This window comes from Cynocephalus volans, chromosome 1, assembly GCF_027409185.1.
Source record: "Cynocephalus volans isolate mCynVol1 chromosome 1, mCynVol1.pri, whole genome shotgun sequence".
NCBI lineage: Eukaryota > Metazoa > Chordata > Mammalia > Dermoptera > Cynocephalidae > Cynocephalus > Cynocephalus volans.
The window spans coordinates 110,265,474-110,553,831 of NC_084460.1; the positions used below are offsets into that span (position 1 = coordinate 110,265,474).

General features: G+C 41.3%; 1 protein-coding gene, 1 long non-coding RNA gene and 1 pseudogene across 7 annotated transcripts; 1 reads left to right on the forward strand and 2 right to left on the reverse strand.

The window, feature by feature from the left end:
* Window positions 1–78,449: 78,449 nt before the first annotated feature.
* On the reverse strand, window positions 78,450–82,187 carry LOC134388652 (uncharacterized). Of its 2 annotated transcripts, XR_010024648.1 has the most exons (3): window positions 81,932–82,187; window positions 80,322–80,477; window positions 78,450–79,329 (listed from the first exon to the last, which is right to left on the reverse strand). It is a non-coding gene; the product is annotated as an uncharacterized LOC134388652 (long non-coding RNA). The 2 variants fall into 2 exon arrangements; XR_010024641.1 differs by lacking the exon at window positions 81,932–82,187 and having other exon boundaries at window positions 80,322–80,967.
* Window positions 80,733–205,055, forward strand: ST6GAL1 (ST6 beta-galactoside alpha-2,6-sialyltransferase 1). 5 transcript variants are annotated; one of them, XM_063111569.1, is made up of 12 exons: window positions 80,733–81,224; window positions 102,434–102,575; window positions 103,929–104,066; window positions 104,725–104,827; window positions 129,787–129,916; window positions 171,093–171,180; window positions 172,395–172,528; window positions 176,430–177,087; window positions 184,410–184,507; window positions 198,106–198,204; window positions 199,382–199,556; window positions 202,029–205,055. In XM_063111569.1, the coding sequence occupies exons 8-12, from the start codon at window positions 176,481–176,483 to the stop codon at window positions 202,268–202,270; spliced, it is 1,221 nt and encodes a 406-aa protein (XP_062967639.1). In that variant the 5' UTR covers window positions 80,733–81,224; window positions 102,434–102,575; window positions 103,929–104,066; window positions 104,725–104,827; window positions 129,787–129,916; window positions 171,093–171,180; window positions 172,395–172,528; window positions 176,430–176,480; the 3' UTR covers window positions 202,271–205,055. The 5 variants fall into 5 exon arrangements, 4 of the variants coding, with proteins under 4 accessions (XP_062967639.1, XP_062967560.1, XP_062967722.1 ...); XM_063111490.1 differs by lacking the exon at window positions 103,929–104,066; XM_063111652.1 differs by lacking the exons at window positions 103,929–104,066; window positions 104,725–104,827.
* A 24,262-nt stretch (window positions 205,056–229,317) lies between these two features.
* Window positions 229,318–229,747, reverse strand: LOC134389023 (ribosomal protein uL24-like; annotated as a pseudogene).
* Window positions 229,748–288,358: the final 58,611 nt, after the last annotated feature.

The following is a 288,358-nucleotide window of genomic DNA, read 5'->3' on the forward strand; positions in this document are numbered from 1 at the left end:
TACTCTTGAACTTGATGGAAGGCAAAGTAAATAGATTCAGTGTTGAGACAGATGGTTGTTGAAGAGAGAACGTGAAGAGTACAAAAAATTCCCTGACCAAGTAAAATCTTGATTGTGATCCCAGCCCTCTGATTTTTCCTGTGCCTGGAGTGACTGAAGAGAATATGGCCCTTAGAACCATACCCATGGCCACCATTATTAATCCATTCACTAGGCATGGTCCTCACAATCTAATCCCCTCTTCAAGGCCCCTCCTTTCACTGACCATAATAGTATTGCCCACCCTCTTTACATGTCACAATGAGGGTCGGGCTTCAATGAATTTGGGGGGACATTTTAGCAGAAATGTTTGGAAATATCCACATTTTATGAATGTTTAGAAATAACTAGATTTTTTCCTTTGATCTTTTTGGATTTTGCTCATATTTTTCAGCAAGTAAACATGATTTCAAACAAAATTTACTATGTAAAAAACACTTTTTCCAAAACATAGTGAAGCAATGAACATACAGAGATCTCTTCACTTTATTAGCTATATATGTTTCATAAGATCAGCAAAAGTGGATTTTCTGGGCCAGGATTAAGGTTTAATGTGCAGTTCAGTTTGTGGTCAGTATTAGGGCTGACCAGGTCAAGAGTCAGTCTGTGGCTGTGATGTGGTGGACACCTGCTGGGTGTTCTGCCATTTCTCCCTTCATGGTGGGCCACCCACTGGCCCTACCATTCAGGCAACCCTGTAGTCCAATCTGATTCCCTTTTCTTAGAGGCCATTGAACTCACCAGGGTATGTACTTGATCTAAACTGGGTGCTATGGTTTGAATGTTTGTCCCCTCCAAAAATCATGTTGAAATTTAGTTGCCATTGTAACAATATTAGGAGGTGGGACATTTAAGAGAAGTTTAGGCCATGAGGGCTCCACCCTCACAAATGGATTAATGCTGTTATACTGGGAGTGGATTGGCCCCCTCTTGCTCTCTCTTGCCTTCTCTTTGCCCTTCTGCCTTGAGATGCCTTAAACTATGGGATGATGCAGCAAGAAGGCCCTTGCAAGATCTCAGCATCTTAATCTTGAATTTCCCAGCCTCCAGAATTGTGAGCCAATAAATTTCTGTTTTTTATATATTTCTCAGTCTGTGGTATTGTGTTAACTGAGTACAAAACATACTAAGACACTGGGTCGATCTGATTCCTCCAGGAATATGAATTAGGGTGGTTGCAAAACATGCAGATTCAAGACCCATGGGTGGCTACCTTCTGCCCTGCAGTCTAGAGAGAGAAGACACCTAACTGCATAGAAAGAAACAGGCTTTGAGATAAACAGAACTGAAAGTCAAAGACAGGGAGAGAGGAGAGATTTGCTGGGTTCCTGGAGGGTTTCCACTTTTTTGTTCCAGTCCTTCTTGAGATTTATCTGTATCCCTATCCATGAGTCCCATGAGACACCACTTCCTGGAATTTTATACAATTTCCTCTTTTAACATGAGTGAACTTGAGTTGATTTATTTGCATCCAAAAAGTACACAGGGTCAGGAATTATGCTGTGACTGTGCCCAGGTACCAGGCTTAGGCCTTGTTAGGGAGAATACTTGGTCATGGGGTAGTAGAGTCAAGTCATTAGGCCCCCATGAAATCAAAACTAGAACCCTGGCTTCATTTATATTTATTTTATTAGCAATAAATCTCCTAGCTTAGAAATCCCTTGTGGGCAGAGACTTTCAATTTCATTTTTGAATTCTTTACAGAGATCATTGGTTCATTCAATAAATATTTTTTGAGTGTCTATTATGTATCAGACACAGTAATTTTTTTTTTAAAAAAAGCAATAACATAAATTATCATTTTGAAGTACCTGCCTGAAATATGTTATCATCATCATCATTATTATTATTTTGGCAGCTGGTCTGTGTGGGGATCCAAACTTTTGTCTTTGATGTTATAAGACCACACTCTAACCAACTGAACTAATTGGCCAGCCCTTGGAATTTTATTTTATTTAGTCTTTACAGCACCTTGTAAATTGAATATCACTGACCCAATTGTTAGATAAGAAAACTGGCACTTAGAGAAGCTAATTAACTGGCTCAAAGCCACAGATAGTAAATTGTAGAGCAAGGATTCATACCCAGAGCTGCCTGATTCCAAAACCCTTCTTTATAAAAAGAATGAACCCCAATCTCACTAGCCTTTTTGTCTTTACAGTTTCAAGACATTTGGAGGATAGAGTGTTTATACAACCTGTAGCTCTAAAGTTAGCAATTCTGTAAATACTAGTAGTGAGATCTACCATATGACCCAGCTATCCCACTGGTAGGAATATACACAGAGGAATGGAAATCATCAAGTCGAAGGTATACCTGTTCTCCAATGTTCATTGCAGCACTATTTACAACAGCTAAGAGTTGGAACCAGCCCAAATGTCCATCATCAGATGAGTGGATAAGGAAAATGTGGTATATCTACACAATGGAATACTACTCTGCTATGAAAAAGAATGAAATACTGCCATTTGCAGCAACATGCATGGACCTAGAGAGAATTATATTAAGTGAAACGAGTCAGGCACAGAAAGAGAAATATCACATGTTCTCAGTTATTTGTGGGAACTAAAAATAAATAAATAAATACACAAATAAACGGGGGGGGGGAGAAGACACAACAACTACAATTCCTTGATACAACAAGTGAACAGAAAGGACGTTGTTGTGTGGGAGGGGGGAGAGGGAAGAGGGAGGGAGTTTCGGTAATGGGCCACAATAATCAACCACATTGTATACTGACAAAATAAAATTTAAATAAATAAAATAAAGTTCAGAGTAAAAAAAAAGAAAAACCTCCCTTTGTAAACAGAATCATTGAAGAAAGTCTGGTTGTTAAAAGGAAATATGATGAAATGTCTCACTCATCATTCATGTGGACAAGTTGTGAGGACTTGCACTGAGGTTCTTTGTAGTGTGATGCAGGGGGGAAAGAAAGGGTCTTGCAAAATAGCTTGTTTATGCCAGCTGAAATAGGTTGAGTCAATGTTCAACCGTTGTTTATTTAAAACATTTTATAAATTACAAACAATGTTATTTTCTTAACATGATAAAAAATAACGAATTCTAAACAATGCCCAACATTATTAAAAATAGTGGAACACTAAATGCATCCGCATCAAAAATTGGTACAAAACAAGAAGTATATGCCTGCTTCCACCATTCTTACTTAACCATGTTCTGGAAGTTCTGTTGCTTTCCTTCCTCTTATCTTTTTCTTTCTTTCTTTCTTTCTTTTGGTGGCTGGCCAGTACAGAGAGCCTAGCCCTTGACTTTGGTATTATTAATACCATGCAGTAACCAACTGAGATAACCAGCCAGCCTCATTCTCTTTCTTTGAGCTTCCTCTTGTCTTATTTTATTTATGTTCTTATCACAGTGTTCCATAAAATAGGCACTCATGGGAAGGTCTTTTTTTTTTTTTTTCTATTTATTTTATTTTATTTTCTCCTAGACCGAGGTCTCGATTCTTTTTTGGCATTCTGTTTGTTTCTTTTCTTTTCTTTTCTTTTTTTCTGTAGTATACCTGACTGGTTCTAGCTCACTTGTGTTGAATGTGGGCAGGTCTTTACAGACCTTTGGTTTGCTCTGATGGAGTGAGAATGAATTCTCTGTGGTTCTTATCCCTGGTACTTTAGCTCTCACCTCCACGCTACCTACTTTTCTGAGACTAAGGGTAGACAGCATAGAAGCAGACCTCTACTGGGGCTGTGTGCAGCCTTTGTTGAGTAACCTAAGTTTTACTCCTTCTACTGAAATGGTGTCGAATATCTGGCACCATGAACTAATCCATTCTGAGGGCCATGTATCCTGTCTCCATGGTGGAATCCGTCTAGATTTCTGGTAGTTCAGCGGGAATCATCAGATCTTCCAATGAGATCTTGAGGTACACTGACAAGTTTTTCCTTAACTTTTCCTTGGGTTACTTACTTACCTCTTGAGTGTTTTTCCCAGGTTGGGGAGTATTAGTGAGAACTCTCAGGAATTTGTTCAATCCCCTTCTTTCCTCTGTACAGTGTCTGTGGGTGGGAGGCTACAGTGGGAATAGAAGCCTTGCCCATGCTCTGTCAGAATCTTTTGTTTTCTTCCTCAATAGCCACATTTGGAACTTCATGACTTGTAGTTCTACCCTTTTCTTATTCTGTTGCTCCTGGTAAATTTTCAGGGATGTTATTGTTTTTCTCTTGTGATGGTCATCTGAAAGGGCAAATAAGTGAGGCTATATCAGAATTTTTTTAAAATAGTAATTTATGGGTGGGATAAGCAGCTAGCCTTACTAGATATTAAAACATACTAGTACCAGCTATTCACAAACTAAGCAAAACAAAAACATATTACAGCAATTAAAACAGAGAGATTAATGGAAGATAAGATTGCCAGGAATTAGATCCTAAGATATGTGAAAGTATAGCATATGATAAAAGAAGCTTTATACACATCAGTTATTTAGGAAAAGAGAACATTCCTGACCACTTCCTCATATATGCTTGAAAAAGATTGCAAATAAATTAACTAAAGGTGAGAAATAAACCATAAAAAATCACTCTAAGAGTACATAAAACTGTCTACCAAGTCTCTAAGTTTAAAATGAGAGAAGAAACAATGGAAGAAAAGATAAATAGTTGTGACTGCGTAAAACTTTACATTTTAGTGCTTTTATAAAAATGACCCAAATCACAAGCCATTCAGCAAACCTGAAGTTATTTGCAATAGATGTGATAAGTTAATACCCTTATTATATGAAAAGGTCAAATGAATCGACAAGAAAAACACAATGTCTCCAATAAACACATGCACAGGGAAATGAAGCCTCAAGAAGGAAAAAAATAAATTATAAATTTATGCAAATACATTTTCTTTCAAATAAATAAAAATTAAAATAACAAAGAGACATATGACTTTCAACTACACGGTTTATAAAAGATTTTTAAAGTGATAATTTTTAATGTGGATGTGGAGACATGAATTTGAATTCCTTACACACTTGCTGAGGTTATCAATTATACAACTTTTTGAGAATAAATTTGTCAAATTTTATCATGGACATTAAAAATATCTATACATTTTGCCCAATAATTAAATTCTTGAGACTATGTATGAAGGAAATAATTCTAAATGTAAAAACAAAAAAAATCTGGGCACAAAGATATTTATCACAATATCTTTTATAATGGAGAAAAAGTGGAAGCAAATAATTGGAAAAATTGGAAGCTAAATATTCAATAATGGAGGAATGGTTAAAATTATAGTACTGTTGTACTGTTGCATGATGAGATATTTTATATTCATGAAAACTGATATTTTCAAAGACATTTAATTACATGAGAAATACTTATATAATTATGTTAAGTAAAAGAAGAACTGACAAATGGCGGTGGATGTGCTAAATACCTTGATATGATCATTGCACACTGTATAAATGTACCCAAATATCACATTGTATTCCATAAATATATACAATTATCATGGGTCAATTAAGAAAAACTAAATTAAAAAGAAAAAACAATTTCAGAGACAGAAGTAGAGATTAGAGGTTACCAGAAACTGGGGGGAAGGAATAACAAGAAGTTATTGCTTAATGAGTACAGAGTTTAAGGTTAGGATGATGAAAAAGTTTTAGAAATAGATAGAGGTGGTGGTCACACGGCATTGTGAATGTTATTAATTCCATGCAATTGTATGTTTAAAAATGCTTAAAATGGCAATCCTTATGTTATATATATTATCACACACAAAAAAAGATTGGAAGAAAAACCCACAAAAATACTAAACAAACAAAAAACACAGTTGTCTTTTGCTGCTGGAATTAACAGTACTTGTTTTCCTTTTTATACTTTTATGTTTTACTGACAATATTCTCAGTTACAAGTGACAGCAACCCAACTCCACCCAGCTTGAGCAAAAATAGAAATTGATTGGCCAAGTAACCAAAAATTACAGGGATAGAACATACATACTTCAGTCAAGATTCAGGGGCTCCAATGACACGGTCATGAGTCTAACTGTCCTCCCATCACATGTTAGCTCTGCTTCTTTTAGCGTACTGATAAGATTTTCCCTTGTTGCAGATGGCTTCTTTCATGAGACCAGAGAAGACGGCTATAAAAAGATTTTAGCTTCTATCGTTTTTATAGCTCTCTATCCAGAGCTGAAGAAATTTTTGCTTTTCTGTTTCTATATCAAATCCCACTCTAGATTTTTGTTTTTTGTTTTTTTGGCAGCTGGCCTATACAGGGATCTAAACCATTCATCTTAGTGTTGTCAACACTACCCTCTAACCAACTGAGCTTACTGGCCAAAACTTGCAGTTTGTGATTGGCCATGTTTAGGTCATATGCCCATCGTTGATCTAATGGGTACATACCCACCTCTGTTGCTAATAGTGGAGGAGTAGGGGGAAGTGTGTGTCTGGAGTTAGCCCTGTGTGAATCACTTGTAATGAGTGCTCCACAGCAAAAAGTGCTTCCAAAATGTGGGGAAAGAGAGATAGTCAGAAAAGTACAACATTCTATAACAAACAAGTGTCAGTTATATAAACTGAAAGAACAAACTTGATTTTTAAGAGCAAACTACCACCACTCACCCACTTCCCACCCACCCCCATTGCCTTCTCATCAAAAGAAAAAGAAACAGAATTATTCAAATTTGGCTGGCAAGAGTGTGTTATTTCTTGCAGCAAAGCTCAAGAAACTAAATCAGTGTATAAATGACTAACAAGCATTCTTATAATTAAAAAGAACAATCTAAAAAGGAAATTAAGAAAATTTCATGTAAAAGAATAAAAAGCTTATGAATAAATTTAACCAAGGAGGTGAAAGACTTAGACACTGAAAACTACAAAACACTGATGAAAGAAATTAAAGAAGATATAAGTAAATGGAAACACACCCATTTATGTAAATAAATGTCCACAGACTGGAAGACATAATGTTGTTTAGATAGTACCCAAAGCAATGTACAGATTCAATGCAATTCTTATCAAGATTCTAATGACTTCTTTGCAGAAATAGAAAAATTTATCCTAAAATTCATATTGAATCTCAAAGGACCACAAATAGCTAAAACAACTTTGAAAGAGAAGAACAAAGTTGGAGGTCTCACACTTTCCGATCTCAAAACTGACTACAAAGCTATAGTAATGAAAATAGTGTGGTACTGGCATAAAGACAGACATATAGACCAATGGAATAGAATAGAGAGCCCAGAAATAAATCCTCCCATATATGGTCAGATAATTTTCAACAAGGGTGGCAAGACCATACAGTGGGTAAAGGACAGTTTTTTCAACAAATAGTGTTGGCAAACTGGATATTCACTTGCAAAAAAAATGAAGTTGGACCCTACCCTACATCATATACAAAAATTAACTCAACATGGATCAAAGATGTAAAAATGTAAGAGCTAAAAACTATAAAACTCTTAGAAGAAAACATAGGAGAAAAATCCTCATAACATTGGATTTGGCAATGATTTCTTAGATATTACACCAAAAGCAAAAATAGATGTTAGATTTCATTAAAATTGAAAACTTTTGTGCATCAAAGGACATTATCAGTAGAGTGAAAAGGCACCCTACAGAATGGGAGAAAACATTTGCAAATTATATGTCTGATAAGGGATGATATCCAGAATATATAAAGAACGTCTACAACAATGACAAAGAAAAACAAACAACTTGATTAAAAAATGGTTAACAGACTTGAATTGACATTTCTCCAAAGATACAAATGGCCATAAGCCCACGAAAAGATGTTCAACATCACTAATTATTAGGGAAATGCAAATCAAAACCACTGTGACATACTACTTTACACCTATTAGGATGGCTGTTATATATAAAACAGCAGTAACCAGAAAACAACAAATATTGGCAAGGATGTAGGGAAACTGGAACCCATCTACATTGTTGATAGGGGTATAAAATGATGTAGCTACTATGGAAAATAGTATGGCAGTTCTTCAGAAAAGTAAAAATTGAATTACCATATGAGCCAGCAGTCCCACTTCTGGGTATATGTTCAAAAGCATTGAAAGCAGAGACTCAAAGACATTTTTGTACACTCATGTTCATAGCAGCACTATTCACAATAGCCAAGATGTGAAAGCAACCCAGACATCCATCAACAGATGAATGTGTAAATAAAATGAGGTATATACATACAATGGAATATTATTTAGCCTTAAAAGGGAAGGAAATCCTGTGACATGCTACATTGTGGATGAATCTTGAGGACATAATGCTAATTGAAATAAAATAGTCATGGAAAGACAAAAAAAAAAAAAAAGGACACCCAGTTATAAATTATTGGAAGTTATTTTGTATGATTTCAATACTTTTAAATTTATCAAGACATTGTCACTTATGGTCTATCGTAGTGAACATTCCTGTGCATTTGAGCAGTATTTTCTGCTGTGTATGCATGGAATGCTCTAAAAATGTCAATAGGTCAAGTTGGTTAACAGTGTTGTTTAAGTGTTCTGTAGTGTTACAGGTTTTCTGTCTACTTGTTCCATCAATTATTAAGAGAGCAGTGAACATTCTAATTATGATTGTGAATTGATCTGTTTCTCTGACAGGTATTGCATCAGTTCTGTCAGGTTTTGCTTCATGTGTTTTGAAACTCTGTTATTTGATACACGTAGTGGTGTGCTGGAGCCAGTACCTTCCCACTCACTGATTATGCACATCTTTTCTCAATTCCACATTCAGAGATGCCATGTTATAGTTTTAAAACTGGCCATGGTGGAACTGTTTATACCATGGAAATCAGAAAATGCTTCAAATCAGAGCCTTTTATTCCTGGTGAGACAGTTGTTAAAGGTTTACCAACACACCACTGTATATACACGTTTAGAATTGTTATGTCTTCTGGATGAATTTATCTCTTCATCATTATCAAATATCTCTCTTTATCCCTGTTAAAATTCCTTGATCTGAGGTCTAATTTGTTATATTAATATAGTCATTTAATTTTCTTATTAATTGATGTTTTCATGCTTTATTGCTTTCCATACTCTTATTTTTTACATTTTTGTGTTCTTATATTTAAAGTGAGCTTCTGATACACAACATATTGTTCATCGTTGCTTATTTATTCAATCTCATAATCTGTTTTTTATTTTGAGTATTTGAATCATTTACAGCTAATGAAATTATCCGTATGGCTAGGATTAAATCTACCATCTGCTATTTGTTTTCTTTGTTTTCTGTTTCTTTTCCTTCTTGTGAATAAAATAAGTATATTTTTTCATTATATATCTACTACTGGGTTATTAGTTATACCTTTTTGTTGTTTTTCCTCATTGCTCTAAGTTTTACAAAATGCATTTCAAAGTTTAATACAGACCATTTTTAACTAATATATACTTCTGTGCATGATGTATGGACTTTACAACAGTGTTTCATATGCCACCTCTCATTGTGCAATTGCTGTCACAATTTATTTCTACATACATTGTAAATCACACAATATGTTGTTGGGTTTTTTTTGCTTCTAAACAGTGACTTGTCATCTTTAAAAATTAAAGTATGTGAACAGATTAAAATATGTAGTGTCTAATTTGTTATTAATCCCATCTAGTAAAATCTTCATTTCTGATTTTTTTTTCATATCTAGATGTTCATTTGGTTCTTTTTATATTTTCCACTTCTCTTTGAGTTATATTTACCAACATGTTTACCATTTTTGGTGCTCTTTATTTTGTTAAGTCTCCATCAAGTTTTTGTCATCTCCTCTGGGGTAATTTTCTTTTTATCTGAAGAGCTTCCTTAACATTTCTGATGGTGCAGTTCTGCTGGCAATGAATTCTCTCTTTGTTTATCTAAAAACTCTTTATTTTTCTTTCATAATCAAAAGATATTTTCTCTGGGTATATAATTCTAAGTTTACAGTGTTTTTCTTTCAACACTCTAAATGTGTCATTCTTTTTATGTAGTTTTTGATGAGAAGTCTGCTGTTGTTATTTCTTCTGTACACAAAGTACTGTTTGTTTCTGGATGCTTTTAAGATTTGTTTTTATCAAGAATTTACAGAAATTTGATTATGATGTGCCTTTTTGTGGTTTTCTATGAATCTATCCTGCTTGAGGTTCATTAAATTCTTAGATCTGGAAGTGTATAGTTTTCAGCAAATTTGAAAAATTTGGGCCATTATTTTTTAAATTCAAATTTTTTCTGCTCTTCTTCTCTTCCCCTCTTCCTAGGATTCCAGAGGTTACTAATTCTCTGCAAATTTTTTTTCAGTGTTTTTTTCCTCCACAGATCAATTTGAATAGTTGCTATTACTATGTCTTCATGTTCACTGATCTTTTCTTCTGTAGTGTCTAATTTGTTGTCAATCCCATCTAGTAAAATCTTCATTTCTGATATTGTATTTTTTCATATCTAGCTGTTCATTTGTTTCTTTTTATATTTATTTCCCACTTCTCTTTGAATTATATTCTGTTTTTCTTTATATCATTGAGAGTGTAAAGGATATTTATAAAATCCATTGTAATGTCCTTGTTTGCTAGTTTTATTGTCTCTGGCATTTCTGCATCTGTTTATTTTGACTCATTTTTCTTCTGTTTATGTGTCACATTTTCTGTTTAGTCAAAAATGATTGACAATGATGAACATCATAAATTTTAGATTGTTGAGAATTAGATTTTGTTGTATTTCTTTGAAGAATATTGGCCTTTTTTCCTGGTATACACTTAAATTATTGTGGATTAGTCTTCTTGGGAGAGTCTAGAGTAAACTCAATTTACTCAAATGTAATAATTGTAGGGCTAATTTAACCCCAACATAAAGCCTGGATCCTCTGGATTCTCTATGAAAAGCCTTGTGTGTTCAGTAAGGTGCCCTCCACTCTGACTGGCAGGGATTTGAACAATTCCTGGTGTTCTACTCTATGAGCTCTGTGAAATTTTTGGCTTTACAAAGTTTAATAATTATTCTTTCCTTAAATGTCATTCTTTCATTAATCTCATATAGTTTCACCCTACCACATACAGATTAGTATTTAGTCCAATATTAAAAGAGACCTCTATTCAGATTTCTTTCTTTTTTTTTTTTATTTGAGCTAGAAATGACTTTATTTCCAAGACATAAAGGTTATTTTGTTTTGCTTTTTTTTTTTTCTTTTTCCTTTCTTTTCTTTTTTTTTTTAAATTTTATTTTGTCAATATACATTGTGGCTGATTATTGCTCCCCATCACCAAAACCTCCCTCCCTTCTCCCTCCCCCCGTCCCCCCCAACAATGTCCTTTCTGTTTGCTTGTCGTATCAACTTCAAATAATTGTGGTTGTTATATCTTCCTCCGCCCCCCCCCCGGTTTGTGTGTGTGTGTGTTAATTTATATATTAATTTTTAGCTCCCACCAATAAGTGAGAACATGTGGTATTTCTCTTTCTGTGCCTGACTTGTTTCACTTAATATAATTCTCTCAAGGTCCATCCATGTTGTTGCAAATGGCAGTATTTCATTCGATTTTATAGCTGAGTAGTATTCCATTGTGTAGATGTACCACATTTTCCGTATCCACTCATCTGATGATGGGCATTTGGGCTGGTTCCAACTCTTGGCTATTGTAAAGAGTGCTGCGATAAACATTGGGAAACAGGTATACCTTCGACTTGATAATTTCCATTCCTCTGGGTATATTCCCAACAGTGGGATAGCTGGGTCGTATGGTAGATCTATCTGCAATTGTTTGAGGAACCTCCATACCATTTTCCATAGAGGCTGCACCATTTTGCAGTCCCACCAACAATGTATGAGAGTTCCTTTTTCTCCGCAGCCTCGCCAGCATTTATCGTTCATAGTCTTTTGGATTTTAGCCATCCTAACTGGGGTTAGATGGTATCTCAATGTGGTTTTGATTTGCATTTCCCGGATGCTGAGTGATGTAGAGCATTTTTTCATATGTCTGTTGGCCATTTGTATATCTTCCTTAGAGAAATGCCTACTTAGCTCTTTTGCCCATTTTTTAATTGGGTTGCTTGTTTTCTTCTTGTACAGCTGTTTGAGTTCCTTATATATTCTGGATATTAATCCTTCGTCAGATATATATTTTGCAAATATTTTCTCCCACTCTGTTGGTTGTCTTTTAACTCTTTTAATTGTTTCTTTTGCTGTGCAGAAGCTTTTTAGTTTGATATAATCCCATTTGTTTATTTTTCCTTTGGTTGCCCGTGCTTTTGGGGTCGTATTCATGAAGTCTGTGCCCAGTCCTATTTCCTGAAGTGTTTCTCCTATGTTTTCTTTAAGAAGTTTTATTGTTTCAGGGTGTATATTTAAATCCTTAATCCATTTTGAGTTGATTTTAGTATACGGTGAGAGGTATGGATCTAGTTTCATTCTCCTGCATATGGATATCCAGTTATCCCAGCACCATTTGCTGAAGAGGCAGTCCATTTGCCAGTGAATAGGCTTGGTGCCTTTGTCAAAGATCAGCTGGCAGTAAGTGTGTGGGTTGATTTCTGGATTCTCTATTCTATTCCATTGGTCAGTGTGTCTGTTTTTATGCCAGTACCATACTGTTTTGGTTATTATAGCTTTGTAGTATAGCTTAAAGTCAGGTAGTGTTATGCCTCCAGCTTTATTTTTTTTGCTCAGCAATGCTTTGGCTATGCGTGGTCTTTTATTATTCCATATAAATGTCTGGATAGTTCTTTCCATTTCTGAGAAAAATGTCTTTGGAATTTTGATGGGGATTGCATTGAATTTGTATATCACTTTGGGTAGTATGGACATTTTCACTATGTTGATTCTTCCAATCCAAGAGCATGGGATATCTTTCCATCTTCTTGTATCCTCTCTAATTTCTCTCAGCAGTGGTTTGTAGTTCTCATTATAGAGATTTTTCACCTCCTTGGTTAACTCAATTCCTAAGTATTTTATTTTTTTGGTGGCTATTGTACATGGGCAGGCTGTCTTGATTTCTCTTTCTGCATGTTCACTATTGGAGAAAAGAAATGCTACTGATTTTTGTGTGTTGATTTTGTATCCTGCTACTGTGCTGAAATCATTTATCAATTCCAACAGTTTTTTTGTAGAGGTTTTAGGCTGTTTGATATATAGGATCATGTCATCTGCAAACAGGGACAGTTTGACTTCATCTTTTCCAATCTGGATGCCCTTTATTTCCTTCTCTTCTCTGATTGCTCTGGCTAGTACTTCCAACACTATGTTGAATAGGAGTGGTGAGAGTGGGCATCCTTGTCTAGTTCCTGTTCTTAAAGGAAAAGCTTTCAGCTTTTCCCCATTCAGGATGATATTGGCTGTGGGTTTGGCATATATGGCTTTAATTATGTTGAGATACTTTCCCTCTATACCTAACTTATAGAGGGTCTTTGTCATGAATGAGTGCTGAACTTTATCAAATGCTTTTTCAGCATCTATGGAGATGATCATATGGTCCTTGTGTTTGATTTTATTAATATGGTGTAACACATTTATTGATTTGCGTATGTTGAACCAACCTTGCATCCCTGGGATGAATCCCACTTGATCGTGATGAATAATTTTACGTATGTGTTGCTGTATTCTGTTTGCTAGTAATTTAGTGAGGATTTTTGCATCTATATTCATCAAGGATATTGGCCTGTAGTTTTCTTTTTTGGTTATATCTTTACCTGGTTTTGGTATCAGGATGATGTTTGCCTCATAGAATGAGTTTGGGAGGTTTGTGTCCGTTTCAATCTTTTGGAATAGTTTGTAAAGAATCGGTGTCAATTCCTGTTTGAATGTTTGGTAAAATTCTGCTGTGAATCCATCTGGTCCTGGGCTTTTCTTTGTTGGGAGCCTTCTGATAACAGCTTCAATCTCCTTTATTGTTATTGGTCTGTTCTAATTTTCTACGTCTTCACGGTTCAGTTTTGGGAGCTTGTGTGTGTCCAGAAATTTATCCATTTCCTCCAGATTTTCAAATTTGTTGGCGTATAGTTGTTTATAGTAGTCTCGAATGATTCCTTGTATTTCAGATGAATCAGTTGTAATATCGCCTTTTTCATTTCTAATTTTGGTTATTTGAGTCTTCTCTCTTCTTTTTTTTGTTAGCCATGCTAATGGTTTGTCAATTTTATTTATCTTTTCAAAAAACCAACGTTTTGAATCGTTGATCTTTTGAATTGTTTTCTGGTTTTCAATTTCACTCATTTCTGCTCTGATCTTAATGATTTCTATCCGTCTGCTAAGTTTAGGTTTGGATTGTTCTTGTTTTTCTAGTTCTTTAAGGTGAAGTGTTAGGTTGTTCACTTGCCATCTTTCTATTCTTCTGAAGTGAGTGTTTAATGCAATAAATTTTCCCCTCAATACTGCTTTTGCAGTATCCCACAGGTTTTGGTATGATGTATCATTGTTTTCATTAGTTTCAATAAATTTTTTGATTTCCTGCTTGATTTCTTCTTGGACCCATATGTCATTAAGTAGAATGCTGTTTAATTTCCATGTGTTTGTATAGTTTCCAGAGGTTCGTTTGTTATTAATTTCTAGTTTTAATCCATTGTGGTCTGAGAAGATACATGGGATAATTCCAATTTTTTTGAATTTATTGAGACTTGATTTGTGACCTAATATGTGATCTATCCTGGAGAATGATCCATGTGCTGCTGAGAAGAATGAATATTCTGAGGTTGTTGGGTGGAATGTTCTGTAGATATCTGCCAATTCCAATTGGTCTAGAGTCTTGTTGAGATCTTGTGTTTCTCTACTGATTCTTTGCCTAGATGATCTGTCTAATATTGACAGTGGGGTGTTCAGGTCCCCTGCTATTATGGTATTAGTATCTATTTCCTACTTTAGGTCTAATAGAGTTTGTTTTATAAATCTGGCTGCTCCAACATTGGGTGTGTACATATTTATGATTGTTATGTCTTCTTGATGGATCAGTCCTTTTATCATTAAGTAGTGTCCCTCATTGTCTCTTTTTATGGTTTTTAGTTTAAAGTCTATTTTGTCAGATATAAGAATAGCTACTCCAGCTTGTTTTTCTTTTCTGTTTGCATGGTAAATCTTTTTCCATCCTTTCACTCTTAGTCTGTGTGAATCTTTATGGGTGAGGTGGGTCTCTTGTAGGCAGCATATAGTTGGGTCCTGCTTTTTGATCCAGTCAGCCAGTCTGTGTCTTTTAATTGGGGAATTTAAGCCTTTTACATTAAGAGTTGTTATTGAAAGGTGTTGATTTATTCCTAGTATTTTATTGGTTGTTTGGTTGTCTTAGGTGTCTTTTGTTCCTTGCTTTCTGATTTACTGTTTGGTTTCTTTGTTTGTTGGTTCCTTAGGTTGTAGATAGTGTTTTTGTTAGCTTGTTTTCTCTTCATGAATGCCATTTTTATTGTACTAGCGGGTTTAGATTTTTCTTGGGTCTTTATGGCAGTGGTAGTTATTTTTCAGGAACCAAACCCAGTACTCCCTTGAGGATTTCTTGTAAGGGTGGTCTTGTGGTAGTGAACTCCCGCAGTTTTTGTTTGTCTGAGAAATATACTATTTGCCCTTCATTTCGGAAGGATAGCCTTGCAGGGTAGAGTATTCTTGGCTGGCAATCTTTGTCTTTTAGTATTTTGAAAATATCATCCCATTCCTTTCTAGCTTTTAGGGTTTGTGATGAAAAGTCTGATGTTAACCTGATTGGGGCTCCCTTATAGGTGATTTGACGCTTCTCTCTTGCAGCTTTTAAGATTCTCTCTTTATCTCTGAGTTTTGCCAATTTGACTATGACATGTCTTGGAGAAGGTCTTTTTGGGTTGAATATATTTGGAGATCGTTGAGCTTCCTGGATCTGAAGATCTGTGATTTTTCCTATACCTGGGGAGTTTTCTGCCACTATTTTGTTGAATATGTTTTCAATGGAATCTCCATTTTCCTCCCCTTCTGGAATACCCATGACTCGGATATTTGATCGCTTATGGTTGTCTGATATCACTCTCAGATTTTCTTCAATGTCCTTGATTCTTTTTTCTTTCTTTTTGTCTGCCTGTGTTATTTCAAATAGCCCATCTTCAAGTTCAGAGGTTCTCTCTTCAACTTCGACAAGCCTACTGGTTAAACCCTCCGTTGTGTTTTTTATTTCGTTGAATAACTTCTTCAGTTCAGCAAGTTCTGCTACATTTTTTTTCAAGACATTGATTTCCTTGTACATTTCCTCTTTCAGATCCTGTATACTTTTCCTCATTTCATCATGATGTCTAGCTGAGTTTTCTTGTATCTCATTCAGTTTCCTTAGAATTATCACTCGAAATTCCTTGTCAGTTATTTCAAGGGCTTCTTGTTCTATAGGATCTAGAGTATGAGATTTATTAACTTTTGGTGTTGTACTTTCTTGATTTTTTGTATTTCTGGTATCTTTTTTTTGGTGTTTATTCATTGTGGCCGGGGGTTTCACAGTTCACCGGTTTGAGACTAATGACTAACTAGGATGTTGCTGTGGTTGCCAATTTGGTATGGCTTCCTCCGTGACTGCTCAGTTGGCCTCTAGTGCCTTGTGTGTGTGGTTGCCTCGGGTCTTGGGCTTCTCCGGGGAGCCACCTTTCTGGTCAGCTTGGACTGTGCTGGGCTGGTGGATCACGTACCACAGGGTGTGTGATCTCTGTTGAGCTTTCACTTCCTGTGCAGGACTTCTCCCTGTTCCGTGTGCTCTGGCCCAGGCTGTTAGATCGTGCAGTGGCGACCCCACCGGGTGTGTGGTTTCTGTCGAGTCTCCGCCTCCCTGGCCGCATGTCTCCCCACTCTGTGCGCACTGTGCTGGGCTGGGGCGTGTCTTCTGCACCCCTCGTCTATCAGCTGGGCCTTCAAGACCCTGCTCGGCACCGCCTCGCCCAGGAAGTCTACCAGGTTTCTGCTGGGCACAGACAACCGGTCTCTCTGGGTGCCTTTGTAGCACTATGTAGATCTTTCTCGGGTCTTGTTCACCTTTGTATCCCCCCAGTATAGACCGAGTCTAGCGCCCACCTGCAGCCTGGTCTCCGGCAGGTTCAAGCGGACCTGGGAACTCTCCTACCACACTATTCCCAACCAGAAATTCGTTAGGCTTTTTTCCAAACTGGTGGCCGCAGAGATGGTATCTGCCTCCCAGTAACAGGGAGTTTACCTGGGGCCGGAGTCCAGGGTATGGTGGAGTGACAGTTGGCCCGCCCATACTTCCTTGCCCTCCAGACACTGGCTCGGGACACCCCCCGCCACCAGCCCCGCCAGAGAACCGCGGAGGGAGTGGGAGCGTAGGCCAGTCCGCAGGCTCCGGAAAGCCTGGCGCGCCAGGCCAAGCAAGTGGGAGGGCTCAGTGATGGCCGAGCTGGGCGGAGGTGCCCGCACCTGGGAAAATGGAGGCAGCACCAGGCGGTGAGTGGCCTGGTGGTGCAGGCGGGAGCCGTGTGGGCATCCACCCCCCGAACAGAGCTGTGCCAGGGATCACTCACAGTGCTGTGCCAGGTCGGGTGCTCGCTCTCTGTCTCTGGTTTGTCGCCTTCCGTGTTCTCGGCGCTGCCGCCTCGGGCTGTTCAGTCGCGGCGCGGCTCGGGCGCTCCCAGGAATCTTCTTTAATGCCGGCCTGAAACCTCAAATCCTGAATAGAGCAGCTGGCCGCCTTCAGCACGGCCCCGGCCTCCGGGATCCTGGCTGCATCCACAGCAGCCCTGGCGCCGTGTTCCCTGTTTCGAGACTCGCTTTTGCAGCTAAGAAACAGTTCTTTTCCTGCTCCACACTTCAAAGCTGTTGCCTGTAAATGAGGCAGCCTCTCCTGCCGGGGGGCAAAGTAGCGGTCACCCCCCACGACCGGTCAGCAGCAGCAGTCCTCCCTTAAGAGATGGCGAGAGGAAGGTCCACACGTTTCCCGGCTGCCTGAGGCCCAGTGGCCACCTTTTCCACCTCAGGTACTCCGCGCCAGCCGCCACAGCCGCCGCCATCTTGAAAAGCCCTCTATTCAGATTTCTGGAAATCTTTATCTGCATTGCTTTCCCTTTTCAGGAATTATACCTTGCAAATTCAATCCTCTTATTCTTACTGAACTCCAATCTCCATCTCTTCAACTCAGTTAGGGTTCCTGTTATCTTTGCTGCAATCTGGATATCACCTCCAGGCAGAAAGCCTGGACAAATTGTAGAGCTCACTTCATTTGTTTCCCTTCTTCTACCACCTGTTTGATATCTGAAAATGATTTTTCTTATATTTTCTACAGTTTTCTAGCTGCTTAGTGTGGGAGGATAATTCCAGACTTTGTTACTCTGTTGTGGTTGGGAATGCAACTCTAATCTAGGATGTGGATGTAGATAACTTGTTCTGGTTTCACAGATGAGACTTTGGACTGTGGACTTTTGACTTTGTGCTGGACCCAGTTAAGACTGGGGCTGTGGGGATGGAATGAATGTATTTGTATGTGAACCTTCTCACTTGAGTTTTGGGAGGCAAGGGGCAGAATGCTGTGGATTGAATGTTACCCCAAAACTCCAGGCCTGTTCCTTGAAACTGTTCTACCTTCCTAGGCTTCTGAGCCTGTGATGGGAGGGACACCTTCAAAGATCTCTAAAATGTCTTTGGTCTTTTTTCCTCTGTCCTGATGCATAGCAAAGCTAATTTCTATCCCAGTGGTTGCTCTGAAGCAACCTGGCACTCTTCCCAAACATGACTTTTTGCTCTTTACATGGGCAGGCTGTGAATTTTCCAAATTTTTACACTCTGCTTCTTTTTTAATTATAGATTCTATCTTTAAGTCATCCCTTTGTTCTCTCATTTCACTGTATGCAGTTAAAAGAGCCACACAGCAGCCTGAATGCTTTGCTGCTTAGAAATTTCTTCTGCTAGACACCCTATTTTATTACTCTTAAGTTCTACATTTCATAAAGCCCTCAGGCATGGACAGAATGCAGCCAAGTTGTTTTCCAGTTTATAACAAGGGTGACCTTCACTTCAGTTTCCAATAAGCTCCTCCTCACATCCATCTAAGACCTCCTCAGAAGGGCTTTCACTGCCCATATTTATATCTGCACTTTGATCACTACCACTTAACCAATCTCTAAGAAGTTCCAAACTTTCCTTAGTCTTGTCTTCTATGCCCTCTCCAGAATCTAGGCTTTTTCTAGCTTGCTCTTCCAATTTTTCCAGCCTCTGCCCATTACACAGTTCCAAACTGCTTCCACATTTTCTTATTTGTTATTAGCAATACCCCACTTCTCAGTACCAATTTTCTATATTATTCCCCTTTCTATTACTTATAACAGAATATCTGAAACTGGGTAATCTATGAAAAAATAAAATTTATTTCTTATAGTTTTGGAGGCTGGGAAATTCAAAGTCGAGGGATGCATCTGGTGAAGGGCTTCTTCTTGGTGAGGACTCTTTACAGAGTGCCGTGGTGACAAGGGCTGAGCCAGAGCATATTTCCACATACTTTCTTTTTCTCCCTATAAAACCCCCAGTCTACTCCTTGATGGTCCATTAAATCATTAATCCATGAATAGATTAATCCATTCATGAGGGCCATACTCATGATCCAATCACCTCTCAAAGGCCCCATCTTTTAAATACCATAGGTTGATTTTCCACCCACTTATTACTGTTAAGCTTCAATGAGTTTTGAGGAGCATTCAAACCACAGCAACAATAATTTTGGATTTTTTCTGATTACAAAGATAATGCATTTTTATTGCAAAAAATTGCAAAGTGTAGAACAGTTAAAAAACCAAAATTCAATTATAATTCCAGTTCCCAGAGACTACTTTTTTTGGATGGATGGCTGGTAATGGGATCTGAGCCCCTTGACCTTGATGTTTTCAGAACCACACTCTCCCAAGTGAGCTAATTGACCAGCCTCTCACAGAGACTATTACAGTAAACATTTTGGTTTATTTCTACCTGTTCTTTGGTTATACATGTAAACTTATAGAGATCTCTTAAGCACAGTATTGGAGGGCAGGATATGGTGTCAAAAATAACCACCACACTACAGTTTAAACAAAAATGGTCAGAATGTTTAAGAACATAGTTTGAATGCTGTGGACTGAATGTTCCCCCAAAACTCCAGGCCTGTTCCTTGAAACTGTTCTACCTTCCTAGGCTTCTGAGCCTGTGATGGGAGGGATGCCTTCAAAGATCTCTAAAATGTCTTTGCTCTTTTGAAAGTAAACTAATTTAGTTTAGTGTATATTCAACACTTAACAAACTAGGTTTAGTTTCTAAACATTTTTGGATTTGTGGCATACTTTTAATTCTAGAAATATGGCAGCACTCAAGAAACACTTGCTAAAAAAGGCAGCAGTCACTACAGCAATAGTGCCTCATGGTATGTATAAAAGCATCCTTAGCTAGCATACTATTTGGTTATTTTCTGCACTGTTTTACCGTTTGAGAATTCTGAGTTTCATGACTTTGCTCTCACATATAGTTGTCAGTAGGGTGAGATGAATTATAGGGTGAGATGAATCCATATTTGGAAGGTGACATTTTCCAAAATGTACAATTTTTATAGCAGAAAAAGAGATTTTTAAATGAAGAAATAACCTTAGGACAAGAGAGTTAGGTTAAGAATGGGATTATTCCTACCAGGGGACTTCTGTGCAGGGATTAATATTTTGGGAGCTTTCCTTTGGACTTTGGTAAAAGACATATTTATAGCATTTCTTTAGGTTACCTCCTCCTACAGTGCTGTAACTTAAATTTCCCTGAGCCCTTCAGAACTGTCTTTTGTGGTGGTGCTGGGGATAAGAAAGGGACAGAATAGTCAAGTAAGGTGAGGCTTGCCCTATGTCAACCTCTAGTGTTAATGAAGACAAAACAGTAAATTGTGGGGCTTAGGCTCAGGAGTGGCTGGAAGGGAATAGGTGGTCTATGGCAGAGTTGGGAGAAGCTACAGAGCCACTCCACTTACAAGAAAACCACCTGGAGTGACCTTAGCCAGAACTTTTGCTTTCCCATTATTTTTCCTAGAGAAAACAGACCCTTTAAAAGTGATAGGAGGAATAGAAACCTGGGTTACACAATATATTTGTTAGAAATTGGGGTCATACTGAATATCCAGTGTTTACCTTGCCTTTTGAAATAACTTGAATGTTTTTATATGTTATAAAATATAATTTTCAAATGTGATTTTTTTTCCCAAATGTGATTTTATGTGAATGCATAATATTCTGTCATACGGATATCACAGTGATTCATTTGGATAATGTTTATACTTAGAAATGAAACTTTTTGGCAGATGTGCAAATAGATGGGGCAAAATGCCTGAGTAGTTTGGAGAATGGTGTCAGAGCTCAAATAACTTGGAAATCTCCACCCTGGACTGGTTGGCTCAATATTAATCACAGCTGGAAAATGGAGATGAGGAAAATGCCTCACAGATTCATGCACATTGTTGAATGATGTTATTAACAGGTAAATTTTATGAAATCCAGGCCTATAAGAGCTTAACTGTTTTCTATAATTTGAGTTTATAGAAAACTTAGTTAACATTCCACTGCCGCACATACACAGCTGTTGACTGGCTGAGGTTTGGCAAAGGCAAGTCAATGTTAGAAGAGTTGAAGTAGCAGCTCTTTCTCAGATTCATGCATTCCTTTTGACTTATGATCTGGTTTGTAGTCTTGCTTACTTGGCAGACACATTTATTTTAATAAATATGAATACATTAAATCTGAGCCTTGAAGACAAAGGCCTTACTGTCTCCTTACTCATGACTAAATCTCAGCCACAAAAAGAAAGCATGTATTCTGGTATTCAAATGAAGACAAAGTTCAATTGAGTTGCTTTCCCACCCTGGAAAACATTCTCTCAGAGAATGCTTTTGTGATGGATGATTCTGTGAGGAATGACACAATGCTGTACATTGCTGTAAATGGTGTAATGTCTGCTCGCCAAACAGCTTTCAGTGAGTGTTTTCTCTGGAAACTGGAAATCGTGACACAGTCCAGGCATTAACATACCCCCTGTCTTCAGTAATAATAATAATAAAAGGAGTCAGACTGAATGGAACTCAGGTGTAATAGAGATTTAAGATATTTCCAAGTGGTAACCTGATAAAATATTGGATAAAAATATGGTGTGATTTCCCAGATATAACAAAAAAAAGCTACCATTACATCCCATCTTTTCCTGCTATAGCACAGTCCTATAAAACAATGCACATGTATTGAAAGAGATCTGTGAATACAAGAACTGAGATGTGAATCTGTTGTTTCCTTTGCTAGTCTCCAGCTGTCTTTCTTAGACACAAGCTTCTCACCAAGCTGAGTATTATCCATTGTGTAAAGATGTTATGTTTCTTTCAACATAGAAGCTGATGCAGGCCAACTTCTTTGTGTATACCCAAATTCTTAAAAAGAATTGCCAAGGGTAATTTTAATTGACTTGACTATTGCCTTAAGTACTGTGACGGAGACTAATGAAACTCACCGATACCTGCATGCTCCTATATATATCCTCGCCTCTCTTGCAGTCAGGGTGGCTTCATGAGTAGGTCTGGCCAATGGAATGTGAGCAGAATGATGGATATCACTTCCAGGCTGAAATAATTAAGTGTCCAGGGTGGCTTCCTACACACTGTCTTCTCCTTCCACAGTGAGCATGGGGCCAAATGTTCATGATGGTAGAGTCACAGGGTGCAAGGAGCCTGTTTGTCTGAGCCACACTTTGGAACCTCCCTAGAGATCTTTTCAGCCTACATTAGATTATGACACAATCATGAAATACGACTATATTTTGTTAGGATTTATTGTGTTATGAAATTTTGGAGTCATTTATTACTTCTGCTAGCATTTCTTATTCTTTAAAATCCAAATTCCCACCTCCACTGTCACTTTTGGTAAACTCAACACTCTATCCATGTTTCCTCAGGACAAAGCATAGCAAGTTCCTGGAAGCAGTCCTGAAAATAAACATTTAATTGCCAAAGAATACAGCTGATATCATGCTTTTTTGTTTAAACTTGCAGTTTCAACTTTCTTCTAAATTTGGTAAGAGGATTTATCCTACTAAAGTGATCTTTACAATACTTTATGTGTTATTTTGGGGATATAATGTGATAACATTTTCAGATTCTTGATTCATATAATGAATATATCTATTTCATCTTGTTCTGAAATGAGTAGTCTGACTTTCAGATGCCTTCTAGATATGTTTTAGAAACACTGCATTCTTCTTGGGGCTAGGGATCATACATAATAACCAGATGCCCTTAAAATGTAAAACAGTTATATTGTTTTTATCTATCCATTTATCCATTCTCCAAAAAGGTATTGAGCATTTATTAGCCAGGAACTATCCTGGACACAGAATAAAATTGCACTGTCCAGTTTAGTAATCACTAGTCACATGGGGCTATTTAAATTTAAATGAATTTAAATAAGAAAATAAAAATTCAGTTCCTTAGTCACACTAATCACTTTTCAAATGTTCAGTAGGTACATATGAGTTAGTAGCTACCTTATTGGACAACACAGAACATTTCCATCATGTAGAAAGTTCTACTGGACAACACTTATCTAGAAGAAAGGCAGACATATAAACTCATAATTTCCCTTTAACTTAATAATTGTTTCCATAAAAAATTTATAAAATGTAAGAGTCAAGACGGGAGGATGTTTTAGGTTGCCAGAGAGGTCAGGAAGTCTTTGCACTGGGGATGACATTTGAACTAGGTCTTAAAAGATGAGAAGGAATTTCCTAAACTGAGAAGGAGCAAGAAAGGACAGTTGCAAAGTTGAAAAAGCATAAATAGGTTGATAAGGCAAGGTGGGAAATTCCATGTGGCTGGAGAGAAAAATACATAAGAGAAAAGGCCAGTGATAAGGTTGAGTGTGGCAAGAGCCAAGCAAGAAGAGACTGGTAGGGTAGAAAGTGTCTGGACTTCATCCTTCAGTTATGAGAGGCCAACGAACATCTTTTAAGCAGGAGCATAATGTAATCTGACTGACATTGTGTTAAGGTCACCTACTCTCATCATTGATGTTGGAGGATCAAATTGGAGGTTATTTGTTATTGGTCCCAGCAGGTGAAGACAAAAGCAGTGGTCAGCGAGTTGAAAAGACTCAATTCTATAGATCTTTTATATTAGAATTATAAGGTTAAGACATAAAATGATAGACCAAACTTTGCTGTTTAATTTAACTGGAATGTTGGTATGAGCCAGGTGAAAGGAGAAATATGCATGTGTGTTAGGTGGAGCAGGGTCCCCAGCCTGTACTCATAGAGAGTACGCAGACAGAGGGTTTGGCACACGTCTCATTCCCATCAGATGGAGGCTGTGCTCTTGAGAAAGTGGTATGTATATGAGTCCATTCAGGAAAATCTTCTGTGACCTCTCTAACATTTGGACAATTGAAGTTATAGGAAGACTACTTCCTCCTAGGAAGGACATTTCATTAAAAGTGATTTTTGGATGTTACCTCTGTATTGAGAATTAGGACCTTTTAATGTATTTATTTTGCCATGCTCGACTGAGTTATCTTAGCATAGTGCTATGTATATGTTGAGGGGTGATGAATAGTTGAGGATGAGGTATTTAGAATTTATGTAACTATGAGCCTTATAAAAGTGTCTTCTAAGGCTGGTGGATGCCTGTTGGTAAAGAGCTTTTAGGAGTGATCACAACTGCTAAGAGCCTGGTTCCCCAATTCTGATGATATTTTTGATTAACTTTTCAGTGTATCCAAGTAAATGCTCAGGTCAATTAGAGTTTCTCAGAAAGGGGCAGGAAGTGCATATGGTAGTGAGTTGGACAGATTAACCTGACACCTCACTTCCGTTTGTCAGCTTATCACTGAGTCTGGCTTCCTCCTTGACTGGATAAACATCCTTTTCTTATCCGTCTTTTCCCTCCCAGTCAGCACTTTCCTAATGATTTCCTGTTTCTGAACAAAACCTTCCAGAAATCAAACATGAAATCAAGCAGGAGAAAGTAGTTAGGTCAGCCATGGTGAGAGAATTTGAAGTCCTGGAATTCTTCTGGGATATGAGGAGTTCAAGAATTAGGAGAAGAAGGTGGTATATCCTGGGCCCTCAGCGGCTATCCATTCCTTCCCCACAGGCCTGTCTATGGTGACAAAAGACACTGAAGGACTGAAATCTCTCCGTAAAAGTTATGACCGATAACCCTGAAGAAAAAAACATTTAAGCCCCTCTTCTCAAATGGAAAAAAGATTAAGATAAGAAATGAATGTTTATCATTTAAGAATGTCAGGCAGCTTCTAATTAGTATAGTGCTTATCTCCAAGAAGGAAGGCTAAAAATATTTCAAAATGAATACATTTCTGCCATCATCTTTATATTGTTGGTAATTTTTCCCTGAGCCACTGACAATTTTATCAGGGGAAGAGCCTTCTTCTAGTGATCATAAATTTGATAGCTGTCTTAGTTTTGTGCTGCTATATCAGAATACCTGAGACTGGGTAATTTACAAGGAACAGAAATTTATTTCTTACAGTTCTGGTTGGTGAGAAGTCCAAGAGCAATGCATCAGTGTCTGGTGAGAGTCTGGTCTGTGCTTCCAAGATGGCACCTTGAATGCTGCATCCCCAGGAGGGGAGCAATGCTATGTCCTCACCTAGTAGGTGAGCACGAGAGAGGAAACCACTCCCACAAACCCTTTTAACAATAGTATTAATCAACTCATAGGCCTTCTTGACCTAAACACCTCCAAAAAGGCCCTACTTCCCAACACTGTTACATTAGGGATTAAGTTTCCAACACATGAATTGTAGGAGATACATTCAAACCATAGCAATAGCTTATTTTTTTGATATGGAAAGTGTCTCTTTTTAAAAAAATTTCAAAGGCTTTAGTTACATTGTTCATATTATTATATGTCATAAATCAGTATCTAGTAGGAAAACTAATGATGAATTTGAACTGTATTAATTGATGTAAAATGTTAAGCTGTAAGTTTACTTCTTAAAGCTGCATTGAATTAAAACTTGTAAAAACTCAATTTGTCAGAGGGTTAAGATAAACATTTTACTTGGACACCTAGCAACAGGAATAAAAAGGATTCTGGCAATTTTCCTGAATATTAAACACAGTGGAAAGCCTTTGCTTTGTTTAAATTTGTTTTGATGGTCCCCCAAATCATTCATTTCTCTATTTATGTAAATGCACAGTGATTAAACTGGTTACACTTGCTGAAACACGTCATGCTACACAGGTAATATAAAATGCTTGGCTGGAGGTAGACAACAAAAATGCTGTATTGCAAGAAACTTCTCTGGGCATCATGAGGAAACGCTTACCTCTACCTGCCCTCTTCCTGCCTTCTATCTGTTTTCTCAACTTCTACACCTTTGTTAGGAAATCTTGGAGATATTTCACTGCAAACAAGACTCCCTGGTAGCCTGGTAGCAATGCAGTGACAAAAAGCTCCCAGAAATTTCTGGTGGATTTACCCCCCACTCATTAATTAATCAATCCATTCAACAAAACATACTGAGTTTCTCCTCTGGGCCAGATGGAGTTCAAAAGATGAGACTGAAAATGAGAAATGATTCCTGGACAGAAAGACTCAGTAGTATAAAAAGGTCAATTCTTTCCAAATTAATATATAGAGTCAATGTTATTCTAGTCAAATCTCAACAAAGTTTTCTTGAAACTTGACAGGCTCATTCTAACATTTATGTAAAAGATCAAAAGGCAGAGAAAAGCCAAGTTTTTCTAAATGAAGAAAATGGTTGAAAAATTTGTCCTTCCAGATAATGAGACTTATTATAAAGTTATGGAAATTAAGACAAAGATGTTTAGTTCAGGGACAGACAGTGTAATAAATAGAACCAGATACGAACCTGTAAATATACGAAAATTTGTTTCATAATGAAGGTTGCCTCACAGATCTCTGGATAATTCCAGTGATAAAACATAATGGATAATTTAATGAATGATATGTGGATAATTGGCTATAGATTTTAAAAACTATAAAATAGAATTATTCCTTTGCACCATACACACAAGTTAATTCCAAGAAAGTTAAAAACCTCAATGTCAAAGAGAAAACTTTAAAATTTTAGAAGAAAATATGAAGGTAAGAAAGAATTTTATAAACAAGACTCAAAAGGCATAAACAATAAAGGAAAAGATCTATACATCTTATTATGGTAACATTAAAATCTTCTGTTAATTAGAAAATACTCTTGGGCTGGACCGTTAGCCCATTTGGTTAGAGCATAGGGTTGATAACATCAATATCCTTGTACTGGCCAGCCACCAAAAAGAAAAAAAGAAAAGAAAAGAGAGAAAGAAAAAAAATACTCCCAAAGAAAATGAAAGGGGCAAGCCACAAACTGAAAGAAATTATTTGCACCACATATCAATAATAAAGAATTAGTATTCAGAAAATATAAAGAACTAAAAAAAAGTCCTATAAAAATTGAACAAAAGTATCAAAGGATTCATGATTGGTCATTAATAAGTGAAAAGATGATTATTCTTATTAGTAATTTAGGAAATTAACACTAAAACCACAATGGTATGCAATTTAAAATTTTAATTTATAATAATGTCAAACTATTTAAAGCATCTATGTTGAAAACTATAAAACATATTGAAAATTTAAAAAAAATCTAATGGATACATACCATATTCAAGGACTGGAAGATTCATTATTATTAATATGGCAATTCTCCCCAAATTGATCTATAGACAATTTAATCCCAGAGAAAATGCCACCAGGACTTGACAAGCTTATTCTGAAATTAACTGGAAATGCAAAGGACTTAGAATAGCCAAAACAATTTTGGAAAAAAAAGAATCAAGTTGGGAGACTTATACTACCTGATTTCAAGAATACAAAAATCAAGACTGTGTGATATTGGCAGGAGTACAGCCATATAGATCAAGAGATAAGAATAGAGAATCCAGAATTAAACCTATCCATTAGAACTCTAACAACTCAATAATACAAATAACCCTATTTTTAAAATAGAGCTGAAAAATGAACAAAGATATATTAATGTCCAATAAGTTATAAAAATATGCTCAAAATAAATAATCACAAGAAAAATGTAAATTTAAATCACAAAGAATAACACTTCATAAACACTAGAATGACTAAGTTAAAAAGTCTGACAATGCCAAGTGTTGATGAGAATGTGGAGCCACTGGAACTCCCCTACTTCGTTGCTAGAAATGTAAAATGGCAAAACAAGTACAGGAAAGAATTTGGTCATTTCTAATAAACTTAAGCATACATTTACCATACAACCAAGAGAAAAAAAAAAAGTCTGTCTACAAAAAGTGTTGTACATGGATATTCATAGTAGTTTCATTCGTAATTCATAATAGCTCCAAACTGAAAACAAACCAAATCTTCATCCACAGGTAAATGAATAAACAAATTGTGCGAGTGTATTCACTCATAGAGTAGACTACCACTGAGTAATTAAAAATAACAAATTTCTAATACTCGCAACAATATAGATTAATCTAAAAAATGTTGAGTGAAAAAAAAAGCTAGATTCAGAATTGTAAATGCTGTATTATTCCATTCATATGAAGGTATAGATCCAGCAGGATGAATTTATAGTGATATAAATAAGATCAGTGGTTGCTGCATAAGGTGGTGCTGAGGGGTCATTGACTGCAATGGTACATGAAGTAAGTCTATATATTTTGATGTAATGGTGGTTACATGGGAATATGCACTTTTTATAATTCATTGCATTACACATTTAAAATGTGTCCATTTTGCCCCAGGCTCTCCTGAGCCGGGACTGTAGAGGGCCGAGGGCCTCATCCATGCCCCCACCACACAAGCAACTAGCCTAGTGGCAACCACTGGGCCACCACAGGAGGCACCCAAGGCTCTCCAGAGCCGGGGTAGTGGGGGTCCAAGGTACTCGTCCATGCCCCTCTACATGAGCAGCCAGCCAAGCAATGACCACCACCAAGCCACCACAGGAGGCTCCCTGCGCTCTCCCGACCCTGGTGGCAGGGGCCTGAGGGTTTTGACCATGCCCCCTCCCAATGCTCAACCAGCCCAGTGATGACCAGCAAGCTTCAGCAAGAAGGGTCCCAGGTTCCTGAGTTGGGGTGATGGGGGGCAAGGGTTATTGCCACACCCCCTTGACACTTGCACCCAGCCTGGCAATGACCAAGCCACTGCTGGAAGTTCACCAGTCTCCCCCATGGGAATGTAGAGGGTGCTACAGGCCTCATTCCCACCCCTCCTCCTTCTTCCTCCTTCCATCCCATTTCCTTTCTCTTTCCCCCTCCCTCTCCCTCCCAACTGCTCTACATCGTAGAATGTAAAAAAAATTAATAAAATGTTTAAAAAATAAAAAAATAAAATGTGTCCATTTTATTGTAATTGTACTTCAATAAACTTGATTAAAAACACAATGAAGTACACCATATGAATGTACTTAATGCCACTGAACACTTAAAGATGGTTAAAATGGTAAATTCCGTACCATGTATATTTTACTACCATTAAAAAAAACACAGCGATGAACATTTTTTAAAACATTATATTTCGTTAAAAATTTTAAACACACACACAAAAATGGAAAGAATAGTACAATTATTTCCTCTATATCCATCATGCATTATCTAGATTTAACCATTATTTAAGCAAATACGGCAAAATTTTAACAATGTGTATATTCATATATTAACATATACTGGAATAAACTATTAAATTTACAATTATATCTATTATTATAATTATTAAATTTATTCATATCTATTATTCCATTATCATACCTGAGTAAATTAACAGTAATTCATTAATATTATCTTTTATCCATCCAATGCTCAAATTTTCCCAATCCTCAAATTTCTCTTTTATCTCACTTAAGATTCAATAAAAATATGTCTCGTTATGTACTTTTAGTCTCATTTAATCTAAACAGTTATCTTCCTCCCCATGATACTGACTTTCTAAGTCAAGCCAGATGTGGAGAGTCCCGTATTCTGGATCTATTTCCTCATGGTATTATTTACCTTGTTACTCAATCCCCTTCACTTCTTGTAAAGTGGAAGTTTACCAAGGATTTGATTAGATTCAGATTAAGATTTCTGACAAGAATTATTCATAGGTAAATATATGCAGTTAATATTATATCACATCAGGGGACCCACGATGCCAAATAGTTCCACTGCATTGTTAGAGATGCCAAATTTGGTCACTGAACTAAGGTGGTGACAGCCAAATCTGTCAATTTACAAGCAATGGTTTTAGCATCCACTGATGAGCTCTGATGGATTCAGTTGTTTCTTTGGGAGTAAGATACCACTTTGAACTGATGAATTGGCAAAAATGTCAAAATCTGATTATACCAAGGGTTAAAAGGAATGCAAAGCCATAAGAACTCTTATTCACGGCTTGTGGGAGTGTAAGTTGATCCAAACACTTTGAAAATCCATTAGGCATTATGTGGTAAAGCTGAAGAGGTTTATGCTTTATAATCCATTCTTTCTTCCTTTCTCTATTTCTTAAGAAAAACTTTCACACTGGTGTACAAAGAGACATACACAAGAATTTTCATAGCAATATTTTTTTGTAAGAGCAAAACTTGGAAACATCCCAAATGTGCACACACAAAAAGGATTGATATATAAAGTGTTGTGTAATCAAACAATAGAATACTGTAAGACAGTCATATTGAATGAACTAAGACAATTATCAACCTGATGAATCTCACAATCATTACGCACACAAACACACACACACGTATTAGGAGAAAACATGCAGGACTATTGATTAAAGATGGTGGAATGAACACACACAATTACCTCTGCTCTTTCTCCAAATTCCATTAAAACAACAGCAAATTTTTTTAAAAAGGCATAAATATTTACACAAAGACAAGTAAAAGAGGAGAGTAGACAGGAGCAACAAAATCTTTAAGGCATAAAGAATAATACTGATTTAGCAGACTGAAACAGTTACTCCTAAACTGGCAGGGTGAATGCAAAGAAACATTGTATATGTTTCCTAAAATACACAAAGGGTTCAGGAATTGGTAGCACCATGTACTTTTTGAAACAGAGTAAATAGGGGCTAAAAAAGGAAAGTTGGCTTCAGTTCAACTCTAAAACATGCAGCAGGGTGACTGGCCCACTGTATTCTGGCATGAAATTGAGAGGGTAAAACAAAGGTCTCAGGTGTAGGAGTGGAAAAAAGGTGGTTGTAGCACTAACTCAGCACTGGACAGTTAAGGAACTGGACTCTAGCACGCCTGTGAAAGTAACTCAGGAAATTACAATGGGACACAGCCACAGAGGGTCAATAGAGAAATCTGCAGAGGAAAAAGAGGTGTAGTGAGAGTGAGAGAATGATTTGCAGTTGTGAGGTGAAATTTCAGAGGTGAAGTTCTAGGTAATTTGATGACCAAGCCCTTGGTTTTTCTTCAAGGAAGTCCTGCTGGGAAACATTCCCCAAGGACCAGGCTCTGACACCTTGTGATCAGGAGTGATGGCTTTCCCTATTTTCCCCAACTCTCAATAAGGGCCAGCAGAGAAAAGGTACTCAGAAAAGAATCTTCCTGGTTGCAATATGAGGCAGAACAAGCAAAACTGCAAAGGCTATTGTTGCAAGAGGAAGTAACGATGGTGTAAAGTGCAGTTTCAACAAGCAGAAGAGGCCTTGCTGCATCTGGTTTTCCCTCTATGAGTGCTGGAGTCTTGGCAGCCATTGTCAGCAAGCCTACCTGCTGCAGGATCTTGACTTTACCAATGCCAAGAGGACTTTAACCAACAAGAGGAAGATGAACTGAGAATAATAGCCCCTACATCCTGAAAGACCTAAATCAGTGGTTTTCAAAGTGGTTCTCAAACTGGCAGCATCAGCATGGGAACTTTTTAGAAATGCACATAACTTGGGCCCCATCTCAAACCTATTGAATCAGAAGTCCCTGGAGGTGGGACTCAGCAATATGTGTTTTAACAAGCTGTTTTTGTCAGTTTTCTGTTGCTTATAATAGAGTACCTGAAACTGGGTAATTTATAAAGAAACTCTATACAATTCATTTCTTTTTTTCTTTTTAAAAAAATTTTATTGTACATATTTATGGGGTATAAAGTTATATTTCAATACATGTATACAATGTGTGATAATCAGTCAGGGTAATTAGTTTATTTGTCATTGCAAAAATTTATAATTTCTTTATGATGAGAACATTTAAGCTCCTCTCTCCTAGCCATTTGAGAACATACAATAAATTATTGTTAATTATAGATGCCTAACACTACTGTACACCACTAGAATTTATTTTTCCTATCTAGCTGTAATTTTGTATCCATTAACCAACCTCTCACTATCCCCCCTTCTTCCTCCTCTTCCCAGACTCTAGTAACCACAATTTTACTATCTACTTCTAAAAGTCTAACATATCATTATTATTTTCTTAGGTCTCACATATGAGTGAGAACACGTGGTGTTTGTCTTTCCGTGTCTGACTTATTTTACTTAACATGATCTCTTCCAGGCTCATCCATGTTGCCCAAATGACAGGATTTCATTTTTTTTTCATAGCTGAGTAGTATTCCATTGTGTATATATACCACAGTTTCTTTATTCATTCATCTCTTGATGGACACCTAGGTTGATTTCAGGTCTTGGCTATTGTGAATAGTGCTGCAATAAACATGAGGGTGCACATATCTTTTTGGTATGCTTATTTCCTTTCCTTTAGATAAATACCTAGCAGTGGGATTGCTGGATCATACGGTAATTAAATTTTTGCTTTTCTGCTTTTTTTGTCTGTATGATCTGTCCAATGCTGAGAAAGAGGTGGTGAACTTCCCAACTATTATTGTATTGGGTCTATCTTTCCCTTTAGATCCAACATTTGCTTTATATATCTGGGTGCTCCAATGTTGAGTGCATATATATTTACAATTATTATATCCTCTTGCTGAACTGAACCCTATATCCTTATATAATGTCTGTCTTTGTCTCTTTTTATAGTTTCTGGTTTAAAGTCTGTTTTATCTGATGTAAGTATAGCTACTCCTATTCATTTTTTGTTTCCACTTAGGTGGAATATCTTTTCCCATCATTTTACTATTAGTCTATGTGTGTACTTACAGGCAAGTTTCTTATAGGCAGCATATAGTTGGATCTTGTTTTTAATCCATTCAGCCAGTCTATATTTTTAAAATAGGGAATTTAATCCATTTAGATTCAAGATTATTTTTGAGAGGTATTGTCTTACACTTGATATTTTATTAATTATTTATGGTTGTTTTTAATGTATCTTTTGTTTCTTTCTTTCTCTTTTATTGTTTGTCTTTGCTGTTTGGCAGTTTTTTGTAGTGATAAGATATAATTTCTTTCTTTTTCTTGCTTGTGTTTCTGCTTTACCAGAGAGTTTTATTCTTTCATGTGTTATCATGATGGTAGTTATCATTCTTTTGGTTCCAGATGTAGGACTTCCTTAAGGATTTCTTGGAGAGCTGATCTTGTGGTGGTGAATTCCCACAGTTTGTGTTTGTCTGGGAAAGACACTATTTCTCTTCATTTCTGAAGGATGCTTTGCTGGGTATAGTAATCTTGGCTGGCAGTTTTTTTTCTTTCTGCGCTTTATATATATCTTCCCCTTTTCTCCTGTCCATAAGGTTTCTGCTGAGAAATCTGCTGTTAGATTCCCTTATATGATTTGATGTTTTTCTCTCACTCTTTATAGAATTCTCTCTTTGTCTTTTATTTTTGACAATTTGACTACAATGTGTCTTGGAGAGAACATTTTTGGGTTAAAATTGTTTGGGCATCTTTGAGCCTCTTGGATCTGAAAATTTATAACTCTCCCAATAATTGGTACATTTTCAGCTATTATTTCATTAAATAGGTTTTTGAAGAATTTTCTTTTCTCTTCCAATTCTGGAACACCCGTAATATAGGTATTTGTATGCTTATAGTTGTCCCATAGATCTCATAAGCTTATTTCTTCATTTTCTCATTTCTTTTTTTTTTTGTCCAACTAGGTTGTTTCAAAAATTTGTCTTCAAGTTTAGAAATTCTTTCTTCTGCTTTATCTATCCTGTTGCTTAAGCTTTTAGTTGTATTTTTTATTTCATTTAATGAATTTTCACTTCCAAGATTCTTGCTTGGTTCTTTTTTATGACATTTATCTCTTTGTTGAATTTCTCCTTCAGATCCTAAAGTGTTTTTCTCATTTTGTTGTGTTGTCTATATGTATTTTCTTGCATCTAATTGAGTTTCCTTAAGGTTATTTGGAATTATTCTTTAGGTATTTCATAGATTTCCTTTTCTTTAGGGTCTGGTACTGAAGAATTATTGTATTCCTTTCAGGGTGTCATGTTTCCTTGTTTTTTCATGTTTCTTGTATTCCTATGTTGATATCTGGGGATCTGGTAGAACAGTTGCTTCTTATAACACTCTGGAAAAGCTTTTGAAGGGATATAGGGTACAGCGTGGGCTAAGGTGCTGGCATCACAGTTTGATGCATGGGCCTTAAGATTGTGCAGATGCCAGGGCTTTGGGGCCTCAGGGCAAAATGCACTCAGGTGTTGGCTCTAATCCCAAAATGGTGATGTGCTATGGCAGCCTGGGGCCCAGAAGGTGGGAGGGTTAAGAATGCACTCCCTGGATTAGTGCAGTTGTGTGGGCTCCCAACAGCTCCCCAAACTGGGCTCATGGACAGCAAAGGCCACATGGCTCCCTTGCAGCTTGGATTGGAGGCATCCAGGGAGCTTAACTGTTCACTCACAGGCAGAATCACTTCCTCGTTCCCTATTGCCCCTGGCTGGGGGATGGGATGATGGAGGCTGAGTATTTCTTTTCATTCTCTATGTGGCTATCTCGAGTTTCTGTGCTCACTAGCATCACTGCTACTCCCCTGATGTGCTCCAGTGCTCCCCCTTAGCTATTTTCAGCCAAATGCAGTTTTATATTTGTTGTTTTGTCTGTTTTTTCGCCAAAATTTATTTCTTACAGTTCTGGAGGATAGAAAGTCAAAAGTCCAGGAGGCACATCTGGTGAGGTCCTTCATCTTGATGGGAACTCTTCACAGAGTCCCATGGCAACTCAGGGTACCACCCAGCAAGGGCTGAGCAAGAGCACATTTCCACCTCCTTTCTTCCTCTCCTTATAAAGTGCCCAGTCTATTCCCTGATAATCCTTTAAACCATTAACCCACCAACCCATGAATGTATCAATCTATTCATTAGGGCATATTCTTACAATCCAATCACCTTTTAAAGGCCCCGCCTTTCAAATATTATATTGGGCATTGAGTTTCAACATGAACTTTGAAGGGGACAAACATTCAAACCATAGCACAGGTCCTCCAAGTAAGCACACTAAAGTTAGAGAAGCACTGACTTAGATGTAAGTTTTTTAAATAGTAAACTTAACCATGTGTAACCATATGCAATTATATGCAAACACTATAAATAGAGCTGGTGTTAATCTGTAGCCCCTGTTGCATAGAGGGGTGGTGAAACCCTTTTGTCTTGTAAATTCTCTTCCTGTTTTAATGGGGTATGTGTCTATTGATTGTCTTCTGTGTCCCATGGTGTTTCCTCTCTTAGTGATCTTATTGGAATAGACACTAAAGCAATTAAGAAATTTTTGTAGGGCCGGCCCGTGGCTCACTCGGCGGAGTGTGGTGCTGATAGCACCAAGGCCACAGGTTCAGATCCCAGGGCCGATTAGCTTACTGGGTGAGCATGGTGTTGACAACACCAAAGGTTAAGATCCCCTTACCGGTCATCTTTTAAAAAAACAAGAACAACAAAAAAATCGATATTCCAAAGCAAGAACCATAGCATAGTCATTTTTTCATATCTTGCAACCGTTTTATTGAAATATAGTTCACATATCATACACATCATCTATGTGAAGTTGTTCCCTCACCACCAGCCCCATGGGGCCTGCCCAGGGTCCTGAGGTATGGATCTGGGGACCGGATCCTCTCCCACAACTAGGCACACAGCCAGCACCACAGGGCCCACCTGGGGTCCTGAGGTATGGAGCCATGGACTGGACCACCTCCCATAACCTGGTACACTGCCAATGCCACAGGGTCCTACAGCATAGAGCCAGGAGCCACCAGCAACTAGGTAAGGAGCATGCCAAAAACATCATCTCCATGTGGGTGGCCCACCACAGCCACCACAAAAACTATGGCATCCACGAAAGTGGCTAGATACCACAACCACCATGCAGATGGTCCACCAGCCACTGGAGTGCATTGACACAAGAAGAGTCACCAGCAGAGACTAAAGAAAAGAAGAGGATGTCTCTCTCCACAAAGCTCATTCCAGAGTGACAGAATAAGCATCTGCTCTATGATAATATTGGGGGAACTGAACACAGCTCTCAGCATTGGACAGATCATCTAGGCAACAAATCAAGAGAGTAATCATTACTCTTTCAGAGGGAGAGAAGAAATCTAGGGTAATTAGAGAGGGAAGGGAGGAAGGGAGGGGGGAGGGTGAGGGGTATGGGGAGAGATTGGACAAAGGGCATAAAGAATAAGTACGATTTGTAACAATATATATGCTAGTAATATTGATTTGATCAACATATGTCAACGTTGAACCCCCAAAATATGTACAAGCAATTATGATTCAATAATAAATAAATTAATAAATAAATAAAGTTGTCCTCTCATCTCGTAATTCAGTGGTTTTTGGTATATTTGCAGATTTGTGAAACCATCAGTACAATTGATTTTAGAACATTTTCATCACTCCCAAAGAAAACCTCATTCCCATTAGCAGTCACTCTTCATTTATTTCCAAATCCTTCAGCCCTAGGCTACTACTTATCTATTTTCTGTTCATAAAGATCTGCCTAGTCTGGACATGCATAATATGGTGTTTTGTGACTGGCTTTTCACTTAGTATAATATTTTCAAGGTTCGTCCATGCTGTAGCATGCACAGTACTTAATTTCTGTTAACTGTTTAATATTCCATTATATGGATATACCACATTTTGTTTATCCATTCATTAGTTGATGGACATTTGGGTTGTTTTCACTTTTTGGCACCATAAATAATGCTGCTATAAACATTTGTGTACAAGTTTTTATGTACACATATATTTTCATTTCTCTTGGGTATACATACCTAGGAGTGGTAACTCTATGATTAACCTTTTGCAGAATTACCAGACCATTTTCCAAAGTGTTTGTACCATTCTACTTTTCCAGCAGCAGTGTATGAGAGTTTTCATTTCATCACATTCTTGTCAACATTTTCTGTTGTTGCTCTTTTAAATTATAGCTATCCTAGTGGGAGTGAAGTGGTATCTCATTGTGGTTGTAATTTGCAGTTCCTTGAGAGCTAATGATGTCAAACATTTTTCTGTAATTATTGACCATTTGTACATCCTCTTTGCTGATGTGCCTATGTAGATTTTTTCTTATTTTTTAATTGGGTTATTTGCCTTAATATTATTGACTTGTAAGAGCTCTTTTTATATTCTAGATACAAGTCTCTTATAAAATAATTGATTTGCAAATATTTTCTCCCATTCCATTGGTTGTCTTTTTACTTTCCTGATGGCGTCCTGTATTAGTTTGCTAGGGCTGCCATAACCAGGTATGACAGACTGGTGGCTTAACAAGAGATTTATTTTCTCCCAGTTCTGGAGGTTAGAAGTAAGCTGTCAGTAGGGTTGGTTCCTTATGAGAGCCATGAGGGAAGAATCTGTTCTAGACCTCTCTCCTTGGCTTGTAGGCAGCTGTTTTCTTCCTGTATCTACATGTCCTGCTTTCTCTGTACATGTCTGAGTCCAAATTTTCTCTTTTTATAAGGATACAAGTCATGTTGGATTAAGGCCCACCCTAATGACCTTGTTTTAATTCAATTACCATTGTAAAGACCTTGTCTCCAAATACACTCACATTCCGAGGTACTGGGGGGTTAGGACTTCCATATATAAATGTTGGGGGCACACAATCCAGCCCACAGCATGTCCTTTGAAGCACGGAAGTTTTTAATTTTGATGAAGTTCAGTTATCTAGTTTTGCTATTGTCATTTATGCTTTTGGTGTCATATTTAATAAATCCAAGGCTGATCCAAGGACGTGAAGATTTAAGCTGAAATTTTCTTCTAATAATTTTATAGTTTTGGCTCTTATGTTTAGGTCTTTGATTCATTTTGAGTTAATTTTTGTGTATGGTGTGAGGTAAGAGTCCAAATTCATTCTTTTGTATGTAGATATCTAGTTGTCTCAGTGGCATTTATTAAACTGTCTTAGCACCTTTGCTGAAAATCAGTTGACTATAAATATGAAAATTTGTTTCTGAGCACCTAATTCTACTCCATTTATCTATATATCTGTCCTTTTGCCAGTACCACACTGTCTTGATTACTGTAATTCTGCAGCAAGTTTTCACATTAGGAAGTGAGTCCTCCAACTTTGTTCTTCATCAAGACTGTATGGACTCTTTGGAGTCCCTTGCAATTCCATGTGAATTGTAAGATCAGTCTGTCAATTCTACAAAGAAATTAAACCCTTGGCTCATTTTCTCTATTGAGGTTTATGTATTTTCTTATATTTATTTTTGAGTTTTTTTATATATTTGGATACTTATCCATAGTTGATTAAGTATTTTACAAGTATCTTCTTCTATCTATAGCTTGTTATTTTACTTTTTTAATGATTCTTTAGTTTTAAACAAGTTTTTGCATTTGAATGTGACCAAATTTATTAATCTTTTCCTTTTGTTACTTATAACTCTTTTGTCTCTATCCTCACATTGCCCTCAAAATCTATTTTTATATTATTAATATAGCTATTCCTGTATTATTTGGGTTAGTGCTTGCCTGATTTTTTTTTTTTTTATCCTTTTATTTTCAACCTTTCTGGGTTCTTAATGGTTTAGGTGCATCTCTTAAAAACAGCATATACCTGAATTTTTAAAAACTCCAATATTGTTACCTTTGTGTTTTAACTGGCAAGTTTAGTCCATGTACATATTTTATGATTACTGGTATGTTTGGTTTTATTTCTATCATATTCTTGTGTACTTTCTTTTACACTGTTTTCTTTTTCTTTCTGTTCTTGTTTTCCTTCTTTCCTACCTTTGGTTGGATTAATCAAGTTTTTTTTCCCTTTAATTTTCTATTATTTCCTCTAATGGTTAGAGGGTATATATAATATTTCTATTTTCTTAATTTATGATAAAATCTTAAAATTTTAACATGTGCAATTGATTTAGTTAAGTCTAAAGTTTGTTAGTATCTCTTCTCTCAAGGCCACCACTAGTCCATATAGCACCTTTGTGAAAAGTTTTAAAAGGTGACCCTTGTGATGATTTCATGGGTGTAATACTTATGTTAAACATGTAAGATTGTATACTTTAATCATGTGAAATTCATAGTATGTTTTATACATCAATAGATGTATAAATCATAGATGTTTATACATCAATAAAACTGTTAAAGAAAATGAAAAAAAAAAAAAAAGATGCCTTTTCCTCTAGGTGGGCAAAGCCCCATGCCAGAGCACACAAGTAGATGAGTTAGACGTGGGCTGGGTTTCACCCTCACTTGCTCCTTGGCCAGGTGACAATGTGCATGGCACAATGAACACACCTGCATATAGTGACCTTGTGAATTCTCTTTCTGAACTATAGAAAGACATTAACTATCTCCAATAACCTATTTCCTGCCTCACATAGTATTATACTCCTCGTTTTTATACCTTCAGAATGTATTATTATTATTGTAGATTATACCTTTTTGATGCCCGCTCTTTCCTGCATCTGCTTTTCTTTTTTTTCTTTCAAAAACTCAAATTTTTATGAGACTTATTTTAGTAGTAATCTCCCCAGGTGTTTGTTTAAAATATCTTTTTTTTTTTTTTTTTTGATCAGTAAGAGGATCATAACCCTTGGCTTGGTGTTGTCTGCACCACGTTCAGCCAGTGAGAGCACCAGCCATCCCTGTGTAGGATCCGAACCCGTGGCCTTGGAGCCATCAGCACTGCACTCTCCGCAGTGAGCCACGGGGCTGGCCCCTGTTTAAAAATATCTTTATTTCACCCTTGTTCTGAATGACAGTTTAGTTTGAATTGCACCTCTTAAAACTTCTGACTTCTGTTTTTTTGTTGTTGAAAAATTGCCAGTTGTCTAATTGTTCGTTTGTAAGTAAGCTGCTTTTCTCTCTGATTATCTTTAAAGTCTCACTTTGTTGTTCTACAGTTTGATCACAGTGTTATCTGGATATGGATTTATTTTTATTTATCCAGTCTTATTATACTTCTTGAACTTAAGAATTTATGCCTTTTACCAATGCTGGAAAATTCTTAGCTATTCATTATGTCTTTGAACGTTGCCTCTTCTCCTTGCCACCATCTGGAACTCCTATCTGTTAATGTTGGGAAAGACGGCCTCATGTGAACAGACTTTTGATTCCTCCATGACCGTGTAAGAATGGGCTTGAGCCTGAAATACTTCCTTGCCAAGAGATAAAGAGCCGGCACAGCCTGTGCCAGGCTTATCACCTTGTGTGGAGGTATCCTTTCCTGTTTCAAGCTCAGTGAGTGCTCCTTTGCTCTGCTTAAGTGTGCACATAAATGTCCCTTCACCATCAGTATTTCAGACTCCATGGGGGAGGGGGAGGGTCCTTCTACTGTGGCCTGAGAGGGGTGTAAGTGGGGGTGCACTAGGCTAATTGTCCTCAGTTGGCTGCCAGGAGAGACTGGCCATGGGGGACCGGCGCACACTATTGAAGTTGATCTTGCTTTCTCTTCTCTATGGGAGTGAAGTGTTGCTTCACCGGTGCTTGACTGCACTGTGTTTTCCTTGGCGAGTGATACAAGATGCAATCGGTAGGAGTGTTTAGAGTCCTCCCCTGGGAGTGCACATTCTTACATCTCTGCACCTGAGGTAGCTGTAATAAATTTTATGTTTAGCATTCCTTTGCATATATATATATACATATATATATATATGTATATATATATATACACACACACACACACACACGCATGTATATATATTCCTAAAAAATTTACAGGGTATTATGCTGTATTCAATTTACAATCTTTTTGAATTTGTTCTTTTCATTTAATATTATATTGCTAAGATTCATCTACATTGCTGCATGTCACTGAAGTTCATTAATTGTAACTGCTATGTAATATTTCATTACATGAATATAACAGTTTATTTTGTCTCTTCTCCCACAGGGAGGTATTGGATTTTTCAGATGTTTGCTATTGTGAGGAGTGCTTCTGTGAACATTCTTATGCATCTCATATCTCTTGTTATTTATGTGCAACTGTCTACCTTGGGCATTTACCTACAAGGAGAATTTCTGGGTCATATAGACTCTGTGACTTTTCAGCTTTGGGAGGTAATGCCAAATCATTTTCCAAAGATGCTACACAAATTTATATTCCCACCAGCAGTGTATAAAAGATACTTAGGATCCACATCTCTTCTCACAAATTCATTATCACACTTCTATATTTTTGCCAAGCAAATCATTAGGGACTGCGTTTTACTTTCAAGTTATTGGTTCAAGGATGACAGGGGTAGCAAGAACTTATGCCCTTGACTCACAGGAGTAATAGGCTTGTGCTAGATATTCTCAAGAGAGACTTTTTTTTCCCCCTTACCAGGACACAGGTGTAAGACAGATGAATTGCCTTTTCTTCTAGGGTGGGGTGGAGGAGCATTGCTTTCCAGTCCACTCCTATTATGCTCTTAATACCCCCCTCATCAAGGCATAACACCTTTTCTGTGTGGCATGTTCAAAGCCACACCCCTGGGTTGCTGAGGCAAAGCCCTCAAGACAGCCTTACACTCAGCACATGGAGATTGCTCTGGTTCCCTTTCTCTTTATTTTTGATCCCTGGTGATTTCCTTTACTTTTCTGTTAGTTTAGATATGCATTTAAAAGAATGTTGACTATAGTTTACCCAACTCCTTTAGAAGTTTTGTAGCAGGAACTATTTCATATTATTTAGTTTGCCATGTCTGGATATGGAAGTCTCAATGGCATTTCCTTGTTTCTAAGCTGCCAGTGCACAAAACCATTGTAATGCAGGAATTCCTGGAGGTTTGTTCTCCGTCAGTGCACTGAGGGATAGGTCCCTCTGCCAAGGGAAGATGTCTCTTTCAATGTTGGGTTGCTCTGTCTGGGCCTCTGTCTTTTGTTTTGCTGTAGAGTGGGAATTTACTCCATAGATAGCCTTGTGAGTCACTCCCAAGTTCTTTCCTACCATGCTCAAAATAGTGACCCTGGGACCAATGCTGTGCCCACTCCTCACCAGTGATAAGAGTCCCTCACACATCCCAGACCTTTCTGGTTTGAGGACTGGGTCAAACATTGCGCACAATGATTGAAATTGGACGTTACTAACTATGCTAGTGGGTCAATAAGGATTGGGCATAGGCGTGTGTTTGACAGGGTGGGAGAGCAGGAAGTTATCTATCTGGGAAACTATAAAAAAGATGGAGATAATAGAAGTAACATGTGGAACACGTTATTTATCCTATAGGGTGGGCATTGCTATTTATCCTAAATAAATATGATAAAAAAAGGAGGATCACAAAGGTGAAGCGGCTTTACCCAAAACCAGCCAGTTAGAGAGTGACTGGATCGTATTCTGGAACTGAATACATCTCAGTTCCCATCTCCAGATGCTCTCTTTTCTCAGTTGCTCACTAACTCCAGTGAAGTGGAATATCTTATAAATGCCACTGTGGAACTTTTGAGACATGGCCATATATTCTGTGACACTCCGTTCATCAAAAGGTGGGGCTGTGAATATGGGTAGGCTTATGACTACTTCAACCAATAGAGTGAGATGGACGTGATGCCACGTGGCTTCCAGAGTTAGGTCATGACAGGCCAGATTGCTTCTGCCTCATGCTCTGGAACACTCTCTTTTGCACTCCTGAATCTCCATGTAAGAAGTCTGACTGCCCTGAGGCCACCATACTAGAGAGGCAAGGTATAGGCTCCCTGGCAGACAGTCTCACCTGAGCCCCACTTTCCAGCTTCCCAGCCACAGGAGCCAGACATATGCATTGAGAAAGCACCCTGCACATGGACTGACCTGCCTGGCCTGTTGCAGCCCTCAACCATTCATGTCACTCGCAATCATCTGAGTAATCTCAACTGAGGCCTTAAACATTGTGGAACAGAGCAGAACCACACTGGCTGTGCCCCATTTGAATGCATGATAACAGAATCTGTGAGCATAATAAAATATCTTGTGTCAGTAAGTTTTGGAGTGGTATGTTATGCAGCATTGGCTAACTGAAACAACCATCAGGCTTGTCAGGGACATGTTGCAACCTGCTAACAATGGCAGCCGAGGTTCCAGGGCAGGGCTACATGTACATCCAATGGAGACCAGGTCCAGTGGGGAAGCATTAAATGGCAGAGAATGGAAGATTCTGAGGGAGCAGAGAAATTGAGCCCTGGCAAAAACTGCTTTTTGCTCCTTGCAAGTCAGTACTTTCTCTTAGATTTGTTGAAGTGGTTGACAGTTTAAGAAGGGGGTGTATATATGAAACTTCAAGAATCAGAATTCTACACCCTTTGGTAATTTAGCATTGTGATCCAGGTGTTCCTTTTTGAGGTCTTCATTTCTAAGAGTACTTTTTGTGTTTTAATATGAGTATGGTAGCATCAATATGAACATCCACTGTCACGCTGTCTCCCCACAGGAACGTGCCAGGGCCTACAACCTCCCCACCAGAACTTTGTCGCTCCCAGTCAGACACTGACATTGCCAGGTTCCTCTTTAGAATGGTTAATACTTCTGTCTATACCACTGCAGCTGTGTATGAATGTGAATTCTAGCCAATCGGGGGGGTGGGGGCAGTGGTTCCCCGAATAGGGGAAAGGGTGGAAAGAGACTGATAATTCAGACATGTACAGGGTGATTTGGGGACACAGTACTGAAGAACAGAGTCCAGGGAACCTGAAACCTTGCAGATGTAACTAGAGACAGGATTTGGGGTAAGATTTTTTCCCTTCCCTGGCCACCTCCACCCTCTTCAGTATCTGCCTCCTTAGAGCTCCCTTTTACAGTGCATATTATTATACTTACTCATAATGTCCTTAGGACACTTCTCTCACTGTAGTCCTGAGTTGTTATTGAAGTGATAAATTATTGAACTTTTTACCTATTTATATCTCTGACTTCCCATCAAAATATAAGAAAATTGTCCTCAAGTAATATGCTTATTCACTCATTTGGCTTAGTCTATTCGTTACTACAGCCTTGAGTGCTGTAGGGACTTCAGAAATTTTACCCAAACATGTCATCTTACAAATGAGGAAGTTGAGGCTCAGATCGGAGGAGTGACTCATAGGATATACAGGGATAGTTCTTGGTACCTAATAAAATGCCAACTACCAGTGACATTGAATAGAGTTGACATTCTTAATAACAAGATGAAAGATTCAAAGTTGCCTTCTCCAATAAAAAGAATTTATAGCACAACACAGTAACCTCAATGTACATACTGTAGTCACACGAGTAGCTGATGAAAGGGGCTATTTTCTAATATACAACAAACCTAGAGGGCACCCTCAAATCTGTGGGGACTCAGGATGAAATATTGCTAAGAAAAAGCCCAGGGAGAACTTTTTAGAACCTAAAATCATCACAGAAACTCAGAGAGAGAAGGAAAATGTACCAATGATCTTAGCAACCTCCTCATTTTTTTTTTTTTTAAAGATGACTGGTAAGGGGATCTTAACCCTTGGCTTGGCGTTGTCAGCACTACGCTCTCCCAAGTAAGCTAACCGGCCATCCCTATATAGAGATTCGAACCCATGGCCTTGGTGCCATCAGCACCACCACACTCTCCCAAGTGAGCCACAGGCTGGACCTCAACCTCATCATTTTTACCCACAAAATGGAGGTGCTGCCCAGTCTGCACAGGGAAAATCTGAGAGACTTGGGGATGAGGGGGGTGTGATGGATAAATTTAAGTTAAACTTGTACCAAGGGTTGATTTTGTATCTTGCCACTAAACTGAATTCATTTTGTAGTTCTAGTAATTTTTTGGTGGACTCTTTAGGGTTTTCTATATGTAGGATCATGTCATCTGCAAACGGGGATAGTTTGACTTCTTCCTTTTGAATTTGGATGTCCTTTATTGTTTTTGCTTGCTTTATTGCTCTGGCTAGAACTTCCAGTACTATGCTGAATAAGAATAGGGAAAGTGGGCATCCTTGTCTAGTTCCAGATCTTAGAGGAAAAGCCTTCAATATTTGTCCATTCAGTATGATATTAGCTGTGGTTTTGTCATATATGGGCTTTATTGTGTTGAGGTACATTCCTTCTATACCTAATTTTTTGAGTTTTTTATCTTGAAGTGGTATTGGATTTTATCAAATGCTTTTTCTGCATCTATTGGGATAATCATATGATTTTTGTCCTTGATTTTGTTGATGTGATGTATCACATTTACTGACTTGCACATGTTGAAACATCCTTGCATTCCTGAGATGAATCTCACTTGATCATGGTGTGTAATTTCTTTGATGTGTGGCTGCATTCTATTTGCTAATATTTTGTTGAGGATTTTTACATCTATGTTCATCAAAGATATTGGCTGATAGTTTTCCTTTTTTCTCATATTTTTTTCCAGCTTTGGTATGAGGGTAATGTTGGCTTCATAGAATGAGTTTGGAAGTATTCCTCTTCTTCAATTTTTTCTGAAGAGTTTGAGAATAATTGGTATTAGTTCTTTTCTAAATAGTTGGTAGAATTAAGCAGTAAAGCCATCTAGTCTTGGGGTTTTCACTGTTGGGAAACTTCTTATTACTGCTTCAATCTCATTACTCATTATTGGTCTGTTTAAGTTTTCTACTTCTTCAAGACATAACCTTGGTAAGTTGGATGTGTCTAGGAATTTATCCATTTCTTCTAGGCTTTCCAGTTTGTTTGCATATAGTTGTTTGTAGTAAGCTCTTATGATCCTTTACATTTCTGTGGTATCAGTTGTAATGTCTCCTTTTTCATTTCTGATTTTATTTATTTGAGTCTTCTCTCTATTTTTCTTCATTAGTCTAGCTAAAGGTTTATCTATTTTGTTTATCTTTCAAAAAACCAACAGTTTGTTTCATCTATCTTTTGTATTTTTTAAAAAATCTCCAGTTCATTTATTTCTGCTCTGATCTTTATTTCTTTCCTTCTGCTGATTTGGGGTTTGGTTTGTTCTTGTTTTTCCAGCTCCTTGAAGTGTAACATTAGGTTGTTTTTTCTTCTTCTTCCTCTTCTTCTTCTTTTTTAACCACATATAAATATCTTTATTTACAAATGGAATTTACTGACTGTGGAACCAAGGATGTGACAGTCTCTTCCTTATCCAAGTCATCTGATTATTTTATTGTCACCATTGTAAACCTTATCATAGTAACTGTAATGTCTAGTCTATGGCTTTCAGTGGTTTCCATCGAGACCTTGTGAATTCAGTTTTAAGAGTCCTACAATCTTTTTAAAGATAAAAATGCCATATTTTTTCCTGACTAAAGTTATTGGAATATATAGCTTTAGATCTTCATGAAGTAGGCTTGATATTATTTCACTCCTGAATTGGCCGTACTTATCCTAGGGCAGCACCAGAAACCAGCAGGTCTCCATGAGGTCCGTGTGAAGTTTACCATGTAGCAGTGCAGATAAGGTCTTCTTCAGACTAGCAGATCTCAAGGAGAAAGAGAAAAAGGGACTGAGGCAAGCATGCCTAATTTCTTTTTCCAAATTATCAACAGTCATTGTGCTCCTTACAAGATGAGTGAGTCACAGGCAGAGTGAGCCAGGAATGTTACTCTTCGGAAGTCCCTTCATATGAAAACATGAGAAGTGGGAAATGAGCGCTACCTTTGGTTTACTCGTTGGAGAACACATGAGAGCTTTTCGTTCTCCAAACCATTGAGCTTTTTGTGACATTTTCTGTTATAGAAATTCTGAAACACAGCCAAGTGAGAAGAGGATAATAAATTTCTTCACCCAGCTTCAACATTTACCAGTATTCTGCTGTTTTTGTTTATTCTGTGCATTTACACTTTCTGTTGGTGGTGTTTTCTTTGCTGGAGTATTTTAAAACAAATTTAATATATTTTACCTGAAGAATGTAAGTACATATCTTTAAAAATAAGGAAAGAATCCTATAATCTTAAAAGAAAAGTTATTGGGGTAGTTCGTGAGGGTAGTGCAACTCATTGTCCTCCAGCCCCCTTGGTGTTTATGAAATTATTTGACCTCTTTTTTTTTTTTTTTTGTCTTTTTCGTGACTGGCACTCAGCCAGTGAGTGCACGCTCCACGCTCCCAGCGCTGCACTCTCCCGAGTGCGCCACGGGCTCGGCCCTATTTGACCTCTTTAATGCTACCTCTTTTATGTTTATTTCTTTCCACAACTGGCATCGTTACATATTGGTGCTTAATTTTTTTACTACATTTTCCTGATGATGAGACTGAATAGAGTACATCTTAAAATCATGGTTTTTTAAATAAACAAAATGGTATTTGTCCCTGATTTGATTAGTTGTAGTCTTTCAGGAGATCTTCCTTCTTAATACAATTTATGGTGTTCATTGTATCGTTCCTGTGCTCTTGTGGTTTTCTTTAAAACCACTAAGGGGCAGGAACCACAGTTTTTGTTGTTGTAGTGGTTTGTTTGTTTGGGTAGGACAGGAGAAAGAGAAGTAAGGCAAAAAGTCTGCTCTTCACCTGGGAGCCTGGGAGCAGAATTGTATGAGAAAGAAGGGAGTAGTCAGTGGAGAAACAGTTCTTTTGCAGGATATGATAGTTGAAGGCTCAAATGTGAAATGGAAGGGGAGTGGTAGTCAAAGAACAGTGTTCTAAAGCAGGTTACAGTGCAGACTGGACTCCAATTGAGGACTTATTGAGCTTAATTTTTTTTTAAATTTATTTTTTATTAGCATATTCTTTGCTACAAATCATACTTATTCTTTATGTCCCTTATCCAATTCCCCCTCCTTTTTACCTCTCCTCCCTCTAATAACCATAGATTTGTTTTCTCCATCTGATAGATTAACTGTTCCTCTGTTGGTTTGTTGCCTAGATGGTATGTCCAGTACTGAGACAGATGTGATCAAGTCCTCCCCTATTGCTATAAATCAGATGCTTCTTCTATTACTCTGGAGTGTGTTTTATGGAGAGAGAGGACCTCTTCTATTTTTTTTTTCTTGGTCTCTACTGGTGCCTCTCCTTGTGTCAATGCAGTTAAGAGTCTGGTATGCCATCTGCACAGTGGCTGTGACTGCTGCTGTAGAGACCAGCCATTTTTGCAGCAGCCATGGCAATTGTGGTGACTATAGTGGGCTACTCACATGGAAATGGTGTTTTTGGTGTGCTCTTTACCTGGTTGTGGCTGGGCTCAGCTTCCTCTAGCTCCATGCCTCAGGACCCCAGCAGGGCCTGAGGGCAGTGGCAGCAGCTTGTTTAGTTGTGGCTGGATTTGGTGTACTCCAGCTTCATGCCTCATTCTAAGATGTTGTTACAGAGAAGTTAGGGGTGAGGGGGAGAAGGGGAAGGGGAGGGAAACAGGGTGGGAAGAGGAGGATGAAGAGGGGTCATGAACGAGGGGACTTTTACCCCCTTTATTCCAGTAGGGGAGACCAGGGGGCTTCCAGTGGCAGCTTGGTCTTTGCTGGGCTGGTTGTGGATGTTGGGAGGGCATGACTTAGGCTGTCGGTCCCCTTTTGCCCCAGCTTGGGACCTGGGAAGCTATCTGCAGTGGCTCACTGGTCATCACTGGGCTGGCTGCAGATGTCAGGGGGCATAGCTGAGGGCCTTGGCCCCCCACCACCTGGGCTCAGAAGCCCAGAGCATTTCCTGTGGTGGCTCAGTGGTCATCACTGGGCTGGTTGTGGATGTTGCGGGGCATGCTTTGTCTGGTTGTGGAAGAAGGAGTCAGTCCCTGGCTCTATAACTCAGGACCCTGGGTAGGCCCTGTGGCAGCAGTGGCATGCCTAGATGTGGGAGGAGGGGTCGTTCCCTGGCTCCATCTGTTTTTATATCCTAATTTGTTGTTGTGGAGCAGTTGGGTGGGAGGTGGGGAGGGGAAGGGGGAAGGAAATAGGGTCGGAGAGGGAGGAAGCGGGGGGGCATGGTTGAGGCCTGTGGCATCCCCCTCATTCCTGCAGGGGAGACCAGGGGGCTTCGAGTGGTAGTTCAGTGGTCATAGCTGGGCTGGCTGCAGATGTCAGGGGGGGTGTGGCCAAAACCCTCAGCCCCCACTGCCCCTGCTCGGGAGCCTGGGGCAGTTCCTTCAGCAGCTCAGTGGTGGTTGTTGGGCTGTGTGAGGGTGTCAAGGAGGCATGGCCAAGGCTCTTGCCCCTCCACTGTCCCAGTTCAGGAGCCTGGGGTGCTTCCTGCAGTGGCTTGGTGGTTGTTGCTGGGCTGGTGGTGGTTGTTGGGGGGCATGGCTGAGGCCCCCAGCCCTCCCCCTCCCTGGCTTGGGGGCCCAGGGGGCTTCTGATCCTTCTAGTTGCTATAGGTGTTCTTTGGTGAAGTGAGACCTTTACTAGTTAATATCAAACTTTTTCTCTGGTCTGTGGGTATTTTGTTTTTCCTTCCAGTTCTGTGCTGGATTATTTGCTGTTCCCACCACTGAAACTCTGCACTGGAACTAATTTGTTGTTCTTTGGTTACTTATAAAATGGGGGAACTTCCTAAGGGAACAAACACTTGAGCCCTGTGTTTGAGCTAAATTACTGCTTTGCTGCTAATTCCCTGCGGAAGGCTTTTTGTGCAGTTCAGGTTTTAATTGTTGACCTCATATGTACTTCTGGGTCTTGTGAGGTCTGATACACCTGGGTTATGTGGAAACTACTCTGAGTCTTTTCAGCAAACCGCACCCCCTGCAGGTCTATACTCCTGACCAGTCTCCACTGAGTGGTCCTGTGCTGATTGGAAGGCAGATCAGCTGTCCATGCTGTGCCCCGGTGTTCCCCCTGGTGGGCCTTCGTTCCCACCACCTACACTCCAAACACTTCTCATGGGACAGACTGTATGCCCGTCCCTTGTGATGACTCATCAGCCTCTAAGTGGATCCTTTTTTCTGTTGTCTGTGGCCCCTCACTCCTATGTGGGTCCATGGGAACACAGTGATCTTGCTGGCCTGCAAGCCACCAAGGAAGGCCTTCTTCACCCCTGCCACCTTCAAGCAACTTCATTTGTTGTACACAGCTGTGGCTTTTGCCAGCTCTTGCTCCATCTTGCTTCATGTGCTCACCAGCTCTGGACTTAAAGTGGCTGGGGCTTGAAATGGTGAGAGTGATCCTTACTTTCTCTCATCATGGCTTCTCCTGCCTTCACGAACTCTGCAGGTCTCTCTTCCTCTTCCTTTGAGATCTAGCGGCCCCAGCTTGGCTGCTGTTGCTTTTCAATAGTTGTAAATTGGTTGATTTGCAGGACAGAGTGATGCTGGGGGCCATTTATCCCACCATCTTGACTGGAAGCCGGAATCTTCTTTTTTGATGTAGGCATTTACTGCTATAAACTTCCTTCTTAGAGCTGCTTTCTTTTTTGGCAGCTGGAGAGTACAAGGATCTGAACCCTTGACCTTAGAACTGCTTTTGCTGTAGCCCATAGGTTCTGGTATGTTGTGTTTTCATTTTCACTTGTCTCCAGGAATTTTTTAATTTCCTTTTTGATTTCTTCTTTGACCCATTCATTGTTTAGGAACATGCTGTTTAATTTCCATGTATTTGTACAGTTTCTAGGGTCCCTTTGGTTCTTGATTTCTATTTTCATTCCATTGTGTTCAGAAAAGGTAGTTGATATGATTTAGATTTTTAAAAATTTGTTGAGAATTGTTTTGTGACCTAACATAATCTAATAGCCTTCCTATAGGTCAATAATGAAATAGCTGAAAAAGAAATCAAGAAAGTAATTCTATTCACAATAGCTACCAATAAAACAAAATACCTGGGAATAAATTTAACCAATGAAGTGAAAGACCTCTACGATGAAAACTATAAAACATTGGTAAAAAAAATTGCAGAGGACACAAATAAATAGAAAGATATCTCACATTCATGGGCTGGAAGAATTAACATCATAAAAATGTCCATATTACCCAAAGCAAATTACACATTCAATGCAATCCCTATCAAAATACCAATGATATTCTTTACAGAAATAAAAAAAAAATCTTAAAATTTGTATGGAACCACAGAAAACCCCGTATAGCTAAAGCTATCCTGCACAAAAAGAACAAAGTTGGAAGCATCACACTTTCTGACTACAACATATACTATATATTAAATATATAAAGCTATTGTAATCAAAATAGCATGGTACTGGGCATAAAAAATAGACAAATAGACCAATGGAACAAAATAGAGAGCCCAGAAACAAACCCATGCACTTATAGCCAACTAGTTTTTGACAAAAGTACCAAGAATATCCAGTGGGTAAAGGACAGCCTCTTCAATAAACGGTGCTGGGAAAACTGGATATCCACATGTAGAGGATTGAAACTAGACCCCTATCTCTCACCATACAGAAATATCAACTCAAAGTGGATTAAAGATCTAAATTTAAGACCCAAAACTATGAAACTGTTGACAAAAACATAGGGGAAATGCTACAAGAAATGGGAGTGGCAGTTCTTTTCTGAGTGAGACCACAAAGGCACAGGTGACTAAAACAAAAATACGCAAACAGAGCTACATTAAATAAAAAGCTTCTGCACAGCTAGAGACACTATCAACAAAGTAAAGAGACAATCTACAGAATGAGAGAAAGTGTTTGTAAACTACACATCAGACAAGTGGATAATGTCCAGAATATATAAGGAACCCAAACAACTCAACATCACAAAAACGAAAAACCCAATTATAAAATGAGCAAAGGACCTGAACTACATTTTTCAAAAGAAGACAAACAGATGGCCAACAAGCACATGAAAAAAAATGCTCAAAATCAGTGATTATAAGGAAAATACAAATTAAAACTACAGTGCGATATCATCTCACTCTAGTTAGAATGTCTATTATCAACAAGACAGAAAACAACAAATGCTGCTGAGGATGTGGAGAAAAGGGAACTTTCCTACATTGATGGTAATGTAAATTAGTATAGCCATTGTGGAAAATAGTATGGAGGTTCCTCAGAGAACTAAAAATAGATCCACCTTATGACCAAGCTATCCCACTGCTGGGTATACACCCAAAGGAAATGAAATTAATATATCAAAAAGACACCTGTACTCCCATGTTCATTGCAGCACTATTGACAATAGCCAAGAGATGGAATCAGACTAAGTGCCTGTCAATGGAGAAATGGATAAAAATCCCATGCTATATATATGCAATGGAATAATATTCAGCTATAAAAATAAATGATATCTTATCATTTGCAGCAACCTGAATGGCACTGGAAACCATCATGTTAAGTGAAATAAGTCAGGCACAGAAAGACAAATACTGTAGGATCTCACTTTTATGTGGAATCTAAAAAAAAAAAAAAAACATGATTCACGTAGAAGTAGAGAGTAGAATAATGGTTATCAGAGGCTGGGGGGTGGGGAGGATGGAGGGGAGGAGAAGTGGTGGACTAATGGGTACAAAACTATGCTATTTACCCTAAGTGAATCATTATGCAGTATATGCATGTATTGAAACAACACACTATATCCTGCAAAAATATACAAGTGATGTTAAAATAAAAAATAAGTTGTGCCAGGATGGAGGGAGGCAAATGGGTCTGCTGTGGATTGAATGTCCCCCCAAAACTCACTGAAGCTTGATCCCCATTGTAACGGTGTTAAGAAGGTAGGAAATCCAACTATGCTATTTGAAAGAGGGGGGGCCTTTAAGAGGTGATTGGATCATGAGGACAGTGCCCTTGTGAATGGATTAATTCCAGTCATGGATTAATGGGTTAATGGTTTAGTGGGTTATCATGGGAGTAGCACTCATGGCTTTGTAAGAAGAGCAATGAGCATGTTAAGATGCTTTTGCTCAGACCCCACCATGTGATATCTTGGGTCACCACAAGAGCCTGGAGAGAGTTTCCACCAAGAAGAACATCCTCACCAGATATGCTCCCTCAACCTTGGACTTCTCAACCTCCTAAACTGTAAGAAATAAATTTCATTTTCTTTATCAATCGCCAAGTTTCAGGTATTCTGTTATGAGCAACAGAAAATGGACTAATACAGCGTGTAAGATGCAATGACTAGAAGTTGCCCTTTCTCAGGAAGATGTGGTCAGCCTGCAGTCAGTTCAACAGTCAACCGATCAATCAAAACAAATCATTACACTAAAAATACAATAACTTTGATATACATAAATACAAGATTGTTCATCATAGTAATGTTTGTGTAATCGCCTAAACACCCATGAAGGAGAATTAGTCAATGAATGAATTCTAGTACCTCTAACAATGGAATACTATATAGACAGTAGTCAGGATAATGCAGTTCTATATTCATTGGCATAAAAAACTTCTATAATATTTTTTAGTGGAAAATTATCATTTACATGAAATATTTAGTTATTACATATATTACATATAGTATAGGCATACATATTATTAATATTATATGTGTGTGTGTAATGTTTAGTGTGTGTGTTTAGGGAGATCTCTGTAAAGATTTCCAACACAATATTAGCGGTGGTCACTTCTGGGATTTAGTATTTTGTTCTTTTAAATTTTTTCATAGTGCTCTGTATTGCTTGAATTTTGTACAGATTTCTACCACAATCAGAAAAAACAATAAAGTTATAAGTCATTTTGTTTTGTCTTATCTCTGTTCATGAGAGCAGGTTGCTTGGAGACAGGAAACTCTGGGGAGGAGTTGAGGTGGGTCATGCCTGTGGGTGCTGAAGCGAAGCCTCCGCTTATGAGCTCAGAAGGAGGGGTGACTATCCCCATCTACAGACTGGTACACGGAAGCTGAAGCTGTCCCACCACATTCTTTCCCACTACCCATTAGATGTCCTATCAAACTACTTGGTGTTCTAAATATGCAATGTTCTAAATTTTATGCCTTTTTACCTACCTAGAATGGCTTCTTACCTGGCCAGCTGCAATCAGTACTTCAATTATCACCTCCCCTTTGAAACCTTCCTGGACTCCTCCAGGTAGACATGGAATTGCAAATGTTTGTTTTAACCTCTGTTAAGTGAGCAAGGCTGTGAATGTCTCAGTGACAACCATGGTGATGGTGATTTTAACTGTGGAGGAGCCAGAAAAGGCACCTGTGGTATTAAAGACTGGTAAATGCTATGGGCAGCAGGAAGACAAGATATCAAATAGTGCAGAGTAACAAAGAGCCAGGCCCAGGTTAGTGGTTATGCTAACCAGACTTCCATGCAGGGTAGGAGAAGAAAACTGCTCAAAATTTCAATCCTCAAGCTAAATAAAAATTTAAACATGTGTAAAGTCACTCAGCCTTGTCTATAATAAGTGCAAGATATTATTTTTCACCTATTATACTGGTAATAATAAAAAAGTTTTATGATACAACATACTGGTAATGTTCTGGAGAAACAAACATTTGCTGGTGAGAGGGTAAATTGGTATTAATTTTTTGGAAGGCAAGTTGGCAGTATCTGTCACAATTTTAAATACATTTATTTTTGGCCAAGTAGTCCCACCAATAATTTATCCTACTCATATACATACACATGCATGAAGTGACATGTATGCAAGATTACTCATTGTAGCATTTTTTTATAAGAGCAAAAGTTTGGAAACAATCTGAAATCCATTAATAAGAACAGGTTAATCAAATTACAAAACATCCAATGCGATGAAATACTCTGAAGTCTTTAAAAAATAAAGTAGCTCCATGTGTCCTGACCTGAAGTGATCTCTGAGATGCAGTTTTAAATGAAAAAAGGCAAAGTTCATAATAATATTCATAATCTATTAAAAGGTGTGAATAAAAAGGGAGATATGTATAAAACCCTAAAATGTATACTTAAGGGTAATAGTGCTAGGGCTGCCATAACAAAGTACTACAGATTAGGTGGCTTAACAACAGAGAGTTATTTCTCACAGTTCCGGAGGCTAGGAGTTCGAGGTCAGATATTGGCAGGGTCGGTTTCTTCTGAGTCTTCTCTCTCCTTGACTTATAGATGACTTTCTTTTCCCTGCATCTTCACACAGGCTGCTCTCTGTGCGTGTCTGCCTCCTAATCTCTTCTTATAAGGAGTCATATTGAATTAGAGCCAACCCTAATGACCTTGTTTAACCTTAATTAACTCTTTAAAGACCCTATTTCCAAATGTACAGCAGTCACCTTGTAAGGTATTGGGGGTTGGGATTTCAACTTATGAATTGGGGGTGGCAGAGAAGGGGGACACAATTCAGCCCATAAAAACAAGGTCTACATATACTCTTGTTCATGCCTCTGGGAGGCTACACAACCAATGGTGACCATTTTTGCTTCTGTGGGTGGGGAACTGCTGGGCCAATGGACAGGTAAGAAAGACACACTTTCCACTTATTCTTTTTGCGTTTTTTTTTTTTTAATCCCGTTGATTTTTAATTAAAATCGCATTTCTTAGTTCACTAATTTGGAAAGAACTTGCATTTATAATTCTTTCTATCTGGTAATATGTAGGTATCAGGCTGCTGGTTAGCTCAGTCGATTAGATTGTGGTGTTGATAAGATCAAGGTCTGGGTTTGATCGCTGTACTGGCCAGGCAGTAAAAAACAGCAACACACACACACACATATATATATATATCTTTTTCTTTCTTTTTTTTAACATTAATTTTTATTTCTTAATTGACACATAATAGTTGTATATATCTATGGGTTTTATATCTTATGCATCTATTACCTATTTAAAAACATAATTAGGTAAAAATAAGGGGAAAAAATTGAAGTTTCTCAGTACTTTTCTTTCTGTTCTGTATTTTAAATATTTCTTTTTCGCTTTTCTTTGCTCAAGATAAATGTTTTAGGCATTAAAATAAGCTTGAACTGTCGGGATCTGTGTCCTTTCCAGTTTCTCTAACCTAGGAAAGCATTTGTTTTATGCAGTTCCCAGCAACAACCTGCTGAGACTCGTCTCACATTAAACTCTGTAATCTATTCCGGAACAGATTCCTTTATACTAGCCATGTAGAACGGGGGGTGGAAATTCCTCTTATGGGTCTCCTCCTCGATGTTTAAAGGGACTGGCTGAGCTCCTGGGCCCTTTGCTCACTCACCTGGCCACCTGGCCTCCTGGCCTCCTGGGGCTCCTGGGGCTCCTGGAGAGCTGACCAAGCAGGGTCCTGTCTGAGGACTCTGCTCTCGCTATTGGACTTGTCAAAAGACAAAATTACAACAATTTAGTTCAAAGATGTTAATTGGCTTTATTTGTGATTCTAGAATTGAACAACACTTCATTCCATAGAACAGATAAGTGTTCCAATGAGCAGAGCAGAGGAGCTTGGTTTTTAGACAGAAGAGGCTGAAGAAAGCAGAAACAAAGAACAAAAAGCAGTTTGGTCACTTCAAAGTTACTTTCTTTGGAAGGCAGGGACAGGGAAACAGAATAGAAAAATAACTGATTGGTTCACATCAGGTAACTTCAGGTTCCTTTTTTTGGTAAGAATTAAAGGAGAAGAAACTTCATTATCACGCCAAATGAAACTGGCCTCTTTGAGAAATTAGGCTGTCATTTCTCTCCGGATTTCTTGGAAGGACAAAAAACTCCTCCAGTTTTGGTTTGGTGACGTGGAACTTCAGCATGAGTAACCCATTTTGGTTTGTAGCCTGGTCTGTTGGGGTCTAATGCAGGAGTTTAGTCCAAAACAATGGCCTCCTGTAACTTTTATTGAACAGACTGCTCTCCCCAGATGTCCAGAGGCCTTCACCTCCTTGAAGATGTCGCTCAATCGCACTTCCTCAAGGACATGTTGGCTGTTGTACATACGTTGTCCTCCTGCCCTTGTTTCCTTGCCCTGCTTTACTCCCTGGTCCTGACCCCATCCGTGGCTCTAGTCGTGTGATTACTTTTCTGTAGTTCTCCTCACCTTCTAACACACTGTGTATTTTCTTGTCTGTCTCCTCCACTGGAAGGTCAGGAACCTTTGCCTGTACTGTTCACAGATGAATTCTAAGCACCTAGAATGGTGGCTGGCACTTAGTGGACACTCCATAAATACCTGTTGAATGACTGACTGATCAAAGGATGCCTGTTAACCCTGTGCTTTTCTTCCCCGAGGAAAGAACTTCTCCATTTCAGGCTTCGTTGCCCCTTCTCTCCTGCCATCATCCCTCTGTAGTGAAACGCAACCCTCCATTTAGCGTGATGAACAGCCTCACCCCCACTGTCAGGCCTCCTGCTGATGCTTTACCTGTTATCTCATTCACCTTCACAGCACCTTGTGACTTAGGTATTGCAAATATGTTCATTTTACAAATGAAGGCTTACAAATCATAAGTAACTAGCTCAGGGTTATCAACAACTGAGCAAGAGCCCCAGAGCTTTTACACAATTTATACCTGTCATAAACTGAGTCAGAAACTACCCTCTGGAAAGGCCTCTGTCCCTCCTTCATTCTCTCTCAGTCTCCAAGTTCCTGCCCACCCACCTTCCTAAAAACAAAACCTGCTTTCTCCTTTCTAGAGGAATCTCATGAGTGAGGGTGGCATGGTTAACTGAGAGCAGTTCTCATCTCAGATGAACTTCCTGATAGAATTAGATTTGTGCAGAAATTTCCTTCTGCAAACATTAACGGAGCTCCTGCCAGGTGCCTGGCAATTCACTGGACTCTGGATTTTAAAGATGACCCTCAAGGAGACTTGCAGATCATAGAAATTACTCCCCAAGCCCCATCTCTAGTTTAACTCAAGCTTTCCTGGGCAAGGGCAGACCTGGTTAGTGTTAGCACCAAATCTGGGAGAGCAATGGGATGTTCAATGCTCAAGAAGCCTTCTATTTTTGATAATTAGCACTCTTGGTTTTAGATTATTTGATGAAGGGTGGGAATCAGATTCAATGTAGCACAGCAGAAAATCCCCAAACTGTCATTTACCAGGGAAGGAGTTATGCAATTTTTTTAGAAGTAAATTCATCTTCCTAATTATGGATGCCTGGGGCTACAATTACAGAAAAATCGTATTTCTGAAGTCTAAAGTTCTTCCTGTTTCTTTCTCCAAAGCCCTGCTGGCAAACCTCTTTGGGCTGTAAGGTTCTGTGGAGGTGGGCGAGGATGGCTGGGAGGAGCTGGCCTGACCAGAGGCCTGGAGGAGAGTGGGGATGGGTGGGGATGGTAGCCGTGGAGGTGGGTTTTCTAGATGCCCCTCCAAGAAAGGGCTTGCTGCCCAGCTGCAGGGACTCCAGTGGTCAGCTCTTTTGGACTGTGCCTCAGCTGTAGAGTGTCCTCACAGGTGGCCATGCCTTTCCTGGGGTGGCCTGCATCTTGTGACTGAGAACTCTGCTGCAGGTTCTGAGCTTTTGTCAGGTCTGCATCACAGTTCAACTTGTTCCTGGGCCTGATACTGCTTCCTCCCCCTTCTTTTCAAAGGGGTTGATCCCTAATAAATGTATTGCATCCCCAACTAGCTTTCAGTGTCTACTTCTGGAAAACCCAACCTGTGACAATGGGTCAGGGGATGGGGAGTAGGCCTAGCTGCAGATACAGACAGAAAGGGTCTCTCTGGCCAAGTTTGGCTTACAGTGAGCTCTGGGGCCCTGGTTTGGGAAGAGGTGTTCTAACTGGTGGGCAAAGCACAGCAATGGCACACAGAAGTGCCAGCTATGCTCTGAGCTCCAGAGACCTGCCAAAAAGCAAATGCACATCTTTACTGGGCAAAGATTCTGTTCTCTTCCCCATCGTGTCCCAGTGCAGACCCTTACTATCTCTCTCCACAATTATTTTCTAGTCTCCTAATTCCTCTCGCTTCCCACCAGACTGATGTTTCTGAATCCCATATCTGATCATGTTGTTCCTTTGCATAAAACCCTCCAAAGAGGGTTACCTCAGGATCAGGCCCATAAACCTCAGGATCAGGCCAAATAACTTGAGTTATCACTGCTTTGAGATCTGGCTTTAGTTTGCCTCCCTCTTGCAGCTCTAGGCTCCACCAGCACCTCTCCCATTTCTCACCATTGCTACCTAACAGGCTGACGGGGCTTTTCCTGTTGCTCCAGGCACCAGGGCCAACAGCTAAAAACAATAGACACTAGTACCCTCCCCCCATCTCAAAGAGAGCTGCCATCTTAAGTAAGCCACCTTCCTGGGGCTTATTAAGAGGTTGTAGAACTGGCCTTGCTGCCCCCAGCAACCACCACAAACACCCTCCACCCCACCCTACCAAACCTGGGAGAAGGGAGGGTGGTAATGAGATGGAGGATTGTCAAGGCAAACAGCAGAGTATCCTGCCCATGGCAGTGAGGGTCCAGTGGACCTGCCTTGCTGCACCTCACATTGGAGGGCTGTGCATTGGGCCAAGTCACCCAGCAGAGGGGCGGACTGTGGGGGTGGAAGCAGAGGGGTCGAGGATGTTGAGCGGAGCTGGATCTCCCACGTGGGAGCCCTGAGAAGAGTCATCACATGAGCCCATGGAAGACTCAGCCTGTGGATGCCTGCTGTTCACCAATCGCCACCCTGAACTTGGACTTCTCAGCCCCCAGATCCGTGACCTAAATAAACTTCTGTTCTCTATAAATTACCCAAATCTCAGCTATTTTGTTATAGCAACACAAAATGGACTAAGACAACCTGAAAACTCAAATTTCATCACTGGCAAGAAGTATAAGCAGTAACAAATACTACAACATTTGATCTTAGCCAAAAGGCCGAGAAACGATACAAATACTACAACAAAAATGAGAAAAAGTTATCCTTGAAGTGGGAGGCTCACTTTACTCATTTTTGGGGAAATGTCTCCTCACTCAAGTCTGAACAACTTTAGTTTTTAGTCATTTTTTTTTTTTTTTGGTGAAAATGGTGTTCCATGAAAAAAATGGCTAGTTCACCTCATAACTTAACTGCAAGAGTACTTTTCCTTGAGACAACCATTGTATTTTACTCTGCAACTGAAGTGCTTTATATGTCTTTCCTATATTGCTCCACACAGAGCATTAAAACGTGTACTCAAAGGTCAAAATTTAACAAAATTAGTAATTTTTATTGTTTCATTAAGGACATTTAAAAAGAAACTTTTTTTTTCATTGTGGCCGGGGGTTTCACAGTTCACCGGTTTGAGACTAATGACTAATAGGATGTTGCTGTGGTTGCCAATTTCGTATGGCTCCCTCCGTGACTGCTCAGTTGGCCTCTAGTGCCTTGTGTGTGTGGTTGCCTCGGGTCTTGGGCTTCTCCGGGGAGCCACCTTTCTGGTCAGCTTGGACTCTGCTGGGCTGGTGGATCACGTACCACAGGGAGTGTGATCACTGTTGAGCTTTCACTTCCTGTGCAGGACTTCTCCCTGTTCCGTGTGCTCTGGCCCAGGCTGTTAGATCGTGCAGAGGCGACCCCACTGGGTGTGTGGTTTCTGTCGAGTCTCCGCCTCCCTGGCCGCATGTCTCCCCACTCTGTGTGCACTGTGCTGGGCTGGGGCGTGTCTTCTGCACCCCTCCTCTATCAGCTGGGCCTTCAAGACCCTGCTCGGCACCGCTTCGCCCAGGAAGTCTACCAGGTTTCTGCTGGGCACAGACGACCGGTCTCTCTGGGTGCCTTTGTAGCACTATGTAGATCTTTCTCGGGTCTTGTCCACCTTTGTATCCCCCCAGTATAAACCGAGTCTAGCGCCCACCTGCAGCCTGGTCTCCGGCAGGTTCAAGCGGACCTGGGAACTCTCCTACCACACTATTCCCAACCAGAAATTCGTTAGGCTTTTTTCCAAACTGGTGGCCGCAGAGATGGTATCTGCCTCCCAGTAACAGGGAGTTTACCTGGGGCCGGAGTCCAGGGTATGGTGGAGTGACAGTCGGCCCGCCCGTACTTCCTTGCCCTCCCGACACTGGCCCGGGACACCCCCCGCCACCAGCCCCGCCAGAGAACCCCGGAGGGACTGGGAGCGGAGGCCGGTCCGCAGGCTCCAGAAAGCCCGGCGCCAGGCCAAGCAAGTGGGAGGGCTCAGAGATGGCCGAGCAGGGCGGAGCTGCCCGCACCTGGGAAAATGGAGGCAGCACCGGGCGGTGAGTGGCCTGGTGGTGCAGGCGGGAGCCGCGTGGGCATCCACCCCCCGAACAGAGCTGTGCCAGGGATCACTCACAGTGCTGTGCCAGGTCGGGTGCTCGCTCTCTGTCTCTGGTTTGCCGCCTTTCCCAGTTCTCGGCCGCTGCCGCCTCGGGCTGTTCAGTCGTGGCGCAGCTCGGGCGCTCCCAGGAATCTTCTTTAATGCCGGCCTGAAACCTCGAATCCTGAATAGGGCAGCTGGCCGCCTTCAGCGCGGCCCCGGCCTCCGGGATCCTGGCTGCATCCACAGCAGCCCTGGCGCCGTGTTCCCTGTTTCGAGACTCGCTTTTGCAGCTAAGAAACAGTTCTTTTCCTGCTCCACACTTCAAAGCTGTTGCCTGTAAATGAGGCAGCCTCTCCTGCCGGGGGAAAAGTGGCGGTCACCCGCCACGACCGGTCAGCAGCAGCAGTCCTCCCTTAAGCAAGAAACTTTTTTTTTTCCTTTGAGTGCATGATGGTGAAGAATGCAAGACTACTAGTGGACGTCAGTGCCTCAGTTGTGCTAAGGCATCAGCACTTTTATCTTTTGCATTAGTGCAAATGTCAACACAGCAAAAAAGCCAAATATTGCCCTAATATAGTTGTGAAAATAGTTTTGACCCCATGGATCTGCTGAAAGGGGTTCAGGGACCCCCTAGTGGTCTGTGGATCACATTTTGAGACCCACAGTCCTAAACAGCTCTCCACCAACTCTGCCTCTGCCTGAGGGCTCACTGGTTCTTAGCAAGACTATTTCAATAGATGTAACTCTCTGTCTCTGTCTCTAGAGTTGTCCCTTCCAATCAATCCTCCACATGACAGCCAGACTGTGCTTTCAGAATATCGTGGGACATTTCTTTGCTTAAAACTCTTCAGTGGGTTTCATTGACTTATAAGTCCAAACTCCTTAGCATATGGCATATGAGGTAACCTTTGATCTAATGAAGACTTACCTTCTCCACCTATGCCCCAGCCACATACCTACATGTCCTCCCATTCAGTCACAGCAGTTCTTGTAATCCATTGTGTTGCCTGGAATGCCCTGCTCTCCTCACCTCTGATCCGGCTAACTCTTACTTACTCTTTAAAGTCAGCCTCTGTCACCTCCTCCGGGAAGATCTCCCAGACCACCTTTTTGGGTTAGCAGATTTTTCTCCTCCATGTTTCCATGCCATCATATACTTAGTTCTACCACAGCATTTCTAATAATGTACTGTAACAGTAGTGAATAATAATAATTACCATTATTATAGCAGGAAACATTTATTTAGTACTTGCTGGACACTTTGTCAAGCACTTTATTTTTATTTTATTTTTCTGAGTATAAATTTATTTTTTAATTATAAAAATTGTAATTATACAAAGCAAAATACAATATTACAATAAGTTGATAAATTTACACAAGGCAAAAATATCATCCATGATCCCACCACACTGATATAACAATGATTGTTTTGGGTGTAGGTGGTTTCTTTCATGTGCATATTTTGACAGAGCTGTAATAGCCCAGTATGTTTAATTTTGTGTCCTGCTTTTTTCTTTTTGTATTTAATCATTTAGAAATGTATTATGATGAACTCCTGAAAACAAAAATGTTCTTAACTATCTGATTTAGAAAATTCAAAACTGTCAGAAGAGATATCAAAAAGAAATAAATTAAGGAAAAAAAATGAGGTAATAATGAGAAATGAGTTTTGACCTTGATTTCAATCTCGCATAACAAAGCCTGTCAAAGAAAATGAATGATAGTCATATATTTAACAAGTTACACTATATATATATATATATATATATAAAGATTACTATTCCCTAAAAGAATTATGTAAAGTTAATGTTTGACTAAAATATTTACATCAAAGTTGCTTTGTAGACTGCTTATTGGTCATTTTTTTTTTCTTTAAAAAAAATCAACAAAATTTGCAAACCTTTATCTAGACTGAGCAAGAAAACAGGAGAGAAGACAGAAATTACTAACATCAGAAATACAACAGGGGCATGGTTGAGCAGTTGGTTCTGTTAGTCTGGAGTGGGCTTTTATGAGAGAGGCAACCTCTTCTTTTTCCTGTCTCCACTGGTGACTCTCCTTGTGTCACTGCGGTCAGGTGTCTGGTGGGCCATCTGCACGGTAGCTGTGACATCAAGCTGCTTTTGCCGCAGCCGTGGCCTTGACGGCAGGTCACCTGCGAGCAAGTGGTGTTTTCAAGCACTCCCCGCCTGCTTCCCAGTGGCAGGGGCTGCTCTCGCTCCTGCCTGGGACCCCGACCCTGGGTGTGCCCTGACTCTTGCCTGCATGATCGGGGAAGGCGGGGGGGGGGGGGGGGGGGGGCTAGCCATTGACTCCTAACTTAGGACCCCTGTCAAGCACTTTAAATGTATCATAATCTTCTACTATACTTATTAGTCACAGTAAAACTTCGAGCTCCTTAACTCCAGTGTGTGGGAGGTAAGATAGCAAAATGGTTACTTGGGAGGTAAGATAGCAAAATGGTGCATGGTTTTCAAAGTCTAGGTTCCCATCCCCGCTTCAAGCTATGTCAATTTAAACAAGTTTCTCATTTCTTTTTCCCAAAAAACTTATTTTTTTTCCCCAGAGTGATAAATGTTAAAAAGAAAAATACAAAAAAAGGAAGCAATAAATGACTTGCAAACCACCAGTCAGAAATAAAATTATCTGTGAGCATGATTATAGAGATTTCCAAGTGGATCTGTATATTAGAATGATACATGAATAAACAAAAATTATAACCTAGGATTATATTCTATATCCTATTGTTTAAAAGTAAAAAATACACAAAAACAAGTGAAATTCAAGGGATTCCTGAAATTCGGGTAAATGTTTTTTCACTATGAGGAATAATGAGATATTGGCTGTCCCTTTAAACCCCTCTAAAGCAGGACCCCAGCCTGGCCCCGGCAGGCTGCATACTGACCCACAGAGGTACTTTGCTTGGCTGGACACAGTTTATTTAAAGAAATAGAAACTGAATGCCTTGGCTGGGACAGAGGTATACATGCTCCAAGTTGTCAGTTTTCTGCCCACCCCTTGTCAGTGGCCCTGGACACTGCATGTGCTCCTGAGATAGGAAAGTGTCGGGGAGACTTTCAGGGCCATGCAGCCAGACTGTGGGTGTGAATTCTGACTCATGACTTGCTAGTGTTGTGGCTTTGGGTGGCTTAGTTAACGTCTCTGTGTTTCATTTCCTGTGTTGTAAAATGGAGCTAGTAGCAGACTCTACTTTATGGGGTTATTGACAGGATTAGGTAAATTAATATGTGTAAGTATCTTAGAGCAGTAAACATATACTAAATACTCAATAAATGTTTGCTGTTGTTATTTGCTGATTCCTATGCTAAGGTTAACAGAAAAAAGATTATTAAAAACCATTGAGTTGGAGTTATGCTTTAAAAATATTCTATTTTAATTTTAGACACAACTAACTGTAATTGGTAACAACTAACTGTAACTAGTAACAACTAACTGTAACTAGTAAGTAACTGTTACTAGAAAATATGAGACTAGCATTATTTCACTTCTTACCTCCTTCTCCTCTCCTACCTTTTTTGTTGGTCAGTATTATTTCTTTGTAAAGGTTATGACACTTCTAATCCATTCTGCTTCTGAGCTTCCCCTATTATTTAACTTTGGTTATATTATTTAAATGGGTTTGATACTTACCATCAGGATTTTTGCCCCAGCATTTTTATTTCTGATTTTTTAAATTCTGATTCAACTCTTGATAAACTCTTGAGTTTATGTTTTCAAGAAGGGCTCATGCATGCATGCTACATTCTTGAATTCTAGTATATTTGAGAATGTCCTTTGCATTTGTACTTGAATGACATTTTAAAATTAATCTGTTTTTGTGTTGCTATAACAGAATACTTAAGACTGGGTAATTTATAAATTTAAAAAAGAGGTTTATTTGGTTCATGATTCTGGGATAGCTGCATCTGGTGTGGCTGCTTCTACTCATGGCAGGCAGCCTGTGTGTGCAAGGAGATCACATGGCAAGAGAGGAAGCAAGAGGCAGAGGGGAGGTGCCAGGTTCTTTTTAACAGCCAGCTCTCCAGGAACTAATCCATTCCTTTGGATTAGTTCCCACTATCCACCCCCACCTCCAAGGGAGAACATTAATCTGTTCATGAGGTATTCACCCCAATATCCCAAACACCTCCCCACACTGCCACATTGGGAATCAGATTTTAACATGAAATTTTGGGGGGACAAACATATCCATACTATATCAGATGGGATGCAATATTTTGGGGTTACTTTTTCTTTCCTTCAGAACTTTGTAGATATTACTCTATTGTCCTCTACCAATGAACACTGCAGAGGAAAATCTTTTTTTTTTTTTTTTACCCTTAAAGGTGATTGAATTTCTCTTCCTGGATATCTAAAAAATTATTACTTTAAAAAAATCCTTCAACTTTAATTAACAAGCATATGCCTAAATGTCTTTTTTTCTCTACCAATATTATTAGAAAACAGTACATCTTTTTGACTGACAGACTGAATTCTTTCACTTTGGAGAAATTTTCTGTATTACATTTCCAAATAGTTTCTCTTCTTACTTGTGACTCTTTACTTGCAGGACACATTTTTATGCTAGGTTGTTTTGTCATCTGTTCTCTAATCATTCGAAATTCTTTGCCCTTTGTCTCAATTTTCATTAGAATTATAACTAGTCTTCCCTCCATAAAAATAATCTGATGTTCAGCTGTATCTCTTTTGTTGCTTATTTTATTAAGATATTTGTTAAATGTAAAGTAAGATTTTGCTACACAATTTGTATCATTAGTACTTTAGCCTCCCTTTTAATCTCATGCTGTTATTTTACCCTTTTATCTTTGTGTTCTTGTTTTATTAAAGTCATATTCTTTATTAGGATATGTACAAGGGTACTTCAAAAAGTTCATGGAAAGATTTATGTTATTTTTTATTTCTATTTTTTTCACAAAATTTTTGAAGTACCTTTGTGTGTCTGAAGAGTGATGAATTCATGAGCATTCTTCTGTTCCTTGGTTTGGGGCTATGTTTTCTTCCAGATTGGATTTTTATTTTTATTTTTATTTTTTAATTTCCCTCTACATTGACTGCCTTCATAGCTTCTGCCCTGTTTCTTTTTTTTTAATCCAGCCTATGATTAACACAGATTATTTGGTTATATTAATATTATTTGGTTATATATGGGTGGCTTCTCCTATCTTATGTGAAACCCAGTAGTGTTCCTATCAGACCTGCAGCCTGTGGGCTGGGAGCTGCTTCTTGTCTCCTTTTGTGTAGTTTGAGTGTGTGGTAAAGGGGTGGGGCTGTGTGCAGCCCTTGCAGGAGACCTGGGCATGGTGCTTTTCTGAGATCCATTAAGATGTCCAATTCAAATACCTGTGCCATCCAGCTGGGCATGTATACACTCCTGTGTGCCTGCCCCATCCCAGCACAGTATTCTGGAAACTGTCAAGCCCTGGCTGTCCTTCTTTGCTCTGCCATGGTCTTACAGTGGTATGCAGTGGTTTCTGCTCTCAAGCATTTTTTCTTAATTATTCTCCAAGCTGCCTTTTCACCCTCTCAGTCAGGTTCTCTCTAAATCGGAACAGTGGGTGGGACAACTCTTGAAAAATTTCAGGATATTGCCATTTCAGCTATTCCCCTCCACACTACTTCTAGGGAAGGTAAGTATGAGGTTATGATCCCTGTGTACCACACCAGAACTTTCTGACAATTTCTTTTCAATAGTTAAGGCATATGTTTGAATCTCTTTCTTTGCTACTCTTGGTGGATATTTTAAAATGTCATTTTGGAAGGATATTTTCAGTGAATATAGAATTACGGGTTGCCAGGTGTTCTCTCCTACTTCCCACCCTTCATGCACTTTAAAGATGGTCCACTATCTTCTGATCTCTATAGTTTCTAATGAGAATTCAGCAGTGACTCAAATGGCTTTGCCACTATGTGTTGTATCATTTTTTACCCTGGTTGCTTTAAAAATTTTCTCCTTAGTTTAGTTTCTAGCAGTTTGACTATAATACGCCTAAGTGTGTCTTATTCACATTTATGCTGTTTGGTGTTCACTGAAGTTCTTGTATCTATAAATTTATGTCTTTCAACATATTGGGGAACATTTGAGCCGTCATTTCTTCAGATATTTTTGGGGGGCCTCATTCTCTCTTCTACTTCTGGAATTCAAATTACATGTATGCAGATATTTTAAAATTGTTCTACAGATCCCTGAGACTCTGTTCATCTTTTTCAATGTATTTTTTTTCTTTCTGTCTTCAGAATGGACAATTTCTATTGATCTACAAGTTCTTTGACTCTTTTAATCTGTCTATCCAGTGAATTTTTAATTTCAATTATTGTGTTTTTTAGTTCTAGAATTTCCATTGGTTCTTTTCTATGTAGTTTCTATTTCTTGTTTAAGGTTTCCTGCCCTTCATTCATTGAAACTATATTTTCCTTTTCTTCATTGAGATGAGTTGTAATAGCTATTTGACAATCCTTATCTGCTAATTCCAACATCTAGATCATATTGGAGTTGGTATCAGCTGATTGTTTTTCTCTTAACCTTGGATCATATCTTCTGGTTCTTTGTATGCTGAGTAATTTTAGATTATACCTTAGGCTTTATGAACTTGATGTTATGGAGATTCTACATACTATTATATTCCTCTGAGAGTGTTGATGTTTTGTTTCAGTAAGCTTAGCTGGACTCAAACTGTAAAACTCTGTCCTTTGAGCCATAGCTCAACTCTCAGTTCATTTTCCCTCTGTTTAGGTAGGCTTCTCTGAGACTGCCTTATGGATGCATAGTTCAGGGATCTGACCAAACCTTGGTCAGACCTTATACACAGAAACTGGGTCTCTGTCCCTCTGGCTCATTCCTTTTCAGTGTATCTTCACTCCTTGCTTTCAACATACTGTCAGAGTTTTGCCCATCTACATTGTATCAATCTCAGTCTGTAACCAGGATGAAAACTACAAAAATAGCTTACTCATCCCTTGCTATTCTATTTTTCCAAGATTTGATTCCTCTCCAGAGTCTGTCTGCTTCTGTTTACTTGCTAGTGTCTTCAGGTTGTATTTTTTACTTTTTAATTTATTTTTTAGTTTTGTCCAGATTTTATAGTTGTTATCTGTCAGAGAGCAAGGTCTGGTAGATGTACTTTTCCATACCAAAAGTGGAAATTGCTGGTAATTTTTTTTTTTTCTGTTGCTTTTAGTGTTAGGGGAGAGAGATCCTGTAATCTAGAGTCATTTTGCTATCTTTCTCCAGAAGTTTTGTTGAGAAAATGGCTTATCCTTCCTGAGTCTCAGCTTAATATGAGGAGAGGCTTCAAGGCTGGCATTACCCCATTGGTCCCGGGCATGTAGCAGACACACAGGCCTGTGGCCAGCTAGCTCTTCCCTCTGCCAGGCTTCTGTTACACAAGGTGTTCTCTCTAATTTGTGTGGTGATTCATTATGCAAGCTGCAGCATGAGGCCAGTTCTGCAGAAGTAGGTGAAGAGTCTCCCCCACATCCCCACTTTGAACACTTTCCACAAAGCACAAAGAAATTTTGGGGGAGATTCTGGAACTTGAGGGAGAACTCCTCTGATTCACGAGCATCAGAGGAGATGCCTGAAAACTGCATTTGTGTGGAGCAGTAGCAGAAACAGAACGGAAAGGTTTAGGGATGGAGGTGGCCCTCATTCTCCAAATATGACAAGCTTGTAACACCCTGACTATTCCCCACATGGGAGGGCCAAGGCACCAACCTTCTGCAGGCGGTTACATGCTCCAAAACCATAATGGTAATTACCAGGGTGAAGAGGTGGGGCATTTGGGCACCAGCAGTGGCTGTGCTTCTGCTCACAGCACCAGCCAGGGCCACTCTGAGATGACATTTGTGTGAGCAAGGTCCTTGGGCCTGGGAGTCTTCTTCACTCAAAAAAATACAAAAATACTGTAAAAAATATTATTAACGCTTACACCTAAAATGGTTAAAATGGTAAATTTTATGTTATGTATATTTTACCACAATAAAAAAATTATTAAAATAACATATGCCTACTGTAAACAATTTGAAAAGCTAATAAAGATTTAAAGAAGAAACAACAGTATCTATATTCTTTCCTTCTAACATTTTGGTATATTTCCTTTCTTCCTTTTTGTATAGGAGTGGGCTTTCTTACTTAATTGAGATTATATGGTCTGTAATGTGGGGTTGTTTTTGTAACTTAGCATTATAATTTGAGCATATTTGTCATTAAGTATTGTTTGAAAATATTTTAATAGATTCAAGATAATTCACTTTCTGAATTCATCAAATTGTATTTAATGTGGCTAATTGTCTCAGTGGCTATTTAGACAGTTTCCAGTATTTCACTGATAAAACAGCACTTCAGTAAACATCTTTAAACATACATCTATGTCTAAGAGATCTTCTGAAAGTGGAAAAAAATTTTTTTCTTCTTTCATCCTGCTCAGATCCTACACTTCCTTAAATGCCTGGGTCAGGTATTTATGCCTCTGCTAGGAGACCTCCCTGAGCACTTCAGCCTGCAAGTATCCCTTCCTTTTCTGACTCCAACTGCATTTGTTTGTTCATCAAATATCATTTTATGGCATCAAACATGTATATGTTTATCAAATATTAATTTCTTTTCTAATGTGATTGCTTAGTATAACTACTGCTAAATCGACTGAGTACCTACTCTGCATCAGCACTTTTTAAAGCCCCTATATAAATCATCTCACTTCATCATTACAATGCTATTCATGCTTTACCTATGGGAAAATGGAAGCATAGAGAGGTTAAGTAATTTACCCAGGGTTGCTCAGCTATTTCTTGTGTGAGGTGGGATCCAATACCAGCCACCGTGGCTCCAGAGTCCATTAAATGCATTAACAATCAATCATACACACTGCTTCAGCTGGACTATTCTAAGGAATAGAGTAGACAAAGGGAATATACTTTCTGTCCTGTGGAGCTTAGGTAGGGCCTGGGCCATCCTGCTCAGCTCTGGATTATAAAGGGTCTTGAGCCATTCCCTTACAGTGCTGTCTGTGGGTAACTCCTGCTTTTCCATCCTGTGAACTCCTGCAGGGATTGGGGTCCTGTCTCCTCCTGCCTTCTACCCCCAAGAAGCACACAGCTGTTGCACAAGGGTTGCTCAATTACGCTTTTGTTTTTGGGTTCTTTTCCAGCGGCTGTTTGAAACAGGAATCCGAACCCTTGACCTTAATAATGCCTTTAAACTGGTGGCCGGGAAGTGGCAGAAAGATATCTGAGCATCTGGAGACCAGGTTTTGCTTCTGGCTCTGTCACTGTGAAACAGAGGGGAGGTGTCTGCTTCCTTATGAAAGAAAGAGATCATCTTTGACATTGTAAGAGTGTGCTAAGGTTTCCCAGTGGTACCTTAGGTTTTTCCCACATGGTGATGAGCAGCCACTAGTGTAAGAGCCCCATGGCCTAGCGCTCTGCTCTGGCCCAAGGCCTACAGCTTCAGGGTGAAACATGAGAACGCTCTCTCATGCTGCCGCTGCTTCATCATGCCCAGATGGGAGCATGAGCTTTTAGTGACTAAAAAAGCAGGGCTAATTTTCTCACTGACACATGTCTGTTTCAGAAAGTAAGCAATCATAGTTATAATATTTGATTTGAATGGAATTAAAAGAAGAAAGAGAAGAAAAAGGAAGAGGAGGAGTTGGCTTCTTTTGGAAGGCCGTGAGCATTTGTTTCTTCTGAATTGGTCCTAAGGTTTGAAAAGGTTAGTTGTTCACTTCCTTTTGATTGGGTTCACATCTCATAATTATAATGTCTTTCATCTTTTGAGTACCTATTTGACGCCTGGCTCTGCACATCATAGCATTATTGCTGATTCTTATTGTGATTTTTCAAGGAATCAAGTACTCCCATTTTACAGGTTCAGAGGGGTTAAGGGCCTTTCTCAAAGCTACCTCGCTAGTAAAAACCAAGGCAGAAATCAAATTCCATTCTGTTTGGCCCCGAAGACTACTGATGTGGCACTGCAGCATGGAGTTAGCTTCTGTCTCATTAATTATTTAGGAAATGGGATGTGTCATCAACCTGGTAGAGAGGTACACAGTAGAGGCATGGCCTTTTTGGAGTCTAATTAAAGACCTTGGAGGGGGTCAGAGAGGGAAATATCAACCAAGAGGAGCAAGTCTGTTTCCCAACATGGATGGAGCCAGGAGAGACACCAATTTCTCTACCTCTGTGATCCTGGGTCAAAATTTTGGGAATGGCTAAGTGAGGAGAAAAGATTCTGATCTGATTTAATTCACATATGTAAGTACGATAAAGGAAATTTTGTCCTGATTTATGGATTTATTTATATAAAACAAAATGTGTTTCTATGAAACACCTAATGCATATTTATTTGAAAGGGTATAAAAACCAAATTCCACATAGTTATACATTGAATGAATGAAAGAAAGAAAGATATAGTCCCAGGAAATTCTGCATGTGTCTGTAAGATTTAAGGAAGAGATCATGTGGACTCAAGGCTCCCTGGAGAAGTTTAGGATTGAACTAGACCTTAGAGGAAGGTTGTACTCATGAGGGCAGAGAGAGATGAAGGAGGCATTTCAGGGGAATGAAAAAGTATAAACAAGTCCAGAGACAGAGGGCAGACAGTCAAGGCACCCTCACGTCACTTTTCCTCCATGGAAAAACTGATGAGCCATAGTAGTTAAAGAGTGGCTTTGAAGTCATAAGCATTCTAGTTCAATCCCCAGCTCTGGAAATTACAAGCCTCTGGCCAATTATTCAAACTCCTTAAGCCCCAGTTATCTCATTTCCAAATGCGGTTAATGACGCACACCTCATAGGGTCTTTATGAGGATTAAATATCACATGGGCCCTGGTTCAGTCATTTGAGGAGATCATTATTATCTCTCAGATCATTCTGGAATATCCAGATCCTAATCTTAACCATGATCTATTTTGCTTCAGTAACCACTAACTGAAAGGTATGATTTCTTTTAGCTCGTGAGATCTATGAAGCAGTAAAACTACTTCACCCTCTTTGCCAAAACAATGGGATGAAGGAAATGTGCTATTTTAAGTCCAGCTTCACACAAAGCTGTCTCAGATGAGTGACTTCCTCATTTTCCCAGCAACAGCAGTAACATTCCATCAGGCTTCTGGTCATTCTCTACATTCTCCACTTATCACTTTATATGTTTTTCTTTGCACTTTGAAGAGACAGGCTGAAAACATAGTCTAATGAATCCTGAGTACCACGAAAAGTTAGAAAATAACAAGCAGGTTCTGATTTCTCTCAGGGGCCTCATTATGAAAGACAGGCCACCAAAGTTTCTGCATTTTCTTGTCTTTGGCTCTCTGCACATTTTCTGGGCTGCCCTCTGGCCCCTTATTAGCACTCATAAAAGAATCAGAAGACTTGGGCTCCTTCCCAAACTCTGCCAATTACTAGCGAGGTCATCTTTGGCAGGCCACTGGAGTTTCTAGACCTCAGTGATTTATCTGTAAAATAGGGATCAATTGAAAGATGTAAAGGAAATTGCATTGGAAGTCCTCTTAATGCATATGCATATTAAAATGTGTTGATTAATCAAGCAGGTGCACTGTACCTCTTTCTCCTTAACCCAACCATCATGTAAGTCTCAGATTCTGCAATAAAATCCTCTTCAATAGTTTACTCTGAATGTGGACTTATGATTTTTGCATCTATTCTGGGCAAAGAAATGAGTTTCCTCATATCCATCCTCTCTGTAAGTTTGAGAAAGACTTCACAGAGAAACTGGCTAAAGGGATGTGATAGATGTATCCCTTGTGCCCTGGAATTACAGCCCACTGGATGGGATTCAAAAAGATTTGATACAACCCTTTTCATAAAATTGCCTTATTTAATACAAATGCCTGTATTTCCATCCTTCAACTACTCACAAACACACACAAATCTTCCTCCTCAGTGGGCCTGACCTGGTGTCTCTGCCTTCTGGATGGAGTCATTCTAAGGTCTTCATGGTCCTGTGGTGCTCTAAGCCTGTTAGGCTGGAGAAGTACAGTCTATTATTATCCTTATAGAGAGCCTGTTTGCTAATTGAACTAGACAGTTGAGTGCTTTATGATATCACCAAGTCAGGTTGTAATGGATAATGCTGCATTGTTCAAGTGCTATTTCCTGCACTGAAGCTTTTCAGTGCTCCCCAAATCTGTATCTGATTGTCCACACACTTAGACCATAGTAGAGCTGCTTATACAGTAATTCAAAATGCCAACTGCCTCCCTCCCAGCTCTGGCCAGGGGGAGCGGTGGCTATACACTCTGGTTCCTAACAGGCAGCTTTCAAAGGTTTTGCACTGTGCCCTCCACAAAGAGGGGCTGGAAAAATGATGTAGTTTCCCAAGAGACAATTGAACTTGAGGAAATAGCCCAGTGAGGGAAATGTGGCCTTTTCCAAAGGTTATTGCTCTGCTATTTGTGATCAATTAACTATTGGTGATGATAATCAATGAGAGTGTGTCTGAGGCTGCATCTGTGCCTCCCCTGTCTGAAGCTCATAGTCCCTTGGCAAAGGATCCCTCTCTCAAGGCAGTACCAGGAGAGAGGGTTCCCTTTGTCATGGGGCACTGCCATGCTCAGGCATGGTTGGTGGCTTTTTTACTCTGCAGAGAAACTTCTTTGGGAGAAGCTAGAAAGAGCCTTAAAGGTAACTTTGTCAACTTGTCTGCAAACCCTGCAGATAATCAACACTGCTTGGTGAACCAGTTAACCTTTACAGATACCCAAGATCTGACCCCAGAACCATTGAGTTTTTTGGGGGGGAGCCTGAGAATTTATATAATAAACAAATTCTGCAGGTGACTCCAAAGGTCAGCCAGGCTTGGAAACAACCTATTCTTCCAACTGCTCTCATTTCATAAAGTAGTAACTGAGAGGCGGAAAGGGGAAGTGTGGCTGCAGAGGTCTGCAGGCGGGGCTGTGAGAGTCGGATGTGAAATGCAAGCCTGCTGACTCCTGCACTGCTGCACTGTGCACTGTGTGGCCTGCCTCATACAATATCAACCCCCTTTGGGGAGAGATGTGTAAAATATGAGGGTGCTTCAAAAAGTTCATGGAAAGATTCGTATTATCTTTTAGTTCTATGTTTCCACAAACTTTTTGCAGTCCTCTCGTACATGTGGATTAAAAACACAACCTGTGATGGTGCAATCCTTTGAACTGAATGTCCAAGCCACCAGAATTCAGCACTGACCATCAGCTTATAATAATTAGTCTAAAACCTTGGTTAAGAATCCAGCTTCACCACTTACTACTTGTGTGACTCTGGTTAAGTTACTCATCTCTTAGTTTCCTTGTCTGTAAAATATGAATAATAAATAATAGCATCTAACTAATTTAGCTGCTGTGAGGGTTAAATGATATAATGTTTGAAAGTGCTTAGTGTAGTGCCTGGAACATGGCAAATATTCAATTAATGTTAGCTATTAGTTTTTGAGCATTTATTATGTGCCAGACACCATACTAAGAGCTTACAAATACCATCCCTAACACTCACAACAGCTCTAAAGTAGGCATTAGTAATCAAAGTTTCTCAATGAGGGGATGAGGAAGGATTGACTCAGTTCATACCTTCTGTTGTATTGAGTGTTTGAAATCAGGCATTTTGTGATCTCTGTCCACATGAGTGATATGTCATGGTGAAAATACCCACCTGGAGGTAATGATCGTGCCATTTTTGTAAATCTGACTAAAGATCCTTGAGGGTGAGGCCTTTTCCTTGTTTATCTTGGTGTTTCCTGACTTAGCATAGACCCTTTTTGGCCCATTGAGCTCAACAGATGTCTGTCAAATGGAATTAAATATCATCTTGTGAAGAAAAGGAGTTTTTCTCCTGAATGCCTTATCTTGGCATTCCAATCCCTTCACAATGAATCAATCCACCGTTCCTCCTCTCCTGCGTATAGTAAGTGGTTCATTGCAGGATTATTTATACTAGTGGATAAATTGAAACCAACCTTAATGTCCAGCTGTGGGAGAATGGTTAGGTAATTTATGATGCACTCATATATTGCTAATAGCTACCATTTACTCCATGCTTACTGTGCCAGGTATTGTTCTAAGCACATTTCTTGCAATTAACTCATTTAATCTTTAGAACAACTTTATGAGGTAGATAGTATTATCCTCATTTTACAGGTAAGAAAACAGAGCCATACAGGTTAAGTAATTTGTCCAAGGTCACACAGCTAGAAGGTAGCAGAGTCAGGATTCAAACTTAGGCAGCCTGACTCAAGAGTCAGTACTCTCAGCCACTAAACTCTCTCTTGAATAGCCAACAATCAGTGCAATAAACCACTAATGATTTGTCAAAGAATGTTTGCCTTGCATCCAGTAAGGGCTAAGGGAAAGGCAAGATATTACTGTATATATGCTGTAATCTTAACTAAGGGAAGTTGAGAAAAAAAAAAAAAAAATGAACAGGAAATAGGCCAAAAGTTAATTCTGCTTGTGGCTGATGGGCAGACAATTTTTTTCCCTTGCTTCTTTATATTTGTCTGACTCCTCTAAATTTTCTAAAGCAAATGTTGCCTGTAAAATCAGGGGGGAAAAGACTATTAAAACTGTTTTTTAAAAACATGAGATTTTACAGAGGCAGATTTGGGACAAATCACCAACAGGCATTAAATACTGATGCGTCATCCCATCCCACCCCAAACACTTGTTAATTGCAAAGAAGTTTCACTGATTCACATACCCTCTTGCACAAAGCCTTGACCATTAGTTACTGCAGGTTATTCTGGTGGTCATCCTTGGATGTAAATACACAGGAAGCAGCTTCCACTTTGGTGCTGATAGAAGTCCTCTGAGAGAAGCCAATTTCCTTGATCTTTTTGAGAGAATTTGTTACAAGCACCTCTGCTTCCTTAGAGTCCCCAACCTCTTGTATTTCCTGCTATTGCAGGTGCATTTGGCCTCCTGGGCAAAGCTTATGAGTCCTGCCAGAGGGCAGCAGGGCAGCAGTCTTGGTAGCTGCAGCCAGTAGGTGTCACTGACAGTTTGATGGACTTGTCCAGCCTTTTGTAGCCCAGGGGCCAAATATAGTATGAAGGAAAGAGGTCTTGGTTTCAAGGCCAAGCTCAACACTTACTAGTGGACTTGAAGCAACTCACTTTACCTCTGAACCGCAGTTTTCTCATCTGTAAGTGGGGATAATAAAGAGCCATGCCTACCTCACAGGTGATTGTGAATTGGAAGAGGGCTCAAGTGGGATAATAAATACAAAGGGCTTCTTTGTAAATGTGAAAATCCATATTCACGTGAATTGTCTTTATTTTTTTTAGCTTCCTACTTTCTTTCTGATACCTTTTTGAGACACTGGGACTAATTTTCTTCCTACAAAAGTAAAATTAGGGGAAACATCCAGAGGGAAGGATCTAGGTGATTGGTAGGATGAAGGATGTTGAGGGAGGCATAGAAATCTGGGGGGCTGCCTGTGTAGGTTGCCTTAAAGAGTAGAATTTTGGGGCTGACCCCGTGGCTCCCTCAGGAGAGTGCGGCGCTGGGAGCGCCCAGGCCGTGGGTTCGGATCCTATATAGGGATGGCCAGTGCGCTCACTGGCCCAGCGCAGTGCGGGCGACACCAAGCCAAAAAAAAAAAGTAGAATTTTGGAGAAAGGGATGTTGTAAGCAGATACCTAGAAGTCTTGCCTTCTGATGTTTGATGCAACACCATTTTGCCTCCTTCAGAAACCTTTAGTGAGGAGAAAGACAAGGAGCCAGAGATTGAATTTCCTGGATCACTGCAGGGGTTACTGCTTTTTGACACACGTCCTCCTGGATTTGCCTGAAGAGGGGAAAAGGTACACTTCTCTTAAACTTATCTGGTAGTTTACTTTTTCAAAATGTGTTTAGAATTCTCCTTGATGGGAAGTTGACACAGTATATTATATTGGTCATTGGCTCGAGGGGAGAAGGTAGACAATGGCCTCTGTTTCTATCCCCTAGTTCAGGGCTGCATTACCTGTGGCCTGGGTTATTTCAACACCCTCCCACCTGATCCTGGCAGACATGCTGGCTTCCCCTCCCCCACCAGTTCATCCACCCAGCTGATTAATTACTGTACAAGGGTATTTTCTATCTCCTAGTCAGCAACTCCTATCCCCCTGTGATCAGCATTTACTCTTTTCAGTTGCTGTTGACTATTCAAAAAAAAAAAAAAGTCTTTAGCATAGACCTCTCTTAACTTTTAATGTTTTTGAAGTCAGATTTGCAGTCATCCTCCTGCTCCCCTTCCCCCATGCATTAATCTGCTAAGATTGGCCTGAAGGCAAGAACAGGGAGGTAGCTCAAGATGACTTCCCTACACTAGCGTTCTAGGAATAATAATATCCTCTCTCCCAAGCGATGACTAAATGAGAACATTCACATAAACTGTTTTGCACAAGTAAATATTCAGTACATGGCAGTTATTATTAGTATGAACCAAGAGATATTTTGCTAAAACCTAAGTGAATGGAGAATGGAGACTCAGTTTCTCCTTGTATTTCCCCAAGGACCTAGGTTGGGCTGGACACTGAAGTTGATGGGGTGAAGTGCAGTCCAACTACTCATGTGCCCACATGCTATGTCTATTTCTCTGATCCTTCCTGATCACACTGTGCCTACTCTGAGGTTCTGCAACCTCTACTCTGAGGTTCTGCAGCCAGCAGGCCACTGTGCTGTCCTAGCGGCTGTGGGGCCAGCCATTTTCCCTGTCTTGTGGCTGTGGTCCTCCCAAGAGACCTGTTTCTAGTTTCCAGCCTCTGCTGGTGTTCTCCCCTGCTTCCTCTCCATGCTCCATTGGCTCATCTGTGCGGGTTGGCTTTACAGCAATCAGCAGGAGCCGTCCCTGGCTGCTTAAATTAGAGGTGCTGTTATTCTATTTCTGTTTTCTAATTTGGGTTCTACAGACTTAGTTATTTGTATGTATCTTCACCCTTAAGGCTGGAAGCACTGAGGGCCAAAGCAGGGGGCTTAGGCAGACCACAGTTCCTTTAGGCCCCTGAGCCTATCCTCATATTGGACAATACGTGCTGAAGGCATGCAGGGAAGGAGAGCTGTGAGGTCTATTTAAGGGTCTTGAAGAGCACCTATAGTAGGGTAGGGAAGAAGGATTTAGAAGGAAGTTTTCAACTGCTTGCCATTTCTTTTCTCCCCCATAAGACTGTAATAACACCACCTCTAATTCAAGACCACTATGAAAATATTATTTGCAAGTGGATTGTTATAAATGAACCTTATAAAGTAGGGCATTATTTGTATTAGCCATTAAATTGCCTAAAATGATGATCAAGAAAGTCATTAACCAAAATATTACTCATGGGCCAAGACTGAGATTGGGGTTGGGGGTCGGGATGGGGGGTGTCTTAGTCCATTTGGGCTGCTATAATAGAAATACCATAAACTGAGTTGCTTATAAACAACAGAAATTTATTGCTCACAGTTCTGGAGGTTGGTAAGTCCAAGATAAGTTGATGGCAGATTTGGTGTCTAGTGAGGGCTCACTTTCTGGCTCATAGGTGGTACCTTCTAGCTGTGTCCTCATATGGTGGAAGGAGCTCTCTGGGGTCTCTTTTATAAGGGCTATAGTCCTATTGATGAGGGTTCTTCCCTCATAACCTAATCACCTCCTCAAAGGTCCCATTTCCTAATACCACTGCCTTGGGAGTTAGAATTTGACATATAAATTTACACATAACAGTAACATATTAAGCAATGCAGTTTTACCATATTATGGGATGATTTTCTAAGTAATTACCAGAAGGGTCAGGTTAGCCTTCAGCAATGTGGTGATTTAAATTTTATTTATTATTCTGATTATAAAAATAAAGCATACACATTGAGGACACTTTGGGAAGTATAAGAAAAGTATAGAGAAACAGAAAAAAATCCCATTATCCAAAGACAACCACTCCTAACATTTGGCAATTTTCCTTCTGGTCTTTTTCTTTTTTAAAATAGATTTGTTCTTAGTTCTTAAGTAGTGTTTACATAAAAGTGATGTTGAAAGAAATAATTAAGGCTTTCAATGAATGTGGAAGAGAGCTCAAATTCTGGCTTCTCCACTTCCTAGGTGACTTCAGTTTCCTCATCCATAAAAAAGGGATTAAACCACCACCTATCTTATGATAAAGAGAGACAATATAACAAAGTGCTTTTGCTCTCCAAATGGAGGCTATTATTCAGATGTTCTTTTTCATTCCTTATTTCATTGCCACAATTCATGCTCTTATTATAGCTCCACTGATGTCAGCTTCCAAGCTAGTCTTCTGGCTTGTATTCTCTGCTCCTGCCATCCATTTTCCAGTATGGTGCCAGAGGAATCAGTGTAAAACAGAAAGATGCAAGTCATGCCACTGCACAAAATCTTTTCATAGCTTTCATTTTTTTTTTTTTCAAAGTAAGGTCTAAAATCTCCTATGTTGCATCCTCCCTGAAATAGTCTTCTGAATTTGTCAGTTTCCATTCATTTGCTCATACACACATTTTACTGTTATAAGCACCTTCTATATTCTAGACACAAAGCTAAATGCTTCACACAGATCTTTTCACATAATCCTGAAAACAATACTATCCTCAATATCTCCATTTTGTAGAACAGGAAAAGGAGGCTCAGAGAGGTGGTGGAACTTGCCCAAGAACGCACGGCTAGTTGGTCATAGAGATTTGAATTCACTCTGGTACCCTCTCTATTGAAGTTCTTTGTACTAAGCAATAATGCCTCTAGAGCAGCAGGGGAAGGGTTAGCAGCCACAGGAGACATCCAGGAATAGGGGAGGGGGATGTAGTGTTTGGAAGAAGGGTGCTAAGGAAAGGACAAAGATTCAGCCTCCCTTTCCCAGGTTGGTGGTGGGGAGGGACCACCTCGACTTGGAGAGAACTTTGGGCCTGGGCTTTAAGCACTTGAAGTGTGCACCAGACTTCTCGGTCCCAGAGGACCCAGACTACCTTTCCCTTTTTTCATCCTCCTTTTCCCCTTTCCCTCCCAACAGAGAGCTGGTTGTCTAGTGGGTGTTCAGAGACATCTGGGATATGGTTATTGCCTCTGGTAGTCACATCCCCTCTTTGGGCCATGGGGGACTGAAGTCGTGGCCTAAAGGCCGCTTCCAGCCCTCCTGTAGGTGATTCTGTGTGTTAAGGAAGTAGCCTTGGGGCCACCAGGGATGGTCGGTACGTGTCTATGACGCTCGCTCAACAAAGGGTTTCTTCTTGCCTTCCCCAGCAGCCCCACCCTAGTCTGGTGAAAGGAAGGAACTTCGCTCACGCGCTTCACCACCCTACCTGAGGCCTCCGTGTGCACACCTGCAAGCCTGCAGACAGCTTGGGGTGGAAGTCTTGGTGTTGCGGGGCTTTGACGACAACCCTTCCCTTCCTTATTTGCCTTTTGAGAGCGCCTTGTACTTGCCACGCACGATGTTAGGAGGTTCTTGCCAAACTCTGTGAAATAGATTTTGATCTTTCATATTACACATAATAAGAATGCAAGTCTTCGACGAAGTTATGTGACTTGCTCAGGGTCACCCAGTCAGTCGGTAGCAGAGCCAGGATGTACAGTGTCCGCTTGTTAAGACAAAAAGCCGGACAGTGCTGCATTTAATTTTCCAGGGCATGCAGGGTGGGGGTTGGGGGTGGAGGCAGAATTTGAGGTCCTCAAATTGAGGCGCCGCTGCATTGCCCCTCCCCGTCAGTCCTCTGTCAGCCCTCCTTGGGGGCGGAGGCAGGGTCCCAGCATCACGCATTTCTCCAACCAGGCACCTTTAACCCCAAACCCGCTCGCTAGCGACCTCCGGAGGGCCGGGACTGTTTGGGGCGCCGTGTGGCAGGGAACACGCCCGGTCTTCGCGACTCTATTTGCATAACGGAGACGGCTCGCTCCTTCCCCGCCCCTCCGCTGCGCTCTTCTTCCCTCTTTCTTCAGTCCTCTCCACCCCTCATCCCCTGTCCCCCGCTCTTCCCCAGCGAGCCCCTCCTCCCGGTACTCCCTCGTGGAGCTCCCAGCTCCCGGGCTCCCTGCTCCCTCCAAGCGCGGAGTTCGGAGTCTCCTAGGGGAGGGGAGTCCCGGACTGGGCCGGGCAGGGGAAGACGCCTGGGTTCCCGGCGCTAACAAAGGGAGCCGGCTACGAGCGGGCTGCCGCCACCGAGCAGGCAGAACAGCTGCAGCCTCCGCAGCCGAGAGCGCAGCGAGTGAGTAGGGCGTGCGGTGGGCGGCGGCGCGGCCCCGGCTCCCCCTGAGCAGTGATCCAAAGGGGCGCAGGGAGAGCGGAGCGGCGGGGCCCACGGCACGCCGGGGCGCAGGGAATCTGTCTCCAGGGCCGCCTCAGCCGCCTTCGCCGCGGGGCCGGCCGCCTTTAGGCTGGAGGTGTCTGTATTTGTCCGGCCGAGGACCGCCTTGGCTTCTCTTCGGGCTCCGCGAGCCCGTAGACTCACAACAAACCCACGTGCGCGCGGCCCTGGGGGACCCCGCTTTCTCCATGGCACCATCAGTATGGGGGTGGGGGCGCCTTGCGAAGTCTGGATTTCTTCAGACCCCGCCTGCTGGGGTTTTACAGGTAGGGAAACTGAGGCCCGCGGCGGGGGAGAGGGCACAGGCACCATAACAAACGCACGTGCACCCTGCCCAGGGATCTGGGCGCACTGCAAAGTCCTTAGCCGCCCTGCAGTGTCGGGCCATTGTCTCAGCCGCGGGGGAGGGAGTGGCGCTGGAGGCGGGCAAGAGAGACATTTAAAGGTACCACTTGGGCAGGTACCACTTGGGCATCAGACTGAACCGCCAGACTTAAAAAGGGAAAAGCAAAATAAGAAAGCAGCTACCAAAGGTTACCCCAGGCCGAGAGTCTGTCTCTGGCCGTAGCGCATTCCTTGGGGGGAAATGGACAACGCTTCACTCCTACCTCACGGATGCTTCTTAGAGATGTGGGTTGAGTTAGAGGTCTGTGGGTCCCCCTCTAAAAAAAAAAAAAAAAAAAAAAGACAGTGCCCGGAGCACTATTATCCCCTCATTCCGGCGATTGCCTTTGTTGGGAGATCGCGAGCGCCTTCCCCAGCCTGCAGAAAAAGCAACCCGATTTAAACATCGCCCAGCGAGGTCTTGGGTTTCGCTCGCGCCTTGCCGCGCAGGTCCCTGCGCCTAGACGCCCCGGCTGTCACGGCCCCTTTTGGCTTGTTACGTGTTTTTACAGCCAAGGCCAGCCGAGGCTTCTTTTTCTAGGTGGAGAAGTACTATTTTTAGTTCTATCTGTCTTTATTTGAAAGAAATTTCGAGGTCGGGAGAGAGAGGCCTCTTGTTTTGCTTTTTCTTTGCTTACGTATGCTCAGCTCAGCCTTGAAGATTTTAGTTAATCAGACTCGGTCTGGCAGCAGTGAGATGGTTTGGGGAATGAATTGGCCTCTTAGGCTGTGTGTGATGTTGGTGTGGGAGTAAGGCCGTGAGATTGTGGGACTGCATAGTGTGCTCAGGAACGGAGGCACCACCTGCGTGTGTGTTTGCTGAGGAGTCGGGCTGCTGCTCAGCTTGGCTAGTACGGCTGGAGATTAACCTGTCCCTGGGGAGAACTGGAGAGCCTCCAACCCTATGACAGGGTATATAGAGCATCTAGTGGACTTGCTTATTTTACAGGAGGGAAGCTGAGGCCTGAGAGTTCAGCCACTTGTCTAAGTTTAAGCTGTGTGAAGTCAGCAAAAGAGAGAAGACTTGAGTGTGGGTCTTCCAGCTCCACAGTGCACTGCCCTGCCCACGACCAAAGGCAAAAGCAGAATTCTGTGGTTGGCTTAAAAGGCAGTGGCCTTAGGCAGAATGAAATTAAACAAAGAAAGTAATTCAAATTGAAAGCTACACCCTTCCATTATCCCTTTCAAGAGTTCTTTATTCTGTTGAGAAAAGATAGATTTAGTAATTCCTTACTCTCAATTCTAACCTTTTGTAAGCTTAGTTATTTCTGTCCTGGCTGCCCCTTCCCCTCAAATTGGGATAGGGCCAACTATGGAGACTTAGATGTTTTGCCTCTCATCTCTGTGCCAGGAGGCCTTTGTTTGGGCAAAAGCATAGGCTGTTGACATCAGCCCCACTGGGATGAAAGTGTCTCTTAGCGGCCTACTCATGAGCCACTCATGGGAGAACAAGCATTGTTTTCATTGATTTTATTTAAATTATTATTTTTTTTTATGAGAGTCCCACGGAAGTAGCTGCATATTTTTGTTTTTGGCAGAAGAGAAGTTGGAAAACCAAGAAACACTGCAAGTCTGGGTTTCCCCAAAGTTAGTGTGTTGTTTTGCCCTGTTCCCTGTTCTTCTAGCTGCAGTTTTTTCTTTTCTTGGAATTTCCAGGGTATTTCACTTTCATGGAAATTCCACTTGGCACTGGAGTATAGTTTTCTCATCAGGCTGCTAACCCTCTAAGGAGCTTCAGAAATCATCCGGCCAGACCCTTTCATTTCCAGATGGGAAAACTGAGGCCTAGAGAAGAGAAATTACTTGCCGCAGGATACACAGCAACATACAGTCTACTTTCAGTGCCTCTTTTTGTGTAAAAGGGAAACTGTTGCATCAAATGAGTTATTGTTGGTGCCTCAGAGTAAAGTCAAAGTTAAGATGGTTGTTATAACAACACTCTTTAAGTCAGAAAATGAATTCCTGAAGGATTTAAATAGGTTTGGTTATTAAACAAAGCTGTGGATCCCAGTGGTAGATATGGTGAGGAGTATCGCAGTTATCACTGGGGATCAGTTTTCTTTAGTGTTTACTATGTGGTTCACTTTACTCTTGCACTGGGCCCCTCCATACCTCTCTGTCTTGTGCTTCCCCAGCTAGAAAACTGCTTTGTGTATGATCGTAAGGCAAAAGGAAGTGAGAAGTCAGAAGCGATGGATTACACTTAGCTGTTGCTGCTGCTTAACCTCTTGGGCTCCGATTTCTTTCTTTGTACAGTGAGAGTCTCTGCACAGGCTATTCTAGTGAAGTAGTGGAAGATGCTCAGGCCTTGGAGTCGGAAGAGGGGTCTGGCTCCCCTTCCACTCTCTTCTGTTACTTTAGAACCAGCAGGCTTCCTCCACATTATATAATGTGAACCAATAATGTCTTATGAGTCTCCTGGAATTTCGGGGGTTGTCACATGACACATGCTTATGACTGTTCAGACCTCTTGCCAGGCTGGAGTGCTCAGCAGCTTTTAAAGTGGTGGAAAATGATGGTGGAAGAATAACCCCATAAGATAAACCCAAGTGCTTGAATTAGAAGACCCCAGTAGTCAAAAAGAGGTGTGAATGCCTGCCAGACTCTAAAGGGAGGCTTTGAGTGGTTGAGAAGTTTGTGTGACTCTAAGGTAAATAGATCTAGTGAAAAACAAATAAAAAACAAAAAAGGAGAAGCTGCTTAGCATCTTCCAGGTCATGTGGGATCTGATCATTTCAGTGAGGGCCTGAAAAGAGTCAAAAAAGGAGCCTCCAACTTCCTCTGCCTTTTCCACCCTGTCTCAAGCGTTCAAGCATCAGCCATCAGTTTTTTCTTTCTTTTTTTTTTCGGTGGTGGTGGTTGGGGGGGCGCAGTGTGGCAGGCCAGTACAGCTATCTGTTTCTTAAGAAATCTAAATGTACTGGAAGTGTGGTGGAGGTAGAAGAACCCTGCGTGTGACCTTGAGGCCTTGAGTTCTTGTCTTGTCCTTGTGACCTCCAAAAACTTACTTTAATGCTCCAGTTTCCAGTTTCCATACATGTAAAATGAGCAACTGCAGGGTCATTTATTAATTCATTCATTACATATTAAAGTGCCCACTCTAAACCAAGGACAAATAAGAAGAGCTCAGCTTTTAAGAAGCTCACATCCAAGGGAGGAGGCAGGTGTAACAAGAGACTAGTGCAGGATGCTGTGTGACTGCAGAGGAGGGGCATCCACCCAGGACTGGAGCCATGGGGAAGTCTTCCTGGATGAGGGTACCTATTGGATAGTCAAGCCATTCCTAATTTTCCCCTATTGTAATTGACACTATGATTAACATGTTTGTGAATAAATTTCTGTTCATTTTCCAGATAATTTCCGTAGGCTAAAGTCCTAAAGTTGGAATTACTGGGCCACACTTTAAGGGTGTGACTATTTTAAACACTTTATAGATTTAATTCAATTACATAAAAAGTCTTAAAGTAGCTAAGTAGTATGTATTGTGGGGATGGTAGAAATTAAGAGCAGAAGCAAGGCAGGATTTGAATTCTTGCTGTGTAGACCTGGACAGGCTACTTAAGCTAAATTAAGCTTCAGTTTGCTTCTGTGTAAAATGGAGATAACAGACCTTATCTCACAGGGCAATTGTAAGGATTAGATGAAATCATAGGTAAAAGGCCCAGTATAGTGCCAGGTATACAGGAAACACTCAGTAAGTGATAGCTATTATTGTGACAACTGGGGTTTTCACGAGCTGTAGAAACTTTTGATCCTAATATTTTTAATTACCACGTCATCAGGCCATTGTGCGGCTTTCTGTGTTGATGGAAGCAGAAAGTTGATTGAAATGGAACCTCCTGCCAGGTGACAAATTGAGAGAAAAACATTTTTTTTAATATAGAAAATTTCAAACATACACAAGTAGAAAGATGGGTGTAATGAACCCTGTATCACATCACTGCTTCAATTATAGTCAAAACTCATGGCTGACCTATAACCTTATTTTCAACCCCAGATTACTTTGAAGCACATCCAGACATCTTATCAGCCTAGCCACATGATGCATATTTGAAGCATGGGGTTGTGCTGGCTCAGAGCCTGTTTCTGCTGTTGCTGCTATGGGGGAGGGAGGGAGAGAGAGAGAGAGAGAGAGAGAGAGAGAGAGAGAGAGAGTGTGTGTGTGTGTGTGTGTGTGTGTGTGTGTGCTTTGCTGCTCAAGTAAGGAGGCCCTGCTGTGTCGCAAAGAGACAAGGTGGAAGGAGCACTGAGTTTAGAGTAAGGAGGCCTAATTTCAAATAAGGGATCCACCCCTTACCAATTGTATACTTTTGGCAAGTGGCTTTTGAATGTCTTGGAGCACATTTATAAAAATTTGATGAGTATTGAATGAGGTAATTCATGGGACAGCCCAAATGGCTCAGTATTAGTTGGATCCACGTCAGACTTGAGCCCAGCCTTCCCTCCCTGAGTTTCCACATGAATTAAGGTCCCAGACTGTTGGCCTGGCCTCACCAGCATGTACTCAGGGAGTGTTGCCATCAGTCTTTTGTGCCGAAGATGTGGTGCTTGCTCAGATGAGCACCTGACACGTGGAGCACGCCGTGCTTGCAAATCTTCCTCCCATTTCCTCTCACTTAGTCCCTTGCTCTGCTTTATGGATGAGGGCAAGGGGCCAGAGAAGGTGCCAGTCCTGCCAGCCGTGCCCGGGGTAATGGGCCCTCTTCAAGACCCTTTCCCCTTTCTACTTCTGACTTTGATGAGTATGGGTCTCTTCTAACTCCCTGTTTCACCCACATAGGAATTTTCGACTCAAATAAAAGAGGAAAGTCGATCTGATTTAGTAGTCAAATTGAAGCCCTCGTCTTAATCCACCAGGACTCCCATTATTTCAGGGCCTGGATTGTGACTGTGGTCTCTGGTTGTCGCTGGCTAGCTGTATGGCCTTGGGCAAGATGCATGCCACCCAGGGCATGCCACCTCAGGGACTCAACTCAGCCCTCCCCAGCCACTTCCAGCTTTGATATCATCAATGAAAACTGTATGGAAGACTGGGAGACTTCTCTACACAAATAATAAATGAAATAGTTTCCTTTCAGAATATTCAAACAAGGGAAAATATTAACTCCTCACCTTGTGCCATTCCTTCCCCATCCCACTTCTCTCTGAAGTGACTGCTGTTTACAGTTTGATGTGGGTCCTTCCAGCCCCTTTTGTATGCATTCATGGTTATATGCGAATACATTGTAAGAACTCAGTAAATGAATTACATTGTAACTGTCGCTTACAAACTTGCCTTTTTCCCTTCACTATATGTATTGGAGGTCTTTCCATATCAGTGTATACTAATTTTTTCATAGCTACATTGCATTCTATATTTTGAATGTTTACTTTACAATCTTCTGTTGATGGACATTTATCTATTTCCATGAAAGTATATTTCTAAGTGTATTTGACCTCAAACATATGGAAAAGATGATTGTAAATATCAGTGGGCTAAACAAAGCCAGTCCATCAAGCTCTGGAAAGGTGGCAGGAGAGTGGGCACAGGGACACTGAGGACCACACCCTGGAAAGCAGGATTGAAGGGCTCCTGGGAAGCTACCAAGAGGCTGACTGTTTACATGGAAGGTTATTTTTGGAGATAGCCTGACTGGTTGGGTGCCCTCAGCTGCAAGTGCAAAAACTGAGCTGTGTCATCCATCACCTTCTCCCCCCTCCCACCACCATCCCTGGGCCTTCCAAGTTTGTTTCTGTTCCCAGAGTCAGGATTGGGAGGCAGACCTTGTGGGAGGACTGGCACTTAAGTGACAGGGAGAGAGGAGAGAGAAGTGAAGAGTGTATTAAAGATCTCCAGAGAGACAGAATCAGTAGGATATGTTATAAATATATGGGAGGGAATTTGTTAGGGCAATTAGCTCATGCAATTGTGAAGAGAAGTCCCACGATAGGCCGTCTGCAAACTGGATGCCTGTAGCATGGCTCAGTCTAAGTCCAAAGACCTCAAAACCAGGGAAGCCAGTGGTGTCCTTGGTGTAAGTCCTGGAACCCCCAAACTGAAGAGTCTTGAGCTCTGATGTCCATGGACAGGAGAGAAGAGTGTATCCCAGCTCCAGCAGACAGAGAGAGCTTCACCTTTTTCTGTCTTTTGTTCTCTCCGGACCCCAAGCAGACTGGATGGTTCCACATTGTGGGTTGGTCTTTCCCACCCAGTCCACTCAGGCTCTCATACTAATCTCTGCTGGAAACACCCTCATGGACACAACTAAAAAGATAGCTTTACCAGGTTTCTCAGCATTCCTTAACACTTAGAATTAACCTTCACAAGGAGTGTATGGTCTGTCTCTGGAGGGGGGAGTGTGACAGTTCTACTCTATACTGTCTGGTTGTTCAGACCCATCTGGAGTGTCGTGCTTCCCTGAGTCCCATCCAGACACTGACAAAATGAAGCACACCCAGAAATGGGCTACTGGGGAGACAGGGGTTTAGGACACCATACTGGAAGTCGAATATATGTGGAAATTGGGGCTTTCTAGGTTGCAGGAGTTAAAAATAAGAGGTGTTTCTTCATGTGCAAGAAGGATTAGAATCATACTGAGTGGCTGCTGTGGGAGGGAGAGCAATATTGGGGGGAAGGGGGAAGAGTTTCAGGAAGGCAGGTAAGGAAGCACTTACTCAATAGAACTGCCCAGCAGTGGGACAAGCTGTGGAACAAGGCAGCAGACTCCCTGTCATGGCGGGTGTCCGAGCAAAAGTTGGAAGCAAGCTTGTTTGTCATCAGAGGACTCCTGAATTGCAGAGGGGTGGACCTTAATGCCCACTAAGGCCCCTTCCAAATTTGAGAGCCTGTGACTCTGGGGCCATGAGCAGAAAGATGCAAAATAGGACTGAGGGGGTGGGACAAGCCCTGGACAATGTAAGTGGGGTGGTTTTCACCTGCTCTGAAAAGGTGGAATAAGATGAAAGCTTTCAAAGCATGCTTAAACATTGTTTTCCCTGGCTCTTGGCAACTGTCATCCTGTTCTGTCCTTGGCTTCAGGTCTGCTTGACTTTATATTCATAAATTTTTTTCCACAGGAATAAATATATCACATACACTTTAGGTGACTAGGAAGTTTGGCAACTGGAAAAGAACTACATGTCCCAGGAAGATGATTGTAAATTTTTTTTTGTTAGTCTTTCTAAATCTGCATCCGTCTCCTGATTCGTGGAGTCTCCCTAGCACAGTGATGAGACTTCATTAAGCTTTAACTTTAGGAACATGATACCTTTTGCAACCTCTTGAAGGTCCTCTGAGTAGGAATTATGAGAACCCACCATGTTTAATGCCTGTCCCTTTCTTTCCTGTAAATGAGGAAGAGCCTCTTGACTTGAGTCTTAGCTGAGCGTTGCCAAAGTAAACATGGGAATGTTTACCATCTTCTGGGCTTTTGCTGTGTGTCTGGCCCTGATTAGGTATTATGTGTGTTTTCTCATCTAATCCTCATATAATGATACCAAGACAACCGGTATCTTGGTATCATTAGCCCTATTTTACAAATGAGAAAACCGAGTTTCAGAGAGGGTTAGAGACTCAAAGTTTCATTGCTACTGTGTGGTGAAGTTGGGGTTGGGTGCAGCTATGTTAGTCTCTTTCCCTATCTCATTTTACAGGTTTTTTCACTGCTAGTAATTCTCTGTCCTTTGGGTCTGAGAAATGCTTAGTCCTTGTGGTTCACGGAGGGTTGGCTGAATAAGTTCTCCTTCCAGAGGCTGATGGAAGCTTTCTACCATTCCTCTAAGAACATAGCAAAGAACTCATGAGACAGTGTGTGAATAGCATGACTTTTAGATCCTGCATACGTTTGCTCATTTCTCTTTTTGGTAAGAGTGTTTGTGTCCACCCTGGTTTACATTTTTTTTTCTTGCCCTTTAAAGCTGTGATATCCATTTGTACTCATTATCTAGTTATGATTGGGAATAAACACACCTGTCGTGAACATGGCCACAGATTGGTGGGTATCACTGCTTGGCTGCCTTAAATGCCTTTAAGTTTGTAAATGGAATTCAGTATCAGCATTGTTAAGGGCTTATCTTGCAGCTGTGGGTCTGGGCTGTGAATTTCTTCTCTTACAGAGTTCATTCGACATTCGCTTGTTCATCAAATATTTATTGAGTGCCTATTATATGCTAGGCATTGTGTAGGCATTGGGAATACCTACACAAATAACACACATCATAGGTGTGTATACACACATAACAGTATAACTAGCAGGGCCTTGGATGTTAGTGGTAGACACACTTTTCATGTCACCCTCTTCCTCTTTTCTCAGAGTCCTTGCTTTGTTCATTCTTTCAGCAAGCACTGAGTGCCTGCTGCAGGCCACGCACAATGCTCGTTTTTAGAAGATAGATCCAAATAAGCCCCACAGTTTTGTTCCCTCTGGAACTTAGAGATAGACATGCACATATTAATTACAACATAGTGTGATAAATATTATGATTTGGGTGTGCGCTGAGGATGGGAAGAATATACAGTGAGTTTGGGAGAGCTTTCTGGAAGAAGCAGTACCTAAGCTGGGTGTAGCAGCTGTTAGCTTCTGGGAAAAGGGCATTTGGGGAGAACGGGCTTCAGGAGCAGAGATTCGAGGGTAGGGAATAGCCGGCTCATTGTGTGTGTCAGGGAAACAGCAGCTTGATGTTCCTGGAGAGGAACATGTGAGGCAGGAAGTGGAGGGATATGAGGCTGGAGCCATTACACGCAGTATCTACTGTACTTTTCATAACCTCCTCGTGTGGCGTATACTATTACTGTCTCAATTTAATAGTGAGGAAACAAAGGCTGGAGAAGGCTTGGTGACTTGTTCAGAGTCAGACCGTGAGTGAGGTGAGGTGCTTGGACTTGGACTTGCCTCAGAGCCCATGCTCTCGGCCTCTACTTCAGAGGCTGCAGGGGCAGAATGTGAGGTCTGGCCCGCCAGCTAAGATGCTTGTTTCCTCTCCCTTAGTCTTTATTTTCTTTCTCTTTTTTGTTTTTTTGTTTTCTTTCTTCTGCCTTAATCTTTCCAGGGCAACTCTCCTTGCTGAATCTTCTTCCTTCCACTTGCCTCATGGTGTTATCCAACTTCTTGTTAGATTGGGACTAGTGGGTCTGACGTTGACGACCTCTTTTGAGTCTTGGATCTAGTTTGTTTTCATCAGCCATTCAGTAGTCCAGAAATCTTCAAAGAAAACCTTTATGTGCCCAACCATGTGTGAACAGGGAGAAGTAGGAGATTCATCCCCTTTCTCAAAAGTGCCAGGTTCATCTGGGAGCCCAGGCTTCACCTGTGAATCCTTTAGTTCAGAGGAACACTTTTGGGACTGGAACAGGGACAGTCAGCATTGACTGGAAGAATCTGGGGCAAGTGGGCCTTGAGCTTTAAGCATGAATAGGATCTGGGGAGGTGGAAGGCGTGACAGATGAGTAAAATCATCCTATCTCACCAATGATGAATGGGACACCTTTTGCCTGCTCTTCTCATCCCCCAAGATAATTTCTGGGTTGGAATTGGCTTTTGGATAAGAGGGGCAGTATGGGGTATTCATTCATTCAGAATAAAGTTTACTGAAAACTAATAAATCACGAGCTCAAAAACAAGGTGTTGAAACTATAGCATGAAATAAAAAGGGTAATTACAAAGCTAAGAAAAAATCGAGGATACAGACAATATCATTACAGAAAAAGTTGATAAAGATCAGAACAGAATCCATTGAAAACTGAATTATTAACAGAGAATGAAGGCTTGAGGAAAACCACAGCACATGTTGAGAAAAAAATAAAGGACCTAAATCAGAGATCTAAAGCTTGTACAGAGGTGATCCTTCAGACGGGTAACTGGGGACTCCTGGTAGGCACATATCGCTGCTCTCATGTTCCACTGACTAGAACTTAAAGTCGCATGGACATTCCTCACTGCAAAGAAGGCTGGGAAGAGGCCTTCAGCGGGGTGGTTGTGGGCCCTCTTACAGCTCAGGTTTGGAGAAGGCTTTCTGTTACTGATAGGAAAATCTGGATATTGGGAGCAATTAGTGTCTGCCACAGGGAAAAGTCATGTTGGCCTCAGGCGTGACCTGCAGCAGAAGAAAGACACCAGGTAGAAAAGTTTACAGAGTTCTAGGGGACGGCAGTGGGACTGAAGACTTTCACACTCAAATTACTCTGCAAGCATAAAGCAGGCAGACAATCTCATACATGCAAGAACTTGGGGAATTTAGCACTTCTTGGGAAAACTTAACTTGATGATGAAAAAGAAATTAATCAACAAACATACTTAGGCAGGTGTGGTTAAAAGCCATTTGGTGAGTCCTTAATCGATTCAAATAGAGAAGCAAAGCTAAGCAGGGCTGGCCAGTTAAGGCTAAGGAATGTAACGTGGCAAAGTAAAAAGATGTGCCAGAAATAGAAAGTTGGGAAGAAAAGTGGAGGAGGTGTACATGCCATAACTTTTATTAGAAGTTCAGCTTTTCTTTTAGTTTTAGTTTTCTGTAGACTTAAAATAACATTTAAAAAAACAAAATAGTTATTTTATAAAGCAATCTGCATCCTTCTTTAAGGCTCCTTCTTTCCCTCTTCCACTCTTTTTCCATATGTACATATAGAGACAAGTGAGGAATGATATTAATCTATTCTCTTTTTTTCCCCCTGGATGGAGGAAACGGGTGATTTTTAGCTTTATATAATTTTTTGTATTGATTAGCATTCTAAAAAATAATGGGCTGGTCTTATTTGAATAAGACCACTAAGGTTATTCTAAAAGGCATCATTAAATACTAGTTCTCAGGGAGTGGAGAGAGGGGTGGGAGATACAAATAGATGAACAAGACATTGTCTTTTCACGGGGGAGTTGGCGAGTCAGATAGGTAAACACCTAAGCATAGGCAGAACAAAACACATTGTACATCAGATGAAGAGTTGGGTGTGGGGGCCCAGAGGATGATGGGGAAGGCTTCACTGAGAAGATAGAGTGTGACCTGGATGTTAAAGGAGAGAAGAGTTCTGCTAGGTTGAGAGTGGGAGAAAGGATATTTTGGCATGGGTGGCATCAGAAACACAAGAACGAAGTAGAATGTCTGTGGCATGTCTGGGTAACCATGAGTAATTTGTTGTGGCTGGAAAGCACAAGATGAATGAAAGAATAGCTACTGTTCCTTCAGTGCCCACAACATACTAGGTACTACACACAGATATCTCTTAGACTGCCTGACCATCCTAAAGAATGGGTATGATGATCTGTACTGCACAGGTGAGGAAACTGAAGAGTGATAGGTTTATCTGCCGGAAGTCACACAGTGGTGAAACTGTGATTTGAATCCCCCGAGCTGACTGTATTACAAAGCCCATGGTTTTTCTATTGTTCTATGACTGGTAGTGCACAGAGACCTGAATTAGCCACCTTTGTGAAACAAAAAATATAAAAATACAAATGAGTGTAAAAATACATCTTATAGGTAAATATTTTATAAAATATATTTATAAATAGATTTTTTATATTTTATATACTTATATAAAATATTTACCTATAGAATGTATTTTTATACTTATTTGCATTTTTCTATTTTATAAATTTACCTGTAAAATAAAAGATATTTTAGATGTGAATTTTATAGGTAAATTTTTACGCAAATGTTAAGAACCTAAATTATGGTCTAGACTCTACCATCCGGCAGCTGTGTAGCCTCAGGCTACTTAATTATGACCCTCATTTTCTTGTCCATTAAAGGAGATAATAATTGTGCAACTGCCTAGCCTCAGATGAGTTTTTGTGTTCAAATTAGATCATAGATGTGAAAAGATGAGAAAGTATGAAAGAGCCACACAGAAGGGTTTGTTATTGCTGACTGACACACCCCTTGCCATTCTGAGAGTACACATCTGTTAAAGCACCCACAGGTGTCTGTAAAAATGCTCACAGTCATGGATGTGGTCCCTGCACAGTTGAAACTACTAACCAGCTGGGGCCTGCGGAGGGAGGTGGGGAAGAGGGGAGGGAGTCAGGGAGAGGCAGGGAGGCGGGCGGCCTGGCTGTGCCACCGCCTGGGTGAGCAAGCGCTCCTGCCTGCCTTCCTGGTTGCTGGAGAATGTCTGGGCGGGAGAGTTGGGTCGGGATAGCTGTCAACAGCTTGGTGAGGGTGGAGGAGGGTGTTCTAGACATGCCAGCCTACAGGAAGCTGTAAATTTTATAGGTAAAATTTAAGTAACATGTTGGAGCTGCCAGGAGGGCAAGCAGGCTCCTTGCCAGGTCCAGGAGAGGCTGGTGGTCTAGAAAAGGAACAGGAGGGGCGGGTTGTCAGGGGACTGTGGTGGCAGTTGTTATCCTCCAGAAATACTGATGAGGGCAAGGTGGGGCCCTGGCCTCAGAGATACAGGGCTTCTAACAAAACACATCAGGGTGGCCTGGCAGTCAGACCTCAGCACTGAGCTAGTGTGGCTGGAGGCACCTTACATTTGCCCCGGGAGGGATTAGTATTGCTCTAGGGTCTGGGATGGGGCCCGGTGTGCTCCTAGGGGTCCGGGAGCCTTAGTGTGTTTGTGTGTGTGTGCGCGCATGTGTAGACAGAGACCGACGCTACTCTTACAGCTGAAGAGATCCGTCCCTTCCTTATCTTGCTGGTCTCTGTCATACCCAGGCCTTTTGGCTAGGCTTCAGCTACAGCCAGCCTCAGTTCAGGATGAGCCCCCTCAAATTCATGGCCCACAAAGGAAAGAGAAGACCTTTCATTTCATACTTACTAGGTCATTTGAAGTTAGCTGTGTTAGACCATGACATCTTGACAGTGGGGATGATGGCTGGGCACTCTGCACAGCCCTGGACTCAGCACACTGCCCAGCTGTAGGAGGCCTTGTGGAGTGAGCTCAGCCTTCCTGATGCTTGTTTGCCCATTGTGATCAGGATGTATCCAGCCACCAGTGAGCATGAGTGGGTGCTCTCTAGGTTAGACCAAGATGTCAGAGCAGGTGGTGGGAGCGGCAGCAGCCCATGGCAGGGAGTACCTTGGGGCTGTAGTAGGCCCTCCTGCCCCACTGGACAGTCTTATTTTTACTTGCCAATTCCAACCTTGAGAGTGAGTCAAGCAGCAAGATGAAAGAGGGAAAATTCCCTGGGATGATGCGTGGATCTGAGCCCTGGTGGGCAACCAGGCTTGGGACCTTACTCTTCTTGTCTTATCCTTTTAGGAACCATGGTCATGAGAGTCTGTCCCAGGTGAGAGAGGGAGAAAGGCAGCCAGGGAGCTCTGACAAAGGCAGTTAGGCCAAATCATTATTTATCTCAGAGCAGGCTGCAGGGATTGCCTTTGTCAGTCTGTAAGGTGCTGGTGCTGGGAGGATGGTGTTAGGAGTAAATCCCCAGAAGATGCTTCCTGCCAGAGGGCTTGTAGCAGGTCCTTTTTTTTTTTTTTTTTTTGCTCTACACAACAAACATTTTATTATGGGCTGTAAATTTGGAAGAGGAAAGAACAGGCAGTGAGGAAGTGGCCAAAGGCCTTTCCCAGGCAAATGCTTCTGCACTTGAGGAGTCTTGCCCTTGTCCCCAGCCAGCTGTGGTGACTCACAGTTGAGGGCAGGGAGGTAACTCACTGCCTTCCCCTTTACTTCTTGCAGGGCCACCTTCCTCAGAAAGCCCGATAAGGGTTTGGGAAAAGACAAGCTTTGCAGCCAGACAGACTTGAATTTAAATTCCAGATGTGCCACTTCTTAGCTGTATGAACTTGGGAACTTCTCCAATCCTCAATTTCTCATCTTAATCTGTATGAATCATTCCTAACTCACAGCACTGGTGTGAGTACCGTATATAGTGTTTAACCTGGTGCTGATTTGATTTGCGGTCAATAAATGGTGGTTATTTTTAGTATCACAACACTTACTAATGGTTATTCTCAGTTATTGGTCACCTAATGGGCCACTCTGCTAGGCACTGTGAATACAAAGATAAATGAGCCACAGCCTCTCCTGGAGGAGCTCTCTGTCTAGGAGGAGAGACAGGCATGTGTAGTGGGGCACAGAAGACAGGGAGTTGCACCAGTTGCTGAGAGAGCAAGAGGCAGGGCCAAAGTGGAGTCAGAGAAGAAGAGATGAGACCCTCCAAGGGTACTCAACAGTGAGACCTCCCCTACCCCCAACCCTCTTTCTCTGCTTCAGTCATACAGTACTGGCAAACTAGGTTTTACTCTGCTTTCCCTAGTCACTAGATTAGAGGAGTCTCTCTGCACAAACTGAACAACCCAAGAGAAAAGGCCTAGAGATATCAATATTTAGGGTTCTCCAAATAAGGTGTACAGATTGCTCCCAATCACCCTCTGGTAAGATCCACCAGTTCAGCAGTCTTGTCTATGCATGCCGAGCATCTAGGCAGCTTTTTCAGTGTCTCACTTTTAAATTTAAAAAGACAGCTAAGGATCACCAGATACTTGAGAAAAGTTTGAAACAAAAAAGACAGAAACCAAAAGAGACAAACCACAACAACGACATGAAAAGAAACTCCCAAGAAAATAGAGACCTATGGAGAGAGCGTAAGAAAACGCCACTAAAACTGTAATTACTAGTCACAGAGAGACAAGAGAAGATATTGTGTTAATGAAATAAGAGCAGTGGGCAACAATGAGTATCCAGAGAATAAGAAAGAACTCTTGGGTATTAAAAGTATGACAGCAAAAATAAATCCATCAGTAGAGGGTTCAGAATACAAAGACGAAGAAAATTTAAATTGCAGGAAGTCGAACAATAAAAGGCAACGAAATGAAAAATTATAAGGATTGTTTTCAGAAGTCCAACATCTGAATAATAAGACATCCAGAAAAAGAGAGTAGAGACAATGCAGGGGAAGGATTATCAATGAAATAATACAAGAAGCATTTTGAGAACTGGAGAACATCAGCTTCTAGATTGGAAAGCCCACCTGAGCACCCAGGGCTGTGGATGAAAAAAAGACACATACCAGAAGAAATGCTTCTAGACAGAACCCATCCCCCCACCCCCCAGACCCCAAACAAATTAAATACAAGAAGAGAAATCTGATTGACATTAGATATCTCTATGGCAACACTGGAAGCAAGAAGACAGTGAAGCCATACCCTTATAATTCTGAGAGTATATTATTTCCAATGAGGAATTATATCCAGACAAATTATTAATCAAATGTGAGGGTGGAATGATGACATTTTGGATATGAGAAGACTCAATTAGTTTAACTCCCTTCAGTGTACAGCCTTTCTGGGTTATCTACTATGCATATGTTCCTCTAAAACTAGGGAGTAAGCTAAGAAAGAACATTTGTCTCTTTAAGCCTAGAGAGCAACCAGTTCAGGTTGGGGTAGGAGGGCAGAAGATTCCAGAAGCGAGATCTTCAGGACAAAACAAACAAACAAAAAAACTGATGGTATTTGGCTGTACTGTGATGAGTTTTATAGTTTTGTTGGAAAGTTGAGGGCTGAATTAGTCACAGATACATAGAAAATTAAGCAAATAAACAAAAGTGGACTCCAGAAATGACTACTAAGGAATGTACCTGAAAAAAATTAATCATAGCACCCCACATGGCTGAGCTATGAACAATAATTTATCTATGCATAATAATGTAACTTCTGGTGTTGACTTAAAAAATGATATAATATATTGGGAGAATGTGGGAAGGGGAAGGGGTATATGGGATGGTGGTAAAAGAGCTAAATCCTCATTTTCTATAGTAGTAAGTAAATGAATAATATCTAACATTGAAGAAAAAGAGCCATATGAGCTTGCTATTTAGATACACTAAAACAACTCCAAAAGTAGATAGATAAAAGAGTTGAAAGTCATTGCATTTGGGCAGCAGAAAGTAAGGTTATGGAGGGGTATGCTATTTCCCCTTATGAGCCTTGTAATACCACTGGACTTTAAAAGTCATGTACATGTATTGCTTTGATTAAAAAAAGGGCTTAGTGTCTCTGCAGGTATCCAGATTGATACCTAGTATAGACCTAGTATAGACGCGATCAACACTGAGTGATTGTTTGCTATAGAGAATGTATTAACGACACAGTCAAATCAATGAGCAAGGGCACTCCTTTGGGTATTTTGCATTTGGCAGTGACAGAAGCGCTTCCCTTTCCTGGTTTCTCTTTTTGTCAGAATCCACCCATGTATTCAGTGTTCAAGTCATACTTAATTTCAGCTCCTTACTGAGATCTCTTGGCCTAGCTTTATCCTGACACTGGAGAGAAGCAAGGCCTCTGGGAGGAAGTTTGTGTGTGAAATTCTGGCTTAGTCACTTACCAGCTTTGTGCATGGGCTAATTACTAAAGCTTTTATTACCTCATCTGAAAATGGAAAAAAGATTCCTTGCCTAATAGGAATAAATGAATAATTTAGTACATAAAGTGCACAGCACATAGTAATTGACAAAAGTGAATTAAAATTTTTTTAAAAAGGAAGACTTGTGGTTAACACTTGGTCTAGGACAGGAGCCCCACAATGTTGGGTCCAGGCCCCTTAGATGAACCATCAAAAAGGGGCGTGAGCCCTGGGAGGGGAAGGGAGGGTGGAAATAATTCCAGAAGTTTGATGATCTTAGCAGAAGTTCTTACTGTGTTTTGGGTGTAGTGTCCTTTGATTTGACTGCAGTACTCCGTGAATTTGTAGATACCCAGATCCTGCAATGTTTTATGCACAGGATCTATAAAAGCTCTTAGCTAATTTAGCTTCTGTATCTAAACACAATCAGAACAACTGCTCACATCACAGATAACGTGGAATAATGGATCCACGGTTATCAGGGTTATCTTTACTCTGTGGTTCCTGCATGCCTGTCGGTGATGGGCCCATTGAAACAAGGAACCTAGGGCCGGAGCCTTTCTCCTGTGACCAGCTAACTCATTCCCTGACTCAAAAAAATGCCCTTTACCAATGTCCTGCTTTGAGGGGCTGGGCCATGAAATTCTTAGGGTATATGCTCTTGGCTCAATTTATGAACTCTTTGGGTTCTTGGTTCTTTGTGGGCTCTCTAAATCCTGGCTCTGGGCCTGTGGCCTGTGCCTCACACATGTACACTTGAAGGAAACACCTGCTGAAGGCACGAGGGAGTTAATGAAGCCACGGCAGGCTCTCATTTAGCTGCTTCCTTCCTTAGAATCATCTTCTGGGCCTTCTTGATGTTTCTGGGTCTGAGGGTAAAGGAGAAAGGGGATTGGCTGAGCTGCTGCCCAGGGCTGTAGGGTGGGAGGATAGTGCAGTGAAGGCAGGAGAGAGAAAGCAGAGAACAGGCTAGAGCAGGAGGAAGGAGCTGAGTAAAATCTTGGCTGGTCCTCGGGAGAAGAGTAAGGAAGCCAATTTGAGAGGTCAAGTCCAGTGACCCTGGTGGGGTGGGAAGGGAGGTTGGGGAGCAGATCTGGTGGTAACAGAGTGCAGAGGGGTTGTGAATTAAGTGGGGCTGTATTAAAACTGCAGGGAAGCACATGAGTGTATGGGTGGTTTGGGGAACAGGGGGCGTGCCAGGGAACCCTGTGATCAGCTGAATGTGTAATGCTGAGTAGGGTGATAGGATTGTAAAATCTACGTAATAGAAAAACCTTTAGAATTCAGAATAAAAAAAAAAAAAAAGCTTTGGAGCAGCCACATGGATGGCCCAAGCCTGCCCCAGAGCTATGCACTGGAGCATGGGAGAGACTTCTATTCTCCTGCAGAGCCCTGTAATACCCCGGTAGTCAGAGCAAGTGGGGACCCAGGACCAGTCTAAACCAAGCTCTTGTACGAGGTGAAGAACCTGAGGCCTGTGCTTCCTCTTCCTCTGCCTGTCCCTTGCAGGCTGGTGACTGCAGCTCCCACCTCCAGGGCCCAGCCTCCTGGCTCAGGCCTCCAGTTTGCATCCACTTGCTGTGCTCAACAGAACTGGAAAGAAGACCTGCTCTGACTGTCCCAATTTCCCAGCCCAGGATTGCTGCAGCCTTGGGGCCTGGGAGAGGTCATTTTATGTGGGGCAATTCGGTTGCAAGGAACAGAGAGACCCACCCAAATTCCAACAAAAAGGGGGTTTATTGAAGGGATTCAGGAAATGTGTACAGGAATAAAAAGTGAGAAGTACAGGCGAGCCTCGCAGCTTCTGGAGCCTGCAAGCGTCCGCTGTCCCTGGGGCTGTGTGTTTTCCTGTTGGCCTCCTCCTGGGCCTCTCCCCTGTTTTCTTCGTAGGCCAGCTTCCTGTCCTTCCGCAGGCCCCTGCAGCCCTACCACCTGACCTTGTGCCTGGCATTGTTTGTCGCATTGCTAACACTACCTTTCCTTTAACTCTGGGGTGCACCACCAGCTGCCTGTAGTCTTTTTCTTAGTTTTAGTTTCGAAAGAGTATTTGACTGGTCCAGCTCCCTTATCTTATGGATGAATTGATCTTAAATCAAAGTCCCTTTGTCCGTCAGGGTGTGAGTGTGTGAGGCCTAGGCGTGTGAGTGGGTGGGTAAGGGCAGGGTAGGTGGGTAGAACAACTTGCCTGTTTCATGATATTGGAGGTCTGCAAGCTGTTTTCCAAAGGATTTGAAAAGCACAAATGGAAATCCACATTCCCTCTTGAGTCTGCAAGAGTGAAGGGTGCATGGGGTGACTGGACAAGGTCAGCTAGGAAGGGGCTTGGGTATCCAAGGTCTTTGCCTGGGTCAGAGGGCCACAGAAATCCATTCATCTGTCTAGACAGATTACCTGCTGAAGTATCCATCTCTCACTGAAGGGTTGGCCTGGAGTAAAAGGAGGGATAGGAGAGGCTAGCTAGAGAGAGATTGAGAGAAGGGTCTTGCTTTCCATTAAGGAGGCAGGTGGGTCGGCAGCCCAGTAGCACCCCACATTCCCCTGGAACATTTTGCTCCTGTTCCCCTGAAAAGATTCCTTATTGGTGGGTTCCCTGCTGGCCACCAGCTCCATCTGCTGTATGTGCGTGTGGGATCTCTTCCCTGACTGCTGTCCATCCCCACAGTGACTCTGGCTGCTGGTGCATTGCTGGCATTAATTATAGACAGCAGCAGAGTGCCCAAGGCCTCAAGCAACTTTTTCTTTTTCCACCTCACCTGATCCCTTGGTTGTTTGTTCTGTTCTGTCCTGAATCTTTGTGAGACCTTGACATTTCCACCCCCTTAAATGGCTCACTTCAGCTTAAGTTTTATCTGATGTTAGTTCCTATCAGCATCTGCTCTTTCATGGGATGACTCTTGTTTCTCTTTGTATGTAAAGGTTTCTTTCCCCTGCTCACTGTCCTTGTGTATCTACCACACCTTCTCTGTCCCTCAGTGGGTTTCTTAACTTTCCCACCCCTTACCAGTTCTTACTCATGCAACCCTATCCCCCAGCCTGGATTAGGAGAGCTCATTTTAGCATCATGGATCTTAGACTTGGGCTGAGCTGAGTGTGAGCATGAAAAAGGAAAAGTCGGACTCCACAACTCCACGTTCATTTGCATTAGAACTGTTACACTTGGTGAGGAGGAGGTGGGTTAGGGAGAGACTGGGGGAGGAGAGAATCATTACGGGAATGGGCACATTCCTCCACTGCTGGGAGGAGTTTCTATGGCACAGTAGTCTGGGAGGTAGCATGCCAAGACTGTTCAAAAGCCTGAGAAGTTAGGAAACTCTTTGACCCTGCAATTTGATTTCTAAGATTGTCTCTTAAGGAAGTAATCATTGATCTCCCCCAAAGATTTAGTTTCAAACATTATTTGCAATGAACAAAAAAAAGTTGGAGATGACTTAAATATCTAGCCTTGGGGGGTTGGGTACAATTTATGGTACAGCTATGTAGGGTACTGTGCATGCACGGATCATAGGAGATCCATGGGTACATACATATTATGTAGCCACTAAAATGACACTGCAGAAGCCGTTAACATGGTGCTCTGGAAGACTGCTTAATGACACAGCACTCAGTAAACCACACCTAGCTTTATCACGTCTTTATAAAAAATCTGGAAAACAGAAAGCAAAACAAAGTCTAAAAACAGGAAGGGTATGCTATCTGTAGTTATCCTGGGTGGAGAAAGAATGGGTATTTTTTTTCCTTCTTGTCAATTATATTTTCTAAAATTTATAGACTGAACATAACTTTCTTTGGCACAAGGAAAACCAGTTACTTTAAAAACAAATGCTATCTACCCAGACAGCTGTAATAACGTACAAGGGTACTTTAAAAAGCTAGTGGAAAAATAGAATTAAATGATAAAACACATCTTTTCATGAACTTTTAGAAGTACCCTCATATGAGTTGAAAATTTAGGCTCAGTTAGAAATGCTTCCAAAATGATTGAGATTCAGCTGGCATTTGTAACTGCATAAACAACATACTGTAGGTCAATGGGAGACTGAGCAAGTTTGATGTTTTGGCGATTGGAATCTGTTGTCTGCAAGCCTTATCTAAACACAGGACTTGGGCTGGATCTGTTGTTTTCCTACCCTTGCTTTTGTTACCACTAATAGTGAGTAGCACAAGGATTTGATGACTGTAGTAGAGTTTGATTTGCTTAATCTGCAACTTGCTCTAAAAATGCTCAGTCCCAGGAGGGGTGGGTCTGGGTGAACAGATGGCTGGTTTGGGCCTTGGGAGAGAGGTTGGCTCCTTCCGGTGAGGGCTGTCATTCTGGAAGGGGCTGTGAAGTGGCAGGAGTGACCAGGGTTGGCTGTGGGAGGAGCAAGGGCGCTTACCTTCTTGCGTGCGTTCTTGCATGCGTTAACATATGTGCCTCTGGAGCTCAGCCTGCAACTTTGCTCTGCTTTTCTCCCTGCAGGCTGAGATAGAGCCAATTGTGTGGAGCTCTGCAGTGAGCAGCCCAGAGAGAAGCAGTGGATGTCATGGAGCCCAGCTGAAATGAACTGGCACCCTTGATCTTGTCTCAAGCCCTGGTGACAGGTTTTCATCCCAGCACTGAGGTAAGACCCCTTGAATCCCAACTTGGAGAAAGAGAGAACAGAATGCCTCTTTGGGGGTCTGGAGAGGGGTTTGCAGTGGTGTAGGTGGAAACTTCCTCCTCTAGGGTTCAGGAAAGAAGGAGCAGTTGTTTCTGGTTCAGTCAAACCATCTGTTTTGACCTCAGCCCATTAGGAGGCAAGGTCGTTTTGTGGAATCTTGACAGGGAGTTGTATTTTCTCAATTGCTGATGAAATTTGAACTCCAAAGGAAATGAATTTATCCTCCAGGTAAGACTGCACTAGATTCAGGCGAATGCTTAACTTAAGGGCACCTGCTATCTTCTGCAAGGGAAGTCAAGCTCTTAGGAAACATGCACACACACACACACACACACACACACACACACACACACACGCGTGCACACTCTCTCTCTCTCTCTCTCTCTCTCTCTCCTCCACCTGAGAGAAATAGAGTGACAGAAATTATGCAGGGAGGTAATTCCAAAACATTCCAGTAAACTCACTAATAAATGATTTTAATTTCCTAGATATGTTCTGATTATAAAGGTCATATATGCTTATAGGACATTTGGAAAAATACTGATGTGGAAGAAAATAAAATATGTGAAATCCTACCTCTGTTAACAATCCTTCAGGTAGTGTTCTATTAAGGTTATTGTTTAAGCTTCCATAGGATGTGGATTCTTCATGCCTGTAGGTAGAGAGGCAAGGCTGAAAGAACATTCAATTAGGAGCCAGGAGAACTTGCCTCTGGTCTGGAAACTCTCTAGAGGCAATTTTTAAATATTCAGGAATTTTGCAAACTGGTTAAGAATTGTTAAACACTGTTGATGGCTTGAAATTGGCCATGGTGGGAAAATTTATGCCATGGAAATTTTAAAAAATCCTACAAACCAGGGTGTTTTAGTTTTGTAGATTCCAATTACACTAGCACAACACTGGCTCCAGTGCTGATTCTACCACCAACAGGAGGTGAGATATCAGGCAAGTCACTTCACCTATGCATCCCTCTGTTTCCTCACCTGCAAACAGTTGGTGCTCAATAAACAGTTGCATGAATAAATGAGAGGGAGATTTCTGTTATCTCATAAGACAGTTGCAGGGGTCCCATAAAATGATGAAAATGAAAATGTTTTGCATATGGTGAGGCCCCCACCCGTGTGTGTGTGTGTGTGTGTGTGTGTGTGTGTGTGTGTGTGTGTGTGTGTGTGTGTGTGTGTGTGTCTGTGTGTGTGTGTGTGTGTGTGTGTGTTTGTGTTGTGGTGGGGGTGGTTAGTTGATTGGGAAAGCTTTGGTTTATTCATGCAGAGAAGTTGGCAGCACTTCTCACTTTTGCTCTTGCTTCTTGGGCAGTCTGTGAATTACTGACACCCTTTCATAAAGGCAGATGAAAACCCTCCTCTTACTGACCAACATCTGTGGCACATTTCCTTCCCGTAAAAGTCAAGAAGTTGGTCAGAGTGTGAAAAGGAAGCCTCAGCAATGTTAGAGGTGAGAGCCAGGGCCAAAATCAGAGCTTTTGACTCATAATCTCTAATGGGGGTGAGGAGACTTACTGCCAAATGCGAAATTTCAACAAAAGCCTCTTTCTTCGAGGCCCTGTTGTTGCAGCAGATTAGAGCTAATTAAATTAACATGGTGGAGTCCCCGCCTTTGCCTTCCTCCCTCTACTTCTGAATCTCCTAGTTCAATTTCTGTACCTCTTTCATGTGTCCTGAAAAAGGGTGTGGGGAGAAGTGGAGTAATTGTTAAGCACCGCTTTATCTCTATGGAATTGTAAGTTCACAAAATGATAAAGGTGGTGAGGACTATAGGGGCTGTCTGGGCACACACCCTCATTTTAAGAAGCCAGGCTGACATAGCTGGAGGTTCTCAGGGCCTGAGTGAAGTTATGTGCTCCCGGGGAGGAAGGAAACCCAGATTGGGGGGTGGGAGGTAGGGGCGCTGCTTGGGTGGCCACCCGATCTCTGAGCCTTTGAATGTAACTGGCAAGAGGACCTGGTGGATGGTCTCCAGGTGACAGCCCTGACTCTCCCCGCTCCAGGCCCTGCCCTGTATCTGATGCCTCAGCCCCAAAGTACTTCCTGAGGTGCCCCTCTAGTGTGCTTGGAATTAAGTCCTCTTCCTCATCAGGAGTTTGGTTTTCCAGGTCAGAAGAACCAGCTAAGGAGATCTTATTCTGAGGACCTGTAATTATGTTCATGAGGAAGAGAGGGAAAGAAGGGCACTGACAGAGCTCATGATAGTTCCAGGTACTGTGTTTTGTGCTCTACATTATCCTGTTTAATTCTGCAATGGCCTAACAGGGTACCTATCCCCATATTGCAGATGTGGAAATTGAATCTCAGAGAGATAAAGAGACTTGCCCAAGATTTCACAGCTCATAAGCAACAGAGATGAAAACTAGGCTGTCTGTGACCGCCACAGCTTCTCAAAGCTAGAGAGTGTTCTTTACAGCAAGTACTCGCCCACGCACGGGAGTTCCAAAATCCAGTTCCAATAGGCAGAGTCCCTTCCCTTGGGGAATATGTTTCCACCTTTGAATCTATGTAAACAGCTGCAGCTCAAAGTGCTTGGAGCTTTTCAAAATGTTGCATGGTTCCTTGCAAACCCCAAGGGCTCTTCCAGAGCTGGGAGCATTCATAGAGTCTTGTAGTGTAGTCCCCTCCCGCATGCGAAGCCCCAGGGGGTGAGCTGCACTGCCGGTGGGCCCCCAGGCCTTCCAGCCAGATAGCTGGAGGGGGTGGGGTGGGGGGTGGTGGTGCTCCTCAGCCTCTGGACCCTCAGAGCTTTTTCGGGGGAACACATTGAGATGGATATTGTTGGTTTTCCTCTGTGGTCGAGGAAGACATTATTCCTCTGGCAAGAGGGATTTAATTCACTTCTACAGATATTTCCTGAAAGCCTACTGTGTGTCCAGCCAAATATCTCAGCCTGTTCCTGCCGGCCTTGGACATGCAGATCTGACAAGGGACTAGGGGAGGAGCTTCCCTACATCAAGACTGAGTAGGACCTTCTCTTTCTCATCCATCCTGCAACCGCTCATCTCTGGCCTTTCCTTCAAGAGCTCTAGCCAGAGAAATGATGTCTCACGTTCCTGTGGGTCCCAGGGTTCCCCATCCCTGAACACAAGAGTTTTAAATGCTCAACCTTCTAACTGGGGAACAAAGCAGTAAACGGAGGGTCAGGGGCTTTTGCAGAGGGGTAGGGCTGGGGGAAGAGACAGCTGTGGTGGGAGCAAGCTGGGTAGGTACTGCTAAGATGGGTGTGGCCTCTGCCTTCAGCTGCAGAAGGAGAAAAACTCTGTTCAGCAGGGCACCCAGATAGCATGATTTAGGGCAGAAAGAGTTCCGTGGAAGGCTTGTTGATTAGCGTGCACATCTTTCATCTGAGGAAGTGGAGGCCTGGAAAGGGGAAGGAACTCTTTTGCAGCAGAAGCGGAACCAGAGTCTGTTCTCCTGACTGTCTGGGTGGGGTCCTGACTTGACCATAGCGGCATGACCATCTGGACTTTCTCACGCAGTTTTCTCATCTGCAAAATAGGCTGAATAATGTAGTACCTATCTTGAGAGAAGATTTATATATCTATATAGGTGGCTTGCCAGTATGGGGATCCCAACATTTGACCTTGGTGTTATCAACACTGTGCTCTAACCCAAATAATTTTTTATATAAAGTTTTTCCCCACAATGCAGATGCCTATTAAATGATACCCATTATTATTTTTTCTTGCACCTTCGTTGAGGTGTAATTGACAATCAAAGCCCTGCGCCTAGTTAAATTGTACAACTTGATGAATTTTATCATATGTATACACTCATGAAACTATTCCCACAATCAAGTTAATGAACATAACCGTTACCCCTAAAGTTTGCTCCTGAGCCTTATCCTTCCCTCCTGCCCCTTTCCATCTTCTGTCCTTCATCCCTAGGCAAGCACTAATCTGCTTTCTATCACTATAAATTAGTTAACATTTTCTAGACTTCATGTATGTGGAATCATACAGCATGTACTCTTCTTTCACTCAGCATAATTATTTTGATGTTCATCCATGTTGTTGTGTGTATCAACAGTTCATTCCTTTACTGCTGAATTGTAAAGGATATATGGATATACCACAATTTACTTATCTATTCACTTGTTGACAGACATTTAGGTTGTTTCCAATTTGGGGCTATAAAAGAAAGCCACTATAAGCATTTGTGAAAAAAATGTTGTGGGAAAATATGCAGTCATTTCTTTTGGGTAAATTCCTGAGAGTAGAATGGCTAGGTCATATGGTATGTGTGTATTTAACTTTTTAGGAATTTGCCAGACTGTTTTTCAGAATGTGTGCACCATTTCACATTGCTGCCAGCTGTGTATTAGAGTTTCAGGTACTCTACCTCCTTGTCAGCACTTGGTATGGTTGATCTTTTTAGCTTTAGCCATTTTAAATTGGTATGCAGGGCCGGCCCTGTGGCTCACTCAGGAGAGTGCACGCTGGTAGCGCTGAGGCCCCAGGTTCGGATCCTACATAGGGATGGCCGGTGCGCTCACTGGCTGAGCGTGGTGCCGAGAGTTGCGATCCCCTTACCAATCAAAAAATAAAATTAAAAAAAAAAAAATTGGTATGCAGTGATATCTTGTTGTGGTTTTATTTGCATTTTCCTATTGATTAATGATATTGAGAATCTTTTCATGTGCTTTTTTGTCATCTGCATATCTCCTTTGGTGAAATGTCTGTTCAGATCTTACACACCCCCCGTATTTTAAAAAATTGAGTTGTTTGTCTTCTTATGATTGAGTTGTAAGAGTTTCTTATATATTCTACAGACAAGTCCTTTATTGGATATGCATTGCAAATATTTTCTCCAATTCTGTGTCTTATGCATGGAAGGAGACAGAAACAAGTTAAACTAATAATTACAATTCAGTTGAAGAAGTGCTGTGCACAGGAATTACAGAGAAGGAGCAGTGATATTAGGATGGGAAGTTGGAGAAGCTTCCTGGAGGAGAAGGTATGTGAATTTGGTCTTAAAAGAAATTAAAAGTTAGCTAGGTGGGGGAAGGGCAGTTTAGGTATAAATTTGTAGTTGCTGATGCACAAAGATATGAAATATTTTCATAAATGCAAAACCATCAGTAATTTGACCTGATTGGAAAACTGGAACTTTGGAGCAGAAAGATGTGGACCAGAATCCCAGCTCTCCCACTTACTGGCTGTGCACCTTTTATTTTGATTTTTAAAATTTTTATTTTGAAACAATTATAGATTCACAGAAATGTGCAAAGATAGTATAGAGAGGTCTGGTGCATCCTTCATTTAGTTTCTTCCAACAGTTTCATCTTACGTGAGTGTAGAACAATATCAGAACCAGGGATCTGAGATTGGTACAGTGTGTGTGTATAGTTCTATGTCATTTTCTCATGTGTATAGGTAAGTGTAGCCACCACTGCAATCAGGATACAGAACTATTCCATCACCCAAAGATCTCCCTTGTGTTACCCCTTTATTGTCTCACTAGCCCCCTCCACTCTGTTTTTCATCTCTATAATTTTGTCATTTTGAAATGTTCTGCAAATAGAATCATACACTATGCAGCCTTTTGAAATTGGCTTTTTTGCAGTCAGTATAATGCCCTTCAAGGCCACCAAGATTGTTGAGTGTATCAATAGTTTGCTTTTTTATTGCTGAGTAGTAGTCTACAGTATGGATGTACCAAAGTTTATTTAACTGTTGAAGGACATTTTGTTTGTTTCCAGTTTTTGGCTATTACAAATAAGGCTGCTATGAACAATCATGTACAGGCTTTTATGTGGACATAAATTTTTGTTTTTCTGCGATAAATGCCCAGGAGTGCAATTGCTAAGTTGTATGGTAAAGGATATTGTTTAGTTTTTAAAGAAACTGTCAGATTATTTTGTAGAAAGGCTGTACCATTTTACATTCACACCAGCAATGTGTGACCCACTAAGTCCACATCCTTGCCAGCATTTGGTGTTGTCACTTTTTATACTGTAGCTGTTCTATAGGTGTGTAGTGATATCTCACTGTGGTCTTCATTTGTGTTTCCCTAATGGCTAGTTGTGTGTCTCTCTTTCTGCTGCCCAGGTCTGGCAGTCTGTGCTACTTAAGTGTGAGAAGCAAGAGGCTCTAGTGCTGTCAATCCCATTCCCACCATTTCCAGAGCTGCCCCAGAAGTATGACATCCTTGTCCTTTGACCCAATTCACCAGTAGCAGGAGGTCCTTCTTCATTGTCGTGGGTGGATGTAGGAAAGTGGTGTTTTACACAGCTGTGTATTTTTCCAGGGAAGATTGTTTTTTTCCACAGAGGAGCGAACAACCTGTAAGTGCTGATTTTTTACTGTGCTCTCCACCCTGTCCCTCCCTGTGCCACTGTGCCAACATCTGTACTCACTGGCAGCTGAGATGAAGAAAACTCTGGAGTTGGCCCAGGATAACTGTTCTCCCAGTGTCCGGAGGTCTGACGGTGCCGAGCGTAGCAGCCATGGCCTCAGACCCTCCCTACAGTCAGCATCTTCTACTCTTTCTGCTTATAGATGGAGAGGCGGCTTCAGTGCCTGGGGAAAGAATAATTGCAGCTACATTATACAGCACTTCTTATGCACCAGGCATGATGTGTTTTATTATATAATGAATCCCCACAACAACTCTAAGAGGTGCTATTTACATTTCTGTGTTATAAGTGAGGAAACAAGTTGGAATTTGAACCTAGGCAATGTGGCCCCAAGTCTGTCCTCTTAGTCGTTAGGCTACCTGTATCCTACCTGGTGTAGGGTGGAAGGAATCCCATGTGACACATTCCTTCTTGTGTGAACCTGAAGGGCTGCAGGGTCTCCCTTTAGGAGCATGTGGGAGGAAGAGGAGGATTTGCCGTGAATATTCTCTGGGGCAGGAGCAGTTTGGGATGTTGAGATGGGAAATAGAGTAGGTGGGAAGTGAATGCTTTTTCAGGTGGAGTGGGGAGTTCTTCAGAGACCTGCACTGGTTGTGGGATGCCCAGTTGTGAGTGGGGCTTGGGCTCTGAACCACAGCTGTGAAGACACAGATTTGTTCCCCGAGCCTGCTGGGCACTTATGGGTGACTCACACACACTGTGGGAAGAGGCTGGAGGAAGACGATATAGGGGGTGGAGGAAGACGACCTTGAGGACAGACATGACCACACTGGCCCCAGACTCTCGGTCATCTGCCTGTGCACTAGTAACCTTGATCGTGCACTGTAAGGACTCCCATTGCACTCTATCCCACTCAGCCCATGATGGGCTGGCTGGAAAAGAACGTGGGCTTTCTAGCCACACTGATCTGGGTTCCAGGTACAGAGCTTCAGTTTCCTCACCTGCAAACCACGTTTATAGACTGTTGTGGGGCAGAGTGCGGGTGGCGTAGTGAAGTGCCTAAGAGAGCATCTTTGCCTGTCTTCCTCTCCATGGCACCCTTTATAATCGTAAATACCCAGCTGCAGGGCATTGCTGCACTGAAACAAAATAGGGCGTGAGTGCCGTGTCCCAATTCCATCAATGAAGAGTGTCTACTCACTCATTCAGCATTCAATCAAGTTTTTAAATGAACACCTACTATGTCCTTGCTTCTGTATTAGGCACTGTGCACACAAGAGCCACAGTCCTTGACCTCATGTAGCATATGATCTAAAGAGACAGACAAATATTAATTAAATAACATAATCAAATGTAAAACCATGAACTGTGGGGGTTGCTGTGCAGGAGGCTCTGTAGTGCCATGTGAGTGAACCACAGTTGAGAAGCCAGGGACACTTTTTCAGGGAAGTGATTCTGACCTGGGGTTGATTCCTTAGCTGTCAGCCACTGAAGAGGCCAATGTGGAAAGTTCAGTAGGATCAGTTCACTTTATGCTGTGTTCTGACTATAGACTGATCTGATGCCTGGCTATCTCTCCACCCCAACAGCCCAGCCTGTTCCGTGAGGTTACCCATATCCAGCCATTCACAACTGCTGCTGATCCTGCAGGGACCAAGACTAAACTCAGAGCCACACCTTGCAGGCCTGGGCCATCTCTTTTGTTGCTGTTTGTTTGTGCTGTTTACAGTGCAAAGACTTGACAAGTGGAATTGGGGTGAGGGAGGAGAAGAGCAGGGGCAAAGGGTGGCTGGTTGGGTGAATTCACGGAATAGTGGCCGATAGCTTAGGGGTGCCTTTGTGTGTGCTGTGCTGGGGCTTGGATGTTGGGAGTGAGGTGGGAGTGCAGTCTTGCTGCTAGACTGAGGAATTTGGACTTAATGGAGTCAATACGGAAGATGCTATTTTAAGCCTCTGTGGGGGAGCTTAATTATTCAGAGCTGGGCTTCAGGAGATTAATCTTTCCTGAGGAGAGAGATGGGCCGCAGGGGATGGGTTAGGAGGCTGTTGTGAGGACCCTACTACTTGGTGATGTGGACCTGACTTGGGCAGGGGCAGTGGGCAAGGAAGGAAGTGAATAGGGGAGAAAACTCTGCCAGGTGAGGGGAGTAAATCTCTCTATCCCCAGCCACCACCCTGGGGTCTGTACCTGCCCTATCTGCCTGTTGCACTTCAGCCAACCCCTCAAGCTCCACCTGTCCCGGCCAAACTCAGCAGCAACCTGAGGGCTTTACTCTTTCCCCACTGCTTCTCTTCTTGTCCCCTCCTCCTGCCCAGGGGCTAGGAGAGGATCCAGGGAAAGAGACAGAAGCAGAACGCTCTACCCTGAGTGGCAGGGCTGGAGGAGGCAGTAGAGAGATTTCCAGGGAAGGTGACAGGCTGCAGGTGAGTGAGGCTGAGACAGGGTGGGCAAGCTGGTGCCACCCTCGGTGCCAGCCCTGTACTTGCACATCCTTGAGAGTGAGCACCTCCTTACATTTTGCACACTAGGCACCTCCCTGGCCTCACCCCCGTCCTGGCCGTGGGGGGAACTTGTAATTGGGGGCGCACTAGTGACCTTGGAGAAAGCATTAGACTGCAAAGGGTTTAGGACCGAATGTGGAACTATTTCCTCAGGAGAAAGCCTCCCACGGGAAGCTGCCTGAAGCTGTGGGGCGCCCACTCTTCTCCTTCCTCCCAACCCCAAGATAGCCCCTTGAGGTCTCCATGGACTCGCCAGGGTTCCAGGAGCACAGTTTGAAGACCACAGATCAAATCTCCCTTGTTCACCCCTCATCCTATCATAGAGAATTCTGAGATCCAGAGAATTGAGTACCTGACTTGTCCAAGGCCACACAGGGTGTTGCAACCTCATACGAGAAATCTTCAGAAAGTTCATGGAAGGGTTCACATTATCTTTTTTTTTTTTTTTTTTTTTGTCTTTTTCGTGACCGGTACTCAGCCAGTGAGTGCACCGGCCATTCCTATATAGGATCCGAACCCGCGGCGGGAGCGTCGCTGCGTGACCAGCGCCGCACTCTCCCGAGTGCACCACGGGCTCGGCCCCACATTATCTTTTAATTGCATTTTTCTATGAACTTTTTGAAATACCCTCGTAGGTCTTCCTTTGCTTTCCTTTGGCTTATCATCTTCAGTTTTTTTATACTCTTTTTATTTATCTCCCCCTAATCTCTTCTGCCCCTCCCCCTGAAGCCCCCCCCCCCTTGCCCAAAAATTAGAAATAGAGAGTTGACAGTCAAGGTCTGATCTATATTTGAAGTTCGAGGTCTAATTCTGAAAAGTCCGTTTATTGAGTGCCTGCTACTATCAAGCATTGTTTTGGGGGCCTTTACATGCATTATTTTATTTAATTCTTATAGGAACCTTTTAAAGTATGTCTCATTATTCCATTTTCCTGATGAGGAAACTGGGGCTCAGAGAGACCAAACAGCTTGCTTAAATTTGCATAGTTACTAACTGCTGCTGGGAACTGAAGCCTGTCCTCCGCTATACCACACGGCTCTTCGGTCGTTTGTATTTACAGTGTGCCTTACTGTCAGGCACTGTTGTAGGAGATGACACGGTATGAACAAAGGAGACAGAAATCCTGCCAAGACCTACCCCACTTGGCCCCTGCTTGTGAGGGGGATCAGCTTGTTCTTCATAAGGTCTCCTGTCCTGGGTGTGTCTGGGCTGCCTGCTGTGGCTGCTGTGGTTTTCGGCTGTGGTTGGGATGAAATCCATGGCCCAATTCACTCCTCAGCAAGCCATGTGGACTTCTTTCTGTCTGCTCCGGGACCCCTGAAGCATTCCACTGAAACTGCCCATGGCGAAGAGTGTGACTGGTCCTCTCTCCCCCACACTGTCCGCATATTTCTTTGCTTTGTCACCAGCTGTTTACTTGGGCCACCACCCCTGGCAGAACTCTGATTTGGTTCCACGATTTAGCCCTGATAAAGGCAAGTTATTTTGGTGTCCTCTGCCCTAAGCCCCAGAGAGAATTTGGACTCAATGTCTTCGCTTGTCATTTTAGACTGTTTGCCAGAGTTTACGGAAAAAAGGCCTGTATTATTAATGCCCTTGCCGGGAACAGCTGCACCGTGCCAGGTTGTCATGTGAGACCTCTGAAAAGCCCTGAGCTACAAGACCACAACTCTCCCGGGCCCACTGGGTCAGGTGGGAAATGTGATCCTACAGAAACTGCAAACAGCCAAGGAGGGCAGAAAGCAACCTGGAAGGGACCGACCTGAGTCTCACGTAGGAGACACAACTGCCCAGTGAGCACGCCAGGGGAGCTGATTTCCATGCTGGTGCCCAGGGGCCTGCTACTTTTTAAGGTCTTTTAGTCTGAAGTTCTTCCCCCATAAGATAAAAATGTGGATGTTAATAATCAGTTGAGTAAGACTTAGAGAGCCATCATTCCTTACAGTGGACACTATCCTTGCCACTTGAAATAACTGAGTTTTAATTCTCAGAACAAGCCCTTGTGGTGGATGGGGCTTGTTATCTCCATTGAAAGAATAAAGAAAACAGCCTTGAAGAGGTGGAGTGAATGACCCACGTGCAGGTAGTAAAGGGTTGAACCCAGGTCTATGTGGCTGAAAGCTCATACTCCTTTCAGGACACTGAGCCACTATATACAACATGCTATTTCTCTGACACACCACTGCTTTATCCCTGCAGTTGGTCCCAGCTCCTCTGTCTCCAGTGTTTGTCTCTCCTCATCCCTCTAAACAATCTTCTGGAGTCTGGTATTCGGGTGGGGACTTGACCGGAGTTAATAGCAGCTGAGCCAGGGGCTAGTGGCGTGGATAGTGGGGCTGCAGGACAGACCGGGAGTGAGGAAAGATGGTCCCTGGCACCATGTCCTCTATCAACTGGAATGCCTCCCTTCACTTCTTCATGCCCCGTCAAAGCTCCTTTTTAGAGACTGTGAAATATTAGCTATGCAGAATATGTGACCAGACCAGAGCTTGTGTAGGAAGACTCTTTGGTAATCATTAAATCTATCCTGAAATGATGAACTATGAGTTATAATGTGTGTTATCTACACTTCAATCGGTAATATCAGCAATTCTCCAAATGTTAGTCACATTGCTTTGTTTCCCTTGTAAGTTTTAATTCATATTACAATGCTATAACTGGGTGGTCCTTTTTTAAACAAAACATTATTTGCAAAACAGAGGGTATTATTTGTTTTTAAATCTTTTGTAAATAAAGGCTTCAGAAATCTTTTCTTATTAAAAAAAAAAGTTCCTTTTTAGTGCCAGGACCTTACCATGGAGTTTAGAGGAAGTGATCTAATAATGTCACTGCTTGCTTAGAGAACCTCCACCAATCCCAGCTTCATGCAGGATAAATTGGGACTAGAAACAGTCATGTCTGGAGCAGATATCCAGTTGAAGCTCATTTCCCGTCACTGCAGCCCCACACCCTCACCCACCTCACAGCTTCTCACCGTCCCTGATCATGACAGGCCCCCTTACATGACTGAGCCTTTGCACCGCTGTTCTCTCTGTTTGGCATGCCTTGCTCTGCCTGGTAAACTCCTCTTCATCCTTCACAACGCAGGATTAACTTTACCTTTTCTGACTTCCTCTGGCAGAGTTGGCACCACCCCAGCCCTTAGTTTTTAATGCCTTAACGTGGTTTTCCACCTATTAGTTTATGGTCTTACTCTTCCCCTAAGGCCTCAGCAGCTGGGGCTGGACCCTATTTATTTCTGTATCACCTGTACTTGGGGCATATTTGTGCGAACAAATGAATGAAGGCTCATTAATAAAACTATGTATTAAAGATGAGCCGCAGGTGGCCCCACTTTAATTGAAATTCTAGGCTGGGGGAATTCAGAGAAAGGAGAGGTGATAGGCTAAAGCTATGGAGCTACTGATTGATTGACCAGTGAGCCAGGTACTGTACTGAGCATTATCGGAAGTGAGCCTCACAGCAGACTGAGAGAGGGTCCAAGAGGGGTGAAGTAATAATGGGAGGCCTTATTATTGGGGAGTGGAGCACAGGCCTTCCCTGTTCCCCAGGCTAGACTCTCAACCTCTGTGCCTGGCCTGACTCCCATGAGAGGAGCTCCTTGGGACAGGGCTGGAGAAAGAGCTGGTATTCTGGATAGTCCCAAAAGCAAGGGCAGGGTGTATTTTGCAGAAGAGGAGTAGAAGCAGAGATGGGAGGAAATCCAAGGCAAAGTTTCTTTCCTTACTGTGCTGCTTGGGGGTATTTTCCTGGCTGCAGCTTCTGCCTAACTGCAACTCCTGAGTGTGCAACATGAGCAGGATGCAAGCATGAATTTGAAGCCAGGACCTGGACATATGGGTCATTCTGTGCCACTGGGCCTCCTGCCCATTAAATTCCTCCTTCCCCTGCTGCTAGGGCTTATTAGAAGTCTGAGTGTAGGCACTTAGTGCTTTGGAGATGGTCAGTTCTTGATTTAAAATCCTGGTCTCAGGTACTTTAATTGCTAATTGCATAGCACTAAGCAAAAATAATAAGGATTCTATTTTTATAGAGTGATTAAGATCAGTGATGATGATACTGTTGAGAGCTTACTCTGTGCCAGCATTGTGCTAAGTGGTTTATAACCATTATTATCTCATTTGTTCCTCTGAATACCCTATAGGTACATGCCATTATTCTGAAATCACAGATATATAACTGAGGTTCAGAGAGGTTAAGTTGCTTGAGGTCATACAGTAAATACATGATGGAATCAAGTCATGGACCCAGGTATGTCATGCCTTAACCACTATACCATAGGTTCCCAATTTGCCTGATCCTAAGAATCATTTGGGACTCTTGTTAAAAGAGCTATTCCCAGAGAATTCAACTAAGTTGCCCTGGGTGACAGACCTTGTAAACAATGAAGATGGCCTTCAAACCTAGGTCTGAGTGGCTCACAAATTAGTACTTACTATGCCTGCATCATTTTGTCTAATTGGAATAATAGGAAATCCTGCTTCTTTTGCTGAGGAGGAAACTTAGGAATTGGTTACCCTTACTGGTGATAGAGAGCCAAGCTATGTATACATCTTATCAAAGAGGTGGCAGGTCCCTACATTTACATTTGAAGTCATTCCTAACCTTTTCATTTTATTTTATTTGACATTTATTTGTACATATCTGTGGGGTACAGGGTGTTGTTTCAATACATGCATATAGTACACATTGATTCTCTTAGAATAGATAGCATAGCTTTGTACCTGTTAATATGCCACTTCCTCTCCTCCCACCCTCTCTCCCCTCCTGGCCTCTGGTAACCATTATTCTACTCTGTACTTCTATGAGAACCACTGTTTTTTTGTTTAGACTGCACATGAGTGAGAATACACAGTATTCATCTCTCTGTGCCTGGCTTATTTCACTTAACAGAATGGTCTCCCGTTCCATACTGTTGCTGCAAATGACAGGATTTCTTCTTTTTAAAAAATAGCTAGCTGAATAGTGGTCCATTGGGTATATATAACACAGTTTTAAAAATCCATTTATTCATTGATGGGCATTTAGGTTGATTCAATCTCTTGGCTATTGTGAATAGTATTGTAGTGAACATGGAATTGCAGATGTCTCTTCAATATATTGATTTCATTTTGGTAGTTAAATTTTTAGTTCTTTGAAGAACCTTCATACTGTTTTCCATGATGGCTGTACCAATTTACATTCCCACCAACAATGTAGGAGGGTTCCCTTTTCTCCACATCCTTGCCAGCATTTATTTTCTGTCTTGCTGATAATAGCCAATCTAACTGGAGTGAGATGATATCTCATTGTGGTTTTAATTTGCATTTTCCTGATGATTAGTGATACTGAACATTTTTTTTCATGTTCCTGCAGGCCATTTGTGAGTCTTCTTTTTATAAATGTCCATTCAGGTCCTTTGCCCATTTTTTAATTGTTATTTGTTTCTTTGCTGTTGAGTTGTGTGAGTTCCTTCATACATTCTGCATATTAACCCCTTGTCTGATGTGTGGTTTGCAAACCCTTTCTCCCATTCTGTATGTTATCTCTTCACTTTTTGATAGTGTCTCTAGTTATGCAGAAACTTTTTAGTTTGATGTAGTCCCATTTGTGAATATTTGCTTCAGACAAACAAAAAATCCTATGCCTTTGTAGTCACGCTCAGAGAAGCACTGCCCACTCCCATTTCATGTAGAATCTCTAGTAGTTTCAGAGTTTTGGGTCTTAAATTTAGGTCTTCAATCCCTTTTTAGTTGATTTTTGTGTATGGTGAGAGATAGGAGTCTAGTTTCGGTGTTCTGTGTGTAGAAATTCAGTTTTTCCCAGCACCACTTATCTAAGAGGCTGTCCTTTCCCCATTGTATGTTCTTGGAAACTTTGTTGAATATCAGTTGGCTGTAAGTATAGTATATGGGTTTATTTCTAGGCTCTCTATTCTGTTCCATTGGTCTATCTGTCAATTTTTTATGCCAGTACTATGCTGTTGGTTGCTATAGCTTTATAGTATATTTTTAAGTCAGGTAGTGTGATGTCTCCAACTTCATTTTTTTAAGATTGCTTTGGCTTATATGGGGTCTTTTGTGGTTTCATACAAATTTTAAGATTGTTTTTTCTGTTTCTGTGAAGAATGACATTGGTATTTTGATAGAGATTGTGTTGAATGTATAGGTTGTTTTAGGTAATATGGACATTTTGATGACAGTGATTCTTCTAACCCATGAACAGGGTATATCTTTCCATTTATTTGTGTCTTCTTCAATTTATTTTGCCAATGTTTTATAGTTTTTGTTGTAGAGGCCTTTCATCTCCTTGGTTAAATTTACTTCTAGGTATTTCATTTTTGGGGTAGCTATTGTGAATGGGATTACTTTCTTGATTTCACCTATAGATATTTTGTTATTGGCATATAGAAGCACTATTGATTTTTGTGTTTATTTTATATCCTGCTGCTTTACTGAGTTCATTTATTAGTTCTAGCAATTTTTTGTTGGAATCTTTAGGGTTTTCTATGCATATGATCATGTCATCTGCAAATAGGGATAGTTTGACTTTCTTCTTTCTGATTTGGAGGCCCTTTATTGCTTTCTCTTGCCTTATTGTATTGGCTAGCACTTCCAGTATCCTGTTGAATAAGAGGGAGGAAAGTGGGTGTCCTTGTTTTTTTCCAGATCTTAGAGAAAAAGCCTTCAATTTTTGTTTGTTCAGTATGGTATTAGCTGTGGGTTTATCATGTATGGCCTTTATTGTGTTGAGGTATGTTCTTTCTATACCTAATTAGTTAAGTGTTTTTTTCATGAAAGGGTGTTGGATTTTCTCGAATGCTTTTTCTGTATTTATTGATATGATCTTATGGATTTTTCTCTTCATTCTGTTGATGTGATGTATCACATTTATAGATTTGCATATGTTGAACCATCCTTGCATCCCTGGGATAAATCCCACTTGATCATGGTGAATTATCTTTTTAATGTGTTGTTGGATTCAGTTTGCTAGTATTTTGTTGAGGATTTTCACATCTATGTTCATTAGGGATATTGGTCTGTAGTTTTCTTTTTGTTGTGTCTTTTTCCGGTTTTAGTCTTAAGGGTAACATTTCCTTTGTAGAATGAGTTTGGAAGTATTCCCTCCTCTTCAGTTTTTCAGAAGGCTTTGAGAATAATTGGTATTAGTTCTTCTTTAAATGTTTGTCAGAATTCAGCAGTAAAGCCATCTGATCCTGGAGTTTTCATTATTGGGAGACTTTTTATTACTGCTTCAATCTCATTACTTGTTATTGGTCTGTTTAGGTTTCCTAGTTCTTCATGGTACAACCTTGGTAAGTTGTATGTGTCTAGGAATTTATCCATTTTTCTTGGTTTTCCAGTTGGGTAACATATAGTTGTTCCTAATAGTCTCTTATGATCCTTTATATTTCTGTGGTATTAGTTGTACTGTCTCCTTTTTCACTTCTGATTTTGAGTCTTCTTTTTTCTAGCTAAATGTTTATTGATTTTGTTTATCTTTTCAAAAAATCAGCTCTTTGTTTCATTGATCTTTTGTATTGTTTTTTAATTCTCTAATTCATTTATCTCTGCAGTGATTTTTGTTATTTCTCTTCTACTAATTTTGGATTTGGTTTGTTCTTGTTTTTCTAATTCCTTGAGGTGTATTGTTGGTTGTTTTTTTGAAGTCTTTCTTTTTTTGTGTTGGTATTTACTGGAATAAACTTTTCTCTTAGAACTGCTTTTGTTGTATCTTATAGGCTCTGGTATGTTGAGTTTTCATTTTCATTTGTCTCCAGGAATTTTTAAATTTCCTTCTTAATTTCTTCTTTCATCTGTTCATTGTTTAGGAGCATGTTGTTTAATTTCCATGTATTTGTACATTTTTCAATGGCCCTTTTGTTATTTATTTCTAGTTTTATTCCATTTGGTTGGACAAAAGAGTTGGTATGATTTCAGTTTTTACAAATTTGTTGAGACTTGTTTTGTGACCTAACTTATGGTCTATTCTAGAGAATGGTCTGTATGTTGCTGAGAAAAATATATATTCTTCAGCTGTTAGATGAAATGTTCTGTAAATGTTTGTTAAGTCTAATCAGTCTACAGTGGAGTTAAACTCTGATGTTTCTTGGTTAATTTTCTGTCTGGGTGATCTGTCCATTGCTGAAAGTGGGGTGTTAGAATCCTCAGTTATTATTGTGTTGTAGTCTATTTCTCCCATTAGGTCTTGTAGTATTTACTTTATATATCTTGGTGCTCCAGAGTTGGATACATATATATTTAGAATTGCTGTATCATCTCGTTGAATTGATTCCTTTATCATTATATAATGACCTTCCTTATCTTCTTTTTACTTTCCTTGGCTTGAAGTCTATCTTATCTGATATAAGTATAGCTATTCCTACTCTTTTTTGATTTCCATTTGCATGAAGTATCTTTTTTCATTTCTTCACTTTCAGTCAATGTGTATTCTTATAGGTGAAGTGAGTTTCTTTTACGAAGCATATTGTTGTTTCTTGTTTTATAATCAATTCAGCCACTCTGTCTTTTAAGTGGGGAATTTAATCCATTTAAATTTATTATTGATATATAGGGACTTGTTACTACTATTTTGTTACTTTTTTTTCTGGTTGTTTTGCAGAGTTTTTTTTTCCTTTTTTGCTGGTCTTACTGTCTTCCTTTGTGATTAAGTGGTTTTCTCTAGTAGTATATTTTGATTTCTCACTGTTTATTCTTAGTACATCTATTATAGTTTTTTTGTGTTATGGTTATCATGACTCATACAACAAACATGTTATAGTTATTAAATAGAATATTTAAAGCTAATAATGACTTAGCTTTGATTGCTAAGAAAAAGAGAAAAAAACCAAAGCCAACTCTACACTTTGACATCATTCACCCCACTTTTTGACATTTTGTTGTTTCAGGTTATATCTTTTCATATTGCTTATCTCCTATATGGTTGTTTAATTTGCTATTATTTTGTTGGATTTGTCCTTTAATCTTAATAGTAAGGATATAAATAGTTTATTCACCACCTTTACCACATTAGAGTATTCTAAGAATGTTTGTGTATTTACTTTACTAGTGAGTTTTGTACTTTCAGTTGCTTTCTTGTTACATTTTAGTGTCATCTTCTTTCAGCTTGAAGAGCTCTCTTTAGCATTTCTTATAAGGCAGGTGTAGTGTTGATAAATTCTCTTAGCTTTTGTTTTTCTGGGAAAGACTTTATTTCTCCTTTGTATTTGAAGGTTAGGTTTATTGGATACAGAATTCTTGGTTGGCAATCTTTTTCCATCTGCATTTGAATATATCATTCTACTCTCTCCTGGCCTGTAGGATTTCTACTGAGAAATCTACTGAGAACCTCATTGGGGCTCCATTGAATGTAATGTGTTTCTTTCCTCTCATTGCTTTCAGTATTCTTTCCTTGTCTTTGGTTTCTGATAATTTGATTATGCTGTGCCTTGGGGTGTTTCTCTTTGGACTGAATTTGTTCAATGTCCTCCAAGCTTCCTGTAACTGGATGCTATCATCTTTCTCCATACATGGGAATTTTCAGCTATTATTTTTTTATGTGTACTGTCTAGCTCTCTTCCTTTTTCATCTCCTTCAGGTACACCAATTATGTGGGGGTTATTTCTCTGGTCTATGGGTTTTTTGTTGTTGTTGCTGTTCTGTGAAGGATTAATAGCAACCACCACCACTTACGTACTGCCTTGGACCTAATTTGCTGTCCTGTGGTTAATTCCTGGATTGAGGGAATCTTGGAACTTGAACTCTGTGCCTGAGCTAAATTGCTGCCTTACTTTTTCTCAGACTTGGAAAAACTTTTTGTGTGGACTGGATTTTTAACTGTTAGTCACTTCTTGGTCATGTGGCATCACCACAGATGCAGAGGGGCTGTGTGGAAATTTTGGCCCAGCACTGAGTCTTTCCTGCAAATTGTATTCCCTGCAGTTCTATTTCACTGACTGGTCTCTACTGTGTGGTGCCTGTGCTGACTGGAAGGCAGATTAGCTAGCTGCCTATACTGCTCCCTGATGCACCCCTGTTGGGTCATTACTCCACATCCCCTGCTGGCACTGCAAACATTGCCACATGAGTTCCCCAAGAAGACTCATCAACCTCTAGGTGATTCCTTCCTTGCATCACCTGTGGCCCCTCCCACTATATGAGTATGAGGAGAGCTTGCAAGCAGCTTTGCTGGCCTGGGAAATGGGATGGTACACTCCAGAGTGATTTCTTTTGTTTTTTTTTTTTGCCAGCAGCCATGGCACCCTTCTTCCCTCCAAGTAATTCACACAAAGGGTGCTGCTGCAGCCCTTCAGACTTTGCTGTGGCACCTGACAACAGTTTTGATATTCAGCCATAAATGTCTTTTAAAACTCTAAGCATAGTACATGACAGTGATCTAAAAAATCAACAACAAATATTTGAGGCCTACTCCTTGGGGAATGCAAAGGAAAATTAGATGGGGCCCTGGCCCTGATGATGCTCACAGTCTGCTCTGTGTGGGTCACGGTTCCCACTGCTGGTCAGCGCTTGCGAAGCAAACCCTTTACTAACCCACCCAACACTGCCAGTCCCCTTCAGTTCTTCCTGAGGTGATAGGAGATAGGTCCTGTGACAGAGGATGGCTGCCTTCCTCCCCCACCCTAACTCTCCTCCCCTGACACCTGGAGCTACCTGTGGGCTGGGACTGACATTAGTGTACATGTCGCTCATAGCATTTAGCCTGAGATGGGGCTTCCCCTTGCAGGTACTTGATAAGCACCTGCAAGTTCATAAAGGAATCTTCCAAGGTCAAACTCCTTGTAGCTCTCTGTGGTCACTGCTTGGTGGCCCCTGGGCAGAGCACATCCTTTGTCAATTCACTATCATGAACAGCCAGTCTGACTCAATTATTACATGCTCATAATAACCTAATGGACTTGAGAGTTAAAGAAAAAAGTCTCCTTTTTTTTCTTGTCATGGGGTCACCTTTACTTATTTCATTCTAAACAAAAAAGTCATTTCCTGTCCTGTTCTCTCAAGCGTGTCAGTAGGATTGAAGGGGAGATGTAATAGTGACAAGTGAAGCTGGAAGTGGAATTAAACAGTGCTGTAAACTTGCAGAAATCATCAAGGAGTGGGGTTTTTCTCAAACAACTCACGGGTTTTGTTTTTTTTTTCTCCTTCTCCTGGAAATAACCCTTCTGTTTTTGGTGGGCAAGCACACCTCCACTCCTGCTCTCAGCCATTGTGTTGGGTTTGATATCACAACAGTCTTTAGGATTGAGTTCCTCATCCAGTTCTCATCAGTCACAGGATCCCGTTTGTATAACTGCACTGACTGGTCAGCGATGAACACATGACCAAGGTTGGACCACTGAATGACAGGTCTTGGATACTGGTTCAACTGCACTTCTTGAGTTGCAAAGTTGTGATAACTCTGAAGCCATTCACAGTCATTCTGCAAATTTAAGGTGGATATGGTGCTTGAGATTAAAGTCAACTCAGTAGGCCCAAAAGATGGGAGAAGCAAAAGGATGATTTCTGGTCATCTAGTTTGAATTGCTGCAATTAAGTGTGCCTGAAGTTATTTCCCTGGACTATTTATTTATTTTTAACTTTATTATTTTTAAAAATTTTATTTATTTTTTTTATTTGTCATTGTACAATGTTTTAGAAAATAAAAGGGTCTAATTAAATAACTGTACCTTAAAGGATTGCTTTCCACCCAGGGGTAGCAGCATTCTAGAAAAGAAAAGGATGGGCTTGGGGCGTTAGATTTGAGACTTGGTTCTGTCACTTTCTAGCTGTGTGGCCCTTGGAAAATCACTCAATTATCCTGAGCTTTAGCTTCCTCACCTGTAAAACAATCAACCCCCGTACTTATGCAGAAGATTTATTATAAGAAAGAAAGCACCTAGCACAATATTCTGTGTAAGTGATACTTATAATAATAAGGACCAAACACTAGGCTCTCCGCTCTCCATGCTGCTGCATATAGGCAGACACAGCTGTACTTATTCATCAGAGTGCCTTTGTGACCTGAGCCAGCCTGCATGCTCCTTATACTTCCATGCATTTCTATGTGTTAACATGAAATTATCTTCACCCTCTAAATATCACCTCCAATATTAGAGGCCTAGTATAGCTTCGCCTTAAAGAAGCAAAATACGAGCATGTAGAGTACCATGTTGATTCAACTCTACTCAGCAAATTTTTAAAAAGAGAGAAATTGAGTAACTGAAATAGTGCCCACACTCTGACAGCCAGTCAGTCACTTTAAATTAAACCCTGAGTACATGTGCAGGTGGAGAGACGTGAGTTAGGTGTTCCCTCTGTCTCTGTAGGGTGAGCATCTTGTGTTGGATATTATCCCAGTGTTTAAATATTTGTATTTTTAGTGTAGCATGGTACTAAACTGAAGATAATTCTTTCTTCTGGTGCACAGAAGAAGATGGTGATCTCGTCTAGGGCCGGAGTCTGACCCAGCTGTGTTGGATTCACTGAGTTAACTTTTGTATGACTGTTCAGGGTTGTATAACCAAACCATGGTTCTGTATTTTACAGGTGATTTAAAGTAGAAGGCCTTTTGTTTGTTTAACTTTCATTTGCGGCACGTGAATATCCATACAAAATAAGATCTGATTTCAACTGACTTCCAACTCAGCTTATTTTTTCATTTTACCTGTAAATATTTCAGTATTTATGTTTAGAAGATAGGAACCCTTCAAAAATAAAAACAATGACAGTATACTATTATCACATTTAAATAATGAACTATTCCTTAATATCATCAGATATGGAGTCAGTATTCAAATTTCCCCAATTGTTATATATATGCATGTATGTGTATATGTGAGTGTGTATGTATATATATGTGTGTGTATATATTTTTAAAAAATTTGTTTATTCAAATCAGAATCCAGATAAAGTTCCTACATTGAATAGGCCGATATGACCTTTAAGATTCTTAAAATGTTTTTAATCGATAGTTTTCCAAGGGAGGAGGATTTTCTACCCCTGACACTGATTTTAGAGCTAGCCCTTGGGTGAGGTGTGTGGCTCCACTGTCCATATGTGCAGGGGTGGACACAGGCCCACAGATGCCACTCTTCATAGGGGCTCATTTACTCCCAGTGCTCATACCATCTGACTTCTGGATTGTTTGATTTTTTATTCTTAAATGAAACTATCTTTTGAGATTCATTACCTCTTTAAATATTTGAATGCCAATCTGAAGGACAAGCCAGCTGTAGAAATCCCCACTTCAGCTCTTCGTTCCCAAAGCTTCACGTATTTGCTTTTCCTGGGCTGTGCAGATAGAACATTGTGTTTTTGAAATAGTAAGAGTTTGCACTTTGGCTTAATCAGAAACAATCCAGATCTTATTTTGGAATTAGGAAGGAACGTGTTAAGATGTAGAAAAGCCCACCCTGCCACCCACGTGATGGTGTAGCTTTGTGCTTTTCATGTTTCTTGGCCTTGGGAGGAGGTAGAGAGAGAGTAGGTGGGAAGGAGATATTTCCTACTAAAAATAGGAACAGGATGTTTTGAAACAGAGACTTCAGCTCTCACAAGCCTCCCCAAATAGCTGAGATTTTTGCAGTTGCGCAGGTGGTACTTAAGTTCCTAAGAGCTTGCTGCACACATCTCTGAGTGGGCAGTGGGGTGAGCTGGGAGGACCTGCAGTAGCAAAGGCAGGAAGGCAATGGAGCTCCATCTGCAAAAAGGACCTGCCAACCAGGGACCTCTCACGATATCATTCAGCAATCGCAGGTGGCCCACTGTACATCGTACACTGTTGTTACTCTGCATTAAATGTGATGGAATTCCATATTCGCTCGTACCTTTATACCCATCTGTTTTGTGAATGTCTGCACTCAAGAGTCCTTCCTGTTGGCCATTTCATACATGCCCCCCACCCCTCACCCCTCTCCGCTCGGTCCCTGGTATGCTTGATTTCTCCATCAAAAGCATTTTCTACATTGTATTGTCTGTTGGTCTGGGAGGCCATCTCCACCGTCAGCCCCTGAATGCCTTCCTCACACAGCACATTTGGTCTGTGTCCTGTTTCAAGGAGGTCTGCCTGCAGGACTGGGCGTTGGCTGTGTTGGGGGAGGAGAGGTGGGAAGGAGGAGGTTTTCTTGGGGAAGCTTGTTTTTAGAGACATGAGACATAAAAAATAGTTAAATAACAATACAAAATGGAAGGCATAGAATATCAGAGGAGGCAGGCAAGACCGCCCAACCTCCCCACTGTGCAAATGACACCACCTGGTCCTGACCTTGACAGTACTCTGCAGTTTATCAAGCACTACCACGTTTTCTCTCATGCTATCGTTACCCCCTGTTTTGCAAATGACAAAACTGTGGCTTAGAGGAGTGGAATGACATGCCAAAGGTCACCAAGCAAGTAGTGGTAGAACCAGGACTGGAGCTCCATCTTCTGATTCTAAATCTCATGTCCTTTCTACCCTTCGTCATCTGTCCCGCGATGGTACTGGGGCCTGGAAAGGAGAAAGGACTCATTCAGAACTGCAGGTGTGATTCTGAATGATATGATGTGACTTGAGACAATGCCAACAATGCTGAGCAGTGCATGTGGCCAGTGAACGAGGACGGAGAAGCAGAGGAAGAACTAAATTAAGCTGTTTTTATCTTCTAAGCCAGCGCTGTCTGATGGAAAGCAAGCCACAAATGCAGGCCACATATGTAACTTTCAAATTTGAAATAGCTCTGTTAAAAAAGTAAAAAGAAACAGATGAAATGAATTTTAATAATATAGTTTATTTAATCCAATATATCCCCAATATCATTACTTTATCACATACTCAATGTAAAAAAATATCAATCAGACTTATTACATTCTTTTATTCCATATGAAATCTTCAGATTCTGGTGTGTATTTTTACACTTACGGCATATCTTGATTTGGATTAGCCATGCATGTGGCAAAGTTCTAAGAATTTTCCATGTATTATTTCACATATTTCAACAATCATGTGAAGAGTTTATTATAATACTACCTCATTGCTGAGAGGTTAGATAACTTGCCTGAGGTTACAAAGCTGGAAAGTGACAGAGCTGCATCCTGCCCAGGGTCTGACCCTGCTCTTCCCACGGGCAGACTGCCAGCCTCTTGAGTAAGGAAGAATGGGAGAATTGAATAGGTGGAAATGAGCAGTGGCCTTGATGCTGTGATACACCCCTGAGGGTTGAGCTGCTGCTGGTGTTGATGCTATTGTGTGCCATGGAGAAGGGGGCCAGGCAAAGCAGAGGTAGACAATTTCCAGATCATTGTTAAACTTGCTCCTGAGGTGCTAGCTGACAGATCATAGGGAATAAAGGGAGCCATTTTCTTCAAGGGCCTATGCTAAAGTTAAGGGAGTCCTTTCACTAGGCACTGAGCCTCTCTCAAGGGACGTGGGGCCATTAGCACCACTTTCCTTTTAGAAGCTATGTGACCTTTAGGTTATTATGCATAGAAAGAGCTCAGCTATGGGCCAGCCAGCCTTTGGCTCACTTGCGAGAGTGTGGTGCTGATAACACCAAGTCAAGGGTTAAGATCCTCTTACCCGTCATCTTTTTTAAAAAAAGAAAAGAAAGAGCTCAGCTATGCCAGAGCCAGGCAGTTGCTGGAGGTGAGTAAATGTGTTTGCTTTCCCAAGGTGGGAGACCCAACAGGGTAAGCCCTGATCTACCCTTTTCAAGGAAGTCTGCCATATTCTAGTGGGGGAGAAGTGGATTGGGAGAGCCAGGTGCCTGCTCTGCAGACAACCAACTTGCTCGCCAAGTTTGTTTTTCCTGTTTTATTCACAAATATCGCAACAGCAGTTAGATATACTCTCACCATTCTGGCATCCTTACACATCAGTTTTACCCGGCTGCCTGCCCCCTTAAGAAGGAAAAAACAAACCTCAAAAGTCGGATGGTTGGTGTTAGGAAAGCAGATGTATTCAGCTGAAGGAGATGGTAGGCTATCCCATCTCAAAGGTTTGCATTTACAGAGGAGCTTTTAAAGGAAAGGTTGAGGGAATGGAATGTGGGAGGTGAAAAGCAGGAGAGCAGGAGATGGGATTTACGAGGGGTCCATGTCTATGGGTCAGATGCAAGGTCTTGCCAAGGCCTCATCTTGTTTCTGTTCTCATTTTCGCTGTTATCTCAGGACCTTGCAAGATTTTGATTTGTGCCCAAGGTCAGCTTCAGTCGTTTGGCCTTGATCATTTCTCAAAACTCTACAAGTCTCAAAGAAAGAACTATTAGCTTTGCAAAGAAGTAATGAGCTTCTCAGCCATGTTTTCCTACTTAGCGAGTGAGATAAGAAAGTCAGGGGATGGGAAAAAAGAGTGGAGAGAAAAAAAACTGTCCTTTTAAAAATCCTACCCCTCTCCACAGCTCAGGCAGTATTAGGTCCCAACATGGCTTCAGTCCTGCTCACTCCAACATCAGTGTTCATTCACTTTACAATGTTGCCTTGCAGTCATTGTTCATGTATGAAACAAGTTTTTAATGTAATTTTAGTGCTGTTGAAAAGTTTATTTTGTTTTTGCCCTATCATAAAGTTTTGTTTCCCATCTTTATAGTACTTGTAGTATGTGGATGGCTTCATAGGATATCATGGAATTCAGTATCATAATTTGAGTGTTTCTGTGGGTAGGTATTTAGGTTGTTTCAGAATGTCGTCACATTAAATTTAATGCAATAGCATGAAACCACATGCTCATGTTTCTCTTCAATTTTTGAACTATATCTTTATAATAAATATCCTAGTCTTTTAATTTCTCGGCTAGAAAGCTGCACACATTATGTGTTGGCTGTTCTGAGGGGCTGTTTCTGGTTTCTTGAGGGATTGCTTCCATCGTCCCCACCACGACTGATATGTGAGCACACCAGTTTTGCCACAAATCACCATGGTTGGCTGGTCTGATGGTAATGGGTCATCAGAACTTATTAACGTTAGTGTCACTGAAGTTGGTATACAACTCTCACTGTTAAATTTGGCTGAAAGCAAAAGCTTTGCTACAGTTATCTAAGGTAAACTGTGTCAAGCATTTGTGTGCGCTTTCCCACTTGCCTCCTGGAACCCCACTTACGTAACCAGCAGGAATGACACCAGTGGCTACAGTCAGCAAAGGGCTTCCTTCCCTGGACGAAGGCTGGTTAAACAGTTTTTCTTTGCAGACTTATGGTGAGGGACAAATCCAAAGACCCGTAACCTTCCAGCTGGCCACAGTGCTTCTCTGAGTCCAGCCTTGACCTCCATAGGAGCACAGAAGCAGGGCACAACCCCATTCTGAATTGTCTACAGCCCAAGGAGAGGGTGCCCTGCACATTTCCTTCCTTACCCACAATTGCACATGGATCTGTCACAAGCTTTGGAATCAGATGTGTGACAGTGGACAAATTAATCTCTCTTTGCCTCATTTCTTAATCTAAGATGGGGATGACAGTGGTGTCGCCTTTATGCTATTGCTGTGAGGATTAACTCTGTTGATACTTGAAAAGTGCTGAGAACAGTGCTGGTGCGTAATTAGTACTCTTTAAATGATATAAATGTGGGTTTGAATGTTACTTCCAACAGTTTCTAGAGGGCTGCTTTGGGCAAATTACTGACCTTTCTCATGGTAAAGTGGGATCATAGCACCTGGCTCACAGAGGTGTCAGGGGTTGGGGTGTGTCTGTGAGATAATGTGCAAACAGCATGGGGTGCGGTACTCTGCACATAAAGGGCCCTTTATAAATGTAATGAAAAGAAAGTGATTTTTTAGTTTTATTTTCTACTCTACAAAAGGGAGAGCTTTTTCCCACTTAGATTGGTCTAAACAGCAGTTTTGATGCAATTAGCTCTTAGATTTTGACCATATTTGTTGTTATGGTATATTTTAAGTCTACATTGTAGATTTGGGGACATCATGACACAAATGGGAAGCAAATCAACGTTTTTATGCGTCGGAGCTTTTAACAAATATTTTTTGAGGTTTATGAGTGCACTTTTTCACAGAGAGAGGGTGATACTTTATATAGTTATTAATTTAGTGACTCCCCCTCACACTTGGTGTCAAAAGGAACTGTCTGTGGAAGGTGTCAAGTGTTTATGGAAGATGTCAAGTGTTTCTTTATGCCCAGCATCACCGATCAAAATTGTCTAAATGGTAAGGGTAAAACATTCTTTAGGAAATGCAAAGAAGTGACCAAAGAGGCCCACACAGCTCACCCATTCCTTTTCCTCTTCTCTATCCACCTTCTCCTCATCTTCATGACTGAGTTGAGATGTGCCTCCCCAGGCAGACTTCCCAAACCATCCAGACTGGGTGCTGGACCCTCTGCATGGTTACCCACTCTGCAGCTGTGATTTCTTCCTCTTCCCCTGGAGGCAGACACCTCCAGTGACCACCCCATATCCTCTTTACCCAGGACCTGGCCTGAACATCAGAGCACTCCAGAAGTATTTTTGGCTGGGCGGATGAACTAGTAGAAATCTACCTGTGATGCTACAAGAGTGTGTGTCATGGCATGAAGATCTACAGTGTGGGGCACGTGGAAGGTAAGTGCCGTTATCTGCGGGGGCCAAGGAGAAGTGAATGCAGTAACTATGTCTGGAAATTGCCAAGGATTTGCTCTTGCTTATGTGGCCTCATGCTCTGTGGGATTTGGCTGTTCCCTCATTCCAGCTCTTTTTTCCCCTAAACAGCTTCTCTCTTTCAACATCTCGCCAGCCCCTATCTGTGCCAATTACCTAGGATTCTTGCCTAGGATTCAGGCTGAGGAAAGTTCTGTGGTGTGTCTGTTCCTGATTTTGGGATAGAGTCTAGACTCTGGGCATATCAGCAGAAAGGATGAATGCTTCCTTCTTCAAGCCTCATGCCCTGTGGGTTAGAGAGGGGCCAGAGCCCCACTGGCTTTCTTTGGAGGGTGGTACCTGGTGGAGTGGGGTTCTAGGCAGATGTGGGAATAATGCTGGTGTAAAATGAGCTTTGCTATTCAAATGTGGGCTGTGAGGCCTTCTGCCTTGTCACTGATCATCTGGGAAGTACAATCTAACTTAATAATAGCATTCTTTACTGAGCACCTGTTGTAAGCTAGACAACGTACAGGAGTTTCACATATAATTTTTAAAGTACTCATACTTTCAGGGCCAGTGTGAGTCCCCAACATCTTCTGAGAAGCTTGGCCAGATACTGAAGGTAGAAGCATGACACAAAGATAGAAGGAGAATTTGAGAGGAAGCAGGAACTCTGGATTCTACTTTGGCTCTGTCACAAACCAATAATATGGCTTTGTCTGCTGGTGGTCCTCAGTTTTCTTGTCTGTAAAAGTGGGATGAGGAGAGTTAGACCAGATGCTTTGTGAATTCTCTTCCATTTCATACCCTCAGTGTGTCTACTCCAAACAGCTTGCCCCTCTCCCTTGACTGAGTTACTTTTGAATTCATGTCAGAATCATACAGTTTAGTAGCACTGTGTTCTGAGTAAGTCTTCTTTCCTAGTGATACTCTGATCTCCTAGTGACAAAGACTTTATCTTGTTCTCTTAAATGTGTTCTAACCTCGTTCTACCATGTTGGTGTAATATGAGGCTGCTGCCGTTGTGTGTGAGGGCCTGAAAAATCTTGCAGTACATATGTTTATTTTGGGACAGTTGTTTCCAGGCCTGGATCTTCAGTCTATCTCATACTAAAAACTAAAATTAGTTTTCAGAGCCACTTTCAAATTACTTGCACTTTAGATGTGATAAAGTTCTACTTATCCGTCTTGCTTCGTTTATTGTTAGTACATTTTGTGTCCTGACTGAGAAACCTTTGTGTATGACAAGGCTACGAAAATATTCTTCTACATTTTCTTCTAGAGGCTTTATTGTTTGAACTTTCACATATAGGTGTGGTATTCACTTCAAATTAACTTTATGGATAGAGTGAGATAAAAGTCAGTGTTTGTTTATTTATTTTTCTGTATAGGTATCCAGATACTTCAGAAATATTTATTAAGAAGACTTTCTTTTCCCCACTGAAATGCATTGGTACCACTGTAAAAAGTTGTCTGTATATGTGTGGGCCTGTTTCTGTATTCTGTTCTCTTTCATTGATCTATTTTTTCTGTCCTCACACCAATAACACATTGCCTGGATTACAATAAGTCTGGTAAAGTAAGTTGTTTAACTTTGTTCTTCCCTTTTAATATTGCCTTTGTTATGCTAGGCCCTCTGTATTTCCTTATACATTTAGAGTCAGCTTGTTAATTTCTACAAAAAAGCTACTGGGGTTTGTATTGAAAGTGCATTGTAGCTATAGGTCAAAGTATTAATCAGTGTTCTCCAGAGAAACAGAAACAACAGAAACACACACACATATACACACACACTTAAAAATTGACTCATGGAATTAGGGAAGCTCACAAATTCCAAGATCTGCAGTTGGCAATTTGGAGACCCAGGAAAGCCAATGGTGCAGTTCCAGTCTGACTTTGAAGGCTTGAGAACCAGGAGAGCTGATGGTGTAGTTCTAGTCCAAATGCTCTGAAGACCCAAGAAGAGCTGATGTTTCAGTGCAAGTCTGGAGGTAGGATAAAAACCAATGCTCCAGCTCAAGGTAGTCAGGCAGGAAGAACTAACTTCTTCATGGGAGGGTCAGGCTGTTTTGTCCTGTTCAGGCCTTCAACTGATTGGGTAATACTCTCTCACGTTAGGGAGGGCAATCTGTTGTACTTGGTCTACTAATTCAAATGTTAATCTTATCCAAAACATCCTCATAGACACATCCAGAATAATGCTTGACCAAATATGTAGGTACCCTGTGACACAGACAAGTTGACACATAAAATTAGCCATTATAATCAGTTTGGGAGAGAATTGACATTTTAACAAAGTTGAATCTTTTAATTCATGAGCATGGAATATATCACTGCTTATTTAGGTAGTTTTCAGTTAAAAGTCTTGCCTCTCTTAAATATGCTTCTTGGCATTTGATGTTTTGCTATTATAAATAGTATATAAAATATATTTTCCAATTATTTGTGAACTTGTACTTTTAAAGAATTATAAAGAAAAATTTTTAGAAGAAGGATAATTCCAAATCCATCAGACAGCAATGAAATGTAAGAACTTCCATTGTAGACATAACCATAAATCATGACTAAAATATCCTTTACGTCTGTATGCTACTTTATCATTGCCAAAGCATTTCCTTCCTTTGGTCCTCACAAGGGTTCTCAGAAAGAGATGGAGGAGCTATTATTATTCCTACTTACAAATAAGGAAATTTGGCTTCAGGAATATTATCTAAAAGTCCTATGACTAGCAAATGTCAGAGCTAGCCCCAGAACTCAGACTTTTCCTAAGAGAGAGATCCTGCTCCTGATACCAAAGTCATTCTATATAAAGATGGCCTTTCATGATTATTACTGAGAACACACCTAAAAGGGGCTCAGCCTTATGGAGGACCTCCTGCCTGTGGCCTCCATAGACTGTGGAGGAGGAAGAAGACAGCAGAGGGAGAAAAGTGGACCAAGGTAATTATATATAAGATGCTAGAGTGGAGAGGGAAAACAGGGTCACTGTTAGCCCACAGAGCACTTTTGTGTCTTTTAGGAAAAGGTGCCCTCGCAGCCACAGCCACATGCCTTTATGCAGTGAACAACTTGCACAATCATAGGTGGCATCCCAACGCAGAGGGAAAACAACAAATACAGAAACCTTAATTATTTGGTAATTAATTAAGGATGAGGAACCTTAACTAGTGGGTACTTTGTTTCTTTCCTTCTGGGAAATTCACCAAAAGTACTTTCAAGATGATTCAAAGCAAAGGGATGAATCTGTTTTTCTTTCCTCTCCCCTTTACAACCTTTCTACCTTCTATCCTTTTCTTTCCTGCTCTTCTTCCCTCCATTTCTCAGCACTTATTGAGGGCCAGACCCTGAGAATGCTGAGACAAATAAGGTGGCCTCTCTACCTAGGAACTTGTAATTCTTATAAACTTTTTTGACTGCCACCAACAATAAGTAATACATTTTATTGTATTGTGGTTACTTTTTTAAAAAGTTCTTATTTTTTAAGAATTAAATTGAGGCAGAAAAACAAAACTTCCCATTTTTGTGTGACTAGGAAACCAGCTGATGTAATCCAAAGACAGGCTTGCAACATGTAAAGTCCCCACCCCTGCTTACTGAACACCTCATGCTTGCCCTAATAAGGAGACATTCATTATCTCCCCAAACCAGGAAACTGAACTATATAAAAGAAACATCCCTGCAGTGCTGGGAGCTCAGCCTTTGTGATATGAGTCTGCTGAGCTGGTGCCAGCATCAATAAAGTCTGCTTCCTGCTTCAAGCCTTGGTGTCCTGCCACTCCTTGCAAGTTCACCATAACATGCTGTAGCATTTCTGGGGGCTCGTCTGGGATGGCGGAGATGGTGGCTTGACCACCTCCCCTGTCTCTGGGTCTTGGCCCCTGGGACACCCGTCAATGTGGACCGCACGCGGGTGCCAATGGAGAGTGGGAATGACCTCACCTGGTAGACACAGGGGTCAAACCCTGAGTTCAGTGGGACCCAACGAGGCACAGGAACCAGACGGAGAGCCCCACCTGACTGATAAGATAAAGACCTGGGTCCCCGTAGATTCCTACTCCTGGGAGAGTAGAAGGGGAGCTTGATCAACTCCTGAAGGGGAGAATGTCTTAGTACTCTGTTGAACACAGGAAACCACATTCTCTGGTCAGGATTTTGGTAATTCTTGGGTGGTGAATGAACATGTGTGACTGTATTTGAGTGAGTGAATTGAGTGTGGAGTCCTGATCCATGGGGCTGTGGCGAACAACATATGGCTCAGGGTGACTCTCTCCAGAGAGAGGTCCTGACGGGATTATACCATCTTACCAAAGCCAAGAGGCACCTGAAATATCACCAAGAGATGAACAGCTGGAGATGGACAAAGTGATTGAAAAGAGTGTTGCGACACCAATCATGGGTGGGAAAATATGGGAGGAAGAGCCAGCAAGAACACTCCCCTTGCCTGTATGCTGAAGAATTCCAAAAAGGGCTTCTCTGGTGACTATGGTGTCAAATTATCTCCTGATAAACTCAGGACATTCTGTGAAATAGATTGGCCATCTTTCAATGTAGGATGGCCCTCTGAGGGTTCTTTTGACCTCCCCCTCATCTGTCAAGTCAGATGGTTTATTACTGGCCAGCATGGTCACCGTGATCAATATCCCTATATTGATTCATGGGAGGATTTAGTTCATTCTCCGCCTTCCTGGTTAAAGGCCTGCATGGAAAAACACTGCCAAATCCTCCTGGCCTAAGCAACATCAATCCCAGGTCATAATCACCCCCAGAGGTGACCACTACATGCTGCCCCCAAGCCAGCCATCCTTCCGTCAGATCCAGAAGAACTGCCACCTCCTACATGACCAGGCTAACTGCTCCACCACCCCCATGGTCCCTGATGCCACCTTCCACTCTGGTGGTATCCCCAACATGTCCTCCTGACCTGTCAGATGGGACAACTTTGTTCCCCACGTCTCTGGAAACCCCACTGCCACCTACCCTAACTCCATATGGTCCAAGCCAGACCCCGCCTTCAACTGGGTCATCATGGGGCATGGCTCTCCAGATGCCACTCTGAGAGACTCAAGGTGCCCTATACTATGATCAGGATGGGCACATGCAAGGGGGAAACCTCACCTTCATCTATCAGCCATTCACAACAACTGACCTTCTGAATCATAAGCCCACATATACTGAAAAGCCCCAGGCTGTGTTTGATCTGGTCCAATCCATAATCCAAACTCACTGGCCTACCTGGATAGACTGCAGGCAGCTCCTAATGATTCTATTCAATTTAGAAGAGTGGTGCTGAATCAGCCAGGTGGCTGTAAAATGGCTCCAAGATCATGCCCCAGCTGGGACACTAAATGCCCAAGCATACACCCAGACCCATTTCCCTGATGAGGATCCACAATGGGACCCTAACATAGATCAGGGCCTACGAATCCTGGAACAATACCAAGAGGCTCTCCTGGCAAGCTTAAAAGGAGGGGAAAAGCCGACCAACATTAGCAAGATATCTGAGGTCCTCCAAAAGGTAGATGAAAGCCCCAGTCAGTCCTATGAAAGGCTCTGTGAGGCATTCCACTTTTACAGGCCCTTTGATCCTGAACAGCCCGAGAACCAGAGGATGGTCAATGCTGCTTTTGTGTGACAGGCACAGGGAGATATCCACCAGAAACTATAAAAACTGGAAGGATTTGCTGGCATGAATGTTACTCAACTCCTAGAAATTGCAGCCAATGTTTTCATCAACCAGGACCAAGAGGCCTGCTGTAAGGCAGACAAGAAAATGAAAAGGTTGACCTCCTAGCTGCCACACTGGTCAAAAAATCAGGATCCCCAAAAGGTCCCCAGGGCTGGGGCTGAAGGCCAACCAGAGGACAACCATAGGGCATACCCAGTCCCAGACCACCCTTGAGGCCCAACAAATGTGCCTACTTCCATGAAGATGGACATTGGAAAAATGAGTGTCCCCAATGCCTAACCACCACTAAATGCCAATTCCAGCCCCTGAAAAGGGGACAGGCCTTCCAAGGATACCAAAACCCAGACAAACCAGCCACCAAGGCACCCCAGCAAGATTTCATTGGCTTGGCTGGACTTGAACAATATGAAAGTGAATAGGACTGACTGGGCTCCCTTCCCCTGGGCCCCTAGGAGCCCTTGGTCCAAATGATGGTAGGGGGCCAACCCATAAACTTCATGGTGGATACTGGAGCCAAACATTCGGTAGTCATATGGCCTATTGGACCTTTCTCTCAGAAACAGACTAGCATAGTCACGGCCACAGGGAGCTGACAGAAACATACCTTCTTACAGCCCAGGAGATGCAACATAGGAAAAAGAGAGATCATCCACGAGTTTCTCTACCTACCTGACTGTCCAATACCCCTACTTGGATGAGATCTACTAAGTAAGTTACAGGCCCAAATAACCATCTCAAAGACTGGAGAAGTATCTCTAACTCTGGGAGATTCAGAAGCTCAGATTCTGTCCCTCACTGCCCCACAGGGGGAAGAATGAGGGTTGCTTAGCCTAGAGGCCACAACACCAACATTGCTGGAGCTTCCCTTCTGAGTGCCTGGAGTCTAGGCTGAAGACAACCCACCAGGTCTGGCCGAGGACAATTTTCCGAATCCTGGTGGAACTGAAACCAGGAGCAGCACCAGTCTGATAAAAACAATACTAAATCCCCTGACAGACTCAGCAAAGAGTACAAAAACATCTAGACAGACTCCTCAAGTATGGTCTCCTAAGGCCATGCCAGTCCTCCTGGAACACACCCCTACAGCAAGTTCAAAAGCTGGGACCAATGAATTTTGACCAGTACAAGACCTCAGGGCAGTCAGTCAAGCAACCATCCCCTTGCACCCTGCCGTTTCTAATCCATACATGCTTTTGAGCTTAATCCCTGCTGATGCCACTTACTTCACCTGTCTAGACCTTAAAGATGCCTTTTTCTGCATTAGACTGGCCCACCCAAAGTCAATTCATCTTTGCTTTCCAATGGGACAGTCCTGAAGGAACCCAAGGACAATGAACTTGGACACGGTTGCCTTAGGGATTTAAGAACTCCCCAACCATTTTTGGCACGAGCCTGGCTTCCAGCCTACAGGCTTTCCAAGTCAAACAAAGTGGATGTATTCTGCCCCAATATGTTGATGACCTGTTACTGGCAGGGAAAACCCACTAAGAATGTGTGAAAGTGACTGAACTCCTCCTCAACTTACTTTGGGAAAAAGGATATAAAGTATCTGAGAAAAAGGCCCAAATGTGCCACAAAAAAGTCAAATATTTGGGGTTCCATATCGCCCAATGACAACACCAACTGGGACCAGAGCATAAACAGGCTGTATGTTCCATCCCAACACCCGACACATGAAGACAGGTTTGTGAGTTCCTAGGGGCAGTGGGATTCTGCAGGATCTGTACCCCCAACTTTGCAGTACTGGCCAAACTTCTATATGAAGCAACCAAAGGTGGGGTAAAAGAACCCCTAATCTGGGAAACAGCTCAACAAAAGGCCTTCATGGACATAAAAAGGGCACTTCTAAGTGCTCCAGGACTGGAACTGCCTGACTTAGAAAAACCCTTCTTTCTATACATCCATGAAATACAGGGTACTGTAGTGAGAGTTCTAACCCAGCTTCTGGGATCCTGGCACTGCCTAGTGGCATACCTTTCAGAACAGCTGGACACAATGGCCTGAGGTTGGCTGCCCTGCCTCTGAGAAGTAGCAGCCATGGCCCTTCTAGTTGCTGAAGCTGACAAGTTAACCCTGGGACAAGAAACTACCATGCGGGTGCCCCATGCTGTCCTCACCCTGTTGGATTCTAAAGGACATTACGGGCTCACCAATGCCCAAATAACTAAATATCAAGGAATGTTATGTGGAAATCCTTACATCCATCTGGAAACAGTTCAAACTCTCAATCCTACTACGCTGTTGCCACTCGGACCTGGAGCCCCAGATCATGATTTCATAGAAGTGCTAAATGAAGTGTTCTCCAGCCGACTGGACCTCAAAGATCAGCCTCTCCCAGACCCTGATGTTGAATACTAAACAGATGGGAGCAGCTCTGTCATCAACGGCCAACACCAGACAGGGTATGCCATGGTCACTCTTGACTCCACCATCTAAGCCAAAGTCTTGCCTATTGGGACCTCAGCTCAGAAAGCTGAATTAATCACCTTCACCTGTGCCTTGCAGCTGGCAGCTGGAACTAAAGTTAACATTTACAGACTCCAAGTCTGCCTTTACTCCACGCACACAGAGCCTTATGTAAGGAACAGGGCTTAATCACCTCGACAGGCGAAAATACAAAATACCAAGAAAAGGTCCTAGAGCTCCTAGAAGCAGTTTGGGCTCCCAAAAAGGTGGGGTCATACACTATAATGGCCACCAAAAGGGCTATAGTCCCCAGGCCAAAGGAAACCACAAGGCAGACCTAGCAGCCAAGTTAGCCCCCATGGGCCTGCCTCCCACATCAGGAAGCCAACAAGAATTAATGACCTCCCTGCTCCCAGCCTCTCTGCCCAGCTGGACCCCTACTTACATGTCCCAGGAGGTAACCTGGCTCAAAACAGAAAACAGAACACTTCCCCTGGAAGGATGGTGGAAACTCCCTGACGGACGGGTTGTCATCCCTAGTACCCTGGCCCCAATCGTAGTTAAACAGTTCCATGAAGATTCCCATTTTGGACAAACAGCCATCCAAAACCACTTTGGGCCACTACTTCCATATTCTGCATCTTGACAGTTTGACCTGGACCATCTGCTCGTGATGTGCTATGTGTGCACACAACCACCCCAAGTCACACTTGAGTGTCCCTCTGGGAATCCAGGCCATGGGTGCAACTCCTTTCAAAAATCTTGAAGTGGACTTCACCAAAGTGTCCCAGTCTCAAGGCTATAAGTATCTCCTCATTTTGCTGTGCACCTATTCCAGTTGGGTTTTCCTACCCGAACTGAAAAGGCCCATGAAGTGGCCCTAGTACTCCTGCAAGAAATCATCCCATCGTTTTGACTGCCTCTGGTCATTGGATCCAACAATGGACCAGTGCTTGTAGGTAAAATTCTTCAACTGATAGCCTGGATTTTAAAAATTACCTGGAAGCTACACACTGCTTATTGATCCCAAAGTTCAGAAATGGTCAAACACATGGACAGAACCATAAAAACTCACCTCAGGAAGTTATGCAAAGAAACTCAGTTCCACTGGAACAAGATCCTTCTCATGGTTTTGTTCCAGATCTAATCTAGGCCCACCAAGTGCATGGGCTTCTCCCCTTTTGAAATCCTGTACAGAAGGCCTCCCCGTCTTGTCAAGAGTATTCAAGGTAATCAGATGGAGGTCGGACGTGTAACTTTACAACAACTCCTAGCTCTAGGAAAAACCATGCAGGCCATTCACCAGTGGGTAGGAGAATGACTCCCAATTAGCCTTAACCCCTCTGTACACCTCTACAGGCCTGGAACCTCCATTTGGGTAAAGGAATGGAATGTTCAGCCACTCAAACTGTATTAGTCCATTTTTGTTGCTTATCACAAAGTACACTGAACTGGGTGATTTGTAAAGAAAATGAAATTTATTGCTTACAATTTCTGAGGCTGAGAAGTCCAAAGTCCATGTGCTGGTGGTGACAGTGACCCAAGGGTCTCACATTGCAAGATGGTGGAGGCAGAGAGGGAGAAAAAGACAGACTCTCCTCTTCTTTTAAAGCCCTCAGAACCATGCCCTTGACCATCATTTTTAATCAATTCACTACTGCACAGTCCTACACCCCAATCACCTCTTCAAGGCCCCCCCGCCTACAATTACCATAATAGGATTTCCCACCCTCTTTACAGTCACAGTGGGAGCTAAGTTCTTAATACATTAAACTTGGGAGACACAACTCAAGCTTTAATAAGTTTTGGGGGGGCATAATTCAATCCACTACACAAACTCCTACAGAGGAGACATTTTACTGTTCTGTTTTCTATCCCTACTACAGTCAAGGTAGCTGAGGTCACTCCATGGATACATCACAGCAGACTCAAACCAGCCATGACTGCTTGAGACTGCATTCCTCACCCCACTTCACGCTACAAGCTGACTCTCTGGAAACAAGGACCTGGACCTGCCTTGGAAACCCCAGACATCAGCCCTGCTCTAGTCACTCCAGGGGCTGACTAGTCTATGTATGGCAGAAGCCGGAGGATCTCCAGACAAGAAATAAAAATTATCACTCCTGCTGAAGTTGCTGGACCTTTTCTGGGACTGATGATACTCTTCGTTTTACTTTTCAGTTGTATGTATCACATCATCTCTTATCCTTGTTAACTAACTTGGAGACCCCTAGGCAGACTGTAACTTTCACAGGTCAGATCCCCTGTGATAGCATTGGACTGCTACACCTCCACCGCCTGATGTTGACCGTTGAGGTCTCTCTCACAGACTCCACTAGGCTGGGGAAATGGCCCTCACCTGGTCCACCACTTAACTTTTTGGAACTTTTAGGTAGTGATGAATGGGTACCTATATGTAAAAGGCAGGAAGGCTGAGAGCACTGCCTGCTGTCTGATGGAATTGGAGTCCAGGCTACCCAAGGGTCAAATAGAGTTTTTTCTGCTCTGAAAACCCACAACCTGACCAAACATGAGAACAACTCCTGGTACCCACTACTCAGTCTTCCCCCAGGGCTCCTCCTCTCATAGGTCTATCCCTCTGTCTCTACAACAGACTCAGAGCTTCCCTCCAGGACACACCCACAGTCAGCCAGAACCTGTTCATACACCTGGGAGAAAGCATAGTCTAGACCCTAAATGTGTCAAACTGTTGGATATGTGGGGGGCCCCTGATGAGTGAAAACTGGCCATGGAGGGGATCTAGCCTGGTAGTTCCTGAAATCCTCCTATGGAATGGGACCATAGTCCCATGGGACTCTGGCCCCCCTTGCAGCTGGGTCCTGTCCTCAGAGGTCATTGGACAAAATTGCCTAAGTAGACAGGGCCAAAGTTTCACCCAATGGGTTGGAAAAACCTTTTGCCAACAGGTGTACTCCATAAATAAAACTTCCTATACCTGGTGGCCTAACACCACTACTCATTACTGGGCCTGACCCCAGACTAGTGAGATGGCCCATAACCACTCCTGCACACCAAACCCTGATTACTCCCAGCTAGTAAATTGTACAGGATCTTGGCCCTTCCAGGGGATTCCAAAAATCAGCCAATACTGGAAAAATTTAAACTCTACAGACCTGAAAATTTGGGGAGCACCTGAAGGGCTCTTCTGGATCTGTGGAAGGAGGGCTTATACCCATCTCCCCCGCAACTGGAGTGGATGTTGTTCTCTAGGAATTATCCAACCAGGTTTCTTCCTGTTGCCCCAGAACTGAGGCCCACAATCGGGAATCCCCCTATACAATGACCTGAGGTCCAAATGGTCCCTTAAATTGGCAGAAAAACAAACCTGGGGAAAAGATGAATGGCCACCTCAATGTACCTGGGCTCAGGATGGTAGCTGGGGACACTGAACACCCATCTATATGTTAAACCCCATCATTAGACTCCAAGCAGTTTTAGAAATAATTACCAATGAAACTGCCATGGCTCCAGAACTCCTGGCTGACCAACAATCCTGAATGAGAAGAGCCATCTATCAAAATTGGTTGGCATTAGACTACCTCCTAGCAGAAGGAAGAGGGGTCTGTGGAAAATTTAACTCTTCAGACTGCTGTTCACAGATAGGTGACAACCAAAAAGCAATCACTGACATAACCACAAAAATAAGAAAATTGGCTCATGTCCTTGTACAAAATAGTCAGTTTAGGAAACCCAGGAAACCTCTTCAGAGGCTGGTTCAACATGTTTGGAGAGCTCAGAACCCTTGTTATTATGGTTCTTTTCCTTATGGGTACTTGTCTTATCCTCCCTTGCCTGTTACCTGTAATAATACTCCCAGCCACATCCTCCCTGGAGGCCATAGTAGAACAAAAAAACCATAGTCAAAATTTCTCATTATGGCAGTACCAACCCCTAAGCCAAGAGCCAATGGAAGGTGATGCTGTTTGACCAGACCATCTAAGGCCTTGGTCAAGCATCAAAGGGGGGAATGAGGCAGAAAAAAAAAACCCTCCTGTTTTTGTGTGACTAGGAAACCGGTTGATGTAACCCAAAGACAGGCTTGCAACATGGAAAGTACCCACTGCTGCTTACCGAACACCTCACACTTGCCCTAATAAGGAGACACTCGTTATCTTCCCAAACCAGGAAATTGAACTATATAAAAGAAACAGCCCCGCTGTGCTGGGGGCTTAGCCTTTGTGACAAGAGTCTGCTGAGCTGGTGCCAGCATCAATAAAGTCTGCTTCCTGCCTCAAGCCTTGGTGTCCTGCCATTACTTTCGAGTTTGCCGTAACATGCTGTAACAAAATATTAAAATCTTTATGAATGAAGTGACATGATGTTCAGGATTTGTTTCAAAGTAATCCAGGGGTACAGAGGTAGGTAGGAGTATAAACAAAATAAGATTGGCCATGAGTTGATAATTATTAAGTCTGGGTCATGGGTCCATGGGGATTTATTATCTGACAACCATCTATATCCATCTTTCTGGTTATCTGTTTGAGACAAAAGTTTTGTGAAACACTACTTGCCCTTATATGCAATGAAATCTGATATTTTAAAATCTATTTTATTCTAATTTTAAAAAGCTGGTCATGATCTGAACTGATTTTGAGACTCACTAATGTAACACTACATCTTTTGAAAAGCTGGTGTAGTGAGGGAGAGAAGGACCCGTAAAATAAGTGATTCAGATCCACCAGAAAGTGATACTAGTGTGTGTACAGAGGGTTGTGGGAGCACAAAGGAGGGAGGGACTGACCAATGGGAAAGACTCACAGAAATCCTTGCATAGTTTGCATGGAAGAGGAGGCATATGCATCTTTGGCAGGGTGGTGGGGAGAGATTTGAGCTCAAGGATGAGGGAAGTGGTGTAGGTGGGAAATGGTGAGATGGGATGGGCCAACCTTAGTTCAGTATGTCTGGAATGTGAGGGCTGTTGGGGAGTGGCAGAAGATGAGGTTACAGTTAGCAGCAGCAGCAAAAATCACAAAAGGTCCAAATGAAACAGCTTAAGGAATTTGAATTTTATTCTGTGTTTCAGGGAGCCACTGAAGAGAAAACAGAAGCTAGGTTCCATTTGCCTTTTACAAAGGTCACTGTGTCAGCTCTGTGTAATAGATCAGTCTACCTATGCAGTCATGATTTAGAACAGAAAACCCAGTCCCAAAGGAGAACCTGTATGGAAGCTAGATCTTCTAACAAACCTCATGCAGTTATCCTTCCGCTCTCCCATATGGCCTCTCAGAAAATCCACACAGATACACAAATTGGGGTTTTTCAAGTATTTGCCAAAACAAAAACTACAGTCATTTTTTCAGGGTATAGGCAGAGGTGAAAGTAGAGCCAACTCGCTGTCTATTCTTTACCTCTTTTCCTCCACAGCCCTCCCTCATCTGCAGAGTAAAGCTATGATAACTTGTGAGAGCCTGACAGTAGTCACTTAACATTTACAACATGGCATTTTTCTAGGTGCTTTACAATAGTTAACTAATTTAATCTTCATAACAGTTCTATGTGGTAAGTATTATTTCCATTTCATAGATGTGGAAATTGAGGTACATAGAAGTAAGTGACTTGCCTAAGGTGAAACTTCCAGCAATTAGCAGAGCTTGGATTTAGGTAGTCTAGCTTCAAAGTCTACTCTCTTATCCACCATTATGCTTTTTGATCAAGTGTGATTTCATTGCACTCATGTTCTTGAATTCAGATGTTTGAACCAATGATAGTTAATGAAGAATTTGGCTTTAAGCTTGATTCTCAATATTGCCAAATCTGAATATTTCCTAATCAGAAGAAAATTTTTCTAGCTGGGAGAAAAATAATGGCTTCTTGGAAGGAAGTGGTATTTTGATGGAGCTTTGTGAAATTTGGGTAAGTAAAAATTACTGAGAAGGAAGAATTGGTAGTACCAGCCACAATAAAGTAATCCAGCTCTACAAGTGTTTACAACTAAAAACTAGATAGAATGTAAAAAGCAACTATATGAGAACTCTGAAAAATAATAGCAGGCAGATAGGGTACTGGAGTCAAAACTTGAACAAAGACCTGTAATGGCCCTTGTCATGTGGAAGTGCGTGATAGTGTGTGAGGCAAAAACTCTGAGATGACACCATCTTTCCAGCCAAAGGATCCCGGAAAAGGAGCCACTGGAAGCCAGAGACTTTGAGGAAATCTCTGAAAGGAGAGAGCTGGGAAGAGAGATCCAGTAATTCTGTTTATGGACTGACATAAGTCATAGACCATGAGCCACAGTATGAGGTGTACAACCATGGAACAGATATGAAGAGGTGCAGCAGAGGTTTTGAGAACTCACCTGTGGTGTCAACCACTACCCAAGTCCCAGACAAACCCTTGAGTAGCAAATGTGACAGGCAGATCCAAAAGACATAGCAGAGGCTTTGAAAATTGAACTAATATCAGAGCTAACACTTACAAAAGGTGAAACAGAACTTTCAGTCTGAGCCTAAGTGTGTTAATTGCCTACTAAAACAAATTTTAAAAAATCATTTTCCAGAGGACTTTAACAAGATCCAGCATCTCATAACATAATATGCAAAAGTCCAGGATACAATTCAGATTTACTCAATATAAAAAGAACTAGGAAAACCCAAACAGTTCTCAAGGGAAAAGACAATCAACCAGGGCTGACCATGAGATGACTCAGATGGTGGAATTATCAAAGACTTAAAGTAGTTATTGTAATCATTCTTCACTCTTGAAATTAATGGAAAGAGAAGTTCTCAACAGAGAAACAGAAACTATACAAAATAAGTACATAGAAATTTTAGAACTGAAAGGATGATTTCTGAAGTAATAAATTCACTGGATAGTTTCAGTGGCAGAATAGAGATGACAGAGAAAAAGTCAGTGAACTTGAGGGTAGATTAATAGAAATTATACACTATAAAAAAAACAAGAAAAAAATTGGGAAAAAATGAATACTGTCTTGGGGTACTGTGAGACAATATAAAAAAGTTGAAAATTCATGTTACTGGAGTCCCATCCCAGAAGATGAAGAGAAATATATTGATACAGAAAAAATACTTGAAAAAATGTTCCAAATTTAGAGAAAGACATAAACTTGCAAATGGAAGAATCTTGGTAATCTCAAACAGGATAAACTCAATGAAAACTACTCAGCCACTTTATAATAAAACTTCTGAAAACTAATGATAAAAAATTATCAAGCTCATCCAGGGAAATATACTTTACACAGAAGGGAAACCTATTCACACGACTGCAGATTTCTCATCCAAAACCATGGAGGCCAAAAACAGTGGAACAACATCTTTAAAGTGCTAGAAGAAAAAGATTGTCAACCCAGAAGTTTATATTTAGAAAAAATATCCTTTGGGAGTGAAGGCAAAATAAAGATATTTTCAGATGAAGGAAAACCAGGAAACTTCACTTTCAGCCAATTTGCTCTTAAAGAAATACTAATGGAAATTTTTCAGTCTGAAAGGAAGCAATATGAGAGGAAAAGTTTGAACCTGAGGAACAAAAGGAGAACAGGAGAAATAATATTTGATATAGTTCCCTTAGTAAAAATATACACACAAGAATACAAAGATAAACCAAAATCACCTCTCATCCTGTGACACAAGAGTAACTACAGACTACTGCCAAAATCTTGGATATATTTCTTTCAAGTTGTTTTTCTCTGAATAAGCATTTCTCTCTTGATTTGTTTCTTGATTTCTTTTTTTCCTGATCTCTTTTTTTCTTTCCTCCCATCCATCTCTTTCTCTCTTCCTTTTTTTTTCCAACTAAGATTATACAGTGTACAGTTTCATAATATTCTTTATCAATTTGGTGAGTTGGCTGGAAAATGAATCAGACTGGTCCCTTGTGCCACCACTATGGGTAGGGCTGGCCACTGGAACAGTGATGCCACAGAGGAAGGAGGAGGTGCCACCTGGCCAGTTTGCTGGGACCTCAGAGGATGGGACCTTACTGATCCTGGGGAGCACCTGTCTGACTGGACTGTAAGGAGGGAAGGACAAGTCAGACCCCCTTGGCATTCAGGACAGGTAGGCACCCTAATCCTCAAGTTCTGTTCAGGCCCACCTCTGGGTGAAAGGGGAGCTTGATTACCTCCCAAGAAGGGTTCCTCTAAGGGCCCCTCTGGGGACATCCATCTGGGTAATGGTCTTCATACTGAGGTCCATCGATGCAGGACCCTGCCACAGGGTCCATCTGGTTTGGGATCTTGTTGCAAGAGCTCTCTCTTTTCTTGGACGTCATCCATCTGGGTAACTTAGATCAGGACTCGGGGAGAGAAAGGTACCTTAACATCTGTGTGAGTATGAGTGAATTTGAAATATTTGTGGCACCAAGTGACAAACATGGTGTCTGAGTGGGTCCTAGCCTTCAGTTTCATGGCCATGTCATATGCATACCAGTGATTTCAGTCTGAAAATAGACTGATCCAGGCCTGGGGTTTATATGGGTACACCTTAAGCCAAGATGGGCCCAACAGTCCCCATGAGGGGCATGGCCAGGCAGACATCTGTGTGGTCTTCCTACTCCAGAAGAAGGGGGCCTCCCTTCCTTTGTTTGTCTTGTGCCACCAGCACAAGGTGGGACTGGGAGGAAGAGCCACATACCTTGGTAAAATTATTCCCAAATCTTAGATGGACAGGGGTCGTTCCCCCGACACAAAAAAGACTGCTAGGTGCCTGATTAATGTGTAAGAGAAAATTTTGTCCCCATGCCCTTGGTTGCAAATTTTTCAAAGAGATAGTATGGCATTTCTGCTGCCTCAAACTAAGTTCCTTCTTTTGGTCTTCTTTTACTCACCTGCCAACTGTCTCTTTTGCCAGGACCCAGGGTCAGAGGATCCAGGACCAAGGGTCAGAGGACTTAGGTCAAGGGGGAATTTCCAAAAAGTGGTTCTGAGGCTGGCTCACAGACCCTTACTGGGTCCACCTGCTCTGCCACAAACCTGCTATACTTTCCTCTTACTACATTAGTGGTGGGTCAGAGGGGTGGTGGATCTTGGCAACACTGTAAGCCACTTAAATAAAACCCAGGGACAGACAGGACTCCCTCTCTTGCAGGATCTTGCAGTCTAAGCCCTCCTACAAGGTCCCAAATCCCACAATTACGTGGGAGTTGCACTGTTTCCTAGAGTGGAGACATCAATGATACCTAGGTCATAAGCAGCTGAAACTGCCTGAAAACCATGGGGAAAAGTCAGTTAAAGCCCACCATCATTGAATGTATGCTATAACACTTTTCAAAGGGGTACTCTGGGGAATATGGAGTCAAAATGACCCCAGGAAAGCTGTGGACCCTATGTAAGGTAGTATAGCCCAGTTTCAGTGTGGGATGGCCCTCAGAGGGGATGATAAACCTCCCAAAGGTCTGGGCAGTTTATTAAATCATTACTGGGAAGCTGGGCCATCTCTGACCAATTCCCATACATTGATTCCTGGTTAACTGTAGCCATGACTTTGCCACCATGGGTTTGGTTCTGTGTTCATAAGGGAAAGAGTAAGGTCCTCATCTCATGACCAATGTGAAAGTCAGAGGGCAGACAAGAAGAAATAAAAAGGCCTATATATCAGAGACCCCCAGAAGAAGAGCTTCTGCCACCACCATATGCTGACCCTGTGGGGGCTCAAGTCTTGGGGCTTCACTTGCCAGATAGCCCCCTGGCTTCAGTCCCATCAGCCCCACCAGCATCACCACTGGAGAGTCCAGAAAGTCCTGAACCAGTGGGGTGCCAACTCTGCTCAGCCTAGCAGGTCATGGCACTTCAGATGCCTCTGTGGGAAGCTTGTGACCCCCAGAAGACTAACCAAGATGGCACTGTGCAGCTGGGTCACCCCCTCTTTTCCTACCAATCCTTCACAACTACAGATCTTTAAAACTGGAAGCACCACACTCCTGCATATTCAGAGAAGCCTCAGGTACTCATCAACCTCCTGGAATCAATCTTTCTCACTCTCCAGCCCACCTGAGAAGACTGTCACCAGTTACTCTTCACTTTAGTACAGAAGAAAGGTGACACATTCTGACTAGAGCCAGGCAATGGTTGCAGCAACAAGTACCTGGAGCCATGATGGATCCTGAAGCTTGGGCAAGAGATGCAGCACCAGATGCTGCCCCAGATTGGGACTTCAGTGAAGAAGAGGGGAGAGACCAGCTCTGCTGATACCAGGATGCACTCCTTCAAGGGTAAGAGTGGGGGCCAGGAAGCCTACCAATATGTCCAAAACAACCACTATAACCCAAAAGCCCAACAAGCTGCCTGCAGAGTTCTATGAGAGGTTATGTGAGGCCTTCCAAATCTACATGCCATTTGATCTTGAAGTGACTGAAAATTAATGAGTGGTCAATGCAGACTTTGTGGCCTAGTCCTACACTGACATCTACTGCATGCTTCAAAAGCTGGAAGGCTTTGCTGGAATGAATGCTTTGCAGCTCCTAGAGGTGGCCAACAAAATGTTTGTCAACCAAGACTGAGAGGCCCAGAAGGAGGCAGATGAATGCCCAAGGCAAAAGGCAGCACTCCTGCAAATGGAGCTCAACCCAGACCAGAGTTCTACACTGAAGAAAAAAGAGGAACCCCCACCAAGGAGAATGGGTGCCCCTAAAGCCTAATCAGTGTGCATTTTGCAAACAGCTGGACCATTGGAAAAATGAATGTCCTAAAAGGGGGGGAAAAATCCAAAACCGCAAGACAAGACACACGCTGGAAGAAGGAAATACAAATCTGAACTGGTGAGACAAGAGGTCCAGGACCTCATTAGCTTTGTGGGGCTGGACTCAGACTAGGAAAGACTGGGCTCTCTGTTCTGATCCCCCAGGAGCCTGTGGTCAAGATGGTGGTAGGGGACTGACCTGTGACTTTTATGGTGGACACTGGGACAGAACATTCTATAGTCGCTAGCCCAGTGGCCCCATTCTCAGGGAGAAAGGTTACCATTGTTGGTCCTACAGGGATACAAGCAGTCTGGCCTTTCTGCAAGGCCTGAACCTGCCACCTCAGGGGTCACAGGGTGACCCACAAATTCCTGTAATTCCCTGACTGTCTGTTACCCATGCTAGGAAAGAATTTGCTAAGAAATCTAGGGGCAAAAGTAACCTTTACACCCAGAGAGACAGCTTGTTTGTTCTGCATAATCAGGAAACTCTAATGATGGCTGTAATGGTGCCTAGGGAAGGAGAATGGTGCTTATACACCAAGGTTGTAGAAGATTCAAATGCAGAACCACCAGAGCTCTTAAGAGACCACTTCTTTAAAGACTTTCTGTCAGTCTGAGCAGTATTGTGACCCCTGGGTATGGCAAAGAACCATGCCCTGATAATAGCAGAGCTACAGCTAGGAGACACACCAGTCAGAGTAAAACAATACCCAGTCCCAAGGGAAGCTTAACTGGGAATTCAGGAACATGTCCACCAGTTGCAAAAAGCAGGAATCTTGGTGGAATGCCAATTGCCCTGGAACACACTGCTCCTGCCAGTGGAAAGGGGTACTGTCCAGTCTGGAACCTTCGAGCCATAAACAAGGCAGCTATCACCCCCCCCCCACCCCACAGTGCCCAATCCTTACACACTCCTAAGTTTGCTCTCTGTAGAAGCTAAATGGTTCTCTTGCCTCGATCTCAAGGATGCCTTCTACCTCTGACTGGCACCTAAAAGTCAGCCACTATTTGCCTTTGAATGGGAAAACCCCCACACAGGAAGATTCAATTGACCTGGACTAGGCTACTGTGAGGATTCAAAAACTCACCTATGCTCTTTGGAGAGATGCTAACTTCAGACTTAGCTGTCTTTCCAGGGGACAAGTTAAATTGCACCCTGCTTCAGTATGTGGATGACATCCTCCTAGCTAGCCCGTCATGAGAAAACTGCTAGGAAGGAACAAGAACCCTATTAAGTTTGCTTTCCAATTTAGGATACTAGGTGTCATGGGAAAAGGCACAGATATGTCAACAGAAAGTCAGGTACCTAGGGTACCACAGCTCTGAAGGATGCCGCTCACTGGGAATAGAAAGGAAATGAGCTGTTTGTGCCATACCCTGACCAGACACCAAGAGAAAGGTCCGAGAGTTCCTTGGAGGTGCTGGGTTCTGTCAAATTTGGATACCCGGATACTCGGAAAAAGCTAAGCCCTTATACGAAGCAATCAAGGGAGCTGAAAAAAATCCTCTAACATGAGGCCTAGAACAAGAGCATGCATTTTCAGAAATTAAAACCCTGCTAACCCAGGCTCCTGCCATTGGAATTCCAGATATAACTTGGGACTTCAACCTCTTTGTACATGAAAGAGATCATGTGGCTGTGGGACTCCTCATTCAGACTATAGGGCCTTGGCAGAGACCGGTAACATAGTTATCCAAACAATTAGATACCATGGTAGCTGGTTGGCCACTCTGCCTGCAAGCCCTGGCTGCCACTGTCACCCTATTCCAAGAGGCAGACAAATTTACTTTAGGACAAAACACCAATGGAAAGGTCCCACATGCAGTGACTGCCCTGATGAATAGTCAGGGGTACAAATGGCTGATCAACTCCAGGATGACTCATTATCAGGGGCTCCTTTGTGAAAACCCCCAGATGTGACTTGAGGCAGTGCAGACTCTGAATCTGGCTACACTCCAGCCTGCTGAGTCTGGCTCCTCAGACCATGACTGTGAGGAACTGATAGATGAAATATACTCCAGCAGGCCTGATTTGATGGACCTGCCTTTGATCTGGACATTCAAGTGTTCACAGGTGGGAGCAGTTACATCCAGGGGGGAAGAGCCAGATATGTGGTAACAACTCAAAAAGAGATAATAAAGACAGAGCCCCTACCTCAGGGTTGGCCAGCCCAATGGGCAGAGCTAAGGGCACTCATTCAGGCACTTAGACTCTCAAAAGGAAAGCTAGTCAGCATTTATGCTGACTCTAAATATGCCTTTGCCACCTTGCATGTCCATGGGGCCCTATACAAAGAAAGAAGCCTACTAATTACAGGAGGAAAGACAAAAACAGAGAAGAAATTCTTCAGCTTCTTGAAGAAGTTTAGGACCCCACCCAAGTGGCCGTTATCCACTGCAAAGGCCATCAGAAGGGCTCTGATACGATTAGCAAAGGAAATCAACTGGTCGACCAGACAACTAAGAAAGCAGCCACCCAGCCAGAGCCACCCAAGAGTCTGGAGAAAGTCACCAAAGTCATGCTGGTGCCAGAGACAGCACAACAGATAAAGTATACAAAAGAGGAGGCTCAATGGGCAGAAGAGGAATGTGGGATCAAGACTCCTGAAGGATGGTGGAAGCTCCCATACCACTTACTGATGGTTCCTCAGTGATTAGCCCACCGCCTGGTTCTGGAGTATTGTGAACTGACACATCGGGGAAAAACAGCTCTGGAAACCATACTGAGTTGCTATTATTTCATCCCAAAGTTAGTCTCTCTTTGTGCCCATGTCAGCTTGCGATGCCCGATCTGCATCCAAAACAATGCTAAGCAAGGACCCTAACTGAGCCCTGGAGTCTAGCCAGTTGGGACATTACCCTTCGAGGACCTGGTATTGGGCTTTAATGAAGTAAAGCCTAGCAAAGTCTATAAATACTTGCTGGTGATGATATGTACCTTCACTGGATGGACTGAGGCATTGCCCACATGGTCTGGTCAAGCCCGAGAGGTCACAAAGGCCCTTTTAAGAGAAGTGGTCCCTAGATATGGGATCTCTTTAACCACAGAATCTGATAATGGACCAGCTATTATTGCAGAAATTGTCCAAGGACTGGCCAAAATGCTGGGGATAAAATAGAAACTTCATATAGCACACAGGCTGCAAAGTTCAGGGAAAGTGGAGCACATGAATCAGACCCTAAAAACCACATTGGCTAAGTTCTGTCAGAAGACAGGACTCCCCTGGGTAGATGTGCTTTCCTTAGCCTTGTTGCAGGTTCACTGCATGATGGGACTGACAGGATATTCCCCTTTTGAGATTATATATGGAAGGCCACCCCCAGTTATAGCTAAATTGCAGGGGGACTCCCACCAGCTGGGAGAGATAGAAATGTCACAATATTTGCAGTCATTGGTCAAACCTTTAAACAAATAACTAGGACAGTTTTAGAATGAGCTCCTATCCCTTTAGGAAGCTGGGCCCATCAGTTTTAGCCTGCTGGCTTAGTGTGGATAAAGAACTGGAAAAAGATTTCATTAAAGCCAACCTGGGCGGGGCCATGTGTAATTGTACTAACTACCCCCACTGCAGTTAACGTTGCAGGACTGACTCCCTGGACCCACCATACACGGATGAAGCAGGTAGCCCCCTCAGATGACACCACCTCATGGTCTCTGAAGGCTGATCCCTCCAGTCCACTCAAGGTTTGGTTCCAGAAATGTTCCCTCAGTAATTGTCACCGTCCTGCTCTGGCCACACCAGAAGCTGACTGGTCTATGCACGGCTGAAGCCTGAGGATCTAGAAGCCCTGCTTCAGTCACTCTGGAGGCTGACTGATCCATGCATGGCTGAAACCTGAGGATTTTGCCATCGTGGGACATGATAAGTATTTGTCATTCCTTGCCATCAGTTTGTATTATACTGCTTCTTTTGATATTTTCTGTATTCTTGACAGCAGTCACCCAGAGGGATTGGAATAACATAGAAAAATTTAGCTTGGCATTCCTTTACGTTCTGCTAACAGGATGCTTCTTAGCCATTTTTTGGTGGCAATGTGTGTTTTCAAAACTCGGGAAGCTGCATCCATTCACCCCAATTGTCCATATGTCTCCTGAGTTATTGTTGGCCCAAACCCCTGCTGGAGATGAAAAACGACATCTGTTAAGGACCTGATAAAAAACTTTATTGGACTTGTACTAACAAAGGCCACTGATACTGTTGGGACAGGACAATTCCTGGGGGTGGGTATTAGGGCCCAGTTAGCCTGATCAGAATGAAAGGGCCTAATGAAATTTTAATCTGGAGGCTTCAATCACTGAACAACAGCTCAGACATTAGTCACAACAAATCAGACGTTAGCCAAGTGCTAAATGTTGTCCACCACTTCCTGAATATCTCTAACCCCACTTTAGCAAGAGATTGTTGGCTCTGCTTGCCTGAGAAGGCCTGGCATATTGCCATCCCAGTAATTGACTTTAATAACTCTAAGGGAGACCCAAGTCAGTTTGACCCAGCATGAGAGCCTAGGTTGACAGGTATAGACATGCCACTCAAGGCCCCATGATGCATGCATAGCCAAGGAAAAACCCTTGAGGTGGGCAACCTAACAGGAACAATATGACAATATCATCAGCATCGCTATTTCTGGATACTCTGGACTTTGGTGCAGACCCCAAGTAGGATCCTTCCTTGTGTGTGGAAATTATGCCTACTAATGTCTCCCTGAAGACTGGGCAGGAGTCTGTACATTAGCCTCCATCATCCCTCAGGCAGATTTTGTTCCTGGAAACCAGTCCGAAATAGTACCCCTAGGGGCACACATCAGAACAAAACGAGCAATCCAGGTCATTCCTTTGTTAATTGGCCTAGGGATAACTGCCAGAGTAGGGGAAGGAATTGGAGGGATAGTCCCCTCTGCGACTTCCTATCATAAACTGATGAAAGATTTCAACTATGACATGGAACAAGTAGCCACCTCCCTGGCAGCATTGCAAAATCAGGCAGACTCCCTTGCAGAAGTGGTCCTCCAAAACAGGTGAGGGATAGATTTACTTAGTGCAGAAAAAGGGGGAGTCTGTTTATTCCTCAGAGAGGAATGCTGCTTCTATGCCAACAGATCAGGGAAAGTAAAGAACATGGTTCAGCAACTGAAAGAGCGCTTAGCTAAAAGAAGGGAGGAATTAGAAAGATCTTGGTTTTCTTGGACAGACACCTGGAAATGGTTATCTTGGCTTTTGCCATTTGCTGGACCGATGATAATGATATTCTTAGTCCTCCTGTTTGCCCCATGTATTTTAAATTGCATTGTCAAGTTTGTTGCAGACCACTTGCAATCAATCAAATTACAGATGGTCCTGTCACCTCTGGAATACCCTTACATGCATGCCATTAAGGGATGGAAAATCTGAAGGTGATGCTCACTCCAAAGTTTAGAAGGAGCATCAAAGGTGGGAATGTTGGGTGGTCTGAAGGAAAATTTTAGCTAAGGCCCCAGAAGGGTACCCACACTTCCTGCTTCGGGACAGACACTTGCTTAAGTCCCTAGTTGGTGCAACTTGTTTAACCCTAACTGCACTTCCTGCTTCTGTTCAGCTGCTTGCCCAAGTCCCCAGTCTATGTGACTCTGCCTGGACACAGGCAGGGCCAATAAAAGGCTTGTATGCCTGCCTAAGAATAGGATAAAACTGCAACCCTCCCTGCACTCAGGTTCCCAGGATTTAGAACAAGAGTTTGCCTGGGTCCCGCTAGTGTATTAAACTTCCTGACTCTACAACTCTCTGAGTGTCTGAAGTTTCCTTGCCGAGTTTGTTCCATAAAAAATTCACATTATATTGAAAACATTTTCTTATTGCATTAAAAAATCTTAATAAATTTTTTAAAATTTAGGTTTAGTAACAGTATTGTAGCTAGATTTTTAAAAAAACACACACTGACATATTTATGGATGCAATGATATGATGTCTGGAATTTGCTCAAAGTTCCCAGGAGTGGGTAGATATTGGTGAAATGAAGTTGGCCATGAATAGGTGATTGTTGATGTGGAGTAATAGGGACATGGTGGTTCATTATACTACTCTATAGTTTTCTATATGTGTGCAGTTTTTCATTAAAAAACTTTGAGAAATCTTCATAAATTTGATTTTAATTGTTTAATCATATCCCATCCTGTGGACATCCCATAACATATTTAACTCTCCTTTTGTTGGGAATTGAGCTTGCTTCAGGTTATGCATGGGCTGAGATAAAAGTATGGTCTTTGACAGCTTCTCTGATTATTTCTTTTTTGGAAATGTAATTACTGGGTTAAAAGAGAATGGACATTTTTAATGCTTTGATACATTTTATCAAACCATAACTCAGAAGAGATGTTCCATGTTCCACACAAGAGGTATATGACAGTGCCCTTGTCAGCTTGATTATAATTTTTAGTCTATTAATTTGGTGGAAGAAAGTGTATCTTATTATTTTAATGTGCATTTCTTTAATTTCCAGTGACATTGAACCCCCGGCCTGTCACTAAGTTGGCTCCTATACTTTTAGGAAGGGAGCAGGGGAGACGAGTGGAAGAAAAGGGATTTACTCTCTCCTCCCCATTTTTCACTTCAAAGATGAGAGGCAAACATAGACACACGACACAGGCAGCACTGGGTTCAAACCCTGCCTCTGCCACTGACCAGCTACTGATGTTGTGGAGCCTTGATCTCTGACCCTCAGAGTTTTCATTAAAGAAATAGGGCAGTCACACTGGCCTCCATGAGCTGTGATGTAATAGCGATTTACAGGGAAAAAGCCTGGTGCACAATGGTCAATCTGAAAATTGTAGCTTTTGTTGTCCTCGGAAAGCTGAGAGTCTCAGGATATAAAATGTCTCCTGCTGTCCTGCACAGAAGCAGCAAGGAGCTCAGAGCTGGGTTCCCCACACAGGGAAGGCCCCCCAGGGATTGCTACTGGTATTTGAGTCACTGTCTCTTCACCTTTCATTCTTTGTGACCTCCCTGCTCTGCAGTCTTTCGTTCACTGCTGGATACGGAGGCAGCTGTCACAGCCAGGAAATCCATCTTGGGCAGTTGGGTTCTCTTGGGGTTTTTATTGCTGGTGGTATTTATTTAATTCAGTAGAAATGCACCTTTTAGTACTTAGCTCAGAGGCTTGGGTTAAATTTCAGGTGTGTTTGTTTGACAGTGTCTTATCTTTGCCCTCTGGAGGAATATGATCTTTCCAGGGCAGCCCAGCCAGGATGGGGTCTCTGCCTCCATTCACTGCCCTCCCCTAAACCCCTCATCTTTTTTCTTCCCTCAGGCTATGTCCAGGTGCAGAACCCTAGATTGGACATTGTCTTGCTACACACATGCACCCCTTCAAGAAGGCTGAGAACAGTTGAAACAGAAAAAGAGCCTGTGGCCCTGAATAACTTGACTGTTCTCAAACCAAGAGAGAATCGGAAATGTTTTTTCTGTATTTACTGCATTTTGATTGGTGGGGGGAGAGTGGGCACCACGCAAGCAAGCCACCTGGGCCCAGCTCACAGGGGAGGTCAGGAGGCCCTGCAGCAGTCTCTCAGCTCTGAGTGTGGTGCTGCTCGCTGGGCACAGAAGTGTTTCTCCTGAAATCAAGATTGGGTGCCAGGCCTTGGTGCTGTCAGCCAGCCCTCAGTTTCTCTCTGGAACCACCTCACTGATATCCTGTTTTCTTCTCTGGGTATGTTCCAGTGCAAGAGGTCTAAGGATGGGGTTGGGAGGTGGAGTGAGTTTGGCCTATTTTCTAAACTGAGAGAAAATCCAGAGAAGAGTCAGCAGGCTTTTATTTATTGTGAGAAGCTGGGTCTACTGGCTTTTCCTGTCTAGGGCAGAGCCCCCTGCTCTGCGGAAATGAAAGCAGTCCTCCTCCAGTGGGCGTCTGCAGAGGCCTGCAGGACTGCACGCACTGAAGGAATTCAACAGTGTTAATGATCACTAAGAAATGATTCTTTTACCAGTTACAATTCACCTCAATTAATAATTGAGGAAGCTTTTAGTGTCTCCAGTGTTTCTTAACAGTGTTTCTTTTTCCTCTTTATTATGGGAGAGTACTTTATCTACAAGCATTATTTCCTATGGCTTTATAGAGTGGTGAAGTAACAACACTGTCTCGGAGAGATTTAAAATAACGAGCCCAATTTTAAAACTCCTTCCCATCTATTATTTCCCTTGTGCTTCACCACAACCCTGTGAAATAGGGATTATTAAAGCCCTTGGCTCATCAGGAAACAAAGACTGAGAGAGGAAAAGTGACTTTTCTAAGAACAGACAGTGATTTGGCTGGAGATTGTGCCCTGGTTTCAGGCTGCTTCTGTTAGTTCAGTCTTCACAGTAAGATCTTTTGTCTCTGGTTCTCTTGAGGGTCCCATATTCCTATTCTCTTTGCTGTGAAGCAGTGTTTGGAATAGTTAACACTAAAAATGGCAAATATTGGTTTGGTTGAGATGAACATCAAGGTCCTGTGTTTAGCCAAAGACTAATATTGATCCATGACATTCTTGGAAAGTTCATCTCATCCTGTAGAAATGAAGACCTCCACCCACCAGCAGCTAAGCCAGCCTCCTGTCCCTCCCCGCCACTTCCTGCCATGCCCAGGTTTACCAATTACCATTTATTAAGCACCTGCCATGAGCCACACACTACATGATCCTTACTTTTTTTTTTTAATCATAATAAAGTTTTAAGAAATGATCCTTCTAACCCTCACAGCGACCCTGTGAAGCAGGTGATTTTGCACACATTTTACAGATGAGGAAACTGAGACCCAGAGTGTTCATGTCATTTGCCTAAGTTTGGACAGTGGTTGAATAATAAGCTGGGATCCAAATCTAGATTTGTCTGACTCCAAAGCTTGGTTCAAGTGAGATTTAGTACCAGTCTTCCAAATTGGGCCTTGTCTGAGGGTCTCTCCCCATCTCAGTCTTGGTCCTGTTTCTTCAGCACAGGGGGCTGAACCTATGTTTGCCTGTGGGCTTTGAGTCAAATCTGAGTTGATTGAGATCCTGGCTCTGCTTCTTAATAGTGGGGTAATTGTGGGCAAACTCTGTAATCTCTCTGAACCTCCGTTTCTTCACTTATAAGATAAGGTCAACAATCACTTGCCATATGGGGTTGTTTTGAAGGTTAAAAAGGTGCTTGCCACAGTGCCGGGCATGCCATAGGTGTCTAAAGAGCAGTGACTATTATTTGTTTGTTGGTCACTTACTTTGGGGAGTAGAGAAGGGCACTGTGAGGCCAGTGGCAGCAGCATGCCACCCCTACTGCTGCTGAGCTCACATGGTATCCCTTCCCCACTGGCTCTTGCTTGTCTCCCTGCTCTGAAGCTTTTCATCTGCTCTCTACCACACACCTGAGGGATGTCAGCCCCTTCCACCTGTTCCTCACGATGCCACACAGTGAGGCTGTATGTTTACTTGTTCAGCTTCATCTCCTCCTGCTCAGTTTTGCACACCTCCTCTGGCTGGCTTGAAACTTTTGTTGTTCCCTGCTACCCACCTCCATGCCATTTCCCTCCCACTCCTATGTCTTTCCCTGGAGGGTTGAAATCTCCCCCTCCATGAAGCTTCTTTGATCTCAGGTTTGACCTCCTCCTGGGCTAAGGTTCTTAAGCACCTTCTTTGCAAGGAGAAAACATTCACTTATTTGGCACATGAAGCTGAGCCATAGGCACTGATCTAGGCCCTGGGAGCACAGAGATAACTAGAGATAACTGGATGGTTCCAGTGCTCACTGACTGCAGGAGAAATTGACAAAGTAAATAATGCATGAGGCATTTGGACCCCTGTCAGTTTCTCATTGTATCTGAGACTGTTAGCCTCTTGAGGGCAGGAGTAGTAACCATTTCTTCTGTGCCCACCAAGCTCGCAGTTACCAGCATCTTGGTTGAATTAATTGATCTGAATGGATGTGGTCAAAACAGGTAAGCTCACATCTCTGCCATTCCCAGGCCAGCACTGGTGGGCAGCTGAGGGGCAGCTCTCTCCCTTCGGCGGGCCTCTGTCTTCCTCTTCCCTGCATAAGTCAGCATGTAGGATTTAGAATGACTTTGGCTGTTGGGCTGTGGGGAGGGAAGCACAGACATCCCTGGGCAAGTTGTACAATCTCTCCCAGCTTCAGTTTCTTCATTTATAAAATGTTACATCAGCATGTCAGAATATTGATGTTCTTGAGAGATTTCTCAAGATCTTGAGAAGTCTCAAGTCAGCGTCCTCATCATCATGGCTACAATCTTATTTATTTTGTATGATAGCCCTAAGGTGAGGCATTTTGTTCTCGTTTGACAGATGAGGAAATTATGCATATGCTTCCGGAATACCTCATTTCCTCCATATATGTAATAAAATATAATTGAAAATTTAAATGATTTCTGTCCCTTATTTTTAATTCCATAAATATAGGGCTACAGGGATTTCTAAATCTGTTAAAAGTGTAAACTTAGCTTAACATGGACTAGCAGTTTGATTTCTCTGGGAACCACGATTCACAAATGGACAGTCATTTCTATCACTTCCTGATACATGGAGGGCAAAGAGTCCCCCGCATGCTGGGCCCTAGCTGTGGGGGGAGCTCTCACCTCTTGTCAACTCTCTATTGCACATATTTCATAATCACTCCTGAGCAAATTCAGACTGCTTCATGTCTAGGACCTTTGGAGTTGTTCTCAGGTAGTCAAAATCCCAAATGTTGATTCTGTAAACGCAAGGGTTGACTAATATCAACAGTGTTCTTGGGCTGCTGGAGGATTCAATGAGACTTATCAAGTGTCTAGCCACCTAAGTGTGCTTTGGGCTTGGGACCTTCCTCATCAACTGAAACCCTTTCTTCTGGGGTTAGGTGGGCTTGGCTGTGGCTGACAGAGACACAGGTGAGACCAGATGGTGATTTTAGTATAGGTGTTAAGAATGCAGTCTTTGGATTCATGGTTCTGTGTTCAAATATTGGCTCTGCCATTTAGTAGCACAAGTTGTTTAACCTCTTTGAGATTCAGCATCCTTGTCTGCAAAATGGAAAGGATAACATTGCCAACCTCAGAGGAGTGTCTGAGCATGAATGAACTGTTATATGTACAGGCTTAGCACAGTGCCTGGCATGTGGGAAACCCTCACAAAATGTCACGATGTCTTCCTTTTCTTCCTCTATCTCTGTACAGGGCCACACACCCAGAAGGTAATTCTTGTTTGCCTATGATTTCAGTTCATGTCTAAAGCCATTTTCTTATTTACATATTAACCACCTCCCACCCCCAACACATACCACAAGCCTGGGCAGTGGGTGCTGTCAGACACTCTATTCATTAGGTGCCACTTGTATACCCTGTGCTTGGCAGTGTTGAAAAGGAGACAGAGAAGGAGTGTTGACAATCTCTACCCCTTTAGGACCCAGTCTGATTGGAAGAATAAGATTCCCATATATGGCCCCTTGAGGAGCATGCAAGAAAGTGCTTGCTCATGCTGGAAGTCTACATGGGTTGAGGACTCCATGCTACAGAGTCTGGGAAACTTCCTCCAGGGATATGGTCTGGTGCTGGGTCTACTCTTGGTTCCCTGAAGTGAAGGGAGTGATGAGTGGTGGACGTTTGTGGTTGAGATTAACCGTTGAGTGCTGACATCTGTGGATCTGGCCCCTAAAAGCAAATGTCCAGATATGTTGGTCAACATGCTCCATTAAGCACCAAAAAAGTACAGATAGGACAGATATAAGATGTTCCCATCCTGTGTGATGGGAAGGGAAGCAAATGTGAAAACCCCCGGGGAACCAGCTCCTGCTTTCCAGGAGGGAATGGCATGGGCCAAGAGCAGAAGTCAAGCTCCAGCCCTTGTCTAGGACAGCTCAGAATGTAGCAGTCCCTTTTGCCCAAGAGATTAGCGTTTGGCCATGTTGCTGCCTCTGTCATCCATGAGCAGAGACAAGATCACAGTCTGGGGAGGAGAGAGAGGTGAAAGGTCCACCCTGATGCAGTGACCATTAGCCCTTTCTCTGGTAGTACTGACTTCGCTCTGGCCTACTAACAGATGTGAATTATTCATGGGAGACAGTGCCCCTTGGGTCCAGGAGCCCAGAGTTGATGACAGTTTGGCCTGAAATTCCTGGAGACCTGGATTGAAGCTGTGGCCCTGCCACTTAAAATGCTTGAACCATGCACTGACTCGTCAACTTTGTCTACCCCAGGCTGACGTGGCATTGCCCCTCCCCTCCCGGGAATGGCGTGGCCTCCCTTGCAATCTGCCCAAGGCCACCTTCATGAACTTTCACACCATACAAGACCTCTGTTGTTTATTGGTCTAGACCAATTAAATTAGAGTCTACTGTGGATAATATTGGGCATCTATATTTTAGAAATGCCTCCCGGGTGGTATCAATGCCAAAGCAAGATAAAAAAAAAAACAATGTTTAAATGGTTCCTTTCATCCACATCACTCATCTTCATGGCTGAGGGACTAGGGATTGTGGGGCAGAAGGAGGGTACACAGAAAGCTTTGCACCTCTGAGGACAGACCTGAAGAAACTTTTTCTCCTCTACTTTCTCTTCCCCTTTCTCTTTGCATGGTGGCTGCTTTGACCTTGGACTGGCCCTGGGAAAGATACAGTTTGCTAAGATGAGAGAAGTGAACAGTTGTCACCTTGGTGACTTCAGACACTGACCCTGACTCTTCCTGCCCTGACTGCTAGAACTACATGGAAGAGAACAGCCCCTGGGGTAATGCCCAGCTCTCACGTTCCTGGAGGAAATTACATTTAAGACAACATTAGCAGACATTATTGTTCTCACCAAAGGCATAGTTAAATTGGGGTTCAAAGAGAGATGCTTAGATCATCAGACCCTTGTTAGCAGGACTTAAGAGAAAATTCTTAATTTTTGGTATTTCAGTAGAAATCTTTCCCTTCTGTTTTATTGCCATTTGGCCCTCCCTCGCAATTCAGCATGTGAGCCTCATTACCCCACCCAGCTGTATGAGTTCCTTTCTTTGCTTATCACAGAAATACCCGAAACTGGGTAATCTGTAAAGAAGCAATATTTATTGCTTACAGTTTAGGAGGCTGGGAAGTCCAAAGTCCAAAGTCTTAACCCCCACTGTGACAGTGTAAGAGGGTAGGAAATCCTATTATGGTGATTGAACGGTGAGGCCTTGAAGAGGTGATTGCATTGTGAGGACCATGCCTAGCAAATGGATTAATAAGTTGATGGTTTAATTATGGTCATGGCTGTGGTTCTGAGGGCTTTAAAAGAAGGACTGAGGAGTTACCTCTCTCTCTGCTGTGCCATTCTCACCATATGACACCCTGCATTGCTGTATAGTCACTTCACCAGATGTGCTCCCTGGACCATGGACTTCCAGTCTCCTAAACTGTAAGCAATAAATACTGTTTCTTTACAGATTACTCAGTTTTGGGTATTTCTGTTACAAGCAACAGAAACGAACTAATACACTCTGGTTCAGCACTTTTAAGTTTCACATTCCATAAAACTTTGGGCATGAACAGAATGCAGCCAAGTTCCTTCTAAGTTCATAGCAAGGGTGATCTTTGGGCCAGTTTCCTATAAACTCCTTCTTAGTTCTATCTGAGACCTCCTTAGAATGGTCTTTACAGTCTATACTTCTATCAACATTTTGGTCACCGCCACTTAGCCAGTCTCTAAGACGTTCCAAACCTTCCGTGGTTTTCTTGTCTTCTAAACTCCCACTAGCAGTTAGGCTTTTCCTAGCCTGCTCCTTCAGATTCTTCTAGCCTCTTCCCAATGACCAGCTCCAAAGCGGCTCCCACATATTAAAGTATTTGTTATAAGCAAAACCCCAGTTCTCCTGTACCAATTTTCTATATTAGTCTGTTTCTGTTGCTTGTAACAAATACCTGAAACTGGGTAATTTTTAAAGAAACAATTTTTATTGTTTACCCTTTCAGAGACTGGAAAGTCTAAAGTCCAGGGAACACATCTGGTTAGGTGACTCTGTAGCAACAGAGGGTGTCACATAGTGAGAATGGCAAAGCAGAGAATTTCTCATTTGCTCTCCTTTAATAGCCATCCGAACCACACCCATGACCACCATTAAATCATCAACTTATTCATTATTTACTGGGGCATGGTCCTTACAATCTAATTACATCTTCAAGACCCGACCTTTCAATTACCCTAATAGGATTTCCTACCCTCTTAACACTGTCACAGTGGGGGTTAAGTTTCTAATACATGGACTTTGGGGGACACAATTCAATCCATAGCACTGGCTGTCACAGCTCTGCTGCTCTGTCCCATGGGGAGGCATCTTTCTGATGTAACTGCTGCTCTACATTTATCTACTCAGCACTGAGATGGGGAGGGAGGCTTATATGTGTTTGATCTGGCAGTCTGGTAAAATTCTGGTTTTACATTGATGTTCTCCTGATTTCTAAACAGTTGAAGCCAGATTCTTCTGGATAAGCTTAGAATACCTTAATTCTGCATATTTGGGGGCAGTTGGGCATAGATTTTCTAAGCACTCTTCTGCGTCCAACCAACCAGGAGAACTTGTTTTTTAGGAGGTATGCTGAGCAAAAATTGTGCTTTGAGATTAGAAAGTTATCATTGTAATGGGGTAAGCTATACAAATGAGAATTCCTTGTGCAGGGTTTCCAGAGACCCACCAGACACTTTGCTATTTCAAGAAGCCAGATGGGAAAAGCACATTTGCCACAACAAACCAGCACAGCCAAGGAAATCAAGTTTCCTTGAGTTATGCTGAACTTTTACCAACTGACTGTGGTAACGATGATAATCTCATGCTGGTCAGAACCTGTTATTGGCAGCAGTATCGTTGTTCATTTGATAACAAATAAGAATCAAATTTTTAATTAAAGTTAGTTGACAACATCTTTCAAAACCTGGGGATTATGTTAGGGGGCAACAAAATACAAGAGATACTTGGTGTGGAAGAATTTAGGAACTGTTGGCTTTGACTAAATTAAGGGTAGCTTCTGTTATTTCACTGGGTTAGTGAAGTGTTGGGATAGAGATGAAAACCTCTACAGCTGAGAATTCTGATCATGTTTTTAGACCAGTAGAAATAAATATTCAGGAAGTCTCTACTAAGTAGCTCTATTAGCATAATGCTAGCTGCTATAATGAATAAATTCACTTCATAATCAAATTGCCCCAGAAATGACCCATGTTATTTTTGTTCACATTTCATTGATGATAACAAGTAAAATGACCCCACCTAGATTCAGAGCAACAACTCTGTATGGTGGAAGGAGCAAATTTTTGATGGGGCAGCCAGCTATCTTCTGACATGAGGAAACAGAAAGAGGAGTCATTACAGGGTTAAGTGGCAGCTCAGGTAGTACAAGTGAAGAATTCAGGATCTTAGAGAAGAGGGAGCCCATCATGACAGAGGGTTTCTGGAGGCCAGGACACATGGACTGCTTGTTGGAGGCATTATAGCTAGTTGCAACATTCTCTGGCAACAGGGTGTCAAGGTCTCTAGTCTAGGTACAGAAAGGTTGGGTTCTAAGGTCCAGATGAGGGTGAGGTTTGCACACTGAGAGGTTAAGGAGATGAATTTCAGGGCAGAGTAAATAGGTGTCACCAAAGGGTTAAGATGGTGTCCAGCAACTGTAATTGACCAGGTAAAGCAGAGAGGCTCTCAGTAGCCCTCTGGAGAGCCCGAGTAGAGGGTCACATGTCAGTGAGCACCACCAGCTTGCAAGTTAGAGTAATCTGGCTCACACTCCACTTTGACCATTTGTATTAGTCCGGTTGTGTTGCTTATAACAGAATACAGGGAACTGGGTGATTTATAAAGAAAATGAAATTTGTTGCTTACAGTTTCTGAGGCTAAGTCCAAAGTCCATCAGGTGGTGGAGACAGTGACCCAGGGGTCTTACATTGCAAAATGGTGGGAGTAGAGAAAGCAGAGAGCAAGAGGCAGACTCTCCTCTTCTTTTAAAACCCTCAGAACCACACCCCGACCACCATTTTTAATCCATTCACTACAGCACGGTCCTACAATCCAATCACCTCTTCAAGACTCCACCTTTCTTAACAGTCACAGTGGGGGCTAAGTTTCTAATACATAAAACTTGGGGGACACAATTTCAAGCTTCAATGAGTTTTGGGGGGACATAATTCAATCCACTACACCATTTGAATGACTTCTTGAGCACATGACCTAGAGACTCTCTGAGCTCCAGTTTCTTCATTTATGAAAGGAGAATTGTTAATACCTCACTCCATAGGGTGGCAGTAAGGATAAGATTTGGTAACATATATAAAATGCTAGCACCCAGTAGGAGCTCAGTGAATGGGATTGTGGGCCTTTGTCACCTGGACTGTTGTAATAGCATCTAGAATGGTCTTCCTTTCTTACCCTCCTCAACCTGCTGCCTACTGCAGCTGATTCTCAATATAGCAGCCAAAATAATCTCTTTCAAACATAAGTCAGCCAAGTCTTGTTTAGAATGAAAGTCAAAATTCTCACACCAGTCTAAGGCCCTATATGATCTGGTTCCTACCACCTCTCAGGACTCATGTCACGCTACCCTCTTCCCCAACCCCTGTGCTCCAGGCTTTGGTGCTGTTCCTGAAACGTCTGCAACGCCCCTGCCCAGGAATCTTGCTGTTGCCTCTACCTGCACCCCTCTTCCCTCAGAAATCTGAATGACCCCCACCCTCATCTCCCTCCAATCTCTGTTCAAGTGTCTTCTTCTCAGTGAGGTTTCTCTGAGCATCCAATTTAAATCTCCACCTCTCCCCACCCCCCCAAGCTGTCCCTATCCCTCTTTCTTACTTTAATTTTCTGCTTAGCAGTTATCTGCTTCCAAAGCGAATTTATTTTGTTTATCTCTTTATTTACCCCCTCACTGGAAAGCAAGTGCTGAGTAGTGGGATTTCTGGCTGGTTTCTGTACTGCTGTGTCTCCAGTCTGGCTCACAGCAGACAATGAACATTTGCTGAATGAATGAACCTATTATGAGTCTTGATGTATGTTTTTGCACAGGCTCTGGGACCACTGCAACGTAGAAGAGCTTAGGCCTCCTTGTTCCTTTCTCCCACCCCCAACTCTCTTACACTACCAGGACTTAAATCCTTCTAGATGTTAAAAAACTGGGAGAACCATTGAACTTGAAACCACTGAACCTCAACAAGCCTTGAAATCTAACACTCAGTTTATGAGAAACAAAGCAAAGAGGAGTGTGTTAAACAATACCATGCGGAAGTCATCAACCAGATTCAGAATTCAAGACATTCCACAGGACTGATGACTTGTTTCCTCAACAAATATATACCATGAAAAAAAAAAAAAAAACAAAAACAACACTAAGAGAGTGATTAAAAGAGAGTTGAAAATGGCACATCATCCAAACAAAATGTGGAACAATGTAGTGTAAAAGATTTTTGAGAGAATTGGTAAAAATTTGAAAGTGGATTGGATATTAGGTGATAAAGGCATTGGAGTTATATTTAATTATGATCATTTATATTAATATATTCTATGGCAGAACCTGATGTGTGTGTGTTTGTTATATTCTAGGGAATTAAGCTCTATGGAAAATTATTTGAGGGCCTATGTTCTTAGTTCTCCCAAGGATGATGGTACATAGCTAAAACCATTCTAGAGCCCAGGGAGGTAAGTTAATTCATTACATACACGGGATGTCTTAGGACATTAGGGCTTAATTTTCTTAAGGAATCTCAGTTGAGAAGAGGGTGAGGGCAACTGATACAAAGCCTGGCATTTGCTTTAAATAACTCCAGTAGAAAACATGTGGTGGGGGATAGTTAACGTTAGGAGGAGATGAAACAGTTCCTCTGCCTGAGGAAGAGGCAGGCCTACTTTCTTTTCTCTCTACTTCTCTTCGGGGGCGCAAGGGTGTGGTACAGTGTTGGGGTGTGGAGGAAAGAGGGGGTAGGTAGGTTGCTTGGGAGGGTGGGTGTTTGTTAGACACTCTTTATAGGCCCTTTTTGCTGCTTCCTCCACTGCTTTACGGAGCAGAGCTGGAGCAGAGCAAGGACTGGTCTTTGTGTGGTAAGGTTGCGGGAGATGTCTGCTGTGGATGGGCCTTATACTGCTTGGCCTGGGGAGTGGGCACTATGTAGAAGCGAAGCATTAATGGGGTGTGAAAGGCCTACTTTCCCCCAGGTGCTGGTCAAATAGAAAGGCAAATATTTCTATGAATAAATGTCTGTCTATAGAGTGCAAGGTTGAAGACAAGCAATTGGCCGTAATTTCCCTTGGCGGTGACTCTATTAACCCTGGGTTCAGACCTCTACTTTTCCGTCTGTTCAGAGTAGCTAGCTCTGGGCAGGAACCGCTGCCCTATACATAGTGGAGACTCAACACTCCCCACAAAGTTCTGTTCTCCAGGCTCTTAGGAAACCTTTGAAGAAATGTGCAAGTGCCTCCCTGGCTGGGAAAAGATCTAATCTCTGGTAAGAAACCCTTTTTGCAGCCTAAGTCAGGAGCAATTAGGTCAGGCAGGAATGAAAGCCCCTTTATCTTTAAGGCTTTGATCTGGGCAGGATTTCCCCCTCCCACCAGTAGCCCTGCAGTTGGGCTCCTCCCCAGGCAAACACTTGCAAACACAGCTTCTCAGACGTTGTAAATCTCTCCTGGCTTCCCCTCGCTGTCTTCTCAGATTTATCAGCTACAAGTTGGTTTCCTGTTGTTTAACCATGTTTTGTACCTATGTGGCCCTTTTGAGCAAAACAGGGACTTGTCAGATATGTTTTGACAAAACTATTAATGTTTGACCCATGCTGGGATGTTGGAGCCAGGCAACCTGGACGAGTTCCTCTGGTGACTCTGTGCAGTGGTATGACAACAGTACTTGCCTCAGGCACTGTTGCTGCTGTAGGAATTAAATGAGGTTTACCAAATTATAGGAGCTTTACCTTAGCACATAGTAAGAGCTCAATAATTGTTAACCAAAACAAAGTGATGACATCGATCATTAAATTGTCACCACAACCCTGCAGAAGCCAACTTTTAAGTATTATCTATACTTTACAGTTGAAGACACAAGGCTCACAGAAGATGACTAATTAACCTAAGATCATGTAACTGACAGGTAGAAAAGTCAGGATTTGAATCTGGGTTTTTGAGTTGATAGCCTGAATGAGCTTTCTCCAAAGCCAGAGCTTCTCAAGCTATTGGTGGTGAAGAACTAGGTTTTTCCCCCAATTTCTCACACATCCATAGTTTTGAAAAATGCAATAAAAATGGATTATAGAATAATGAAATAAAAAAGGACATTCAAAATACAAGCCCCATTTCAAAAATTATTATTAGATTCAACAGGCATAAAATTATTGTTTTAAATTACTATAAAAGTTACTCACACTCTATTTCTGTACTTTTCTCATCCTGGCTTTGAAAAACATTCTCAAACTAGCACTTCTCTGTGGATCTCACTTTGAGTAGCACTGTCCTAAGCTACCTGTTTCTCAGAGCGTGGTGGTATGTAGGTGTGACCACTTGCATCAGGATCACGTGGGGTGCTTGAGAAATACAGATTTCTGAGCCCTACCCCAGACTACTTGGATTAGAATGATTGAGATAGAATTTAGCAACCTACATTTTAACAAATAAATTTAATAATTCTGATGTGCTCTAAGTCTGAGAATCATTGTTCTCTGCAATGCTGCCTTCTCTCTACAGGTAATAGGTGAGAGGGTAAATGGTGAAGTGAGTACAGGGTTTAATTCCAGCCCTCCCTTTCGCACCCGCTTGCTTCTTTCTTTCTTTCTTCCTTTTTTTTTTTTTTTTTTTTTTTTTTAAATTTCAAAGGCTTCCTTTCTATAGAAACTCACTGACAGAACCCGTTTTCTAAACTCATTTTAGTGCACTTCAACAACATGTATTGGGTGTAAACTGCAGGCTGGGTAGAAGGGGAACAGACCACAAGATGCTCACAACCAGTAGAGAGTGAGTGTAGTTGGAACAAGGGGCAGTACCGAGGGCGCTGAGGTCGGGGAGATGAGGAGAAGCAGCAATGGAGACTTGAGAATGAGTGACCGCTAAGGGGGAGAAAAACCAGAAGCGTACATTTTGGAAGCCAGGTGAAGAATATGTTTCAAGGAGGAGGCAATAACCAACTGACTAACATTGCTGATGTGCTGAATAGTTGGAGACTGAGCATTGACCATTTAATTAGCAGCAAGGAGGTCTTGCAGGGCTTTGGGACCCAGACAAGCAGGTTCATGGAGATGGGGAGGGCCTGATTGAAGTGGGCTCAAGTGAGAATGGGAAGACGAAAAGTGCTAACAGTGACTATGGACAGTCTTCTAAGGTGTTTTACTGTTAAAAAAAAAAGAAGAGAGAGAGAGAGATAGGGCAGGATCTGGAAGGCAAAATGAGGTCAAGACGTTTAGGGGGAGGGGCAGGGAAATGGAGTTTATTTGTAACTCATGTAGTGGTGAAGTATGTAACTTTTGTTAAGTCATACCTTTTTCAGTTAATTCCCTTGGTAAAACAGAAACAATAGTCTGTCACAACTTTTTTCTTCAAGCTCCTTTAAACTCGCTCCACTCTCAAATGATGTTGTTGTCCAAGAAGAAAATGTTTGTAAATCACGTTGTTCTGTCTGTGGCTTAATTTGAATACATTTGAAAAATAACATTGCATTTTTTCATATTTACTTTATTTTTTGGCTAAAGTATTTTAAAGTATATTTCATCTCTTACTACTTCACATATATAGAACTTTTTGTGTGTATAACCATGATACTATTATTATACCTAACAAACTTAATAATGATTTCTTAATATCATGTAATACCCAATCTGTGTTCATGTATTTCATTTGTTTCGTTCAAACGACTATTCAAAAGGTGTTTTTTTTTCAAACCGAGATTTAGACAAGGTCTACATTGCATATTATTATTATGTCTTTGAAGCCATTGCTTTTTCATGCCCATTGACTTGATGAAACCAGTTCAGTTGTCCAGCAGGTAGTTCTACTTTCTGGATCTGTCTGATAACTTCCCTATGGTGTCACTTACCTTGTTCTTTCTTTTATGTTTCCTAAAAACTGGAATTGTATATAAAGGCTTGACAATGTACAGATTAAGCATTTTAGGCAAGGATTTTTCACAGCTGATGCTGTGTGGTTCCCATTGCCCCACACCAGAAGGCACATCCTGTCTGGGTGTCTCACTGTTAGTGATGCCAAGACTGCCAGGGTCAGGGGATAGCTGCCTGAATCACGAGAGGTGTTCTGTTTTTGTTTTTCAAGATAGGAGAATAACAGCATGCTTTTGTGCTGATGGGAATGATCTTTGAGAGAGGAAAGCTTATTGATGCAGAAGAAAAAGGGGACATATTCTATAACAATTTCCTTAAGTAGACAAGAGTGTGTAGGATCTAGCAGACAAGTGTTGGTTTTTGCTAGTGTTGAACACAGCCAGTTCATCTATGGTAACAAGAGACATGCAGGCATAAATATAGGAAAAGTGGGCTGAAAAAGTTCTGGTAGCTTCTGTGTTCTCCATGCAAATTTACCAGGTGAGAGTGAGACTGAGGGGAGGAAGTCAAATAGTCCTCTAGGAATGCCACCAATGAATGGACTGGGAAAGCAGCATATGATTGCTGGAAAGCATTAAGGACTTACGGCAGTTAGTGATCATGAACTTGAAGTGAAGTAAGCAAGCACTGTTGTGTAATTTTCTCTAGCCATGTCCAGTTACATGGTTGCAGGTGTAGAGTAGAATAGAGAATTGGATTGAACTGGGATTGGGTTTTAGCCAACCATATGTGATGAGAGAGGGCAGGGGAGTCATTTTAATGATTGGCCATGGAATGTAAGCTGGGTAGGAAGGGAAGTGAGAACATAAGGGAAGTGAGGGACGGTGAGAAGGTGGTAGGATTAACCACAGAAGATTGTTGGAGTTGGGGTACTAGTTGGAATAAGCTGCAAAGACAGGAGTGGTGGTTGGAGAGAAGATGCCTGAACTTGAGATTATAAAGGGGATAGATATATTTTTGTAAGTAACAAGATCAGAGATATGAACCTGGGACTGAGTGGCTGAGGTTGAGGTTGCAGTCACTGGCGTAGAGGAGATCAAAGAACTGTGAGGCCAGGGGACTAGAATATCTTGTAGGTGCATATTAATACTAGTAAGGGTTATGACAGAAATAGTGATGAGGAGAATTACAGTGAGTCAGAAGCTAAAATATTCAGGGAATGAAGAGGAGTATCCTGGGTGAAGGAGATGATGACCGCAGCAAGGGGCGTGGGGTAGTAGGTGGTACAGTCTGTGCAGGGTCACTACGAGGATGAAATGAGTTGATGCACGCGATGTTCTTAACACTGAGTCTGACATGGAGCACGTGTTCAACAAACAAGAGAGATTCTCAGTCTGAGAGTGTGTGGCTCCAGAGAGCAGAGCTTAAACTGCTATGTTTATTTCTACAAGGAGACTGATTTCCTTTTCTTTTAGGATTTAAGAGGCAGAGCTGCTCGAACAGCCATGTGTGACCTGAGAAGGTGGTAAATTCCTCTTTCAATCCTCACCACAACTGTGGAAGGTAGGGAATCATTTCACATGTGAGCAAACTGAAGTATGTAATCTTTATTTTTTTTTAAATTATTCATTATGATTTCCTAGAAGTACAGTAACATGGTCAGTAGTTATGAGCTCTTAATTCCATGGCCTGAATACTTTTTAGAAAGGTTAAATTAATTTATGCTGCTCTTTCAAATGTATACCAATTTCATTGTAATCTCTCCAGCAGTAAGTATTATCATTTTGAAAACTGCAGACCAATGTAAATTCTATAAACTGGTATCTTAATATTCTAGGCACCTCTTTTGGATTTCCCTCAAAATTAACCATAATGTTACATGCTTATTAATTGTGTTTTTTATTTTGTTTTGTCTATTCATATTGATTGCCTCTTTATTTTAGGAGGCTTTTACTGTATTAACTCTTTTTCTACATTGACTTCTGTTTTCCTTTTTATTGTAGTTGTAGTATTTTTTCACTATATAGAAGTTGGAATTTTCTTGCAATTGAATCTATTAAACTTTCTGTTTGCTATTTTTCTACATTGCATCAAAAGAAAGAAAAAAGAAAGAACTGACAAATATAGAATTATATATTTAGATTTTTTAAATTATATTTTTAAATAATATTTTTATGATATTTTTTCAAATTTGAAGAATAATGAATATACATTTTAGAAATTTTGGAATGTACATAAAGTTATAAAAAAACACATTTTCCATCTTGTATGTATTTTTTTCTAGTACTTTCTCTTCTCATATGTCAATTTTTTCAAAGGTCTTTTTTTTTTCTGAATTTGCATAGTATTTACAGTTTTGCAACCTATCTTTTTTTAGTCAAAATCCTACTGTTGAACTTTCACATATAATTAAATATTCTTTGAAAATAGATTTTTTTTTGAAAGTCTGTCTAAAGTTTATTTTGGGATGAGCTGTATTACTCTCTATTTATCCCCAAGCCAGAGATTTAACAACCCTTTCTTCCCAGGTTGATGTCTGCTTTATCTTTCTAGCACATTCTTATCTAGCATTGTTCTATTTCTAGGTTCTGTGTGCTGTTATGGATCCAGAGCATTGCACCTGCAATAGGCTCTTCTCTCTTTTTTAAGTCATCAGGGCTTCCTGGGTTGAGCCATAGTCCAGGCCTACAGAAGTACCTACTCATCTTGTTAATGTTTAGCCCTGCCTCTGCTGGAAAACAGCTCTCATATCCTCTCTCTCTTTTTTTCCTTTGCAGATGTTTTTTGATCATCCTGAGAAAAATGAGCCTTGGCCTCCAGACGCAATTAAACGAACCGCACTCCTGGATAATATCACTAGTTCCTGAGGATCCAGAGGACCTGCAGCCCCAGGGGGATTAGCCAGAAGCAGGTAAGGAACACCTAGAGGCATGGACTAGCAAAGGCGTACATTTCTGAATAAAAAATGGTGTGGTAAAGTGTGTTGGCCAGGAGTCTCAGTGTCTCAATGCCTGGCTACAGCTTTGCTGTTTTATTTATGCATTTTTAACTGCTGATTCAGTGAGGGGTTGAGAGGATGGGGATAGGTAGCTTGCCCATTTCTATAAGCTATAAATATAAGACGAGATATTTTGTAATTCAGTCAACCTTTTCTGAGCACCTGCTATGTACCAAGTCCTGCCTTTGATACGGAGTATGTCGTGATGAGTAAGTAGATCAGGACAGGATTTCTTATTTTGAGATTTTTTTTTCTGCTGGTTCAGTGTTGGTTTGGTCTCTGTAGGTGATCATGCAGATTATTACTAGTTTCTCCTTCTAGAAACCTCATGGTGGTTGTAAGGAGTCATTGATATAGTTGCATCAGTTCAATAATCCTTTATTGAGTACCCACTCTGTTCCAGGCACTGTGCTGGGTCCTGGGGTTTCAGAAATGATCCCAGGAGGAGTACTGCTCTAGCAGCTGAGTCGGGCATAAAAAGCAAGCATTACAAAGCACTAGTCGTGAGCAGCAGGAAGCAGGGATAGTGCTGAAGGGGAGGTGAGCTCCATAGACTGCAGAGAGGTGTTGCTGTCAGAGTTGACATGCAGATGGACAAGGAGGGAGAATGCAGTTGTGCAAACTCCTGGAGTCCTGAGAAATCAGTCTGGTGTGACTGGAAAATTCAAAATTTGGTGTGATTTTTTCCAAAGAATTTGTGGAGAAAAGTTTGCTATTCTTGTCTCTTAGTTGGGCTGTTTAGATGAAACTTCTTCAGTCTTTGTCCTGATAGAACAGCTTGAGAGATGAGAAAGGGTCTTGCAGCTCTAAATGCCTGTGACCAGAAACTCCAGCCAGCTAGTGGACTTGACACCTCAACTGCTGAGGTGTCAAGGGACCACATGAGCCCTGATGGGAGGTTACAGATGAGTGCTGAGGCCATGATGGAGCACAGGCTGTGAAGTCTGAGGCCATTTGAGGGTTGCAGACTGTCCTTGGGCTGCATGTTTGGGGAGCTCTTCTTTCCTGAGAAACTCTGCTTTGGAGAGTAGGTGCTGTCAGGAAGCCAATACCAGCCCCCTCTGAGCCTCAGCTCCTGGGAAAGTGGATCATGCTCCTCCTAGCTGTCTCCTTTCACTCAGACATGTGAAAGTCGAGTTCCAAGTCCACCATTTCCAAATCACTCATGGAACTTTGAAAATTTCTTATTCTTCCAAAACCTCATTTCTTCAGCTATAAATGGTGCTTATAAAATCTTCTCTGCTCATCTCATAAGATTGTACTGGGTCTCATAAAACCTAATTAATGTGGATCCCCACAGGGGCAAAACAGTACACTTGAGTCATGGCTGGCACAACACTGATGGAGAAGATGGCTTTTATGCGATTGTCTGACAGATCAAGTTGCCTCTCAAGAGACCCTTATTTCTGAGTCTTATTTGGTCAACAATGACTTTTCTTTGCCCTTTATCACAGATGCCTGTTCTTTAGGGAAAGACCATGATCTTTTAGAGTCAGACAGGCCTGGGTTGGAATCCTTGTTCTAGCACTGATTAGCTGTTGACATTGGAGAAATCTTATAACCTTGCTAAGCCTCAGTTTCTTCATTTCTAAAAAAGAGTTGTCAATATCTATTCCACATTGTGTGGTAAAGATTCAATTAAATATTGCAGGTAAAGTGCCTACCATGTAGTAGACCCTCCTTAAATGCCACTTTTCTCCTCCAGTTCTTCAGCTGTCATATGGTCATGTGATTAGCTATGTTTCGTGCTGAGGAAATTGATTCCTTAGTTTTCTGATGTTTTGCAAATTTAGTTTACAAGCCCCCCACCTCCTCCTTTATGATCTTATATCTGACTTCTCTTTCTTCTGTGTAAATTTCTATTTTTCTAAAATTTCAGCAGCCTAAGGTAAGAATCCATCCTCTGGGCCACTGGTTCCTATGGTCTGGGATAGTGGGAAGTACTGCTTTGGTTGGCACTGCCAGAGGATTCCAAGAACAGTGTGGATTTCAGTTAATGGAAGAGTCTCAGATGAAGAGCCTGAAGTCAGGCTGATAAGTTGTGGCCAGTGCTGCACTCTGCCACCTTCCATCGTCCCACATTACCTCCATGTGGCCCTCATGCTGAGGGGCTGCTCTCCCGTCTCTGTTCCGAATGCCTCCTGTGCCTTTGTGCTTACTTAGTTGAAAGTCCTTTAGCACATCCTCTTGTCTGTCTTTCCAGCACTCCCTGAATGAGATAGGGCAGAGTTATTAAGTGACTTGCCCAAGTCACCAAGAATGGGGGCAAAAACTCAGGGTTCATGAGTACCCCGTCCAGTACTCCTACTACCTTCTCCTTGATGTCATTAGGAGCAGGCTCCATGGGAAGGGACTTCAGACTCCTCATGGGTTAGCAAATCCCAGGGGCAATAGTTCTGACTCATTACAGTAAATAAACCCAGCTAATGAGGAGATAATTTAATGTTTTTCAAAAGATACAGACAGGGCCGAGCCCGTGGCGCACTTGGTAGAGTGCTGCGCTGGGAGCGCGGCGACGCTCCCGCCGCGGGTTCGGATCCTATATAGGACTGACCGGTGCACTCACTGGCTGAGTGCCGGTCACAAAAAAAACGAGATACAGACATTATTTGAGTTCAAAGTGCTTTCATGTTCCCTTTAGTTACACAATAAATCTGAGAAAACAAAGTAGGTCTTTACCCAAATATAAAGGAGACCTATTCAGACTCTATTTGCTTAGTGAAATCAATTTCCCAGAACTTTCAGCAACTCTGTGCACAGTGTAGTGGAAAGGACATGGGTTAGGGAATCGAGGGCACGTGGATTTGAAGTGCAGTACAAGCCACTTTCTCAGCTCTGTGATCTGGGCACTTCCTTAACCTTTCAGAGCCTCATGTTGGTAATTTATAAAAATGGAGATTATAACACCTTTATAGCTAGGGATGGTCAGGGCCCCTCTGCACAGCTCAGGAGATGCCCTTCATATTAGACTGTAATATGCATGGCGCCCCCTGGAGTTGTGCATCACAGTAGCCCTGTTTTGGTGAAATTAAACACAGTAACATCTCGTGTGCTTAATGAATTTTTATTTTCATTTCCTTAATTGACACGTATCTGTAAACTCATCAAGACTTCCTATCCTCTGTCCTGCGGTGAGCCAGCTTCCTGTCTTAGTAGAGCTCTTCTTGTGGGGCACTGCACAAAACTGGATGTCATGTTGTGAAGCTAACCCTTGAGCTTCTTCTCAGGCAGGAGTCCAACATCACAGCCCTTTAAGAGAGGAAGCACAAATCTATGGCATCAGCTATGGCGAGAGGTTTATTTCTGGCTATTTGAAAATGATACCAGGACATTAGGATTTGAGAGCATTTGGGTTCTGTGATATAGACCTGTCAGCCTGCTTTTCCTTTTTTTCTATTTTTTTTCAAGCATGCATGCCTTCATCTAACAGTTGGAACAAGGCCGTAAGAATAGACGATGTGTAAGATGTGGTTCCTGACCTCAAGAAGGTCAGAGTGCAGTCAGAGTGCAGACCATGGCTATCACAAACTAAGATTCAGGGTGTTGTAAAGAGTAATGGTGGAAGGACACATAAAGTGTTCGTGGCTCAGAGAGGAAGAAGGGAGTGTTCGAGGGAATGCTCTCTACATTCAAAGCACAAACTGAGCCTGAATTTTTTTGAGTTGCTTAAGGTTGCATAATAGGTGGGAGGAAGACCAGGGGTGGAATTCACGTCTCTTCATTCTAAATCTGTTGTGCAGCCCATTACCCTTCCTCACGCCACTGTTGGATTTTCTTTACATCATTTTTTCCCCCTTGTTCCACTTTTTTTAAGGCTTGTTTTCCTGCTCAGAACTGAGTGGCTTCCCTGAACACATCTTTCATTATGATTCTTACCAACCTGAAGAAAAAATTCAGCTACTGTGTCCTGGCCTTTCTGCTGTTTGCGGTCATCTGTGTGTGGAAGGAAAAGAAGAAAGGGAGTTACTATGATTCCCTTAAATTGCAAAGCAAGGGATTCCAGGTGCTGAAGAGTCTGGATAAACTGACCACGGGATCTGATACCCAGTCTATGTCCTCAAGGAGCACCCAGGAAGCCCACAAGGACATCCAGGCCCCCCGCAGTCCCAGGGGCCCAGCCAGTGCCAAACCAAAGGCCTCCTTCCAGGTATGGGACAAGGACAGCTCTTCCAAAAACCTTATCCCCAGGCTGCAAAAGATCCGGAAGAATTATCTGAGTATGAATAAATACAATGTGTCCTACAAAGGGCCAGGGCCAGGCATCAAGTTCAGTGCAGAGGCCCTGCGCTGCCACCTCCGGGACCACGTGAATGTGTCCATGGTAGAGTCCACAGATTTTCCCTTCAATACCTCCGAATGGGAAGGTTACCTGCCCAAGGAGAACATTAGGACCAAGGCTGGGCCATGGGGCAGGTGTGCTGTTGTCTCTTCAGCGGGATCTCTGAAGTCCTCCCAACTGGGCCGAGAAATAGGTACGTTCTGGGGTATTAAGGTTGTTCTTTGAACAGCCAGTGCTCCTTAGGAGTGGCTGGATAAGGGCCCAAGTGTGGCTTGGTGGACCAGTGGAGCTGGCCCAGGGCATTGTTTTCCAGTGTCTTTCTCAGAATCAGAGGTGCTGCGGGGACGGCTGGAAGGATGGGGATCCAGACCCCTGGCATCTTTATAGTTAGAATAGCTTTATTTTTTTCTGTTTTAAGTCTTGGTGCTTTGCAGAAGATTTCATATGAAAAGGGAGTTCCACCACTACCAATAAGCAAAAAACTACAATTTACCTTTGAAAATATTTGAAGCATAGATCTCTACTTCATTTTCAGGTTCTGAAATTCTGTTGGTTTGCCTGATTAATGGAGGACTCTTTGGGCCTCCGCTACCTGGGTAACTTTCAGCTTTCCTCTTTGAAAGGAATAAGTTAGGGTAGAAATTCTGAACTTGGAGGCTGTGGACCAATCAGGGGGTTGCATGCAAAAATGTATCTGGATTAGGTGTGTATAATGTGTGTGTATGTGTGTAAGTCTGTCTGTGCATTTTTCCAGGGAGAAAGTTCATAGCTTGCAGTTAATTCTCAGAGGGCTCCATGACCCAAAAAAGGTTTAAGAGTCACTGATCAAAATATATAAATTTGCTTTTCTTGAAACCCTTTGCAGTTAATAAAGATAGAAAGTCTATCCATATTTGTAAACCTGTGCAACAGAGACCTGCAGATTTGCTTAAGGCCCCTAGTTCCCTTTTCCTGAGAGAATGTGTTTTCCATTATTATGAAATGAATCAGACTAAAGAAAGCAAAGCACAGGAAGCCTTGCGCTTCTGTCAGGCTGGAGGTACTGGAGCAGGTGAGGTCATATGTCTCCTTTTTTATTTCCTTCATGTGACTGCCAGGAAAAATGGTCTGAAACCAAGCACAGCCTCTCAAAGAAGAAAAGTAGACCCAAATTGGATGCTCTAGAGCAGAAAGAACTGGTGAGATCACATTTTCTACCTCCGCAAATAGGCGGTACTTACTAATAAGAGTTGCCAACATGACCAGCCCTACCCCAACTTTTACTTTTGCCTTTTTGGTTTCTTTTAGACTTCGTTTTCTAGAAACTAAATGGGATTAGTTTTCATTCATCCATAATGAACTAAATTCTACCCCTGCCCCACATTTTTGCTGCATAATGGCAATGTTTAGGATATCCTGGGTGTTGGCTGATCCTGGTTTTTCATGTTGACTTATCATTGTGTGCCTGGCTGAAATTGTGTTGAAGCTTGAGGCAGAGCCTGACACCTTTGTGAGTTGGAGCTACAACTTTATTTTTATGCACTCTTTACAAGTTTGAAGTGATTTAAATAAACACTAATTAAAATAATCTTTTTCTGTAGATTTCAGCTGCAACTTCAAATAAGTATTTATGGAAGGACTTTGATCCTGAGATAAAATAAAAGTTTCATGTTAGACTTTAAATGTTCTTTCTTTTATAGGGTGTATCTTCTGGGCATTTAGTCAAACAAATACTTTAAGATGTTCATTCATTCTTTTTTTAATTCATTCATGGATTCATCAACAATACAAAATAGGAGCTTAGAATGCAAGAGGGAAAGGGAAGCGGAAGGCTCTTTGTTGAAGTCTCTGGGTTCCAGGCAGCATGCCAGGTCCATAGACTGCCCACGACATCTGGAATTAGTTGAGCCTATTCCTGATTACTAAATGTATCAGATGATTTCAAATTGTTTGCTTTTACAAATGGTATTGCTAATAAGGTTTTCGTGCAGATAATTTGAGTGACTGCTACTGACCTCCAACGGGGAAATATCCTCAGGAATGGGGCTAGAAGATCGGAGTAAGATAAGGTTTATGGCTATTTTTTTGTCCATTGCAAGGTTGTTTACCAGAGAGATGGTAATGATGTACTGTGCCTCCAGCAGTCCCACAAACTAGACAATGGTGGGCTCAGTAACTTTCAGTTATTTTTGATAGTTTACTTATGCATGTAAAGTATCTTAGATTTGTTAGAATTTTCATTTCAAACAATGGCATATTTTTAAGACACTATCAGTAGGAGTAGTGCTTATTGTGCACTTGCTGTGTGCCTAATGGGCCTTGCTGTTTGAATCCTCCCAGCAGGCCTATGAGGTAGGTGAGATTATCTTTCTCATTTTGTGGATGAGCTCACTATGGAGGCTGAAGAGGTTACACAAGTGGGTAATAGCAGACTGGGGTTTGAAAGCGGGTCGTGTGACTCAAAGACCCCCACACTTAGCTCCCCTAATCTTGTGCCTCATAATGATACTACGTTTTTAATAAAATTTGGTATGATTAATCCAAATCAGGTTAAAAAAAATCCCTTGATGTTCCTTTTTTTAATTTTTTTTTCAAGTTTTCCCTTGATGTTCTTGTTGACTTGTTCTTGAAGAGGAAAGGAGAAGAACATTCTGAATTGAGGCAAAGGCAAGAAGCAAAGCTGCATGTGGAAAAGTGCAGAGTATGCATGGACATCACAAATAGTCCCATCTGGCTGGGATGTAGGCCAGAAGTGTAGACAGGGGTCAGCTCTTAGAGAATGACTAAAGTCTCAATAAGGACTTTGAGTTTTATTCTTTAAACCATGGAGAGTCCTAGAAGGTTTTTGAGTAAGGGAGCAATGGGCTTGTGTGTTTTGGGGAGATTTCACATTTCTTGATGAGTCCTCTTCTTTATGGGGACAATTACCTAATCTCTCCATTATTAGAGACTATTGCTACATCCAATGAGAAGCGCCAAGCCTATGCAGGCAGTGGTAGTGGTAGTGGAGAGAAAGGGCCTAATCTGAGAGGCATCCTGAGGAAGAAGAGACAGAACTTAGTGTCTAATTAGAAATGGCCTTAAGTGAGAGGGAGGAGCTAGAGGTTCTAGCCTGAGAGTGGGCTATATCATATTGTAGGGGAGAATGCTTCTGAAGGAAGGCACACCACATTCCACATGTGCTGAGTCTGAAGTGTTTGTGGATTTCCCTGGGTAGGTATCTATGCAGCTGGGTATTTGTTTCAGGAGAAGGGTCAGATCTGGAGATCAGATTTGGGAGTCATTTACGTTGAGATGGTTGTAATCCAGGGAAGAGGACTAATTAGAAAACCTAGAAAAAGTTCTACTTTTAAAGGGCAAGGAAAGCACAGAGACAAGCAGAAAAATTCAGAAGGGCCAGAGAGAGAGGCTGGAGGAAAGCCAGGTGTGTTCCATATGATGGAGGCAAAAGGGGATGGAGTCTGGGGAATGGGGGCTGCTGGCATCAGAGTCTGCAGAGATGGGACACATTCTTGTGCAGAATGAGGACTGAGAAAACACCCTTGGATTGAGTAGCTTGGAGAGCATGCTTGGTTACATCAGGGATCAGCAAAATTTTCTTGTAAAGGGCCAGATAGTGAACAATTTTGGCTTTGAGGGCCATACATTGTTTGTCCGAACTACTCAACTCTACTGTTGTAGTGCAGAAGCAACCACAGAGAGTAGTAAATGAATGGGCCTGGCTGTACTCCAGTAAACTTTATTTACAGAAACAGGGAGTGGGCCAGATTTGACCTGCAAGAGCCTTTCCCTCCTCCCCTTTCCCCCTTGCATTCTAAACTCCTATTTTGTACTGTTGATGAACCCATGAATTAATAAAAAAAAGAATGAATGAATACCTTCAATGTAGTTGTTCAGCCCTGATCTATATACAGTATATCTAGTTTCCCCCATCAGAATCAAAATGAAGTCTTCTATAAATGGTTAGATGATTCATTAAGCTAACTTGAAAATATAACAAATGTTTAGTGATAAATTGTCATAAAATTTTTTTCACTGTAATGTCTAGTTATTTAGGGATAATTTACCTGGAGGCAGTGGATTTTGATGTATTTATGAATTTACTAACTCGAGGCTGATGTTGTGAATTTTCTAGGCATGTAGTTATATTATTCTCCATGTAGTGATGCATTTATTTCTTCCTTTTCTAACTTGCATCTTTTTCTTTTTTCTTTTTTTTTTTTTTTAAGTTTTATTTTGTTGATATACATTGTGGCTGATTATTGCTCCCCGTCACCAAAACCTCCCTCCCTTCTCCCTCCCCCCTCCCCCCCAACAATGTCCTTTCTGTTTGCTTGTCGTATCACTTCAAGTAGTTGTGGTTGTTATATCTTCTTCCCCCCGCCCCGGTTTTTTTTTTGTGTGTGTGTGTGTGTGTGTGTGTGAATTTATATATTAATTTTTAGCTCCCACCAATCAGTGAGAACATGTGGTATTTCTCTTTCTGTGCCTGACTTGTTTCACTTAATATAATTCTCTCAAGGTCCATCCATGTTGTTGCAAATGGCAGTATTTCATTCGTTTTTATAGCTGAGTAGTATTCCATTGTGTAGATGTACCACATTTTCCGTATCCACTCATCTGATGATGGACATTTGGGTTGGTTCCAACTCTTGGCTATTGTAAAGAGTAACTTGCATCTTTTTCTTAGCTCTAAATCTACAATAAAAAGAGGTGGTGGCTCCTGTTTTCTGCAGCCTTTCTCCTTGCCAGGCATGTTTGCTGGTAGTTGTGGATTTCTCTTGGTAGTTTCCTCGAGCCTTGTTTGAGTGTGAAAGTTCTTCAACCTTCAATAGCAAGGGATGGTTTGGCGAAGAAGTCTCTTCCCTTTCTTTGTGAGCCCATGTCAGTGGCCAGTTTTAAAGTTTTCTTCTTTGATTGATTATTTTCTTAGAATCAAATCCAGGCTTCACACCCAGGCTTCTGTGGTCCTGCACACTCTGGTTCCTGCTAACCTCTTTAACTTCATCTATGATTTTTCTTCCCTTCAGTCTTCTCCAGCCAAGTCCCTTCCCTTGTTGGGGTCTTGACACTTGCTGTGGCCTCTGGCTGGAGTGGACTTCCCTGGACCCTTCTCATTTCTGACCATCCTTTGGGTATCATCTCCAGGGCATTCCCTGAATCATCACTCTATCGAAAGGAGATTCCTTTGGTGTCTCTGTACACAACTCAGCTTATCTCTGTCATGGTACTAATCACAATCTGTAATTATCTTATATATAGATTGTGCTTCTATGTCGTCTTTCTCGGTGCAGTAGAATGTAAGCTCTCTGAGAGCAACAACCTTGTTTTTCTTCCTCACAACCATCGTCTCCAGTGCCTAGAACTGTGCCTGGTATAGAGTAGATGCTCGGTCAGAATTTGTTGGTTGAACAAAATGATTCTCCTTTTTCATGGTCAACATCAAGGACTTATCCTAAGCCTTCTGTGCTGGGTGTTCTCCATCTGCCGCTCCAAATTTATCCTCTACCTTTTTCCATCTGGCTCTGTTCCCTGAGAAGTTGAAAGTTTGGACTTGCTTGGTCAAGTAATGTGTCCACTGGTATTCCTTGCCCTCTGGCTTTTATGTGGGACTCATCAGGAGGAGCACTGGCATGGAGCTGAGAAGAAGGAGAGTGAGGTCAGGCACCTATTCCCCCAGAGTGTCCCCTTACAAGCAGCCTCAGGCTGGGTCTTTCCCTTGACTGAAGTTCTCAGCACCTCAGTCTCTGGGTCCTGCTCTGTCCCTTTTCCCTTCAGGTCTACAAGATTCGAGGGAAGGAGGAGAGAGAGATTGGTGTATTGATTCCCTCAGCCCCATGCTTGCAGGCTGGACATGAGCAGTAGCCGTGTTCCTCTCAGGGTCTCTGCTTGTGCCACAGTCAGCCTGTGGCACAAGGTAGTGATGGCTTCCCACAGAAGCCAACCCTAGGGTATTAGCCTGTTCTGCATTGATTTCCTTAAACTCTACCCTCAACTTTAGTCCTTTATGAAACTCTTAATTACTCCATTTGAGCTTGCCATCTCTTTTCTCCTGGGATTGTCACCAATAATTTCTTCATCTGTGAAATGGGAAAGTTGACTAAGTGAAGTTTCTGATGGATCTGCATCTCCATTACTGGTTACTACCGATCACTTTTGAAACCAGTGATAATTCTGACAAAACTTGTTGCAGTTCTGAATTGTGTGCCTCCTGCCCTTTTGCAGTTCACAGTACCTGCCCTGTAAGCTAATAAAAGTTTGGACTATTCTCATCTCATGTAACTTTCAAACCATTTCCATGAAATTTTGTCCTAGGATCAAGGATAGGGTTATGCAGTTTTTATGAATAAGGTGTCTGGACTCCTGAGGTTTTACTATATATATTGGACTTGCAATAAAGAGGGAAGCTTTCATCTTTTAATTCTGTGGGCATCCTCTTTCCACATTGTCTTGTAGTGAGCCAAATGCCCTCCCTTTCCCTCAAATCCTATTTGTGTGGATAAAGAATGACCCACAACAAACCCACATGGAAGGAGATGAAACGACCGAGACCTCCAAAACTGACCCCCAAATCTGGTGCATATTTCAGTGGTGAACCCCAAACTTGCTTGATCAAGTAAGGTAGGGATGAGCTTTCATGGACTCACGTAGGCTCAGGGTTGGATGGTTCTTAAAAGTCATCAGCTCCCTCCCCCACCAGATTGGTCAATGCTATATAGGGAAACTTCTCCAAGTCTTCCAGACTCTGCTTAAATAGCTGTCAGAACAGAGAGCTAGAGCCCAGGAAGTAATTAGGTTTCTTTGAGATAGTCTGTTTGATCTTGACTGGATGTAGTATATGTTTTGACAAGTGCTTACTTTAAAAAAAAAAAAAAAATAGAAAACATGACGTTTAATTTAGCCCCGTAACCTCCTATCCCATTACCCCTGTGACCTCCTGTCAGGTTTCTGCTACACCAGGCTTGTGACCTATCCCTGGGCCTCAGGTTCCTAAATGGGACATTTAGGAGTTGCCTTGGATGCCATGGTCAATCCCTTCTGCTTGCCGAGTACTGCATGCTTTTCAAAGTGCAATGGAGTTCTCTGCACTTGTGAGATAGACTGAGCACATGTGGTATCTTCATTTTTATGACAGAGACAGAAATATGATCTACTGGTGATACAAAGAGGGTATTTGGTTTGCTCCTTTGATAACTGGAGTACTGAATTCACTCTAAGTAGCATACCAGCCCTGTTCACTTTTCTGCTGTGCCCAGGCATACTGGTGTCATTGGATGGGTTTCAGGAATGCCATGTTATGGACCCCTTTGGCCTTTGCCGTGGCCAGCAGACAGGTGGTCATCTCTGTCTATGAGCTTTACCTGAGCACCATACAGGTATTATAATTTCCCCTGGGTATCACAATAGGACAAAGATTGGGAAACATTATTTTCTTGCCCCCTCCCCTACCTCCTGCCTTCTCTTCCTCCTTCCATCCTTTCTTTTTGCACATTTCCAGTGCTTATCACCTCTTTTCTGTTTTCTTGTGTTTTATAGATGATCACGATGCTGTCCTGAGGTTTAATGGGGCTCCCACGGCCAACTTCCAACAAGATGTGGGCACAAAAACTACCATTCGCCTGATGAACTCTCAGGTAAAATTTCTTCTGTGCATATATGGAGTGAGAAAAGTACCACAATATGGGCTCTAACATGGAATGTATCTATGAGGAGCACATCATAGCTGCTAGTTTAATCAAGTCCCTCCTTGACCTTCTTGAGTCCAAATTTCCTTCTTGGATAAGGAAATGACAGTGATTCCATGACTTAACCTGGTGATGTGTTCATAAAAACCCGTGTGGTATTAGTCTGCACTAATGTAGGTGTCTAATGCCTAGGAGAGCAGAATTCTGAGATCTCTGTAGCTGCAAGATCACATCTGGAGTATTGCTTGAGGGACAACAGGGCAGAGAACATCCAGGGAAGTGTCAGGAATGTGATAAGTAAGTAAAATAATACATGTGAGAACACTTTATGAGCTATAAAATGTTATACAACTATCATAAGAGTTCATCACCATATAATTATGTCACCATGACTTACCCTAGACAGTTTCCTGAAGTGTTTCCAGATAACACATGGTGATTTCTCAAACCTGAGAAATATTCTTGCCACAAAGTTCTGTTAATAGATCTAATTAGTGGGAAGAACTGGACTACACATATATCAAAAATTGTATGATAGGGCTGCAAACTTACTCACCTCACTTAGAAACCACCAATATTTGCCTTTTCCTGAGTAAACAAATAAGCCTTGGGTATTTTTATGACAGTCTCTATATACATTCCTGGGCCTCCTGGGCACGGAGTGAATCCTTGAAGTGATCAGAAATGCCCTTTCAGGGCCGAGCCTGTGGCGCACTCGGGAGAGTGCGGCGCTGGGAGCGTGGCAACGCTCCCGCCGCGGGTTGGGATCCTATATAGGAATGGCCGGTGCACTCACTGGCTGAGTGCCGGTCACGAAATAGACAAAAAAAAAAAAAAAAAAAAAAAAAAGAAATGCCCTTTCAGCATGTCCTCGTAGAATGTGCATTCTTCCTCTCCTCTGGCAGGGCTCCACTTCTGTTTTTCTCTCTTCACTTCCTGGCTTCCAGCTGGGCAAAAGCTGCTTCTTTCATAGCTTACTTTCCATTTTAGGCCCACAACCATAAGTATTTTTTTCTGATGGGATAGCGATTGAGAAACTTTCGTTACAGGTGACCACCATCTTGTTCCTTGCTCTTCCTCTAATAATTTTTTTTTTTTTTAGAGAGTCACTTTCTATCATTGCAGCATCCTCCAGTAGCTTCTAGGTGCTGCCAATGCCTGTCTGTTGTTCCACCTTATATTTTGGGTTTTTTACATTACTTTTATTTTTACTGGAAGAGGGAAAGTTGATAGAAATGAATTAATTAGCAGGAGACTTTTTGGAGCAAGTGGCACTTGAGCTAGACTGTGAAAGATGGGCAGGATTTGGAGAAAAAGCAATAAGGAAGCATTCCAGAAAGTAGAGTTGGCATGGTGGAGCTGCATAGGAAATGAGGGAAACATTCAAACAGCCCTGGGTACGTTGGAAGTGGTGGTGTGGAAGGATTCACATCGCCCTATAGAGGAAGATCAGGCTGGTCCTTCATGGCTACTCAGCTTCTGGCAAGTCTGGAAATTCAGACAGAGGAGTTAGGACCAGTGTTGCCCATTTCCCTTCTCATGTCCTGGTTACAGAAATCTTGGAGCTGGAGAGCATTTTAGGGAGCACTAACACCTAACCTCTACCTCTGTGTGAGGTGGTACCTAAATATCCAAAAGAGATATTATTTATCCTTAATTAATTCATTCTTTCAACAAATATGCACAGTATTGAGTGGGGTGCAGCAGTCAGTCCACAGACTCTGCATTTAGCCTGCCTGGGGTTAGAACCCAATTCTGTCTCTTACTAACTAAATGATCATGCCCAAGTTACTTATGCCTCTAAGGACAAAAGAATAATACTATTTTCCTTACAGGGTTGCTGTGAGGTATAAATGAGGAAAATCTATGGACAGCACTTAGAACAGTACCCGTCACATATATCAATAAAATGTTATGTAGTCTTACTGTTTATTTGTGCAGATACTGAGCTGGCACTGAAAGAATGTCTAGCCAAGCAGACTCACTTCTGTTCTCATGTTACTTATGGATACAATCAAATAGTAATAGAAAGAAATATAAAGCTGCAGCAGACCACTACAGAAAAAGGGTCAAGGTGCTAGAAGGGGCCATAAAAGGGAGATGTGAGTTATTCAGGAAGGTTAGAAAGGCTTCCATGAGGAAGTGATAATTAGCTGTGTAGGAGAAGTAGGAGTAGACAATGACAAGGGTGGGATAAGAGCTTTTCAAGAAGAGGCAACAGCGTAGGTAAGGTCTTGTGTGGAAGAGAGCAGGGGAGTATAAGGACTTAGGAAGAGGTGGGTGAATGTGGGGGTGTATGGTGAGAGATGAGGCTGAAGGTAAGAAGGAGTCAAGCTATGGTGCTGTGCTAAGTTTTCTTCTTCATGGCATGATCAGATTTGCATTTTGTTGATATCCTTGGCTTCCATCTGATCAGGGAGGCTGCAGTAGATGGAGAGACACAGTTAAGAGGGTCTTGAAATAGGAGTGAAGGTGAATGTGAGAAAAGAATGGATGAAGAGTTACTTAGGATGTGCAGTCACAGGCTTTAGTGTTAGATGGGATGTGAGAAATGAAAGAAGAGGGGTCAAAGGCACAGCTTGGTTTTTGGCCTGTGTAACTGACCAGTCAGAAGTCATTGAGATTGGAAGTACCTGAAGATGTTTTGGGTGGTTAGGGGTAGGCTCAGAGAGGAGGGTAGAGATAAAAAATATGGTTCTAGATATGGCTGGTCTGAGCTGCCTTTTAGATATCAATGAAGAGATGTCAAGTAGGTATTTGTACGAATATGGCTAGAGTTAGTGGCAAGGTCTGAGCTAGAGATGAAAATTTGTGAATTGTGTGTATCCGTGTGGGAATGAAACAATGGGACTGAATGAGAGCGCTAGAGGGAGAGGGTAGAGACAGGGCATGTTGATTGGACTTCAACCAGGACATTCCCAGATTACTTCATGGAGCTTATTCTGAAATAGCTGGTACTGTCTACTGAACTAAGGGCCTCACATGTCATCTCATTTGATCCTTATGACAACCCTGTGAGGTGTGATCACCAAACACCATTTCACCTGAGGACACTTAGGCTCAGAGAGTTGCTCAGAGTAGCCAGAAAGTAAGTGACATAGGTGGGATTTGGATCTAGCTGTTTGCCACCATCTCTTTAAATCTCCAAAGCTGTCTTTAAACTCCAATTTTTCTTCTCAAGGTACTAAACGGCAAGTGTCTGGATAGGTGTTGGCACAGGCAGGCTGGTGGGGAGGGAAGGGGGTTTCCATTAACAGATCTAAAAACAGCTCGGGTAAGCTGGGTGATTTTGATGGGGCCCCTTCAATACAGTATTTCAGTATCATGGTTTGGGAGCTAAAGTCTAAATGTGATGCATATCTGGGACTTCTTGATTTTGACCAGCACACACATTCTAAGTCACTGATATTTTTCAGAATCAGAGAAGGGCTGTGACTTGATATTGGATTGGCTTGCTTTCTTATTCCAAAGCTCTGGGTTGTAATGGTTTTTAACACATCAGAGCTGCTATCGGTCCCCTTTTCCTTGTGCAGTCCACCCATGTGTGTGCAACCAGCTGCCCAGATTCCATCCAGTCAAGCAAATAAGCTCCCACAAAATTCCTGCCTGGAATGGGAGAAGAGCAGGGGAATGCAGTGTCCCTCTCCCCACAAGGGCTTTAGTTTAGTTGAGGAGAAAAAACTTTTCCCCCAAACTCCTCCCAAAAATGTGGTAAAAGTGCATTGTAAAGCAGGGTACACTCCAGTGTAGAGCAGGTATCCCCTGACCTGTAAATCTGGACAAGGGAAAAGCAGTTTTTGGCATGAGCTTCTATGGGGGCACTGATGAATCCTAGAAGAGTAAAATCAAAGCCTGTAGTTTAGAAATGAGCTATCTTTGAAATAACCTCTCACCTGACCACATATTGCATTTCAGTTCAGCCATCACTCATAACCAGTGTTTACATCAGGATCTCACCCAACCTTGAAATGTCTGTACTTTGAGGTGGTTTACTAGAAGTTTTTGTATCTGTGCTCACAAAATAGATATTTGCAGTTTTCCTTTCTTGTAATGTCTTTGGTGTTCAGTATCAGGGTAATGGACTTGTGAGGTGAACTGGGAATAGTTCCCTTCTCCAGTTTTCTGGAAGAGTTTGTGTGGAATTGGTATTTCTTTCTTTCTTAAATGTTTGGTAGAATTCAGCAGTAAAGGGATCTGGACCTAGAATTTTTTTTGTGTGAAGATTTTTAGCTATAAATTCAATTTCTTTGATAGAAATAGGGCTATTCATGTTATTTATTTCTTCTTGACTGAGTTTTGGTAGTTTGTGTCTTTCAAGGAATTTGCCCATTTCTTCTAAGTTATTGAGTTTATTGGCATAAGTTGCTTATAACATTCCCTCATTATCCTTTTAATATCTGTAGAATCCATAGTGATATCATTTCCTTCGAGGTGATTCAAATGGTATTGGCAATCACAGAGCTGAAAAGGACTAGCCATTCATTCATTCCAGAAATTCTTACTGATCACTTGCTCTGCTCCAGATTTTGGGAGGAGCTGGGATTCAGCAGCCAATAACAACAGTAAGACAAAAACAGACATGTTCCCTGCCCTTGCAGAGCCCAGGGTCTTATCTGATCATTTCACTTTACAAATGAGAGAACTGAGGCATGAGGAGAGAAGGTGACCTGCACCAATTGCATAGAGGGTAGAGGCAGAGCCTGCATAGGATAAAGAACTCCTAACAGCTGGTCCAGGGCCCTTCCTTGGTTCTTATTTATCCATCTCACTTTTTGCCTAGCTCTCCCATTATAAAATAAGGTCTGTGTGGGCATGTATTTTTGTCTGTTTTGTTCACTGATATATCCAAGTCCCTAGAATAATGCTCATTACATAGTAGGTATGCAATAAATATGAGCGTATTTCAAGTAGTTCATGGAAAAATAGGATTAAAATATAATACAAATTTTTCCGTGAGCTTTTTGAAGTACCCTCATGTTTGTTGAATGAAGTATAATCTAGACAACCTTCACTCAGTAGATTGTCTCTACACTTCCTCTAATTTCTTTTTTTTGTTTTTTAAACTTTTAATTGGAGATACTTCAAAGCTTCCAGAAAAGTTGCAAGAATATGAATAATACAGAGTGCTTATATGCCCTTAAATCCACACTCACTTCTTATTAACATTTTACTCCATTTGTTATATCATCTTCTCTTTCCTAATATTTTTTCATTTGAGAGTAAGTATATACATCCTAGACATTAATCCCTAAGTAGTGTGTATTTCCTAAGACAAGAATATTGTCTTATGAAACCAAAGTATAATTATTAGCTTCATACATTTACATTACATTGATAACTTACTTTAATCTGTCTGCATTCCAGTTTTGTTAATTGACCTAATAATATCTTTTATGGCATCTTTTTCCCTTCCAGTACAAAGTCCAGTTCAGGATCAGGTATTGCAAGTAGTTCTTGTGTCTCTTTTGTTTCCTTTAATCTGCAATATTTCTATAGCCTTTTTTTTGTCTTATTGGACACTGACATTTTTGTAGAATGCAGTTCTCTTTTTTTAAAAGAAAATAGAATTTTCCTTATTTGGGGCTTGTCTGATACTTTCTCAATATTAGATTCAGTTTATGCATTACTAGCCAGAAAACTACATAAATGACACTGTGTCCTAGAGCATCACATCAACAGGCAGACGATGTCAGCTATCCTTTATTGCTGATTTTAATTTTGATCACCTGAAAAACATGTCTGATTTCTCCACTGTATATTGACAATTTTTCTCTTGCAGTCTGTGGTTGAACACTTTAATACCATGTCAATATTCTGCTCTTCATCAGAATTTCCTCCTTTGTTTAGCACTCATTGATTGCTTTTGCCTGAATCAATTTTTATTATGATGGTTGCAAAATGATGCTCTCCCTCATCCACATTATCCAGTTGGCACTCAGAATTCTGCTATCAGCAAGAGACTCCCCTAGCATTCATTTCTCCCTCCCTTCCTTCCTCTGTCCCTCCCACCTCTGAAATGTAGCATGCTATAAAGAGTACTTCAAAAGTTTGTGGAGAAATAGAATTAAAAGATAAGGAGATTTTTTCCCATGAACTTTTAGAAGTACCCTCGTATGTGCTCTTTTACACTCTGCTTTTTAACAGTATCTTCTGGAAATGACTCCATATCAGTTCACAGAGATTCTTTTCTCATTCTTTGTTATAGCTGCAAAGTTCTCCTTTGTGGGTACGTTTCATAGCATATTCTATTAATCCCCTTTGCTTGGGCTTTTTTTTTTTTTTTCCAGGTACTTTCCAACAATTGCTTTCTCTAAATCTTTATGACTGTTTTGGTGACTTCCTGTGATACCAGGTAGAATTATAGGCCCCTCTGATTTGGGGTTTGTGGTGTGTTCCAATCTTGGGTGCCCTTCTCCTTGTTAAGGCACCTCCTGTTCAGTTTGGCTTACAATGATCAGGCCTTTCCTTATGGCCTAGGGCCTCTATATCAATTTTTATATCTACTCAAGACCCCAACTACCCCTTTGTTTATCTTCCAATAGCATTGGCTAGCTTTATAACTAATCTTGCAGTCAGAATTCATAGTGTTCTATTATCACTCAACATTGTTGGATGAAGCTTGCCTATACTGGAAAAAGATCAGACAGACCAAGATCAGACAGTATAGTGGAAAAATACCAGAAAGACCAAGGTTTGCACTCCAGCTCTCTGCCTTCCCAGTTGTATGGCCTTGGGCAAGTTTCCCAACCTTTTAGAGCTTCTTTTTCATCCATTGTTTGGAGCTTAGAGATATCATGAGGAGTAAATGAGAAGACATGTTCAATGAGCTTTATATACAGTATGTATCTATGAAGGTATTATTATCACTTGATAAATACTAGAAGATCAAAGGTTCATTAAAACGCATACACACAATTTTTATTTGTATGTGCAAAGGAAAGACTGCTAGGTCAGGATGCAGGAAACCTATTCCTGCCTTACCACTTCTTAGTTTTGTGGCCCTGAGCAATCCCTTCTCGTCTTCCCAGTTTGCTCATCTATAGAAAGAGAATAATAACATGTGGTCTATTTCATGGGGGCATTTGCAGGGATAAAGTGAGTTAATACATGTAGAAGTACTTCCTAAATTCCAGAGAACTATAGTTGTGTGAAGCACTCTTTGCAGCCACAGTTTAACTACATGTCTTTGTTTAACTTTGAAAACCGCAAGCATTTAGACCCCATCTTTGAATATTTGCCATGGATGTGGATGGTTATGTAAGTTTAACAACATCACTAAGTCTAGACTCTATAGTTAAGATATTTTTATATCTACATCTACGCACACACACACGTGTGTGCGCGCACACACATACACACACATGGAGGGTATATTAGTCAGTTTGGGGAGCCATAAAAGATGGCACAGACTGGATGGCTTAAACAGCAAAATTTATTTTCTCACTGTCTGGAGGCCGGAAGTCTAAAATCAGGGTGTTGTCAAAGTTGGTTTCTAGTGAGGGCTTGCTTCCTGGCTTGTAGATGGCTGCCTTCTTGCTATGTCCTCACGTGGCGTTTCCTCTGTGCATATGGGGAAAGAGAAAGCTCTGGTGTCTCTTCCTGTTCTTTTAAGGACAGCAGCCCTATCAGATTAGGGCCCCACCCCTATACATCTGCAAAGATAGTCACTTTGGGGATTAGGGTTTCAATATACAAATTTGAGAGCATTCAGTCCATAACAGAGGGGAAAAATGATTTGGAAAGAAAAAAGTTCAAAATACTCACCATGGTAATATCTGTAGAATGCAGCTATGGATTGTTATTATTTTTAATTTTATGTGACGGTACTTGAAAAAGTTTGTGGAAAAATAGAATTGAAAGGTAATACAAATCTTTCCATGAAATTTTTGAAGTACCCTTGTGTGTATGTGTGTGTATGTGTGTATTCTATTCTTGTATATTCTAACTTTCTGCATTAAGTAATTTTTTTTATAGCTGGAAATGTTACTTTAAACAGAGTTTCTAAAATATCAGTGCTCATGTCCCTGGTGTAGACTTTTCCTGGAAGATGCTCCCCCAGGGCTCTGTTGCTGTAGCAATGACTTATTCTCCTCATCATGAGCCTCCCCTCTTACCCTGCCAGGATCCCCAAACTTGGGTCACATTCCCTATGCAGGTAAGTACAGGAGCATTTGAGAAGAGCTTTGTTCTTGCAGGCATGACTGGTCTGTAGGCCTTACAGGGTGGCAATGTCCTACATTACAGAGTAGTAAGGCACCTGAGGCCAGGAGATGGAAAGTGGGGTAAGATCACAGAGCGAATTAGACCCAGAGCAGGGCCGGAACCTCTGCTGACAATCCCCTGCACCGTTTTGAAGCAGTTTTTTGTTTGTTTGTTTGTTTTTGTTTTTGAGGAAATCTTTGAACCCAACGTAAAGGGAATTAATGTGGATAAATTCATAGCCATGTCCATTTAAGACTGGGGGAGGAACTGTTTGCTAGACTCTCCCCTTTCCCTCCTCCAGATCGCAGCCCCTGCCACTTTCTTTTTCTCCTCTCTGGATAAAGGTATCCTTACTTCTTCCCAGTTTCATGTTCATGGATTGCTTTTTCATTCATCTCAAGTAGTTCCAGTGAATGACCGTTTTCTCATTTTGTATAGGAGGACTGAACGGGACCCTGATCCTTATGATATACTGGCTTATGTAAATATCTGGTGGGTTTATGAGTGTAGCCCTGCTGGAGCACAAAGAACACTCTGTTAGGAGCCACCTCTGGGGTCTGCCTAAAACTCACCTTGCAGCCTCAGAAAAGTCTCTTTTCTCTCTGAGCCTCAGTTTACCCATCTGGAAAACAACAGGTTTGGATTCAGTCCCTCAAGGATCTTCCAGCTATGACACACTGTAACTCAGCCAAGAAGCAAATTCTCATGACACTTCCGTCCTCCCCATCAAATGCTTTGACATCTCCTCCCCAGAGTTGTGGGTACCCCACCCTACCCTCTTTGTGTGAGGCAGTGTAGCATGTATGTTAGAAGTATGGCCTCTGGAGCCAGACATAAAGTGCAAATGCAGACTTCCCTACTTACTGGCTATGGAACTTGGGCAAGTTACTTAGCTTGTCTATTTCCTTATTTATAAAATGGACATATTAATAGTTACCTCCTAAGGCTGTTGTGAAGATGAACTGAGATAATATATGAAAATATCTAGCACGTAGTAAATATCACTAAATGGCATCTGTTATCATTTATTGTAAAGGAGAAAGCTTTGTGCATCTCTTGAGATTTCTGAGGATGTCGAAACATAGTTAAAGAATAGACTTATTACTTTCAATATGCCAGCTGTTTCTGGGGGATGGCGAGAGGGAGGGCAGGTGCAGAAGTCAGCCTTTGAAGACGTGTAGAACAGTGGAAGGAAGGTACTGTCTCTGGAGACTCCCTGTCACCAGTTCAATCATGTCTATCTCAAAAAGCCCTGTCTACCAGGAAGCCTGCTCTGCTTTTGGGCTATAAGTTACAATGTGCCCAATGGAAAGAGGATGTGGTTAAAGTTAGAAGATATAGTTTCCATTCCTACTTCCTATGGCCTTTCAGCTGTGGGACTCTAGGCCAGTTGTCTTGTCCTTGAACTTCAAAATCCCCACCCACTCCACTCCCACAGCCACATAGTAATTGCTTCTTTTTCCATGTTATTAAAGCAGCAAGTGGCCTGAGGTCCAGAAGTCACTTTTAAGCACCTTTTCTTTCACTTTCAACATTCAGTTAATCTGCAGGTTTACAACTGACAGTTTCAACTCTGTCTCCACTCCCCCATCATTTCTTACTTAGGCTACAATGAGAGCTTCTATCTGGTCTCCTTTTCTCTAAAAACACTAGTCCAGAACTCTAGTCTTTTTAGAGCCTCCTCACTTAAAAGCCTTCACTGATCCCTATAACTTACTGAAGAAACGACTCCTTGCATGGCCCCTGCCTACATTTTTCTGATCCTTTAAGCTCTTTCCTTGTATCTTAGCAATATTGAACAACTTGCAATTTCAAACAGGGCACTTACTGTACTTGTCAGAATTAGGCTTGCAAGTGACAGGAACACTCTACCTATCCCTCCCCATTGGCTTAACAACACAAAAATATGTTTCTTTCTGTTGTAAAGGAAGTTCAGAGATAGGCGTTCTGGAGTTGGTACAGTGTTCCAGTGTCAAATCCCAGGTTTCTCCTACTTGTGGTTTGCCATTCTCAGTGTGTGACTTCCACTTCCTGGTCCAAGATGACTGCTGAAGTTCCAGGCATCACATCCACATTTCAGCCAGCAGGAAAGAACGAGCACCAAAGAAGAGCATAACCCTGCCCCTAAGGACACTTTCTGGAAGTCACATTTGCTTACACACCATTGACCAGAATTAGTCACACAGTCACAGTTAGCTGCAAAAGAGGTTGTGAAATTTTTGTTTCAGAAAGTCTATTTTAGGTAGCCATGTGCCGAGGTCAAAATCAGAGGTGTTTGTTATCCAGGAAGAAAGAGAGAAAGGATACTGGAGAACACTTAGCAGTCTCTTCCCTCCTCTCACACCCAGGGGTTTGCACGTGTCCCCCCTGTCTGGGACATCCTCTCTCCCTCACGCTCTCCCGGCTTGGCGTGTTCTTGTTTGTCCCTTCACACTCACTCACGCCATGGCCATCCTCACACTGCTTATATTGTCACACTGTCACAATGTGTCTAGTCGCTGTTTACGTATCCACCTTTCCCACTAGCCTGTGACTGCCTGGAGGGCAGGGACTGCGTCTTACCTCTGGCTCCTCAGTACCCGGCACAGCTGTGTAATCCCTGGCTAGTGTGGGCCCACCAGCAATGTCTCTAATCTCAAGGATGCACTGAGGAAATGAGAGTATATCTTGAGGCTTCCATGGCTTCCTACATCTGAGGGGAAGGTATGGGGATGGGATAGCTCAGTGATCTTAGAGGCTCGTGACAAACGGCTGTCCTTTGTTTGCACACAGATGATCTCCCTTGCTACAGTCGTTTTCAAATACTGCAGTGACATTGATTAGGTCTCACCTTGGGTGATGGTGATCGAGGTGGGAGGAATTACTACTGTGAATCTTGCTTTCATTTTCAGTCAATTCAGTTTTCACCTGGGCAACGTCATCTCCCACTGGCTTTTTTTTTTTTAAGATGAAGGTCTGAAAGCTGTTCTCATATATCAGTTTTGGCTCCCTTCATTGCTAAGCCTTGGGGGCTACTTTTCTGTCTTTCTTATTCACTCTTGTTCCCCATTTGGTCCTCACAACAGCTCCTGTTTGAGAGAGTAGAGCAAGTCTGTTATTCCCATTTCATATGAAAGTGAAGGCCTAGTGAGATTACCCAACTTGCTCATGGTCACAGGATAAGTTAGTGACAAAGCCAAGAGTTGAGCTTGGCCCTTCCTTTCTCCAAGGCCAGTGTCTTTTTGCCTTCTGCTATTGTAAGATCCGTGCACCATGCACAAATCCCACAGACTGGGACGGCTCACTTCACAAAGACCATGAGACTGAGACTGATGCAATTAAGCAAGAGGGACTTTATTCCAGCATGCTGGGGTCACTTTGTCTCCTGGACAGAAGCGACCCCGAATTTACAATACAAGCACCTTTTATACAGTTTTTCTGAACAGATCTTTGTGACAGGATGAGTTGTTGGTTATCTGTGGCGCCTTTAGATTTATGGGTAGACTTTAGCAGGCTGTTACCCTGATAGATTTGTGGTGCCTTTAGATTTACAGGTGGACTTTAGCAGTCTGGTACCCCGATAAGGAACAGCACATTTCTCAATCGTTTATCTTCCCCAGGGTCTGGCTAGGTGGGCTTTTAGATAAGGAACTAGTCAGTTCCTGGAACCAGGTGGGGGCCATTCCCTTCCTTGGAATGTTTAGTGTGCTCGGGCCTGACCTTTGTATGGCCCCTTAGAAGCTGCTTTGCTTAATTAAGCATTTGTTACAAGACTGCGTACATTAAGGTTATATATTTTTTTCAATTTTCTACATCCCCTACACTACCATACTTTTCTTATTTTGATAAACAATTTAATTGACATTTCCATGCATAATTTTTTGCCCTAAATTTGGATTCTTTCTTAGGATAGATCCCCAAATATAGAATTATTGAGTCAGAGTATAAGTATGCTTTTTTTTTCTTTTAAAAGCCTTTAACACAGTTAGCAAAATTGTTCCAGCAGGGTTGTCCACAGGAGTTTTAGTCACACTCACATTGAAGCATTTAAGTCAGGTGGGTTTAACTACCTGAGTGCAGCCAGCCCAGCAGCCAGTGTGTTTGGGGAGAGGAGCTGGGGCTTGTTCCCCCAGCAGGTCACATGTGAGCATCTCACCAGCCTGATGAGATTATTGTGTTTAAAGATGTATATTTTTTCATACACTGTGGCCGCTCTCTCCAAACCAAATACTTCCTCTGATGCCCAACCACAGACAAAGGGATCTGTTCAAGTGGTGCAGAAACTATTGGACTTCATGAGAGGTAGTGTGTTGGTCTTCATCATGATGTATACATATTGTGTGCTGAACTGTATACGATTGAAGGCATTTCCAGAGATCATTTTAATTACACGAAATTCTGACTTAAAACGTTACTCCCCTGACTCTTGCACAAGGTGTGACTCCAAGGGACCAGGATACTGTACCATTTTCACTGTACCTTTGCCCCAATAATCTCAGAGTCTGAGTGGAACCCTTTCTGCTCTGTGGTTGATGGATTGTGGTAAATGTCCTTTCAGGTCAACACAGTTCAGGCTGGCATCTTTACTTTCTTTGTTACACCTTCCTCTGTGTAACCGAGATGGAAAAAAGAGAAAGAAAGAATTCACTCAAAGTACCATCAATGAGGCCTGGAGGGACTGCCGCCCATCAGGGGAGCAGCAGCCCTGATTCAAAATTAGCCTTTCTTTTTATTGACAAGACAAGGAAGTTTCACAAGAAAAATCAGTTGATTCAGTCATCAAAGAAGGACATAAAAACAGGCAGTGTAAAACTAGTAACAGCAGTAAATTAACAATATGACATTCCAGAATGTAATTTGTAAAAAGTTAGGTCAATTCACCAACAAACAGCTTGTCTTTAGCAACATTTTCTTTTTTACATACTTCCTACAGCAATTCTTTAGCATATTTAAACAGCATTCAAGCAGTTTCCTTAACATATCTAAAGAACAATCAGTAGGTTAAAGTCCGTAGTCATTCAAGCTGAAATCAAACCAGCAACCTAAAACAAAGTATACAATCTCATTCCTAAACAGTGATTAGAATTGATTAGATGGCTTTTGCCAACCTTATCGGTGGACGTTTGTCTCCTACTCAAGAGCCTTTTGGCTCATTCATGCATTACCTAAAAATCCTATTCTAAGATCAAAGGAAAATCAAGATTTCTAACCCATTACATTTCTTCTCACTGAAGTGCTGCTCCAAAACTTAGAAGCCCCACGGGGGGCTCTACTTCCTCAGGTGGTACCTTGTAATGTCATTTATTGCCACGAGTCAAATGTTTATGTAAATGTTCATTTGGCAGCTTGTCTCTTTCTTCCTGCAGTTGGTCACCACAGATGAGCATTTCCTCAAAGACAGTTTGTACAATGAAGGAATCCTAATTGTGTGGGACCCATCTATATATCATTCGGATATCCCAAAGGTAAGTGGCTGTCCATGGGAAATAAGGATCAAGCCTCCTGTTTGCCTACAGATTTTCCTGAGTTCCTAGATTTTTAAAGTCATGGCTGAGCTGAGCCATCCCTAAGGGCTGGCTATTTGAGTTTTAGGGCACCCACTTCATCTGGACTAGCAGAATCAGAAATATTCCTGTCCTCTACCAGCTGCACTGCCATGTATTTGTCTCCAATTATGGGACGTATTGGAAGTAACAGTGGCTGGATTTCTTACCATTTGGGGTGGATTGTGTTCACGAATGCAGTTATTCCTGATGAGCATCAGCAAGAATAGACAGTGGTTACCGTTTCTCCTTTAAATAATATTACCACACTTTTGTCCCACACTTCCAGTTTCCAGAATTCTTCTCATTTCACTGACAACAACGTGAAGAAGTACAGAGAAACCCAGTTGTTCCCATTTTACAGATGGGGAAACTGGAATGTGGAGAGTGGAAGTCGCCTGTCCCAAGACTTGACTCACTAAGCAGAGGGTGCAGATCTGCAACATCAGCTCTTGCAGGGAAGGAGACATGAGTCTCAGGCCTGCTGGGTTCTCAACTTCTCACAGTTTGTTATGCATGTCAGTTGGCCTCTCCCTGATGTGGGCTGCAGTGGCCTCAGGAGAATGGCTTTAAGGAGGAAAGGCAGAGAGCACTCTTCCTGGGACACTTAATTCTTAGGTTGGGTCCACTAGGACCCACCTGCTGACAGGTTCTGGTGATCCCCGGCACTCTCGCTATCTCAGTTCCTAGCATTTTGCACTGATCTTGCTTAGAACTCACATTTGCCTGGGGCAGGAGAAGCACTGAACATACGAATGTGGCAATCTGTGCCCCAGTTTTCTCCTCTTTAAAAATGAGCAATGGGGTTAGATGGTGCCACGGGTCCCTTTCAGCTCTGATACCGTTCTCAGGCTCTGTGATCATGAAGTGTGAAGCTGTTCCAGAGTCACCAAGCTCAACATTCCCCATGAGCACATGCTACGTGCTGGGCCCACTCTGCTCTCCTGTGTGAGCTGTGATGTGGAGGAGAAATCTGGAGTCTGTTCCGAGGACCCTACCTTGGTCCTTTCCCCTCCCCAAGTCCTCTGACGAGGATGGCTGCCTGGGGGGATCACTGGCACATTTCTCTCCTTGAGAAGACCATATCCTTCTTTTTCAGTGGTACAAGACTCCCGACTACAGTTTCTTTAACAACTACAAGAGCTATCGTCAGCTGCATCCCGATCAGCCCTTTTATATCCTCAAGCCCCAGATGCCTTGGGAGCTGTGGGACATCCTTCAAGAAATCTCCCCGGAAGAAATTCAGCCAAACCCACCCTCCTCCGGGATGCTCGGTGAGTCCATGTCTGGGCAAAGACCTTGTGTGCTTGTTTCTAGGAGGTTCGCTTTCTCCTGGGGTCTCATTCATTCAGTCATTCACCCAGTCGTTTGTTTACCAAACAATTGTTAGGATTTTGCTTTGCTTGTACACTGTGCCAAGTTCTGTCTCAGATACAGAGATAAAATATAATTAAATATTATATATTTAAATATATCTAAATATTAAATATATATATTAAATATTAAATAAAATATAATTCTCTTTTAGGGTGTCTAGTGGGGGAGTTCAATCAGTTGTTTGAGATAACATTCAATTTGTGCCAGGAGGGAGAGACCATGCCAGTGTCACAGGAGAGAGGACCCCTGCTAGCTGGACAGTCAGAGATAGCTCCTTGGAGGAAGTAGCCACTGGACTAGGCCTTGGAGAGGGGAGGAGTTGACAGGTGGAGCTAGAGTAAAGGGAAGCCCACAGACGAGAGGGAGAGACAGGAAAACAGAGGAGGCAAGCAAGGCACTTGTCTTGGGTGTACTATTGAAGGGGGTACCCCAAAACTCAGTTATCAAGATAAATAATATTTTAATACAATACCTTTAAAATTCACAATTAATGCAAAAATTGTGATCAACAAAATATCAAATATTTCAATAAAGTCAGGATCAGGGGCAGTGCTCTGCACAGTCATATTGGAGCTTGAGGCAAGGAGAAATGAGTAATACCTCTCCTGTCTCGTTTGTTCACCCTGGAGAATGCCCTGGTCACAGCCCTGAGAGAGGAATGGGTGGTGGAGTGTGGCTGGGTGTGGGGGCATATATGGAGCTGTGAGAGCTGATCTTGGATGGGCTGGGGTTAGAGGGTTCTGAAGGCTGGCCAAAGACACTCTTCTTGGACTTTTCCCACACCCCATGGTCCACTGTTCTTCCTTCCTGTTCTCTTTGAGTTGGGCTGGACCACTGGGCAATTTCCATGAGGCTCCAGCTCTGCATGTCGTAGGGATGGAAGCTCCTTCCTCTGCGCCCTCACAGTGGACGGCTTTCCTGCCGGCAGGCCCCAGCCCTCACTACCATGTAACTTGTCTGCCTACACCCTCTGCTAGAGTGCAAACTCCTTCAGGGTGGGGACTGTGCCTGGCTTATCTTTGTGGGTCTGGCATGGGATAGCCTTTCAGTAAATGTTCTCTGAGTAAATGAATGAATAAGTGTTTAATATCAAAGGCACCCCTTGTAGAAAGAGATTGGGGTTCTTACGGTGTCCCGTCTTCCTCGTACCTTTTTCTTTAACTTTTGGATGGGTGCATTCGGGGCTCTTCCTGGAGGCCTGTTGAGCAGGAGTAGTTGGCCTATTGCCCTGCCTTTGCTCATTCTGGTTATCTCCACCACCATCCTCTCCTCTGCCCAAGCCTCACAGCCATCACCCCGCACGCCCCACACTAGTGCTTCTGGGAGGCTTACTCGAGCCTCCTCCTGTGGAAAGTGCTCCCTCCTGCAATTCCTGGAAACACTTCTGCTATGCCTACTTCAGTCAGTCAGATGCAGAGCCATCTTTTCTCCCCCACTGACCCAGAGGGCAGAGATGGGGCTTTTCCCATATCTGATTCTTCTGGAGCAGAGTTGCTGCTAGCAGTTCACAGTTTTGTTCTTAGTGGGAGCTGCTCCATCACAAGGATGCCCTATGTATGGAGAGTTGATAAAAGAAGCCTTGCAACCATATTATTTAATCCTAACAATAACCTATGCAGTAGAGGGTTGGGTAGATTTCTTCTTGGGGCAGATGAAGTACCTGAGGCCCAGAGAGAGGACATGTCCTGCACGAGACAACTCAGCCAGTTGGGGACAAGTGTGGGTGGTACATGAGTCTCCAGCCTCTTGGTTGGGCTTGCATGTCAGCGGAGAGCACCAACCTGGGCCGCACCTCCTCGACTCCAGTCTCCCTGCCTGAATGAGCACAATCCATCAATACAGACCATGGGGTGCTCCTGTTCCAACTGTCCCTCCTCCCAGCAAAAGAAAGAAAAGTCTTCCCTCTCCCCTGCTGTTTCATGCAAGTACTCTAAGAAACAACCTTCTCCCAAATCGCACTGTCCAAGAGGATCCTCCAGGAGGTAAATGTTAGAGAGGGCTAACTCCACGTGATGGTATTGTCTCTTCCATCAGCTCAGTCGTCTTGTCCTCTTTTGTTCACATGGCTTATTCCATTGATAAGATCATTGATGAGTTGATGGAGACCTTTAATCATACTAGCATTTACAGAGGGCCTATCATGCACCAGGCCCTGGTCTTGGTGCTAGGGATACAAAGGTACCTAAGGCTCATCCATGCCTTTATCTTAAGGAACGGTCTGAACTCAGACTGGGAATCACAGGAATAAGTAGAAACTCCAGGTGGACATCTCTCCTGATTTGAGGTCATGCACTGCTGGGCCCACTGGGCAGAGCTCTGGGGCATGGTACTGGGTTGTGGGCACGACTCACCTGTGCTCCCCTCTGCAGGCATCATTATAATGCTGACGCTGTGTGACCAGGTGGATATTTACGAGTTCCTCCCATCCAAGCGCAAGACCGATGTGTGCTATTACTACCAGAGGTTCTTCGACATCGCCTGCACAATGGGCGCCTACCACCCGCTCCTCTTTGAGAAAAATTTGGTGAAGCATCTCAACAAGGGCACAGACGAGGATATTTACCTGCTTGGAAAAGCCACAATGCCTGGCTTCCGGAGCATTTCCTGCTGAGTGAGGGCTCCCCAGCCAGGCCCCCTCACTCTTCCCCATCAGGCATTTTATGGCTGGTCTCTTGGCCACCCTGGCCTAGGAAGACCATTTTCCTGAACAATCCCAGCCTGCATCTTGCATTCTAAGGGCTTCTGTTGGTAAGAGGTCAGGGATTATAGGAGCCTGAGAGCAAGGAGTCAGGTCCTCTCTTGCCTATAGCCACAAAGAATGTGTGAGCCCAAAGGCTTCCACCACACACAGACACAAACCCTGGCCTTCTTCCCAGACAGCATCCTCCCCTCCTTCCATACTAGTAGATGCAAGATCTACCTTTCCCACCAGAGCTGCCAAAGCTGGGCTTTGTTTTCCCCAACTCAGTGATGTCATTCTCACAAACCAGCACTCTATATTGCTTGAAACAGATACTGATATTGATTTCATGTTTTAAAGAAACTTTCCCAAATTATGGTTGTGCCCAGTGCAGAGTGGCTCTGGGGGCAGATAAGTGCTATGGGGGGTTGGAAACATGCTTGGTTCCTCCAGAATGAAGTTTTTCCTAAGGTCCATGTCCCTGAGACCTGTTCCTCTTGCTCTGGCTAGTTGGGCTGGTCTTTAACCTGAGTACTTAATGAGCAAAGAGTCTTGATTAGTCCACCTTCCCTCTCCATGAGGAGATGAAAGGCATAGTAAGATAGTCTCTGTCCTCAAGTTGCTCAGTTTGGTGGGAGAAACAGACATCTGAACAGGCAGTTAGGATTCAGTGTGCTCAGTGCACTAGGGCTTGTAGAGAGATGGGCTTGCTGTCTGTGCACTCAGGAGGGGCTGCACACTTGCTGTGTCTGTGGGTCACAGAAGGCTTCGTAGAGCTGGGGCATTGGAGTGGGTCTCAGAGGAAGAGGAGAAACATGTCAAGCAGATTTTGTCTGAGTGACTTCAGTTGTGTTTTCCTTTCTGCTTTTATTACCCATATTTATTCTCTAAGACCTGCTTGAGCTTAGAGCTCAAGATATTTTTAGAGGATGCCCCCTACCCATATCGGAGGCAGCAAGTACAGCCCCACAGCAGACACCAGGCGAGCCACATCCCCAAACCTGATTTCTCCTGGCTCGGCCTGGCCTGTCTCCATCCTACCAGCTAGGTTTATACACTGTACTCCAACTCTTCTTTTTTAATGCCTACCCCAAAATCTCCTCCTGACTGCCACCCCCCACCTCCAAACATAGTCTTCCCCTCCCAAATTACTTGTAAGCATTTTCTGCTTTAAAAATGTCCTGACCTCAATTTCTCTGACCATGTGGGCCTTCTGCAGATGGTCTCTCAGGGAGGGGGGTGTGGTTCCCTAGCACTTACGTTGCTCTCAGAGGTCAGAACCTTGGAGATCACAACTGATTCTCACCCACCTTCTTCACCTCTCCTGCAAAGGTGCAACATCAGAGTTGCTGGGCAGAAGCTGGCCCATTGAGGTTTGCAAACATGCTCGCCAGATGGTTTTGCTAAGTCCCCTCCCTCTGGTGGGAAACCACACTGGACCTGTCTGACCCCTGTGTGGAGAGGTTAAATGACTTGCCCAAGGTCACAAAGTCATGCTGTAGGGCCAGAGCTCCCAGACCCAGGCCTCTGGACTCCTAACCATGGCCCCACAAACTCAAGTGGCCCTGGTGTTTGAGCTCCAGACCAACCATCTTGGAGATAGGATATTCATTTACTGCCTTGGCTTATGTATGCAGTAGAAAGAGCCCTGGAGTGAGAAGCCCTGGGTTTTCAATTTGATGCTTGCCTATCTATTCATTAACTGTGCCACTTTGGGCAAATTCTGTTCTCTGAGCCTGTGTTTTCGTGTCTGTAAAATGGAGGTGATGATCCTACCTCACAGGGCTGTTGTGAGGATTACAAGAAAGCACCTGTATTGGCCCTACATTTGGCACATAGTAGGTGCCGAGTATATGTTAGTCTTCCTTCCTTTATTAAGAAACTGCTCTGTGCTCACACCTGGGCTGGACCCTGCTGCGAGGGAGGACAGGGCAGGAAAGGGGGAGGAGGGAGGTCCTTTCCTCAGGGAATTAACTATCCTATTGGGAGACAACAACTCTCCTGTTCGGAACACCCAGGAAACCATCTGAGGCAGTGGGTGACACAGAACGTGACCCCTTGTCACTGCCTGCAGCTCAGGTCTCATTCTGCTTGGGGGTGGTGGAGCATTCGGGCTGCTTGACTGCTGCGTGGTAGGAGCCCTTTACCCCTCTCTGGGTCCATGGACTCTTGGCTTGCTTTATGTTCTGGTTTGACCCACATTGTGGTTTTTGAATCACGACCACTGAGTGCCGAGGAAGGTGGCATTCTGTCAGTAGGAGATATACGTTGGTGTGGAGACTGTGACTACACTGGGTAGAATCTAAGTTTTAATTGTTATGTGTAATATAAGGGATCAAATTAATTTAAGGATGATTTTGAAGTCTACAGAACTTTTAGTTCTGTGCTCTCTATATGTGGAAACTAGTAAAATGCAAATAAGATATGGGTATTATTGTTGGTCTGGTGAGGTGTTTAATATTTGTGATAGATAATTTAAAATTTGTGACTGAATGCTGCCGGAAAGCCTCTGTCTGTGAGGGGTTCTCTCTTCTTCAGTAGTCGTCTATTTGTCCTAAATCATGAGGTTCTCTCTTATCCTTCCACCAATCAGATAAGCTACTGCTATTAGTCTGGAATTGAGACGTCGGTCTGAGAAACTTCTGAAACATGCCTAAGCTAATTCTGAATTACCCAAAGATGATGTAAAATTTTTAAATAAATGTGTTTTTAAAAAGCTGCTTCCTCTCTTTTTACTTGCTGAGGGAATAATGGCTGATTGTCAACTCTTGAGTCTGAAGAGGACACAACTGCGGTCTTAAAACCCAGTCCTCCCCACTAGCTCCTCTGGACTTAGCCTTCCTCTTCAGTACTCCAGGGAAAAGCATGCTTACTGATTTAGAAGGACAGAATCTTTGGAATATTGACTGGTTTGTTGATTTTTCTTCCTCTTGCTCTTGCCTGGATTCAAGTCACTAAGCTGTTGTTCATCCAGCAGATCAGGGAAGTGACACCATAGGGCAAAATGGGAAGGATATAGGAACCAGCTCTGCTTTCTGTTGAAGTTCTCTGTGAAGCTAAAACTCCTATTAAAAAAAAAAAAATAGGGCAGAAAGCAGAATGAAAGGGAAGTTCCTTGCCTTAGTTTCTAAAATGCTAAAATGCTTAAAGGAATGACGTCCGAAGGGAATAGCCAAAATGTTTAGATAAAAATCATGAGGAGGAGCAGGAGTTAAGGGAAATAGAATAACTTCTTCCCCCCATGAACTGCTCATTCCCTGGTTGTGGGTTGAATGTGTCCCCCCAAAATTCATATGTTGAAGATCATTAGAATGTGATCTTATTTGAAAACAGGGTAATTGCAGGTGTACTAGGTTAAGATGTAATTAGTTAAGATGAGGTCATACTGCAGTAGGCTGAGCCCCTAATCCAATATGACTGGTGTCCTTACAAAAGGGAAATTTGGAGACAGACACACACACAGGGAGAGAACACCATGTGAAGATGAAGGCTGAGATAAGGTTGATAATTCTACAAGTCAAGGAATGCTATTACTAGCACACCACAGAAGCCAGGAAAGAGGCATGGGACAGATTCTTGTTCACAGCCCTCAAAGGAACCAACCTTACCGACACCTTCCAGAACTGTGAGAGAATAATTTTCTGTTGTTTAAACCACATAGTTTGAGATCCTTTGCAGTTTGCAGCCCTAGCAAACTAATCTAATGGCCTCCCCAACCACCCCCGCCCCCACCCCCACCCCTTGGTAACGCCTCATCTACAACAGAGTCCCCTGGGAGGAAAGAAGAGTGCAGGGCACATGCTATCGAAGGCCTGGAGCCCTGCTTCCCAGCCAAAGCTCTCGGGAAACTGCAAGTCCTTGGATGCTCAGGCCTCATGGGGCCTCTTCATTGGAGCTTAGGCTTCCCCTTTCTGATGAGAAAATGAACAAGGGACAGTTGAGTAGTGCTGAGTGGCCGAGAACACCAAAGACTGTATCCCTGACTCCTGCCACCAATGCCTTAGCACTGTAAGCTCCCTGGGATTCAGATGTAATGTCTCCACATTGAGATTGAATTTCTATCTGGATCCTAGTAGAATGGCAGCTCAAAGTAGAATTTACAGAAAAGTAGATTTCAGTTAGTTTGGAAACTCAGATTTATGCTTGCCAAGTTTACAGTGGTCTTAAATCTCTGTAAGGTCCTATGACCTGTGAGCTGGGTGGGTTGGGCCCCTCCGTCCAGGTCAATGTTGTGCCTCCACAGGTGCCCCGGGCTGCTCTCCCTTGGCTTCTACTTTGGTGTCAGCTTCTTTTTTCTAGGTGTGTGTGTTGGGACTGGGGAAGGGAAAAACGGGGCCCTGGCTGCTCAGCCACTTGGGAAATCATAAAGACATAAACAGAGGAAAAAAGCCATTTCCCACATTCTATCATCCAAAGATAATTCCTACCAGCAACGTCCAATTCTATTTTAAAAGACAACATATTTTTTTACACAAATAAGATCACATTCACTTTTAAAAATTTTAACAATACATCATAAGAATGATTCCAGATGAATCATTAAGAACTTCTTTGTAAATGTGTTTTGTAATGGTTGAATGATTTTTTACCATAAAAATGTATTATAATATATGCACAATTTTCCCTAAAGTTGGGCATATAGTTTATTTGTATTTGTTTTGCCCCAAATAACAGTATATATAAGCATGTGTCCTCATCTCTGGTTGCATTCTGAGGTGGGAGGTTTGTGCAAGGGGGTAGGATGGGTGATCTTCTTTCCTCAGGAATTGTGGCTGGGAGACTCAGAATCATATCAGGGGAACTTCTGAAACAGTCTTAGAGAATCAGAAAAGACAGATCAGGGAATAAACCGAAGGCAGCATTACAATATTGCTGAAAACTTTGTGACTTTTCCTGGTTGATTATTTTGTTATTCTTCTTTCTGTTTCTCCATAGAAATTAGGAGGAAAACCTAAAAAATGAAGAGTCTGTATTAGTTATATGCCAGAGGTCTTCAAAAAGTTTATGGAAAGATTCATATTATCTTTTAATTCCATTTTTCCATGAACTTTTTGAGGTACTCTCATATTGCTATCTAATGAATAACCTCAAAACAGCAGTTTAAAACATTATATTAGACTTCTAGGGTTGCTGCTATGGATTGAATGTCCCCTCAAACTCACTGAAGCTTGAATTGTGTCCCCTAAGTTTTAGGTATTAGAAACTTGGCCCCCAATGTGACTGTTGGGAGGGCAGGAAATCCTATTATGGTAATTGGAAGGTAGGGTCTTGAAGAGGTGAATAGATTGCAGGACCATGCTGTAGTGAATGCATTAGTAATGGGAGTCAGGGGCATGGTTCTGAGGGATTTAAAAGGAGAGGATGTGAGGGTCTCTCTCTTTCTGCTCCACCATTTTTGGCATGTGAGACGCCTGCATTGCTATAAAGCCAGCACCAAAGAAGACCCTCTCCAGATGTGTTCTCTGAACTTTGGACTTCCCAGCCTCTGAAACTGTAAGCAACAAATTTTGTTTTCCTTGCAATATCCAGTTCCAGGTATTTTGTTACAAGCAACAGAAATGGACTGTTACAGTTGCCATAACAAAGTACCACAGACTGGGTGGCTTAAGCAACAGATATTTACTGTTTCACAATTCTAAAATCTGGCAGTAAGATTACGGTGCCAGCAGGGTTGCTTTCTCCTGAGGCATCTCTCCTTGGCTTGCAAATGGCTTCCTTCTTGCTGTGTCATCCCCATGACCTTTTCTCTGTGCTTGTATATCCCTGGTGTTTCCCTTTTCTTATAAGGATACTACTGAGATTGAATTAGGGCCCACCTTAATGACCTAATTTTAACTTAATCACTTCTTTAAACTCCCTGTCTCCAAGTATGGTCAAATTCTGAGGTACTGGGGGTTAGGATTTAAACATGTGAATTTTGAGGGAACACAATTCAGCCTATAACAAACAATAAACACATTTTATCACACAGTTGCCATGAGTCAGGGATTCGGGAGTAGCTTAGCTGGGTACTTCTAGCTGGGGTCTCTCATAGATTGCAGTCAAGATGGCAGCCAGGGCTTTATCATCATCAGAGCTTTGTATAATTATATACCCTGTATTTCATTCTACCTTAAAGTCTTATGTTACCATGAAATTTTGCTAAAGCACTTTAACCTATATTTCATGACTTCTTAGATCAGAAATGAAATGATATCCTGTATTTCTATACATGTAACACAAGAAGTTTGACACGCTTTTATTTTCTATTACCCATCCTTAGTGTGTTAATATTAGGATTTCAGGTTCAGAAAATTGTTGTACTTTGGAAAACAATTTTTTGATTTATCGTTCAGTATTATAAGCAAAGTTCCCATGTCTTTTTAAGGCACATTTCTATTTTCAATTGATTGATTACTCGGCAGTGATCCTTCTATACTGTGATGTCCCCATTCTCGATGCTCTTTATTTGCTCCATTTATTGCTCTGTTGTAGTACATCTTCAAATAATTTTTTCAAGGATACATAAATCCTTTCATATCTGAGAATGTCTCTGTTTTCACACATGAAAGACAAATTGCCTGGGTGTAAAATTCTAGGGATGACAAGCCTTTTTTCAAAACACCGCATAGTGGAATCATATTTCTCTCTAGTTGTAGGGCTCAAAATTTAGCATAGAAGGCAAAAACCATGCATGGTTAAAATCACTCCTGAAAAATCCCTTAAAATGCCCATAATCCCAGGTCTGGGCCCTTGAAAGCTCAAAATCCTAGGATTATCTTTTGTTTTTCTTTGCCTTTTGACTGATGTCCCCTTTCCCTGAGTCAGGGAAGGCCAAATATCTGCTGGCAAAGCAAAATTTTGAAACTGGACTCTTGTTAAGCAAAACACAAATTATTTTATGTATTTATGTAAGTTGCTTCCACAGGCCCAGAGCTGGAGAGGAGTCTTGTTTCCTAGCTGAGAGTGCAAGCAAAGTCAACTAAGACTGAGCATCACCTTTTCCGGGAGCCTTCCCAGATTCCACATTCCACCCACCCTACCCCCTGCCCCACTCCAAAAGCTTGGGTAAGTGCCCCCCTCTGTGTTTCTCTTTTCATTCTGTGGTTGTCTATGCACATAGTGCATTTTAGTGCATTTAGTAAAGTGATGTGTTGTGTCTCTCTCTCTGTCCACAGGATTATGAGCTCCCTGGGAACAGGGTTTGGGTCTAATCTGTCTTTATTCCTAGTGTCTACAAAAGATAATGAATGAAAGCTTGTTAAACTGAGCAGAAAGATACGGTATTCCAGAAACACAATACTAACTGATTTCCTAGGGTTTCATTATTATCAGATGAAATTTTTAACTGGGCTAAAATTGTTACTTAGAAAACTGTAAATTTCACATTTAAAAGAAAGAATCAATAGAGAATGTCTCATTCAGGCCAGTAAGAAGCCCAAAGTAAAATGCATCAATAAACCCATTTTGTTTATAAAGTAGATGCTCTTGTTTTCTAGGAATGGAGTCTCATCACCTCAGCCATCTAGAAATAAAATAATGGGAAGTTTAATAAAATAACTAAATAACTGACTTCTTTATGATGAGGTCTCAGTGATCAGAGCGCATCAGTGGGTTGGGTTTGCCATGTTTCCATTATAGTCTCATATCTTTGTAGACCCTTTGTAGATTCTTGTGTGATACACAATAGCTATTTACTCTATAAACTTTATCCCGTAAAATCCTTTACTTCTTTAAATAAATAAAAAGGGACTTTAAGTGAAAAAGAGAATAATACACCCAGAATATGTGCCGTGTTTTCTTTTTTAATTACACATTTATTTCATGTTCAGTGTAGAAAAATACAAACATACAGACAGTAAAAGAAAAACACATTTTGTTACATTTCCTTCCAGATTGAAATCTGCCATATCTTTCTTAACGGTGATTTAAAAGTGGTTCCTGTTATGAAATGTATTTTCTACCACTTCCTCTACACAGTGAAAGTGGAGCAATAAAGCCCGAAGACTCCTAGAATTTCATTTTCAGGCAGCTTAACCTAGGAAATTGGTGTTGGGGGTAGGCCAATTCTTTTCTGAACTGACAATAAAATTAGCAGCATTGACATAAAGTAAACTGCACATAATTAAAGTGTACAATCTGATAAATTTTGGCTTATGTATAGGACTGTGAAACTACCACCATAATCAAGATAGTGAACATATCCGTCACCCACTAAAGTTGTTTCTTTATTCCTCTTGATAATCCCTTCTTCCCATCCCTCCTCTGAGTGAGGCACTTTCTGTTTTCTGCACTATAGATTAGTTTCATTTTCTAAAATTTTATATTGATAGAACCATACGGTACTAGCCCTGCATCTATTTCAGAAAAGGGTTCAATCAAAGGTGGGGGGGTGGAATATATACATATGTATTTTAAAAATTTGTTATGGGAAATTGGCTTATGTACTTGTGGGGGCTGGGTAAGCAGTCTCTGTAACTCTCTGTCTCCATGTCTGATGCTGGAGTGTGAAGTTCACAGGGCAGAAAGTCAAGAAAAGAAAATTACGAAAAGACTGGAATGAATATGCATGAGCTGGAACCCCACAAGAGCAGATGGAAACTCTTGTCCATTCTTGTTGTCTTTTTTTTTTTTTTTTTTTTTTTTTTTAGAAAGATAACCGGTAAGGGGATCTCAACCCTTGGCTTGGTGTTGTCAGCACCACGCTCAGCCAGTGAGCAAACTGGCTATCCCTATGTAGGATCCGAACCCGTGGCCTTGGTGTTATCAGCACCGCACTCTACCGAGTGAGCCACAGGCTGGCCTCATTCTTGTTGTCTTTGATGCTGGTGATGAGGGTATCCTGTGGAAGCCAGCGCCCTTTGTCACAGAGCTAAACATGTACGTAGCCTAAAAGTCAGAAAAACTGTAGAATCCAGGGATGGTAGGACAACTGCAAGCCCAGATGCTGCTTCATGCCAATGAAGCAAGTCAGCAGACCAGCAACAACATATGTCAACTATGGAATGGCTGCTACCTTCCTTACACCCTGTAAAATATCAAGAACCTCTCCTTTGTGGCCCACCCTAATAGGAAACATACAGAAAAGGGAATTCTTGGACATGTACTACAGACTAGCTAAGTTGACACATTACAAAGCCATCACATGCTGTTTTTTGTCTGGCGGCTTTTGCTTAGCATAATTATTTTGAGAGTCATCCATGATGTTGTGTTTATTAATAGTTTATTCCTTTTTATGGCTGAGAAGTATTTCATTTTATGGATATAGCATATTTGTATAATAGTTATCTCTGAGGATAAACATTTGGATTGTTTCCAGTTTGGGGCTATCATAAATAAAGCTGCTGTGACCATTTATACACAAGTCTTTCATTTTGCTTTGGTGACTACTAAGAAAATGGAATAGCTGGGCCATAAGATAGGCATATAGTTAACTTTTGAAGAAACTGCCATGTTTATACTATTTTACATTACCATCAATGGTGTAAAAATGGTCTAATTCTGCCACATGCTTGCTAACACTTAGTATAGTGAGTCTTTTTTAGACATTATAATAGGCATGTAGAGTTATCTTGTTTTGGTTTTAATTTGCATTTCCCTAATGACAAATAATGTTCTTATCTTTTTGTTATTTTTCATGTGTCTATTTTCTTTGATAAAGAATCTTTTAAAATAATTTGTCCATTTTTTAAAGGACAATGGTTGTTTATTGTCACAATATTGAGTTCTAAAAATTGTTTATATATGCTCTGAATAAAAGTCTTTTATCAGGATTTCTGATTTGTAACTATATTCTCTCAATCTGTGTGTGTTTTTTTTTCCATTCTCTTAATAGTGTCTCTGAAGAGCAGAAGTTTTAAATTTTCATGAAGTTTAATTTATCAATTTATTCTTTTATAGATCATGTTTTTGGTGTCATAGCTAAGACATTTTTGCCTAATCCAGGTTATAAAGATCTTGTGTATTTTCTTCTAAAAGTTTTATAGTTTTAGGTATTACATTTAGGTTTATAATCCATTTTGAGTTAATTTTTTGTATTGGTACAATGTATAGATCAAAGTTCATTTTTTGCATATGGATATACAACCGTTCCTCAGAAATGCTTTGTAGTTTTCAGTATATGAGACTTCCACATCTTTGTCACATTTATCCCTAAATATTTCATATTTTTGATGCTGTTGTAAATGGTTTTTAAATTTTTATTTTCTGAATCTTTGTTGCAAGTATATAGAAATACAATTGTATTGGTTTTGTATTCAATGATCTTGCTAAATTTACTTCTAAGGGCTTTTTTTGTAAAATCTTTGGGATATGTTTACATAGGCAGTCATGTCATCTGTGAAAAAAGACAGTTTCTTCCTGCATTGATTCTGATGAAAAATCTGTTATCCTTTTCTTTGTTCCTCTGTATGTAATATGTCTTTTTTCTTTTGTATTTATTTATTAATTTATTATTTTTAATTGACAAATAATAGTTACATTTATGAAGTACAATGTGATGTTTTGATATATGTATATAATGTGGAGTGATTAAATCAAGTTAATTAACATATCCATCATCTGACTTGACATTTTTTGTGGTGATGCATTTGAAATTTACTCTCTTAGTTGTTTTGAAATACACAACACATTGTTAACTAGAGTCATCCAGGTATGAAGGACTTATTCCTCATGTCTAGTTGAAACTTTGTACCCTTTGACCAGTAACTTCCCATTTCCTTCCCCACTCCCTACCCCCTACTTTCTACTTCTATAAATTCAACTTTTTAAAGACTCCACAAATAAGTGAGATAATGGTGTATTTGTCTTTCTATGCCTTGCTTATTTTACTTAGGATAATGTCCTCTAGATTCATCTGTGCTGTCCCAAATGACAGAATCTTTTCCTTTTTTAAGATTTCATTGTGTATATATACCACATTTTCTTTATCCATTCATTTGTTGATGGACACTTAGGTTGATTCCATATCTTGGCTATTGTAAATATTGCTGCAATAAACATGGAAGTGCAGATATCTCTTTGACACATTGATTTCAGTTCCTTTGGATATATTCCCAGAAGTGGGATTGCTGGATCATATGAGGGTAATTCAAAAAGTTCATGGATATATTTGTATTATCTTTTAATTTTATTTTTCCTTGAACTTTTTGAAGTACACTTGTATGGTAGTTTTGTTTTTAATTTTTTGAAGAACCTTTATACCACTTTCCATAATGGCTGTACTAATTTACACTCCCACTAACAGTGTACATGGTTCTCTTTTCTCTGCATCTTTGCAAACATTTGTTGTCTTTCATCTTTTTGGTAAAAGCTATTTTAACAGGTGTAGGGTGATGATATCTCATTGTGGTTTTAAGTTATGTTTCTTTAATGATTAGCAATGGTGAGCATTTTTTCCATTAACCTGTTGACCATTTGTATGTCTTCTTTTAAGAAGTGTCTGTTCAGATTCTTTGCCCATTTTTAATTGAGTTATTTGTTCTCTTGCTTTTGAATTGGCTTCTTTATATACTTTAGATACTAACCCCTTATTAGATGTATGGTTTGCAAATATTTTTCCCACTCTGTGGGTTGTCTCTTCATTTTGTCAATTGTTTCTTTTGCTGCACAGAAGCTTTTTAGTTTGATACAGTCTCATTTGTCTACTTTTACTTTTGTTGCCTGAGCTTCTGGGGTTATATCCAAAAATTTCTTGCCCAGACCAATGTTGTAAAGCTTTTCTCCTATGTTTTCTTCTAGTAGTTTCACATTTTCAGTTATTATGTTTAAGTCTTTGATCCACTCTGAGTTGATTTTGTATATAGTGTAAGATAAGGGTCTAACTTTATTCTTCTGTAGGTAAATAACCAGTTTCCCCAGCATCATTTATTGAACAGACTGTTCTTTCTCCCTTGTGTGTTCTTGGCACCTTTTATCAAAAATCAATTGACTCTAAACAGGTGGGTTTATTTCTGTGCTTTCTATCCTGTTCATTGGTTGATGAATCTGTTTATATGCCAGTACTATGCTGTTTTGATTACACTTGCTTTATAATATATTCTGAAGTAAGGTGGTGTGATGTCTCCAGCTTTGTTCTTTTTGCTCAAAATTGTTTTGGGTTATTTGTAGTCTTTTGTGGTTTCATATGAATTTAAGGATTGTTTTTACTATTTCTGTGAAAAATGACATTAGAATTTTGATAGGAATTTTTTTTTGAATATGGAAAGATATCCTATGCTCATGGATTGAAGAATTGATATTGTTAAAATGTCCATACTACCCAAAGCAATCTACTTGATTTGTTATTTCCTTTCTTCTGCTAACTTTGGGATTAATTTGTTCTTTTTATAATTATTTGAGATGTAACATTAGATCATTTGGGATCTTTTTTCTTTTTTGACATAGGTGCATAGGTGTTCATTGCTATAAATTTTCCTCTTACAACTGCTTTTGCTGCATCTCATAAACTTTGTTATGTTGTGTTTCCATTTTTGTTTGTCTCTAGGTCGTTTTTAATTTTTACTTTTTTTGTGATTTTTTCTGTGACTCATTGGTTGTTTAGGAGCATGTTGTTTAATTTCTGCATATTTATGCATTTTCCAAGATTTCTCCTGTTATTACTTCCTAATTTTATTCCACTGTATTAAAAAAGATACTTGATATAATTTCTTTCTTCCTCTCTATATTTCTGTCAGTTGGCCCATACAGTGATCCAAACTTGTGACCTTGCAAGGTTGCACTCTAACCAGCTGAACTAACTGGCCAGCCCCTTGATATGATTCCAATCCTCTTAAATTTGTCAGTACTTGTTTTGTGGCCTAACATATGATCTTTTATGGAGCATGTTCTGTATGCACTTGAGAAGAAAGTGTACTTTGTTGCTGCTGGATAGAATGTTCTGAATATGTCTTTTAGGTTCACTTGGTCTAAAGTATAATTCAAATCCAGTGTTTCCTTATTGATTATCTGTCCAGATGATCTGTTTATTGCTGAAAGTTGAGTATTGAGGTACCCTACTGTTTTGTATTGCAATCCATCTCTCTCTTCAGATCATGTAATAATTGCTTTATGTATTTAGGTGCTCTAATGTTGCGTGCATATTTACAATTGTTATTTCCTCTTGAAGACTTGACTCCTTTATCATTATATAATGACCTTCTTTGTCTCTTTTTACAGTTCTTTTACTTGAAGTCTATTTTATCTAACATAAATATAGCTACCTCTACTCTCTTTTGGTTTCCATTTGCACAGAGTATCTTTTTCCATCCCTTTACTTTCACTCTGTGAGTGTCCTTATCAGTGAAGATCAGTGACATGAGTCTGTTATAGGCAGTGTATGGTTGGATCTTTTTTTTTTTTTTAATTCATTCAACCATTCTTTGTCTTTTGATTGGAGAATTTAATCCATTTACATTAAACTTAATTATCAATAGGTAGAGACTTGAAATTGCCATTTTGTAATTTGTTTTCGGGTTGTTTTGTAGTTCCTTTGTTTCTTTCTTCCTCTCTTGCTGCCTTCCCTTGTGGTTTCATGGTTTTCTGTGGTGGTCTGCTTTGAATGCTTTCTTCTTATATTTTGTGAATTTCCGATAGGTTTTTGCTTTGTGGTTAACATGAGGCTAATATAAAACATCTTAAAGTAGGAAATTTTAAGGTGATAAAAATTTAATCGCATCCAGAAACTCTACAGTTTAACTCTTTCTGACCCCACCTTTTATGCTTTTAATGTCAAATTTATTTTTTCTTTGTAATTTGCATTTCTTAACAATTTATTGCAGTTGCAGTTATTTTTAATAGGTTTTTCTCTTAAACCCTCATAATAGAGATAAATTGCTTTATAAACCATCCTTAAAGTTTTAGAGTATTTTCATATGACTCCCTATTAGTCATAACATTGAGTTTTTTATTTTCATATGTTTTAAGTTATTAGTTCGCAGCTTTTTGTTTCAACTTTAAGAAATCTCTAACAATTTCTGCACAGCAGGCTTAGTGGCGATGAACTCCATTAGCTTTTGTTTGGGAAAGTTTTTATTTCTCCCTCATTTTGAAGGGCACCTTTGCTGGGTAAAGTATACTTGGTTAGAAGTTTTTCCTTAAGCACTTTGAATATACCAACCCACTCTCTCCTGGCCTGAGGGGTTTCTGCTGAGAAATCCACTGATAGTTATATTGTGGCTCCCTTGAATGTGATATGTTTCTTATTTATTGCTGCTATCAGTATTCTTTCTTTGTATGTAATTTTTAAGGTAATCTTAATTATCTTATTAAGATGATTAAGATATTTAGTTAGATTGGTGAATTCTTCTTTGGGTTGAATTTAATTGGAGATGTCCAAGCTTCCTGTACCTGAATGTTATCATCTTCCCCCAGATTTGGGAAATCTTCATCCTTTAATACCTTAAATATGCTTTTGGATTCTTTTTCTCTTTCTTTTCCTTCAGGAACTCCTATTATGCATATGTTAATTCTCTTGATGGTGTCCCGTAATTCCCATGGGCCTTCCTCAATCTCTTCCATTGGATTTTTTTTTTTCTTTTCACTCCTCTGGATAATTGTAAATATCATATCTTTTGAGTTCATTGATTCTTTCTTATGCTTGATCAAATATACTATTAAGGCTTTCTATTGAATTATTTAGTTCAGTTATTGTATTTTTATCTCTAGGATTGCTATTTTTAGAATTGTTTTTCAAATTTCTCATTTTGCTCATCAATTATTTTTCAAATTTCATTTAATTTTCAATCTATGTTTTCTTGTAGTTTCCTGAACTTCTTTAAGTGAATTATTCAGAATTCTTTGTTAGTCATTTCTTCAGGGTCCATTACCGAAGCTTTATTAATTTCTTTTGATGGTATCATACTTTCCTGATTTTTCATAATTGCTCTTTGTATTGGTGCCTGTGAACTTTAGAAAATGGCCACCACTCTTAGTCTTTGCTGGTGCTCTTTGGTGGTTGACATTACTATTTAGTCTAGGCCTGATTCTGGTTGGACTAGTTGGTAGCAACCCCCAAGACATAGACCTTGTTTTTATGTTCTCTGCTTGGGTTGAGCTATTAACTGTGCTCTGGGGTTGAGATCTACTGTTGGGTATATTCCATGGTCTGGTGATACCACTGGCTACACTCTGCAGTAAGGAAGAGCTGCTGGCTGGACTCTGTTTATTGCTTCTGATTGGGCAGTTTTGTAGGTTGTCTTTCTTGGCTGGCCAGTACTGCAGTTTGGGATCTGTAGTTGGACAGGGCCACATGCTGGGCTCCAAGGCTGAGTGAAGACTCTAGGATTGCTATTCAATTACTCAGTATGGGCAGGGCTGGAGTCTATACTCCACAGATATGCCTGGACATGGACATATGGTTGCCTCCCTTCCTGGGGTAGCCTTATACAGAGCACTGAGGCTTGGTGTATTAACCACTTCACTGCTGGGCCTGGACAGAGCCAGATGCTCTGTCCACAGCTAATGACTACCCTGTCTCTATTTTCCAGCCTGTGGAAGGGTTAGGGAACAGACCTGGGCTTGTCTGTGTCATAGCTTGATAGCTGGGAACAGGTATGGAAAAATGCTCCCTTTGTGGGTAAACACTGACCTGCCCCTCTTTCCCAGCCTACAAAAATTTCAGGTAGAGTAGCAGAGCTGAGTGTGGAAGCTGGCTGGGGATTTAAGCCTGAGAGACCCGTTGACTGTGCTTTCTGCAGAGTGATGCTGTTGGCTAGCCTCTCTGGTGGTCTGTGTCTGCTGGCCTGAATACAGAGCAACTGCCAAGATCCCTGTTGTCTTAGGAGTAATGAAGAAGCCATAGTTGATTGCCATGTAGGTTTGAGTGAGGCTGACCAGGATAAATAAAAAGCTGCTCTGCAGAGGCCTGTTTTAACCCTAGCTTTGTGCCAAGTTGCTCAACTGCCCTTCCCACCAGTGTTGTTTGAAGTACCCAATAGAAAGTGGCCTCATGAAATTAGCACACCCCACCCGAGTTGGCCCTTAAATAGAGGAAGCACTCTCCTACGTGTGCATGGTTGCTGTTGCTCCATGAGACCTGAGATGGAGGACTGCTGTGTGCCCCTTTCTGGTCGCCCTGCCTAACTTGAGGATCTGTAAGTAATAAAAACCTCTTTAACTTTCACATTGTGGTTTGTGTCATTGAAGCCATGCCTGCAATCCAGCCCTTGATGGCAAGGCTACCTTGAAGGGACCCACGCAGATGGATCCTCTGCTGGTGCTCTTCTGGTTGGGGCTCTGGTGGCTGCAAGAAATTTGAAGAGTTTAATTCAAACACCTGTACTGGTTACTGTATGCCCCATCACCATTGTTTGTATCCAATTGATCCCAGGTGGTCTAGCTATCCAGATACCCTTAATAATCCCAATGCAAAGCAAGAGAGTGCCTTCTGTGAAGGGACTCAGAATAGTGGGAAACGGCATGTTTGCCTCCAATTCTCTCCTCCCTCTGTAACAACCATGGGTCTGGGGAAATCCTCTGTGTGTGGTGCTGTTCCAGCTTGGGGGAGGGGTGACATAGTTAAAGTGAAACTGCCCCTCCTACCCTTTGGATGCAGGCTGCACTCAGATCTGCAGTCTAAAGGAGTGTCTCAATCTCACTCCCATATTCTGGGATATTCATGAGGGTATTTTTGTCTGTGGGTGGTTGCCAGTTGGATTTCTGTGTGTGCTGGGGGGTGGGGGTCAAGGGGGGTGCTGAGAATTTCTATTCTGCCATCTTCCTGACATCACTCTCAATGTGTCTGTTTTTCTTTCATAACTTTGAAGATTTTTGTCTTTATCAATGGTTTTAAGTGATGTGATTATGATATGCTATAGTATAGTTTTCTTTGTGTTTCTTCTGCTTAGGGTTACTTGAGCTTCTTGGGTCTGTGTGTTTATAGTTTTAATCAGATTTGGAGAATTTTTGACCATTTACTCCTTGAAGATCATCTTACTCCACCTCTCTCTTCTTTCCTTTGTGGAATCTAATAACAAATACGTTAGATTGCTTAATGCCTCATAGCTCATTGATTCTTTTTCCATTTTTTAAAATTACTTTAAAATAATTTTGGGTAATTCTGCTACATTTTGGCTAGTTTCCAGTGTTATGTCTTTAAGTTCACTAATCTTTTCTTCCTCAATGTCAAATCTGCCACTAATTCCAGACATTTCTTATTTGACATATTGTAGTTTTCCTCTTTCTTTTAGCTTCTTGAATACATAAAAGGCAGTTTTAGCAACTGTTTTAATGTCCTTGTCTACCAATTATATCAAATGTGTCATTTCTGGGTCTGTTTTAATTGATTTTTCTCCTCATTATGATAACATTTTTCTGTTTCTTTGCATGCCTGGTAATTTTGGATTGGATGCCAGGTATTGTAAATAGTTACATTTTGGATACTAGATATTTTTGTATTCTGATAAATATCTTGAGCTTTGTTCTAGGATATGATTAAGCTTCCTGGAAACCATTGGTTCCCTTTAGATATCACTTTTAAGTTTGTTTGTTTCCTGTATCTCAGGGATCACTGTTCTTTGTTACCTGATTTCCAATATCTTCAAAACTGTTGCTTCACATTTTTTCTTGTTTCTTTAGTTGTTTCATGCAGGAGAGTAAATCCAGTCTCTTCTACTCCATCTCGGCCAGAAATTGAAGTATCTCTTTATTAAAAATTGAAATGAATAAACTTTTTACAGGAGTTTTACTTAAGCAGAATCTGGGTTCAGCCAACCATTTGGCTCTGACTTGGAGACAGGAAATAGGGATCTTATAGGCCTTTATTTGCCTCATCAATAAGGAGCCTCCTAATTGGGGCTTCATCCATAGGGGAGGGGGCAGAGTGGAGGTGAACCTGCCTGGCTCAAGTTCAAGGGGCCACAATTGGAAGGGATAGGGATACTGATTACTCTGTGGCCCTGTCCTGTCGGGTAGGAAGAGAAAAACTGTAGTGAAAATATGAGAAGACTCTGGAAGTTCATATTCCCTGAAATATCTACAGGATATTGAAATATCAGTGTGGCATGCAATAGCAGCCAATGTAGTGGTAAGGAGAGGCAGCAAGAATGGCTGGTGCCTGGCATTAGCACTCACAGAAGAAACAGAGAGAAGGAGGAAGATGCTGGCTGTCATTGAATACAGGTCCCCTTCAGATCAATGCCTCTCAGTCCTATTTGGGTAGACATTTGAGGGAATTGGATCTCCAACTAAAGGGCCAAAGTCAAAGCAAGACCTTGGGCAGCAAAAATGGCCCCTGACAGAGAAGTCCTACGTGGGGTATGTATGTGCATGTACACAAACATGTCACCAGCAGGGGAGGGGGCAGGGTGAGAGCAGGAGCCACAGAGTAGTGTGGTTGCTTTGAATAAGTGCATTTTCAGTTACAAAAGTGACCCATTCTTTCCAGACATGAGCTCTGATCTGTCTTTCCATGGTGATGAGGTGTTGTGTTTGTCTCTCATGGCCATGCCTCTTCTCTGTGGAAACCCACAGGTGGGCCTGGCCAGCTGAATAAACAGGGTCCTGGCATTACCCAAAGCTCTCACTGGTGCTTTCTCAGATATTTGCTTTAACCTCTTGCCAAAGAAAGACTGAAGGAGCCTTAAAACAGGTTGGAAAAGTTACATAAAGTTCTTCATCAGGAAGCTCTGACAACCACTTGGCAAAGGTATATCTGGAGGCCTGGTTACGTGAATGAAAAAGGACCATCTTTAGGCACATGAATATTGTTCTGAAAATGGCTGAAAATCTGTTAAACTTTGCAGCTCAGGTTCAGACAAAGGCTGTGACAACTTCACAAATCTTCTGTGGAAGAAGATCAAAAGAGAAATGTCTGCTAGCACTCTTTATGAATACCTCTTCTCTAAATGTGAAACATCCCATTCTTGGAACATATTGCACAAGGAAAGTGTGTGGTCTGGGAAGCACTGAGTAATAAAATAGTATTTAATTGAGAGCTCTAGCAGAAAGCAAAACTACAGAGAAACCTGAGTAGCCACTTTTCCAATAAAATAATCCAACAGAGGTAGGTTATACTACCCCAGGCAGTGCTCAACAGGAGAAAGGAGTTAGTGGTTTGGCCTGTGGTAACAATGCTGACCTCACTATCTGCTGCACTTAGCCAGCGGTTAGTAATCTCCATTTTTTTTTCCCATCAGTTTCACTCATGTGAGTTATTTCTCTCCAGACCATGGTAAATTCCATCAGAAGCCACATAGCAGTATTTCATGTTTACCAGCTGGAAGGACACCAACCTGGCCAGCCCACTACTCAAGAGTCCTTACATTGAAGTTTTTACTATTGCCTAACTCAACAACTTTCATTTATGACAGATTCTCTAGTCTAGACCTAAGGCACATTTTAAACCCTCTGAATAAAGAATCCTTAGTCCTGCCAGCTATCCCTTTGCACCATCTGCTTTTAGAACTCACTACAGCAGTTGGTCCTGAAATTTTATCTAACATTTGTCACTTTATTCCTCTTGCTAGATTCCCCTTGCCCTTGGCTACCATTCTGCTAGTTTAGGTGCCTTTCTTGGTGAGAGGACCCAGACTTTCAATCCTAAGAGGTCTGAGCCACTGGTTACCATGCTTTTATCAGGCCATGGTTGCTATAACTACCCATTCACATTTAATGCTGGCTATAGGAGTACCAAGAAATGTCCCAGTGAACCACTAGAGTACTAAAGATATTCCTCCCCTCCTTCATTATGTAGCACAGTTTTATTTCCTCATGATAATCAGGGTCAATTCCCCTGCTAGTTTGATAACTCATTTCTGTGTTTTTTAGTCTACTAGCAGTAATCATTTAGAATGTGTCTCCTGGTGTAAGTATACCTTCTCTGGGAAACAGGACTTTAGACCCACAGATCCTGAGTTTGGGGAGACCAGAAGTACAAATTCCCCAAGTGGAGTGATGGTATGTAAAGCCACTTCCTATGCCCACCGCTTGAATTCCAGAATCATATATTCTATCTATTGACAACATAGGATCCCAGCCTCACGAGGTATCATCTCCAAAAGGGCACCTCAACTCTGATTTTAACTCTGGTCTAAGTCTGTTAGGCCAGCAGCCTCTGGATGATACAGTATGTGGTGGGACTAGTGGATCCTGCAGTCTTGTGCCCATGACCACACACCAAGGCATTGTTATGCAGTATGCATGCTGGTGAATCAGATGCTCTGTGAGCCCTCTTTGGAAAGTGATGCTGTCTGAGGCCCATGGGAAAGAAAAGCAAACCCTTTTCTGGAATATATGATAATCCCAATCAGAAAGAAATGTTTTCATTTCCAGAGTGGACAGAGTCCAATGTAATCAACTTCCTGCCAAGTTACTTGTTGTTCTATCCAAGGGCAGGTACCATATTTGGGACTCAGTGTTGGTTTGTTTCTGATAGCTCAGACATTCAGCAATGCCAGTGGTTAGATCTGCCTTGGAAAGAGGGAGTCTATGGGCCCGTGTATAGTGTCTTCATCTCTGCCATTATGGCTTGTCTGTTCATGGGCGTATTGCACAAACATCGGATGACCAAGAACCAAGATGAGCTGACATCTTTTGGAAGAGCCACTCTGTCCAGTTGGTTTAATGCCTCTTTTGGGTGAATGCTAACAGGTGGGAATTAACTACGTGATACAAAGATGCTCATACTTTGAGACCACTCCCATGGGTTCATCCACATGCTTTATCTCCAGACTATTTATTCCCAATTTTCCGATCTTTTTCCTTCCAGGCCCCTGACCAATCAGCCAAGCCATTCACTACTGTTCATGAGTCTATGTATAATATCATCACCACAGGTCACTTGACCAGATGACCAGATGAAATGTCCAAACTATCTCCACTTAAAGAATTTCCCTCATCACTGTCTTTCAGGGTCACCCCTGAGTGGGGATATAATCCAGTAATGGTCGATTTTGGCTCATACCTACGTAATAAGTAATCCATGAATCAGGCCTAGTGATTTTCCTCCTCTGTCAGCTGGTCAAAGGAAAATTCCCCATGAGACCAAAGGTGTTAGCACAGGAGAAGTATCACTGCATTGGTAATAAGTGATGGGGATCTGGGCCACCTACCTGTTCATGCAGATTACTGTGCCTCTGTATCTGTTGCAGCTCCATCCAGAATACACCGCTGCTATTACATGATGGATTGCTGCTAGGCCTGCCCAACATTATCACTTGGTAGTTTTTTTAAAAAAAGTTTTGTTTGCTTAGTGTTCTTTCATAATATCCCCGATTTATCCCCAAACTCTGACAGAGTTGTAAATCTTTTCTCAGTACATTTATTTATAAATGTTATATATTCTATCAGCTTCATCTTTTGAGGAGGATCTCTTGGGGGGCTATCTCTCCTGAGCTTGTGATCTCTAATCCTATATTAAACAAGTATTTTCCTAAAACTCCATTTCGTCATCATCTCAGGAATTCCCTTTGCCTTTCCCCTCTGTAAATTCTGTTCCTTTTCCCCCACACTGCTTCTTTCTTCATTTACACTCTTGTACTTTGTGAGACATACCAAAACAATGGTTTCCCCTAGAGAGAGGGCGCATGGGAGGAGAGAGAGTGGAGTGAAAGTGGGGATGATTCTGAGAAAGCATCTCATATAAGGAAAGGCGAAGTTATCATTTTGGGGTAATGCAAGAGTACTGTTGCTTTTGGAAGCTCTTCCTTGCGAGACAATATGTCTCAACCACATTGAATTTGAAATGTGAGGGCCTTAAGATAGAGCTTTATATTCCTTAGTGTATATGACGGGTTTGGATTTCACAGAGGACACGCAATCCTTCCCCCAACCACCAAAACATAATCATTAAAGAAGCATCACAGGTATTGATATTCAATGCTGTACCCCACAGATATGTACAATCAATTATGTTTCAATTAAAAAATAATAATTATTCCAAAAAAAAGCAGTTGTAATTTTGCCACATTGACAGAAGAGGGCACCATTAAACTAAGAATCTTGCAAATCATCCCAAATCCACAAAAAGAATGGAAGAAAATGGAATAGATCTGTGCAATGCTACTTAAAGAAAAAAAGAAAGACAGAGACAAAATACACATCAAGGGGTGAAAACCCTCCCCTGCTACAAGGGAGGTGAGAACAAAAGAACAACCACGAAGGAGAAGAAAACTGCAGCCTAACTCTCCAGACTCAATTAAATAACCTCAAACAAGTATTCGGAAATAGGAAAAACTACCTTTATCAGAAATTAAAACATAAATGGATTGGAAAAAACAAGAAGAAATTAAAAGAAAGCTGTTTGAACTCAGCAAGGAAATAGAAGAAAAAGAAAAATCATCTTAGAATCGAAAACTAAATTGTAAGAAGGTACCTTTATTAGTTTCCTAGACCTGCCTTAACAAATTACCACAGAATGGCTTAAAACAACAGAAACATATTTTATTTTATTTTGAATTTTAGAATGCTATTTGTTTTTATTGTGTACAAATGTTCACAGCAGCATTACTCACAATAGCCAAAAAGTAAAAACAAGCCAATTGTCTGTCAACGGATGAATGCATAAATATACTGGGGTACAGTCACACAATGGAGTATTATTTGGCAATAAAAAGACATGAAACATCTATACTTTCTACAACATGGAGGAAACTTGAAACATTGTGCTATGTTAAATAAGCTACTCACAAAGGACTCATTCCATTTAAATGAAATGTCCAGAACAGGTAAATCTATGGAAACAAAAAGTAGGTCCTCAGGGTTGGGGAGGGATGAGGGGAACAGGGAGCAACAGCTAATGGGTACTGGGTTTCTTCAATGGGCGACAAAAATGCCCTAAAATTATATTATGGTGATATCTGCACAATCTTGTGAATACACTAAAAAATTGAAATGTATGCTTTACAATTCAATAATGGGCAAAATTAAACCACACTGTTGAAGTTAGCAGTGATGGCAGAAGCCAAGTGAGGCTTCTGGTGGGATGGCAATGAAAGAAGAAAAATTTATTCTCTCATGGTTCTGGAGGCCAGAAGTCTGAAATCAAGGTTGTTAGCAGGGTTTGTTTCTTTTGAAGACTCTGAGGGATGGTCCATTCCATCCTCTCTTCTGTCTTCTGGTGGCTGCCAGCAACCCTGGGTATTCCGTGGCTTGTAGACGCATCACTCTAATCTCTGCTTCCATCTTCACATTACTTTCTTTTCTGTGCATCTTTTCCTCTTCTCTTCTCTTCTAAGGATACCTGCCATTGGAATTAGGGGTCACCCAAATAATCTAAGATGATGTTATTTTGAGATAATTATATCTGCAAAGGCCCTTTTTCCAAATAAGGTCACATTTACAGGTTTGGTGTGGGGGGCCTTCATTCAATCCACCATAGTACCCAAGGGAGAATGTACTCCTTAAATGGAAATTTAATAAAGGACACTGAATAAAGACAGGCAAACAACCAAGAAAGTGAAATGAAATAAAGAAGTAAAAAGGGTCAGAAAGAAAATAATTAACACAGAAATACAGTCAAAGCAACACAGATATAACTGGACTTCTTAAAGAAGAAATATAAAACAATGGAACTATTATTTAAAACTATAATTGAAGAAAACTTCCCAGAAATAAAACAGAACTACATATTGAAAAAGATCTACCAGAATCTCCATACTGAAAAGACATACCAAATAGCTGGGGAGATTAATCTGAAATGATCAACTCCAAGAAAACCTAATAAAACTATCAGATTTCAAGGATAAAAGGGAAAACATCCTTAAAACCTCCAGACAAAAGGATCATATAATTTACAAGGTCAAAAGGATAGTACTGGTATCAAATTCTCATACCTACAGAAAGCAATGCAACAATGGGAAGCTCTTTTTTAAAACTCAGGGAAAGAAATTGTAAACTTAAGATTTCATATCCAAGCAGAGCTGCCCTTCAAGTATTAAAGTTATAGAAACATACTTTAAAACATAAAAGAACACAGAATTCTGTACCAAATGAACACTTCTTGAAGAACCTACCAGAGGCTGAGCTTCATTCAACCAAAAGACTGCTGGAAAGCAAAATTTTCCCCTTTGTAGTTGACCTCTTGCCACCACTGATCTGTTTTCCACGCCTACAGTTTTGCCTTTTCCATCATATGAATGGATGTATACAGTTTGTAGCCTTTTGTGTCTAGTCTCTTTCATTTAACAATGCATTTAAGATACATCCATGTACTTTGTTCCTTTATATGGCTGAGTATATTTTCAATGTATGGATGTACCATAGTTGGCTTAGCTATTCATTAAAGGACATTTAATGTTTGCTGTTGTGGCAATTATGAACAAAGCTGCTGTAAGCATTGACAGGTTTTTGTGAGGCTAAACATTTTAATTTCTCTTGGATAAATATCCATGGTTGGGATTGTTAGGTTGTATGCTAAATATATTTCAACTTTAAAACAGTGCCAAACTTTTTCCAAAAGTGGCCGCACCATTTTTATTTCCACCAGCAGTGTATGAGAATTTTAGTTGTTCTGCATTTTTGACAGCACTTGGTATTGTATTGTCAGATGCTTTTTTTTTTTTTCTCTTTTTAAAAATTTTTTAGCCATTCTCATAAGTCAGTAGTAATATCTATTGTAGCTTTGCGTTTTCAAGTGACGTTAATTGCATATCACTATGAACGTCTTTTCATGTGCTTATTTGTCATCCACATATCATCTACGATGATGTGTCTGTTCACATTCCTTGCCTACTTTATAAATTGTGTTGTTTGTTTCCTTGTTACTGAGCTTTGAAAGTTCTTTTTATAATCTGGATATAAGACCTTTATTAGATATATGTTTTGCAAATATTTTCTCTGTCTCTGATTTTACTTTTCATTTTCTTAATGTCTTTTGGAGAGAAATGATTTTAAATTTAATTAAGTCGAACTTAATTGTTTTATTATATGAATTGTGTTTTTAGTGTTGTATTTAAGAAACCTCTGCCTCATCCAAAGTGAAGATTTCTCTTATTTTGTCTTCTAGAATCTTTACAGCATTAGATTTTGCATTTAGGTCTATGATCCCTTTAGAGTTAATTTTTGTGTATGGTACAAGATATGGATCAAGGTTTGTTTGCTTTTTTCCTTTGCATATAGATGTACACCATTTGTTGTAAAGACTATTCTTTGTCCACTGAATTTCCTTTGTACCTTTGTCAAAAGTTAATTGTTCCCACATGTCTATTTTTATACTTTCTGTCTTGTTCCTTCTTTCTGTGTCTATTACTTCACAAACCTATTACTGTAGCTTTACAAAAATTATTGAAATTGGATAGTACAGGCCCTCCACTTTTGTTAATTTTTCAGAGTTGTTTTGGGTATTCGAGGTCTTTTGCATTTCTATATAAATTTAGAATCAATTTGTCTATGTCTACAAAAAAGCCTAATACGTTACTGATTGGAATTGTGTTAAACCTATAGGTCAGTTTGGACAGAAATGACATTTTAACACTATTAAGTTCTCCAATCTATGAATATAATATACCTCTCCATTTATTAGTTTTTAAGGCTTTGTTTTCTTTCATCAGTGTTTTACAGTTTTCAGCATAAAATCCTGTACATATTTCATTAGATTTATACTAAAGTATTTCATTCTTTCTGGAATATTATAAATGGTACTGTGGTACTATTTTAAAAATTTCAATTTCCAATCATTCATTTCTACAATATAAAAATTCATTTGGTTTTTGCATATTGACCATATATCTTGTGACTTGCTAACCTCAATTATTAGTTCTAGTATCTATTTTGTAGAATCTTTGGGATTTTGTAGACTCTTTGGGATTTTGTATGTAGACAGTCTTTTATTCATGACTAGAAACAAATACTAGAAGAAAACATGGGGTGAACTACCTTACAACGTGGGTATAAGGAAAGGTTTTCTAATTATGATTCAGAATCCAGATGCAATAAAAACAATTTTGATAAATTTTGTTGCATGAGAAAAAAAACCTTTTTGTATGGAAATAATACCATAAACAAAGTAAAACTACAACTGACAAATTTGGAGAAAATATTTGCAACATATGTCATAGATAAAGTGCCAATATCTCTAACCCATAAAGGATTCTTAAAAATTAAGGGGGAAAAGTAAAAAAAAAAAAAAGACAAAAAAAAAAAAAATGACCAAAAGACATGAATACAGCACATAGACATATACCTATACCAGATATAAAAATGGCCCTGAAACATGAAAAGATGTTCTATCTCACTCACACAAATGAATGCAAATTAAAACTCCACTGAGATACCATTTGCCACTCATCAAATTGAGGAAAATTAGATAGTATGATAACATTCTGACAAAAGGCTGTGAGGAAACGGCTGCTCCCACATGTGGGTGAAAATGCAAACCAGTACAACAATTGCTACAACAATTGCGGAGGGAAATTGAACAGTATCTAACAAAATTGCATGAGAATTTACCTTTTGATCTAGCAGCTCCATTTCTGGGGATTTATCCTGAAGAGATACCTCCAACAATATAAAAATACATGTTATGAGAATATTCATTGCAGTATTGTTTGTAATTACGACACTGAAAACTGCCTAAGTGCCTACTTCTGGAAATCTGTCCCATAGAAAGAAAAGTTTTAGGATGTAAGGACTTATGAAAAAGATTCAATGTAGCACTGTTTTGTTTTGTATTTTGGTCATGATAAAAACAAAACAAAACAAAACTAGAAACAAAGTGAATGCCCATCAATATGGGTTTGGTTGTACAGTCAAACCATGATATATTATGAAGCTCTTAAAAATATATAGTTAGATCAGTTAGAGCTGACTTGCAGGGATTTCCCTCAGGTACTAAGTGAGAACAAGGCACAGAAAAGTGCACGCAATAAAATTGTGGAGGAGGAAGCCTCATGTGTGTGATCTGAGCATCAGAGCAGTTCATATAAATAAGGAACTTGATCTGTGCTAAGATCAGGGGCTCCATGTAATAGAGACATCTGCTACTCATGAGAAGCAAAATTATTTCCAGTGTGGAGACAAGGAAACCTCCTCCATGGGTCTTAAGGTACATATAGCATTTTTAAATGGCAGTTGTAGATAAGATTATTTTATTCCTGCATCATTTCAATTATTTCTTTCTTATAGTTGTTCTTGTCCCTGCTTGGTGAGATTCGGCTTTTTGTTCAAGGATCATTTTGTGGTTTGTGTTCAGTTTTGGCCTCGTGAGGTCCATCTTGCTGGGTGCTCGCCCTCATGGACCGTTGTGCCGTTGGCTTTCTCCTGCTGCGCTTATTCAATGTGGGCGACACATTTCTTCCTGTCAGCTGGATTACCTTGCCAGTTTGCTGATCTGTGTAGTGTCCTTGCACAAACTGGACTCCACGATCCTTTCGGACCGGCATGGACCGGACTTCATACTTTTGTCTCAGCAACTTGGAAAGAGGGGAAGGCAGTCTAACTATAACTGTGGGAAGGTGCATTGAATTGCCTTTTATGGTTCTTTCTCTAGTTAGAAGTCACAGAGGGATTAAACTTCATTTTAGCTGCTATTACTTCAGCAATAGCTTCAAGAAGAGGGGAAAATTGATATAGATGCTTTTATTTATCTTTGCCATGTTTCCTGTGATCCTCACCAGCTCAGAATGTGTCAAAGAAAGGGGGCAAATGACGAATTGAGTCTGAGGGTCAGCCCAGGCCAGGACAGTCCTATGTAGTCTCCTGGCTTCTTTTCATTTTCTAATCCTAAAAAATCTTTAAAGAGAACTCAGTTTTCTTCTGTTAATAATGTAAAAAAAAAAAAAAAAAAACAAACCCAAACCCTGCATTGACATGATTAAATTACCAGGACCCTTTGTTCTTTAGGGATGGACTAAATGGCTGGTATTATTGCTTACAGACATGAATTGAACTTGATGGAGCTTACATTGAGAAATAAAGTTTACATTTTTATCTTTTAATTCCACTTTTCCACAAACTTTTCGAAGTTTCCTTATATAATAGTTACATTTTTTTCAGCCTTCACAGAGCATTCCAGACACAAAAGAGGTGCTCACCTCCCATCTTGAATCCCAAGCTTGCCACTAGGGTGAAGAATCATGTAATATACTCATGGGAGGAGTTCTCAGCACTCTGCTTTCCAGCCCACCCCTCTGCCTGGGTTTCAGTAATGATCGTAGGAAAAGGCTGTTCAATGCAGACTTAAAAAAGGATGCTTGAAATAAAGAACTGATGTGTTCTGGAGACATAATCTGAGTCCCCAAAGAGCTCATCTTCGGTCTGAGACTGGCAGGATTGGGGAGGTTTGGGGACCCCTGACATCTAAAGTCACACTTTTTGCAGACCTAACTCATTGTATGTTCATCATTTGCATCATCATACAATTTTAAGTATATATTCTCGTATATACTAAAAAAGGGCATCTGTATCTTTTTATACCAGATATGTGCCCTCTATTAAGTTTGGTGCTGGTTTCTGAGAGTTACCTCGATTTTTTGGGTTCCATCAAAAGGAGCAAAGATCTTCTCTAGGTGACCACAGATTCCATCAGAAGACAGATGGTCAAGGCTCAGAACATAACCTGTCAGAATCAGGGAACTACCTATTGTTTTGGGTCATAATGGAAAACTATCAAAATTTCTTCAATCATCAATGCTAGAGTGAAGTCACAGCCCTTGTTGTAGCCCGAGGGCAGGTGAGCCTAGACCTGCACTCAGAAACAGACCATACCACGGTAGAGTGGTTCAGCCAACCCAGCCAGCACAGCTCAGCTTAGAGTCAGATCTCTGAAACTCTGAAACTCAGCATTTTGTGAAAAAGTAACCTGTTTTATCTCCACTCAGTTTACAAAGCTTTTTTCCCCAATATTCAAGCCTTGTAACCCAGTGAGGAAATCAGTTCTTCCATTTTCAGGTGAAGTAACTGAGGCTCAGAGAAGTCTACTCCAGCTGTCCTATGTCATATGACTGTTGGGAAGAGCCGTGGCATCCGGCTACCTGAATCCTAGTCCTTTCTGTTTCTGGATTTATTGTGGTTGGATTCTTCCCTGAAGCAGGACAACTCCCACAAACTGAGAGCCCACAATTTCAAAGCTGAGTCTGAAATCTTAAGATTATAGGAGCAAAGCCTTGTGCAATTAACTAGGCTCAGGACACAGAAATCAATACTTAATTTTATACATGGCTCCCTCCTTCCTTCACCACAGCTTTCCCCAATGTAATGCCCTCAAGTTCCTTCACCCCAATACAAACACACTGTAACTCACAGCCCAGGTTTTTCCCCCACTGTCCCACCACTGAGACACTTTATAATACTGATCTAATTCTTGCAAATGAAAGCCTCACTAAAAAGATTATCTACGTCTTAAAAAATATCTATGTCCTAGTCCTTTATATGCTTTTTGTTGTTGTTGTTTTGTTTTGTTTTTCCTGAGCATACAGTTACGCTCACTCATGCCTGGACATTCTTCCATGATACATTTTTGTGCTTAGGGCAACTATTCATTTACAAAGTAGAGCCTCCCATTCAATTTTGGGAATAATGAATTTCCTCCAAATATCGGAAGATGGTGCTGACCTATGTGACACCTTAGCACGAAGAAAAAGGTACCCTTCCTCTGGGCAGATGTAGCATTGCACAAGGGCATGGCTTGGCAAGGGGAATTCTGGCAGAGTGTTAGTCCCCATTAACTCCCTTTGCCAGGCATCTTTGAGCAACACCTAAACTGTATAAGGTAGCCCTGTGTCTGGGATCCATGAGGAGTATTTCCTTAAGTTCCTCTCCCCCGCAAAGTGGCTGACAAGGCAAGTAGACATGGTGATTGCACAGTTTGTAATTATAAATTTGCAAGATGTAGTATTTGCTCCCAGTTTAATGAGTTCCAAGAGGGTAGGGACTCTGTCTTTACTCACACCATATGCCAGTGCCTACTACAGTGCCTGATATGTAATAAACACTTTATTTCTTCAGTCCTTTTTATAACTGTAGCTTCAATACTTTGGCAAGAGCAAAAAGATTACCTCATAACTCTCAGTTCATAACTCTCAGACGTGACCACTGCCCAACAGTTTATCTATGACAGCCATTTCAAAAGCAGAGAATGTTAACTACAGTAGTCAGCCAGTGTTACAAATTCTGGGCCGTGATCTACCACTGCTTCTGGATAATGTCCCACTTAGATAGAGTAGCAACATATATGACAAAAATCTGTAACTGGCTTTTTACTGGTGACAGTACTGTTTGCCCTTTATCAATAGCCTTCTGTTCCTTCCAATCCCACTCTCTTCTCACCCTCCAATCTATTTTCCACACCACAGCCAGAGTGAAAACTAAACCCGATTAAAGTATTTTTCAGTTCAAAACCTTTTAATGGATTCTGATTGCTTAGGGGAAAAACACACAATCCTGTCATGATTTACAAAGCCCTTTGTGATTTGGTCCTGTTTACCTCTGCAAAATCACCTAGAGTCATTCTCTTTGTTTCATTGCTCTAGCCAGCATTCCTTCACTTCCTTATGTCTATAAGGCTCATTGCTGCTCAGGTAATGAGCATGCTCTTTCCTCCACCTAAAATACTTGATTCCCCCACCACATTCTTCACTTACCTGACTCTTGCCACTCTGCAGTTTTCTGCTTAAATTGAGTTCTGAATACATACTGAGTGCATAATGTAACGTGGGTTTCCCCACTTGCCCAGCAACTCTACCTCCTAGTAGCCTATTTTCCTTCATGGTTCTTATTCTGTTCTGTCCCATTATATACATCTATATGATCTAATTAGCGTCTGTCTCTCTCCACTATGGACTGAAATTTCATGAAGGTCTGTTTGGCTCACTAGTGTATCCTCAGCATTCCCTAGGGGATTGGCATATAACACAGATTCTAATGTTTATTGAATAAAGGAAGGCACAGTTTTTAAGGATCAGAGAGACTTTATTAGCATGGGATAGAGTAAGGTAACATGAGGAAGTAAAAGCAGATAAGAATGGGCATCCCCCTAATGACAGCTGCCATTCAGGACCCCACAAGCAGTGCAGGGGCAGTTTCGGAGCCAGCAGCAGTCTAACTAGTCTGACCGTGTGGGTGGCTTGCAGCAAAAGCAGGAGCTCCTTTATTCCTCCTGTTCCTGACTTGATGCTACCCATTTCTCAGCAACATTCTTCTGCTTCTCTTATCAGATGTCCATCAAGAGAAATTTTTTTGTCTTTTAAAAAAGTTCTTCTTAAAAAAGTAAGCTCGTTACAGAAAAATTAAATAAAAGCAATAGAATAAGAAAACTATTACCTCATATATGTAGAAAAAAATATTAACAGCTTGATATAATAGTCTTCCACAAAAGATATATAAACAGAGACATTGTATTTTGTAACCATGGCTCATCTAATATATGACATTTTGTTGCAACTTTGTAAGTTGTCACAATAATCCTTTATATTTGAAGATCTTAAATCTGTTCCAATGTTCAACTATTACAAGTAGTACAAAACAGTAATAATTGGCTGAAAATATAAAACTAAAAAGCAAGTAATGCACCCCCACAAAGCTTTAGATATAAATCTGTACATTTAAAACAGATAATGCATTGTAAAACCATGTCATGATACATTCATATTTCTAATTGTCAAAACTGACCATGCTGCTGTCTGTTGAACTGCTTTCAAATTGCCTGCCACTACTCCTCTGGAGGAACTTGAACCCCCCCTTATTAAGAAGTATCAAGTTCTGGACTTGGGGGAAAGAGGCACAAATAATTATTTTTAATGGATTTAGGTGCAAAAAAAAAAAAAAAAAACAACAAAAACCAAACCAAAACAACCCCCCTCCCGATGTTGGAGATGTACAGATAGTATGAATCTGTTATGAAAAGGCTTCACCCCACCAACCTTAAGATGGTGAGGGTAATGGTAGTATGCAAAAATTACAGGGTGAATTTCCAAGTACACACATAGCACCTATCTGCCCTGTTAACCCAGTTTTTTCAGATGTGACCCAAGCTGTTCTCTTGGCTTTTCTCTCATGGTCACCTCACAGGATGTCTAACCTATGTCCAGCATCTCCTCTTTGATGCAGGCAGGAAGAAGCAGAAGAAAGAAAGGCAAAATAACACATTCCTAGAGGCTACCCCCCTTTTAGGAGCTTTGCTAGAAATTCCTCTCAACACTTTTAGGTACGCCTTATTGACAAGAACTGTGTTACACCACCATCTTTGTCAGTAGTGACGAATGAACAATATACTTCAGTTGAGCACATTGACACCCTTCACCCCCCATGCAAACCAAGTTTTGTTAATAAAGAAAAAATAAAAACAAACAGAGGGGTGGATAACTAGCAGTCTTTCCTATATACAATTTTGGAAAAGATGACTTAGGAAGACTTCTGGGAATTTCAGCTCCTAAAATAACCAAAAGAAAATAGATAGGTGGAAATCTAAAAAAGAGAAATAGGAAGTTCTTGGTAGGAAAACCCATTGGTCTAGATATTAAAAGATGGGGTGGAAAAAGCTCAAATTAATGGGTAATTCATAAATACAAAGAGAAACAAAAGAGTGCCAACTATACAGTCTGCCCTTTAACCCTAATACCCAAACTTCAGACAGTTATGAGACAACTGCCCCTAGCAGGGAGGCCAGTGTCCACAAATTAGTACACTTTCCCCATGTGGAACATTTGGGAATAGGAGACTTTATGTGCAAGTGGCAGACTAGTGGGTAAGTAAGGTGGTGTTTAGACTGAGGTGTGGTTGAGATATAAGTGTTTCATGGGATATAAAGCACTGGAAACCAAGCCATAAGTATCCCTGCAGGAGTCTACAGGCTAATAGAGAAAATAACAAGATAGGCCTGGAAATGCTGAATGGGTAATGAAGATAGGGAAGGTACACTACTATCTCTGCCCCATCCTCTCCTCTTCTCCACACCTTTTAGTAAAGCAGGAATTTATAATAAGAAATTTTATATCTGTGAAAGCAATATTTCTATTTTTAAGTGATAAGTTGTATGCAAATAATAAATGGTGGCATCATGTTGGTCTGGAGGTCAACATGTTGATCTAGACAAAAGTTATCAACTAAGGGGTGGACTGTGGTTGGCCATGACTTTCCTTGTAACATAAGAAGGAAGCCCTGTGGCTGAAAAGCCTGATGTTATATGAAAAGCACCCTGTTATTTGTAGGTCTGAACTGGAGAGTTCCTACATTCTGTGGTAGAGTTTAAAAGTCTATATTCAAAACATAAACTTTAGGTCTAGTAACAAGATAGTTAGGACATAGGTTTACTGGTTTAGATATCAGTGACATTGTCTGTCAACTGATTAAAAAACCAAACAAACAAAAAACATACTGAGTAGTCTCAGTAAGTGGGGTTCCATGGTGTAATGGTTAGCACTCTGGACTCTCAGTAGTCTCAGTAACCCTCTGATCTGGTGGGACCCACAGTCCTGGTCCCATAAACCCACAGATTCAGGGCATCTGTTCTACTACCTTAAGCTATTCTCTACCCTAACTAGTTGGCTTATAGCCTTTACCTGAGATGAGCTAATGCTTACTACAATCACAAATAATTCTGACACTTAATGCTGACCCACAAGCTTACAGGGGCCATGAGTTTCACCATAATCAATCCTACCATCTTTAAGAGATTCTGACATTCATCAAGTGACTGTCAAGCATCCTTAAAATACTTTAGAAATAGCTATCAGAGTTATTCTCTCTTGCCTCGACCGTAGCCTGCAGGGATTGTTACAAATCCTAATTGTCAAGCACCAATTATGCAAGATGAGGTATATCACCTCTGACCTATGAAAAGCCTACCAGTTTACCTTCCAAATGGACATGTGTAGCATTTATACATTTCCATCTCCAATCCGCTCCAAAAGATATCTAAAGATAAATATAACAGACTCATCCTTTTGCCTAGAAGAAATGTGTTCTTACCTGTCAGGAAAAGGTTGGGAAGGAGTACTGTCTCTTTGAGAATTTTGCCTTTCTCAACAGATCAACACGACATGGGAGTCAAACAGGAAGAAAAAGATTATGTGATATAATTTTGGAGGGAACAGGAGGTATTTAAACTCTTATCTACTGAATATTTAGGACTTGAGAGTAAGCAATTTGGGGCATTCCATATGCTATTCCAGACTGAAACCTTTCTATGGATAAGAGTGCATACCACTGATGCTTTCTAAATGTGTTTTTCCAGCCTGGTTAAAGTTATGGGAAGATCAAACCTCATAGGAAGTGCTGCAAATTGCAAAATGGATCCTGTACTAGGCACATCTCTGCATTTTGTGAGGCTTTCTGAAGTTGTGGGAAGCACTCCTTGGGAACCACTGAGTAAATATCAGGGCACTTTGGAGTGGTTACATGTCATTAATATGGAATCCTGAGAATCTTTTCACAAGGAGAGTTTTTGTATCAAAACCATTTTGTGTGTCCCATGTCTGGTTAAACTTGTTGACTAAACAGAGAACTTTTTTCCGTGGATATAAACATCCATCACTTTTTAATGTTTTGAAAAAACCACAGTATTTTAAAAAAATACTGTGTACTGTTAATTTGTTTTCTGGATTTCCTATTTCTAGTAATGGTGGTTCAGGTTATTTGATCAGTCCTCCAAGTTGAAAATAACTAAAAAACTGGATAAAATATGTTTAAAATAATCTTTTTAAAAGCATCAAAGAAATTACAAAATAGTAAGAAATTATCAGGCCAAAAGTAAACAGAAGTCAAAAATCTAGAGAAGCAAGCAAGTCTAAAGTCACTTTTTCCCTGAAAGCCCTAGCTAATCCCAGAAAATCAGAATCTCCATTTTGATAGCCCTTCAGAGTACAGAAGGAGACAGAAAACAAAACTCTGGGTCCATATAAGTTGGAGAGTCTGACAGACCTTTCTCTGCAACAATCTGGGATCCAAGATCTCAGAGTGAAGGTGAGCAAGAATTGGAATAGTATGAAGAGAATTCAAATGTGGTAAGATTCCCCTGAGTTGTCCAGGAAATATCAAGCTGAACAGATAGCCCCAGACTTGTAGTGCCTGCAGGTGTATGGCAGAAGCAAATACAAATATTCTTTGGAGCAAAATATGTTCTTTATAATGAAGACCTAACAATTACAAAATGACCTGACAGTTATTCATACAAAATGACATTTCAAGTGCAATGACTAGCACAGGATCAAACATACCCAGCATGTAAGAAAATTAGAATTAAGGATTAAAACAGACAACAGAAAGGGATCATCAGAAACTCTGGAAGTAGGGCCCAGCATCTGTGTTTTCATAGGCCATTCAGGTCATTCTGATACCTGCTAAAGTTTGAGAATCACTGCTTTACATTTTTATCACATAAATATGTACCCCACAAAAAATATATAAATTTTTACATATTTGGGAAAGGGCCCAAGAAGTTTCTAATACATTCCCAGATGATGCTGATGCAAGACTATACTTTGAGAACCACTGGTATGAAAAAAGGAATTACTACACAATTAAGGACAGTGATCACCTGTATGGAAGAGAGGGGCTCTTATTTGGAAGCAATATGCAGATATTTCCGAGATGTTAGCAGTTTTCTATTTTTTAGTCTGGGTAGTGACTACATTTGTATTTTAATGCACATTTTAATGCATAATGAGATTGCTGGTTGTTTCTTTCCCATTCAGTCATGTAAGTCAAATGCCACTGCACTAATCCTTTCCACTAGTGTCTCACTACTACCTGCATCTACTTATATAATCAATACCTAAAGTATAAAATGTAAAAGTTTGTGAACTTCCAAGATATAACTTCTTTCACTTTAGTTCCTAATGTAGTTAGCTCACAAAATTAAATAGCTTTAAAAGTTGAAACAAACAAGTTTAATCTAAATTTCTGGAAACTCGTTTAACAAGCTGTTTAAAATTCAGACTGTTTACAGCCTCTGTTCCTGATTTTAAAATACCCGAAATGTATCCAATGTAAAAAAATAGTGCTTTAATTTTTTCATAAATTTAAAGGAAAGGGGAAAATCCCTTTACCAGTCTAAATTTTCTACTCCAAAGAAGCAAAGATGCTGCCTGTCTCTAAATCAATTTGAAAAGAAAATATCAAGTGCTCAAAGTAGTTAGCAATAAGATCTTACTCTTTTCAATTAACCCTTCCCTATGGGTGATAGGAATATTCATTAATTTGCCTTAAATTTTGAGAGATAATACAGAAAGTATCTTTGTGGAAAGGCAGATGATGAAAAAAAGGTTGAAAATCACTATATGAAACTGATCAGTGCAGATTGTGCTTTTAAATTCCCATCCACAAATCCTCGAATAGCATTAATAAAATCTGGAATATGTATACCTGTTTCTTGTGTTCATACAAAATAAGTTTTTTCTGAGTATCACATTGTTCCACAAACTTCTAAAAACAGTAATATTTGCCATTTCTGGTTCACAGTACCAGAACACCCTATTATAAAAGCCCTCACCTTTACTCTGTGAGGAAACAATTATAACAGTTATTACACTTTCTGATTCCGGCAGCTAGTCAGTAGTTGCCTATGCCTTGTGATATACTAGACAGGTATGTAAACAACCAAATGGGTCCCACAGCAAGGTCTGGGGGTAGCAGCTTCTCTTTGGAAAGCTGTTGACTAAGGCTACAGCAAAAACAAATGCAGTTAGGTTTTGTTATGCTTGTAAGCATCATGGCAATCCACAACCCAGACATGTCTTCCTCCCATTTATGTAGTAAGATCTGGCCAAACATGCTTTGCTCAGACTCTATTATACCTCTTGCCATTACAGAGAGCTGAATGCAAACGCCCCTTACAGCCTTCTCTTCCTTACACTTTTGCAAAATGTCTGCATGTGTATGATGACTAGTCATTTTTATATCATCCGTAGCCAACGTGGCAAGATAGTGCTGATGGTTTAGCAAGGATAGTTCCCGGATCCTGAATGTTAGATCCAGATGGTCTGGCTTGTGAGAGGCAGGTTTTGCAACTATGAGTTAATATGCTGGAATTTTAGGATAATGTAGTTAGAGATACAGAAGGCTTGGTAAGCTTCCCATCCTAAGTGGGTAGAACATTGAGTATCATCAGACTAAACACGTCTGCTGGGAGTAGTTGGGGAGACTTGAAAAGCCACATGCACTGACCACCTCTAAACCCAACTTCCTCTGTGTCCTTTACTCACAATGTCCTTCACCAAGCCTCAGACCCAGTCTTCTGTGGGATCACTTCAATTTAGAAGGTAATAATCATTTTTTAAAAAGGCATAACCATAGCTTTGGAGTAGAGCTGATTCTGAGAGCAGTTCTCTCTTCTCATTGACAGCAATGCCTTAAACACTCAGTTGGCCCTTTAAAAGGATATCCTTACTCAGTTCTTTTGAGAACAAAATTCTAAATTATCAGGGCTCAGATGAGCTTGTTATACTAAATTGGTTCTTTCACTTGTTCTGAGGACAAATGTACTGCAGGAAAGCACAAAATAGTATCCTTTCATTAAGGTCTACAAGTTATACTGGATTATCAACCTTCTATACCTTTTGGATCACAGTCAAAGTTAAACTGAAGAAACCATCCTACAGAATTTCTTAATTAATGTATCTTTCAACACAATCTGGGTATTCTTCCTACTTCCAGATCACTGCTACACACACACACACACACACACACACACACACACACACACACACACACACACACACACACACACACACACACACACACACACACCTTTCCTCCTTGAGAATACCAGGCTCACACATAAAATGAATGCCACTTAATAAGAGCTATATAAGATAATCTGGGTAACCCAATAGGTATAGAGAGGATATTGGTGATTGCCTCTGGCTTTTCCTGAAACACTTCATCCCATATATACATAGTTATAAACTATCTTTTGTTACAATAATCACTTGGCTTGAAAAATCAATCACAGAGCTCTCGAAGCACCCTACTCTTTCTGGATAGTCCCTGCCAACAGACTCCACAAAAGTTGTGAATATACTTGTTGACTATCCTGTCTCTTCTATGTGTCCTCTGGGTTACAAAAACTAGTTTGGAGGTTTGTGGAATATTTTAGATATTCTTGAATCTCACTGTGCTGCACATGAATCCATAACATTCATATTGTCATCTTCGAACCAAAGTTCTTTGTACATATCCTTCATTGCTTTTATTCTCAATCACTTTATCATAAATGAGACTAATAGAAAAATTCAGCCTAAATTTCTTCTGTATAGCAAGTGGCTTCTGAATAATCTTCAATTTCAAAACTGAAAGTACTCAAGTATTTTATGTACAGAGGTAGAGATCTTCCTGCAAGTTGTTTCTGTTGTGGCTAATTTTTTCTTTTAGCACTTCCACTATTACTGGGTCATCTGCATCACATGACATGACCATCAAATGACTACACTTTCTTTCTAATTCATGCTATCCATTAACTGTAGTGAGTCCAAAGCATCACTGTACCATTTTCTTTTATTTTTTTCTTTTTTTTTTCTTGATTCTAAATCAATTTTATTTTATTTTATTTTTTAATTTTATTTTGTCGATATACATTGTAGCTGATTATTGCTCCCCATCACCAAAACCTCCCTCCCTTCTCCCTCCCCCCTTCCCCCCCAACAATGTCCTTTCTGTTTGCTTGTCGTATCAACTTCAAGTAGTTGTGGTTGTTATATCTTCTTCCCCACCCCCCCGGTATTTGTGTGTGTGTGTGTGTGTGTGTGTGTGTGTGTGTGTGTGTGTGTGTGTGTGTGTGAATTTATATATTAACTTTTAGCTCCCACCAATAAGTGAGAACATGTGGTATTTCTCTTTCTGTGCCTGACTTGTTTCACTTAATATAATTCTCTCAAGGTCCATCCATGTTGTTGCAAATGGCAGTATTTCATTCGTTTTTATAGCTGAGTAGTATTCCATTGTGTAGATGTACCACATTTTCCGTATCCACTCATCTGATGATGGACATTTGGGCTGGTTCCAACTCTTGGCTATTGTAAAGAGTGCTGCGATGAACATTGGGGAACAGGTATACCTTCGACTTGATAATTTCCATTCCTCTGGGTATATTCCCAACAGTGGGATAGCTGGGTCGTATGGTAGATCTATCTGCAATTGTTTGAGGAACCTCCATACCATTTTCCATAGAGGCTGCACCATTTTGCAGTCCCACCAACAATGTATGAGAGTTCCTTTTTCTCCGCGACCTCGCCAGCATTTATCATTCAGAGTCTTTTGGATTTTAGCCATCCTAACTGGGGTTAGATGGTATCTCAATGTGGTTTTGATTTGCATTTCCCGGATGCTGAGTGATGTTGAGCATTTTTTCATATGTCTGTTGGCCATTTGTATATCTTCCTTAGAGAAATGCCTACTTAGCTCTCTGGCCCATTTTTTAATTCAGTTGCTTGTTTTCTTCTTGTAAAGTTGTTTGAGTTCCTTATATATTCTGGATATTAATCCTTTGTCAGATGTATATTTTGCAAATATTTTCTCCCACTCTGTTGGTTGTCTTTTAACTCTTTTAATTGTTTCTTTTGCTGTGCAGAAGCTTTTTAGTTTGATATAATCCCATTTGTTTATTTTTCCTTTGGTTGCCCGTGCTTTTGGGGTCGTATTCATGAAGTCTGTGCCCAGTCCTATTTCCTGAAGTGTTTCTCCTATGTTTTCTTTAAGAAGTTTTATTGTCTCAGGGTGTATATTTAAATCCTTAATCCATTTTGAGTTGATTTTAGTATACGGTGAGAGGTATGGATCTAGTTTCATTCTCCTGCATATGGATATCCAGTTATCCCAGCACCACTTGCTGAAGAGGCAGTCCCTTCCCCAGTGAATAGGCTTGGTGCCTTTGTCAAAGATCAGCTGGCAGTAAGTGTGTGGGTTGATTTCTGGATTCTCTATTCTATTCCATTGGTCAGTGTGTCTGTTTATATGCCAGTACCATACTGTTTTGGTTATTATAGCTTTGTAGTATAGCTTAAAGTCAGGTAGTGTTATGCCTCCAGCTTTATTTTTTTTGCTGAGCATTGCTTTGGCTATTCGTGGTCTTTTATTGTTCCATATAAATGTCTGAATAGTTTTTTCCATTTCTGAGAAAAATGTCTTTGGAATTTTGATGGGGATTGCGTTGAATTTGTATATCACTTTGGGTAGTATGGACATTTTCACTATGTTGATTCTTCCAATCCAAGAGCATGGAATATCTTTCCATCTTCTTGTATCCTCTCTAATTTCTCTCAGCAGTGGTTTGTAGTTCTCATTATAGAGATTTTTCACATCCTTGGTTAACTCAATTCCTAAGTATTTTATTTTTTTGGTGGCTATTGTAAATGGACAGGCTTTCTTGATTTCTCCTTCTGCATGTTCACTATTGGAGAAAAGAAATGCTACTGATTTTTGTGTGTTGATTTTGTATCCTGCTACTGTGCTGAAATCATTTATCAATTCCAACAGTTTTTTTGTAGAGGTTTTAGGCTGTTTGATATATAGGATCATGTCATCTGCAAACAGGGACAGTTTGACTTCATCTTTTCCAATCTGGATGCCCTTTATTTCCTTCTCTTCTCTGATTGCTCTGGCTAGTATTTCCAACACTTTGTTGAATAGGAGTGGTGAGAGTGGGCATCCTTGCCTAGTTCCTGTTCTTAAAGGAAAAGCTTTCAGCTTTTCCCCATTCAGGATGATATTGGCTGTGGGTTTGGCATATATGGCTTTAATTATGTTCAGATACTTTCCCTCTATACCTAACTTATAGAGGGTCTTTGTCATGAATGAGTGCTGAACTTTATCAAATGCTTTTTCAGCATCTATAGAGATGATCATATGGTCCTTGTGTTTGAGTTTATTAATATGGTGTATCACATTTATTGATTTGCGTATGTTGAACCAACCTTGCATCCCTGGGATGAATCCCACTTGATCGTGATGAATAATTTTTCGTATGTGTTGCTGTATTCTGTTTGCAAGTATTTTAGTGAGGATTTTTACATCTATATTCATCAAGGATATCGGCCTGTAGTTTTCTTTTTTGGTTATATCTTTACCTGGTTTTGGTATCAGGATGATGTTTGCTTCATAGAATGAGTTTGGGAGATTTGCGTCCGTTTCAATCTTTTGGAATAGTTTGTAAAGAATCGGTGTCAATTCCTCTTTGAATGTTTGGTAAAATTCTGCTGTGAATCCATCTGGTCCTGGGCTTTTCTTTGTTGGGAGCATTCTGATAACAGCTTCAATCTCCTTTATTGTTATTGGTCTGTTCAAATTTTCTACATCTTCACGGTTCAGTTTTGGGAGCTTGTGTGTGTCCAGAAATTTATCCATTTCCTCCAGATTTTCAAACTTGTTGGCGTATAGTTGTTTATAGCAGTCTCGAATGATTCCTTGTATTTCAGATGAATCAGTTGTAATATCGCCTTTTTCATTTCTAATTTTTGTTATTTGAGTCTTCTCTCTTCTTTTTTTTGTTAGCCATGCTAATGGTTTGTCTATTTTATTTATCTTTTCAAAAAACCAACTTTTTGATTCGTTGATCTTTTGAATTGTTTTTTGGTTTTCAATTTCATTCAGTTCTGCTCTGATCTTAATGATTTCTTTCCGTCTGCTAACTTTAGGTTTGGATTGCTCTTGTTTTTCTAGTTCTTTAAGGTGAAGTGTTAGGTTGTTCACTTGCCATCTTTCTATTCTTCTGAAGTGAGCATTTAATGCAATAAATTTTCCCCTCAATACTGCTTTTGCAGTATCCCACAGGTTTTGGTATGATGTATCATTGTTTTCATTAGTTTCAATAAACTTTTTGATTTCCTGCTTGATTTCTTCTTGGACCCATATGTCATTAAGTAGAATGCTGTTTAATTTCCATGCGTTTGTATAGTTTCCAGAGTTTTGTTTGTTATTAATTTCTAGTTTTAATCCATTGTGGTCTGAGAAGATACATGGGATAATTCCAATTTTTTTGAATTTATTGAGACTTGATTTGTGACCTAATATGTGATTTATCCTGGAGAATGATCCATGTGCTGATGAGAAGAATGAATATTCTGAGGTTGTTGGGTGGAATGTTCTGTAGATATCTGCCAATTCCAATTGGTCTAGAGTCTTGTTTAGATCTTGTGTTTCTCTACTGATTCTTTGCCTAGATGATCTGTCTAATATTGACAGTGGAGTGTTCAGGTCCCCTGCTATTATGGTATTAGTGTCTATTTCCTTCTTTAGGTCTAATAGAGTTTGTTTTATAAATCTGGCTGCTCCAACATTGGGTGCGTACATATTTATGATTGTTATGTCTTCTTGATGGATCAGTCCTTTTATCATTAAGTAGTGTCCCTCATTGTCTCTTTTTATGGTTTTTAGTTTAAAGTCTATTTTGTCAGATATAAGAATAGCTACTCCAGCTCGTTTTTCTTTTCTGTTTGCATGGTAAATCTTTTTCCATCCTTTCACTCTTAGTCTGTGTGAATCTTTATGGGTGAGGTGGGTCTCTTGTAGGCAGCATATAGTTGGGTCCTGCTTTTTGATCCAGTCAGCCAGTCTGTGTCTTTTAATTGGGGAATTTAAGCCTTTAACATTAAGAGTTGTTATTGAAAGGTGTTGATTTATTCCTAGCATTTTATTGGTTGTTTGGTTGTCTTAGGTGTCTTTTGTTCCTTGCTTTCTGATTTACTGTTTGGTTTCTTTGTTTGTTGGTTCCTTAGGTTGTAGATAGTGTTTTTGTTAGCTTGTTTTCTCTTCATGAATGCCATTTTTATTGTACTAGCGGGTTTAGATTTTTCTTGGGTTTTTATGGCAGTGGTAGTTATTTTTCAGGAACCAAACCCAGTACTCCCTTGAGGATTTCTTGTAAGGGTGGTCGTGTGGTAGTGAACTCCTGCAGTTTTTGTTTGTCTGAGAAATATAGTATTTGCCCCTCATTTTGGAAGGATAGCCTTGCAGGGTAGAGTATTCTTGGCTGGCAATCTTTGTCTTTTAGTATTTTGAAAATATCATCCCATTCCTTTCTAGATTTTAGGGTTTGTGATGAAAAGTCTGATGTTAACCTGATTGGGGCTCCCTTATAGGTGATTTGACGCTTCTCTCTTGCAGCTTTTAAGATTCTCTCTTTGTCTCTGAGTTTTGCCAATTTGACTATGACATGTCTTGGAGAAGGCCTTTTTGGGATGAATACGTTTGGAGATCGTTGAGCTTCCTGGATCTGAAGATCTGTGATTTTTCCTATACCTGGGAAGTTTTCTGCCACTATTTTGTTGAATATGTTTTCAATGGAATCTCCATTTTCCTCCCCTTCTGGAATACCCATGACTCGGATATTTGAGCGCTTGAGGTTGTCTGATATCTCTCTCAGATTTTCTTCCATGTCCTTGATTCTTTTTTCTTTCTTTTTGTCTGCTTGTGTTATTTCAAACAGCCCATCTTCAAGTTCAGAGGTTCTCTCTTCAACTTCGACAAGCCTGCTGGTTAAACTCTCCGTTGTGTTTTTTATTTCGCTGAATAACTTCTTCAGTTCAGCAAGTTCTGCTACATTTTTTTTTCAGGACATTGATTTCCTTGTATATTTCCTCTTTCAGATCCTGTATACTTTTCCTCATTTCATCATGATGTCTAGCTGAGTTTTCTTGTATCTCATTCAGTTTCCTTAGAATTATCACTCGAAATTCCTTGTCAGTTATTTCAAGGGCTTCTTGTTCTATAGGATCTAGAGTATGAGATTTATTAACTTTTGTTGGTGTACTTTCTTGATTTTTTGTATTTCTGGTATCTTTTTTTTGGTGTTTATTCATTGTGGCAAGGGGTTTCACAGTCCACTGGTTTGAGACTAATGACTAACTAGGATGTTGCTGTGGTTGCCAATTTGGTATGGCTCCCGCCGCGACTGCTCAGTTGGCCTCTAGTGTCTTGTGTGTGTGGTTGCCTCGGGTCTTGGGCTTCTCCGGGGAGCCACCTTTCTGGTCAGCTTGGACTGTGCTGGGCTGGTGGATCACGTACCACAGGGTGTGTGATCTCTGTTGAGCTTTCACTTCCTGTACAGGACTTCTCCCCTTTCCGTGTGCTCTGGCCCAGGCTGTTAGATCGTGCAGTGGCGACCCCACCGGGTGTGTGGTTTCTGTCGCGTCTCCGCCTCCCTGGCCGCACGTCTCCCCCCTCTGTGCGCACTGTGCTGGGCTGGGGTGTGTCTTCTGCACCCCTCGTCTATCAGCTGGGCCTTCAAGACCCTGCTTAGCACCGCCTCGCCCAGGAAGTCTACCAGGTTTCTGCTAGGCACAGACGACCGGACTCTCTGGGTGCCTTTGTAGCACTGTGTAGATCTTTCTCGGGTCTTGTTCACCTTTGTATCCCCCCGGTATAAACCGAGTCTAGTGCCCGCCTGCAGCCTGCTCTCCGGCAGGTTCAAGCGGACCTGGGAACTCTCCTACCACACTATTCCCAACCAGAAATTCGTTAGGCTTTTTTCCAAACTGGTGGTCGCAGAGATGGTATCTGCCTCCCAGTAACAGGAAGTTTACCGGGGCCGGAGTCCAGGGTGTGGTGGTGTGACAGTCGGCCCGCTCGTACTTCCTTGCCCTCCCAACACTGGTCGGGGACGCCCCACGCCCCCAGCCCCGCCAGAGAACCGCGGAGGGAGTGGGAGAGGAGGCCGGCCCGCAGGCTCCGGAAAGCCCCGTGCCAGGCCAAGCAAATGGGAGGGCTCAGTGATGGCCGAGCTGGGCGGAGCTGCCCGCACCTGGGAAAATGGAGGCAGCACCGGGGCGGTGAGTGGCCTGGTGGTGCAGGCGGGAGCCGCGTGGGCATCCACCCCCCGAACAGAGCTGTGCCAGGGATCATTCACAGTGCTGTGCCAGGTCGGGTGTTCGCTCTCTGTCTCTGGTTTGTCGCCTTCCGTGTTCTCGGCGCTGCCGCCTCGGGCTGTTCAGTCGCGGCGTGGCTCGGGCGCTCCCAGGAATCTTCTTTAATGCCGGCCTGAAACCTCGAATCCTGAATAGGGCAGCTGGCTGCCTTCAGTGCGGCCCCAGCCTCCGGGATCCTGGCTGCATCCACAGCAGCCCTGGCGCCGTGTTCCCTGTTTCAAGACTCGCTTTTGCAGCTAAGAAACAGTTCTTTTCCTGCTCCACACTTCAAAGCTGTTGCCTGTAAATGAGGCAGCCTCTCCTGCCGGGGGCAAAGTGGCGTTGAGCCCCCACGACCGGCCAGCAGCTGTAGTCCTCCCTTAAGAAATGGTGAGAGGAAGGTCCACAAGTTTCCCGGCTGCCTGAGGCCCAGTGGCTGCCTTTTACACCTCAGCTACTCCGCGCCAGCCGCCGCAGCCGCTGCCATCTTGAAACTCCTCACTGTACCATTTTCTGAATCCTTTTCCTTAGCATGTCTTCTTTTAGCTTCCCGTACATCCTTAGTTGGTACCAGACCTGAAATAAAAATGTTATTTAAAAGGCTTTTTTAAAACATACACAACTTTCACTCTCTATACATCATCCTGCGGGTTGAAATCTCTTCTGTGTCTTTAACCATTGCCATAGTGGTTAAAAGAACTCTGGAAACAGATTGCATGGGCTCAAGTCCCAATGCCACCATTTGCTACTAGTGTGACCTTGAACAAATTACTTAACCTCCTTATTCCTCAGTTTTCTAACCTGTGGCATACAGATAATAATGCCTAATATCATAGGGCTGTTATAAAGTTTACATATGTGATGATTCAATGTGTTAAAGAGTGTAAAACTTTCAAGACAATGCTTGGCACATAATAAATACTTATTTTAGCTGAGACTTATATAGTCTTAGCTGTTATTGTTATCTCTACAGATGTTGGAACTATAAATTTTCCTAGTCTTATGATTTTTGTTCTGTTTCTACTAAACTAATCTCACTATCTTGACCATTAAATAGGAAGATATCACATATATTAACTAAAAGCTCATCAAGAGGCTATATTTTTCTTAGATACTTAAGTATGCTCAAAGTTGTGAATGAAAAAATGATAGAGCTTTCATCATCACACAAGATAAAGAGCACTGGCTTGAGGCTGCTTACCTCATAGCCATTAGTGATGGCTGTACGGGTCATAAATACTCCTGGTTCCCGTGATATCTGAAATAAAAAGCACAATAACAGATGCACCACCCATAGCAACATCAATCAAATATGCCTCCTGACAGTTGTTAACAAGATGATACATGAATGTGTATATGCACATATATGTTCATCCAAAGGTAGTCAGTATTCTTGCTGTTGAAAGCTTACTGTTCCACCAAGCCTTCTTTCTTCTTCACAAGAGAGAATAAGGAACTTTTAAAAGGTTTTGTTCAAAAATCTATAGGAGATGATCACCTGCTGGGGGTTAAGTACAGGTCTGGTGATAGTTGAATGTCGAGTACTAGCTAGTTGTAGAAGAAATGTGTATGGAATCCACCACTTCGACCAGAGTTCGTTTAAGTAATTACATAATTCTGCTGCTGACAGATAAAAGAGTGGCAGAGACTGAACTCATTCTGCTTACTCTCTATTTTAGGGAAGATTTCACAATACTCCAACACCCCTTTAGTATGAAACAGATATTTTCCCATATGGTTTCTCACCATCTCAGGAAACACTTTTGTCCAAATTCAACATACATAAATATTTCAGTAATCTGGCTTCTGTCCAGCATGTAGAAATCAAGAAAGAGCATTGCTCCTACTCTAACAACCAGAAAAACCACAAAATAATTTTTCTTCAACCTGTCAGAGAACTGAAATCAGGACGATCAACTGGACTTGCCCTGTTTCAGTACTGAAAGTCCCATATCCTAGGAAACTCTTCAGTCTCAGGCAAACTGAAACAGTTGGTCACCCTAGCTAGGGTCACAGACCAGTCCAGTAGCCTGAAATCCAAGGAAAGACTGTCTCCACCAAAGAGAAATAGGATGTGACGATGTCAAGTACCATTTAAGCCAGTAAGAATTCAGCTAAAATTATTAATGAGTTGCTAAAGGCCAAGTGTGGACTAGCATGAGGGGGTAAAACCTCAGTCACAAAGGGAGTTTGCTCTTCTCCATGGTCTCTACTGGGTACTGACGAGGAAGACTTGGGACAAGGCAGGAGACTAGAGGGAGCCTCTCTTGGCGGTGGAGGTCTGTTGGAAGTGGGTAAGTGTCCACTGCAAAAAGAAGCAAAAGTTCTTCCTAGACTCTTCCTTACTTATAAATAATAGCTTTAAGCCACTGGGGAAGGGACAGCAAACTTGTGAAGTCTGTGGCCTCCAGAACACAGGAAAAAGTCCTTCAAATTGGGTAAAGGTGGGAGCAAGGGAGAACAAACAACACCTACCCCTGGGTGAGGAGGAGCAGGAAGTAGGCTTAGGCATAGGACCCTATGCCTGTGCAAATATTGGACTCCTCCTACATTGGGAGAGGGTCAGAAGACTCTCATCCTCTCAAGACCCATCGAAGATACAAGACTTTTGCCTGTCATAGGGAGACTGAGGGGTGGAGAAAGCCCTACTCTTAAGGCCTAGGCATACAAGTCTTGCTTAAGACTGAGGCTGGACCAGGATGACCAAAAGTCCTTGGGCCTCCACTCCCAAGACAGCAAGCAACAGATAACAAGTGGGTGGGGGGGTGGGGAGGCAAAAACATGAAGAGAGACCCCTTCGTGGTTCAGTCTCAGTGGGAAGGCTAGATGCTGATAACGGAACAGGGACAAGGAGAAAATCCCTCCAGCACTCTACCCCAAGCATAAGGTCATACTAGAGGAAACAAACTGGGGGTGTACTGAAGGTGGAACAGTAAAACCCACACCCAGTGTAGCTACTGAGCAGACTGATTCAACACTCTACATTACTGGTAGCAGAGCAAGCATGCTTATTTTCGGGCTTAGATTACCTTGAGCTCTACTATACTACAACAGATGCCTGGCATTTGATAAAAGACTATGAGACACACAAAAAAAGGAATAAAAAACAACTCACTGTCAAGAGAGAAAGTAATCATCAGAACCAGACTCAGAGATAACATGTGTTAGAACAATGAGAGAGGGAATTTAAAATAACTTTGATTGATATATTAATCATACATATTAAAGGTTCTAATGGAAAAGTGGACAGCACAAATGAACAGATAAGGAATTTCAGCAGAGACAAAAACTGTATACATCAAATGGAAATGCTGGAAATGCTAATTGTATTTCTATGTTTCCCATAACCTGGGAACAGAGATAAAGTAGTCTAAAACAATGATTCTTAATCAAGGGCAATTTTGCCTCTCAGAAGACACTTGGCAATGTCTAGAGATATTTTTGGTTGTTGCAGTGGCGGTGGGGTAGGCACTGGGCTGCAGTGCCGCTGGTACCCAGTGGGTAGAGGCCAGGCATGCTGCTAAACATTCTACAATGCAGACTTCTCTAGCCTGACTGATAAAACATAAAAAAGACAAAAATCACCAGAAAAAAAAAATATCTGGAGGGAAAAGGGGACAACACTATAGGTCTCAAGACATAAAAAGGATGGGACAACATCACAAAAAACTGTATGCCCATAAAGTCCACAGCTTAGATGAAATGAACACATTCCCTACAAGACACAAACTACCAAAACTCACTTAAACACATAACCTAAATAGTCCTGTGTCTATTAAAGATGAATTTATAATTAAAAACCTTTTAATAAAGAAAACTAGAGGCCCAGATGTCTCCACTGCCAAAAGCCAGAGACTAGGAAAAGACCAAGTTAGCCCTTCTTGGAGCACCTCTATATGCTTTACTCAGTGTCAGGAGGAATGCTTGAGCCTCAATTTCCTGAAAATTTCAGAAGTCCAGAATTCCAGGTTATTTCTTCCAAGGCACCCCACTGCCCTTTTGCTTGCAGAGATTCCCAAAGACTTCACATTCTTTGATGTAAACACCTCTATCCCACCTCAGAGTGCTGACATAATCATAGTTGAAAGGTGCTGTTGTGCAGAAGTTTGGCCTCTGCTAATTAGGTGAAAGGGATATCTCAGAAAGGTAGCAATTTGAGCTAGTGGTAGAGATTCTCTCCCAATTCAACTTGCCAAGGCTTTTCTGCTTAAAGCTTTCATAATTTCATAGGAAATTAAGTGTCCATATGATGGTGGGTCCTCCCACACGATAGCACAGAGTCTCATCTCAGTCACTTGCAGCTGTCTAAGGGGATGGAGATCCAAGTTCTGGGCTTTGGCTAAATAGTACAGATCAGGAGGCAAAGCACTTCAGGAGCACAGCTGAGATTGAGCCTTATGATGGAACAGGTGAGCAGCAGGTAGGCAAAGCAAACTCTTGGGTGAGGTAGCTCACAACAAAGCCAACTCTTTCCAGGGGAAGACACAACTAAGATTGAATCATTTAAGAAAATGTGGGTAATATCAAAGCAAATTGCAGCCCTGCCAGTGAAACCACCTCAAAAGTTGGGAGATGCAGGGAAAATATAGGAAAATGGTCAGGGCCCCTCAGATGTTGAGAAACTTGCTGAGCATTTGATGTAAATATGCACGTGTGCCCACGTGTTCTGTTGTTATTGTCTTATGTAATTGTGCATGTGTATCCACGTGTTCCTGGTTATCAGACTTAAGTATAAATGATGAGTGGCTCTGATCCACAGTGCCCCTCACCCCCAGGATGCCTTTGGGAAGGGGGCGGGTGGGGAAGCTGCTAGTGCTGATGGAGGCTGTTGCTGCCAGGTCCCCCAGGATGCTCTAGGAGGTGGCCACCACCACTGCCGCTGCTGCCACTGCTGATGCTGAATCTGCTGTAAGGTGCTGCTGCTGAGTAAGCTGAGGACTGAGCTCATGTCATTTACCAATGGCCCCTAGGATCTTTCCCAATTACCTAGCTTGTGGACTTGCGTGTGAGAGGTCTGGTGACCCAGCCTGGCATCTGAGGGGTCTGTGACCCAGTCTGTACAACAGGTTTGAGGGGTCTGTGGGCCCTAACCCTAGCAGCACAACTGGCTACACTGGTAGGATTCTGACAAATGCCCTAGCCCTACCCCTTAGCCATATAGGAGAATAACAACAAATGCTCTGGTTGCTACCACAGATTCTTGGACAGACCCCTTACACATTGGTTCTTTAGGACAATCCACTAATAATAATAGGTTCTGTACTGAGAAGCTCACACCCTAACAGGCTTGGGACTCGGCTCTTTTAAGTACATAACTTTAGGGGTGACATTCCAGGGAACTAGAGGCTCTAGGAGGATTAGGTTAGGACCAGTATCTAATACGCATTTATTTAGAACTAACATCTTCCTTCACCACACTGCTTTTAAGAGCCGTTCAAAATACTAAAGATCCAGATATTGGAGTCTACCCGTTGTATATTCCATAACTAAGGGAGACCGCTCAAGAACTTAAATTTAAATATAATTTTATGTCCTTATCTATACTTCAGACTACAGCATCAGGCAATTTCTTCATTAAAGCTAATCACCTTTTTAAGGTGGTGTGACTGACAAAAATAAGCCAGGCCAAGGATGCTGTAATATCATAATCTGTAACAATATAATATCTTGGAGTGAAGGTTAGCAGGGTAACCACCCTCCTTAATTACTTCTTTCCCTTCTCTGAAGTTTCTCTATAGCTCACTTCTGCAAAACTAGACAAAGAGCCAAAGCAGTAGAAATTACTCTACGAGCAACTGAATTGGTTCCAGTGCAACAGCTGACAGAGTTTGAACCTATTTCTCACGTAAAAGAGGAAATTCTGCAGTTCTAGACCACCTGTGGCTAGGCTCCAGTTTTTTAACTGCCATGGCCTTTAGTTTGAGTTAAACTGGGTTAGTAAGGCTGTTGGATATGGGTGAGGTAGAAAAGGGTAGTTAGTGTACCATATCTTCTGTAAGATAAGGGGCAATATGAGTTTTTTGAAGAGACAGTTTTTCTGAACATTTTAAGTAGTTTCTAATACTCCAAAACCTTTAAAGTAGTGCTTTTCAAAAGAAATAGAATGAGCCACATGTATCCTTTAAAATTTTCTAGTAGTAATGTTAAAAAGTAAAAAGGAACAGGTGAAATTAATTTCAATATTTTATTTAACCTAATGTATCCAAAATATCATTTCAACATGTAACTAACATTAAGATTAATATTTTAAATTAAAAATAAGACTTTAAAATCTGTTGTGCACTTCATATTTATAGCTCACCTTTTTTTTTCAGACTAGCCACATTTCAAGTGCTCAGTAGCCACATATGGTTCGTGTCTTTGGTATTGGACAGCCTAGCTTTAGCCTCTCAGGTTTCTTCTCTAAGCAAAATTTCTTACTTCCCCCACATCATGTCAAACAATGCAGCACCCCCCACCATTACCTTCCAGGGCACCTGTGAAAGCTCTGTCCCAGAACACTCCATTCATACATGGTCAGCTGATTGCTCACCTGTCTCTATCCGTAGGCAAGGAGCCAAACACTTGCCTTCAGAGGTGTGGCACTTCCACATTCAAAGTACATTTTTCAAAGGCCCTGAAATACAATGAGAAGGGGTGAGGGATGGGCACTGGATCACGACGATCTCATGATTTCAACAACTCTTTAGTTAATAAACTCATTCCCTCCTCTGTCTATTGATGTCTCAGCAGCTACTAACAGGTCTAGAGAAGAACCCCTTTTAAGTATAATTATATGCCAGCAAACAGAGCCTTTGATAAAAGACGAGAGTTGGGGCCAGGCCTAGTGCAAAATGAAAATGTGGGGCCCCTTGCTCAAAAATTGAGAACTTCAAGCTTGTGACAGCAGAGCATTAAAACAAGCACAGGGCCCTTCTGAGCCCTGTGTGACTGCACAGTTGGGACCCCCATGAAGCTGGTCCTGGTGGGAGCTTATGTCTCTGGAGGAATTCCAGATGTGTAAAAGTCAAAGAAGTGTTGAGTTTCCTTGGGCTATTCTTAAGGAACTGAGACCTTAAAGGAGACTCCAGAATCTTATCTATATTGGAACTCAGTGAGCCTGTGAGAACCCTTTGGAAAAAGGTAGTGAGAGGATGGAGTAGGTAGAAAAGACACTTGGCCTTGCTAGTTAAACCACTGATTAATCAGTGTCTCACGTCCCGGGTAATTCATCAGGCCCAGCTTCTGTGGACCCTAGTTGGGGAGCAGACTGACATCTGAAAAGGTGACTTGCAGTCCTGAACACGACAACTTTCCCCCTCTCCAAGCCAGAAACAGGCGGTGACTATGAGTGGCTTCCATGAAGCTACTACTGTGGAGTTTGCTTTAGCTGCGGCATCGTTTCCAGTCTCCGACCCTCAAGCGAATCCCTCCTCTCTGGAGTGGACAGGGTCCAGGCCGAGGGGGAGGAGAGACCTTTCCTTACCCGCTCCCGGCAGCAGTTGTCTCCAGCGTCCGCACTTCTGCTTCTCCCCCACTAGGGGGACGCAGACGTCCATCAGTAAGAGACTGGGGCGCGGGCTGGGAATGTCGGGTCCGGCTCCCCCAGGTCCGGGAGCAACCGACCCGAATCAGCTCCATCGCCCCTGACGCCCCCAGCAGCGTCGCAAAGAGCCGCCAGGGGCTTACCATGGCCCCTGACCCGGCCTAGCCGCGGCCACCATGTCGCAGGGGCTTTGGTGACCCTGAGCCTCAGAGACCCCTCATCCCCCACTGGGCTCCGGGGGCGGCAATCGTCCAGGGTGTCCACCTGTAGCCGTTCCACCGAACTTGGGGTCTGGAAGCGCGGCAGGCAGCCGGTGGTTTCCCGGGCGACAGGCCCCGCCCCCTGCCGCACGCCCGGCCACGCCCCTCTGAGGACGAGCGGCTTGGCCGGCGCACTTCCGCGAGTGATGCGACCAAGACGCCTAGAAGGTTCCCTATTCCCTACTTCTCCGTCGGGCCGCAGTGCGTTATTTAAGTGTTGGCAATGGCGCTTGGCATACAGTGTGACTTCACGCTCATCCGCTGGCTAAACGAGTAAGAGATTCGCACGCCACGGCGGACAGCTTGGTCCGGAGCGGGATCGACGCGTGAAGAGCAGCCAAGGCCTCAAGGGGGCGCCCTCTCTCCCATCGGGCCCTCAGCGCCCTGGAGGACCACGCAGGCCGGCCCTTCTTCGCTCACAATTCTCTCATCTCCCTGCTTCAGTCAACATGTCATTCTCATAGCACAGATTTCTTATGCAACTACATTTTAAATACGAGTCACTTTATTTAAAAGTAACATTAAGAAATAATGCAAATACCTCTTCTAATTTAATGATTTTAATTCTAAGTCTAGTTGAAGGAATGTCAAATCTCCTGTTACATATAAGCAATTTACTTCTTGTTACCTTTGCAGTAACTGCAATAATACATCGAAACTGTTTCAAACAAGTACGGTGGTTGGATATGCTATTATAAGAAGTGTATCTTCTTTCCAAATAAGTGGATATGAAAGTTAAAATTCGATCTAAAACTTTTTCCTAATTACACCAATTAAATCATGCAGTGGTAGAATGGGTCTCTTATATACCCTCCTTGTTCGGTAAATACTGACTTACGTTCTTCTATATAATCACAAATGTATTAATCACACAGATCTTTACCTCTAATCATCATAACTTTAAAAACTACTCGAAATCAGTATAGGTCTAAATCTACCTTTAAGTCTATCCTTATATAACTGATGCAAACATGGAAATTTTGAAAGGTCTTGATAAATGACGTTAACACAACATAAATTTGTTGATAAGTTTCTTCATAATTCCCTTCATTTTAAGGAGATTGATTTTATTTTCTTGCAGTTTAAGTGGGACTTTAACTTTTTAAATGTATCTGAAAGATACGTGAATTTTACATCTCCATTTTTTACTCTTTTGTTTATTGAAACAAAGCATTCCACAGTCATTTCAAATAGTGAACAAAATATTTTTTAAACATTTTTTCTTTAGAGACCTGATTTCCATGTGCAAGCTAAGGCATCTAAACTCTTATTTGTTGTTAATGTGAGATGTTAAAATATCATTCAAGGGGTTCTCATAGATTTTTTAATGGGTTTGAAACGTTCATTGGTTGTGATGTTTTTAAGAGTCTTGTGACTTAATGTTGATGAATAAATAATATAACCAATTGCCAAAAGCCTGATACTACATACACATCACTATCCAATTGCAGCTGGTCCTCAAATAATGACATTGGAATATGATTTTTAAAATTGTTCTTATGAGATAATGTGCATATCAGATGGTAACAATCCTATTGCATCCATTGTCAGTAATTTTGAAGACAAAAAATAAATACCCATCAGCTTTTTTAAAATTCAGCTTTCTATTTTGAGATGATCGTAGATTTGCATGCAACTGTAAGAAATAGTACAGAGATCCTCTGTTGCTTTTACCCAGTTTCTCCCACAGGTAACATCTTGCAAGCTATACAACAATATTAACCAGTATATTGGCATTGATACCATCAAGATAACAGAGTGCTTCCACCACCGTCCCTCATTTTGCTCTTTAAGAGCCACACATGCTTTCCACCTGTCTCCACTGCCTCCCTAACCCATGATAACCACTAATCTGTTCTCCATTTCTACAATCTTGTCATTTCAAGATTGTAATATAAAGGGAAGCAAACAGATAGTATGTAACCTTTTGGGATTGGCATTTTTTACTCAGCATAATTCTCTGGAGATTCGTTCAGGTTATTGCTTGTATCAGTAGTTTGTGTCTTTTTATTGCTGAGTAGTGTTCCGTGGTATGGACATACCACAGTTTGTTTTGCCATTCACCAGGTAAGGACATCTGGGCTATTTCCATTTTCTGGCTGTTATGAATAAAGTTGCTATAAAATTTGCATACAGGTTTTTGTGTGAACACGAGTCTTCATTTTTCTGAAATAAATGCCCAGAAGCATGATGATTAGTTTTTCAGAAATGGCCAAACTGCTTTTCAGAGTGGCTGTATCATTTTATATTTTTTCTTGCACCTAGTTCATTCTGCATCCTCACCAGCATTTGATATTATTATTTTTTGTTTTAGTAGATCTGATAGATATATAGTGATACCTCATTGTGGTTTTAATTTGTATTTCCCCCATGGCTAACGATATTAAATATCTTTTCATGTGCCATTTTGCAATCTTTTGCATCTTCTAAAGTGAAATGTCTTTCATTTTCATGTTTGCTTTCTTACAGTTGAGTTTTGGGAGTTCTTTATGTATTCTGAATACCAGGCCATTGTCAGATATACGTTTTGCAAATATTTTCTTCCATTCTCTAGCTTGTCTTTTTATTCTCTTAGTAGGGTCTTTCACAAAGTCAACATTTTAAATTTGGTGGAGTCCAATTTATCAATTTTTCTTGTATCAATGATGCTTTTGACATTAAGAACTCTTTGCCTAGTCCTTGTTCCCAAAGTTTTCTTCCATTTTTTCCTAAAAGTTTTATAGTTTCAAGTTTTACATTAAGCTTGTGATCCATTTTGAGTTAATTTATATAAGGTATGAGACTTAGGTCGGGATTCATTATTTTGCCTACAGATATCCAGATTGCTCTAACACCAATTAGACTTCAATCATCTTTTAATCCCTTAAAACCTTAAAATAGGTGAAAAGCAAAGCTCCATTATCATGCATTATCATTCTGATGCTTTCATGCATAGTAATGAAAAATAGTTTGAAGTTTATTTTTGGAAATCTCTCGTTCTGTTATTGGTTCTTCTCAAAACATAACTACTCAAGAGAATAGATGAACATATTTAACTTTTATTTCTTTCCATTGTTACCCTGATATGCTTTTGTACAGCCTGTAAGATGAAATGTTACACAGTTTTATGGGATTTCCATTTGTGTCTTATTCTTGACTTCAATGAGGATGTTTCTAATCTATCCTCAATTAGTATAAATGCTGGCTTGGAGATTGAGATAAATGTATTTTATCATATTAATGCTATGTCTACTGTTTACAGTTTAAAAGTTTTTATTCAGAACAGGTATTGAATTTTATCTAATGGCTTTTCAGTGTCTAAGAAAATGATAATTAAGATATTCATCTGTCAACTTCTAATATGGTAATCTGTATTTACATATTTTCTGATATTAAACTAGTCTTTTATTCCTAGAATAAAACACATTTGGTCGTGTTATATTAGTCTTTTAATATGCTGCTTTGTTTGCTAATATTTTATTTAGAATTTTCTATGTTCCTAATAGAGATTGTTCTATAGGTTCTTCTCCGCAACCGCCCCCCTCCCCCCCATATTGTGTCTTTCCTTGGGAGGAGTAGTTCTGAAATGGAAATTTCTTCTTTTTCTATGCTCTTCAAAGTTCAAATAGCATTGGGATCATCCGCTTTTTTTTAAGCTCAGAAATAGTCCCATGTGAAACTATCTTGACATAGTATTTTTGGGAAGACGAGTCTTTGAGAAATTTTAAACAAGCCTATGGTAACAGATCTATTTTGACCAATTTTAGTAAATTATGTTTATTTATTTAATTTTTTAAATTTACAAATATATTTTATTAGTAGAAACATTTGAAATTCTTAGAAAAATGTGTAAATTATATAGAAAGTACCCACGGTCCTGCCACCCATATTTATCAAGTTGATTTCAGGAATAAGTATTGAAAATACTTTTGAAGAATATCTACCCCTTTCACATTCCATTCTCTTTCCTCCCCATTCAGAGATAAAAATGCCCTCCTGAATTTTTAATATATATTTCCCCTTCTTACAATCCCCCACCCCACATGGATGGATCTATTATTAACCATATATAGTATTATTAGTTTTTAAATTCCAGATTTTCTTTAACTTATATTCTACTGTATATATCATTCTGAAATGTTTTTCCCTTCAAATTAAGTTTCTGAGTTTCATTTATGTTGAGATATATATACATATGTATATATATATAGCTCTAATTCATTCTCTTTTTAAAAAATTAAAAATTTTTTTCATTTTACATGTTTATGGGGTACAGTTTGTTGTTTCAGTACACACATATATTGTATAATGATCTAATCAGAATAGTTAATATATCTGTCACCTAAACATTTGTCATTTCTTTGTGGTTATAACATTCAAGATCCTCTTTTCTGGCTATCTTGTAATAGGTAATACAATATTATTAGTTATTGTCACACTAGGACACCAGAAATCATTCTTCCTATCTAACTGTACCTTTGTAACTTTTAACCATCTACCGACCTTTCCCCAGCTCCCCTTTCCCCTTCCCCACCTCTGGTAACCACTATTCTACTCTCTATTTCTTTTTTCTCTCTTTTTGATTTACTTTTCTTAACTGATCCATGATAACTGTACAGATCTATGGAGTATAATGTGATGTTTGGGTACCTTCATACTGTGTGCAATGATCATATCAGAGCACTCAGTATATCAGCCACCTCAAACATTTGTCGCCTCCCTGTGTTAGGAATGTTCTCTTGACTGGCCATTCAAAGATTCACAGTACTTTGTTGTTAACTATAGTCTCCCTGTATCACCATAGAACCCTAGATCCCGTTCTTCCTATCTCTCTAATATTTTGTATTCACTGACCACCCCCTCCTTATTCCCCCCACTAGTCTTCCACATATGAGTGAGAACATGTGGTATTTCTCTCTGTGTGCCTGGCTTATTTCAGTTAACATAATTTTCTCTGAGCTCATCCATGCTGCTGTGAATGGCAGAATTTTATTCTGTTATATGGCTGAGTAGTATTCCATTCTGTATATAGACCACTTTTTCTTTATCCAGTCATCTATTGAAGGGCATTTAGGTTGGTTCCAACTCTTGGCTATTGTGAATAAGTTAAGTTATATTTAAATAAAATTAATTTCATTAGAACACTGTGTATTTCACCCAGGTTTTCAAATTTAGTTGCACAGAGTTTAGCAAGATTCTCTCTTATGGTTCTGTTAAGTTCAGTTCTGTCTGCAATTATTTTGTGTATTAGACCTCATTTTATATAATTGCATTTTTTCTTTTAAAAAATTAAATTAGGGCTTCCAGTCAAGATGGCAGAATAGATGGTCCACAGTGTCTCTCTCTCCCACAAAACAACCAATTTACAACTATAACAAAGCAACAATAGCCAAGCTGAGGCCACTAGAGCTCAGGGGAAGAGGAGGAGAGACATACAGAGTTCATGAAGGTGGGAGAAGCCACGATGAAAGAAAGAAAAAACTGCTCGGAGCATTTCAGGTTGTGGTCACTTTAAGGCTAGAGCTGCTGAGCACACAGAGCAGGAGCCCACAGAAGCCTCAGCTGTGCCCTTTGGATGGAGTTGCTTGGAGGCGGCAGGGGAGAAGGGGGCCTTGGTGGCCCCCAGGACAGTAAGACCACTAATAGGGTTCCCGTGGACCCATGCAGGAGTGAGGAGCCACAACAACTGAAAATAAGGAGCCACTCATAGGCTACTGAGTCATTGCAAGGGACTGGTGCATGGTGTGTCCCATGGGAAGTTTTTGGAGCACAGGCAGTGGGTGAGACGGGCCCACTGGGAGAACACTAGGGCACAGCAAGGACAGCCAGTCTGCTCCCCAATAAGCACAGGACCACTCAGAGGAGACTGATAAGTAATATAGAATTGCATGGGGTGCAGTTTGATGAAAAGACTGAGGCCCAGATCAGAGTTTCTACACAACCCAGGTGCACCACGTCTCTGGAAAGCCCAAAGTACCTATAAGGTCAACCATTAAACCCTGAGCTGCACAAAAAGCCTTCCCTAGGGAAACAGCAGCAAAACAGCAATTTATCTCAACCACATCATACAAGTACTGGTTTACCCAGGAACTTCCCCCATTTTAGAAGTAAGCAGAGGACAAAAAATTGGTTCCAGCCCAGGCATACCACCAGTGTCTTGTGGACTGCCAGGGGACCCGAGACTTGGATCTGTGGACCGGATCCCCTCACCCATAACCAGGCACACTGTCAGCACCTCGGGGCCCACCTGGGGACCTGAGGTATGGAGCCAGGGACCGGACCCCGTACCACAACCAGGCACACTGCCAGAACCTTGGGGCCTGACCAGGGTCCTGAGGCATAGAGCCTGGAACCAGACTCCCCTTCCACAACCAGGCACACTGCCAGTGCCTCAGGGCCAAACTGGGGTCCTGAAGCATAGAGCTGGGGACTGGACCCCCACCCCCACCAACCAGGCACACTGCCAGTGCCTTGGGGCCTGATGAGGGGTCTGAGGCTTGGAGCTGGGGCCCAGAGCCCTTCCTAAAACCAGGCACACTGCCAGTGTTTCGGGGCCTACCCAGGGATGTGAGGTCTGGAGCTGGACACTGGACCCCCTCCCACAACCAGGCACACCACCAGCACCAAGGAGCATGCCAAAAACATCACCTCCATGTGGGTGGCCCACCACAGCCACCACTGTAACCACAGCTGCCATGAAAGTGGCTAGACATCACAACTGCCACACAGATGGTCTGTCAGCCACTGGAGTGAATTGACACAAGGAGAGTCACCAGCAGATACCAAAAAAAAGAAGAGGATGTCTCTCTCCACAAAGCCCATTCCAGAGTGACAGAAGAAGCATCTGCTCTATGATAATATTGGGGGACCTGAACACACCTCTCAGCATTGGACAGATCATCTAGGTAACAAATCAACAGAGTAATCATTACTCTTTCAGAAGGAGAGAAGAAATCTAGGGCAATTAGAGGGGGAAGGGAGAGATTGGACAAGGGGCATAAAGAATAAGTACAATTTGTAACAATATGTATACTAGTAGTATTGACTTGATCAACATATGTCAACATTGAATCCCCAAAATACGTATAATCAATTATGATTCAATAAAAATTAAAAAAAATAAATAAAAATAAATAAAATTGCAAAACAACAAAAAATTAAATTAACAGCAGATCTATGCTATTGATCTCTATCCTGTCCTGCAAAGAATTAGCTTTTGAACCTTTAAAAAAGAATTCTGAGTTTTTGTCTGATTTTGAATTTATAATATATCTGCCTTGTTCTTTATATCTCTTCCCTCTACTTTCCTTCTATTATTTTTATTGTTCTTTTTCTAACTTCTAAAATTAAATGCTTACTTTAATTATTTTATTTGCTTTTTGTTTATTAATGTAAGAATTTAGGCTATACAATTTTTTCTGAATGCTGCTATTGTTATATCCTATAGGTTCTGATATGTAATGTGATAATTATTATTTGTTTTAGTATATTCTGAAATTTCAGTTTTGAATTCCCATTTGATCCAAAAATTGTTTACAAAACTATGAAATTGAAATTTCAAGGTGGTAGAAGAATATTATCTTAAAATTTCATCATAAATTTATGGTTTTTATTCTTTATCATTAGAAAATGTATGAATAATATTTCTCTATTAAAAAAAATTATCAGTGTTTTCTTGTGGCCTAATATGTGATCAGTTTTTATGACTGTTCTCTTGGAAAGAAGGTGAGAGTGTTCTCCCCACCCAAAGGTGTGTAATTTGAGAAAAAATATTATGTTATTTAGGTCTTCTGTATCCTTATTTATTTATTTATCTATTTATTTATTTTTCACTTGGAAGTTTTTGGACTGAGAGTGATAAAGTCTGTTTTTACTAATACATTTTTAATCTATTTCTCCTCATAATTCCTCCAAATTTTGGTTATGGTTATTGATGTTATGTTACTTGATGCATAGATATTCATGCTTGTTATTTGCATTGTTATTTGCCTGCTTTATTGTTATAAAGTAGTCTTTGGGACATCTCATGTGATACTGTTTTCCTTAAATTCATCTTGTCTGATGTAAGAGAGTGATCCCGCTTTCCACTTTTTCCCTCATTTGCCTAGTATACATTTGCCCACCATTTTACTTTCAAAGTTGTCAAACACCTTGTTTTAAGGGCCCTCCTGTATGTAGTACTAAGTTGGTTTTACTTTGTGATCCAGTATGAAAGTCTCCTCCTTCACTGATTGTTACTTATTGCCATCAGCAGTGGTGTGCTGGAGCCAGCTCATACCAGCTCACAAGAGCTAATGATGTACATCTCTTCCCAACTCTACTTTCAGTGATGTCAAATTGGAGGCTTGACGTTGGTCATAGTGGGAGTATGTACACCATGGAAATCAGCAAAGCTACAAGTCAAGGTGTTTTGTTTTGTTCCCCCCACCCCATCCCAAGTTCTGTTGTTAAACATTTACTAGCATACTACTGGCTGTCACTAAGTATGGTTTAGTTCTGTCATACTATTTTACGTAGTAATACCTACCATAAAATGTGTTTTGTAATTTTTTGGGTGTGTGTGTTTATTCTAATACTTTGGAAAGTATTTGTTTTTGATCTAAAGATTACTGTTATTACCATAACTTAGGTTAAAGCCTTTAATCCTCTATCTGTTTAGGCATAATCTATTAACTCCACACTGTGAGCAGTTGACAAATTAGAATGTTTCTTTTTTCTTTCCCTCCACCCCTACCTTTAATTTTAGTTGCTATTTTCTTCTTAGCATTTACCTTTGTATTACTAAATAAATTTCCATTGTTTTTACTTGATTTATCAGCTTTCAATGATATCTTTTGACCCTTTGCTATAAAGAATGAGTGATTTCGGTATACATTAGTATGTTATTGTTCCAATTATTTTCTCAAATTTGCATTCTGCTCTGTTACTATAATCGCTGCATTTGCTTTAATCTTTGTCCTGTGGTAAAGTATATGCAATCTCAATGCCAGTACTGTTTTGTTTTTTGATTTATCTCTTGGCTAACTGAAGTTTATCATCTAATATTTTCTACAAGAAAAGCTCATCAGATATTCAAAATGTGCATTTCTTTTCTTTATATTTGAATAACATCTTGGGTGAGTATAATATTCTTTGGTTATAATTTATCTTCTTGAGGATTTTATAAACATTGTTCCACTATTTTCTGGTCTGGAATTTTCTCTGGGAAATCTGAGGTCAACCTTATTTTTTTCTTTTGTAAATAACTTAATATTTTTGCACAGCTTCCCAAAGAATTCTTTGTCTTTGACGTTCACTAGTGTTATTACAATATGTCTCTGTGTTACTTTTTCCTGAGGCGACATGTATTTAAGTTTTTAAATCAAATATTTTATTTTTGGAAAGTGTTTTTGAACTATTTCTTTAATTTTTATCCTGTTCCATGTTTAAATGTAGAGATTCCAAATATTTATTTATTTAGGTTCTCCTTTGTGTATTTTTTAATATCTATTATTTTCTCTGTAATCTGTCTTAACTATTTACTTTTAATTTGGCTTTATTCTCTCTCTTTCTCTCTCTCGTTTTTATCCTCTGTGTTAATTACTGAGTTTTCACAGTTTGTATTTTTTCAGTGCTGCTTTCATGGTCACCTTTTTTTCTGTGATGGTTTAGTTTTTGCTCACTTCCTTCATAAGCCAGATCATAATTTATGTATATGTAGTGTCTTCTTTATTAGGTCTTAAAATTTCATCCAAAGTATTCACAATTTTCAAGTTATTTAGGTAACTTTTTTCCCCTTGGTAATTGTCCTTTGTATCCTAGGGTTTTTGCATGGATCTTTTGCTGTTCCTTTTTAGTGACCTCATTTTTGACTGAGGTGAGTTTTTGCTGCATCAAATACTTATGGGAGGTTCATATGGAGGTGGGGCCAGGCCTATGTTTTAGGTGAGCAAAAATTTTCTTTTGATTCCGAGTTCTAAGTATGAGTTTTTACAGCCTTTACTTCTTCCCAATAGGGAAAAGAGCATAGCTATAGAGCTTTTTACTTTGCAAGTCTCTCTTTTTTTCCCTACCACACAGGTAGGCTATTATCTGACATTATGTCTTGTCTGTGTAATTCAACCTTGCCTCCTCCACTTTTCATGTCAAAAGCAGTTTCAGAGAATCTGCCATTGCCTGTATTCTACATTCCTTCCATTTCAAAAAAAAGATTTAAGTTTTCCATCTCTGAGTGTGCTTCTGACCTTAGAAACTGCGTTTCATATAGTTTATCATCCCTTTATTTTAAAAAAATGTTTATTGAAACATAATTGATCATACATATTTGTGGGGTATAGAGTTGAATATCAATACTTTTGTACAATGTATGATGATCAAATCATTATAACTAGCATATTCATCATTACAAAATGTAATCATTTTTGTGATTTCACCAATTTCTCATTCACTCTGCTCCCCATCCCCCTTTCCCACCTCTAGTAACCACAGTTCTGAACTCTCCTTCAAGAGTTCAACATATTACTGAGATTTTTCTTTCCTTCCTTCCTTCCCTCCTTCCTTCCCTCCTTCCTTCCCTCCTTCCTTCCTTCCTTCCTTCCTTCCTTCCTTCCTTCCTTCCTTCCTTCCTTCCTTCCTTCCTTCCTTCCTTCCTTCCTTCCTTCCTTCCTTCCTTCCTTCCTTCCTTCCTTCTTCCCTCCCTCTCTCCCTCTCTTCTCATTTATTTATTAGCTCCCACTTATGAGTGGGGACATGTGGTATTTCTCTTTCTGTGCCTGGCTTATTTCACTTAACGTAATTTTCTCTGAGCTCATCCAGGCTGTTGCAAATGGCAAAATTTCATTCTTTTTTATGGCTGAGTAGTATTCCACTGTGTATATATACCATGTTTTATTTATTCAATCATCTGTTGAAGGACATTTAGGTTTGTTCCAACTCTTGGCTACTGTGAATAGAGCCATGATAAACATGGGAGTGCAAGTATCCCTTTGACATGTTGATTTCCATTCCTTTGGATGTATACTCAGTAGTGGGATTGCTGAACTGTATGTTAGTTTTATATGTAGTTGTTTGAGAAAACTCTATGCTCTTTTCCATAATGGATTAACTAATTTATAGTTCCACCAATAGTGTAGAAGAGTTCCCTTTTCTCTTCATCCTAGCCAGCATTTGTTATTGTCTGTCTTTTTGATAGTAGCCAGTCGAACTGGGGCTGAGATGATATCTCAATGTCGTTTTGATTTACATTTCCCTGATGATTAGAGATGTTGAGCATTTTTTCATGTACATGTTGGCCATTTATATGTCTTCCTTTGAGAAATGTCTATTCAGCTCCTAAGCCCATTTTTTGGTTGGATTATTATTTTTTATTGTTAAATTGTTTAAGTTCCTTGTATGTTCTAGATGTTAATCCCTTGTCAGATGCATGGTTTGCAAATATTTTCTCCTTTTCTGTTGGTTGTCTTTTCACTCTTGATTGTTCTGTTTGCTGAGCAGAAGCTTCTTAGTTTGATATAGTCCCATTTGTTTATTTTTTCTTTTGTTGTGTATGCTTTTGCAGTCTTATTCATAAAGTCTTTGTCCAGCCCTGCATCCTGAACTGTTTTCTTCCACATTTTCTTGTACGAGTTTTATAGTTTCAGGTCTTATATTTAAATATTTAATCCATTTTGAGTTTTACCAACTCTTTCTGAGATCTGTAGATGTGGGCATGCCCTTTCCACTTCCTCCCATGCTCTTCATCAACTCCAGTGCTTTCTCTCTCCCTTCCTGCTTCCTCTAGTTTTTTTAACTAGAGGTTTCAGCAATCTCCTAGTTTCTTTGAAGGAAGAGTTTACATTTCTCTTTCTTATTTTGCTGGTTGGTTTGGGCTGATTTTCAAGGAAAGGAAGAATGAAAACATTACGCCACATCTTTAGACTGGAAGTCTTCAAATTAAACTCTTACCTTGCTGAAATTTAGTCAACTGCAGTTTCCAACTTATAGCCACCAATACTTGCTGGAGATTTTTTTGATGCATGTTTGAGACTGGAATATGTGAAAAAATGTAGCCAGTGAGAAATTTCTAATGGTGGATGTGTTAAGCCATTTGAGCTGCTGTAACATAATACTATAGACTGGGTGGCTTATGGACAACAGAAATTGATTGCTCACAGCTCTGGAAACTGGAAAGTCCAAGATCAAGGTACCAGCTGATTTGGTTTGGTGAGGCCCAACTTTGTGGTTCATAGGTGGTGCCTTCTTGCTGTGTCTGCACATGATGGAAAGGACAAATGAGCTCTCTGGGGTCTCTTTTATCAAAGCACTAATCCCATTCATGAGGGCTTTGATCTCATGATCTAATCACCTCCCAAGGACCCCATCTCCTAATACCCTCACATTCGGGATTAGGTTTCAATATATGAATTTGGGGGGAAGAGGAGAGACATAAATAGTTGGTTTATAGCAGTGGAAATTTGTCTTACTGCATATTTCCTTTTTAACATCTAGTATGATGAGTCTTCCCTGACCTTTGCCCTACTAATAAGTCCTTATAGCCATATAAGTGGTCCTAGTTCATAGCATACATAGATAAAGGAAGTATTTTTCCCAGGTCCCCTTTTCTCTATGTGATAGATGTTATCACAATCTTTGTTGTCTCAGTAGTTCCTATCTCATTTGTGAGCCACCTGAAAATTCCCTGCCATCAGAAACTTGAGGTACCCTAGGTCTTCTTCCAGTAATGGTCTTATACAGTAGTGGAAATTGCTACTCTTTCAGCTGTGCAGTCTTCTTTGCTGGACACCTTTGATGCTTGCTTTCTTCTGGTTGCCAGTGTCTTTTCTCAGGAACTACCATCTCCCATTGGGTACCACCTTGCCCCACTGGGCATTGCTGCTGCTTTCCTGGATACCACAGCTCCCACTGGGATTTGTGACCATGATGCAGTGAAGCTATCATGTACCAAAGCCCCATGGTATTCCATGGGGGAGAAGACCCCTCTCCTTTGCGTTTTACAATTGGTCATTGATCAACATGGCCATGATGCTTGTGCCTCTGTGTTCAACACGGCATTTAGTGAAATAGCTCCCTTATTTTTATTTCACTTCTGACTCCACCCCCGCTCCTTGGGACATATGACAAACAGTATGTTATACTGAGAATAGCCCCTCATCATCTGATATCACTGAGTCATCAAGTTGTTTCTTTTCTTCTGTCATCTGATGTCACTTGTCCAATTTTCCATGCTCACTGCTTTTAATGAGCTACTTTAGCCAATTCACCATTTACCCAGATAACTGCTAATCCAAGATATAGATTCTGATATCAAGCCCCTATCTTTAGTTCATCAAGGCAATGGACAACCAAGAGGTCCCTTGGGAGGAGATGATGTCCAGATGTGTAGGCAGAGAGTTAAAGGGACTCTTTGGTTGATTCATTCATTAATCAATCCTAACAGCTTCTACTGTACCTTGAGGCAAACTCTTCTATCCAGTGGGATGGTGACTGAGTCCTCACTATCTGTGTAATTTCACAATCTGCTGAAGGTGGCCATGGGCTAGATCTTTAGTGCCTCAGTAGTATGGTGAGCCAGTGACAAGCTGTGACAAGCAGAGCTCATTGCCTGTGGAGAAGGTCCTGAAATTAGGCGGAGCTTGGAGAAGTCAGGCTGGGCTCAGTGTTGTTCCCCCCCCATTTTTGTTAAGTTCCAAAGGTGACAGTTGGTCATGAGCTCTTTGACCCACAATGCATGCCTGTGATCCTCCCCAGATTTGCCCTCCTGTCCCATCACTCATTGCAGCCAAGGTCTCAGCCAGTCATGACAGACTGGCAGCTCTACACCTCGTGAGATCCATGGAACCACAGTCTCAGGTAAGAAGTGAGAGTTCCTTACCTGAGCTGCCTGGTTGTCACCCAAGGTGAAGTTCTTTCCTTTTTCTTTCTCTTTTGTATACTTTGTTCCTCTTCCTTCACTGATTGTTTAAAATAATCTTATTTCTTTGCTTTTTTCTCTCTGCCTTGCCTCCATTTCTCTTTTCTTGTGTCTATTTTCTTTGCTTCTAAGAATTCCGAATCTCCCCTTCTCTGTCTTTGCTCAATTCATTTGACAGGCATTAAATGTGTGTGTTAGGGTGTGTGTTAGGTGGTAGATACACAAAAGTGAGTAAAACAAGATCCTGTTTCCCTGAAACTTAGTTCATTGTAGGCATCAGAATGAAAATCCACAAAATAAAAAGAATCATTTTTAAAAAATTTTATTTTATTTTGTCAATATACAATGTGGTTGATTATTGAGACCAAATACTGAAACCTTCCTCCCTCCTCCCTCTCCCCCCTCCCTCCCAACAATGTCCTTTCTGTTCGCTTGTTGTACCAACTTCAAGGAATTGTAGTTGTTGTGCCTTCTTCCCTCTCCCCTCCCAGGCTGTTTGTGTATTTATTTATTTATTTTTAGCTCCCACAAATAAATGAGAACATGTGATATTTCTCTTTCTGTGCTTGACTTGTTTCACTTAATATAATTCTCTCAAGGTCCATCCATGTTGTTGCAAATGGCAGTATTTCATTCGTTTTTATAGCTGAGTAGTATTCCATTGCGTAGATGTACCACATTTTCCGTATCCACTCATCTGATGATGGACGTTTGGGCTGGTTCCAACTCTTGGCTATTGTAAAGAGTGCTGCGATGAACATTGGGGAACAGGTATACCTTCGACTTGATGATTTCCATTCCTCTGGGTATATTCCCAGCAGTGGGATAGCTGGGTCGTATGGTAGAACTATCTGCAGTTGTTTGAGGAACCTCCATACCATTTTCCATAGAGGCTGCACCATTTTGCAGTCCCACCAACAATGTATGAGAGTTCCTTTTTCTCCGCAACCTCGCCAGCATTTATCATTCAGAGTCTTTTGGATTTTAGCCATCCTAACTGGGGTGAGATGGTATCTCAGTGTGGTTTTGATTTGCATTTCCCGGATGCTGAGGGATGTTGAGCATTTTTTCATATGTCTGTTGTCCATTTGTATATCTTCCTTAGAGAAATGCCTACTTAGCTCTTTTGCCCATTTTTTAATTGGGTTGCTTGTTTTCTTCTTGTAAAGTTGTTAGAGTTCCTTATATATTCTGGATATTAATCCTTTGTCAGATGTATATTTTGCAAATATTTTCTCCCACTCTGTTGGTTGTCTTTTAACTCTTTTAATTGTTTCTTTTGCTGTGCAGAAGCTTTTTAGTTTGATATAATCCCATTTGTTTATTTTTCCTTTGGTTGCCCGTGCTTTTGGGGTCATATTCATGAAGTCTGAGTCCAGTCCTATTTCCTGAAGTGTTTCTCCTATGTTTTCTTTAAGAAGTTTTATTGTTTCAGGGTGTATATTTAAATCCTTAATCCATTTTGAGTTGATTTTAGTATACGGTGAGAGGTATGGATCTAGTTTCATTCTCCTGCATATGGATATCCAGTTATCCCAGCACCATTTGCTGAAGAGGCAGTCCCTTCCCCAGTGAATAGGCTTGGTGCCTTGGTCAAAGATCAGATGGCAGTAAGTGTGTGGGTTGATTTCTGGATTCTCTATTCTATTCCATTGGTCAGTGTGTCTATTTTTATGCCAGTACCATACTGTTTTGGTTATTATCGCTTTGTAGTATAGCTTAAAGTCAGGTAGTGTTATGCCTCCAGCTTTATTTTTTTTGCTCAGCATTGCTTTGGCTATGCGTGGTCTTTTATTGTTCCATATAAATGACTGGATAGTTTTTTCCATTTCTGAGAAAAATGTCTTTGGAATTTTGATGGGGATTGCATTGAATTTGTATATCACTTTGGGTAGTATGGACATTTTCACTATGTTGATTCTTCCAATCCAAGAGGATGGGATATCTTTCCATCTTCTTGTATCCTCTCTAATTTCTCTCAGCAGTGGTTTGTAGTTCTCATTATAGAGATTTTTCACCTCCTTGGTTAACTCAATTCCTAAGTATTTTATTTTTTTGGTGGCTATTGTAAATGGACAGGCTTTCTTGATTTCTCATTCTGCATGTTCACTATTGGAGAAAAGAAATGCTACTGATTTTTGTGTGTTGATTTTGTATCCTGCTACTGTGCTGAAATCATTTATCAATTCCAACAGTTTTTTTGTAGAGGTTTTAGGCTGTTTGATATATAGGATCATGTCATCTGCAAACAGGGACAGTTTGACTTCCTCTTTTCCAATCTGGATGCCCTTTATTTCCTTCTCTTCTCTGATTGCTCTGGCTAGTACTTCCAACAGTATGTTGAATAGGAGTGGTGAGAGTGGGCATCCTTGTCTAGTTCCTGTTTTTAAAGGAAAAGCTTTCAGCTTTTCCCCATTCAAGATGATATTGGCAGTGGGTTTGGCATATATGGCTTTAATTATGTTGAGATACTTTCCCTCTATACCTAACATATAGAGGGTCTTTGTCATGAATGAGTGCTGAACTTTATCAAATGCTTTTTCAGCATCTATAGAGATGATCATATGGTCCTTGTGTTTGAGTTTATTAATATGGTGTATCACATTTATTGATTTGCGTATGTTGAACCAACCTTGCATCCCTGGGATGAATCCCACTTGATCGTGATGAATAATTTTTCGTATGTGTTGCTGTATTCTGTTTGCTAGTATTTTAGTGAGGATTTTTGCATCTATATTCATCAAGGATATCAGCCTGTAGTTTTCTTTTTTGGTTATATCTTTACCTGGTTTTGGTATCAGGATGATGTTTGCTTCATAGAATGAGTTTGGCAGGTTTGCGTCCGTTTCAATCTTTTGGAATAGTTTGTAAAGAATCGGTGTCAATTACTGTTTGAATGTTTCATAAAATTCTGCTGTGAATCCATCTAGTCCTGGGCTTTTCTTTGTTGGGAGCCTTCTGATAACAGCTTCAATCTCCTTGATTGCTATTGGCCTGTTCAAATTTTCTACGTCTTCATGGTTCAGTTTTGGGAGCTTGTGTGTGTCCAGAAATTTATCCATTTCCTCCAGATTTTCAAATTTGTTGGCGTATAGTTGTTTATAGTAGTCTCGAATGATTCCTTGTATTTCAGATGAATCAGTTGTAATATCGCCTTTTTCATTTCTAATTTTGGTTATTTGAGTCTTCTCTCTTCTTTTTTTTGTTAGCCATGCTAATGGTTTGTCAATTTTATTTATCTTTTCAAAATACTAACTTTTTGATTCGTTGATCTTTTGAATTGTTTTTTGGTTTTCAATTTCATTCAGTTCTGCTCTGATCTTAATGATTTCTTTCCGTCTGCTAACTTTAGTTTTGGATTGTTCTTGTTTTTCTAGTTCTTTAAGGTGAAGTGTTAGGTTGTTCACTTTCCATCTTTCCATTCTTCTGAAGTGAGCGTTTAATGCAATAAATTTCCCCCTCAATACTGCTTTTGCAGTATCCCACAGGTTTTGGTATGATGTATCATTGTTTTCATTAGTTTCAATAAATTTTTTGATTTCCTGCTTGATTTCTTCTTGGACCCATATGTCATTGAGTAGAATACTGTTTAATTTCCATGTGTTTGTATAGTTTCCAGAGTTTCGTTTGTTATTAATTTCTAGTTTCAATCCACTGTGGTCTGAGAAGATACATGGGATAATTGCAATTTTTTTGAATTTATTGAGACTTGATTTGTGACCTAATATGTGATCTATCCTGGAGAATGATCCATGTGCTGATGAGAAGAATGAATATTCTGAGGTTGTTGGGTGGAATGTTCTGTAGATATCTGCCAATTCCAATTGGTCTAGAGTCTTGTTGAGATCTTGTGTTTCTCTACTGATTCTTTGCCTAGATGATCTGTCTAATATTGACAGTGGGGTGTTCAGGTCCCCTGCTATTATGGTATTAGTGTCTATTTCCTTCTTTAGGTCTAATAAAGTTTGTTTTATAAATCTGGCTGCTCCAACATTGGGTGTGTACATATTTATGATTGTTATGTCTTCTTGATGGATCAGTCCTTTTATCATTAAGTAGTGTCCCTCATTGTCTCTTTTTATGGTTTTTAGTTTAAAGTCTATTTTGTCAGATATAAGAATAGCTACTCCAGCTCGTTTTTCTTTTCTGTTTGCATGGTAAATCTTTTTCCATCCTTTCACTCTTAGTCTGTGTGAATCTTTATGGGTGAGGTGGGTCTCTTGTAGGCAGCATATAGTTGGGTCCTCGTTTTTGATCCAGCCAGCCAGTCTGTGTCTTTTGATTGGGGAATTTAAGCCTTTTACATTAAGAGTTGTTATTGAAAGGTGTTAATTTATTCCTAGCATTTTATTGGTTGATTGGTTGTCTTAGGTGTCTTTTGTTCCTTGCTTTCTGATTTACTGTTTGGTTTCTGTGTTTGTTGGTTCCTTAGGTTGTAGATAGCGTTTTTGTTTGCTTGTTTTCTCTTCATGAATGCCATTTTTATTATACTAGTGGGTTTTGATTTTTCTTGTTTTTTTATGGCAGTGGTCGTTATTTTTCAGGAACCAAACCCAGTACTCCCTTGAGGATTTCTTGTAAGGGTGGTCGTGTGGTAGTGAACTCCCGCAGTTTTTGTTTGTTGAGAAATTTACTATTTGCCCTTCATTTCGGAAGGATAGCCTTGCAGGGTAGAGTATTCTTGGCTGGCAATCTTTGTCTTTTAGTATTTTGAAAATATCATCCCATTCCTTTCTAGCTTTTAGGGTTTGTGATGAAAAGTCTGATGTTAGCCTGTTTGGGGCTCCCTTATAGGTGATTTGACGCTTCTCTCTTGCAGCTTTTAAGATTCTCTCTTTGTCTCTGAGTTTTGCCAGTTTGACTATGACATGTCTTGGAGAAGGCCTTTTTGGGTTGAATACGTTTGGAGATCGTTGAGCTTCCTGGATCTGAAGATCTGTGACTTTTCCTATACCTGGGAAGTTTTCTGCCACTATTTTTTTGAATATGTTTTCAATGGAATCTCCATTTTCCTCCCCTTCTGGAATACCCATGACTCGGATATTTGAGCGCTTAAGGTTGTCTGATATCTCTCTCAGATTTTCTTCAATGTCCTTGATTCTTTTTTCTTTCTTTTTGTCTGCTTGTGTTATTTCAAACAGCCCATCTTCAAGTTCAGAGGTTCTCTCTTCTACTTCGACAAACCTGCTGGTTAAACTCTCCATTGTGTTTTTTATTTCGCTGAATAACTTCTTCAGTTCAGCAAGTTCTGCTACATTTTTTTTTCAGGACATTGATTTTTTTGCACATTTCCTCTTTCAGATCCTGTATACTTTTCCTCATTTCATCATGATGTCTAGCTGTGTTTTCTTGTATCTCATTCAGTTTCCTTAGAATTATCACTCGAAATTCCTTGTCAGTCATTTCAAGGGCTTCTTGTTCTATAGGATCTAGACTTTGAGATTTATTAACTTTTGTTGGTGTACTTTCTTGATTTTTTGTATTTCTGGTATCTTTTTTTTGATGTTTATTCATTGTGGCAGGCGGTTTCACAGTCCACCGGTTTGAGACTAATGACTAACTAGGATGTTGCTGTGGTTGCCAATTTGGTATGGTTACCTCTGTGGCTGCTCAGTTGGCCTCTAGTGCCTTGTGTGTGGTTGCCTCGTGTCTTGGGCTTCTCCGGGGAGCCACCTTTCTGGTCAGCTTGGATTCTGCTGGGCTGGTGGATCACGTACCACAGGGTGTGTGATCACTGTTGAGCTTTCACTTCCTGTGCAGGACTTCTCGCTGTTCCGTGTGCTCTGGCCCAGGCTGTTGGATTGTGCAGTGGCGACCCCACAGGGTGTGTGGTTTCTGTTGAGTCTTCGCCTCCCTGGCCGCACGTCTCCCCACTCTGTGTGCACTGTGCTGGGCTGGGGCGTGTCTTCTGCAACCCTTGTCTATCAGCTGGGCCTTCAAGACCCTGCTCGGCACCGCCTCGCCCAGGAAGTCTACCAGGTTTCTGCTAGGCACAGACGACCATCCGCTCTGGCTGCCTTTGTAGCACTGTGTAGATCTTTCTCGGGACTTGTTCACCTTTGTATCCCCTCGGTATAAACCGAGTCTAGTGCCCGCCTGCAGCCAGCTCTCCGGCAGGTTCAAGCGGACCTGGGAACTCTCCTACCACACTATTCCCAACTAGAAATTGGTTAGGCTTTGTTCCAAACTGGTGGCCACAGAGATGGTAACTGCCTCCCAGTAACAGGAAGTTTACTGGGGGCCGGAGTCCAGGGTGTGATGGAGTGACAGTCAGCCTGCCCATACTTCCTTGTCCTCCTGACACTGGCCGTGGACACCCCACGCCACCAACCCGCCAGAGAACCGCGGAGGGAGTGGGAGGGGAGGCCGGCCCACAGGCTCCGAAAGCCCCGCACCATGCCAAGCAAGTGGGAAGGCTCAGTGACAGCCAAGCCGGGCGGAGCTGCTAGCACCTGGGAAAATGGAGGCAGCCCCGGGGCGGTGAGTGACCCGGTGATGCAGGCGGGAGCCGGGTGGGCGTCAGCCCCCCAAACAGGGCTGGTCCAGGGGTCACTCACAGGGTTCTGCCAGGTTGGGCGCTCACTCTCTGCCTCTGGTTTGCTGCCTTCCCCGTTCTCGGCCACTGCCGCCTTGGGCTGTTCAGTCGCAGTGTGGCTCGGGCGCTCCCAGGAATCTTCCTTAATGCCGGCCTGAAACCTCAAATCCTGAATAGGGCTGCTGGCCGCCTTCAGTGTGGCCCCGGCCTCTGGGATCCTGTCTGCATCCACAGCAGCCCTGGTGCCGTGTTCCCTGTTTAGAGACTCACTTTTGCAACTAAGAAACAGTTGTTTTCCTGCTCCACAATTCAAAGCTGTTGCCTGTAAATGAGGCAGCCTCTCCTGCCGGGGGCAAAGTGGCAGTCACCCCCCACGACTGGCCACCAGCAGCGCTCCTCCCTTAAGAGATGGCAAGAGGAAGGTCCACAAGTTTCCCAGCTGCCTGAGGCCCAGTGGCCGCCTTTTCCACCTCAGCTACTCCGCGCCAACCACCACAGCCACCACCATCTTGAAAACCGGAACTTAGCTTCTGAAGTAAGCATTTAATGCGATAAATTTCCCCCTTAGTACTGCTTTTTCAGTATCCCACAAGTTTTTGGATGATGTATTATTATTTTCATTAGTTTCAATAACTTTTTTGATTTTCCTGTTTGATTTCTTCTTGGACCCATATGTCATTAAGTAGAATGCTGTTTAATTTCCATGTGTTTGTATAGTTTCCAGAATTTCTATTGGTATGGATTTCTAATTTTAGTCCATTGTGATCTGAAAAAATACCTGGGATAATTTCATTTTTTTTGAATTTGTTGAGACTTGATTTGTGACCTAACATATGATATATCCTAGAGAATGACCTATGTGCTGATGAGATGAATGAATATTCTGAGGTTGTTGGATGGAATGTTCTGTAGATATCTACCAAGTCCAATTGGTCTAGAGTGTAGTTTATATGTTGTGTTTCTCTGCTGATTCTTTGCCTAGATGATTTGTCCAATATTGAGAGTGGGGTGTTCAGGTCCGCTGCTATTATGGTATGCTATGGTGTCTATTTCCTTCTTTGGGTCTAGGAGAGTTTGCTTTACAAATCTGGCTGCTCCAACATTGGGTGCATATATATTTGTGATTATTATGTCTTCTTGATGGATCAAACCTTTTATCATTATGTAGTGGCCCTCATTACCTCCTTTAATGTTTTTTAGTTTAAAGTCTATTTTTTCAGATATCAGAATAGCTACTCCAGCTCGTTTTTCATTTCTGTTTGCATGGTATATCTTTTTCCATCCTTTTACTCTTAGTCTATGTGAGTCTATAGGTGAGGTGGGTCTCTTGAAGGCAGCATATAATTGGGTCCTCCTTTTTAATTCAGTCAGCCAGTCTGTGTCTTTTGATTGGGGAATTTAATCCTTTTACATTAAGAGTTGTTATTGAAAGGTGTTGATTTACTCCTAGCATTTTATTGATTTTTGTTTGGATGTCTTAAGTGTCTTTTGTTCCTTTCTTTCTTATTTACTGTTTGTCTTCTGTATTTGTTGGTTCCTTGGGTAGTGGATAAACTTTTTTTTGTTTGTTTTCTCTTCATTGTTGCCATTTTTATTTTATTAGTGGGTTTTGATTTTTCTTGTGTTTTTTATGGCAGTGGTAGTTATTTTTCAGGTACCAAACCAGTACTCCCTGAGAATTTCTTGTAAGGGTGGTCATGTGGTAGTGAACTCCCTCAGTTTTTGTTTGTCTGAGAAATATGCTATTTGCCCTTCATTTTGGAAGGATAACCTTGTGGGGTAGAGTATTCTTGGCTGGCAATCTCTGTCTTTATTGTTTTGAATATATCATCCCATTCCTTTCTGGCTTTTAGGATTTGTGATGAAAACTCTGGTATTAGTCTGATTGGGGCTCTCATATAGGTGATTTGACGCTTCTCTCTTGCAGCTTTTAAGATTCTTTCCTTGTCTTTGAGTTTTGCCAATTTGACCTTAACATGTCTTGGAGAAGACCTTTTTGGGTTGAATACGTTTGGGGATCTTTGAGCTTCCTGAATTTGAAGATATGTGTCTTTTCCTATACCTGGGAAGTTTTCTGCCACTATTTTGTTGAATATGTTTTCAATGCAATCTCCTTTTTTTCCCTCCCCTTCTGGAATACCCATGACTCGGATGTTTGAGTGCTTAAGGTTATCTGATATCTCTCTTAGATTTTCTTCAATGTTTTAAATTCTTTTTTCTTTTTTTTGTCTGCCTGTGTTATTTCAAACAGCCCATCTTCAAGTTCAGAAGTTCTCTCTTCTGCTTCTGCAAGCCTGCTGGTTAAACTCTCTGTTGTGTTTTTATTTCATTGAATGAATTCTTCTGCTCAGCAAGCTCTGCTACATTCTTTTTCAGGGCATTGGTTTCCTTGTACGTTTCTTATTTCAGGTCCTGTATACTTTTCCTCATTTCATCATGATGTCTAGCTGAGTTTTCTTGTATCTCATTTAGTTTCCTTAGAAGTATCACTCAAATTTCCTTGTCAGACATTTCAAGGGCTTCTAGTTCTATAGGATCTAGATCTTGAGAGTTATTACCCTTTGGTGGTATACTTTCTTGATTTTTCATATTTCTGGTATCTTTCCTTTGATGTTTAGTCATTGTGGCGGGGGATTTCATGGTCCCCTGGTTTGACACTCTTGTGTGGCTAGGATGCTGCTTGGGCTGCCAATTTGGTATGGCTGCCTCAGTGTCTGCTCGGTTCCCCACTAGTGACTTGGGTGTGTGGTTGCCTGGGGTCTTGGGCTTCTCCAGGGAGGTGCCCCTCTGGTCAGCATGCACTTGCCTCCACGTGCACTCGGCCAGGCTGGGGATGGAGTTAGGCAGCAGCAGTGAGGCCTACCTGCTGGGTCATGCACTGGCACCGCAGGGTGCATGGTCTCCACCAAGAATCATTCTTTTTAATGGCTGAATAGTATTCCATTGTGCATATACATCACATTTACTTTATCCAGTCTTCTGTTGTTAGACATTTAGGTTTATTTCATATCTTGGTTCTTGTGAATAGTCCTGCAATAGACATGAGAATGCAGATATCACCAACATAGATGAACCTGGAGGACATTCTGTTTAGCGAAATAGGCCAGACACAGAAAGACAAATATCTCATGACCTCACTCATATGTGGAATCCTAAGTAGTTGATCTCATTGAAGTAGACAGTTGAATGGTAGTTACCAGAGGCTGGGGAGGGTAAGGGAGTTGGGGGGCCTAGGGAGAGATTGGTCAATGGGTACTAAGTTAGTTAGGGAGGAATAATTCTGTAGTTGTATTGCACAGTAGGGTGACTATGGTTGACAATATTGTATTATATATTTCAAAATAGCTAGAAGAGAGGTCTTTAAATGCTCTCACCAGAAAAAATTGATAAATGTATAAGGTAATGGATATGCTAAATACTCTGGTTTAATTTTTTCATAATGTATACGTGTATCAAAACATCACTCTGTACTCCATAAATATGTATAATTATGTGTCAGTTAAAAACAAAATATTAAGACAAATTTTTAAAAACGAATCATTAAGTGACTGATATTTCAGGTGCTTTACATACATTCCTGTAATTAATTGCCATAAAATTGATAAACTAAGCATTTCATTTTACAGTTGAGAAATCTGAAGCTCAGATATGATCACAATTCAGTGACTGGCGAACAAAGCCCCTGCATCCTGTTTCTGACCTGACCCTTTCTTTTTTTCTCTTCTCTTTTTTGTGTTTGTTATTCCTGTTTCACTTCCTTCTTCTCCTTAACACCACCTCCTATTATCTACACTTTTTTCTTCCTCTCAAATTCTTTCTCTCTGGGCTTATGTTTCTCTAGCTTATTGCTTCTCCCTGCTCAGATATCCCTCCTCCCATTTTACACCCTCTGTCCTTTTATCTACCTTCTTTTCTCTCCCTTTTGTTCTTTCTGAGACTGTCTTTTCTCTCTCTCTCCTTTCTTCACTCCACTCTCACTCATCTCAAGGGCTCCCCCTACCCCTTGTCTCTGTCTCTCAATCTCGCTGTCTCTGTCTGTTGCTTCTTCTTTCTCCATTTTTGTTCTTCCTACCTTGGCTTCCCCTCATTTCTTGCTCCTTGCTCTTCTGTTCCCTGATATTTCCTTCCCTATCTTTCTCTTCTCTTTCTCATCTTCTTTTTATCACCTTCTCTCCCTCTCTTTCTCTCTCTGAGTCTCTGCTTCATTCTTTCTGAAGATTCCTTTTTTCCTCCTGTTTCTTGACCCTCCTTCCCTTCCTCCTTCCATCTTCCCTTTTGCCCATTTGTCACTATTACATTTTGTTTTGTTTTGTTTTCTTCCTGTCTACTCTTCTCTGCTTCTCTTTCTTACTTCCTCCACTGCTATGGTCCCCCTTCTACTCCAGCCACCCTAGCCCAGGAGGACAGTGAAGCCCTGTGGCTTGTCCTTCCCTCTCTCTGGCTTGTGGGTTTGTGAAGCTGGAGCTTTTTCCTGTCTTGGGGGCTCTCCCTCTTCTGCTCCCTTCTGAGCAATGTTAGGTCCAGCCTGTAGGGGCATAACCTTGGCTACCATTCACAATGCTAAGAGAGCCATCAAAGAAGTAAGAACCCCACCCCACCTCACCTCCTGGGAGAGGGGCTCTTGAGGAGCATCTAGAGTGGGGCGTACATGCTGCATGAAGTCAGAATCCAGATGGAGCAAAGCGCTTTTCTTTTACCTCCCCTTCCTCCTGTACATGTGCAAAGGATACCCCTTGAGCAGTCATGGTAATAGTGGATTCTGTGAGGGGGCACCTGCCATAGTCATACCCTCTCAGGGCTCTGGAAATTTGGGCTACCTGGTCCTGGTATCGATTGGGCAGCCTCTAAGAACAATTTAGCTTGGCTTTATGAAGGCAACAACAGGAAGATTTGAGGCTGCCTGTGAACACTCCCTGCAATGATCCCTGAATACCCTTGCTTGTGTGTCCTTCTAGAGAATGGACATGCATGTGGCTAGTGAGTGTCCTCCATTCAGTCTGTGTGCCGAGCCAAGGCTGAGAGGAGGTTCTGTCTGGGTGGGTCCTCTTCCAGGTGTCCCACATGGCCCATGTCTCAGCTGAGGTGGTCTTCCTGAAACATCTGCTTCTTGGGTTGGAAACATATTAACTAGACTGGGAAATATGCATTATTACTGCTAATGTGAGCCTATTAAGATGGAAACAGTGGCAAAGTCTGGGGCCATATATGTAATACACCTAGGGTTGTGCCTGAACCTATATCCAGTACTTTCTTTAACAGACTATGTGCATGCTGCTAGGATTGTATAATACTGCACTGCTATCTCTATCAATGAAGGCTGCAAGAGAAAAACCACAAAGTGATATGTGAGGACAGAGTTGAAAGAGATAAATTGTAGTAGGAGAATCAGGAAAGCCTCTGGAAGAAGGTGGCATTTGAGCTAGGCCCTCAAGGATGGATTTGCTTTGACAGGTGGAGATGAAGAGAGTAGCAGTGAAGGTCTCTTGGAGATTACATTAAAGCCAGGTTCTGAATTCAGATCGTCTCAGTGGTAGAAAAATCCCCATCTCGGAAATTAATAGATGAGTAGTATGAGATGGTGATGAAGCACAAAGAGGTTTTCTGGGCTTACGGCTTGTAGGTGCCATCTGTAGGTGCTTACTGCTTCTCCGTAATATTGTGGCTTGTCCACAAGCCCCCCGAGCCTCCAGCTGCTTCCAGTCCTTGAACACAACCCTGGAGCTGGTTCATGAAAGGACTGGTTTGGGGCACTCCGAGGAGTATGTGAGTCCTGGAATGGACACCAGTGGAGGGCTCTTGTCACTTGACTTGTATCACATCTGTGTTTTTTCCCTTTGACTGAGACACAAAGAGATGCCATAGGAGGAGATAGAGCTTTATATGGAACAGTTGGATGTCAAGGACAACACTTTCTAAGGGCACTTTTCCATCTGTATTTGCATCCTGGCCCCGAAAATCCCAGAATGGAAAATATGGAAGAGAGGATTACTTGTAGTTAGAATCTGCTACCTCTTTCTTGTTCACCATCATCCGTCCAGTGTGAACCTTTAAACAAACAAACAAACAAACAGAAATATTACTCTTGAAAGAGTCTCCAGGGGATCAGCTTCACAAATTGCTTGAGCTGGAAGAGACTTTAAAGAGCACGTGCTCTGATCATACCATGCTTCTAATTTTCTGTGGAAAAACTGAGAACAGTATCACATGGTGCATTCAAGTCACGGCAGTGTAGAAAACAGAGATTTCCTAAAGCCAAACTGTGTCATCAGCTCCCTAGCTTTTGTTGGGATTATATGAGAGGAAACATTCTGTAGTTATTAAAAGCATGGGCTTCAGAGTCAGACCAGCCTGGGTAGCATTTCAGTGCTGGGTGGTTATGGTCAAGTTCTCCTCGAGTCCTTCTTTCTTCATCCTTAAAGTGGATGTAACTATGGAATCCACCATATAGGTGTTATTTCAGGATTAAATGAGATAATGCATATACAGCACTTAGCACAGTGCCTGTACATAAGTAGTCGCTCAATAATAAAGCTCATCTAGTGCTATTAGATTATACAGATTATTAATTTTTTGCATAACGTATCTTCTCTGTCAAGAATTATTTTGTAACCTAACGTTGTTTCATAGCTATGTTTACAATGATTACCGTTTTGCTCACCACAACTTTTTTATCCCATCTTTCTTTTGCCAGATCCCCCCAGCTGCCCAGGGTCTGCCGTTACCCCCAGCCTTCCTGCCCTTCTTTGGTGGTTTCCTGAGGCTCCAGCAGGGGTTTTATTCACTTACTTTTCTCTCAGGCCCTCCTTTCACATGTGATTGGTTAGCCAAAACCTTTTGCAATCTCATTCCATCTGCATCATTTCCTGAAAAAATGTCTTCAAGTTTCTGGTCCATTGATGCCACTATTCCTTGTTTTCCAGATGACTACTCAATATTTATGTACTTTTGATGTTTTTATGAAGTTTAGGTGGAACAGGAGCTAAGGGTGTGGGCTCCAAAGCACATCTTGACAAGGGCACTTTGGCAGATTCCCTGTACCGGTGTGCAGGCTCCAGGAGGTGGGCAGGTGGGTTTAAGCTTCTTACAATTCTGATTCCTATACTCTGGTTTCTCTTCAGATCGTATAAATCTTTCGCCTTTTACAATTCTGATTCCAACAGAAGCCCCACCTCCAGTTCAGGAAAGTGCGTCCTCCTCTGTCTCACCCCCCCCATGAAGCTCCCGATGGCCCTGGAGACCATGCAGCCTGTCTCCCTCTGGTAACACCCCTGCTCACATCCTTGGCCGATCAGCCCTTTTATGACTCAGGCCAAGGTCTGAGTTTTAGCTAAACTTATGATCGGATTCCTCCAGAAGAAAGGCCTCTCAAATCAGAGTTGGATTCAAGTTTCCAGAGTTGTCCTTTTGATAAATTCCTTGTCTAGGGAAGGCACACTTCGGCCAGGAGAAGAAATAAAAATAACAATAGCATTTTTCAGACCCAAATTCCTGGTGACACTTGAGGTTTTTCCAAACCATAGAAATGATTGTTGCTGAGGAAGTGAGTGGTGATAAGGTGCTGGGACAGTAATTAAAGTCTCTGCTTAACTGACCAAAGTATCTGTTTATGGTATAATTTTGAGTAAGCCTCTTTCTCTGAGCAATGGGATGGAGAGTGCCCTAGGCTGTCCTACCTGCTTCCCAGCATGGAGACCACTGGTCTCTCTAGGGCGTGAGCAATGTACAGCATATCCAGTAGACCCAGGACCCCTGCCAAGTAAGTAGAAGTGTAGAGGTGGGGAAGGAGAGGAGGCGAAATTATAGACTAAACCTGAAATAGTCAGGCAAAGAGAGAGAGTACTGATAAGGCTCACATAAAAGTCTTTAAATAGGATGGGCATCTGTGAAGTCTTGAGCCTGTCGCTTGGATGCCTCTTGAGGACCATCACCCTGCCATGGCCCCACCCCTGCTTTTCATAGACGTGCCTGTCTGTACAGGTCTGTGGACAAAGGACTCTTTGCTGACACCGACGGTCTCAGAGGACCTTGGCATCTTACTGTGCCATCATGGTTTTCCAGTCGCAGCCCACTGCAGGACTGAGCCTCCCCGAGGCTGTGGGGTTGTCTGCCCTCCCTGTCTAACCTGGCCAAACGAGCACCCCCACCCCCCACCCCATCCTTCATTTCTCTGCTTTATTTTTCCTCTCAATAACTCTGTCTCTTCATCTTTTACACATTTTCCGCCATTCCTACCTCCACCACTTTCTGCCTTCACTGTCTGTTTCTCCTAACACTTTTTATCTCCTCTTTTTCTTGATTTGCCTCTCTCTTACTGCTTGCTCCCTCAAACAATCTTTTTTAAAAAGTTTCTTTCTGGATTTTCCTGCTTCATTCTATTTCTTCCCATCTTGGCTCCTCTTTCTCTTTTTTATTTTCTCTCTTAGTACCTCTCTTCTCTTCTTAATTAACTCTGGACTTCTTTTTGCTACTTCATTTCTTAATCTCTGTTTCTTTCTACCTGTCTCTGTTTCTTCTTTCTCACTTTCTTAACCTTGTTTTTTCTTTCCTTTCCTTAAAAACATTGTAATGTGAAATATAGACATACATATGAGTACAAAGAAGAGCACAGACCATTAATGTAAAGTTTAGCAAATAAATAGATATTAAGCAGCTATGTAACTTCTGCAAAGGTGAAGAGATAAAATATCACCCATACCCTGGAGGCCTCCTGTGTGTACCATCTTGACCATGATCCTCTCCATCCTCACAAGCCTCACTTTTGTGACTATCATTTCTTTCCTTTGCTTTATAGTTGGGCCATCTATGTACGCATCTTAAACAGTATAGTTTAGTTTTGCCTACTTTCAAACATTATGTACATGGACTTATGTCATATGTATTCTTTTGTGTCTTGCTTCTTCCACTAAACAGTATGTTTGTAAGATTCATTAATATTGCTGCTTATAGCCATAGTTATTTTCATTGCTGCCTAATATTCACAGTATGGACATACTGAAATTTATCTAATCTATTGAACATTTAATTGTAGTTTTCAAAATTCCTGTTTTGTCTTTAAAAATAAGATCTGAATTTGCTGCCCCCTTGTGTCTTAGAATAGCTATAACAACATCATCATACAGGCAAACAAACCTGCTTGAGTTTTACCATGCCTGCTTGCTCTAATTACACCTAGGGATTTAGGAGACCACACCCCTCAGCTGCAAAAAGCTCTCCAGAGGGAAAGGCTTTTATTACCAGCACTAAGTTCAGCTCTGACTCTGCTAACATTTGAATCATCAAAACAGAAAGGAATTTGGCATGAATAGATTTGGCAAGACACATTTGGCATCACACCTGGGAGATGCTCAGGTGCCTGACAGAATGTTTTCCAAAAAGATATCTTTTACAATATCATTAACTCAGATACCAAGTACTATCCTGAAAGCAGGGCAGGGAAATTCACTCAATGGATGTTTTATTTTTTTATTCACCTGATGTTACTGGGCCCCAGACATTGTTCTTGGCACTAGGATACAAAACTGAACAAATAAAATAGACAAATAGGTAAGTAACAACTGCAATATACTGCCGGTTAGTAATCAGTACTAAGAAGAGAATGAATTAATGGTAAATAAATAGAGGGTAATGAGATGATCTGTGGAAAACCACAAAGAGAAGGTGATGTGAAGAAATATGAATGAAGTAACAGAACACGCCATGGGAAGGTCCAGGGGAAGAGTGCAGGTAAAAGGAATTGCAAGGACCAAAGTACTGAGGTGAGAGAACTTGGTATGTTTGAAGAATAGCAAAAAGGTCAGTAAGGGAAGAGCAGAGTAAGGGAGGCTGAGAGGAGCACGAGTCGAGATGGAGAGATAGGTAGGGCTTCATAGGTATGGTGAGAAAGGTGGATTTTACTTTGAGAGTGATGAGAATCCATTAGAGAGTTGGAGCAGGGACATGGTATGATCTAATTTCTGTTTTGAAACTATCACTCTGGCTGCTGGGTAGAAAATTGATTCTAGGGATTGCTGTAGATTGAACGTCCCCCCAAAACTTAATCTCACTGTGATAGTGTTAAGAGGGTGGGAAATCCTATCATGGTAGTTGAAAGGTGGGGCCTTGAAGAGGTGAGTAGATAGTGAGGACCATGCTCAAGTAAATGGATTAATCCATTGATGGTTTAATGGTGATCATGGGCATGGCTCTGAGGGCTTTAAAAGTAGAAGGAATGAGTAGTTAGCTCTCTCTCTGCTTCTGCCATCGGCCATGTGATGCCCTGCTTCGCTGTGAAGATCCACTACCCACCAACAAGGCCCTCACCAGACGTGTTCCTTGGACTTTGGACTTCCCAGCCTCCAAAACTATAAGCAATAAATATTGTCTGTTTATAAATTACCCAGTTTCAGGTATTTCTGTTATAAGCAACAGAAACAGATTCATACAGGGGACAAAAGTGGTATTTTACAGGGTGATAAAATAGAAAACTATTGCAAAAGTCCTGGCTGGAAATAGGATAGTTTGAACTGGGTGAAATGATGAAGACAGTGAAAAGTGGTCATATTCAGGGTATATTTCGAGGACATGCTGTATTGGATGTGAGGAATGATGGAAATGGAAGTCCAGGATGATTCCTGGGTTGGGCCTCTGCTGGTAGTGGAGGGGTGGGGTTTACAGCAGGCAGGGGGAGGGGCGTATCTCAAGTTCTATGTGAGGGCATTAACTTTGAGATGGCTATCTGAGTGCACACATCCTGTGGACAGGTGGTGCATAAGTCTGAAGATTGGGAGAGAGACTAGGGCTGGAGGTATACATGTGGAAGACATCATTGAAAAAATGGAGCTGAACAAGATGACATAAAGAGTGAGGGTAGAAGAAAAGAAGGCTGAGGATTGAAGTCTAGGGTGCTCAACGTATAGACAGCTTGAAAGGAAGGTAGGGCCAGCAGAGGAAACAGAGTAGGAATGACTAGTGAGTTAGAAGAACAACCAAGAGAGTTTAGTGCTGTGGAAACCAATTTTTAAAAGTAGTTGAGGGAAAGTTATAAACTGCACCAGCAACAAAAAATGCTCTTAAGAGGTCAAGTAAGATGAGGACTGAGAACTGACCATTGGGTTTTCCAAAGTGGGAGTTATTGGTGACCTAGGCTAGAATGATCTCAGTGGGGGCAATGGGGTAGAAGCTTGGCTGGGAAGGACTGACTTAAGACCAGGAAGGAGGATGCAGAGATTTTGAGTAAAGGCATTCAAGAAGTTTTCAAGAAATACAATTTATGTTCACAGGAGGCTGAGTGTATTAAAGATCGATTAACATTTCAGAAGACTTCTGTGCCTTTTGAATAATATCTGCCAACCCTAAACAGTAGGCCTAAATAAATAAATAAATAAAAAGAGCAACAACCAAATGCCTACATAGTTTGCAGAGAGGAGAACCACTGGAAAGTTTTACAGAAATCTTCTGTTTCGCATCTAAATTGCTTAAAAATTAAGTGGAAAACAAGACTGCCTATTACACATCACTTGGAGATGGAGTACTAACTAGATAAGTGTTGTCTTTGCTCAGGTCATCACAGCAAACCTGGCTGGCATGGCTCAGGAAGGTGTACCAATGGCTGCAATTATGAACACAATCTTTTCAAAACACAAATTTAATAGCCTTACAGATTTTTTTTTTTTTATTCTTAATTTCTCCTTGGCCACATTTTCTTTTACTTAATGTAACTTTTAAAAACTGTTTTCTTATTGAATTATTTTATAAAAATGTTTTAATATTTTTTGAATGACAAATAAAATAATCTTTTAGCTGACCCATGTAGATATTAAAATGTCTGCAGATTTCACCCAAATGGCATTTCATAGCTAATGGACATATAGAAAATGTCAGCCCACATCCCTATGGACTCCAACATAAAGCAATACATGGACATTCTTTAGTTATAGACTGTATTAGTCAGGGTTCTCTAGAGAAACAGAACTAATAGGATATATCTATCTATAATTTATATGTACCATAATTATAAGGAATTGACTCACATAATTATGGAGGTGGTAAATCCCAAGATCTGCAAGGTGAGTCAGCAGGTGGAAACCCAGGAGAGTTGTTTGTGCAGTTCCAGTCTGAGTCTGAAAGCCAGAGAGCCAATGGTATAATTCTAGTCCAAAGGCCATAGTAGGCTCACGACCCAGGAAGAGCTGATGTTTCAGTTCAAGTCTGAGGACAGGAAAAATCTTATGTCTTAGTTTGAAGTTCATCAGGCGGGAAAGAATTCTCTCTTTCTTGAGGGCATGTCAGCATTTTTGTTCTATTCAGGCCTTCAGTTAGTTTGTTGAGGCCCACTCTCTTCAGGAAGGGCAATCTACCTTACTCAGTCTACTAATTTAAATGTTAATCTTATGCAAATACACCCTCACAGAAACACCTAGAAAAATGTTTGACCAAATATCTGGGCACCCTGTGGCTCAGTCAAATTGATATATAAAATAAACTGTCACATAGATAGCTGACATTTTATTTCTAGGTGTGGGGACTGAGGATGACCAAATTGTATTTAGTTGATGCAAGGCATAATGTACAAGGTGATACTGGAAATAATAAAGATTTTTACTCTGATGGTATCCAATTCCCTAAATAAATGCAATATGGAAGGTATTCCTAAGTGCATAGTTCAATTATATATCCATAGTTGGCATTTCACATCTGACCAACATGAGTGTGATTTGGGATCTCGCTCAGCAGGACTGATTATCCCCTGCTACACTGTCTCTCTTTATTTCTCGGCAGTGGGATTTTTAGCTGGGCCCAAGGTTATCCTGAATAAGAACATTTCCCTACCTCTCTTGTAGTAGGTGTGACCATTTGACTAAATTCTAGCCAAACGAATATGAGTAGTAGTGTCATACGGTATCTTCTGGAAACTTTTAAGAGAGAGCTAGTGTCTGCCCTTAGCTTTTTCTTCATTCCTCTCTCTTCTGTCCTGCTTTCTGGAGCATGGGTACTGCTTACTTTGACCATGTAGACAAGGCCATACTCAGATAAGCCACAAGATAGAAGCAGCCCGGGTCCCTGACACTATGAACTTTTCACACCAGCCCTGCATTGCCTGTCCAGGTGGCTGTGTAAGTAAGAAATCCATTTTTTATTATTGCTGTAATGTACTCTAACTAACATTCACAGTAAGCCTTGGGTGAGACCTTTAA

Bases quoted from the DNA above. Each gene is read 5' to 3' on its own strand.
- ST6GAL1 (XM_063111569.1), top strand. From the start codon at position 176,481: ATGATTCTTACCAACCTGAAGAAAAAATTCAGCTACTGTGTCCTGGCC. The intron at 177,088-184,409 runs GTACGTTCTGGG...TGTGTTTTATAG, and splicing joins CCAACTGGGCCGAGAAATAG to ATGATCACGATGCTGTCCTG. The intron at 184,508-198,105 runs GTAAAATTTCTT...TTCTTCCTGCAG, and splicing joins TTCGCCTGATGAACTCTCAG to TTGGTCACCACAGATGAGCA.